The 284,030-nt window shown below is 49.1% G+C and overlaps 7 protein-coding genes across 15 annotated transcripts in view; all 7 read right to left on the bottom strand.

Moving 5' to 3' along the window:
* Positions 1-32,983, bottom strand: part of RASGRP2 (RAS guanyl releasing protein 2) — a 50,074-nt gene extending 17,091 nt beyond the window's left edge. For 2 of the 5 annotated variants that reach the window (XM_015423911.1, XM_015423907.1), the window contains exons 1-13: positions 32,756-32,983; positions 25,786-25,938; positions 24,490-24,592; positions 22,976-23,038; positions 22,161-22,292; positions 21,346-21,496; positions 19,754-19,927; positions 17,546-17,662; positions 16,807-17,088; positions 13,297-13,374; positions 10,415-10,537; positions 6,685-6,800; positions 2,651-2,792 (exon numbers count right to left, since the gene is read on the bottom strand). In XM_015423911.1, coding sequence (XP_015279397.1) covers positions 2,651-2,792; positions 6,685-6,800; positions 10,415-10,537; positions 13,297-13,374; positions 16,807-17,088; positions 17,546-17,662; positions 19,754-19,927; positions 21,346-21,496; positions 22,161-22,292; positions 22,976-23,038; positions 24,490-24,592; positions 25,786-25,858 — 1,554 coding nt within the window. In that variant the 5' untranslated portion in view covers positions 25,859-25,938; positions 32,756-32,983. Of the gene's footprint in view, positions 1-2,650; positions 2,793-6,684; positions 6,801-10,414; positions 10,538-13,296; positions 13,375-16,806; positions 17,089-17,545; positions 17,663-19,753; positions 19,928-21,345; positions 21,497-22,160; positions 22,293-22,975; positions 23,039-24,489; positions 24,593-25,785; positions 25,939-32,172; positions 32,264-32,305; positions 32,359-32,713 lie in introns of those variants that run through there. The other 3 variants (XM_015423910.1, XM_015423909.1, XM_015423908.1) reach the window with 3 other exon arrangements.
* A 13,650-nt stretch (positions 32,984-46,633) lies between these two features.
* Positions 46,634-72,782, bottom strand: PYGM (phosphorylase, glycogen, muscle). The gene is made up of 19 exons (XM_015423934.1): positions 72,433-72,782; positions 68,207-68,308; positions 67,692-67,770; positions 65,753-65,988; positions 64,607-64,718; positions 64,165-64,247; positions 62,094-62,237; positions 60,545-60,637; positions 59,988-60,134; positions 59,606-59,769; positions 58,927-59,041; positions 56,716-56,817; positions 55,522-55,669; positions 54,949-55,007; positions 54,626-54,767; positions 54,325-54,532; positions 51,595-51,729; positions 48,100-48,166; positions 46,634-47,274 (listed from the first exon to the last, which is right to left on the bottom strand). Exons 1-19 carry the CDS (start codon positions 72,673-72,675, stop codon positions 47,122-47,124), a joined length of 2,532 nt encoding a protein of 843 aa, XP_015279420.1. The 5' UTR covers positions 72,676-72,782; the 3' UTR covers positions 46,634-47,121.
* Positions 72,783-95,196: 22,414 nt separating this feature from the next.
* SF1 (splicing factor 1) lies at positions 95,197-113,421 on the bottom strand. 5 transcript variants are annotated; one of them, XM_015423938.1, is made up of 13 exons: positions 113,265-113,421; positions 110,657-110,785; positions 107,002-107,077; positions 104,256-104,408; positions 103,977-104,066; positions 100,654-100,837; positions 98,778-98,893; positions 98,585-98,692; positions 98,068-98,248; positions 97,520-97,820; positions 97,224-97,280; positions 96,944-97,106; positions 96,178-96,459 (listed from the first exon to the last, which is right to left on the bottom strand). In XM_015423938.1, exons 1-13 carry the CDS (start codon positions 113,338-113,340, stop codon positions 96,258-96,260), a joined length of 1,836 nt encoding a protein of 611 aa, XP_015279424.1. In that variant the 5' UTR covers positions 113,341-113,421; the 3' UTR covers positions 96,178-96,257. The 5 variants fall into 5 exon arrangements, with proteins under 5 accessions (XP_015279428.1, XP_015279423.1, XP_015279424.1 ...); XM_015423939.1 differs by having other exon boundaries at positions 96,948-97,106; positions 97,224-97,275; XM_015423941.1 differs by having other exon boundaries at positions 96,381-96,459; positions 97,224-97,275.
* A 5,048-nt stretch (positions 113,422-118,469) lies between these two features.
* Positions 118,470-177,275, bottom strand: MAP4K2 (mitogen-activated protein kinase kinase kinase kinase 2). The gene is made up of 32 exons (XM_015423906.1): positions 177,113-177,275; positions 168,620-168,677; positions 163,589-163,679; positions 162,779-162,843; positions 159,584-159,639; positions 152,629-152,676; positions 152,380-152,422; positions 151,263-151,335; positions 143,976-144,107; positions 142,927-142,989; positions 141,066-141,147; positions 139,514-139,621; positions 139,149-139,227; positions 138,320-138,378; positions 138,146-138,189; positions 137,738-137,776; positions 136,783-136,819; positions 136,529-136,700; positions 134,896-135,008; positions 134,373-134,414; positions 134,061-134,145; positions 133,899-133,978; positions 132,181-132,241; positions 129,143-129,266; positions 127,130-127,188; positions 124,261-124,364; positions 123,941-124,112; positions 122,851-122,919; positions 122,663-122,749; positions 120,981-121,051; positions 120,329-120,384; positions 118,470-120,095 (listed from the first exon to the last, which is right to left on the bottom strand). Exons 1-32 carry the CDS (start codon positions 177,206-177,208, stop codon positions 120,008-120,010), a joined length of 2,556 nt encoding a protein of 851 aa, XP_015279392.1. The 5' UTR covers positions 177,209-177,275; the 3' UTR covers positions 118,470-120,007.
* An 11,379-nt stretch (positions 177,276-188,654) lies between these two features.
* Positions 188,655-202,030, bottom strand: MEN1 (menin 1). Its single transcript, XM_015423916.1, has 10 exons — positions 201,951-202,030; positions 199,961-200,410; positions 199,344-199,552; positions 198,664-198,792; positions 196,986-197,026; positions 195,268-195,355; positions 194,529-194,665; positions 192,451-192,589; positions 190,752-190,922; positions 188,655-189,417 (listed from the first exon to the last, which is right to left on the bottom strand). The coding sequence occupies exons 2-10, from the start codon at positions 200,394-200,396 to the stop codon at positions 188,986-188,988; spliced, it is 1,782 nt and encodes a 593-aa protein (XP_015279402.1). The 5' UTR covers positions 200,397-200,410; positions 201,951-202,030; the 3' UTR covers positions 188,655-188,985.
* Positions 202,031-210,293: 8,263 nt separating this feature from the next.
* LTBP3 (latent transforming growth factor beta binding protein 3) lies at positions 210,294-261,872 on the bottom strand. The gene is made up of 28 exons (XM_015423943.1): positions 261,502-261,872; positions 240,999-241,304; positions 239,297-239,514; positions 237,635-237,740; positions 232,637-232,729; positions 231,553-231,675; positions 230,329-230,487; positions 228,610-228,807; positions 226,462-226,478; positions 225,864-225,948; positions 225,613-225,708; positions 224,592-224,717; positions 222,690-222,821; positions 222,451-222,579; positions 221,529-221,648; positions 221,305-221,427; positions 220,373-220,495; positions 219,727-219,846; positions 218,679-218,807; positions 218,404-218,565; positions 218,201-218,284; positions 217,282-217,410; positions 216,974-217,111; positions 215,836-215,976; positions 214,822-214,983; positions 214,520-214,597; positions 212,047-212,178; positions 210,294-211,196 (listed from the first exon to the last, which is right to left on the bottom strand). The coding sequence occupies exons 1-28, from the start codon at positions 261,773-261,775 to the stop codon at positions 211,045-211,047; spliced, it is 3,855 nt and encodes a 1,284-aa protein (XP_015279429.1). The 5' UTR covers positions 261,776-261,872; the 3' UTR covers positions 210,294-211,044.
* An 11,662-nt stretch (positions 261,873-273,534) lies between these two features.
* The window catches only part of SIPA1 (signal-induced proliferation-associated 1), a 39,203-nt gene continuing 28,707 nt past the window's right edge, over positions 273,535-284,030 (bottom strand). Inside the window, exons 10-15 of the mRNA XM_015423901.1 lie at positions 282,885-282,975; positions 281,359-281,527; positions 281,114-281,212; positions 280,287-280,365; positions 278,269-278,350; positions 273,535-273,920 (exon numbers count right to left, since the gene is read on the bottom strand). Coding sequence (XP_015279387.1) covers positions 273,768-273,920; positions 278,269-278,350; positions 280,287-280,365; positions 281,114-281,212; positions 281,359-281,527; positions 282,885-282,975 — 673 coding nt within the window. The 3' untranslated portion in view covers positions 273,535-273,767. The remainder of the gene's footprint in view (positions 273,921-278,268; positions 278,351-280,286; positions 280,366-281,113; positions 281,213-281,358; positions 281,528-282,884; positions 282,976-284,030) is intronic.

Below are 284,030 nucleotides of genomic sequence, written 5' to 3'. Positions count from 1 at the left end.
GAGTGGGTAATACCGTTGACAAAAACTTTCAACAATACAATATTAACACTTCTAGTGCATAAATACAATAAAATACCTAATCATATATAATAAAATACATAATATTATAAACTAGCAACATAATTAAAAGATGGCATAAAAACTTAAGGGGGGGTGATGTATAATCTGTCTGATCTGAAAGGAGAGGGGAGAAGACGGGGAGAGAGGAGGAGGCTAATCAGAGATGGGACCCATCGTTGTCCTCAGCCATAGGCCTGGTGGAACAACTCTGTTTTACACGTCCTGCGGAACTGCATCAGATCTTGCAGGGCCCGGATCTCAGCTGGAAGAGTGTTCCACCGGGCCGGAGCCAGGGCCTTTTGGTCAAGGACAGCTGGACGCTCTTTGGGGCCAGGGGTCACCAGCACGTTTTGTTCACTAGAGTGTAACGTTCTTTGGGGGGGATACCAAGAGAGGTGGACCCAAAGGTATGCTGGTCCCATACCATTTAGGGCTTTGAAGGTTAACTTCAAAACCTTGACTCTGGAGCCAGTGCAGCTGGTAGAGCACTGGTCGAATATGTGGGAGGACTTCTGGAGTTTTGGCCCCGCTGGTGGACCTCCTGATGGCAACTGGGTTTTGACCACAGAATTTGGACTAGTCACTGGCCTGATCCAACATGGCTTCTCTTATGTTCTTAGAGCCTTCTCCATGGCGGCCCCCATGCTCTGAAATATTCTCTCCCCAAAGACTGAGATGGCTGTCTCAGTGATGCCCTTCTGGAGATCAGTTTAAACTATTCTCTTTGAAAGGAGCTAATTCGGGGACTGTCTTATTGAAAGGCACCCTGAGTGTTTTTTTAAACTAAAAAGATAAGATATAGATATTATAAATTATTAATCAGTACATAAATTCAGTAACAACTCAGGGATTTTTTTGCAGGTTCTCCTGCTTGTGGTGTCTTTGTAAAGACATGCTTCCATGCAGCACCATTCTAAACATTGGCCCAAAGGGGCTTAGGATACCAATTACCACAGCATCACGTGGGTAGCTGTGTGGGTCTGAAGCGACAGAACAAAGTTTTGCTGTGATCACACACAATAAATAATCCACTTTCACTGCACTTTCAAATTGGATTTTGCCAGTTCACACATTTGGAAAGTGCACTGAAAGTGGATTGAAAGTGTATTATTTAGTGTATATGATCGCAGCCATAGAGTCCAGTGGCAACTTTTAAGACCAACAAAGTTTTATTCTGGGTATAGGCTTCCGTGTGCATGCACACTTCATCAGATTGGTATCTGAAGAAGTGTGCATGCACAGGAAAGCTTATACCCAGAATTAAACTTTGTTGGTCTTTTTTTAAACATTTTAAAATTTTTATTTAAACAATGTGAAATAACAAAGAATTAATAAATTAATGAAGTTATCAAAGGTGCCACTTGACTTCAACTTTGGTCAATTACCACAGCTGTTGCTTTTTGGATGGAGTTGTTAGAAACCTACAAGTTTCTGAGGTGGTAAAGCATCCAACAGCTGACACAAGGGGTGTTCAACAAGTATGGAGCAGCCTCCACTGCTTACCTCTCCAACTTCTAACATTGCAAAAAGGAAGCTAATGTTTTTTCTTACGCCTAACCAACCACCCCTTTAACGCTGGAGGTGACTTTTCACTGCATTCCAGAATGACTGGACAGAAGCGTTTTTTTAAAAAAAGAATTTGGCAAAATTTTGGAATTCAACTCCAAATTCAATGGTTACTTCTGTAAAAAAATATACTTCAGATGTTTAGAGGGTTACATCTGAAGGCTTGCTGAATGATTTTTAACATGACCATGCCAAATTCGACAATTCCCTCCCCCAAGACACCTTACTCCAACAACAATCTAACTAGGAATGTTGCCAGAAACTCAGATTAAGAGAGCGGAAGCAAAGGGCAGGATGTACCAGGACATTTTCCAGTGCAGGCTTTACTGGCACAAAGTATCGCACTTTCGAGGAACTGCCTGGAGAATTTTAGTTTTAGATCTAGTTACAAGACCTTCTCAGTTGATCAGCTTGACCCATAACCAATCCAAATTTCTCCAACACGTAGAGAGAGATGTCCACCCACCATCTTGAACTGACTCAGCCATCAAAGGTGTCCCCAGCTTCAATTTTTTTTTTGTATTTTTCATACGTGCATGCGTGTGTATGTATACATGTGTGTGCACCTGGAAGTCGTGGTGACCTCTGGTGAATGACCCCTACTGGGGGCCCAGAGGATATTCAAAGAGGTGGCTGAGTAAAGCCCACCCCTGCCTCCTGGTATTCCAAGGAGGTCTCCCTTCCAAGTACTTGCCAGAGTTGACCCTGCTTAGCTTCCAAGGTCTGACAAAATCGGGCTTGCCCGGGCTATCCACGTCAGGGCCCAGCTTCAGTTTTGGAGGTGGGTTCATGGGAACTTTTTAATCCACCATGACAACAAGACGTTTCACAGTAATAACACGACCTGCTCAGTTTTCCTGGGACAAGTTCACCCCCCGTACCATATTTGGGAGGCCCTAGAGCCATCTACCTGTCCGAAACAGAACACTGGACTAGGCGGGCACTGTGGACCCGACCCAGCGGGGCTCTTCTTATGTTCTTAAGAATGAACCACTCCACCTCCCAGCACAACAGCCCTCCTCACCAGGCCCTTGCATTGGCGGCAAGCAATGGGCCGCAGGAACGTGGTCTCATGGAAGCTGTGGATGAAGCCCATCTTGCCGTTCAATTCCATGCTGGATTTCATGAAGTAGGATATCATCTCTTCCCGACTGATGCAGCCGTCCCTGTGCCGCGGAGAGAAGAGAGGGTAAGCGGGTGTGCTTCATTTGGGCTACCGCCACCCGCTGGGGCGCAGCTTTCCTGGGAAGTAGGGGCGGCTGGTGCTTCCAAGAGGGTGAGGCAGTGTGCCACATGCCACTCACTCTGCCCAGCCTTTCCAGCCACACCTTCCCATGGCTCCGCCCACCCAACGATCCTCCTACCTGTTCCATTCCAGCTCTGCCCACAGAAGTCCATTCTATCCACCAAAACGGGTGAATGGACCTTCCGGTGTGTATCCACCTATCTCCGGACTGCGTGGAGTGAGACTTCTTACTTCCCCTTCCTGCTGCACCCCACTGAGCTCCTTCCCCAGATGTTTTGTTTTGTTTATAGAAGGGGGTCTGCAGACCTTCAGGACCTTGCACAGGGGGTGAAGTGGGTGGGAGGGATTGGTGGACGTCGCCACCCCCTCTTCTGCAAACAGAAGTGCCATTTGAGCAAAGTGGCACCTTTAAGACCAACAAGGTTTTATTCAAGGTGTGACTTCTTCATGCACATGAAAGTTTATACCCAGAATTAAACTTTGTTGGTCTTAAAGGTGCCACTGGACTCAAACTTTGTTCTATTGCTTCAGGCTAACACAACTGCCCAATGCTCCCTCTAAGCTGTGGACTCTTGTGAGCAAAAATTCTGCTTCGTGAGCTACTGGCATTAAAGTTGTGAGCCAGCGATTTGGCCACTGCATAAATTAGTTTGCTCTGGAGCCATCCTTCCTGAGCTAAGACATAAATGTGTGAGCTGGAGGCTAAAAAACTGTGAGCTAGCTCACACTAACTCAGCTTAGAGGGAACACTGCGTGCCCATCTGAATCTTTTTTCTTTGGGTGTCATTAGAAGATCCCAGCAAAACAGGGATCACATGGTCAGGGAGCCAATCAGATCTGACTACCTGATGACATCAGCAAAGGCAAATGAAGCTACGTGACTCTACTTTTGAGGCTCTGGGTTCAGCTTTTCAGTGTGCCAGACTACACCGTGGACTGAGCATTTGGGAAGTGCACATCTGAGTCAGAGCATTATTGTGTGGACAGAGGACATCCACCTTCACGCAGGGTTTCCCATATGCATCCAAATGTAAACCCCAGCGGCGGTTCCCAGTTTTATCACACTGTGCTGTGGTGTAGTGGAGCACAGAAAAATCAGGGAACATCAGCCCCAATGGCTGAAGCAATGGGAACGCATTTACTTTCCTCCCCACCCATTCTGAAAAATGCATGTGCTTTTCTAGGGGGTATGAAAACATTAACGGATCTTGGGCCCGATTCAGGTCTGCTCTGACCAAAAACCAGAAGTGAAAATCAGCAGGACAAGAAGAAACATGGGACAGCAAGGGAAGCAACGCCTCTTCTGCTCTCTCAAAACTATTGTCTGTTGCAGGACTTACGGCGCCTCTGAGCACATTCAGAGTTCATTGCCCTCACCAGTGAACAAACACAGCTTGAGATCTAGACGAATCGAAAACATCTGAGTGTTCCAGCTTCAAAACAAGCTTAAACCCCCACACACACACACACACCCGCAGCCTGCCTCCATCTCCAGCTATGAGAAAGGAGTGTTATCAAGAGCGGAAAGACCAGGTGTCAAGCCTCTTGGGGTCCTGGAGGATGAGCGGGGTGCGGTCTCGTGCACTGCGGACTGAACTGTTACGGGAGCCGAGCCCAGCCCCTCCCTGTTCCCACACGCTCAGAAGGGTGGAGGCAGCTACCGGAAACCACTGAGGCTGAAATGCCCCCACACTCAGTCACAGGCGGAAGAACCTGGAGCCAAGCAGCTGCTGCATCAGTCGAGAAGCAGGCCACCAAATATGGAGTGGTGTGACTGTTTGATGTCTGGGAGGGGAAACTAGGACTCCAGGGCTCTCTCCCTCTGGTTCTGAGAGGAGGCTAGCGAGGAGGCACAGCGGTGGGTGGGCTGGGAGCCAGAACTCCTGGGTCCTCTCCCAGTGGACGCAGCCGTAAAACATTCTGACTTTGCATTCGAGAGCGCACCAGGCAGAATGCAGCTCCGCTCCTCGGCAAACCCCGCACACAAACATTCCAGACCCAAGAGGGTGTCTGAATTTGGCTTTCAAAGCAGAATTTGGTTGCGGGGGCGGGGAGGAAGAGACTATAAAATTGTAAACACTCAGACTTCAAACAGTCCTCTCCTGCCGATTCCAAACGACTCTGCTACCCTTTCCCATCCGATTCCTCCACCTGCTCCTCCCTCATGCTTCTGCTTCAAAACTTCAGTCCTTGTTATAAAAATCTCTCTGCCTCCGCATCTCTCTGACTTTATCGGGTTTCTCTTCCTCCAGGGCCGGCCCGAGGTTGTCCTGCGCTCTAGGCGAGCGCAAATGCCAACCTCCCGGCGAGGCCTGGAGACCTCTCCGCCAGAACCAGGCTGGGAGGAGGGTCACCCAGCCGCCGCTCGCCTCCCCCCCGCCGCTGCTGCTCGCCTCCCCCCCCGCCTCCCCTCCCCCGCAGCCTCTCTGTTGGGGGAAAAAGCTACAGAAGGCGGCGGCCAGCGGTGTGGGAGATGGTGTGGCGGCGAGGAGCGAGCAGGATCGTGGGGATGTGGCTACTCCGCCGCTATCATGGCTACTTTTTAAAGGGAGCTCTGGGGGGGGATACGGGCACGTGAGAGAGAGGCTTTCCTTTCCTGATTCCCTGACTGTTGAGAGAGGAGGAGATGGAGGCAGGGCGAGCTGATGGCGGGCGGGGCGTGGGGGAGGGGGGCGACGAGGAGCGAGCAGGATCGCGGGGGTGCGCAGCTCTGAAGTGCAGAGCTATGGCCACCCGCGCGCCACGCCCCCCCACACGTCGCTGGCGGGTTCCCCGGCAAAAGCTTCCCCAGCCACCTCCGCCGGGCGCTTCTGAGTTGCTAAGGGTGCCAGAGGGGCGGGCGCCCGGTTAGGGCAGCAGTGGGTTGCAGGGGGTTGGGGGGGCACAGTTTGGCGCCCCTGAGGGCCGGCGTGCCCTAGGCCAGACACTAGCTGGCCTAGTGATAGAGCCGGCCCTGCCTGTGCCTTCATTCCATTCTGCACAAGCTTATTCCCACTTCCAGGATGTCTGTTGTGCTGCTTGCTATGCCTGGAAAAGCCCCCTCCCCATTCACCAGCCCACTTCCTCCTCCTCTTCTTCCTACACCTTTTCCCCCTGTTCCACCACTGTCATCCCATTCCGTCACAACCACTAACCTGAGCTCTCCTCTCCATCTGTCCCTTTGACTGTCCAACGTAAGAGTTCTAGGTAAGGAATACATCCCTTTTGTACAGTATCTCGCACACGCTACTTGCCCTTATTTAACAGGAACTACAGCATTCATTTAAAGGGGAGGGGCAATTTACCGCTTTGACTTCAGAACAGACTTGGGGTTGGACTAGATGACCCTTGGAGATCCCTTCCAGCTCTGTGATTCTATGACTTCTGTCTGTAGCGAAGACTTCACCTGTTGCTCTACTAACACAATGGTGCACTTTCCGCAGTTTGGAGAAGGAAGCAGTGTTAAGATTTGCTGAGGTTCAAATTATCCCGGAAGGGCTGCCTTTGGGAAGGCAGCCCAGCTGCCTAATCTAGGCCTGTGATTTCTTGGTGGTAGCAACACACTCTGCACATGCTCAGAGGCACTCCCCTCACCAGTTATGTGGTAGATATAGGAAGAGGAAAAAAGTCCCAGCAGCAGATAATGATGTGTGAGATGCATATTGTGGTACAGATAAAAGTCACACAAAACCACGAGCACACACGGCCCCCCACCCCCGGCTCAAATGTAGTCTAATGAGAGAACTACAAATCACTTCTAGAAATGGAAGATGGAAGAGTCTGTTGAGCTGATACCCTCCTCAGCCCACCCCCTACACTTGACCAGCACTCACTGATTCTCATCCAGATCTCCAAACTTGCAGAGGTATGGGAAATTATTCCTGATGATCTTAAATTCTTCCTGTGAAATGTGACCGTCTCCATCCACGTCAAAGTTCTGGAAGACAGACTGAAAGACAAAGTGTGGGGGGGGGGGACAGGGGGACCAAGAGATCCCGGTCATGATACCTTCAGCTCTAGGAGTCTTCGTCAACCCTGCAATTCCCCTTCCTCCAGGCACTGGGATCGGGATCCTTCCCACTCCCCCCAAACTGTTTCAGCTTGCTGGCTGTTCTTTCTGTCGTTGCTGTTCCCAGATTTATTGGCTGTGGGGTTGTGACCCCCACCCCTTTCGCCTGAATCTGGTTTCCCCCCCACCCCATTTATACTATTCTGTTTACATTCCTCTCTGTTGTTATTACATTCCACTCCTTGATTTGGTTTTCGTTTGTGATGGAGCCTCCTTTTTTTTTTTAAAAAAAGGGGGGGTTGTTTTCAAGCCACCAGCTTTGATGGTTTTGGTGTGGAGGTGAGGTGAGCTCATTTTATCTTTGAAGGGAAACCGCCTCAAGAGTTTTGTGCTGGGAGGGCAGCCGAGAAAGCAGGGAGGTTAAGATAAACAAGAGGCTTGTGGCTCCATAAAGATTAACAAATTTTGATCCTAGCACAGGCCTTTGTGGGCTAGAGCCCAAGAACGTGTGCTAGAAGAATATCTTGTTAGTCTTTGAGGTGCCACAAGACTCCTGTTTGTCTAGCTCAAGACAGTCTGGTTACTGTGAAAAAGAGATATTTTTACATCTAGTATCCAGCACCTGAAACGTGCTTATCTGATGACAGAAGCAAAGGACTCCAGGTTACAAGTCCCACCCGCCCCAAGGGGCTGAATGCTGAGCTCTGGGAAAGCCCCAGTCAAGCTTGGATTGGGGAGGGGACTCCAAGGAGCAGCCCAGAGCAGGTGTCTATGCTCGGAGAACGCAGTTTTCGTTTGCTGATCATTTAGTACATCTAGAAAAGCCATCCTGTGTCTTTACAAACAGGAGGAGGAGTCTAGCGGCACCTTAAAGGTGAACGTGCTTTGATTCTAGCATCAGCTTTCATCCCAGACAAAAGAAAAAACTTGTTTGTCTTTAAAGTGCCACAAGATGCCTGCTTAGTTTTGTGGCCAACAGACTAACATCCCCTCCCCCTATTTCTGTAAGGTAAGAGGAGCACACTGTAACAGGAATGTTGGTGATTTGTTTCATTTATACCCTTCTCTCTCCTTAATGGGGACCCAAAACAGCTTACATTGTTCTCCTCTCCCCCATCGTCATAACAACCCTGTGAGGTAGGCTAGGCTGAGAGAGAGAGACTGGCCCAAGGTCACCCAGCAAGCTTCCACGGTCGAGTGGGGATTAAAACCTGGGACTGCCAGATCCTAGGCTGACACTCTAACCCAGGGTGTCAAACATGCGGCCCGGGGGCCGGATCAGGCCCCCGGAGGGCTTCTATCAGGCCCACAGTGGAACTGGCTGTCTTCTGCTTCTTCTTCCAGTTCTGCTGCTGCGTCATTGTAGGTTTGCAACTTACAGATACACACCTGAACAGCTTACTCAAGATTGCAACAGCACAGACATTTTGATGCAATAATTCAGAGCAAGGGGTGTCAGTTATCAGACACTGTTAAATAAAGAAAATATTGCAAGAGTGCTAATGCTTTAAGCATGTTTTTATTTTAAGTTAAAAAAAACTTTGTGTTTGTGTCCTTTATAAAGTTTATATCTTCGCTACCTGGCATTACATTTTATGACACACATGGCCCAGCCCAACAAAGTTTCATTTATATCAGACCTGACCCTCATAACAAATGAGTTCGACACCGTTGCTCTAACCACTGCCTGCATTCCAGGAGTCACTTCGAAGGAACCAGTGGTGCACAGTCATCATTTTCTGTCCTTCCCTTGAGCACCGCCTACAAAAACACCTCTTTATCACGTCTAGACTAGAGGGGCACTGGTACCCAGGATGCCAGACCTCTAAACCTGGGGTCTCTCTTCATTCTGTCCTTACTCAAGATACGAAGGGCAGACCTCTATCTACGCCAAATCAGGCAATTGGCCCCTTTCCTATGTCCCCCTGACCTAGCCACAGTGATCCACACAATGGTCACCTCCAGGTTAGACTACTGTAACTTACTCAACGCAGGGCTGTCCTTGAGACTGACCCAGAAACTTCAACTGCTCCAGAACGCAGCAGCACTGGTCCTTACAGGCACCCCTATTAGAGCACACATTGAACTGGTGCTCTGCCAGCTGCACTGGCTCCAGATTGAGACCAGATCAAGTTCAAGGTGTTGGGTTTTACCTTTAAAGCCCTACACAGTCTGGGACCAATATATCTGCGGGACCGCCTCTCCTGGCATACCCTCCCAAACAGCATTATGCTCTTCTAATAACAATACACTGACGATCCCAGGACCAAGGAGTATTTGCCTGGCGTCAACCAGAGACAGAGCCTTTTCATTGGTGGCTCCAGCTTGGCGTAATGCACTTCCAGCTGAGATCTGGACCCTGCAGGATTTGGTACAATTCCATGGGGCCTGTAAGATGGAGATGTACCACCAAGCCTATGGATGAGGTCAGGAGAACGCCCATCCATACAGATCCACTGCCTCTTCCTCCCCCCTCTCTCCCTGGGGCAGCCATATAGTAATTGTACAGGCCATCTTAGGAATTGTATTGCTGGAATTGTTTTAATGGATATGTTTTAATCTTATATACATTCTATTTCTTATATGTTAGAACCCGCTCTGAGCCCCACAGTAGTGGAGGAGAGGGGGGATAAAAATAGAATAAAATAAACAATCAAATAATCTTCTCTTGTCCTCTTTGGGCCTTGCAGTCTCCTTTACAATTTATCCTTCCCTGCCTCCAATGAGTTCAAGATGGAATATATAATTTTCCTCCTCCTCCTCCATTTTATCCTCACAACGACCCTGCGAGGTGGCTTAAGCTGAGAGAGAAAATGTCACCAGGGCCAGGTCTCCCAGCAAGCTTCACAGCAGAGTGGAAATCTGAACCTGGGTCTCCCAGATCCTAGTATGGAATGATAACCACTATACTACACTGCCCCCGGTCACTTTGTTTACCCACACCCAGTAAACTTCCACTGGCAAGCTGGTAGTACCACCACAAATCCACCTTACCAAGCTTCTGCTGCAATTTTTTCCCCTTTACTGGGAAACGTGGACGATCAGGGATACCGCATAGACCTCCTGTGCTACCAAGGCTAATGTTTGTTTTTTACATTTCACCCAATACTTCCAGCGTTCAGCCGACTGAAACTTGTCTACATAACTGGCTGGCCTTCTGCAGATTGGGGCGAAGAGAAACACTGAAGCCAGCCACCAGGAATGAGGACGACCTGCCATTTCTGGTTTGATTACCTGGCACTTCTGGTTTGGAGAAACTATTTATGACACTCTAATCCTGCCCTTCTTCCAAGGAGCTCAGGGTGATGTGCATGGCTGGTCTCCACTGCAACAACCTTGTGAAGTGAGGCAGAGAGTGGCTGGTCTACAGGCACTCACGGCAGAAGACGGATTTGAACCCAGCCCTCGCAGGCCCTCATCCAACACACTCGAGCTCCTTAAAGAGGCTGGGTGGAAGCTCAAAACATCCTTGGCACGATGATCATATTTTCACATGGCCAGGGCCTCCCCCGACATATTGCACTCCCCCTGCCCTTCCCTTCCCGCCTCCTTACCTCCACCATCTTCTCGATGTGCTTGCGCACGACTGCCTGATCCGGCTTGGGTTTGGGCACCGATGCCCACTCCTCGATGACAACTGGCTGGGGTGGTGGGGTGGAGGACGTAGGGCTGGAAGGCTGGAACAGAGATGCCAAACAAGTTGCTGGAGCCCGTGGAAGGGGCAGGGGCTTTTGTAGAGAGGCAGCTGGTTCTGGGGTGGGACAAAGGGGTACAGACACGAGGACCTTCCCCCTTCTTCTTCACAGGTTCACTACACTCACATTCGACCTTTGGCGTGCTTATTTATATCCTGTTTTCTTCTCCAGTGGGAACACAGAGCTCTTTACATCTATTTTATTTTTATTCATTTAATTTGTATCCCACCCGCCCCACTGAGGCAGGCTCAGGGTGTGTGTGTGTGTGTATATATATGAATACACACAGAGAGAGAGAGGGCTATTTTTGGGCAGGAACGCACAGGAATGGAGTTCCGGCTAGCTTCCAAAACCAGGGGGCGGGCACATGTAGCAAGCCCCGCCCCCTGCTCCCAGCAGCCCTCAGTTGGGCCACGAGGAGCAAGAAGCAGGGAGGTAAGTTGCAGAGCCCCCCCCCCCACCTTTCCCAGCCCGCGCCAAGGCACAGGGCCCGGGAAGGCCTGCGCTGCCTTTCCCGGCCCATGCCGAGGTGCAGGGCCTGGGAAGGCCCGTGGAGCCCCCTGCCTTTCCCAGGGTGTGGCCTAATATGCCAATGAGCCGCACTGTCAGGGGTGTGGCCTATGCTAATGAGTTCCTGCTGGGCTTTTTCTGCAAAAAAGCACTGTATATATATGTGTGTGTGTGTGTGTGTATATGAATGTATATAAAACAGGAGAGTAGTTAAGACACAATATTTCATTAGGTAAAATCGCACTGTTCTCTATCCTCCTCTGTTTTGTCCTCACAACAGCCCTGTGAAGTAGGCTGAGAGAGAAAGATTGTGCGTGTGTGTTTGTCTCAGGCCTAAGGTCAGCCTGCAAGCTTCCACAACAGAGCAGAGATTTGAACCTGGGTCTCCCAGGTCCCAGGCCAACATTCTAACCACTCATCTTTCGCCCAAGTAAGGGGAACGAAGATGGTGAGGGGTCTGGAGGAAAGGCTGAAGGAGCTGGGTACATTTAGCTTGGAGAGGAGATGACTGAGAGGTGGTATGATAACCTTCTTCAAGTACTTGAAGGGCTGTCATGGAGAGGATGGTGCGGAGTTGTTTTCTGTGGCCCCAGAAGGTCGGACCAGAACCAGCGGGTTGAAATTAAATCAGAAGAGTTTTCGGCTAAACATTAGGAAGAACTTCCTGACAGAGCCGTTCCTCAGTGGAACAGGCTTCCTTGGGAGGTGGTGGGCTCTCCTTCTTTGGAGGTTTTCAAACAGAGGCTAGATGGTCATTTGGCTGCAATGCTGATTGTTTGAACTTAGGCAGATCACAAGAAGGGAGGACAGGAAGGGTTGCATCTGGGCTTAGTTCTCGTAGCCCTTTCTTACACGCCCAGGGAAATGCTGATTGTCCCTTTGGGGTCAGGAAGAAGTTGTTCTCCAGGCCAGTTTGGCCAGTGATCCTGGAGGTTGGTTTGTTTGTTTTTAACCCTCTTCTGGGCATGGAGCAGGGGTCACTGGGGGTGTGGGGGGAGGTATTTGTGAATTTCCTGCATTATGCAGAGGGTTGGACTAGATGACCCTGGAGGTCCCTTCCCACTCTATGATTCTAAGTCGTGTTTTACCTTATTGCACCCCTGTGAGAAAGGTTAGGAAGAGAGACAGTAGTGACTTATCCCAGGGTCACCCTTTGAGGCTGCGCAGGGGTTTCCCTTGCACCTGGCTTTTTACATCTGAGCCCAGCCCTTTTGCAGCTGTGCCAACCTGGCTCTCCCCCCCCTCCCCCCTCCCCCAGGCATCCAGCTTCCTGCAAAGCAAAACTTTAAGCCATTTCCTTTAAGTCTGCCTCCATCTCCAGCACGGTGGCGAAGGAAGCAAGGAGGACCAGGGGCACCAGATGAACAACAGCTTGATAGCGAACAAGCCCACAGCTGCATCCAGCAGTTCCGTTTTCGGGGAACAGGAAGTGCAGCCTCGAGGGAGGAAGCCTGGAACAGGCTGGCGAGGAAGGATAATTACGTCCCCTCCACGACTCCCGCCTTCCCTTCCCCACTTTGAACATCTTCAAGAGCCAAATCCCTGCTAACCAGGAGAGCCAGCAGCCTGAAGAACAGTACTAAAGAGCAGGTAGAGAGATGGGCGGTCATGCAGAGGGAACCCGCGTGACAGAGAGGGAGACCGAGAGCAGATTTTTCAACCAAACCTCAGCCCCAGAGTGACAAGGCATTGTCCTCTATGCATATTTGAGGAGAATGCCTCTGAGCATGTGAAAGGTGCAATTTTTTAAAAAAAACACAGGCTACCTTCTAACACACCTAAGGATTCAAAGGAATGAGCTTCCGGACAGCCCTGGGCCTTCAAAAGTAAGCTTTGTTTTTAGCAATCATCCGCTGCACAGAGCAAAGCAGTCAGAAAATTTCAGCGTTTGCTCCTTTCAGTCTGGCCAAAGTATTTTGCCATTCTTACACCCTGCTGTCCTCTCAACAAGGCAGCAGGTTCACTGGAAGCCAGGGTCTGTTCCTGAAAGGAAAGGTGCCGGGACTCAAGGTTGCCTGGAAGACATTGCCGGAGGAATGAGATCTGGTTGAGGACACTGCAGCAGGGGAAATGGACTCTGCACATGCGTCTTCTTCCCCACGTTCTTGGGCATGGAGAGTATGTCACGGGGCTAATCCCTGGTTCAAAACAGAGAGAGCGGCTGGCTCCTTCGAGTCAGGCTCCTGCCCTGGATCTTGGGCACGCCAGCCTCGCGAGCAGTGTACACTCACTGTGGATTTGTTCCGGGGCTCCCGTTGCAGAGAGAGTTGGTAGATCTCCTCTTCTGTCTGGTACTGATCTAGAGAGACCTGCAGGGAATGGTGCAAATTAGAAGGAACAAGGGGTGGACCCGTGATACTCGCGGGGGGGGGGGACCTCCACACATGAGGCAAAGGAGGAAGCAGCAGGAGGAGGTAAGTATCCCCCCCATCCTGCCGGTTCCTCCCCCGTCTCCTCCCCCCCCCGCCTCCGAAGTGGTGAGGCAGGTCACAGGGCGTTCCCTGCGCATGCGCAGGGGATGCTCTGATATTTTGGGGGGGATTTAAGTATCCCCCCCAATATTTTTTTAAAGGTTTCAGATTTTTGTGCACACCTGGGGACTGCCCCAAGTGTGCACAAACATCTCCCTCCCCCCCAGTTGCCCCCGATGTGCAGAAATAAGTATCCGCACGCCAGGGGGCGACTTCGGAATTAGATATATAGATGCCAAGACACCCTTCCCCTCTGGAAGGCGTGGGCACATGAACACATGAAGCTGCCTTATGCTGAATCAGACCATTGGTCCACCAGGGCCAGTACTGTTTACTCAGACTGGCAGCAGCTCTCCGGAGTCTCAGGCAGAGGCCTTTCCAATCACCTATGACCTGATTCTTTTAACTGGAGATGCTGGGGATTGAACCTGCGACCTTCTGCATGCCAAGCAGTGCGGTTCAAACCACCAGCTGAAGGGAACAGCCTTCTGTATTATGGCTCCCCCATGACTCCACTAACCATCTTTTCCTGCAATTCCACCCCCCTCCCAAAGTGCTGGTTCCTTTACAAGCAAAAGATGCTTATTTATTTTATTTATATCCCGTTTTCCTCCCTAATTGGGATCCTCCAGAGTGGCTTATCACATGATCCTCTCCTCCTTCACCTTATCTAAAAAAACCACAACCTTGCAAGGTAGGTTAGGCTGAGTGATGTGATGGATTCAGGGTCACCTGGCAAGTATCCATGGCAGGGTGGGAATTCAAACGCAGTTGTCCCAGTCCCTAGTCCAACACACCAGCTCTCCATAATGGAGCTGTAATTCATAACAGAGGGGCCACGGTGGCTCAGAGGTTAAGATGCTGAGCTGCAGACCGGAAGGTTGGTATCTTGGCAGTTCGAAACCCGAGTGCCGCCCGTGATGGAGTGAGCTCCCGTCTCTGGCCCCAGCTCCTGCTAACCTAGCAGTTCGAAAGCAAGAAGTTGCAAGTAGGTAAATAGGTACCACTTCGCTGGGAAGGTAACAGCGTTCCGTGTGCCTCGGCATTTAGTCATGCCGGCCACATGACCACGGAAGAAGTCTTCGGACAACGCTGGCTCTTCGGCTTGGAAACGGAGATGAGCACAGCCTTCTAGAGTCGGATTCAACTGGCTTTCGAGCAAGGGAAACCTTAATTCATCACATGGGAGAATGTCCTTTCCACAGAAAGCCCTGCTACCCAGAGATGGGAGGCTGATGGTCATTCACTGAAGGGTAATCGAGGGAACTCGTATAGCCTGGCTGTCCATCCCAATGAGATGTGGGCAGGCTTCCCCAAAAAGGGACTAGGGGGGGGGTCTCTGCATATAGGAACTGCAACGGAAGCATGTGGAGCGGAGGAGTGGCCTGGAATACTGGGGAGAGGAGGTTCGGGGGGGGCAGCCTGGGGTGCTCTGAGGATTTGGATTTGGGGGCTGTGCTTCAGGGCATCCCGACTGTTCCTCCTCCCTCTGTGAAGTTCAGTGAGAAGCTGCAAGTCTTCACTGTTCTTTCTCTCTCTCTCTCTCTGACGTCCCACTACAGACGTGAGAGAACAAGACCAGGCAGGTGCTGCCCCACTCAGCTCCATTCTTCTAGTGTTTTGACACAGAGAGGTCTGGAAGCATGCATTTTTTAAAAATCCATCTTCACACCCCACCAGTTTGGTGTAGTGGTTAAATGTGCGGACTCTAATCTGGGAGAACCGGGTTTGATTCCCCACTCCTCCACTTGCACCTGCTGATGTGACCTTGGGTCAGTCACAAGATCTGGCACAGCTGTCCTTGGAAAAGAGCAGTTTGTGTCAGAATTCTCTCAGCCCCACCCACCTCACAGGGTGTCTGTTGCGGGGAGGGGAAGGGAAAGGAGTTTGTAAGCCGCTCTGAGACTCCAAGTGAAGGGTGGGGTATAAATCCAATCTCCTCCTCCTCCACCTTAGATCTATGGGTAACATCCTCTTGGTTCTTCTGCTTTTGTCCCAAGTTTGGACAGGAAAGGCACACAGAGGGTGTGTTCTCAAAGGCCGCCACTGCGGCCCCACGACCATAAAACTCCCTTCCACTGGAGAGTCATCGGAACCAAATCTGCCTCCACTTTTTAAAAAAGTTTCTGATTTGGCCCAGCTTTTGATGGCCAAGACTAAGGAGGAGGAGGAGATTGGATTTATACCCAGCCCTTCATTCAGAGTCTCAGAGCAGCTTACAATCGCCTTCCCTTCTCTCCCCACAACAGACACCCTCTGAGGTAGGTGAGGCTGCGAGAGGACTGAGAGAACTGCTCTTGAGAGAACAGCTCTGAGAGAACTGTGACTGGCCCAAGGTCACCCGGCAGCTGCATGTAGAGGACGGGGAATCAAACCCGGTTCTCCAAATTAGAGTCCGCTGCTCTTGACCACTACAACAAACTAGCATATTTTACATTTAGCACAATTGCTATTTGTCACTTGATGAGTCCTGAGTTCAAGAAATGAGGTGGGCCAGAACTGCAAGTGAAAGAAGAAATTAATCATGTCCTGTAACTGAAGATTTTGTCGAATACCCTAAGGCAGTGATGGCGAACCTTTTAGAGACCGAGTGACCAAACTGCGACCCAAAACCCACTTATTTATCGCAAAGTGCCAACACGGCAATTTAACCTGAATACTGACGTTTTACTTTAAAAAAAACAACTCATACATAAACTTAAAATGATCCAAACAAAGTAAGGAAAGCAATCCCAAATGCTTTCATTTAATTAAAATTATTTGGCAGAGAATTTGACACTTTAATGATGGTCTGGGCCTGGCTGGGGCGATGGCACGCGTGCCCACAGAGAGGGCTCTGAGTGCCGCCTCTGGCACCCGTGCCATAGGTTCGCCACCACTGCCCTAAGGGAAATAACATGAAATCCAAGCCCACCTATCACAATCTAGCCTGACAAACCTACAGACCCAGAACCCTAAAAGCCTGTCCATTGCCAAACCTTGCCTCTCACAGCCATTCCTCCCCCTAGCCTTTTACCCTACAGATTGAGTATTTCTTACTTCACAGAAACTGCACTGTCAGCAACTTCCTCTTGAACAGCTGGAGTGTTTATTGACATTCTATGACAGACACTGTATGACACCACACAAACGGTTTGATCAATGGCTTAGCGAGGCTCACAGGTGATGAGTGACGCCAATTTTTAGCCATATAGATACAAATTATCTTTGTGGGCGAGGATGCTAAAAAGAGGTGTGTATTGTGCAGTTGTTGGTGGTGGTGAATCTCACCATAAGCAAATTGAGGAGGTCAGTGTTGGCCTCAAAAGGGGGCCGGATACTCTGCACCATGGCCAGGTCACTCAGGATACTGAACAGCTGCTGCATCTTGTTTCCATTCAGGCAGGTGTGGGCACGATCCAGCCAGTCAGGGAGTGCTACGTGAACAGCCACCAGGTCCTTGAGGTGAACCCCCAGGATGGGGAACTTGAAGCCCACACACTCTGCAAAGCACCGCCGATAACGGCTGTAGTTCCCCACTGACGTCAGCAATTCAGTGAGCGATTCCCATACCTGAAGGTGACCAGGAAAGAGAGCAGAAGGGGTCAGCAAAGGGTCAACAGGCTAACCCACACTTGAAGAAGTGGGTTTAGACGGAAGACACAAAAGACAGCAGAGAGGCAGCCTTACCTATAGGGAGGGTAGTAATTGCCCAATGAGGGCTAGAAACTTGCTTTGATCCTTAAATGAATGCTAATATCTGGCAGCCAGCCTCTGCACTAAATGTGACGTACAGATAGCCATGGTGGAGGAAGAGGGTTTAAACCCATCAGGGAGCAGGGCTGTGGGGCTCCAGGCATGAACCGAAGTCAACTGAACTCCAGTGCTGTTCATGCACCAATTAAGTGAACTGAACTCCAGGAGTGGATTGAACCTCCAGTGCTGTTCTGCTTACTGCTACACCTCTGTGTTTCCTCCAGTCCCCGGGACACAGCCTTGTGACTGCAGCCCATACCCACCCATCACCTACCTTTGTGGTCTCTGGGCTCACAAAACTGTGCGTCTCCTTGAGCCGGGAGATGGAGCTGTGGCTCAGGCCGCCCACCACCGCCATCAGCGTGTTGAAATTCTGCAGCTGTAGCAGCCTCTGAGCGCGGACAGAGCGACAGGCGATACGGCAGTGGAGAAAGAGGAAGACAAAGTGGGGTTGGGACAGGGGAAAGAGGCACGGTCAGTTCCAACCTGTTGGAGAATTCACGGCAGAACACGACTGAGGACAACTCCCCTTTGGGTCAGCCCTGGCTGGGATATGTCCCGTAGCCCTTCAGACTGAGGGTTTCAGATGAGTCACAGTTTGATTGGCAGAGTAGGAGGACTTCTGCATTTCCAGCCTGTCACTACTGTTGGATAGAGCAGGGATGGGTCTCTGCACTTAGGAGGAGGAGGAAGGGCTCAGTTCATGGGAAGCCACACTGGCTTGCCCAGAAGCCTCCAATTGCCTGTTGAGACCATCAGGCCTGACCCACACAGGCACCTAGAGGTCTCTGCAGAAACCCTGAAGCCACAGAACTCGCACTCCCCGGAACAAGTTGCCCTGGCAGTTTGGTCGCAGCCAACCACTAGAAGGAAGTGCACCCACCGCAACACTTGGCAGAGTTGCGAGACACAAAAACAAAAAGAGCCTTGAGAGAAGCAGCCGTCGGATGTGCGTAGAGAAGGCTGGATTCTGGGGCAACACTGGTTTGGCCTGGGGACTGGTACACATTCTGCCCCGCCGCTGCATCCCTCTCATTCCTCCTCAGTCTGTGACTGTATAAATAGATTTTTATAGTCGCCGGCAACTGTTCCTCCCTCCCCTTCAGAAGGAACACCATCTAGCAAGAATAAAAAGGTCGCCCTGAACTTCACACCGGTCCACCAGGGAAGGACAAACCAAACAAAGTTTTATTTATATAGCTGGCTTCCCTGCTGATGGGATGCTCACGGCCCTCTCAGGGAAAGCAGTGTCATGACAGACCGCTTTGCAGTCGAGCTAAGCCTGGATTTGGGTGGTTGCAGCAGCTGGGGGGATGCAGAGCCTGGCAAGAGACATCTGGGGGCTGGGACCGCTCACCTCCTCAGTTGAAAAAGCAGGATGGAGGGGAGAGACTCTCAGATCTCCTTAGCCGAGTTTGTTTGTCGAAACTAAAATGTTTATTCGCCTAATCCAAATTGTTTTCAGGCGGAGCGGCGGTGGCGGTGGAAAGTCCCAGCAAGCCACAGCTGACGGATGGCGACCCCGTGGGATCTTCAAGTCAAGAGACGTGTTCTGCCATTGCCTGCCTCTGCGTAGCGACCCTGGACTTCCTCACTGGTCTCCCATCCGAATACTAACCGGGGCTGACCCTGCTTAACTTCCAATGCTCCCTCTAAGCTGTGGGAGTCTTGTGAACAAAAAAATCTACTTTGTGGGCTCCTGGCATTCAAGCTGTGAGCGAGCGATTTGGCTGCTGCATCAATTCGTTTGCTCTGGAACCGTCCTTCCTGAGTGAAGGCAAAAATGTGTGAGCCGGAGGCTAAAAAACGGTGAGCTAGCTCACACTGACTCAGCTTAGAGGGGACACTGCTTCCGAAATCTGATGAGATCAAGCTAGCCTCACCAAATGGTCAAAGCTGTACCCTCCCACCTTCTGCTCTGAGCTGGCCAAGAGAGACCAGAATCAGTCAAGATCAGTGTTCCCTCTAAGCAGAGTTAGTGTGAGCCAGCTCACAGTTTTTTAGCCTCCAGCTCACACATTCTTGCCTTCGCTCAGGAAGGACGGCTTCAGAGCAAACTAATTTAAGCAGTAGCCAATTTGCTCGCTCACAACTTTAATGCCAGTAGCTCACAAAGTAGAATTTTTGCTCACAAGACTCCACGGCTTAGAGGGAGCATTGTTCAAGATAGATTCAGGTGGGGCGGCCGTGTTGGCCTGAAGCAGCAGAACAAAGTCTGAGTCTGGCGGCACCTTTAAGGCCAACAGAGTTTTATTCAAGGTGTGAGCTTTCGTGTGCATGACACACTTCCTCAGATTCAAGTTACTTTCACTCCTAATTTGTCTGCAGAGTCCCCAGGTTAAGGATGCTGTTGGGTTTTAAAGGGTTCTTGTAAGTCTGGACAGGTTTAACAGCATCACCATAAAAACTGTTTTGTTATCGAGAAGATTCAGGCTGTCTTCTCTTTTTTTAAAAAAGAAGAAAAAACCCTGTGCTTTCTCACCTGCGCCACCATGACAAAGCGGGTGATGACCTGAGCTCGCTGCTGAGCCGTCGGCTTGCTGAGAACCATCAGCTGCACCCACTGGGAGACACTGTTGAAGAGGGTGATGAATCGCTCCAGGATGGGGTTGTCCACCGTGCAGCCGTGCATGACAAAACTGTGGTAGTCTTGAAACTGGAGGAAAGGAGGGGAAAGTTGCGAGTTCGGGGGGGGGGCTCAACAATATGAAGACACACCCTACCAGCTAATCACGCGGAGGAGGAGGAGGAGGAGGAGGAGGAGGAGGAGATTGGATTTATAGCCCACCCTTCACTCTGAGTCTCAGAGCGGCTTACAAACTCCTTTCCCTTCCCCTCCCCACAACAGACACCCTGTGAGGTAGGTAGGGCTGAGAGAGCTCTTTCGAGGACTGCTCTTGAGAGAACAGCTCTGAAAGAACTTGTGACTGACCTAAGGTCACAGCAACAGCTGCAAGTGGAGGAGTGGGGAATCAACCCCAGTTCTTCCAGATTAGAGTCTGCGCACTTAACCACTACACCAAACTGGCTCTGGATTTGACTTCCACCTGCAAAAGAAGTTCTCTCTCAGTTCTTGCTAGCACCTGGAATCCTACTTCAAAGCTGATTCCACCAGAAGAGTGGCAGGAGGGCCAGATCCATGAGTTGCTTTTGCCAGCTCTGTCCATAGAGCCATGCCCACCTTTGGCCACTGACAGCAGCCAGTATGCAATGGGTGCATGGCCATGGTTCAGTGGTACAGTATTTGCTTTGCATGCCTAAGGTCTCAGGTTCAATCCCCGGCACCTCCAGTTGAAAAGGATCAGGCTAGTAGATGGTAGAAAAGACCTCTACCTGAGACCCTGAAGAGCCGCTGCCAGTCAGAGTAGACAATACTGACCTTACGGACCAATGGTCTGACTCAGTAAAAGGCGGTTTCATGTGTTCATATGGCATAAATTAATTAACAGTGAAATCACCACGCCTTGACCTTGCTCCCAGCATTGGGAGAGGGGTCAACTGTGAGGAGCTGGTTCTTATGGGCCTTGAGATAACAATGCCACCTTAAATACCTTGGGGGCACTAAACCAGGTGTGTGGCAAGCGCCAGACACAGCAGCACCAGGGACAACATGCAGTAATGCCTGGGAGGGGGGAAGTGGGTGTGGAATCCCTCCCCCCCCACTCACTCCAAGGAAAGAAGAAGAAGAAGAGAAGAGATTGGATTTATACCCCGCCCTTCACTTGGGAGTCTCAGAGCGGCTTACAAACGCCTTTCCCTTCCCCTCCCCACAACAGACACCCTGTGAGGTGGGTGGGGCTGAGAGAGCTCTGACACAAACTGCTCTTTTTCAAGGACAGCTGTGCCAGAGCTTGTGACTGACCCAAGGTCACATCAGCAGGTGCAAGTGGAGGAGTGGGGAATCAAACCCGGTTCTCCCAGATTAGAGTCCGCGCACTTAACCACTACACCAAACTGGCTCTCACACCAAACTGGCCAAACTGGGAAAGCCCAGCCTGATCTCAGAGAAATGATTAATCTTCCAGGAAAGGAGCACTAGTAGGAAGGAGGGCTCAGGAAAAGCTTGCTTCTCACCAGGATCTTGCTGAAGGAGCGGTATTCCAGGTGAGTGAGATGCTCGGCCAGCTCCCCCGATTCCAAGTGGTCGAAAAGGAGCGATGTTTTGCGCTTCTTCTGGGCCACTGGCTGGCGTTGCGTGACTTGCCGCTTCCACTTGTAAGTAGGGCTGGGAAAGGACAGGAGAGGTCAGCCGTGAAGTGGGATGCAAATGGAGACATGCAAATGGGCTAATTGCTCGGCAGAAGACCACGCTGGGGCTCATGCCTGCCTCATCTCCCTAATCTGAGATGCATGGGGGGGGGAGGGTTTGCAGTTATTCCATGTTTTAAATTATTTGTTTCTTTTAAAAATGGATATCCAGTCTTAGAACCCCCCCCCAAAAAAAAACAGACCCTCAAAGTGGTTTACACTAAAATCCATCATCTCATTAAGGCCACAAATGAGAACAAAACCACGTAAAAATATTTAAAATCAATGCGTAACCGTCACAATCCCAGCCTCAGCAAAAGGCATCCTAAAAAAAAGTGTCCAATCAGCCTCCTGAACCTGGGGACTCTCCTTGAGTAGCATGTTCCACACAGAGGAGAAAGCCCTGCTTAGGGAAAAGCTCTGCCATCTTTACTACTTTTACACCCAGAATACACTGGAAAATGTATGCTTTTGGGGACAGCACTATATGTGCAATTGTAGCAAAACCTGGTACGAACGCCATATTTCCAGACAACATTTTGCAGTGGAATCACACCCAACTCTAACCCGCTGCAAAAAAAAAAAATGCAACCCACAAATCCAGGGTGGGAGGGACAGCAGGCCCCCCCTCGTTTACCTACACGCTTTCTATGTCGATGAGATTGCTGTGACATTGATTCCCTTCCCGGCCCAGAAGTTCCTTCAGCTCCTTGATCTGGTCTGCCAGTTCTGGGTTCAAATCAAATTCCGCTGGAAATGCCGAGATCCAGTATCTGCCAGGGACCAAGAAAGACAGTCAGCACCAAAGGGGAGAAGAAGTGTCCTCTGGAGCTGGCATTGTTAACCTAGAAGTCTTCTCCCAGTTGAAGACCACTGAAGCATCAGTGGAGACCAGTGTTCCCTCTAAGCTGAATTAGTGTGAGCTAGCTCACAGGTTTTTAGCCTCCGGCTCACACATTTTTGTCTTAGCTCAGGAAGGATGGCTCCAGAGCAAACTAATTGATGCAGTAGCCAAATCACTCGCTCACAACTTTAAAGCCAGGAGCCCACAAAATAGAATTTTTGCTCACAAGACTCCCACAGCTTACAGGGAACATTGGTGAAGACCCCAAAGTTTGTTTGGGAGCCATTGAAATGGTAGCATCCTGCCCAGCACTGGATCCTGCTTCCTGGCTACATTCCCAGCTCCTTCCTCTCCCAGGATGCATTTCCAAATGATGATATATAGTTGCTGGACCTTAGGCCGGTAGCACAAAGCCCGGTCCTCAGTCTATGAAGTTTTGGGCATCAGTTTTGGTGAGAGAGCCCCAACCACCAAAGGCTCACATAGTGCATTCCGTTGTTATTTCGACGCAAAACTCTTGCACTGAAAGCAGATTTGTGTGTGTGGGTTCCTGCTAGGGCACTGAGTTCAAGTTAAGCCCTTCCCACCTTCCACCCCTGTACCAGGACCTACCTGACTAGATGACACGTCTTCATCTGCAGGGAATTGTTTTCTGGCCCACGCGATTCCTGATAGGTTCAGGGCAGAGTTAAGGACATAATTGCATCAGTCTTGGAAAGAATGTTAAACTGGAGATTATCAGGCAAGTAGGTGAGGGTGCAGATTTTTATGGTACAGTCACATCCCAGGTTACACTGCATCGAACATGAGACTATGTTCTTTTTTATTTTATGTATCATCCCACCTTTCTCCCCCATGGGGACTCCAAACATCCTACGACATCGTCCCCTCCTCCAACCTATCCTCACAACAAGAAGCATGTGAGGTACAAGAGAAGAGATTGGATTTATACTCCACCCTTCACTACCTGAAGGAGTCTCAGAGTGGCTTACAATCCCTCTCCCTTCCCCTCCCCACAAAGGACACCCTGTGGGGTAGGCGGGGCTGAGAGAGCTCTTTCGAGAACTGCCCTTGAGAGAACAGCTCTGAAAGAATTTATAACCAGCCCAAGGTCACACCAGCAGCTGCATGTGGCGGAGTGGGGAATCAAACCCGGTTCTCCCAGATTAGAGTCCGCACACTTAACCACTACACCAAACCACACCAAACTGGCAATAAACCAAGAGAGTGTAACAGGACAAGATCTGTTGGTGAGCTTCACTGGCAGAGTAGGGAATTTGAACCTGGGTCTCCCAGGTCCTAGTCTACCACACAAACCACTAAGCCACTCTGGCTCTTTGGCAGCAGTCTCTAAAACTTGATTTAAATTTCATGCTGGCTGAGAATAACTCATCCACAACCCTTTGGTGTTTGTCTGGATTCTCATTTAAACTGGGCCGCTACCTGTGCAAAGTCCAGTTTAAAAAAGGAAAGGTGACATGGCTGCAAAGTTCCACACAGACGAGTTCTTTCAGCAACCACTATGTTGAAATACGGAGTACATGGATTTAAAAAACAAAACAAAACTTTCTTCAGTCAGCACCCAGCTCCCATTCATTCTCAAGAACACTCAGCCCATTCTTCTTTATAAATGCAAAGAAAGCATGAAAATTAATATAGAAACTTTCCAATGCAGCTGAAGGCTCCAAGAGGGGACAGATTTGGAGGCGCCATCCCCCTTGTTTGCTCTGCAAAAGATGGAAGGCTTGAAGAAAAAATGGGACAGGGCACTTCTGGAAGGATGTCAGAGAATAATCCACTCTGTCGCCTCACTGCTGTGGACGGCACAATCATGCGCTCCTTTCCCTGGGACTGCAGAGGCGGAAAGGAAGCTGCCCCCCACTCACCACCCTCTGGAGACACAGACTTCCAGGGAGTATCATGACTTTGGCTAGCAAGCCCTTTGGTGTTGGCGGTGAGGGGCTGCTTCCTGTTTTAAAGAAGGGGGCACTGTCAAAGGAAACGAAGCAGACAGCACATGAGAAATTTGCAGGGGGAGGAAACGGAGATACATAGTCCAGGCGAGGAAAAGTGGATGAGCATAAATTGTGTGGGCCAGGGGGTGGGGTGGGGGTAAACAAGGATATATCTTCAGCAACTTGGCAGCCAGCTCTGAGGAAGGGATGTACCAGGGGTGCATCATGAGAAACATGCGGACCAGTTGTGGGTCTCGAACTTTGCCCTCGTCATCTGCAAGAGAACACAGAACAGGTCAGAGGAAACCCTTCATGCATCTCCTGCCACTCGCCCTCTGGAACCTCCCCCTCCCCCCACCATCTTGCTCCCTCCAGCACAGACAGCTGTTTGATTGTTTAAAATACTTGCATCCCACCCCTGCTGATAAAAAAGATTCTGAGACCATTCCTGTCAAACTGAGGGGGACCAAGGCAGCAGCAGCAGCAGCAGCCTTCTTGCAGAGCGCCACTCCTTCAATCGCGGTAGATGTGTTGCAGCAAACCCAAATGGGAGTCTTGCAGCACCTTAAAGACTAACACCGTTTTAATTCTGGCTTAAGCTTTCATGGATAAGCATGCAGCTTAAGACCTTTTTGAAGGAGGAAGAAAGACCCTTCCTGACCCCCCAAAAGGCCACAACCTGAGGGCCAATCTGCAGCCCGCTTAGGGAGGACTTCCTTGATGCCTTTCTGCATGTTGTTCTTTTTCTCAGCCTGCCGCTCCCCACAGCACAGGCAGGCACACGTGAGAAACGCTGCATCTGTTTTTAGCCATAGGTTCCATTTGCAGCTCCAGCCCTCTCTGACCCCCGGGTGCTATTCCCACAAGGGGCCTGTGGAAGCTTTTCCAAAAAAAAACTTGACACCAGCCACCTCCTACTCTGAGCAAGGAGCAACAAGTAAGCTGAAGACGGGTCATTAGCAACAAGCAAGCTAAAGGGTATTTCTTCCTCTGTCAAAAAGTCTTAAGCTGCAAGAGGTAGCCTTTTCCTTCCTTCCTTCCCTCATCCCAGAAACAGCAGCAGCGGAAATGCAGGAATCAGCCCTGAGCTACCAGCAGGCTAAAATCCTGGGTCTACCACCAGCCCCAAAGACTTGCAAGTCTTTTGGACAAGTGTACCACAAGTCAAGCTGAAAGTCTGCTGATCTCATGCAACATACAGCCCAAAGTCAGCGCTGCTGCTTAGCACAGACTTGTCTGCAGTCTACCGAACTGGGTGGATGCAGCTGTGCAATACAGTGCAAAAGAGGCAGGCAGGCAGGCATCTATGCCAGAGATAGGCCCCCTGAGGGGCAGCCCTTTTTTGGCTCCCATCCAGGAACACCCTCACCCCCCCATGCTTGTGTGGCTCGGGACATCCATTGCAAGCTGACCCACTCCCCAGATTTGACTCCACAAAACAATCCTGCTCCTCCCTCCCCTACTCACCAAAAGCTTCAATGCAGCCATGTAGAAGTTCATCCACCGTGCACCCCTTCTCCAGGTCCAGAGTCCCAGACATTTCAGCTCCGCGGCCCTGCCACCCAAGCCGGGTACAGCACTGTCACCAGTGTCGGTGGGTAAGTACCCCTGAGAGTGCACCTGAACAAGAACAAGAGAAGAGCATTATTGATAATGCAACTATTTCTGGGATTGGAACCAGGGGAGGGCGGCTGCTGCAGCTTCACACAGAGGAAGATGCATCCTAACCGGAGGATAAACCCCACATTAGCAAACAGAGTACCAAAGGTAACCAAAACACGCCACAGGACCTTCCTGGAGCATGGCGGGAATGCTGAAACCAAAACACAAGCCAAGCGGAGATTGCTGACGGTGTTCTCACAGGGAATGCAGAAATTGCCCTGTACACTTCACCCTGGCTGGGGACAGCATCACAAGCGTTTGCATGAGGAACACTGGAATGGTGGTTCCCAGTTCTCCCTGTCAGGGAAAGAACAGGTGGAAGAGAGCATGGTGTAGTGGTCACGGTGTCAGATTAGGATCTGAGAGACCCAGGACTGAATTGCCACCCTGCCATGAAAGCGCACTGGGCGACGTGAGCGAGGCACTGGTATGCTCTCAGTTGAACGTTACCGTCGCAATGATAAAACGGAGGAGAGGTGGACAATATTGTAAGCTGCCTGTGTCCCCAGTGGAGAGGAAGGTAAAGGTAAAGGTTCCCTTGCTCGAAAGCCAGTCGAGTCCGACTCTAGGGTTGCGGTGCTCATCTCCGTTTCAAAGCCGAAGAGCCAGCGCTGTCCGAAGACGTTTCCGTGGTCATGTGGCCGGCATGACTAAACACCAAGGCGCATGGAACGCTGTTACCTTCCCACCAAAGTGGTCCCTATTTATCTACTTGCAATTTCTTGCTTTCGAACTGCTAGGTTGGCAGGAGCTGGAACTAGAGATGGGAGCTCACTCCGTCATGCGGCACCCGGGTCTCGAACTGCTGAACTGCTGAACTACTGACCTTCCACAGCCTGCAGTTCAGCGTCTTAACCACTTGGGCCACCGCAGCAGTGGAGAAGAAAGCAGGGTATAAATATCTAAGTAAACAAATTGAAAGGCTACATGCCCAGGATGGGAATTCTTGGATAAGTTTTACTGATGTCTGTCGATTCTCAGCAGGTGACCAAGGGAGAAGCTGGAATCCAATGCCACCATCTCCCCACCTTCTACCCTGGCCCCAAACAGCTACTTTGCACATTATGCGGCAGCAATGTCACTCTGCCCATCACAAATACATAACAGGGAGCCACGGACAAGCAGATTTTTTTTAAAAAGCTGACACCCATCACTGGAGGAAAAGATTCTTGTGAATATTCTCAACTTTGTCCCTTGTTACAGCAGCCGGACATCCTTCTGAACGAGTGCCACCCCACAGACAGCTTGCCCTCCTCGACTGCCACCAGCAAGGACCGTGGGACAAGAGGCAGCAATCAAGCATCTTCCCAGTGTACCTGGATCAAGACCTCACTGAGAACCCCCTCCCTAAGATTTTTTTTTTAATTCTCATTGGAATTTGCATTGGTTTTTAATTACTGTAATCTTCCTTCTGAGGCAGTCAAAGAAAGAAATTTACAGACCAGTCCTAGGCAGGTCTACTCAATCCTACTCCAGTCTATTCAGTGGGGTTTACTTCCAGGAAAGGGTTCTTAGGAGGGACTGGCAAGACCCTCTGCTTAGCACATCATTGGTTTATACAGTAATTACATACCTTGCAATGTGAGCAGCGATCCCAAGGTCAGAGTGTCCTGTGGGACTGAAACACTCTCCTTCTGGTTTGTACAGGTCCCCCAATTTAAGGTTTGGTTGGCCTCAGTTCATTTCTGTCCTTTCAAACAGCAGAACCCCCCTCCCCCTTTGCTGTGCAAGCATCTAGCTTTCATCTGTATGCCCCTTTTCATTTGCAAAGCGCTCTGCAGTCTGAGGTTCATCCTCATGACAGCCCTATGAGACAGAACTTATCTTGCTCACATTATGGTGCAACAATGAAGGGGTGAAGTCAGTGCGGGTGGGAACTAGATCTGGTGCCCTTTTGACCCTGGTCCAATTCTTATGCAAGTGAGATCAGAGAGATCTACCCTGCTGCTTGTACTTGGTTATCATGACTGATGTCACAGTCACCCGGGGGTGGGGGTGGGGAGCACACTGGAAGAGTTTCCTTCAAGGTTGCAAAATGATTTTAAGTTGTGAGATGATTTTAACATCAGCTTGACTAGCAGACTGAGAGACTGGCCTCTTGATCTGACATGCACACAGACGACACAGCCCTGCAAGATCAGACCAAAGGGCCACCTAAGCCAGCATCCTGCTTCCTAAAGTAGTTGTCCAGATGCTCACGACCAAAGACAACACTGTTATGACTCCTGCATCTAAAACAACATCAGGACTAGCCGCTCTCGGAGTCAGCATCATTTCCAAAAAGCAACATCCTGGAGAGAAACGGTATTTGAGAGTGTAAACGAAGATTGCAGAAGGGAATTTTGGAGAACCGTCATATAGAGAGAAGCCTTCCATCCACAGCAGCTGCACCACGACATCAAAAAAAACCCCTCTCTTTTAGGAAGGGCTACACCAGCTGAGGCAGGACATGAAGAAGTCAGAAGGGAGCTGCATGGCGTTTCCTCCAGCCTCCGCCTTCAGAACTCGTCAAACTATATTGCACACATGTTGCAAGGATTTCCTGGCTGTGTGACCCTCATGCCCATGGTTCTCCACTTCATCAGTGCTAATTTGGGATTCAGTTATCACTGGATGATCCAGAATTGTCTTGAGGATTTTGAAAGAAACACCATGGATGTGCCCAGGAGGACTGAAGCTGTACTCCAGATAGTTGGCTAGATTGCCTTTTCAGTGGAACGCCTTTTCATCTCAACCCTGAGGACAAAAGCACTTTTCAGTCCTTGCTGAAGTGGCAATGTACAGGGCACAGAAGGGCAGGACTCTGTTGTTGAGGCTAACAGGACACAAGCTACTGTTTGAGGAGGGTGTTTGAGAGAGAGAGATTAAGTATGCAGAAGAGGCCCAATTCATAGATGCTGGAGACAGAGTTTTTAGCACATCTATCCACTCTAAGCGTCCCAAGTGAGAGAAAGAGCCATGGAATGTTTGGAAGGCAGGCCAGGACCTGGGGCTTTTGCCAGGGGATGACTCAGGGCTGGCGTCCGATTTTAGACAAGTTCCTCAGCCTGGGAACTCCAGCCGGCCTCTTGCTGCTGACCTGACCACAGAGCAACTTGCAGGATCTCCTCCACGCCCAAAGCCTCCTCAACAGAAGGGTCTGCAAGGCTTGAGCAGTAGGCCTTGAAGCCTGTTAGCAGTAGCTCCTTCCACAGCAGGGCACTAGTCTCAGGGGGCCACTAAAACCCACTTCTTCTAAGTGCTGTTCACATGACACAGGAAACACAAAGGCAGAGCCTTTTAAACCCAGCCATTCAAGTCACACAGTTTCCAAATATAGGATTTTTAAAAATTTAGAAGTGTATCTTTCTCCTCTGAAAACAGCCTCCGGACCAGACCCTTGTATGTGAGAATTCCACATGTTCTCTCACACACCACATCCTCAAATAAGCATGTATGTTAAAGTTTTACATAAAAATAAGCTACAGGTTTTTTTGGGGGGGATAGTTTGGGCAAAGAATCTATAGTTAAAATCTCCCCCCCCCCCCACATCCCCCAACACCCTTTCTGATGTTCCAGTAGCACCTTACAAAGCAACAAGATTTCCCGGGTATAAGCTTTCGTTACAGTTTCCTTCGCCAGCTTATACTCTAAAAGTCCTGTTGGTCTCTAAAGTGCCACTGGACAAGTCCAGCTGTTCTACTGCAGCCCAATACAGCTACCCTCTGTAGCTATCTTTCTCAGGGGACAGTTCCGGACATTTGTCTGGTCACAGCCACTGCCGCACCCCACAGTGGTGTTCCACTGCAACCACTTGAGCTTATACAGTCAGCCAATTTGCCTACACCTCAGTTCCTTCAAATGTGGTTGTAAAACAGTTGGTTAGCTACTGCTCACCTCATCATGAGTGAGGCTTATTGTAACACACACACACACACACACACAACACCACCCCTGTGAATACAAGGGCTAAGAATTCAGCACACAATGAGAGCCAGGGCAATCCAGTGGCAGCTTCAAACTATGTGCACAGATGGGGTCCAGGGGTCCAGCTCTGAAACCGTGTAACAGTCAGATGCCAAGACCACAGCCATACAGCCTGGAAAATCTACAACAACTAAAGTCAGATACCAGTTGCGGTTCTCCTCAATTCCTGCTCAGATGGTGGGCAATTCAGAGCACAACTGTGGTGCTTGTAGCTTCAGCTTTCCCCTACTCTGTGCCATTTTCCTGATCTGAAACAGTACACCTGTGGGTCTTCCCAAGGGGTAAAATAGTGTCCCCCCACCCACCCCCAAGACCATTTCAGGTCAAGTAAACGGTGCAGGAGGGAAGTCTGAAGGCCCTTTTCCACAATCACCACAGCAGTAGTCTGAATAGGGCACCACATGTGTGGGAGCTGAGAACTCACAACTCATGTCTTACTATTACACAGAGCACAAGTTGGCGACCCTGGACCCAGCCCATGAACTCCATAATAATTTTTTTTAAATTTATTTTATTGGCTTTATACCCCGCTCTATCCCGAGATGGAATAGAGACCACCAAGACTTATATTGACTGCCCCTCTTTCCATCTGTGCTATGGAGGCCCTTAGTAGCCTTGGGCAAGTCACTGTCCCCAAGCCCCCTCCCCACTGCAAAACGGGAACAGTGACCTGCCTCACAATGACGACACAATGGAAAAAATATAGTTAAAGACTGTGAAACATTTTACACAGTTTTATTTATACTCAGCTTTTCTCACCAAAGGTTCAAATCCCAAGTCAGCCATAAGACTCATGGGGTGGCCATGAGGGTAAAAAAAGGGGGGGGGGGGGGGGGGGGGGAGAGAAGCCATGCATGCCACCCTGAGCTCCCAAGAGAGATAATGTCACACCCCCAAACTGCTGAAGTGGCTGTCATTCCCACACCAGCATTTCTTTCTAGCACAGCACATGGAATCCCTGTATGTAGTGAGGAATGTCTTTTGTGTCGTAGAACGCAATTATTATTAATCTTTTCAGACAGCCTTTTGTGCTCGGAAATGGTGGGTTGGCGTTTTTCTGGCGGAGTTATTTTTAGGTAAGTTTTTTGTTCCTCACTGTTTTGGATCAAAACCTCAGCAGCAGTGTGAAAGGAGATGACATTCAGGGATGGGCAGCTTCGGTGGAAGAGAGCACGAAGACCTCCCCCTCCTCCTAGGTGCCACTTCTTGGTTTACATTCAGCCTCTCTGCAGACTGGGGTGTTTTTGTTTTTCTTTTGGTTCCTGCATACCCAAGGCCTGGTTGCAAAATATCAGTCAAACTACAAGTTGCAAAATGTAATTTCCCAACATCTACCCCCCCCTTCTTCACTTCAGCAGGATAAATATATTGACAACAGATTGTCTGTGGCACAAACATTTATCAACACGCGCAGCTGCTGCACAACACAAAAAGGCAAAAGGAGTAAGCATTCTAGGGATCTGCGGCAGGAAGGCACACACACATACGCACGCAAGTCTCAAAAGCAAGCCCACACATTCCAAAAGCAAAGCATTCACACCAAAAGGAACCCAAAGCCTCTTCCCTCTGCACGCCACCCAACCTGTGCCTGACCTCCCATGAAGGCGCACACACACAAAAACCCTATGCCCCATCCCTCCACGCACATACAAGATGCGGTTGTTTCACATGTGGCGTTCAACGCTGCAATAGCCAGCCCCTTTTACACACACCGAATACCCTCCACAGCAGAATCCCTGGGGGAGAAGGCACACAAGCGCATACTGCACACTGACCCCAGAAAACTGCACAACACATCCCCCTTTTTGTGCACCAGGGCGGCCAAAAACTGACACCTTCTTTATCAGCATAAACAGAGCACAAAAGAAGCCCAAATCACCTCTGATTAGCCAACTGACTCCCCCCCCCCCACAGACACATAGTCCTGAGTCAAGAGATGCACACCTGTTTCCACAGATGCTTATTCTGCCGTCCCCCCATCCCTGCAGCTGGGTGCAGCGGCCACAAAACAGAGACACAAGCCACATGACAGGGTGTGAGCACAAAGCTACACTTTACCATCACGGACTAAATCTCAACCACAAACACTCCACACAGTGATTGAGCATGGGAGGAGCTGGCTTTAACTGAGCTACCTGACCCCTCCCCAGGTTCCTCTCCCACTTCAAGGCATCTGGGCAAGGAAAGGCACACACACACCCCCCGTGGTGGGTCAGTCAGCAATACCTTTTTAAAGCTGGCACCGAAGGCCACCTGGAAGTCACACCTTCTGTCCCCTGTCCTTTGCCCCACCCCAACTGTGCGCGGAGGGGGGGGGCATCCTGGGCGCTCAGAGGCGCACTCAGCCTTATTGCTTTACCTGAAACAAGACAGCCCCCCTCTCATCACCGAGCGGCTGCTTCGAAGGCAAAGGCGGTTGTCAGAGGGGGCTTTCTTCGTCCCCCTCCCTCAGCCCGCCCCCATCACTTCCAAGTAGAGCAGTAAGTAAAGGGCGGTGCCCTCGCTCGGGGGTGGGGATGGGGGCGTTGGGCAATGCGTTCCCAAAGACAGAAGTCTCAGGCTTCCAGCTTGCCGGGGAAATTCCGCCTCAGAACCCAAGCGGCGGAAGGGGTCACCGCCCGCGACGAAGTGGCGCTCTGCACATGCCTAGAGCGCTCTCTCTCCTTTATTACCGCTTGGTATTGAAAATAGGTCCTGGATATGGGCTCTCTGGCTAGACACCCGCCTCCCTGCGACCGAAGCGTGGAACCGGGTGGGACGTTTGTACCTTGCGGGGGATCAAGATCCGCGCCCCGAAGTCCCCGCTCACCGTGGCCGCTCCAGCCCGGTCTCTGTGCGCGCTTCGACGGCTGCTCCGCCCGGCTTTGGCTGTGCCTCGGCGTGCGCAACGCAGCCTGGTCTCCCCACCGGAGGGAGGGACGGAGGGAAGGACCGGGCGGGGAGGAGAGGCAGACTCCCTCCGCACTGCTCGGCCGCCGCGTCCCCCGCCAGTGGCTCCCGCGTCGGACGCCCCTCGCTGTGGCCTCGAGTCCGTCACCCAGACCAAGCCGCACTCCGGGCGAGCGCACTGCGGAAGGCGTAACCCCTTCGCTGGCAGAGAGGGAGGAGGGGGCGCGGGGGAAGGAAGAAGCGCCGCGGCAAGACCGGCTAACCCTCCCAGCGCCGCCTTAGCCCCGGAATCTGTTTTCAGTGATACGCAGGTCTGGTGGATCGCTGGGGGCAATCGCGCAGCAGTGCCTCTGAGGGTAAGCAGAGGGCTTTGCGGAACCAGCGTTCTTCTGACACGAAGGGAGGGTTTGAGTGAGTAAACGTTGCACACCTCTGGATCATTCTCCCCCCCCAAAAAAAAAAAAATCGGGGCAAATCGCATTTAGAAAGACAGTACTAACGTCAGCCTAATCTCACCGTACCTTGACAAAAGTAAAAAATAAATCATGGGGAGTATAACAGAACATGTGCAGAGTGCCACTGAGTGCCCTTGCTCCTGCACATCTGGGAATGGGGCTAGGGGTGAACATGTGGCTTATTAGGTTTGTTAGAATGGAATGAAAGCACTTTCTGCATAGGGCAGCATACAGATGAATCCCGTGTTTCAAAACATGAAACAATTACCTTAATGAACCAATTGCTAATTAGGAAAGGTCACTGGTGCATGAGCGGGAAACAATGGAGAATAAGAAAGAGACCTTGCTTGCCTGGCCATTTCTGAGACATTTTTTAAAAATTTACTGACTTCATTTACACTCCGTCTTCCTCTCCAGTTGGGACCTAAAATGGCTTATACCATTGTCCTCTCCTCCACTTTATCCTCACAACAATCCTGCGATGTAGGTTATGCTCAGGGGGTGTGTGGCCCAGGGTCACCCACTGAGTTTCCCTGGCAGAGAGGGGATTCGAACCTGGGTCGCCCAGGTCCTAGTCCCACACTAATCACTACACCACACTGGCTCTCAGTTTCAGCAGGCAGAGGGAAAGATGGATGGATCTGACCTAGGGGCCTAAACCAACAGGGAGATTTTGCTGTGCCAATCCGTTAAAATGTGCAAGAGCATTTCATGTGACCTATACTAATTAGTACCATCTTGGGCATCAAAATACTTCAGGCTGCTGCCCGGGCATACCTTTCTTAACACTGCTGGGAAAGTGTGGAGGGGGAAATTAATTCAGGCTTCTGCATATGGAGCGGGAGGGGGAAAGATGTAGATTTATTGCCGGGAAGGGATGATGGGAGGTGACGGTCCCCAGAGCGCTGACGCAGCCTGGTGCCCAGGGTGGGTGTAGCAGCCTGGCACCCAGAGAGCAAAGAGCAGATGTGGAGCACAAATGCAGCCTTCCCAGGGGTCCAAAGACTGCCTCACATTTTGGCAATGCAGCATCCCCTGGTTGCTATGGCAACCAGCACTGCAGGGCTCTGATTGGAAAGGACTGGAGGGCCCGGCAGTAACTCCAGCTCCCCCCCCCCACTGCATCTTCCATGAACCAGGTGAAGTGTTTTCGTTTTTTCCCAAGGCAGGTGCAATGGGGCTGGAGCCTGCCCAGACGTCCTCTTTTTCTAATCCCAGCTGCATCTGGAAGCGAATTTTGGTTACCTAGTAAAGAGTGAAAGGCCCTCTGCATGTTCTCAGGGACGGCCCTTTGGTGTGACAAAATGTGCGGGTGGAATCTCTCAGAGATACACTCTGCTTTCCATAAAGATGGTTCTCCCCGATCCTGATGGTCTGAAGCACCCTACTCAAGGCTTGGTTTGGATCAGAGCATCCCAGGGCGCGGCCTCTGGAATGTGTAAAGCAACAACAGATTGCCTTTGAGAACATGTAGAGTGTTTTCCCCCTGTCCCAGATCTTGGATTAGACAGAAGGGCTTCCTTGGCAGGTTTCTGATTGGAGAGATAAAACACCTCACTTGCAGCTCCAACCTGTGCCTGGAGCCAGTCTCACGTATGCGCAGACCTGTGTAGAAATCTGGGTACTTTCCCGGGAGAGATTCCAGGGGTGCAGCTTCTCCATTTACCGCAGCCAAACTAAAAGCAATGCAAGTTCACTTGTGCTAGGTTGGAGAGGAACGGAGCTTACCTAGACTTGGATACCAAAGCGTTACACAGCGCCAAGAGCAAAGCTAAATTGCATGGAAGACACAGCCTCCAGCCTGGAAGCCACTCAGATGCTTGAGGTACTCTGCACATATTCAGAGGCCCTTTCTTAGCTCATTTAGAAAATATGAGCCGTATTGTTAGAAGTAGGGGAGTGCCGAGCCCTTACTCAAGAAGCCATCCTAGGTGAAAGTCTTCCTTTCCCATTATCTTCAGACTCCAATCCTAGAAGTAAGCCACTCTGGAAGAAATAGAACACTTCAAAGTGATAGGGATAGATATAGATGGGTAGCTGTGTTAGTCTGTCTGTAGCAGTAGAAAAGAGCAACAGTCTAGTAGTACCTTGAAGACTAGCAGAAGACTAACCCTGCCACAAATTGTGCTAGTCTTTAAGGTGCTACTGGACTCCTGCTCTTTTCTACTACTTCAAAGTGAGTGTGGTCAGGACTGTGCTGCAAAGCTCAGAGGAGCCTTCTTTGGGTCTGGAGTCGTCCTTGTAAAAGGACTCTGGAAATGAATTTGGGCCTTTGTAAGTCACAGCCCTGACTAGAAGAACAGGCAGATCCCAGACTTGGGGAGGCTAGAAATAAGCAATCTGCATGGCTCCTTTTAGGAGGCAATACCAGCAGCTAGAATCCTTGGCAATATTCCTTTCTGAAGTTTTTTGACTGGTTGCCCATTCACAAAAACTGTATATTCCTCTAAAGGATGTTATTCCGAGATGTATATATCCTGGCTTTGTTGGAAATTGTGCCCATGATAACTTGTAATACTCTTTACTGAAGAAATTTTTGAAACAAAGTTGTTAATATCCGGAACCTTCGCATCAACTCACTTGACTACTTACCTACTTGACCTACCTACGTCTTATAGCATCTATGTACTGTTTTTGTATTATGGTGTTTTGTAGCCGATGATTTTGATAGCTCTAGCTCCTCTTAGCGTCCTTCAGTGTGCACAGCTTTGCCCATTTTTTAATTTTTTTGCTGTGTGATCGCTTACTAGCTTGCATATTCTTTTGATCAAAACTCCAGGGATAACAGTTAGCCCCCAGACCTCTTCTTCCTTTCTCTCTTCCTAAAAAGAGACTGACTCCCGTTAATGGAGAGATGCCATTTTCTGGATTACGTTCAGATTTCACACACAATTCCAAAGTGTGCCTTTCACCATTGTTGCCTATGACCTTCCACTGCCCTCTTTATAACACCTGCATTTGAGACATTCCTTTTCTGATTTTGGCCATAATGTCATCATACACATGAACACATCCACATGACATTGCCTTATACCGAATCAGACTCAGTCCATCAAAGTCAGTATTGTCTACTCAGACTGGCAGTGGCTCTCCAAGACCTCAGGCCGATGTATTTCACATCACCTACTGCCTGATCCTTTCAACTGGAGATGCCAGGGATTGAACCTGGGACCTTCTGCATGCCAAGCGGATGCTCTACCAGTGATCCACTGGCACCTCCCCTGTCCAGAGAGGGGACAGCAACAAATTTTTGCTGAAAGCCCAGAATGGACCAGCCCAGAAGAGACCCTGTTTCCTTCCCAGTTCTCGGAAAAGGACGGAAAGAAGGCACCTGGTCACTGCCTCAGCTGTTACCCTTTGTTTTGGGCTCCAGCCCTCTGCGTACCTTGCTCTGTGAAATACCAGCAAGGCCTGTGTAACGATTCCTTGTTTATGTGTGTGTGTCTTTTTTAAAGTTTGGATGCATGGCTGTATGATAGTCTAGAGTAGTGGAAACAAGCAAGTGGTGTGATTGGTGAGTGACAGAGAGGGGGAGAGGTTTTGGAAATGATTCTGTGTGGATGAGCAGATATGTCAGTCAAGAGTTACAGTTAAGACAGTTAGTGAGATGACAGTTGAAAGTTAGTTTTAGTTAAATTCTGAAGTCTGAGAGAGAGACACATCCCTGTGTGGGATAATTTGGTTCTGTGTAGTAAAAGAGTTAAGCAGTTTGTTTGTTTTAAGGTCTGAGAGAGAGAAGTCTTGTGTGTGTTATGAAAAGTTGAAGTATAAAGAAACAGTAACCATATATGGCCTAAAGGGAAAAAAGTGTTACAAAGTTACATGCCCGGATCCCTGACAGTGGGAGAGAAAAGTGTGTGAAATATCAATAAATCTACTTTTATTTAAGATACCAGTTCGAGAAAGAAATTCTTCCCAGGAAACACATAGACCCTCGTGAACGCCTAAACCCTCGACTTACCTACCCAGTGACAGAAATATTATATTATAGAGGTTTGGAAAGCCTTAAATTTCCTGGTGGCAGCCGGAATACCCAAAGTAAAATAAAAGGAACACATTTAAAGTAAAAACAGACCTCCCCAGAGAAGGGGTCGTCACAGCCTGCCTTATCCAGAAGCAACAAACCAAGGAGAGAGAAGAAGCAGGGCTGAAGAGTCCTCCCTAGTGCTCTCTTCGCTGTCATTCTTTTTGTAAAAAGAAAACTGATTGGGTGAGGCTTGAGCATTTGCTTGTCCCTTCAAGCCAATCATGATAATACATTTGGCTAAAACCACGCACAGTCAGCTCTTGCTGCCCTTGGTCTGGGGGGGGGGTTTTCCTGACAAGCAGCTGCTTCAGAGTTGGCAAAACCGCATGCCCCTTGGCTAGTTTTCTCCGCATAGAGCCAAGATGGAGATTCTGATGCATTGTTTCTAGAAGGAAGCCTTGTCTATTTCTGCTAGGTTTGTTCCTGAATGCTCAAGAAGCTGCCTTCTACCAAATCAGTCCCTGGTCTATCAAAAGCAGTATTGTCTCCTCTGGCTGGCAGCCGTTCTCCAGGGTCTCAGCCAATGCCCCCTCTAAGTTGTGGAGTCATGTGAGCAAAAATTGTACTTTGTGACCTACTGGTATGTTGTGAGCGAGTGATTTGGCTACTGCATAAATTAGTTTGCTCTGGAGCCATCCTTCCGGAGCTAAGACAAAAAAGGCTACAACACTGTGAGCTAACTCACACTAACTCGGCTTAGAGGGAACACTGGTCTCAGCTCAGGCTGGGGTCTTTCATACCATCCACCAATGTTCCCTCTAAGCTGTGGAGTCCTGTGAGCAAAAATTCTACTTTGTGAGCTACTGGCATTAAAGTTGTGAGCGAGCGATTTGGCTGCTGCATCAATTAGTTTGGAGCCATCCTTCCTGAGCGAAGACAAAAATGTGTGAGCCAGAGGCTAAAAAACTGTGAGCTAGCTCACACTAACTCAGCTTAGAGGGAACACTGCCATCCACTACTTGGAGATGCCAGGGATTAACTGGAGAAGCCAGGGATTGAACCTGGGACCTTCTGCATGCAAAACTGGTGCTGTACCACTGAGCCATGATAGAACAACTTCTGGATAATTTTTGACAATATTTCCAGGGGTAGTAAACTAACACTCAAACAGGTTTTGCTTCCTTGAAGAGGGACCCTCCTGGTTGGGAGATAGTTCTGATAGTCTAGAATAATACTGTCCAGCAATTTTCCTTCCTGTCCCGAAAAACCCTTGGACAAATTAAGGCCGCAGACTGACAGTGATTTCCCCAGAGAGTTAATTGTGTGGTCTGAAAGTATATGCTTATCCTTCCTTTACCCTGGCAGAACAGTTCTGATAGGCTGTGGTATTATCTCAAAAACCTGGCCCACCTATTTGACAAAGGGATAACAATAGGATGGATTGAATCCGTGTGCCCTTCAAAGGAAAGGATGCCCCTTGGCTCTCTTTAAACACTGTTGTCTGTTTTCCAGTCTAATTTGCCTGAGATGTGTGTGCCCTGCCCCTCTCCTGCATAACGCAGCCTTGCGCCTCTTCCCCGACTTTGGTGTGTTGCCCTTGGTGGGAATGCCTGTGACGGAATCGCTCAGTGTGTGGTGCTCCAGCTGCCCCACTGCGCGGCCAATTAATCACCACGATTCCTGCCAGCTGCAGATCCAATTACGGCAACCTGCCCCAAAGCACAAGGGCCGGAGGGGGTGCCAGGCCGCCCCCTCCTTGCTCACTCCCCTCCTGCGTGGGGAACCGGAGGGGAGAGCAATGATCAGAGAAACCCCCCACCAGTTGTGGCTTCAAAGCTGTGAGAAACAACCTCTCCCACGCCCTCCCTGATGCTGTCGCTTAGGTCGCTGGACCAGGGTTTAATACCAGAGAACTGAAGTACTGGAGAGCCGGTTTGGTTATGAGTCTTGACTAGGAGTGTGGAGACCCTGGTTCGAATCCTTGCTTTCCATAAGGTGACCCCCTGCCGGTCACTTTCTTGCAGCCTAACCTACCTCACAAGGGGGTCATGATGAGGATAAAATGGAGGAGATGGGAATCGTTTATTTATTCATTTACTTACCGACTTCTTTTATACCCCGTCGTTTTCCTCTGTTCCGTTTTATCCTCACAACAACCTTGTGAAATAGGTGAGGCTGAGAGGTGTGCCTGGGCCAAGGTCACCCAGCAAGCTTCCAGGGCAGAGTGGGGATCTGAATCCGGGTCTCTCAAATTCTAGTCTGACATTCTAACCACCACACCACACTGGCTCTTAGCAAGGCTCTCAGTGTGAATACACCATTACACCACCTGGAGCTATTTAGGAGGAGGATGGGATAAAATGTGGAAGACAGACAGCTGTAGCAATAAATAAGAGTGCCCCTGTGGAAGTAGAGCGTACCTTTCCCCTCAAGGCTGTTACCTGTTTTGAAGTGTGAAGAATGGGGTGGCTCTGAGAAGGCACAGAATCCATCTCGATCAATACTGAATAACCTTCTGCCCTCCCATCCACCCACATCAAGGGTCAAAGGGCAAGGCTACACTGCCTGGTTCAAATCCCAGCACCTCTCTATCAGGTAAGTCACTGATCAAGAGGCTCTGCTTGAATCAAAGAAGATCCTTGTGAAGATGCATTTGCAGGTTTCAGTCCAGGGGGAGGGAAGGAAGAATCCTATCAAGATTCAAAGACCTGTTTTGGATTGATTCAAAATTAAAGTGGGGGAAAGCCAGGATATTACAAGAGCGTTTCCAGTGCAAAACTTAACAGAATCCTGTGGGTGTGTCAAGTGCCATCAAGTCACAGCTGACTTACAGTGACCCTATAGGGTTTTTCAAGGCAAGAGATGAACAGAGGCGGGTTGCCTTGCCTGCCTTTGCATAGCAACCCTGGACTTCCTTGGTCGTCTCCCACCCAAATACTGACCAGGGCCCACCCTGCTTAGCTTCCGAGATCTGATGAGCCTGAGCCATCTATCTAAATCCACTGGGCTAAGAAGGCTGTAACTCTGTTTAAGATGTCATGGTTACTGTCCTAACTTTTTAGACCTACTAGCGGCCAGAGAGAGCAGGTGTTCCAGAGGATTAGTTATATCGCATTTAGAAACACTGATGGGTGAACAGGGGTTACCTTCCTAACTGATGCCTTGATTTCTAGATTTGTTCACTCTTACCAATTAACTTCATTTGGTGTAGTGGTTTGGTGCGCGGACTCTAATCTGGGAGAACCGGGTTTGATTTCTCACTCCTCCACTTGCAGCTGCTGGATGACCTTGGGCGTGCCATAGTTCTGACAAAAGCTGTCCTTGAAAGGGCAGTTCTCGAAAGAGCTCGCTCAGCCCCGCCTACCTCACAGGGTGTCTGTTGTGGGGAGGGGGAGGGAAAGGAGTTTGTAAGCCGCTCTGAGACTCTGAGTGAAGGGGGGGGATAAATCCAATCTCTTATCTTCTTCTTCACTTACGCAGCACTTTTGCAAATGGCAGCATTACTTCCTACCTCACAACAGCCCTGCAGGGTAGGCCTCTGATTTTTCTCAGAAAGTAGAAGCAAAAAAAAAAAAGTGTCAGACCAGGATCTGAGAGACTCGGTTTCAAATCTTCACTCTGCCATGGGGGCTTGCTGGGTGACCTTGGGTCAGTCACTCCCGCTCAGCCTAACCTTCCTCACAGGGTTGTTGTGAGGGTAAAATGGAGAAGAGAATGATGCAGAACACCCTGATCTCCTTTGGAGGGGGGGGGGAAAGGATGATCTTAGAAGAAGGACAGGATAAAAGTGTGTTAAATTAATACATTTGGACCACTGGGTCTCTCCATCCCCTCGGCTGAGCTTCTTCTTGTTGGTTGTCCATATTCGGCCCACCAGCCCCAGAAGAGTGCTATGGTGTTTCTGCTGTTGCCATGGTTACAGGCCACTTAGTCTGTGCTCAGTCCTGCCCCCCCCCCCAAAAAAACCTGGCAAGCCCTTTGATGATCAAGACCGCAGCAGGTGTGGTTACGGGAGGGGCTATTCTTAGTTCTGACTTCCTGAGTGCCAAGGGGCAGCTGTTGGGTTGGGGGGGGGGAGATGGCACATTCTCATCCCTGGAGGACCACGGCTGGCCTCTTGGCACAGAGCAGCCAAAGGGATTTGCTCAAGGTCATTGGTGGGGGGGGGAGACACAAGAGTAGCCATGTTCTTTGTTGCAGTGTATACAAGAAAAAGAGAGTGTCAAAGACCAAGGGAGTTGTTGTGAAAGAAGCTTTGGGGGACTGCCCCCCACTAGGAAAGGGCAGACTTGAGAACTGAGGCTCAGGCTGGCTCCTGCCTCTGTGTCCACGGCTTGCTGATTGCTGACAGATCCCCAGAGAGCATTTCAGGTTGCCTGGTGTCAACTCAAAGGCAATTCTTTTCAAGCTGAATTTAGCTACCCGGCAGAATGTGGTGGGACAGTAAACTGCACCAGTTCAAATTGCAGAGGAAGTATGCTATTAAAAAAAAAAAAAACATCCCCTTGCAATTAATTTTTTTTAAATCCCTGCAGGTAGAAAATTAGCACAGCAGGGAGAAATATTCTCGCTAAACCCTTTCCATACTGAGCTAATTTGCTATTTTATGGTGTTTTCTACACAGGGGAGCCTTGGGGAAAATGGGATCCCCTGCCCCAGTCTGAAGTGGTACAGTCCATTCTACAACCCACCCACCCCCAATTCTGCTGCATTTGTAGATCCAGCCTGGATGGAGTCAGCTTCCATCACACATTTCAGCTGCAACATCTCTGTGTGACGATGCGCACAGGGCTGCTCTTGGTTTCTGCATGCCCCCTCCAGTATTACGCATTAATTTAAATAAAAGGGTTGGGGATGCTGTTGCCAGATTTAAAAAGCAAATTGGAAGACAGCTAAGAGGTGGGAAATGCCAGATGCACAGGAGCCAAGTGCAGTCCTCCACTTCTCATCTATGCACTCCAGTCTCTCTCTCTCAGGATACAATGGGGGGGGGGCGCTCCTGGGATGGCTGGTTTCCTTATCTCAACAAGTCGCTGTACCACACATCTGTACATGAGTGCAGCGGTGTGTGTGTGTGGGAGATGATGACTTCTGTGACAGTTGAAGCTTTGACAGTCTTAAAGGGCTGTCCCACCACAAACACATGTGAGTACCTTATATCCTCTCCTCCAGACCCGCTGCTGGAAGCCTTGCTTACAAGGACTCCAACAACGTGGCAGTTGTCTTGGTTTTTTAGTCTTCTGCTGGGTAGAGTGGAGTTTCCTTGAGGATTCAAAGCTCATCTCCCATGAGTCTCCCCTCAGGCTCCAAAGGACACACATCAAAGATCCTTGTGACACCTGAAAGATTTAGGCTACAACCGCACAGGTATTGTAAAGGGCAGGAGACCTGGAATGCAATTGCAAATCAACCTTCCTTCACAGACATCTGTCCATTAAAGAACCTGTCACAAGCACATTTAAAAGTGTCTTGTTTTCCACACCTCAGAAAACCTGATATTCTTGCCTGTTTTTCACATGTGTTCTCCATTGGCAGAAGAGGGGCTGAAAAGTATTTCAAGTGTTATATGTGAATTCTGACACATTCGTTATGGCCCACACTTCCATATGCCGGAGCCCACTTTGTCAGATATGTGAAGTGTTATCCTCCATTGACAGATAAATGTATGCTGGTATCCATGGGGAAAGAGCGAGAGAACTGTGAACAACCAAAACTGAGAATTGTTTAAAAAAAAAAAAAGCCCAAAGGCCATGAGGTACAGAAGGCTTGTGACACTTCAGTGACCATTCACAACTGTGATGCAGTTTGTGATAACACAGTAGTTTTAGAGGGCCTGTGCTAATGTAACACCCAAAGGAGAAGAAAAAGCTCTGGTCTCAATTGAAGTCAATAGAACCACATTGGCAGGAAAATTCCAGTTTAGCGACTTCACATTGGAGGTTTCCATTGAAGTATTTGAGTCAAAGTCTGGCTGAGATTGAGGTCAACAGCAGAGTGGCCTGGGAGATTGAAATGGTTTCTGAACATTGCCGTTGGTTGCTGGCAGATATGGGCCTATTTATCCTCTGGTTTAGACTAGTTGGTCCCACGTAGACAGCAGAAGGGGCCTTGCGGGCAGACTGTGCTGTGGTATCACATTGGAAGTGAGACTGGTGAAGGGAGTCTTCAACTGCAGGGAAGCTGCTGTTAGGCCCTGCAATATTGCTGCCTGAGTGGATTTGGACTTCCATGTTGTTCAGGCCACCAGCTAAGATTTCCCTCATAAATGCTGCCCTCTAGGCCCCTGCTGACAAAGGTGAGGCAGGTGGCAACCAGAGACAGGGCTTTTGGGGGTATTGGCACTTCATCTACAGAATGCCCTTCTCCTTGAGGCTCACCTGCTGCCTACACTACTCTCTTTTAGGCGCCAGATCCAAAGGTTTCTGTTTATCCAGGCCTTTAGTTAAAATACTGATCTCTTGATGCCATTTTTAATTGTGTGCTTTTAGCCTGGAAACTGTGACATTCATTTTAAGCTGCACAGTGGTCTGCGGCTGGGTTTTAATTAGCAGCTATCTATGTTTTATGTTCGTATTGTTTTATCTTGTAATCCACCTCAGGCAGGTTCCCTGGAGAGGGGGCATGACATTCTTCAGAATAAGTAAGTATGCAGACAGAATTGCACCTGGGTTTGGTGCGTAGTATTGTACTGAGGTTGGTCTGTTGTCTGATTGCCACTGTAGATCTTAGCTAGGAAGATTGTGTTACCACTTGCTTATGTCATGAGCGGTCCCTTGGGTCAGTCGCAGGACTCTCAGAACTCTCTCAGCCCCACCTACCTCACAGGGTGTCTGTTGCGGGGAGAGGAAGGGAAGGCGATTGTAAGCTGCTATGAGACTCTGAGTTAAGGGTGGGGTATCAATCCAGTCTCTTCTTCTGACGTATTTGGTTTTACATAGAAAGGAAGTACTTCTTCACCCAAAGAATAATTAACACGTGGCGTTCACTGCTGCAGGAAGTGGTGGTGGCTACAAGCACTGACAGCTTCAAGAGGGGACTGAATAAATATATGGAACAGAGGTCCATTGGTGGCTATCAGCCACAAGGTATAGAGGGAATACTATGTCTAGGGCAGTGATGCTCTACATTCTTGGTGCTTGGGGGCCAACAATTTGGTGTCGTGGTTAAGTGTGGACTCTAATCTGGGAGAATCAGGTTTGATTCCTCACTCGCAGCTGCTGGATGACCTTGGCTGAGCCATAGTTCTGTCAGAGCTGTCCCTGAAATAACAGTTTTTGAAAGAGTTCTCTCAGCCCCACGTACCTCACAGGGTGTCTATTGTGGGAAGGGGAAGCAGTTTGTAAGCCGCTCTGAGACTTTAAGTGAAGGGCAGGGTATAAATCCAATCTCTTATCTTCTTCCGTAGGAGGGCTTCTGGAGTTCTGGTCCTGCTGGTGGACCTCCTGAGGGCACCTGGGTTTTGGCCACTGTGTGACATAGTGTTGGGCTGATCCAACATGGCTTCTCCTATGTTCTTATAAGTATTCACAGCACCCTTTGACTTTCTCCTTTCAGGCCTACAGTTTCCTTTCCCCCTCTTCCCAAAAGTGTATAAACTGCTAATATTTCATACGCCACCACAGCTGCTGTCACAATAAATCTTTAGGGTCTATAAGGTGCCCAGAAGCTCTTTGTCATTTATTCCTTTTGAGAGTTGTTATTTTCAAATGCTTAAAAGAGCCCTCCCTGTGTCCCAGGCCTTCCCACTTCCAAGGCCCAAGATATATGGCTAGAAAATAGGAACCCCAGGCGTGAAGTCTGCAATGGTAGAAGACATCACTGAGAGGGGGAAAAGGGAGGACAATTATGTGCAGAAAGCCACCCAAGTTCTTCATTTCCCAGCCACACATTTATATGTGATGAGGGGAAAGCAGCATCACCAGAAAGCAGAGCCGACCTGTGCCTGGAAAGCATGTCATCAAAAACCTGCTGTTCTATCCGCCAAGCATGCCCAAAAATAAACTCTTTGCTGTCTCCTTGGAACTTCAGAGAAACAGGCACCAGAGCTTTGCCAATTCAAATCTCACAGAATCCACAGTCAGTTCCACAAATTTGCAGAGTTCAAGTCGACACCTTTGCAAAAGCACGAAAGGAAGGACCCTCCCCCAATTCCTCCCCTCCCAATTCGAGGGCCCAGTCTCATTTGGCACCTGCAAAGATTAGGATATGTTCCAACAGCACAGCAAAGAGAAGACCATCATGGCTGCACTCTTGTCCATGTCCTGGCACCTGCTCAGCTGTGTTCCTCAGCAGATGGACTGTACCTGGAGCACCTGGCAACTCCCTTGCAGTGAGCTCCCAGTTGGGACTGTTTAAATTCCTCGCCCAACAACAGACACTATCTCCCCGGCGGTAGAAAGTACTGTCAAACTGCAGCCAACATGCAACAACCTGCTAGGGTTTTCAAGGCAAGAGATGAACAGAGGTGGTTTTGCCATTGCCTGTCTCTGTGTAGCTACCCTGGACTTCCTTGGTGGTCTCCCATCCAAGTACTAACCAGGGCTGATCCTACTAAGCTTCCAAGATTTGATGAGACTGGGCTAACCTGGGCCGTCAAGGTCAGGGCGTTATTTCCCTAGTTCTTTTTTTGTTTAAAAAAGGGCAGGGTAGAAGCTTGAACAGGTGACAATATTTTTATGGCTAGGCATATTATGGCATTGTCCAAAACAGAAAGGGCTGTTGTAGACAGTGGGTATAGAGGTTACAGTTTGTCTCTCTCTCACTCTCAGGCAAGGATGATAAGTTTCTCCCAAGGTAGGAGACAAAGAGCAGATTTAAATGGGATGCCAGCGAGGGGAATGTACTCACCCGTGCGTAGCTGCTTCACACAGGCACCAAATCAGTTTAAAATGAGAGGCTTTACAAATGGAAAATCCCAGGGGGCGGGGACTGCACGAGTGTCACTTTTAAATCATGACTCGTAAGAACTTTTTTCAGCGATATCTTTCACATGCACGGCCGTCATGTGTCAAGGCAGACAACTATGCCTGGATTAGCCAGCGTGGTATAGTGGTTAAGAGTGGGGGACTCTAATCCGGAGAACCAGGTTTGATTCCCCACTCCTCCACCTGAAGCCTGCACTCCTCTCAGAACTCTCTCAGGCCCACGTACCTCATAAGGTGCCTGTTGTGGGGAGAGGAAGGGAAAGGCGATTGTAAGCTGCTTTGAGACTCCTTAAAGTAGAGAACCACTCCAGTCTAACTCCCCACACAAGGGTAACAGACTGGAGCATGAGACATTCTAATAAATTTTCCCTCCCCATAAAAAAATACATTTCTGCAGGTGACAGGTCCAAACCTTTATTTTTTCCCCCCAGCATGGAGGCACCGTTCCCTTCTCCCCCAACATTCTGCATTGCCCCTTTTAATAAGGAGCTGCTCTGCAAGTGGAAATACAAAATCCTCCTTCCCTTCCTGGCCATAGATTTTTGCAGATTAAAAATGGGTCAGAGATGCCCCATTGAAGGGGAAGTTCCTGCACAATGAAAACCTTCAGAAGAACTGAGGTGATGTTAATCCCTATAAAAAGCAGAGATGGGTTATAAAAAGGGGAAGGGACAATATATTAACAATATCCCCTTAAAATAAATAGCATCGTCTGGGACTGGGGGGAGGGGAGGGGAAGAAGAGGGGGGGTGCACTGAATTCATGGCTGGAGCAGAGAAAAGGAATCTCCTCCCCCTCTTTGCTTCCCTCACCCCCCCCCCCAGAAAAAAATGGATTGTACATTAAGAGCCAGGATGGAGGGGAAACAACCGAAATGCAGCTGCTCCACTGAAATTGCCGATGGTTCAAGGGGTGACGGGTACAAGAAGAAGTCGGGCCCTCACTCCCGTGGCTCATCAGGGGCAGGGATCTTCTGGCGGCTGGGTTCAACGCCCCAGATTTCACGGGCGTACTGGGAGATTGTGCGGTCGCTGGAGAACTTTCCGGAGCTGGCAATGTTCCAGATGGCCTTCTTGGTCCATTCCTTGGTGTTCTGAGATGGAAGGAGAGCAGAGCAGATGGGATCGCGAGACAGAAGGAACCCAGCCTCCTCCTCCCGTCAACTGCCCCCACCAGATCATCATGGAAGGCCCTCTCAGGCGTTCCTGTTCTCTGAGGTTTGGTGGGCAAGCTAGCAGAAACAGGACACCCTCACACTGGAATTCGCTGATGAGACACACACCAGCCAACTCAGTGTGTTAGGCTGGCTTTTGTATGGAACTGTCACCCTGCTCTCGCTATTAAGGATGGGCTTCCCTTTGCCGGTTTCTGGTTGCCAGGCAAGAGATAATTTTTAGTCAATACAATAAAATAAACAGTGAATTAGAAGATGTCTGAGGGAAATTGTGTGGTAATAGGTGGAGAGGAGGTAGTAAGTGGTCTGGGGACTGAAGGTATGCAGGGAGTGTGAGGCCCCACATGTGGTGAGCAGAAGTCCATCAGTGGCTATTAGCCACAAGGTATAGATAGGAACTCTCAGGCTGGGGCAAGTGACGCTCTGTATTCTTGGTGCTTGGGGGGGGGGGGACAGTGGGAGGGCTTCTAGTGTCCTGGCCCCACTGCTGGACCTCCTGATGGCACCTAGTATTTCTGGCCACTCTGTGACAGAGTGTTGGACTAGATGGGCCATTGGCCTGATCCAACATTGGCGTCTCTTATGTTCTTATGTGAGGTAAATACGAGATTGGGTGGTGGGCAGTATGGTGTCTTCCACTAACACCTGACCAAATGTGACACACCCTCCGCCCCCCACAATGGCCTAATCTCCTGTCACAATTGCGCAACTCCCACTGCATGCGCACATTAGTGGCCGCCTCACCTTGTACAGAGCGCTGACCTTCTCTTGACATTTAATGTAGGCCTCATAATCAGCAAACACTTTGAACCTACAGAGGGGAGAGTACCAGAGAAAGCAGCCATTTTAATCCATCAAAGAACACCTGACACATTTCTCAATGTGAGAGAACCCAAGTGGAACAAACAGAGATTGGGGGGGGGGGGTCCCTCCTAAGACACTGCCCTCCCCAAACTCTGCACTTTTGTTCTGTGACATGATTTCGGGACATCACGGCTCTGGAGAGACAAGTCTCCAAAGGACCCTTCAGAAGTTGTAAACTCTTCCAAGCAGGATCTGTTCTTTGCTGCTTAGGAAGCTCTTAATGTACCACATACAGTAATGGTGCTGTATAAATCATTGCTATACTTATTGGAAGCCAATTAGCACAGATACCTAAATGACATGGCTGATGACTCAACCCAGCCTTCTGGAAAGTGGAAGCCCAGGAACTTGTTTTCCAAAATCTAGGCAGGGCGGGGACAGAGAACATACTGGGGCAATAGGAGGGCAACTCTGGGCCACCCTCACCCACTTGGCCGAAGCCCCCACCTGAGACTGCCACCTGCTGGACGATTGCGGGAATAATACAGGCAAGGCACAAGCAGTAAGCTCTCTGTACCACCTCCACTGCTCTGGCCGCAGCTTGCCCAGACGTGAGCCACAAATGGACTTTTTCACTGCACCCCTTCATTTCAGCCCACCAAAACACCCCTCCTGAGCAAAGTTTCTGAGAATGGCTTTTGTAGGTGGGGTAAGGACTCTCCTGCTTTCTTGGATCTCCAGTTGCTTGGCCTACAGAAACCACTTCGTTTGGGCCTCTGTGCCAAGTTTCCTTGGAACAGTGTGGTGGGAATGTTGAAACACAGGATATAAAAGGGATGAAAGACTGGGGCCGGGCAGGCTTTTGCCCTTTTGTAATAATAGTAGGCAGGAGCGGCCCAAAACAGGGTGTTCAACAGAGAACTGATTCATACGTTGCTCTTCGTACAAACTAAGTGCTTAATGCAAAAATGCATGCCCAACCATGAATGGTGCCCACGAGTATAGTTGGGTTTCCAAGCAGTAAATGGGGGGTGGAACCCTGCAATACCTTCCCAATCACCATTTCCACATTCATTTTCTTTAAAAAAATGGCCCATTGAAAATGCATACATGATTGCACTGGATATTTGCCTGGACCATAAATCAGCAAGCTAACTGGCTCTCAGTGGGAAGTGCAGTGGCGCAGTGGCTCAGTGGTAGAACATCTGCTAGGTATGCATAAGGTCCCAGGTTCAGTCCCTGGCATCTCCAGTTCAAAGGACCAGGCAGTAGGTGATGTGAAAGACCTTCACTTGAGACCCTGGAGAGCCACTGCTGGTCTGACTAGACAATACTGACCTTGATGGACCAATGGTCTGATTCAGTATAAGGTAGATTCACGTGTGTTCATGTGCATATTCAGTGCTTGCAGAGTAAGTTCTGTGGCTCAGGCAGCTTTTGTTTAAAGGGTCCTAAGAATTCCAGCAGATGTTGTCTAATGCTTTTATTGTTGTGATGGCTTAGAAAAAGCCAGGACTCCTGTGTGTACAGTTGAATTGTTTTATTTTATATTATAAATATCCTCGAAAGCCTTTGACCACAAATGCAATTTGTGCATTTCTTTTTTAAAGTTTTTAAGATTAATGTTTCTACTTGACACATTTTTTTAAAAAAGGAACCCAATCTAATGGAAGACCTCTCTTGCATAAGCCCCATTCAAAGGAATAGGAGCAGTTTCCAATTTGATTCAATGGTATGTGTAGGATAAATTCTTGCTAGATTGTGCCCACGGGTGAAAATTCAGAGATGTTGTGGCGGAACAGGCCTGCAGGCCCTATCTCCCTGGCCCTCCAACACCTGGAGAGGCTTTTCTTCCATGGGTAGCCCACCGCCACCACCTGAGGTTTGTAGGAATTGGCCAATGGGAGGGTCAGGACTTCCCTTCCCAGTTCAGAGGCCTTGCCTCTGTGTCTCCTGCTGCCCAGCACCTGGTCAACACAGGGACTGTTTACTGCCTTGTGTTCCCCTGGAAGAATAGCCACTTGCCCACTGCCTGCCTTCCCCCCGGCGCTCCTTTTAAAAAAGCGTGTCCAAGACGGTAGAGGTCTGTGTGGTACAGAGAACCACTAACGGCATCCAAAAGTTATAAAGTATCTATTAAAAAGAAAACGTTCACAAGTATACTTTTAGCACAGCATCAGATTGAGGAAGGGATTCAAAAGAAATGGGTAAAACGCAATTTCTCTGTCCCTCTCTATACAAGCCCTATCAGAAGTTAAAATATAGGACAGGCTCCTTAGCTTAGGAAGTTACAAATATCTACAGAGTATCCGTTACCTTGAGAAACTTTCTGTAGCTCTCTGGGGCAGCACATGGTCAATGGCTGCCTCCTCCAGACCTCAGTGAAGAGTTCTGTCTGCCCTGATGGACCCAGCACAAAAGAGACCTTCTTCCTTGTTCCCCTGAGTTTTATCATCTCCCTTTTCCTCACCCACTGACTGGGTCAGGCCAAGTCAGAGAAGCATTTCCTGAAGCCTCCAGAAGTTTCCTTCCTGAAGCCTCTCTAGCATTTAGTTCCTCCAAATCTCTGTTCCCTGCTTGGACAAGAAGGGAGAACTTGACCCACCTATTACCTCTCCTGCTAGATCTATTAGCATTTGTATGAAGGTGGGCTGAGGTAAATCTGGAAAAGCGGCTGAACCGACTCCCTCCTCTCTGCCTGTTCTCTGCCCAGTGAGGAAAAAAATTAGAATTCAGAGTGAAAGTTTTACTCATTTCAAACATCCAAAGAAAAAATGCATTTCTTCACAGATGTCATGGAAGAAAACAGGAAATTCTGGGAGAAGTCTGTATCGTTGGCCTGGAGGGGACCCAAACCCATCCTGTCCAGCCACTATCCCAAAGCAAGACTCTGTCTAGGACAGAACTCATTTGTTACGAGGGCCAGAGCTTACATAAATGTCACTTTGTTGGGCCGGGCCATATGTGCCATGAAAGGATATGCCAGGTAACAGAGATATAAACTGTAAGAACAGCAGCTGGTAAGCTCTGAGTTGGTGTATTCTCACTGCAAGGCCTCATGGGCTGGGTGGGGGGGGTACAAAGGAGAACCTGCATGGGTGGACTGGACAGCCAGTGGTGCAGCCCTGGGCAGACGCTCCTACGCTGCTTGACTGCCGCAGACAAGGTTGTTCTGCCATGCTGAAGCCACAACTGTAGTGGCTTTGCCCACTCTTCCCTGAGCAGTCTCCTTTTCCCTCCCTTACACTAGTTGCTTGTGGGCCGCATAAGAGCCCTGGACGGGCCGGATCCGGCCCCCGGGCCTTATGTTTGACACCCCTGGTCTAGGACCTATAACCAACCTCTGAGTTGCACCGCAAAGCAAAGAGTCCCAGCAGGTTGAAGCCAGAGAGCCAGAACGGTCCCAGGGCCTTTCATCAAATCTGCCGATCTTACCTGTCGTGATACATGAGCATGTTGACGATATCTTTAAAGAGGTCTGGCTGCTTAGGGGAGAAGAAGCCGCTGTTCATCTGGTCAATAGCCTGCTTGAGTTCTGGGATGCGGTCATAGTAATCCTTGGCACAGTATCTGTAGGGAGAAATGGAGGCCGTTTAGCACTAGCGGACAGGTGCGTGGCACCTACACCTGTTCCATGATGGTCCCCCCTTCCTCCATTGCTGCTCTTCCCCACCTACGCCACCCCCATCCAATGCACATAACCCTCTGCACCAATGAATCACTCTCCTTTTTTCAGGGCCTCCTACTGTGTGCACAGCAAAGGCAAGGTGTCAGCCAGGGACTTGTGCTCCGGCACATGATGTTACAACAAATCTCAAAAGGAATCCGTCCACCCTGATACCACTTTTATGTCCTGCCTTTCCTCCTCTGGATGACACTCTTGAGGGTCACCCACACTTCATCCTCACAGCAATCTTGCAAGGTAGGTTAGACCAAGTCGAGGCTGTTACGCGGGAGATCTGTGCGTGGAATTGCCTGACGTTCTCCAAAGAGCAGCTAACATCCCCCCCATGCTGTTTCCCTAACAGCAGTATCCCACCTTACCAGAGCTATGAGTAGCCACAGTAAGGGTGGGGAAGGCAGAGGCAAAGGAAGTAAATTGAAGGGCTGGAGTGGAGGGCATTGCTATCAGGGAAATAGCATTTCGCTATCAGGAAAACAGAAGTTGTCCTATCACAAACTTTTAAAAGCCTATCTTAAAATATAAATCTCAGGGAAGGGAGGGAGCAAGTCTTCCAGGGTGCATCCACCGCCCCCCTCTTTGGCTTATAGCCTCAGCAACACCATGGCCTCAATCCAAACTGGCTACTTGAAATGCTAAAATATCACCAGATGTGTTAATGAGTCTCCCATGTAATTTGTAGCTTCGCTGGAAGAGAGACAATGACCAATCTAGTATGCATCATAGCTAGGGAGGTTTGAATCCAGGTATCTCTGGTCCAAGTTTGACATTATCCATACCGCATGAACTTTCACACCTTTTTTTTTTTTACCTTCCATTAGATTTTTTACCCCACCCTTCCTCTAAGAAACTGAGGGCAGCATACATAGTTCTCCCCTCCTTCAGCAATCCGGTGAGGTAGGCCAGACTGATAGTAAGTGACTTATCCAAGGTCACTCAATGAGTTTTACTGAACCTGGGTCACCAGTCCTAGTTCAGTATTCCAATCACTACAACATGCTGGCGCAATTCTTCCTTCTTGGGGGTCTACCCCGGCCCCCAAACTACTTTTTTGTCTTTATTTTATCCTGGGAGGGGGATTAGATTTGGGTAGACATGGGCAGACTCCACTCAGGGCTACCTAGCAATTGCTGACAGACAGTGTGGTGGTTGTGTTGGACTAGGATCTGGAGGACCCAGGTTCGAATCCCCACTCTGACATGGAAACTTGCTGAATGACCTTGGGCCGGTCACACATTCTCAACCTAAACTTCCTCACAGGGTTTTTATGAGGATACAATAGCCATTAAGAGAACAATGTAAGTTGCTCTGAGTTTCCCTTGGGCAGAAAGGGAAGGAAGGAAGGAAGGAAGGAAGGAAGGAAGGAAGGAAGGAAGGAAGGAACAGTTTTGGAAGGGTTTGCCTGCAGGGAAAGTAGAACAATGGTGAGGAAAGATTCTAGCTATTTTTAAAAGAAATTATTTCAATTTGCAGTGAGAAGCTATGATAGGCTTCGTTGGAGAACTAAATTTAAATTTTAGAATTAATGAATTCTTTGCAGCCCTTTCCTCCTCCCTCAAACATTATTGTTTTATGTTTTAATGGCACTGACAAAAATTACTGCTTCTTAGCTGCAAATGTATGCAAAGGATTTGCACTTTGATTCTGGAGCACGTTCAGCTTCTTCAATGATGCATTAGCAAAAATGTCAAGCTGCAAAGGAGAATGTGTTAATGTGTTTTAACCTCTCAGTTGTCCTTTGGCGCTGGGAGTCAATGTGAAATATTCGTACATGGGGTGTTTCCTTTGCTCTTGGAATCAGAGCTTTTATAAATGGTGGGACAAGTGTTACTTAGTTCTTGATATTTTAAAAAAAGTAATTTCAGAAAGAAAGAAAGAAAGGAAGAAAGAAAGAAAGAAAGGAATGAAGGAAGGAAGGAAGGAGGGAAGGAAGGAAGGAAGGAAGGAAGGAAGGAAGGAAGGAAGGAAGGAAGGAAGGAGGGAGGGAAGGAAGGAAGGAAGGAAGGAGGGAAGGAGGGAAGGAAAGAAGGAAAGAAGGAAGGGTAGATAGATGATGGGTAGGTAGGTAGGCAGGCAGGTCACCTCAGCCTCTCCCAGTATTCACCCATATCTTCCAACTAAGTAACCATATTGTACAAACATTCCCTATGTAATGATTCACAGGAAAATTATAGAATATGCTTGTCTAAGATGTTCATTTTACAGGTATCTTTCTATATTGTTTTTCTAGATTCTGCCTGGGGGGAGCACCCAGATCATCCTCTAGGCAAAGGGCATTTAATTTCCAAAGGGTATTTAACTCTCTAAGCAATCATTGACAGGACATATGGGTTTAGCTTTTTCCCCTGTAGTTTGTACAGCACCTAGCACACCATATAGCATGCCCACCCCCAACACGGGACAGCCAAAGAGATTAGAAGATGGGCCAGAAGTCCTGGTGACCTAGAATATGTGGGGTAGTTCTGACCCTCTCTGGCACCCACCCCTTCCTGTCCAGCTCGTCCACATCCTCCACCAGCATGCCGAAAATGAAGAAGTTCTCTTCGCGGGCTTCCTCGGCCATCTCCACATTGGCTCCGTCCATGGTGCCAATCGTGAGTGCCCCGTTCAGCATAAATTTCATGTTCCCGGTACCGGAAGCTTCTGTGCCAGCTGTGGAAATCTGCTCAGAGAGGTCAGCTGCTGGAACGACTGCAGAAGAGGGAGAAACCAAGACTTAATGGGGGAGGGCCTCTGGATACTGCCACTGCCAAAGGGTCACGGATACAACACAGCCCAACTTACTTTTTTCTGCCAGTGAGACACGGTAATTTTCCAAGAAGATCACCCTGAGTCGGTCACCGACGACGGGGTCATTGTTGACAATGTCTCCGATGGAGGTGATAAGCTTGATAATCATCTTGGCCATGTGGTACCCAGGGGCAGCCTACAGGGAGGGAAGAGGGACACATAAGGGGAACCATAATTGTCATGGTAACAGCGATGGCAAAGTCCTCCCAGTTCTCCCACACACACACACTCCCAACTCCCTTTATTATCCATCCTCATCCCAACTGCAAGCCCCAGCACCCTCAATCCCCCATAGCCCATCACCCCCTGCTTCTCACTTTGCCTCCGATCATGATTGTCCGGGGCACAAAATGTTTGTTTGGTTCTCTCTTGATCCCTGCAAGGATGGGCGGGGTGAGGAGTAGAGAGAGAACACACAAGAGGGAAAGAACAGTCAGAATGGTTTGCCTAGGATCCTCCTCCCCACTTTCATGAAGCAGAGGTGGACTGAGTATCAACTCAGTGCGTTGGGGTAGTAGGCCAGATCACCCGTTCCTCCATTTTGGCAGCAGGAGAGGGAAAAGGAGGTGTGAGAGGAGGACACGCTCCACAGGGAGTCCATCGCTGCCCTGTTTTGGAGCGCGAGCAGGTAAGAGAGACAAAGAGATTCACCCTCTTCTGCCTCCGACTTTTATTCTAAAACTTCTGGACCCCTTTGGGAAGTTCAGAGGGGAAGAGAAGCTGGGCAGTCAACCAGAACCCCGCAGAGGGCCAAATGCAGTTGTGTGGCCACCACTTGGCAACCATAAGCCCAACGGGTCACAAAGGAGACAGTGGAAGACCAGGAACTGGGGGTGGGTGGGCAGAAGGACAGAGCACCCAAGTCTGCAGAAGAAACAGACGCCACTCACGATTGTAGAAGGTGATGATGTGGAGACAGTTCAGCAGCTGCCTCTTGTACTCATGGATTCTCTTCACCTGGATGTCAAAGAGCGAGTTGGGGTTGATCTTCACCTTGTACTCTTTCTCCAGGTAGGCAGCGAACTTCAGCTTGTTCTCCTGGGTGCGGGAGGGAGAGAAGGGAGTAGCAGAATTAAAAACAGAGGACATGTTTGGGCAGAGAGAAGGAGACCCTATGTTCTGAATTCTGTCATGTACGTATGTGAAGTTCTAAAATGTTTTTCTGGTTGCCAGTACCATTTTTTTCCTGTTGAGTTTCACATGTGTGTGTGTGGGGGGGGGGGGTGATAAGAACTAACTAAGAACCCTAACCCTAACCCTAACCCCCAATCCTCGTTCTCTGACTGCCCGAAAACCGTGATACTCCTTTTCCCCTGGAGAATTACTGAGTTCCAAATCTGAACATTTCCAGGAAATGCTGTTGACAAATTTCTTGTCTAGGCTGTTATTTTAGTCCATGATGTTTTTTAAAAATGTGTGTTATCTATTTGGCTTTATTGCTTTGTGGTTTTAGTGATACCTGACCCAGGATAAAGTGCATTAGAAAGCCTAATATGTCACATAAATCTAGGCCCAAGTTCAGGCCCTGCCGTGTGAAAGGCCCTCAGCCCCATTTAGAAGAAGAAGAAGAAGAGATTGGATTTATAGCCCACCCTTCACATGGAGTCTCAGAGTGGCTTACAAACTCCTTTCCCTTCCCCTCCCCACAACAGACACCCTGTGAGGTGGGTGGGGCTGAGAGAACTCTGACACAAACTGCTCTTTTTCAAGGACAGCTGTGCCAGAGCTTGTGACTGACCCAAGGTCACATCAGCAGGTGCAAGTGGAGGAGTGGGGAATCAAACCCGGTTCTCCCAGATTAGAGTCCGCGCACTTAACCACTACACCGAACTGGCTCTCTTTAAGTGACGCATTTAACCCCTACACCAAACATTTATTATGTCGCTCTCACTAAAGGCAGATTTAGCACCAGTGTGCTAGATGCTTTACAGAGCAAAGGGTCTCTACCCTAGACGGGCATTAGATAGGGTGGAGGGAAAAGGTCAGGAATGGGTAAATGGATAGGTACAAAAAGATAGGGAACACAACGTTACAGCAGAGGAACAGCACGAATGCTCCCTGGCTCTCCTCCTCCTCTTCCTCACCTGCTTGACTTTTGCTACGTCCCGGATGAAGCCCTCGTCGTCCACATAGTTCAGCAGTTTCTTCAGCTGATCCAAATCAGCAATGTATTCCTCTCCAATGCGCTGGGGGGGGGGGAGGAAGAAAGTGTCAGGACCAGTGAGGGTATGGATGTGCGTTCTCCAGTCAGATGTGGGACATTTGGGAAAATACAGGTGATCGAGGATCACAAGAATTCTGTATGTCATTTCCTACCTACGTTGCCTTCGCCCATCCTCTGTATTTGAACAATAAAGTTAGATTCTGTTCATGGCAGAAATGGATAAAATTACAAAGAAGTTGAATAATCAAGAAGACAACGTGTTTTTTCAAGAATGGAATGACTTTAAAATATATCTGGAAAAGAACTGGGATGTAAAACAAAACTTAATATGTTTAGATCAATATTAAGTCAAATGATGTTATCTTGAGGTTGGATGATAACAAATGATGTGTTAATGATATAATGAAATTTGTAAGAAGGGGGAGAAGCATTGCGGGAAGCCACTGGAGGGAGGGGAGGAAGGGAATGAGGTAAACAATGGACTGAATGATTTAATCTTATATGCTATGTTCCTAAGAAAATAAAAATTTGTTTTCCAAAAAAAAAAATAAAGTTAGATGCTTATTCTGACCCATAGAAAATCTACGTTTGATGTTAGTCAGACTGGCAGCAGCTCTCCAGAGTCTCAGGTGGAGTCCATTCCCATCCCCTGCTGCCTGATCCTTTCAACTGGAGATGATGAGGATTGAACCTGGGAACCTTCTGCAGGCCAATCGAGGGTTCTGCCAGTGAGCTCTGGCCTCTCCCCATGTGCAGAGTGCCTTTCTAACATTATAACCTATGGGGTTCATTGACTATAATGGTCCTCATAGGCTATAATGTAGCTGGAAAAAAGTGTTTTTTTGCACACCTCTGTTATGCTTTTCAGCATCATTTGTAAGCTGCCTTGAGTCCCAGGAGCAGTGTGATATAAATATTTGAATTAATAAGTAGTTTGGGCAGGTTGATAACATTTAAACAACTTCCTGTTTGTTAGGTTAGGCAGGGTTCTGACAGTGATTGTTCCACCTCTGTTATACTTGACCTGTAAATAATGACAAGGGGTGGGTAGACCTGTTCTCCGTAGGCCAGGTCTACCAATATAGTGAAAAGGGGTGGGTAGACCTGTTCTCCGGAGGCCAGGTCTACCAATATAGTGGAAATGGGTGGGTAGACCTATTTTCCAGAGGCCAGGTCTACCAATATAGTGGAAAGGGGTGGGTAGACCTGTTATCCGGAGGCCAGGTCTACCAATATAATGGAAAGGGCTGGGTAGACCTGTTCTCTCGAGGCCAGGTCTACCAATATAGTGGAAATGGGTGGGTAGACCTGTTCTCCAGAGGCCAGGTCTACCAATATAGTGGAAAGGGGAGGGTAGACCTGTTCTCTGCAGGCCAGGTCTACCAATATAGTGGAAAGGGGTGGGTAGACCTGTTCTCCGGAGGCCAGGTCTACCAATATAGTGGAGAGGGGTGGGTAGACCTGTTTTCCGGCCAGGTCTACCAGTATAGAGGAAAGGGGAGGGTAGACCTGTTTTCTGGAGGCCTGATCTACCCCCATACAGGACATTTTCCGTAATGAAATATGACTTGATTCTGTTTTCTCTTAAAATGTTTAAGTTATTCTTAAAATATAGTTTACATATACTTTAAAAGAATTCATTCTGGGATTTTTACAAGGTTATGGAAATAATCTAAAAAAAACCCCAACCCTAATTTACATGATAGCCAAATGCAGACTCGCTCACAACTTTAATGCTACTAGCTTTTTTGGCTCACAAGGTAGCATTTCTGCCCACAACACTGTGGAGCTTAGAGGGAACCTCGCCAGTGAAGACATAAATTACTTCTAAGAGAATACAGATTCCTATTGGTTGCGAGCAGACTAAAATTAGGAGGAATTGCTTGAGAATATTTTCTCCCAACAGTTCTTACTGCTGTAGGCTTCGGTTAACGTCCACAAAACAAAGCTCTGATCTAAATGAGAAAGAAGCCCTGCAGGCAGCCACCAGCTGTGGGCCAAACTAAACATTACCGGGGAACTCTTTAAAAACAGTCCTGTTTAGTTTGGCGCCGCATTGCTGGACTTCCCATTATCAGCCTCCCATCCAAGGGCCCTCGTTCCCCACCACCGCGCACAGAGACGGCCTCACCTCAGCGATGATCTCAGCCAGTCCTGGGTTGCACAGAACGAGCCAGCGACGTGGGGTGATGCCATTGGTTTTATTCTGGAACTTCTGGGGCTCAAACTCATAGAAGTCTTTAAATCTGGGAAAGGAAGTGTGTTGGGGGGGAGAGCAGAATATCAAAAGAATGGAAAGAGCAGAATATCAAAGAATGGAAAGAGAAAATGAAGTGAGAGCAAACGTGCAGCAGAGGAAGTGAGAGCAAAAAGACATGGAGCCAAAAGTCCAGAAGGACGAGGAAGTTTAAAAGGAAGGATGAGAGGTCATTGCTGGGAATTCATGAAGGGGGAAGCAGCATTACAGAAGGAAAACCGGGAATAAATCCTGTTACTAGAGGCACGCCTTTCTGCTATGCAATGAGAAAATGCCATCTGTCTTCTAAACATCGCGACATTTAATGGCTAAAGAAAAGGGGGCTTGCTAAGAGTTTAAAAGGATCAGGTAGCAGGGGATGTAAAAGACCCCCACCGAGATGCTGGAGACCCACTGCCAGTCAGAGCAGGCAATACCGGCTTTCGTAGGCCCAGGGTCTGACTCGGTCAAAGGCAACTTCTCATGTACCACAGAGCAGTACCCCAAGAGAGCAGAGAGAAGGGCCAGGGAACAGATCCTGAATGGCGCACGTGTGCATGGGGGAGGTACTTACATGGTGGCCTTCAGAATATCAGAATGGATACGGGCCACCCCGTTGACAGCATGGGATCCCACAATGCAGAGGTGGGCCATGTTGATGCGTTTGACACTGCCCTCCTCCACCATGGACATGCGCCGTAACCGGTCAAGGTCACCAGGGAACTTGGCATAGACTCTCTGCAAGAAAGAGAGGAACCCCCCCAAAACCAAAGCAAGCTATTCACTGCTCCAAGTACAAAACAGCAAGCACTGGACTGGAGGTGTCTGGTTTCTTTCCCCCTACGCCCTGTAAATAGACCCCAAACACTCTTCCCAGCTTCGGGACCAGTACCCAGAGGGTTGTGGCTAATGTTACCTTGGCCTCCAACCCGTCTCCCCAGAGGGTTTACACTCACATCAAGGAATCGCTGGTTGATTTCAAAGATGATTTCCAGGTGACGCGGTAGGAGGGTCTCAATGAGGTGGACGGGCCAGCGCTCCAGTGCTTCCGGCAGTACAGTGTGGTTAGTGTAGGCACAGGTCCGCACTGTGACATCCCAGGCCTGGGGTGGGGGGAGAGAGATGGGGCACAAGATGGGCACATCCTTCCTGGTACTGAATGTGCTTCAGTCAAGCCAGCAGCCTCTAGCATTGTATATGCAAATGACACAAATATACACACACAGGCTGCAACCCTAAGAAAAATTTCCTGGGAGTGAGACCCACTGGGACTTCAGAGCAGATCTCACTGCCTCCTTCCAGAGTTGCCTTTGAGCCAGCAGGAAACAGGGCCTCACCCCAAAACCTGGCTTTTATTCCAGGGCTCCTTCTGGAGCAGGCAATGATGCGCAAGTCTCCGAGCATGCACCAAGTGCCAGTAGCCCTCACTTTTCTATCACTGAAGGGCTGGAGTTCCAAAGGGCCAGGCTGGGACCCCAGAACTACCTCATCTGGGAATTCGGCACAGCCTCACCTTGTCCCAATCCAGTTTCTCAATATCCACCAGGACTCTCATAAGTTCTGGGATGGCCAGCGAAGGGTGGGTGTCGTTGAGCTGAATAGCAACCTGGAAGAGAGAGGAAATATAACCAGAGGGGGCAAATATTCAAGAAAGAAAGCCCAGCCTTCAAACCTGATAGTCTCTTTGCCCCCTTTTCACACTACCAGGAATCCCATTTTACATGGGAACTGAGGTCAGCAAGAAGGCTATTCGCTTAATACCACATAAGGACCAAACCAAGCCAGGAATACAATGTATTGGTTTCTTTGTTTATTGGTTTGTTTATAGTGTGCAAGGGTTTCTTCCCCTACCATTGTAAGCCATTTTGGGTCCCTTTGGGGAGAAAAGCTGGAGGTAGATAAATATTTAAACAAACAAGCAAACGAATAAGCAAGTCGAAGATACAATTTGAAGCTGAAAGCTCAGGTTTCCACCCATTACACCACACCCTCTCTCTCTGAGGGCTGCAAACCTCCAGGTGGGGGCTGGAGATCTCCTGGAATTGCAGCTGATCTCCAGACCACACAGATCACTTATTTATTATTAAGACATTTATTCCACTTCTCCTGGACAAAACGGCTGCTTTGGAAATTGAACCATATGCCATTATACCCTATTGAAGTTGCTCCCCTTCCTAAACCCCACCATTCCAAGCTCCGCCCACAGGTATTTCTGTTGATTAATTTTTTTTTGCATGTTGCTTAGTGTAAATGTTCTGTATCCAACTGGAGAACCTAGAACCACACTTGAAATATTGCAGTGTTTTTTGTAGAAAAGTCCAAGACACATTATCAAAGGCTTTTTCAGCATCTAAGAACAGAAAGGCTGCTCTTCCGCTCTTGTGTTTAAGAAGTTCTAGTGCATCAACAACAAAACAAACATTGTCTTTCTTGTATCTTTTTGGTACAAAACCTGTCTGGTCAGGGTGAATTACTTTGGAGATACATTTCTTTAGTCTATCAGCTGTAACTGAGGCAAAACATTTATAGTCCACATTCAACAATGAAATGGGTCTATATGTTTGCGACAACACTGGGTCATCATTTTCTTTATAACTTAATGTTATATATGAGCATCTTGCTGGGATGGTGGCAATATATTATTTTTGCTTATATCATTCATAACTTTTTGTAAGGGCAAAGTTATATTCTCTTCAAAACTTCTGTATCTCCAAACCATCTGGCCCTGGTGCCTTATCCTTTTTTAGATTCTTGATGGCTTGTGAGACCTCTTGAGTTGAAATGCTTTGATTCAAAATTTCTCTGTCTTAGTTCAAAAATTTACAAGTTAAGGCTTCTTTAATATATTCATCCACCCTCAGGTATTTCTGGATCCAGAGTTGGCAACCCGGCTCTCTCTCAACACAGACTACGTTGGCAGCCAAGGGTCCCTCACCCCTGTCCGGGGGAAGTCTGTACAGGCCAGATCCCCCGTTCCCCACTGCCCTTGAATAGCAAACTCATCCCTGGAACACTGACTAGTAAATTCTCTGCTCCCCTGCCCCCTATGGCATCGCCAGTACCTTATCTGGGAAGGCATCGAAAGAGGTACGGACGGGATCACGGGAGCCAAACTTGGAGGACTTGAAGCGGCGGATGATGTCTTGAAGGGTGGCAGCCACAACAAAGTACTCCTGTTTCAGACGCAGCTCTTTGCCTTCGAAGAACTGCAGGGGAAGGAAGGGGGGGGCTTAGAAAGTCAAGGACAAGGGAATCCCAGCTGCTCTCCATACTCCCGGAGGGCAACAGCCTCTAAGAAAGATCCCTAGCAGCAAGCCCAGGTTAAGACTCAGGAGTTCCAGCTTCTAGTCACCTTTCCTCCAAACCACAGGGAAGGAGCTGGAAATGAACAGTCTTCAATTGAGTCCAGGAGCACCTTAGAAATCAACAAGACTGGAGGGGGAGCGTAAGAGTTACAACTCCCTTTGTCAAATCTGACGAAGGGAATTTTGACTCCCGAAAGCTGACTCCCAAAATTAATTTGGATATTGAATTATTTATTTTGCCGTCAAGACACAGCTGTGTTATGGCGACCCCATAGGATTTTCAAGGCAAGGGACGTTCAGAGGTGGTTTGCCATTGCCTGCCTCTGTGTAGCCACTTCCAAATACTTTGTCAGGGCTGATCCTGCTTAGCTTCCGAGATCTAACAAGATCAGGCTAGCCTGGACTATGCAGGTCACAGCATCATGTCCAAGGTGCTACTGAACTTTATAACCTAGCTCTTCTACAGCAGACCAACACGTTTACCCTCCCGAAACGAATACTCTTCAGCAGAACTCCAAAAACAAAAGCCACATAATTACCATTACGAAGACGAAAACATCACGACACACTCTGCAAGCTTTAGAATTCCCCAGAACGTTTTGCCACTCAGACGTGCAATCTGATACCGGACAGCCACACCCTGTGCCCACGGAAGTCAGGAAACAGACAAACGGGCTTTAAGGTCATCGCTGGTAAGGTCTGTTCCCCTCTGCTTTAAACAAGCATACCAAAACATTCCAGCCCGATGAAGAGTTCTGGAGATCTTGAAAGCTTACGTAATTCTCTTGTGCTATTTTGGCTGGTCTTATTTACATGCCTTCTTCCTCATTTTTGGAAGGATTTTACTATGGGCCAGTGTGTATTTCCTGAGGCATCAAAAAGTACGTTTTCATATTCTCCTCTCTAAAATTGGATTTTGAGGAGCGCTTTTAAAAAGTTACACCTTAACTACTGTTAAAAACCTAGCACTCCAACACTTCATGTCCTTGCGTTTTCTTCTCCGACCTTTAAATCCAATATCACGCTTAATCAAAAATTAGGTGGTGGTTGTTTTCTAAATTACACTAGAATATAAATGAGAAGTTCTGCCTACAAAATCTTTCTAGCTCTAGGCAGCAGCCAGCTTGTTTCAAGGGGAGATCAAGGTATTCCTCTGTTGGAGGGGGGGGACGGACCTAAATGGAGATCTCAAACTGGGAGAGCCACTGAGCTTGGCTCTTCACTCAGCACCGGAGGAAGGAGGAGGAGGGCTCAGGACACTCCTTGCTGGACACAGGACCTGGATTCAAATCCCCACCTTGCCCTGAAACTTGCTGGGTGACTTGGGCCAGCCACTTTTTCTCAGTCTAACCTACCTCACATGGTTGTTGTGAGGATTAAAAGAGAAGAAGGAGAACCATGCACGCCACCCTGAGATCTTTGGAGGATAAAAGCAAGAGAAAGGAGCAGGAAGGCAAGGAGGGAAAGAAGACATCTGTGCAGTCTGAAACGCTCACATTCAACATGGAAGTAGCCACAACCAAAACTAGGGTTGCACAGGATAGATCTGTACAAGCCCGAAACGTCCTGAGCAGTGTTCCCTCTAAGCTGAGTTAGTGTGAGCTAGCTCACAGTTTTTTAGCCTCTGACTCACACATTTTTGTCTCAACTCAGGAAGAATGGCTCCAGAGCAAACTGATTTACGCAGTAGCCAAATTGCTCACTCACGTCTTTAATGCCAGTAGCTCACAAAGTAGAATTTTTGCTCACAAGACTCCACAGCTTAGAGGGAGCATGGATCCTGAGGTGTTTTGGGGAGGGAGCCAAGATAGATGGCAACGGCACCTACGTTATCATTGGGATACAGCACACGGGAAATGTTCTCCGCCAGGTTTCTGTCCAGCACCGCCTGGATGTAGCCACCAACATTAACTGGAGAGACCAGACAGGGTGGAGGGAGGAAAAAAAGAAATCAAACAATTGATCAGCACAATTATCTCCAACCAAAGAATCACAGCAATCTCTGTCATACAGAAGGAGGGCATGCACGAAACATTGGAAGTAACCTGAGATTGGTTCCCATGTGTGATCCGCCACTTATCTGTGCACCCCCAAGTAATAGGTATTAGACCAGTACATGTGGACGGACACATACATCTGCAACTAGAGAGAAATGCATCTGCGTGTGGAAGTGTGGCTTCCCAAGACCCGGACACTCAGCACCCACATCCCAGAGGGAAGCAGCCCCCTTCCCAGCCCCTGCCCCACGCCTGGCAGAAAGGCCCACTTACAGTCCTTCAGGTTGAATTCGTTGGGGGCCCGGGCAGACCACAACCGCATTGTGTTCACGACGTTGTTGCGATACCCGGGGATGGGAGTGTCGTAGGGGAGGGCCAGGACCACCTGCAAAGCAAGGGAGTGGAGGACTCAGCGCCAGCAGTGTCAAGGTCTCCTGCAGGACCTGAGCCACTCAGTGGCGCCTGCACCTGGTCATGCTTCCAGGGACACTGAGAAACGCAGAGGGCAGAGTTCCCCTTTGCAAATTACAGGAAGAAAGTCCCAGCTCCCTGGTGAGTCCTTTGCCTAGAAAAGGGAACGTCAGCCTTCCCTCCCACCAGAGCGCTTTTAGGGTTACTTGTCGATGTGTGCTACCTCCTCCTACATCTCCCTTCCGCTCAAGGTCTGCACGGGCTCCCTGAATCACCTGCAAGATTCTAGTCCCCCGTCTCTGCCTCTCTCGCCTTGGACTGTGGCTCCTCCTTTCTATTCACCCAGCCGACATCTTGCACTTTCTGCTTTCCATGAGCAGCTTGCATGCTTCTTTCTCATGCTCCCCACCCTGTATCTTCTGCCACGCCACGCCCCTTTTCCAGGAACAGTACAATCCTACACAGAGTCCCACCAGCCTGAGGCTACTGAAATCAAGAGGACTGGACTGGACTCTCTCTCTCTGATAGGATTGCATTGGGCAACCTTCAGCCAAGATGGTATCAGTCTGGTCCCCTGCAATCTGCAGCCCAAAACTTCAGAGAAACATAGAGCTGGAAGGGATCTCAAGGATCGTCTAGTTCAATCCCGTTGCACGAGGCAGGAAATTCACAGCTACCTTCCCCTCTTCCCTGCACGAGTATTCCATTATTCATTTTATGAACCCTGTCCAGTACATCCAACAGAGTCTAGGAGCTTTTGGAACAGGGCAAATATTAAACAGAAGAAGGGAAAAGGCATACACCTTAGTCCTGCTCTAGAACCACAGATGTATCGCAGTTTCAGGCCTCCCCTCCAAACCCATACAAGGGTGCATTTGTGCAGAGGTAGGCAGACCAAATACCGGCATACCCAATTTGCAGGAGGTTATCATCCTGCCACTGAGTGAGCACACAAGCACACACACCCATCACCACTGCATCGATGACCGCACTGGGGCTCTCTCTCACCTGCGTATCAGCCCATTTCACCCCATCTGGGCCATGCTGTACACGTCCATAGAAATGCACGGGGATCATATACTCGGGACGCGCCTTTTCCCAGGGGTTGCCGTAACGCAGCCAGTCGTCTGCCTCCTCCAACTGCCAGCCCCCGCAGATCTTCTGGTTGAAGATCCCAAATTCATAGCGGATCCCGTAGCCGTAGGCGGCAAGGCCCAGAGATGCCATCGAGTCCAGGAAGCAGGCTGAACAGAAACAGTGGGGAGACGGTTAAAGGAAACGGGACCAGAGAGGGGACAGACTGACTCTGGGGCTTGCAACTAGAGCTCTGGGTATCAAAAGTGAGGGCAATGAATGTTTTATATTGATTGCTGTGTTTTAATTGATGTTTTATAATCTATTATGAACTGGTTGTCAGTTCTTGGAAGCCGCCCTGAGCCTGCCTAGCAGGGAGGGCGGGGTAAAAGTGAAACAAACAAACAAACAAATAAATAGTTCTGGGGGCAGTAACAAAGGAGCAGGTGAAATAACAGGGAACCCCCCCATCCCTTGCAACAGTACAAGGACGGAACTGTCCCGATAAATACACTGCAGAATGGGGGAGGCAAAATGTCTCGGGCTTCGGGTACATAAACAGGCCAAACCAGGTCCCTGAAACAGGGCCTGCGTCAGCATACCTTGAGTTGGGGCAACTGCCAAGGCCAAGGGCTTCCAGAGGGGCCTGCTGCCACCTTTCCCCACTGACTCGCCTCCCCTGCTGCCCATCTAATTGTTGTGAGCTCTCCCAACCCCACATTCCTGTCTTCACGCCCTGCCCAGTACCACTGGGGAAAGGGTGGCAGAAGCACTCACGACAGTGGCGCTCCCAGCTGTACACAGTTGGGGAAAGGGGGTAGGAGCCCTGGGAGGGCTGGCAAAGGAAGGGGAGAGTGAGGGAAGGGTGCATGAGTGGGGCAGGAAGGGAGGAACATGCAGAAAGGTGGGCAGGAAGGTGCAAGTGGGGGACCCAGGGGGCAGACGAGGGGGCCTCTAGGCACTTTCTGCCCAGGATCCACCAAAACCTGGAACTGGCTCTGGCCTGAACTTCTGCCACTGTCTCACACACATGAAGCTGCCTTGTCTCACATACATGGAGCAGAGGTCCATCAGTGGCTCTTAGCCACAAGGTATAGATAGGAACTCTCAGTCTGGGGCAAGTGATGCTCTGTCTTCTTGGTGCTTGGGGGGGGGGGCAACAGTGGGAAGGGCCTCTAGTGTCCTGGCCCCACTGGTGGACCTCCTGATGGCACCTGGTATTTTTGGCCATTCTGTTGGACTGGATGAGCCATTGGCCTGATCCAGCATTGGCTTCTCTTGTGTTCTTGTGTCCTGAATCAGACCCTTGGTCCATCATGGCTTACTCAGACTGGCAGCAGCTCTCCAGGGTCTCCAGCAGAGGTCTTTCACATCACCTACTGCCTGGTCCCTTTAACTGGAGACACCTAGGACTGAATGTGGGACCTTCTGCAAGCCAAGCATATGCTCTACCACTCCGCCACAGCCCCTCCCCTAACTCTAACATCCCTTAACAGTTCCAAACCCTTGGCTTCAGAGTCCTGCTCTCACTTGCCATGAATGACACCATGCATGTGCACAAGATCATGAAATGGGGGCAAGTTTGGGGCAGCAGGAGAGAGATAGAATGACTGGGTGGCCAAGCCAAGCAGCTCCAAAGCTTCAACTAGGAAACAATCTGTGTGGGCCTTGCGAAATCAACCTATGCCTACATCACAGGGCTGGTAAATTCTGAGGCTAGAGGGGAACATATGAAGCTGCCTTGTCCTGAATCAGACCCTTGGTCCATCAAGGGCAGTACTGTACCCTCAGACTGGCAGTAGCTCTTTAGGGTCTCGGGCAGAGGTCTTCATGCCTCTCTACAGCCCCTTCATGCCTCTCTACAGCCGCACACCTGCCAGACGCCCGAGTCCTCCGTTGCCCAGACCAGCATCTTCCTCAATCTCTTGAAGTTCCTCCATATCCAGGCCTAACTGTGGGGCAAAAGGAGAGGGAAGGAACAAGATTGGCAGGTGTTGGGCAATAGGGCCAGATCTACACCCAAGCAACTGCCTGGGATGACGTATGGAACAGGGCAGAAATGCAGCACAGGAGCTCAGAGGCCTCTTGCCCACCAGTGGCACAGGTGGTGACAGGTATCGCCTCCAGGATCTACACCACTTCCATCCGGGCCTCAAATGAGCCCCTGCAGCAAAGCCACAAGGGCTTAGATTGGACCCAACGAGCACCGCTGCAAGAGACAGCGATGTGTGCCCCTTGCTTAAGGTGAGAAGTACTCTGAGCCAACCCCAGTGCAGAATTACTTTAAAAAGGAAAGGAAAAGAAGCTGGGAGAAACAAGAATCACCCCAGCCTCCGGCTCTCACCACCCCCATCCTTTCCCCCCTCCAACCCAGCAGTAGCCCCAAACCTGGTAAATAGCTTCATCGCAGGCATTCTGCAAGCCCAAGTTGACCATGGTGTTCTGCAAAGTGCGGCCCATGTAGAACTCCAAGGAGAGGTAATAGATCCGCTGCGAGAAAGGATGAGTGAGTTAGCAGGGGTGTCTTAGGGGACACGCCCCCTCCCAACAGACTCAAAAGTAGTGTTGTCCATCAAAGCAGAATGGAAGGCCCACACCATGGGTCCCCACACAGCCCCCACCAGCACCTTTGCTGGCGCTTGCCAAGTGTTTTTAGAAAGTGGGTGGGGCCAGGTGAGGCTTTTGCCCAGCAGGGCTTCTGATTGGCTGTGCAGATTTTTTTTTAAGTGTTGCTTTGGCAACAGCTGCCACCATAGCCCAAGAATCTTCACTGCGGCAGCCATTTTGTGGCTGTGCCCACTACACTGTGTCAGAATTCCAAAGGTGCCCACAGGCTCAAAAAAGTTGGGGACCCCTGGCCCGCATGTTTTGTTGTAACCCAGGATTAGGACCCGGCATTTGTACTTTACGGAACTTGGTTTTTATAGCCACTTTCAGTCTTTAACAATTCCAAGCACTCCCCAACAAAAAAAAGAAAGGAAGGAAGGAGAAAAAAGACAAAGATCTGAGATGGGGTATTCCTCTGCTTGTGTTACATGCCTCAGTGTGCCTCTTGGATAATACATTTTCAAGTCGTATTTGAAAACCGAAATCAATTGTTCCTAATGCCAGCAAACTTCTCTGCTGTAGATCTTGTTCTAAAATACTACATGCTTTCTGACTGCTAATTCTGACAATGACTGGGTAAGGGAGTGAGGGATGGGCAGGGAGTGGGCTCTCTGGATCTGGCCCAACTGGCCAATGGCAGGTAGTCAAACAGATACCTTGTTTACCTGAGATGCCCCTTCCAAACAGCAAAAAATACCCCCAACCAAGTGCAAGGGGTTGTGGCTTGTGGCATTCACACCTTCTGAACAAGAAGCTCTGCCCTGGGGGCTTCACCATGCCTTCTACCCCTGCACCCCACAAGTGTCTGCGCCAGCCCCAGAACCTTGTGACCTCAAGAGCATTTGGCCTCCCCCCCTCCCCCTCCCCTCTGCAGCCAGGATTAGAAGCTTCAGATTCCAGGTCATCAGGGCTGAGTACCAGTACTTTTCACTCCAGAAATCAATCTCTGGGGGGGGGGGGGGCTGGTTGTGTTTATTCAGTTGCCAGAGAAAAGCACTCTGCACATTCTCAAGATCTCCTCACCGGGCACAAATGAAACTTCTGTCTGGGAGCTCCTAATGGCTTGTGACATGTACAAAAAGATAGGAACACATTCTTAGGGAGGAGGAAAGCTGTCTTCTGCAGCACATAAATATTGCAAATGGGAGCCCCCAGAAACCATGAGCAGCGTTTAGTGCTTCTCCTTTGGCCAAATGACCTTTTGCAGACCAGCTAAGCTGTCTCAGCCCGTCTTGGGTGTGCTGTTGCCACCCGTATCTGGTATCCTTCACTCTGCCCCCACCCCTCCGGGCCTGCTGACACAGACCTTTTCTTAAATTAAATGGCAAAAGTTCACAGCAAATGTCAAGCTGGGCTAAATTTAAAGAAACATTGAGGATCCTGCTGTTGCCTTCCAGGCAATGGTGCAGACTTTTCTCTGCCATTACAGGACTGGGAAGAAAAAGGCCAGAGGAAGGCCTGGAACTTTATGCCCTAGACGTTTGCATCCTTGCTGTTTCTATTGGGAGGGCACAATCACAGGTTTGGAAGAAGGAATGAAATGAAGCAATTGGGGGGGGGGGGGCTAGGAAGGTCTTTGTACCAAAGAGAATGCGGAGGGAACTGGGTTGACTTCACTGGTACAGGGCACCTGTTCTGCCATGCCTTTGATGCCTATTTCAGAGAAACGGAATGTTTTGAACCGAGGCACATTTTCCCAGCAATTACAAAAGGATAACTTAAGTTCTTGTCTTAAATGAGTCTTGATGGGAACTTGTAGAACTACAAAGCATCCACTCCAGCAAGGATTAGAAATCTGGCTGAAGAGAATCATCTGAGGACAGACCCCCCCCTCCCCTAGGCAAGGAGCAGATTGGGAAAGGCAAAAGGCCCCAGCGCTGGCAGTGCGAGGAGCTTGGAAGATTATTGAAATTAAGTAATTGCCAGGCTTCCCAGAGTTGGGCGATGCAGGAAATTGTCACTGGCCACACTTTCTCTAAGCCAAACTGAATCCAAGACAGCTTCTGCCCAGAGGTGGGATACAGCATCGCCTCCTGTTCTTCAGTCCTAGCGCTGGAACAGCCAAGCAGGTGAAGCCTGGGGGAATGAGGATCCATTCATGAGTGACCTCGGATCTCTCAGCCTCTGATTCCACCATGTAAACTGGGGGGGGGGGGTTAATGGTACTGGCCTACCTAACAGGGATGTTGGAACACTATTGTGCATATAACACCCTTTTAATACTTATGCCGCACTTTGCTTGTAAGTAGTATTTATTAATTATAACCCCATCAATGAAGTGTCCTTGAATGAGCATAGAATCATAGAATCACCAAGTGGGAAGGGGCCATACAGGCCATCTAGTACAACCCTCTGCTCAGTGCAGGGTCAGCCTAGAGCATCTCTGACAAGTGTTTGTTCAGCCGCTGCTTGAAGACAGCCAGTGAGGGGGGAGCTCACCCACCTCCCTAGGCGGCTGATTCCACTGCTGAACAGCTCTGATTGTTTCCCCTCCCTGCACCAGTAGTCATAACCCGTGTTCTCTCTAAGCTGAGTTAGTGTGAGCTAGTTCAGTTTTTGAGCCTCTGGCTCACACATTTCTGTCTTAGCTCAGGAAGGATGGTTCCAGAGCAAACTAATTTATGCAGCAGCCAAACCGCCTGCTCACAGTTTTAATGCCAGTAGCTCACAAAGTGGAATTTTTCCTCACAGGACTCCATAGCTTAGAGGGAACATTTAACCAACCGTCACACCACTGGGATTAAAGCAAGTCTTCAGAGACTTTTCCACAGGAGCCTCTGGCTTCAAGCAGTTTTTTTACAAGTTCACTCATAGTTCTCTGGTTTTGCAACCCTTGCGAAAAGAACCCCAAAGAGGGGAGAGCAATTTCCCCCTCTGCAGTTGTTTTCGCTGCTTCTGCACCAATAGAAAACTGCCCAGCCATGTGCCCTTCAAGATATAGGTGGGACTCCTCTTGCACTGTGGGCCTTCCACCCTGATCCGCAGCTGGGAGTAGCCCTCTGCCATCACCTAGCCTGCCCGGTGGCATCTCAAGCCGCTATTAATATCCACCAACACCGGTTCTGATCTCCTCTCCCCCACCCCCAGCCACCTTCCCACACAGGCGAGGGTTAGCGACCTGGACGCCTGCCAGCTCCTCGTGTTCCCCTCTCCGTCAAATATATAAGGCTGACTCCTCTCCAGCGCCGGTTTTCCTGCAAAGGACACAGACGAGTCTTCTGGATAGGGGCGCGCAAAAGTTGCAAAGGGCTTCCTTGAGGACGCAACGGCCGGCAAGCATCGCCGTAAAATGCAAAACCTGGCCGGACTGCACCCAGGATTCCCAACCTCCAGGTGGGGCCTGGAGACCCCCTGGAATTGCGACTGATCTCCAGACAACAGAGATCAGTTCCCCCGGAGAAAAATGGCTGCTTTTGAAGGTGGACTCTATGGCATTATGCCACGCTTAGGTCCCTCTCCAAACCCTGCCCAGCCCAGACACCACACCAAAACCTCCAGGAATTTCCCAACCTGGAGTTGGCAGTTCTAATTAACGCTGCACAGATTTGGCCCCAAACAAGCGGAAGCGATGACCGTTCTGAAGGCCGGGCAAGAAGTGTCAAGGCGGGGGCTAAGTCTACCTCCCGTTTAGGAAAGCAAAGAAGTTGCCCCCCCCCCCCCGCAGGAGGGTGTAGAAAGGGGCTCTGGGAGCTCCTCCCCGTGGACCCCGCCCCCCGCCCTTCCGTCCCCCCCGCCCCCGCCCCCCGCAGCGCCAACAGCCCCTTGGGAAAGTGAGCCAATCACGTATCTAATGCTCTGGGGCTTCTCGAGGAGAAGCCATCCCCGAGAAATCGAGTCCCGGGAGGAGGAGCAGGCGGCGGGGGCCAGGAGGAGAGCGAAGGCCGGCGAGGGGAGCCGCGGAGGAGCCGGACTCGCTTGCGCGCGCCCTCGGCCCAGCTGCGCCCCCCCCCCTCCTCCTCCCTCCGGGCCGCTGCCTGGTCCCGCGCTCGGCCCGGCGTCGGGCTCACCTTGGGGTCCTTCTCGTAGTAGTGTTGCTGGGTGCGGATCCAGCGGCCGACCAGGTGGTCGCGGACGGTGTGCGCCAGGGCGAAATAGTAGTCGCGCGGGGTGGCCACATTGCGGTCCTTGACGAGCGTGAAGTGGAGGTGCCGGTTGAAGTTCTTCTTGAGGTCGGTCACGTTCTCCACGCCGGCTAAGCCGCGCACGCTGATCTGCTTCCTCTTCTCGTGGTCCGACAGCGGCCGAGACATCCTGGCGGGTGGAGCGGAGGGACGGGGCGGACGAGCCGGGGCTGGAGGGATCCGGGGGCGCCGCGCGCTTCACTTCGGCACCAGCAAATGCGCCCCAAGCCCCTCCCCTCATGCATTATTAAACCAACCGGCCCTGTGCATTATTCATGAGGTGGGGGTCTCCCCCCACACCCCAGGGCTGCGCACGCCCCCTTGCTTCTTAAGCTCCGCCCACTGGTCCCGGGAATTCCTCTTCTCCCGGGGTCACCGAAAGAGCCAAGCCGATTAGCATTTCGTCTCCCTTGTTCGGCTTACCTACTAGAAATGTCGATTCAGGTGTTGGTCTGAAGCAGCAAAACAAAGTTTGAGTTCAGTGGGGCACCTTTAAGACAGACAAAGTTTTATTCTGGGTATAAACTTTTGTGTGCGTGCAGGTCTTAAAAGGTGCCACTGGACTGGTGGGCACTCAATGAAATTGCTGAGCGGTCAGGTTAGAACAAATAAAAGGAAGTACTTCTTCACCCAAAGAGTGATTCACACGTGGAATTCACTGCCGCAGGAGGTGGCGGCTGCTACAAGCATGGACAGTTTCAAGAGGGAATTGGATAGGCATATGGAGCAGAGGTCCATCGGTGGCTATTAGCCACAAGGTATAGATAGGGGCTCCGGGGCAAGTGATGCTCTGTATTCTTGGTGCTTGGGGGGGGGGAGCAACAGTGGGAGGGCTTCTAGTGTCCTGGCCCCACTGCTGGACCTCCTGATGGCACCTGGTATTTCTGGCCACTGTGTGACAAGAGTGTTGGACTGGATGGGCCTTTGGCCTGATCCAACATTGGCGTCTCTTATGTTCTTTTGACTCAAACTTGGTTCTACTAGAAATATGTAAAGTGGAGCTTTGATGCTCAGGGAAAAGCACATGCTCAAACAAACCTCTTCTCGATTCTTGGTGTATCTGGACAACCTGCCAGGGCTCTTCAACCTGTATGCCTGAGTCCTCAGGTGCATCTAGAGTCGCCAACCTCCACATGGTGGAGGAGGAGGAGGAGATTGGATTTATACCCCGCCCTTCACTCGGAGTCTCAGAGCGGCTTACAATCTCCTTTCCCTTCCCCTCCCCACAACAGACACCCTGTGAAGTAGGCGGGGCTGAGAGAGCTCTGAGAGAACTGCTCTTTCAAGAGCAGCTCTGACAGAACTATGGCTTGCCCAAGGTCATCCAGCAGCTGCAAGTGGAGAAGTGGGGAATCAAATCCAGTTCTCCCAGACTGGCTGGAGATCTTCTGGAATCACCTGGAGAACATAGCCACTTTGGAAGGTGGACTCTGTGGCGTTATACCCCGTTGAAGCCCCTCTCCAAACTGCTGTCCTCAGGTTCCACCGCCAGCCCCGTAGCTAAGGAATTTTTGGGGAGGGGGACCACCAGCCAATCAAAGTTAATTAAACTAACTTCGATTTAGTTGCGGTGGCTCAAGTGGTTAAGATGCTGAACTGCAGGCTGTGGAAGGTCGGTAGTTCAGCAGTTCAAGACCTGGGTGACGCATGACGGAGTGAGCTCCCGTCTCTAGTTCCAGCTCCTGCCAACCTAGCAGTTCGAAAGCAAGAAATTGCAAGTAGATAAATAGGTACCACTTCGGTGGGAAGGTAACAGCGTTCCGTGCGCCTTGGTGTTTAGTCATGCCGGCCACATGACCACGGAAACGTCTTCGGACAGCGCTGGCTCTTCGGCTTTGAAACGGAGATGAGCACCACAACCCTAGAGTCGGATTCGACTGGCTTTCGAGCAAGGGAACCTTTACCTTTACTCCTAAGGCAGCCCCAGCTGCAACTGAGGGGGAAGGAGAGTGCCACCACCAACAGCAGGGACAGCCCTGGCACCACGGACGACTGGCCACCAGGGCAGGTTCTGGGCAGGAGGGACCCGGCTGTATTGTCTGCAGGGCGCCTAGGGAGCCCCCCTCCCCTCTCCCCGCGGCCTGGAGCGCCGACACCCTCATGACCCGGTGACCCCCACGGAGCCGCCTCAAGTCTGCCACCTCCCCCAGCCCCCGCGCAGGCCGAGCCCCCCCCCACGTTATCCAGCCCCCTTTGTCTCCCCGGCTCCGCTCCGACCCAGCGAGGAGCCGCCAGCAGCGCCGCCACGGAAGGAGGAGGAGGAGGGAGCGCGAGAGCCAGCCAGAAACCTTGGCTTGGCACTTGGTGTTTTTTTGTGTGGGTTTTTTGAGGGAGGAGCAGCAGCAGGCAGGGGGGAGGAGGAGCCGAGGATGGGAGGGGGCCCTATAAAAACCGTGTGGGCCCCGTGGGCGCTACGGGCCTGTTCCACACACACAAACCCCGAAAAAAATCCCCAGGTATTTCCCAACCCAGAGCTGGCAACCCTAGGTCCATCCTGGAAGCCGATGTCTAGAGCCACCATTTTTGTAGCTATTTTGAAGGACCTGTTTCCTGCAGTGCATGCACACCATTCCTCAGGCCTTTCTTTGCAAGCAGGCTGAGAAGGTCCACAGGATGGTGCAGCAAGGTCAGTCAGCCACTGACCCTTCGGCTTGTATGGCACACATCCCGGTCCCTTGCCTTGTGTTTCCTGTCTGTGACTCTCCTGCTCCACTAGCCACAGACCTGGCTTTGCCTGCGATGAGTCTCCGTCTTCCTGTCACGTGCCTCTGATGTCAAGTGCTCGCAGCTGAGTGGGGTCTCTAGTCTGGACAGGTTGAAGACCACTGATCTAGCCCAAGCAGGGCTGCCAGCCTCCAGGTGAAACCTGGATATCCTCCAGAATTACAGAGATATGCTTTGGAGGCATTGTACCCCACTGAGGTCCCTGTCCTCCCCAGGCTCCACCCCCAAATCTCCAGGGGTTTCCCAGCATGGACGTGGCAACCCTACCCCGTCATCCCACATTGGTGGCCAGGGGGACCTGGCAACCCTAACCCCAAGCACTCTGTTCTCTGATTGGCAGCAGCAATCTGGGATCTCTGCAGGGGGATTGGCCTTCCCCAACGCCTGCGACCTGTGTTCTTTTAACTGGAGGTGCCAAGGGGTCTTCTGCCACTGAGCCAAGGCCCTCCCACCAAGCAGCTCGTAGCACGATTTCCTCAACTTATTCTCACAAATACCCTGTGAGAGGCTCAGAGACCATGGCAGCACCTAGGACTCCTCAGTTCCTCTCTGTCTGTTCCTAGTTCTTCACATTCTAGAGCAGTGATTCCCAAACTTTTCAGCACGGTGACCCACAAGTCCAACTTGGCTTGGTATGGTGACCCATCCAGAGATGACCCAAGTTTTTTTGGTGCCTTAGGCAAAGGATGACCTTGGCACCCATCCAGTTCAGCCTTCCATTTTCTACAGTGCCTAACCAGATGTTTCTGAGAAACCAACAAACATCACAGACAGGAAGCAGATGCCCCCACTATGAACCCAAAGCAAGTGACATTCCAACATACACAGCCTTTGCCTATGGAGGTTACATTCCAGCCTTTGACCACTTTCTCCAGTTTGGTGTAGTGGTTAAATGTGTGGACTCTAATCTAGGAGAACCGGGTTTGATTCCCCACTCCTCCACTTGCAGCTGCTGGATGACCTTGGGCAAGCCATAATTCTGACAAGAGCTGTCCTTGAAAGAGCAGTTCTTTCAAGACTGTCTCAGACCCACCCACCTCACAGGGTGTCTGTTGTGGGGAGGGGAAAAGAAAGGAGTTTGTAAGCCGCTCTGAGCCTCCCAAGTGAAGGGCGGGGGATAAATCCAATCTCTTCTTCTCTCTTACAGCCTCTGATTCTCCTGCTAAGATTCTAAGACACTCACTCTAAAAACCATCAGGACGCATCTTTTTTCTTGATCAACATGTATATGCAGTAAAGAAGAAGAAGAAAATTCCAGCTAATGTAGGACATGGAAGATTCTGTATTTTGGTTTCCAAAGTTCAAAAGAGAGGAGTGGAAAGGGAGGGCTGGCCCGCAAACCACGTTCAGAGGCTTCGCGACCCGCAGGATGGGAAACAGTGTTCTAGAGCTGCAGGAGAGCCCTGAAGACAAGATATCCCTCAGCCTGACCTAAGGTGGCCAGAGCCAAACCCAGCACTGCGCCCCGCCCTGACAGGTCGTAATCTCTCACTCTGCCTGCACACACCGCGGGAGAAGCAACCTGCAATGCCAGGGGCAAAGAATGCCCTCTTTGGCTGTCTCCACCTCCTCCAGTAGTGTTCAGGGGCCTCCTATCAAACAAGCCAGAGCTCACAGTCACCAAACTGAGTTATGAAGAGCAGCTGCTGCTTGGCCCTGTGTTGCCCCCCCCCCCAAAGGATCAGGGTGGGAAAGCTGCCCGGTCGCATTCTGTTCTATTTTTGGCCTCTTCTGCCAGGCCTTGTGTAGCATGTTTGTTTCAACAACAAAATGACAAGGGTGGATACTCTGGTTGGGGTTTTGGGGGGTGGCGTAGAGGTGATACTGGGGCTTACATCTACGCCAGAGGCACACCCATCCACCCAAATATTCTGAGCCCTGGTCTCCTGCATGTGTGTAGAGCCAGGGTTGTGCGGTGGTTAGAGGGCTGGATTAAGATCTGGGAGACCCAGCTTCGAATCCCCCCCCTTTGCCACGGAAGCTCGCTGGGTGACCTTGGGCCAGTCACACACACTCAGCCTAACCCACCTGACAGGGTTGCTGTGAGGATGAAACGGAGGAGAGGAGTCCCCATCGGGTCCCCATCAGGGAAAAAGGGTGAGAGAGAGATGATTTTTTAAAAAAATTAAGCGTGTTTCCACCAGTAAATAACCACTGTGCCCTGATGTGGCTGGCTCAGGCTAGCCCAGTCCGTCAGATCTCGAAGCAAAGCAAGCGATGGCGAACCTCAACAGCATGATAAAACGTAGAGACATCACCCTGCCAACAAAAGTCCGCATGGTCAAAGCAATGGTATTCCCAGTAGTCATGTATGGCTGCGAGAGTTGGACTATAAGGAAGGCCGAGCACCGAAGAATAGATTCTTTTGAACTATGGTGCTGGAGAAGACTCTTGAGAGTCCCTTGGACTGCAAGAAGATCAAATCAGTCAATCCTAAAAGAAATCAACCCTGACTGTTCCCTGGAAGGCCAGATAATGAAACTGAAGCTCAGATACTTTGGCCACCAAATGAGAAGGGAGCAATCACTGGAGAAGACCCTGATGCTGGGAAAGACTGAAGGTCAAAGAAGACGGGGACGGCAAAGGATGAGATGGTTAGACAGTGTCATGTAGATGCAACGAACATGAAATTGAGCCAACTTCAGAGGACGGCGGAAGACAGGAGGGCCTGGTGGGAGCTGGTCCATGGGGTCGCGAAGAGTCGGACTCGACTGTGCGACTGAACAACAACAACAAAGCCCCAAGGAAGTCCAGGGGCACTTTGTAGGGGCAGGCAATGGCAAACCCCCTCCGTTCGTCTCTTGAAAATCCTGCAGGGGTCACCATAAGTCGGCTGCCACTTGACAGCCCATTCCACCGCCAAATACCCACTGCGAGCACTCTGCACCTGCTCAGAAGTCTGAGACAGAGTAATCAGTTTTATTGCATTCTCACAGGCACAGAAAACAGCGACTGAGACTGAGACCCTGCCCAGCTCAAACAAAATCCTACACTGCGCTCTACTCCCTTTCCAAGGAAGGAACAAAGCCTCTTAGGCGTTTTGAGTTAAGAGTGCCACTTGATTTGTGCAATACCTCCCTTTAAGACATTTTCAGAAGTGATTTACACACTGTTATTTGGGTTTCCCAGATCTGCAAATCAAATGCTATTACTCCACTTAGAAATAACTCTCTTTCCATTTCTGTAGCGCATTAAATAATACAGGAGACGGAAAGGGTCACTCTCATTCCCTTCCACTCTTAGGTGTAAAGATCTTTTTTTTTTCTTTTTTAGAATCCCCATCCTTTACCAGTAAATAAACTCTAGAAACTTGAGCAGCAGGGAGCGTGGCTTCAGTGGCCGAGTCTCTGCTTTGTATGCAGAAGGTCCCAGGATCAATTGCTGGTATCTTCAGTTAAAAGGACCAAATAATAGGTGATGTGAAGGACATCCATCTGAGACCCTGGAAAGCCATTGCCAGTAAGAGCAGACAAGACTAATGTCGACAGACCAATGCTCTGAGTCAGTATAAGGCAGCTTCATGTATTCAGGCTGTTCCCAGTCATGTATTCTTACAGGTTTCTAGTCCTCATAGGTGCAGGAAAAGGTCAGAAACTGGAAGTTGTGGGGTGGGAAAACTCTAGTATTTACTAACATACTCTTGTTCTCTGTGTACGTTCCAATTCTTCCATCCCCCTTCCTTTTCCACGCTGCATTGCTTCCCCTCCCCACACATCCTTGCATTCCCAGAATCTTCAGTCTAGCTCATGTTCTGCAAAGCTCCCAATTTTGCAACAGCCTCCAAGAAGCAAAGTTTATTGGGATAGCTCTGGTTGCAGAGCTTGATTAGAAGTATGTTTCTGAGGTTTCGACCTTATTTGGATCTTCCAAGGAGTTTGTTTTGAGCAGGTTGGTGGCTCCATGCCATTGCAGCGTTCATGCTGATTAAAAGAACCGATCGGACACGCCAGCAAGGCTCTTTTCCGTCTATCATGAGGAAGGAGCCAGCAACAGCACCGACGACTGACAAAGATCCACGCAGGTAAGCAACTAACGTTCGCAGCAGAGCATTTTCACTCCGCAAACTCTCCTTGGACCAGGCTCATGAGCCACAATGCTCTCCAGAAGCCCTGCAGTTGAAAGTGAGCCACAGCTCACCCACATACCCAAAGCTTAGAAAGATGAAGGAAGGCTGACCCTCTGTACAGGTGCGTTTGCTGTTAACCCTAAAGGTAAAGGTTCCCTTGCTCGAAAGCCAGTCGAGTCCGACTCTAGGGTTGCGGTGCTCATCTCCGTTTCAAAGCCGAAGAGCCAGCGCTGTCCGAAGACGTTTCCGTGGTCATGTGGCCGGCATGACTCAACACCAAGGCGCATGGAATGCTGTTACCTTCCCACCGAAGTGGTACCTATTTATCTACTTGCAATTTCTTGTTTCGAACTGCTAGGTTGGCAGGAGCTGGAACTAGAGACGGGAGCTCACTCCGTAATGCGGCACCCGGGTCTCGAACTGCTGAACTACCGACCTTCCACAGCCTGCAGTTCAGCATCTTAACCACTTGAGCCTACGATACCACTAAAAGCCTGATAGCCCAGCCTAGTCTGATCTCATCAGAGCTTGGAAGCTACACAGGGTCAGCCACAGTTAGTACTTGGATGGGAGACCACCAAGGAAGACTGAGGTTGCTGCATAGAGGAAAGCAATGGCAAATCACCTCTGCTCATCTCTTGCCTTGGTCTACCACTGTGGACCCTTTCTACCATCAGCACCCAAAATCTTAGTTTGGAAATCTCCAATGAAGTTCTTGACAGAAAGAAACAAAGTACATCTTTACTCAGTTCATCACTAAATGGTGGCATTCACTGCCAGTGGATGTAGGGTCTGATTCAGTATAAGGCAGTTTCATGCATCTCATGAGATTCTTCTTTTGTAATTCGTCACTCTCCTTGAGCAGTTAGAATGTTTGTGGACGTTCCGTGACATCACAGCTGCTCTACAAATGGAGAAGGAGTTCTTGCCAACCAGCAACAGCCAGGTTTGTGTTTGTCTTGTCTGCTCACCCATACAAATCAGTAGGCCATGAGCATAGATGACTTTAAAAGGAAATTAGACAAATTCGTGCAGGATAGGTCCTGCAGTGGCCACCAGCTGTGACCTTCAGCAACAGTAAACCAGCACTAGGTGGCAACATTTAGTACATTTTAATCCCATCTTTCCTCCAAAGAGTGGTACACATTGTTCTCTGCTCCCACATTTTACCCTCACAACAACCCTGTGAGGTAGGTTAGGTTGAGAGCGACTCACCTAGCAAGCTTCCATGGCTTGAACGGGGATCTGAGCCTGGGATGCTGATATCCCAGTCTGAAACTGTAACCACTACACTACACCACCCTGGCTCAATTCTACTGGTAAATCTAGTCTTTGTGATTCTCAGACCCTGGGCAAAAGACCAGGATGGGGCCTCCAGAATCACTGCCATCCTCCTGCCCCCGCACAGTCAGGCTCAGTTGTGTGTGTGTGAAGTGCTGTCAAGTTGCTTCTGATTTATGGTGAACCCAGAGGTTGATTGGGGGGGGGATCGCAGGGGATCGCAGTGAGGTGCGGGGGCGGGGCACATGACGAAGCCCCGCCCCCTGCTTCCGGCCACCCCACTTCCGGCCCTCATTCAGCCAGGAGGAGGCAGGAGAAGAGGGAGGGTAAGTTGCTTCCTCCTCGCCTCTCCCCACCCCTGCCTGCCTGGGGCCAGGGAGGGCCTTGGCGGGGCTTCCTTGCACTCCTGCTGGCCTTGCAGGCTAATGAGTTATGCTAATGAGTTTCCCTAGCTCTTTTTCTACGAAACGACCCCTGGGTGAACCTATGAATTAATACCCTCTGAAGTGTCCTGTTGTTAGCAGCCTTGCCCAAGGTCTTGCAAACTGAGGGCCCTTGTGGCTTCTGTGATTGAGTCGATCCATCTCATGTTTGGTCTTCCTCTGTTCCTGCTGCCTTCAGCGTTTCCTTCAGCGTTTCCTAGCATTAGTGACTTTTCCAGTGAGTCTTGTCTTCTCATGATGTGACCAAAGTACAATAGCCTCAGTTTAGTTAAGACCACCCCTGGGTACATCAGTGGGAGGCCCAGGCAACCAGTTGGCCACTGTGGGAAATGGGAAGCTGGACTAGATGGACCACTGCTCTGATATAGCAGGCCACATCATATGTTCTTATGAAGGGGAGGCATGCTAAGGGCTTACTTGCCAGTCCAAGTTCATTGTTGCAATTTAGTGGACCAGTTGAACCCATTTTATACAAAACTCATTCTTCTGTTCCTCCCCCTTGCCCCCCCCGTCACTGCTGCCAATTGCCAGGCTGCTGTTTCACCCACACCCTTGTGGGCAGCAACAGAAAGCCCCAGACCTTGTTCTTCTCCTGTTCTAACTGAACTTTCCATTTCCCGCTCAAAAATCCATCAAATTCCAGTGGTGTGAAGGCTTGTGTTACAATAAAAGTTACGGAGGGGCTGTGGCTCACTTGGCATGCAGAAGGTCCCAGGTCTAATCCCCGGCATCTCCAGTTAAAAGGATCAGGTAGGAGGTAATGTGAAAGGCCTCAGCCTGAGACCCTGGAGAGCCGCTGCCGGTCTGAGAAGTCAATACTGATTTTGATGGACCAAGGGTCTGATTCAGTATAAGGCAGCTTCATGTTTCTCATGCGTTTCTCTTTAAGGTACCATGAGATTCTTCTTTTGCAATTTGTCACTCTCCTGGAGCAGTTAGACTGTTTGTGGAAGTTCCGTGACATCACAGCTGTTCTACAAATGGAGGAGGAGTTCTTGCCAACCAGCGACAGCCAGGCTTGTGTTTGTCTTCTCTGCTCACCCATACAAATCAGTGGGCTGAAAGCAACATTATGCCTTGCTTGGAAAGCTCCTTAAACACCCAACAAATCCCTTGCTGCGGTACTCCGTTTCTGCATCTCTCTCTGCCCAGCTGAACAGTGCTTTCCCTCTAATCCTCCTTTATCAGGGCTCCTAATGCTCTTCTCCCTAATTCTCTCCCCCAGATCCTTATCATCCGTCTACCTAATTTCATTCAATTTTTCTCTCTAATCTCGTTACCAGTCTAATCTCTCCAGTCAATGTTCCAATCCCACACACTGCCACAAAACGTCCGGGAACATGCGACCGTCAATCCAGTTTATTATCTGGGGTTGCCGCCGTGTAGTACCAGCCGTCCCCTTTTGCTTGTGCTGTGCAGGTTGGATGCACTTGGCTTGCTGCTGGTCTGGCCCAGTGCTGTGAGCTGCACGGAAATAGCAACTCCTTGGAGCAGGTGAAAAGGTCTCAGGGCCACTACAAAGCACAGTGTGGCCCTTTGTAACCTTTGGTCCATTGTTTCCGATTGCTGGATGGGACAGGCTGCGTGGGCTCTAGCTCAGTGGTAGAGCATCTGCTTGGCTTGCAGAAGGTTCCAGGTTCAGTTCCCAGCATCCCCAGTTTAAAAGGACCAGGCAGTAGGTGATCAGAAAGACCACTGCCTGAAATCCCTGGAGAGCCACTGCCAGTCGGAGTAGATCACAGTGACTTCAATAGACCAAGGGTCTGATTCAGTATAAGCAGGGGTCATTTTGTTGAAAAAGAGGTGCAGGAGCTAATTAGCATAACATATTTGCATATGCCACATCCCCTGGCATCACCGGAGGTGTGTCAGAAGGCAACACCCACCGCTCAGGCTCCACCCCAAAAATCTCCAGGTATTTCCCAACTCAGATTCAAACCCGGATCTCCCAAATCCTTGTCTGGAACACTAACCACTACACAACACTTCATGGGGCAGTAGCTGTTGAGCAGTAGCAAGCAGCTGGGCCTGCGTGAGTTATGCAAGTTGCATGGTGTCAGGTTGTCCAGTGGCTGAGAGAATTCCTTTCATATAGCTACAGGTGCTGCTTCTGTTATGGGTGAGGGTTGACCCAATGTATTTTCAGCTGCCATCGATGATGGACAGCAGTTGGCTCGATACTCCCCTACTGGTCCGAATTTTCCACAGCTACCAATGTTTTCTCATGAGGGTGTTTTTGGCTGACAACATCAAAGTATAAATCAATCATAATCAATCTATTTAATTCTTGACATGGCCAAATCTGTGGATTGTTGGATCCGGAAACACAAGACAGATGTTTCTACAAAAACTCGGAAATTGAAAACGTTGTTGTCGTTAGCCATTCAGTCATGTTCGAATTGCCAAAATATTTTGATCTTGTCAGCCAAAAACATCTTCATGAGAAAACATTCTTAGCTGAGGAAGATCCAGACCAGATCAGGGACTGTCTTCATAGGGTCCCCATAGGGTATAATGGTCCTCCCCAGTTGCAGGGGGGTGGCGGTGGCTCCCATCATTGACGGGGAAGGCAAATTGCCACTGCAGTGCAACTCCAGAGAGGGGGGATTTAAACTTTAAACCCCCTCAGTCTTTGGAGTAGCTCCTTTCAGATGTTTCTGCCTGGCAGCGGGGCCAGCACTGGCCCCGCTCTCATGCAGAAGCTTCTGCTGGGTTCCCTTTCTCCCCCTCCCTTTCCCTTCATCCCACTTGGAGGTGAGGCAACGGGAAAGAGGGGGGGGAGGGAATGGATCCCAGGCGCTTCTGCCTGTCAGAGGGGCTGGCACACTGGCCCCTCTGTCAGGCAGAAGAAGCCCTGGATTCCTTTTCTCCCCACCCCCTTTCCCCCTCTTGGAGATGAAGCGAAGGGAAAGGGGGGGGGAGTTTACTTGTTACTCCTGGAACGCTGTTCCTGCACGTTCCTGCTTGAAATGACCCCTGAGTATAAGGGGTTTGTGTGTTGCTGGTTTGGGCAATGAACGCCTTTCCACTCTGATCTGGGTTGTTGTTGGCCTGATGTGTAACATTCAACTCAGCTCACTTGGTGGATTAAACTGGAGGAGACTTGCTTTCTCTCCTGTCTCTGCTTGGCCCAGCATTGTGTGGGTTAACCAGGGAGTGTGGCTGCCCACCTTCAGGTGTGGCCTGGAGATCTCTCAGAATTACAACTCCAGACCACAGAGATCAGCTTCCCTGGAGAAAACGGCAGCTTCAGAGGGCAGACTTTGTGGCCTTATACCCTGCTGGCGTCTCTCCCCCCCATACCTCACCCTCCCCAGGCTCCACCCCCAAATCTCTAGGAAATTGCCAACCCATAGTTGGCAACCCTGAGGAAGCAAGACGTGGACATGTAGACCTGCCTCTGAAGCAGGAGAATGGAGCTGGGGCAGCTAGAGCCGTTTGCAGTTAGAGCAGGGATCCCCAATCTCATTGACCCGTGGGCACAAAAAGGCTGCCACAGGGGGAAAATCATAGAATGTTAGAGTTGGAAGGGACCTTGCAGGTCATCTAGTCAACCCCCTGCACTCTGCAGGAGTATAGCCGAAAGGTAGCCCTACAACATACCCGAAAGATGGTTGTCCAGCCTCCACTTGAAAACGTCCAGCAAAGAAGCATCCACCACACCCGAGGCAGTCTGTTCCACTGCTCAACCACTCTTACAGTTAGGAAGTTTCTCCTGATATTTAGCCAGTAACGACTCCCTTGTAATTTTCACCTGTTAGATCTAGTCTTGCAATCCGGAGCAAGAGAGAATAGATCTGCTCCATCTTCTACATGACAGCCCTTCAAATACTTGAAGACTGCAATCATGTCCCCTCTTAGCCTTCTCTTTCCCAGGCTCAACATACCCAACTCTTTCAGCCTTTCCTCATAAGACTTGGATTCCAACCCTCTCACCATCCTGGTTGCCCTCTTCTGGACACGCTCAACCTTGTCAACATCCTTCTTAAAATGTGGTGCCCAAAACTGGACACAGTACTCCAGGTGAGGCCTGACCATAGCAGAATAGAGTGGAACTACCACCTGTTAATGCATCCTAAGCTTGCATTAGCTTTCTTCGCAGTCACATCGCACTGCAGGCTCATGTGTAGCATGTGATCAACCAGAACACCTAGATCCCTTTCACATGCTGCTGCTGTCTGATTTTTTTGTACCTAAGTGTAAGACTTTGCACTTATCTCTATTGAAATTCATTTTATTTGTCTCAGCCCACTGCTCCAGCCTATCATAAAATGGTTTCCACAGAGGAAGGGAGTCACAAAATGTCTGCCACAGGGGGGAAATCACAAAATGGGTTTCACAGAGGAAGGAAGTTACAAAATGGTTGCCTTGGGGTACTGGAGCCAATCGCAACTTGTGAAGTTGCAAGCCCAACACCCTCCTAAAATGGAGGCAGCTGTTTCTGAATGAGTGCTCCCTGCAGACTCAAAGGTCTTCTGGGAACTACTGAGGTGCCTTCCTGCTCCACTAGGGTGGAAGAAAGCCAGGATTGCCTTTTTGCTGTGGGGAGAAGCAAATGGGCACTAGGGATAACCATCAGCGGGTGCCGTTGTGCCCATGGGCACTGGGTCAGAGCATGAGTCTAACGCTGATGAGACATGGGTTTCCTGCTCAGCTGTGAATTTCGCTGTTGATGTTGGGCCAGTCGCTCTACCTAGCCTACCTCACAGGGTCATGAGGTTAAAATAGGAAAGGGGAAATGTATACCACCAGAAGCTTCTTGGAAGAACAGAGGGATAAAAATTAGAGTAGGTTGCTTTGGGATGCCTTACACAGCCATTTAAGGGGAATTGTTTTACAGCAAATCTGGAAGAACCAGTTTGATTCCTCACTCCTCCACATGCAGCTGCTGGATGACCTTGGGCAAGCTACAGTTCTCTCAGAGCTGTTCTCAGTCAGAGTCAGGGTGTCTGCTGTGGGGAGGAGAAGGAGTCTGTAAGCCGCTTTGAGACTCTGAGTGAAGGGCGGGGTATAAATCCAATCTCTTCTTCTCTCTTCTTCTGCTTAATACTGTTATTGTTGATATTGACTCTCCTGCATGCTTCACAGTTATCCTCTTCAGTTTGGTCAACATCAAAGCAGAGGCAAGGTCGCACTTGCACTGCACCCATTTTACAGACAGGGGAATGGAGGCTAATAGTATCTTGCCAGCCTCCTCGTCCCCACCTCTGCAAGTTTAGGTTGCCCTTGTCTGTGGGATGTGGGTGTTTCAGCACTGGAGCACTTGTAGATGAGTGCTGCAGATACAGGAATGCCACCCCTGTGCCTGCCACTCAAGGCCACTGGCATCCCTATAAATACTGTGCCCTTCAGAGAAAGGTCAGCTCACCACCTAGCAAAGATGTGGCCTGTGCCATATTTAGCACCACATACCCTGCCCTGTGTCCTGTTGTCTCTCAGCTTGCTGGGAGATGTAGTTCTGTCATGTTTGTATGCAACCATTCCAGCATCCGGGGCTCTGTGTCCTCTCACCACCCCCTTGGCTCTGCTGCTAGCCCTGTGCCTTCGCTCTAGGTAATTCCATTTCAGGCCCTTGGTTCCTTTGCCTCTCACGATTTCCCTGCCTCAGTAAAGAATGGCCGCCCTTTCGCTCTCCCTTCCTCCAATTCTACATCTTGATTCTGTGTCACCTTGGCTGAGCTTTGGGCGGTAAGATGCTGCTGCTCAGCTGGAGTTGGACCCAGAATTTGCTCAGAAGGCATAACAAGAAGGCAAAAGATCAAAATGGGGACCACACATAAGAGGATCAGTTCTGCTCAGCAGCACAGCCTGCAGTAACCCTGGGCTGCCCCCCCCCCAATAACAAATATTTCATTTCCCCCTTCAATTTCCTGGATCTATACCATGTTGGTTTATTATTTATTTGATATTTAGTAGTTGCCCATCCAGAGGGTCTTGCAGCAATTTATGACATTTGAAATCCTATAACGATACATATAAAATCCTTCTTTGGTACATCAAATAATTAACTATTAACTTTAGAAAGTCTGCCCAGGCAAAAGGCAGGACCTCCGGGTCTTTTAAAAGCAACAGCTGGCAGGGGTTGGGACTGAGTAGGGGGGAAAGTGTGTATAGTAAAATTTTGCACACTTTTAGAAATCCTTTTTTCCCCTTAGGATCCATAATTCTATATCCTCTTCCTCCAAGTGCATACCCAACAAGGAGACAAAGTTCTGCTCGGGGGTCTAGCTTTCCCCTCCTTTCCTTGGGTATGAATGCGTAAGCTTTGGAACCAAATGGTCTTAAATGTTTTAGAGCTGGCTTTCTGCCATACCAAATCTCAAACGGAGTTAGGCCTGTCACTTTGGAAGGTATTCTGTTATGCAAATATACTGCAGTATTGACAGCTTCAGCCCAACAGAGATCAGAAAGTCCAGATTGCATAAGCATGGAGAGAGCCATTTCTTGAATGGTCCTATTTAGTAAGATCAAATCAGTCAGTCCTAAATGAAATCAACCCTGACTGTTCCCTGGAAGGCCAGATAATGAAACTGAAGCTCAAATACTTTGGCCACCCAATGAGAAGGGAGCACTCACTGGAGAAGACCCTGATGCTGGGAAAGATTGAAGGTCAAAGAAGACGAGGACGGCAAAGGATGAGATGGTTAGATAGTGTCATAGATACAACGAACATGAAGTTGAGCCAACTTCAGAGGATGGCGGAAGACAGGAGGGCCTGGCGTGATCTGGTCCATGGGGTCGCGAAGAGTCGGACTCGACTGTGCGACTGAACAACAAAACGGGGGGGGGGCAACCCCACAGCCCTAAAATGAGTGTGTAGAAACGGTGGGAATTGTGATAAATGGTTTACACATGGGTGAAGAGTGGCAGTGGACCACAGCTGGTCTCCTGTACACAAGGGGGGGGGGGAGAGAGGAGATTTGGGAAAGCGCTGCTTCTCTGCTCTTCAGAACAAGCCGCACCCGCCAAAGCATCCTCTATGCAGCTCTTGAAGGCACAGGAATCCAGCGGTCCTCTGTCACAGCCCATCCCCCCTAGCTGCAGGTGCACTGTGCCTCCCTGCTGTGCAAAGAATCCCAAATTTAGACACAGCTGAGCCTGAAGCACCAGGATTATGACACCTGGCGGCCTGCAGAAGGGAGGGGATTTGGCCTGCTCCTGATTTCCATTGATTGGATCTAGAGGATGAGGCTGGATCTCCGTTGGCTCCAAGTCCAGCCAGCCACCTGTGATCTTGTTCTGTACTACACCGGAGCACACACAGCGTACAGACAGCAGGGAGCTGGTGTAGTTAACATTTAAACCTATATTCGGCCCTAAAGCTTTCAGGCTGACCTCAGCCTCGCTCTGAAACCTCAAACTGCACGAGGAGAAATGAGGTCAGAGTTGGATGTTCGAATAATTCCTTAGCAGTTTTTAAAAAGGAATGTGCTCCATGGAAGTAGGTGGTTACAGACTGGATACGGGAATCCCTTTTAGACCTTACAAAATGGAGTAAAGGGTCCGAGTGGTCACTCCAGTCCTGAGACTTGGATTTTTAACAGCATGTTTAACATTCCCAGTCCCTGTTGTTTCAGTGGGAAAAGTTGAAAACACACAAGGGAAATTTGCAGTAAGGGTTTGTGGAACAAAGGCGCAGCAGCAGCAGCAGCAGGAAAACCCTCCCCCCTGGCACCCCCATCCCTGCCCCTAGCACCCATTCTGTCACCTCCTGAATCTCAGTCTGTTTTTCCTTGTCCTCAGAAGGATAAGAGGTTCGACTCCTTGTTATCAGAGCATGTGCTAGTTATGTAAAAACACCTGGGGACAAAAAAGTCAAGCCCCTCATTTCAGCTCCTTGTCCCTTAAATGTGCCGTGGTTCAAACCTGTCTGTGTGTTCTGTGCTGTCCAGTCGCTTCTGACTTATGGCGACCCTATGAATGAATGTCCTCTGAAACAACCTATCGGGAACAGCCATTCTCAGGTCTTCCAAGCGGAGGGCTTGGGGCTTCCTTGATTGAGTCCTTGTCTTCTCATAATGTGACCCAAGTACAAGAGCCTCACTTCATTTTAGTTTCTAGGGAGTTCAGGCTTGATTTGTTCTAAAACCCACTTACTTGTCTTTTTAGTGGTCTGCAGTATCCATAAAACTCTCCTCCAACACCACATTACACTTGAAGTTCAGACCTAATTATAGTGATATCAAAGGTGTCTCAGCAGCGTCATGGTTAGGAAACATGGAACTAATACACAGCAAGAGAGCAGACTTTTCCAGGGCCTTGCTCAGTTTCTCAGCATCCTACTTTGCCACAAACAAGAACCTTTAGACAAAAAAACAGAGACTCCAGGTCCAGATCCTGATTATAATCATTCTTCTCCTATCACCTTTTCTTCGTTCCTCCACCTTTGTGCCTTGTTCCATAGGATCTTTGTTATTGGATCAAGTACATTTCCAGACTTCTTCCTCAACCCAGATCGCATATTTCAGTTATTGTGGACTTCAGTCTGTGTGTGGGATTCTTAGATGAAGAAAAATAAACAGGACTCTTGTAGCACCCTAAAAACTAATACAGTTAACATAAGAGATGCTAATGTTGGATCAGGCCAAAGGCCCATCCAGTCCAACACTCTGTATCACACAGTGGCCAGAAATACCAGTGCCATCAGGAGGTCCACCAGTGGGGCCAGGACATTAGAAGCCCGCCCACTGTTGACCCCCCCAAGCACCAAGAAGACAGAGCATCACTTGCCCCAGAGTCCCTATCTATACCTTGGGGCTAATAGCCACTGATGGACCTCTGCTCCATATGCTTATCTAATTCCCTTTTGAAGCCATCCATGCTTGTAGCCGCCACCACTTCCTGTGGCAGTGAATTGCATGTGTTAATCACTCTTTGGGTGAAGAAGTACTTCCTTTTATCCGTTCTAACCCAACCGCCCAGCAATTTCATGGAGTGCCCACGAGTTCTTGTATTGTGAGTTTTATTCCAGGATGAACTTTTGTGGGCTAGAGCCCACTCTTTCAAACAGAATTCCATAAAAGGTTTTTGCGGGAGCAGTATTCTGTTAGATTTTCAAAGTGCCAGAAGACTTGTGCTTGTTCTTGCTGCAGCTGACCTGGCATAACTGCATCTCTTGTATTACTGGGTGAGGAAGGAGGGCACTAAAGGCATGCCCCCTGAGTCATGGGATTACCTCTGCAGCAACTGTGCTGTATGGGAACCTGATCAACACTGAATGCAGCAGTGTCTCTTCATTGTCTCAGGTGGAGGTCTTTCACATCACTGGCTACCCAAACGTTTTCACTGGAGGTGTTGGGAACTGAACCTGGGACCTTCTGCACACAAAGCCGATGCTCTGATATTGAGCAATAGCTCCTTCCTCTATGGCAGGGGTTCTTAACCTGTGGACCATGGACTCCCAAGGGGTCTCTGGATACATTTCAAGGGGTCCATGAACTTGGATGGGGAGGGGGGGAATTACATGTTTATTTTCACTGACCCTCTAATTGAAATTTAGCATTTCCTTCCATTATGAATGTAGGTAAACAAACCACAGTAGTATTAGCAGTACCTGTGACTTTGCCACCAGGAGAAATCACAGATATTTTCATATCACATCACAGCTGTGGCAGATATCTCGAAATATCATTTCCGTTCATCACTGCTTCAACATTATTCTGAGAAGGGGTCTATAGGCTTCACCAAACCAAAGGGGTCCGTGGCACGAAAAGGATAAGAACACCCCTGCTCTATGGTATGGTGTGGCTTTCTGTTCACCCCAGGGATGTGGGTGGGTCAGGCTGAGATGTACCAAAACAGGGAAGCCTGGGAGTATTTCTCATGTTCGTACTGAGAACACCAGTTGATACAGGGGAAACAGTTGAGGGGTTTACTTGTGGGTTTGGGGAAGGCCACTGGTTCACCACTGTAGGCCACAATACTGGACTAAGTGGCTCTTTGGGTCTAATACAGTGGGACTCTTATGTGCTGGAGCTTGTACTGTTGATGGAAAGAACAGGCCTCCTGCAGGGACTAATCTTAACATTTCGTCTCCCACCCCCACATACAAGGAGCCCTGCCGGATTAGGCCAAACAAATCGTCCATCTAATCCAGCATCCCACTTCACATAGTGGCCAGCGAGTTGCCATGGAGGTCAGAGGTGAAGGCCTTTTTGACGTTGTCCCCTAGCACTGGTATTCAGAAGTTTGTTGCCTCTGTTTATTGAGGGTCCCATTAGTCACCATGGCTAGTAGCCACTGATGGACCCTCTCCTCCACAAATCGGTCTAATCCCCCTTTAAGGTCATCTAAGCCCAGGGCCGTTCCTATATCTACTGGCAATAAACTCTTATTTGAGTAAAGGAACTATTTCCTGTTGTCTGTTCCGAATCTGGTGCCCATCAACATAATTGAGTGCCTGAATTCTGTCTTCTGGTTATGAAGGAAAGGTTCTATCCACCTTCTCCACCCTATTCATAATTTTATTAAATTTGCCTAGTAGAACTTCATCTCTCATCACCTCAATTAGACCGCCATTAGGTGGCAAGCTAGATTTGTTTTTAAGGCAAGAGACATTTCAGAGGTGGTTTGCCGTTCCCTGCTCCTGGTATTCCTTCAAGGTCACCCATCCAAATACTAGCCAGGGCCGACCTTGCTTAGCTTTGGAGATCTGACGAGATCAGGCTAGCCTGCGCTATCCAGGTCAGGGCTCTAAGGACAGATTTAGCATACCTGTTTATGAATCCTTCGTAATGTGTATTCAGTATCACTGGACACAACAGCTCCACCTTGCAGAAGGCAGCCTAATTGAGGTGATGAGAGATGAAGTTCTACTAGGCACAAAATTGTTGAATTGTTAAAGGATTACAATATGCAAAATGCTTACCCAGTAGCAACACCAATGTCTACAGGTTATACGAAAGAACCAGAAGGGGAATGTTTTGATAACAAAACCTTATACCAATCATTGATTTATTTAACTACTTGGTCTCGCCCTGATATTTCTTATGCTGTGCATTTGTTGTGCCAAAGAAATGCAAACCCAACTATGAAGGATTGGAATGCAGCCAAAAGAATACTGTGGTATTTAAAGGGCACTTTACAATGTAAACTTGTGTTAAAATGTGATGACAAACAACAAGTTATAGCCTTTACTGATTCAAGTTGGTGTAAGTGACAGTGGAAAAGCATAACTGGATATGCAATAAATGTGGATCACTGGTTATCTGGAAATCTGTAAAACAACAGTACGTGGCTACTAGCAGTTGTGAAGCTGAATTTGCAGCTATAAATGATTGTACAATACAACTTGAATGGCTTCAACAGTTATTAACAGATTTTGATGTATCATATGACAAACCAATGTTGATTGAATGTGATAATACAGCAGCAGAACAGTTAGCTGATTCACAAGGAATCAGGCCTCGGAGTAGGCACATCAACATTAGGTATCAACATGTAAGGGATACAGTGCAAAGAGGTTTAGTTACATTGCAGCACTGTTCTTCCCAAGATCATAGATACTGAACCTTAGGGGGAGTGTCAGTCTATAAGCTTCAGCACTATGATCAGAAGCATCTATCTGACATCTATCTATACTACAAACACTGCCATACAGTAATTATAATTCTGTCCTTATAAACTACAGAAACAGCCGTAGAATGGAGCATCACAGCCCAGTAACAATTCCACTCAACCAGAAGCCCAGGAATAGGGGAACATATAGGGCCAGAAAAAATTCTGCTCAGTATAATGGTTAAGTTTGCCACAGAGCAGGGTCCACTTCAGCCCCTCCCCCGTCAAGCCCTTCTGCTGCAGTATCTCTGGTTTGTATCGGATAACCGTCTCAAAAGCGCTGCATCCCCTTCTGCTTTCTCCAAGGTGTCAGGAGGAGGCCCGTTTCAGTTTCAGCCAGGAGCCTGACTCTTATTTCAGATACATCCAGCAGTTAAGAGGCAAGGAGAGAATGAAATCCCAAGGCCCATGAAAAGGTCAGGCATAAAGCTAAACAGAGCTCTGGGTGACTCACAGAGAGATGAAACCTGAGTGGTGTAGAACCCTCCACAAGCCCCCAAGGGCTGCATACCCTTACCGGGTCCCTGCCCTTGGCTTGGAAGACAAAATTCTTCCCCTTTTCTGTCCCTTTGCAAGGGGGGAAACCTGACCCCACACACACACACCCTGCTGTTTTCAGCAATCCTAACAGAGCTTGGGGTGTGAACCCAGGAAAGGTAACATACATACATATATATATATTTATAAAACAATTTGTTTCACAGAGCTTTTTAAAAAATGCAACTATCTGCATCATGTTCCTGGAACAGGTTTTTTCCGGAGAGGAAATGTCAAAAAGACTGGGTTCCTGGATTCCAGTCCTTTCTTGCATCATGCCAGCAAAGGAGTCCATACAATTTTGCAAAGTCTGCACCTGATGGGTCATTAAATCCTTCTTACTGCATGGCAGGATCCAGAGCAGCAGGCAAGCCCAGGGCCTTTAGGGGCAAAAGTGCTGATGATAGTTAAAATGCCAGGAGGCATTATTTCCTCTGCATTTGAGCCTGTCGCTGCAACTCCACGGTGCAAATGAGAGGAGGGAGGAAAACTGACAGGTCCTCCCCACCCCCCTTCCCCTCATGTCAGCAAGTGCTGCTATTTCAGCTGGCGGGAAGGGCTCCTTCCCCACTCAGGGAGCTGGCACTGAGGCTCTCTCCCAGGCCTGAAGAGAAACAAAGCTGCCTCACATAGATGCAGACCACTGGGGCCATGCCACTCAGGATCATGCACTCTCCCAACAATGGCTCTTCAGGAAGGCCTTTCTAGACAGTGGCTACCGATGCCAGGGACTGGACCTAGGGCCTTCTGTACTGCAAGTAAATGAAGGACGAACTCAAGCCCCTTTGTAAGATTGGACTTGAGCAGTGAACAGAGGGCAGCTGGCCAGCATTTTGGCCACTTTAGACAATTCTGGCAGCAGACTCATCTTGAATCTCTAGATACGAGTCATTCGACTCATGTGTCTTGTGACTGGTTTTGCCCATCACCTGAGGCATTTCCCCCCTCTTGAACAGCTGGCAGGCTTTCCTCCCTTACCCCAGATTCTCCCTAATTGAAATTCTGAGCCTCACAGAGCCAGGAAAAGGGGATGCGCTTTCCTCTCTGCTTTCTAGGGAAGAACAGTCCTTGGGAAAGCTAAAAGGCTGTGCCTGTTCTTAAGCACAGTACCTTTCCCCACCCTAACATAATGCATGGTGGTGTTAGGTAAGGGATGAGGATCACAGCATCGTTACAGCTCGCCCTCCCCCCAAGTTGGATTACAAGCTTCCCCCCCCCCCCACGAGCCATTTCTTCTGTGTAGCTTAAGCACTCTGGGCAGCTGGGGTGATTGATGAAGGGACAGAAACAAAACTTTTTCCATGCTGAAGAACAGCATGTTCTTGCTGGGAAAGCTTTTCTATTCGTGTGGGCACCAAGAAACAGCTTGGGTAGAGATCCAAATATACTGGGCACCGAAGAGACTGATTCAACACCGTAGAAAACAGACAGGAGCAATGCATCGAAGCAGAGGATGCAAAAGAAGACAGGAGTATCGCAGCACAGAGCAACCCCCGCCCAATGTTTCTCACTGCTCTGTGGCCTTGGGGAGAAACCACATAAGACTGGAAACAGTCAGCCCACAGGGCTCAAGCTGCTCCTGCTTTCAGACCACTATAGATTAGCCTCAGCACCCTTGGGGGGGTGTCACCCCATTCCAGGAGCATTCAGGGCCGCTCCAGAACAGTTTTTAGTTTAAAATGGCATGTCCTGAGAGGAGAGAGGTGGTACACAAGAACAGCAATGTTCCGGAAAGAAGAGGAGCTACCATTGCTCAGGTTGGACAAGAGCAGCCAGCCAGAGCCTTCCCAAGGAACAAAAGAAACCTGGTGTTCATCTCCAAGAGGATCTTCAAGTCCAGTGTGTGTGCGTGTGTGTGTGTGTGTGTGGGGGGGTGTCTCACATTTCCAACAGTCTTAGTGCGACTGGCACACGTTCAGAACAGTTGAGTTCAGCCTGCATTGTAACTTGGTCCCCCCCTACTGGCAGAAACCAGCAACAGAATTCTTCCACTTCCCCGTGATCAAAAGGAACGCACAAGGAGGACTATTTTAAAAATGGTGTTTAATTGGAACCTCCCCTCGTTGCAGTTTTTACTCTTACACAAAAAGCAATTAAGAAAATGGTTACAGGTGACTGAATGAAGCATTATACACATACATCATTGTCAACAGAAATCACTCAATCCGGGGGTGGGACCACCCAAAACCACAAAACACTCAGACGTGCTTAAAAAAAAAGAAAAAGGAGGAAGGAATGAGACTCTAGGCAGGTGAATAAGAGACGAATGGATCTCAGAGTAGACGAAGATGCCCTCCCAACGCCTACTTCATTTTAACTACCCTATGGGAAGGGTGGGGGGTGGACTCAAAGCCCTCAGCTTCTACAGTAGACACATCTTGCAAAATCTACCTATTCCTGCTAAGGAGACCCAGGAAAAGAAAAACTGGGACACTCCCCCCCCCCCCAAATCAGCTGCGGGGCAAAAAGTCTCAGCTTTCAAACACAGAGAATTCTACCAAAATCCATTCATTTCTTCAACTCTACTGGCAGAAGTTCAATGGTGGAGATGTACAGGGCCCTGGAAAACATGGTGTCTTTAAGGTGGGACTGAAATCTAAGCCCAGCAAGAAAAAATTAAATAAACAGAAGTCGCTGTTCTGCGCCTGCAGGGCACGTGAGAGATGCTTAAATTCACAGAAGAGGGCTTGCTGCTTCCGAGGCTGGACCTGGTGGTTTCAAATGGACTTTTGCCCCAGCAAGTATATCCCGTAAGTTCCTTGTTCTCACTGCCAAAGGTTAGACAGTCCTCACTTCAGAGGGACGCTTAAGGCTAGTGTCTTGATGGGTCAAATTATCGAAGTACACCAGTCAAGTCATTCAAAACAAGAATGTGACAAAGAGTCACACACCCCTCTAATACAGAGTAAGGAGGGGGGGGAACATCCCTCACATGCTCCTGGCCGGGCTTCATTAACATCCCCCTCCAATTCCTGGCTCCACATTGGAGAGAAAAACTGTATAGAAAAACCTTTCTTCAGTTCTGTGGTGGCGGTGGTGGTGGAGCAGGGGGCATGCCGAACGGTGGCAAAGCCGGAACCCCCACCCCCATCATGGTGACAAAGTTAGAAGGGTCCATGGGAGGCGGAGGAGGGGGAGGAGGCGGGGCCCCTGGCGGCAGGGGAGGCTGGACCCCTGGAGGCAAAGGCACCATGGAGGGGCTGCCTTGCATCTGCGGGCCCCCCGTAGAAGTTGCCGCCGCCCCCTGCTGCTGCCATGGAGGGATGGCCCCGCTGCCAGCGCTCGTGGTGGTGGTGGTCGTCGTATCTGGGAAATAACACAGCACAGAGTCATTCCGGGAGGGCTTCGACCCTGGGTCCTGGATCTCCTCATTCAGAGAACCAGCTGACCCCTTTTCTCGAGACCATGTCGTCCAGGGAGAGTATTCTCTCCCACCCACCCCCCTTGGGATGACCCAGAGGAAGATGACTGGGAAAGATGCCTTTTCTTCTGACCATCCTCAAGGCATTTGGCCTGCAGGCCAAGGATGGGTTTTGCAGCAAACATCAGAAGGGAAGCCAAGGAGTCAGTTCAAGTACTGGGAGAAAACTGCTCCAGGGACAGAGGAGTGGGGCTGCAAGTCAAGCCCAGTGGAGGAATTCTGGCCAGGTGCTGAAGGCCAGGAAAAGGAAGGGGCCTCCTACCCCCAAGGGCTGCCCCACACTGGGAAGGCTGGGCCAACAGCCATCGACTTGCTATTGTACTGGCCAGAGGGGTCGCGGAGGAGCAGAATTAAAAGAAGTTCTCTTACTCACTTTGCTGCCATGGCAAGGGAGTACTGCTGCTGGGAGGCGGGGGTGGTGGCTGCTGCTGCTGCTGCCATGGGGGGAGAGGACCAGAGGGAGGCGGGGGAGGCTGACCACCGGGCGGAGGGGGCGGTGGGGGCATCATACCCATCGGAGGCGGCATCATACCTGCAAGGCCAGACAGTCCATCAAGCGGACCCTGGGAACTATCCTCCAACCCCGCACCCTGTCCCTCCAAGTGACAGCCCCCCCCCCCTTAATGGAAAAACAAGCCCCTTTCCTCACCTTTTCCTTGGAGGCGATAGACCCCAGAGCCCACTGGCGCGTTGCCCAGGTACTGATCTTAAGGGAATGAGAGACCGCAGCCTTAGTGACACAGTTGGAACTGACCATCCTCACCAGCCCTGTCCACCCAGCCAGCCACTTGTCCTGTCCACAAGTGGACTTGGCCACTTGGCTGGAAAAAACCCTTCTGGGCTCAAGGGATACTATCTAAATTAGCCCACAGCTGCATTCTGACCGGCCTTTCTCCATCCATGACGAGAACGCCCAAGGACCACGGAGTTCCAGATTGTACTCACCCATGTGATGGGGGCCTGGTGGGCCGTGAGGATGCGGTCCCTGGTTCATTGGAGGATTGTGTGGCTGTAACCAAGGCGGGGGACCATTTGGATTGTGCTGCATGGGGTGACCACCATGTCCTCCCATGTTCGACATTGGGTGAGGGAAGTTGTGAGGACCGCCAGGCCCTGCAGGCCCTCCTCCTCCTCCTCCTCCTCCACCACCACCACCGCCGCCGCCGCCACCGCCTCCACCTCCACCATGCATGCCATGGAAGGGCCGATTTTCAGAAGGGCCAGAGTTCATCCACGGAGGGCGGTTCTAGGAACAGACAAACAACAACAGGGGAAAGCCGTTTCAGTTAGATAAGAAAGAGAAGCCAAGCGTACCTTGCACTAGAAATAACCACATTCCACCCGATACCGAGTGCTTATCTGCTGAGAACACAAGCGCTGGATGTAGCCACATGTTCTGCGAATATCCTACCAGGTTAACTGTATTCTATTAAGGCAAATCTTCCCTTTAACCCAATCTGGTCTGACAGCACCCTTCCAAGTAAGTTACTCACAGGAGGTGGCTGGCTGTTGCCAGGCCCCGACGGTCTTGGGCCACTCTGCAGAGGTGGATTAGAAGGTCCTGAAGAAGACCCTACAGATGACGGAACAGGGGCCTCTCCCAACTCGGCCATTAGAGATAAGTACTCTTTGTCCATGCGTGCTTTATCCTGGGCTGACTGGGGATCTCCAGGCCTGAAAAGAGGAGGCTAGTTACCATACGGCTTATGACACAAGGTAGGAACCCAGCCATCATACAGTCAAACAATTCTCTCTCTCTCTCTCTCTCTCTCTCTCTGGCAAAAAAAAAAAAAGCAGCTAGGATGTACTCTAACTATAGCTCCCCCCATTAATTGCCCAAAAGCAATGTAAGGCTCTATCCATGCTAGTCTGCATTTCTCAGGACACACAAGAAACAAGCAAGACTGCGCAGTTGCTCACAACTTGTAAGAAAGGAGCCAAGTGCAGTGCTGTTTTTGTGGAGAACAAGCAACCCCAACACAATCACAGGGTATTACAGATGATGCTTACCGGGCAAACTTGCAGTCTGATGCAATGTGGCCAGCTCCTCCGCACTTGGTACACACTGTGGTGTTGGTGATGCTGCGAGTTTCCGTATTTTGCCACGGACGCAGAATCCTGGAGCAAGAGAGCAGTTAGGCCTGACTGAGAACACAGACAAGTTCATTTCTACCTGGCATAACTGAGGCCCCCAAACGAGTACCTGTTGTCATCTTCACGCAGCGTCCCATTGAGGCGGGCAAGCTCCCGCAGCTGCATCTTGCGCAGGTCATTCTGGTCCTCTGGTGTTTCAATTCCTTGTTTCAAAATGTTCCGGATCTAGAAGACAGAAAAGATGCACACGGGTGCATGGAAACAATACTGACCCTGGATGGACCAAGCACCTGATTCATTAGAAGACAGCTTTATTTGTCAAGTTCTGATTAAGAACTATGACTATGGGCTGTGCCCATATCCCCTTCCCTACATTCCTACACTATTTCCTCTTTCCTTCTTCCTGGTAGCCCTCAAGCCCTCACATTTCCCTGGTTTGTTCCTGGTTCACTGGTTCCCACGCAGGAACCAACCTAACTTTTATCTGGCCCCCATCTTCAACTATATTATTTATTTACTTCATTTATACTCAGTCTTTCTCCACAATAGGGACCCCAAAGGAGCTCACATCATTCTCCTCTCCTCTGTTATAGTCTCACAATAACCATTAGGTAAGTTAGGGTGAGCATGTGTAACTTGCCCACGGTTACCTAGTAAACTACCACAGCACAGTGGTGATTCAGTTCATGGTCTGAAATGCTAACCACTATACCACACCAGTTTTAGTGGGTTGGTTGCTACCAAAAAGTATTAAGCAGCTAGTCCTGGGGGAATCATGAAAATCTGGTAGTAGCATTTTTTTTAATGGCTGCTGCCAGGCCTAGACTCAGTGAGTCTACCCCGAAAGGCCAACAGTGTCTTCAAAAGGTCACCCTCCCTTTACTGACAGAAACCAAACCCAAAAGACTGACACTACTGTTTTGGTTGCCTAGCAACAGCCACTGAGTTCATTTATTTCTTAAAACTAAAAGTGCTGCTTCGGGGGGCGGGTAACCCACTTTTTAACATTTCAGATTTTTCTGCAAACTTGAGTCAGTTTTCGGGCTTGTCAATCTGTCTTTTCTGTGCATAGCTCCAATCTCTGGATTTAAGTATCCACAAATGGGGCCGCATTAAGAATTAGATATATTGATACAATTTTGATGAGCACATGAGAGAAAGATTATGTGCACACAAAAAATCTAAGATTCAGTTTCTAAATGTATCAAATCATACAAGGGAGAGCAAATCCCCAGAATAGCCAGTGTCTGGAAAGATACCCCTGCAAAGTCTCCGTTTTCAAACAGATACTCCTGGGAGTTTGCTTCAAGGGGTCATTTTCACCAGGCATGAGGGAACATCCGCTGAACTTGAACTAAGGTAAATCTTCGATCCAGCACAACATTTCCTTGTGTAGAAAGATTTATGCCAGTAGAGTGTGAGTTTCTTGCACCCGCACCCACTACAGCCTGAAATGCTCCATGAAACATTGCTTCCAATGGAAATCATTCTGCTGACAGAAAAACCATGCTGGATCCAAGCCACTGGATGTGAGCTTTGATGCACCTTTCACAACATGGGAAAGCAGTTATCAGGATAGTGGACACTTGGATCAGAGAAGCTTTGGCAGACAAAAAAGTGAGACGCCAAAGACCCTGTATTTCCTGCTGCTGTGCAAACCGTGGGGTCCATCCTTAATCAAGAGACAGCTAGGCCAACAAAATTACCCAAGCTGAAAAGGGTTTCCATGCCACACTTGGGGTGTCTGACTGACTGCTACAGTTAGGGCCAGGAAAGTTTCTTTCTGTATCCCAAATTGTCTAACAACCACCACAATATTTTGTTCCCCTCTTCAGTGTGCACCTTGGCTCATTTGCACAAGCTCCTTGGAATGAGTTGCTCTGAAAGCTTCACATTGTGGTCTGCCTTTCTGCTGTGGACTGCACCTGAGTTTTTCAGCCCCTGCTTTTCTAGTAGCTACAAAACCCCAGAGGTCTGCCATTTACCTGTTCCACAGCTTTCTTCACATTTTCCATAGTGTTGGCAGTGACGAGCGCATGAAGGGGTTCATCCTCACCAGGCAGCATCTGGCCATCTTTCCGCCCCACTTTCCCTTCTTTCACAGAGCCTTTGCCTCTGATCATGATCTTTGCATTGCACTCCTTCTCAATGTTCTTCAGTGTGTTTCCTCTGGAAAGACAAAATCCAAACCCAGATGTTCAAGTAATGGCAGCCAACCAGTGCTCTGAAATACATCCCCCAAAAGAGGAACTACCCAGAAGGATGCGAAAGTGGTACTCTGCACACTCGAATAGTCACAAAACTGGTTCTCAGAGTGAGCCCTGCATCATTTTAAGCTTAAACCAAGTCTTTTATTCCTGAGACACTATGGCAAAGAAGGATGGGGGGACACACACAGTAGTTTAAGTATACTTCACTTAACTGTGAATTTCGTAAATAATACTAGCTATTTTGCCTTGTTAGTTTTTTCCTCTCAGACACTCCCCAAAACAGATACACGTTCTACAACCTTACTGCAATACAAAGTATTCTGGAACTGCCTAGTTTGCCATCTCTCAGCCTTCATGGGAGGAACACTGTGAAGAGTTTGGGGGTTTGGCTTGATCCTATGCTTTCCATGGATAAACAGATCTCCATGATGGCCAGGACAGTGTTTTCCATCTTCACCAGGCCCAACAACTTTCCCCATATCTATCAAGAGTTTGATCAACTGATCCATGTAACAATCACCTCTCGTTTAGACTACTGCAACTCACTCTACACAGTGCTACCTTTCAAGTCACTTCGAAAACTTCAGGTGGTACCGAATGCGGCTGGTAGGTTGCTGATCAAGTCATCATGGTCAGCTCATATAACACCAATCCTGAAGCAGCTGCACTGGCTACCAATTAGTTTCTGGATCCAATTCAAGGTGTTGGTACTTACCTTTAAAGCCCTTAATGGTCTGGGACCTTTATTCCTAGGGATGGGCACAAACCAGCTCACAAGCCAAAATTCGGGCCAAACTTGGCCAATCAATCAATTTGGAGCCTGGGAACCAATGTTTGGGGAAGGTGCTCATTCGGCTGCTCGGGGCCAGCCATTTAACCCTTCGGTTTTGTCCAAGTGGCAGGGAGTAAAACCGAATGATTAAATGACTACCATTAAACCCTTCCAGGCGATCATCACCCCCTTTCTCCCCGTTGCTGCAAGCCATGGCCAAAAGAAAGGTGGAAGGACCCGCTCAACTGTGGTGTGCGTGCCACAGGCAGCAATCCGAAGGTATGGGCTGGCCTGTTACCAGCATGTGGATGACATCCAGCTCGATCTAGTGGCACGGCCCAAGGAGATCTGGACGAGGTGTTACAAGTGGTGGCTGGATGGCTGTGACAGAGCTGACTGAATCTAAATCCAACTAAGATGGAGGTCCTGTACCTGAGTCACGGGGGACTGAGCCAGGGAATCAGGCTCCCAACCTTCGATGGGGCTCCATTGGTGCCAGTGTTGGGGCTGAAAAGTCTGGGGGTGTTCCTGGATGCCTCCCTTTCTATGGAGGCCCAGATCATTGCCAGGTCTGCCTTTTTTCATCTGAAGCAGATCAGGTTGTTGGCCCTGCATCTCACCCCCGGGATCTAACTACAGTGACCCATGCAATGGTCACTTCCAGACTGGACTATTGTAGCTCTCTCTACGAGGGCCTGCCCTTGACCCTGCTCCAGAAGTTGCAGTTGGTGCACAACGTGGCTGCACGGGTGCTGGGGGTGACCCATGTGGGCTCGCATCCACCCACTGCTGTGTGAACTGCATTGGCTGCCTATCGAATTCCGGATCCGTTTCAAGGTGCTGGTGCTTACCTTTAAAGCCCTATATAGCCAGGGGCCAGCAAGCCACCGAGAGCACCTCTCCCCATATGAGCCCCAGAGGATACTGAGGTCTGCAAATCAACATCTTCTAGCAGTCCCTGGCCCCCACCTGGTGGAATGACCTCCCATATGAGATCAGGGCCCTGCGGGATCTACTACAGATCCACAGGGCCTGTAAGATGGAGCACTTCTGTCGGGACTTTGGTTGAGGCAGCAGACGCCACCCCTCCTGGCTATCACCCCTCCAGTGGCCTGGATTCCAATATCAGGGTACTGCTGAATTTTAAATAATCTGATTGATATCAGATACTGTTGCACGGCATTTTAGGATTTTATTGTTTTAAATTAAATTAAAAATGTTTTTTTAAATGGTACTATATTAAGTTTGTTGTAAACCACCCTGAGCCCATCTGCGAGGAGGGCAGTATATCAATCAATCAAACAAACAAAGGGCAGTCCCCCCCCTTTGCCCCAGCAAGCCACAGCCAGGAGAAAAGGGGGGGACACACAAAACTTACTGGACCAGTTCAGGGGGGTCCTGTCTGGGTTGGTTCTGGGGCCACCCCAAACCAAACGGCATGGAATTCACTGCCACAGGAGGAGGTGGCGGCGGCTACAAGCATGGACGGCTTCAAAAGGGAATTAGATAAGCATATGGAGCAGAGGTCCATCAGTGGCTATTAGCCACAAGGTATAGATAGGGACTCAGGGGCAAGTGATGCTCTGTCTTCTTGGTGCTTGGGGGGGGGGGTCAACAGTGGGAGGGCTTCTAATGTCCTGGCCCCACTGGTGGACCTCCTGATGGCACCTCGTATTTCTGGCCACTGTGTGACAGAGTGTTGGACTGGATGGGCCACTGGCTTCTCTTATGCCCCTATGCCCCTTTTAGGCTCGTTCCCATCCCTACTTATTCCTATGCAACCATTTCTCCCATTATGATCCCCTGCCCTCACCCTTTGTTCATCTTCGGGAGGCCTGCCAGTGGTCCCAGGTCCCTGGGTAGCACAATTTTCTTCCAGCAGGGGGAGGGCCTTCACAATGATGGCCCCCTCCCTCTGGAATGTACTGTCAGAAGACATTTGTGCACAACAGGACCTGATGATGTTTCAGAGACTTTGTAACACAGGATGGTCTTGGCATGCTTTTGGTTCATAGGATCTCCTTATTGCTAAGTACAGTAGACTTGTTGGCAATTTTTGACATTTGTAGGGGGTTCTTATGGTTTTAGGGCAGGGATTAGGTTTGTTTTATGTATTTGTATTATTTCATATGACTCTATATTATTGGATTTTTATTATATCACTTCTGTATTCATTTTTATTAATATAACTGATGTATTTATTTAATGTAGTTGTTTACTGTTGTAAACCGCTTCGAGCTCTCTTATCCAAAGAGAAGTGGTATAGAAATAACAACACAATAAATAAAAATCATCATAATAAATAATAATAAACACAAGTTCTTACCTGGGTCCAATGAGAAGCCCAACGAAGTTTATCTCAGGATATTCATCTTGTGGGATCATCACTTTATCACTCACCCGGGTTGCTGGTGGCCTGGGAAAGATTAGACAGTCTCCATCAAGATCTGGATGACACTCATGACAGACCCCACCGACCTCAACCTGGTCACCCTCTAGGGAAAGCCCACAATGGAGGAGGAACCTCTGCCACAGGCAGGCACGGAGAAAGTCAAAACCACCTGTATCAGAGGTGGCAGAGCAGCAAACAGAACCCTCGCCTTACTTGTAATCAGCTGGCGGCTTGAAGTCAGGGTTGAGCGCCACCATCTCTGTTATCAGGTTATGCCTCTCTTCCTCCAGCTTCTTGCGTGTACGGAACTCGCGGGTGTTGAGGCGCTTCCCCTCGCTATTGTAGATTGGTTCAGGGGAAGGAGACCTGCAGAGGAACAATTCCCAGTAACTACTCATAGACCTGAGCAGTAAAGGCCAATTATTAAGTACAGGTTCCCCTCAACTCTAGCGCAATTTACAAAAAAAAAAAAAAATTAAAGAGACCACAGGAAAGGAAGGTGTAAACTCACTCATGCCCATTAATGTCACATGGACAAGGGGGTTGTAGCAAATCACTGCCTGCTACCAGGAGGGAAAAAAACCTGGGGTGTTTTATTTTGGGAGAGGAAGGGTATAGAGAGGGAAGCAGGGTCACACACAGCCATGACAACAGCTCTGCCATGAGTGTGCCTGTTATTAAAAAAGGGGGAGGGGGCAGGGAAGATGGAGAAAGTTGATTCACACAGAGAACAAACTTTCCAACTTCATTATTCCATGGAGCCAAACATTTAGGAAGGAACCCTGGTGCAGGAGGTAAATCAAAGAATTATTCAGGTTAACTCTTGGACTTTTTAACATCAGAAAAGTAACAAGACAGGTTAAGCTTCTCTCAGATTCTTCCTGGCAGTACAAGTTAATTCTATTTCACTGGTGCCACGTGGACGGGTCAAGGCTTCTGTCCTGGCTTTACCTCCACTTTGCTGGCTGCATCAAGGACGACTGAACCTGTTTACTGCATTTAAGGGTTAGAGGTGGGCTTGGTGCAGGTTGGACAAGGCCACCCTTCTCAAGCCACAGTCTGGGTTGTAAACCACTAGAGACAGACCTGCTTTCTCCATGCAGTTTAGGTGCCCAGACAGCAGAGATACTAATGAACAAAAAGTTACAGCTAAAATTAAAAAAAAAGAGTCAGTTTGATTTTACCACAGCTGCACTTGCGGTAAAAAAAAGTCACACTGCTAGAATTCTGTTTATATTTTATGGACCTTCTCCAAACATATTGAAATAAAAATTTAAAGTTAGCTGCAAGAAGGGAAGAGATATTGATCATGTTATAAAAAAATACATCCTTGAAGTAATCAGAAACCTAAACCTTGGGTTTTAGGTAAACAAGCTTTTCTTTCTAGCTGGTTAAAGGATTGATTAGAGCCAGTTGATCCCAATGTCTTCTCAGCTTGAAGTGAATAATCAACACAGGAATATGAAATAAAAGGTCAGGAGTAATAATATGTAAATTACACCTCCATTTCTAGGACCCAAGAAGGCTTAACAGTCCCAATGCAATGTGATCCACCCACACGCACACACACCTTCTGTCTATGTTGACTAGACATTTTAAAATACCCATCCACTAGCTAGGAGGTTCTTTTAAACAGATATGTATGATAAAACAGTAAGGAAAAAGTTTCAAGCTGAATATATCTAATCATATCATGCCTTCTGTGGTAAAAGCTGCCCTTTAGCAAATAAATGAGAACATCCATTTTTACTGAATGGTAAAGGTATCAGATCTTTTAACCAGTTTGGTCTCATTATGAGAAAGGAGTACTCAATCAGACATGCTTATTATAAACACAGGTAATACACCAGAAATTGCAGCCCTCCTCCCCTGTTCTGCATTTAATTTTCACATGAGAGAAACCTCATTGGCATGTTAAAATTAAGACCAACAGCCCCCAATTCATTCTTATCCAGCACAGAACAAAACACATAACTTTATTCCCACCAAGAATTACCTAAAGATTAACCTAAAGATTAACCTAAACCCCATTACCGTGGTCATAAGAGAGCCAAAAGGCTCTTTGAAGCTCAAAATAGACAATATGGTGCCTCAAGAACTAGAGTTGAGAACTTGCTTTTTTGACCAGGGTGGTGGTGGTGGCGGCGGCAAGGCTTCCGAAGCCATCGGCAGCCTCACCACATTTATTGACCCAAGTAATTTCAGATGGGTTTAATTGAATGAAAAAAGGGATTTTACGGTATTCCACTTTCGAGAGCAAGAACTGGCTTACAAGTTGTGCAACATGCTATAACACAACACATCCTTATTTGTACCCTCTAAGAAATTAATGCTGACAAGCCAATTAAAAAAAAAATAACCACACACAAAAGTTATTTTGTTGGATGACACTGAAGCCCAACAAAACCACAGGCGTCCAATTCCGCACACTGCAGGTGCAGTACTGCCTGGGCCCCAGCTCCCCAGATATTGGCCAATACTGTGTAGTAGCTGCTACCAAAGAAACTGGTTAGTACCCATCTGGTTTAAAAACCATGCTCAGCCACCCAATGGAAAGCACTGCAAATCAGCGGTCAGAAAAAGTTCCCAGGCTGTTCAGACTCAGTGACTGTGCTGAGGATTCCTCAGTGTGAACCTGTGAGAAAGACCTCTGAACACCTGCCCAAGACCAGCAGTGAATGGGTTAAATTAGTTGGCCACCATATTCCTTTTCTTAAAAGTCAGGTTAATGATTACAAGCTATTCGCTTAGAAATTCCACACCGAGAATGGAACCTGAGGCCCTTTCTGGTTTCACTTTCCCTCACAGTAAGAATCTCAGCTACTGTCTCTGTCAAATCAGACCACTGAAGACATTTCATTAGGAAGAAATTTCATTGAACTGATATTACGATGCCACCAAAAATTTATTGAAAAAGGTAAAAAATGTTACTGTCAGCTGGTTAAAACTGTTTCCCAACCTGTCCTCAGGGTTAGGGGGGATGCCCAGGTCTCCTGTGCGCAGTTTACGAGTCAGGTCTTCTATCTGCAGTTGCACTGGAAGAAACCAGGTTAGGAAAGAAAAAAGGATGGAAAAAAAGACAATGTTACCAAAAAACATCTCAAAACTCATCAACAAAGCATGAAGAACTGGAGAATTTTCAAGGGACGACTGATACGTCAACATAAAAACCAGGAGACCCCACAATGTTAAGCCAGTCAAATACGTTCATCAGGAATCCAGCAAAGGCCCTTCTTGGTCTTACTTATTTCTATCGATCTTCAAAAAGAATTATTCATCAGGAAGCAAAGCATTCATTTAAAAGTTAGCAAAAATTGTCTAATCTTTTTAAGGCTGATCTCCAGGCTGCTGAAGAAAGCCACCTTTGACATGCTGTAACTGGTAGTGGACAGACTCCCAGCAGGAATATTGACATTCAAATGCTTACTTTTTAACACATCAGAACAATCCTGTTTGGTTACAACAGTAGGGGGCCAAGTGAGAGAAGACTTCAGAACTGCACAATTCATAACCAGTTTAGCAATAGTCCTCTCATTCTGGAGACTGTGGATTATAAACCACACTTCTGTATTTATTTGTTACTCACAGTTAACTAGTAAATGCTGAACCTTGATATGCATCATTAAATGAAACCTTAGCATCCTTTAACTTGCTCATTATCTCACAGCACGCACAGACAACCAAATATCTACGGCAAACGTTCAGCAACTGATTCTTCTATTCAGAATAAAGGGCTTTGACTCTGGCTCATCCTAAAGAGCACAAGTTAAATAATTAGTTGCCCAGCTTGTAAACAGCAGCAAGGCAAAGCACATGATTTGGGGCACAACCTCCAAGCACTGTGTTTTGAAGTAGCACTGTACAAGCCCTATCATCTGTTAGTCTACTCTGAACTGTGCGGTTTGTGGACTACAAGGCCAAACTACCACTAAGCAAAGTTACATCCATGCTAATGGGGGGGGGGGGGGAACTGCAACATAATAGTTCATACAAATATTTAACCATTTGGTACCATTAAGACAACACCACACAAGCTACACAGTCCTTCACAATTCTGCTCATAAGCAAGAGTGCCCTAGACCTCCTTTAAGGGAGGATAACCAGCAGCATCCAGATCCCACCCTATATTCTCCACAAACTGCAGAGAAATTGGGGAGGTATCTTATTTTATGCCAAGCTTTTGAAACACCATAGTAACTGGCTCCTGAGCTCAGCAATTCAGAGAACTACCCTCTCTTGCATGGAGGAATGGAACGAGGTGGGACAGTTCTGGCTCACTTTGAACAAGGAGAAACTGTATGAGAGATGGGCTGCTTCTGCCTACTCCAGCCGCTGGCACAAGTTTTCTGGCACATGTTAGTGTTATCTGCTCTGCTCCCCACCTGGGGCAGGGTTTTTCTGGGGAGGGGTCGTTCTTTGTGCCACCACTGCCATTAATAATGGAGAAGGCCCCTTCTTATAAGTATTCTGAATACCATCCAGACAGCTAGGAGCAGCCCCCTCGGCCCTCCATCCCAGACACAGTAAATCACGGCCTAAATGGGTGGGATGTAAGCATGAAACTGTGACATACTTAGGTCTATAATTATTTACATTATTGCCTGGCATTTTGGGAGTTCAGTTTTAATGTTCTCTTTCTACAACATTGTGATTTTTAAATTCAATGCCGACTTCATCTCAAGTTAATGCTACCAAATGTTACGTGTCTGATTATATAATAGATTCTATGACATACTGAGGAATTCTCTCTCATTACTGCAGTTATAACTTTGCCTATTAGTGGTCCAGCTCAGTGTGGATCACTTCACCTACATTTACTCAGTTCAGCTGAGGACTGCAAACTCCATCTTCAGCACTACAGTTAACTGAGCAAGTGGAGTACTTACATCTTTGCACAGACTGAGAATTCTGATCTGATTCTATCCATCCATAGAGGGAGCTGTTTCAGTTAAGAGTCTGATACAGGGCTCAACTGATTGCATGTCTGCTTTAAAAAACACCCCCCGCGCGCATTTTAAAACCAACAGCTCAGCATTGGAAACTGCCTTCTTAAAGAGTTTTTCTAATTAATCATTCCCCCACCATCAGTTCTGCTACCCATTCAATACAAACTAATGCTCTAACTAGAGCCATGGTATTTTCTTTACAAGTATATAAGCTCAAGGTCAGATGGTATATCTTGATTAACATGAAATACTGCTACATCTGCAGGAAATACTGCTACTTCTACAAGAAGTTAAGAAATAAGTTCCAAAATCCAAAGAAAACGGAGCCTTCTTTGATGCAAGATTGTGATCAGCTTCACCAACCTGCATTAAATAGCACACCTCTGCAATGCAGAAATTTTGCTTGACTGAGATAAAAATTGTTCTACACTACATGTAAACTGACTTTGGAATCTTAAAAGTAATCCTATAGCAGGCTTTTAAGAAGCCAAACAGTTTTCAGTAGTGCTATGGATAACAGTGTTAAATAAAAAATCTCAGTGGTTTATGCACAAGCAAAGAGTTAAAAAATTTCCACCCCCCTAAGTACTTGGAAGGGAGACCTCCAAGGAATATCAAGGCTGGGACGCAGAGGCAGGCAATAGTAAGCCACCTCTCTGAAATGTCCAAGCCCCACTAGGGGTCACCAGAAGTCAACCATGACTTTCAGACATACACACACACACTCACCCCCCCAAAATTGCCACCCTAATAAGATAAACAGGTATTAAATGGTCGTGTATTCAAGAAAATACTAGTTTTAAGCTAAAAGGCAAGAACTGTATCTGATAACACATTAGAATACACTAGGTTATTTCTGTCCAGGTACTGATCAATATTCACAAATCAATTTAACATTCACATCACATTTCTTACACAAATTAAACAAGATTTTCATTTCCATACACAATACAGTAACATTTGTCACTCCCCAGCTTTTACAGTTTCAACACCATTAATTCCCACAGAACTAAGCAGTATCCCTTTCCCAGCAATGGTGTACAATGACCCAAAATAACAGAGCCCACCCTCAAATACCTGAGGATTAAAAAAAAATAAAATAAACCAGGAAATAGAGAATCTACCCTTGCTTTGGGTGGCATCAACAAACTTTACCACCTTGCAGTCAATTTAGGTTTCAAAGAATTAGTGTAACAATGTAAGAAAAAGTCAGAGGGAAACCATGGTTAGGTCACTTTATAATATTCCGCTGTGAAAGAGGTACTTGCTTCCAAACAATGCAGCTTGAAAAGGAACTCTTACAGTGTTCTCCGCTAGCAAAGAGTCTGTGAAGCTAACAAGAGACCCCACTGATTACTGAGTTACTGGCCAATTAAGTGAATGTCAGCAAGTTTCCATTCCCCAACACCTCAAAGGACATTACCACTTCCACTGTGCCTGTGGAGGACACTGTTTCAGTCAAACAGGACAGGGAGCTGGGATGGAGCACAATCCAGTCTGAGCAGAGACATGAATATTATCTATCTTAAGTAACAAAAACAAGGTCACAATATCCCAAGCCCTTGAAAGCACACATTGTAAATGCCTCAGACATACAGAAGCCAAAAATAGTCTCTGGATCAGGCACCTGACATGAACAAATGGAAGAGGAAAAGAACAAGAGTTTACCTATATAAGCTCTCTCTTGTTCACGAGTAAGCCCAGGGGGGATAACTGTGGGCATTCCAGGGATAACAGTCTTCTGGTCCATGGCGTCTTGGTTCCATCTGCTCCTCTTCCTCTTCTTATTAGGAAAATCTACAAACAGAAACATTTCTTCACAGCTAATGCACGACAATGCCTGCTAGTATGCTTCCATGACACAATCAGTACAGCCAAAGGACCAATCACTCTTACATCCACAAACCAATCCCAGTTCTTTTCAAAGTTAAGCTTTACCACAGCACACACACAGTTGTGCTTCTCCCAGCGAGCGGACCAGATTTGTAGCTCCTTAGGATTTTACCCTCATCTCACAGTATGACCTAAAGGCAAACCATTTCTTCTCTTTATGCCTGCATACCATCTGTTGTTTTCAAGATGTACACAGTGAAAGGCACCATGGAGACAACTAAGATTACATGCATTTCCTAAACTACTACTTGTTTCACAATTAACCATGAAAAAAATTCTCATGCAAAGACTCAGTTTGTCCCTACAACACAAGGCTCAGGTTAACTTTGGAATTACAAAGCAAACAAGCAGCATGTTACAAGACAGACTTAGTAGCTAGTCTTCACAACGTAATGAATACACATCAACATATTGCTCTAATATAACATACTGGATAAGACAGCAATTTATCAACAAGAAAGCAACAGAGAACCCCTTTCCCAAAGGTACATTACGCCAAAGTGCAAATTCAAAGCAATCATTACTGTATTCAACTCCAGATCAATGACTCCCTCCAAATTCACTTCCACTACTATGTCTGTAGGTGGCAGCAAGCCCTATTTGATGACCATTTTCTAAACATGGCTGCCTGTTACATTTCTCCAAATGTGTTGCCATATTCCCTTACACTGCTGGTGTGTTTACACCATAAGGAGAGCTGCAGAACTGCACAGCATAATAGTTCCTCCAAGGATAATGTAACTTCATAGAACTACAATATGTTCAATAAACATTTTATTCAAAAGTTCCCAGCATGAACTGCCCTTAAAAGAAAAAATAAAGGGCAAGAGAAAGGCAATACAGGAGAGCAGCCTATCATTCATTTCCTGCTTCCACAACAGTTGTATAACAAGGGTCAGTATGGTAGTGGTGAACACACTAAATTATGGAGACCCAAGTTCAAATCCCTGATCTTGGGCCAATCATTCTCTTAGTCTAACCCACCTCACAGGACCATTGTGAGAATATAACAGAGAAAGAACCATGTATGCTTTCTTGAGCTCCTTCACAGGCAAGCTAATATATTTATTTATTTAGAAAATGCATATGACATCTCTTCAGAGACCTACTAATACATAAATAAGGCCTCCCATTTTGTCCAGAACCCACACTCATGAGACATGACTCAATTCCTTCCACAGGCTTCAACAGGCCAACTGTGAGCACATCATTTAAATGAAAGTCTACCTCTCAAGATTATGCTACAGCTCCATGCCTTTCCTACTTCTTCCCAGTGATTTCTCCACCATGGGGCTCCTTTCCAAACACAACCCTTTCCCTCCCATCATCTACCCCTTTCTTTTGTAGATATCATAGCTCTATATGGGTCGATCATTTTTTAAAAGGGGTGTCATGTGCTTCTGTCATCCTCCTCATTCCAAAGGATTAGGATAGTTAGCCCTATCCTAAAGATAGAAGGAAAGATGGAAGACAACTCTCAAACACTGCACTTTACTAACCAGGACTATACACTAAGAAAATATGTTTATAAGGAAGCATGTTGATAAACATACACAAAAAACTGTGTTAAAATGCAGTACATACACAAGTACACGCTTATTCTATGACTATAAATAAACAGAACATGTGTTCCGTAAAAATAGATCCACTTAGCTAGCTCATATCAGAAGAGTCTCGGTAGTGATTCAAGTGTCCCTGCAGGACCCCTCCACCCCAAAAGCTATATAAACTTAGAACAACAGGCTAAGCTTACTCTATGGCCCTCTATTAACAAGTAAATTTCATTTATAATGCTTAGTTTCATCTAGATAGCAAGAAGTTCATCTTTCCGATTTTTCTGATTAATCACATCTTTTGCCACGTGTGTACTACCTTTGTTTTTCAGTTACGGTACAAGTAGCATATAACCCCTAGTGGGGGGCACGCTGTTGAATCACTCATTCTTGAACGAGCAGGTAGTCTTTAGACTACACACCTGCTCCATGTAGCTTTCCTGATACCCTAAAGAACACCAATACAGAGTTCTATCTTTTTAAAAAACTTTGTTGTACAACATCCCTTTTCATTTCCTGTCGTGCCCCAGGTTCCGTTTTTCGTGGTCAAAGGGGGCACCCATCAATAAAAAGTTGGTAAAGTCCAACCCAGGGAGAGAGAGAAAGGGAAAAAACCCAACAACGTGCCAACAGTGCTGTGCTATTTCTGTACTAAAACAGGAATGGAAGTCAGCTACGTTCACCAAGGCTTACTACCAAACACATCTACAACGAAACAGGGCCGCTTGCAAACCTCACTGAAGTTTTAAAAGACGTCGTGACACTCGCAGCACCAGCACACGTTGGCGGACGTGCGGAAACGCACCCGTCCACGAGGCCCCGTTACTTGCCTTGATTGCCGGCCCCGGCCTGGCTACCCTCGTCTTGCGAGTGGAGATGGTGAAGCTGCTGCTGCTCGAGGCCCATCTGGGAGGGTGGCGGCGAGGGGAACCGGTACTGGCTGTACTGGGGAGGCGGCGGCTGTGGCTGCTGCGGCTGCTGGGCCTGCGGTGGAGGCGGGGGCGGCGGCTGGGGCTGCTGTCGGCCATGAGGCTGGGAATGGCTGGCTGCGGCTGGGCCTGCGCGGGGCCCGGAGGCGGCGGGCCCTGCATCACCAATCCCGGAGGAGGAAGAGGGTAGCCGGCCTTGCCCGGCGGCGGGGGTGGATGGAGCTTCCCCAGCGGCGTCGCGTTTGCCCCGGTCGCCATAGACGGGAAAAGGCGCTACTGCGGTCGATGGCGACCACGACTTCGCGAACCTTCCACGCCAGTCTTGCCTCACAAAGACAGTGGGTCGTTACTGGATAAACGGGCCGCCAGTCAAATGCCCTCGCGCAGCATTATTGGATAGGAGCCCCATCACTCATCCGAAGACCGACGGCGATTGGATAGAAGATAGTTCGAATGATAGGATTGGTGCGAGCTCAGTAGAAGGGCGGGACGAACACCCATTGGGTCTCTTTCTTGTCGCTCGGTAGAGAAACGGCATGAGTTGGCTACCAAGGACAGCGGGCGGGAGAATAAAATGGAATCGACGTAGAGGGCGGGTGACTACACGGAGGGCAGGCTCTTTAAGTCCAGAGTTCAGTCCTGATTGGCTAACCTTTACTTGCGTCGTTGGTGCGGACGGATGGTGGCTTATCGTTTCGCCATTAGAGGCCCACAGGTCGCTGTTAAGAGGGCTGTGAGCGACGTCAGTGAAACCCTTATCTTCTATTGGACCGGCCTTGAACGAGGACGAAACGTAGTCTTTGAGTGGCAGACGGCCAAGCGCATGCTGCTAAGGAGAGAGTTAATGGCGGCTGTAGTGAATTTTAACACCTTTCCTTGTATCGGCCTATGCAACGCAGAGGCTTCTGGGCGTTTGGGCAGGTCTGCGGCGTAGAGGCCTCTGGGAAGCCTGTTATGTTAGTTACCCTTGTCGCATCTCCTCTCATCAGGCCTCCACAATTTTGGAGACGAACAAGCTTAATTTCCCCCACCCCTACACTCGCAGCTCTTGAGGGGGTAGGCATTTATGTTTTAAAATTACATAAGTATGCCAAGATAGATTCAGGTGGGGTAGCTGTGTTGGTCTGAAGCAGCGGAACAGAGCTTGAGTCTAGTGGCACCTTGAAGACCCAACAAAGTTTAATTCTGGGTATAAGCTTTCATGTGCACGCACACTTCGTCAGGGCATCTTGACCCTAAATGGCCGTTCCTGACAACAACCCCAACCCCCTATAACTAATAGTTGAGGAGATTTTGTTCCACTGCATCTGAGGAAGTGTGCTTGCGTACAAAAGCTTATAACTTTGTTGGTCTTAAAGGCAGGGCCGGCCTGCTCACTAGGTGAGATAGTCTCTTCGCCTAGAGCCATCATGGGGGCGCCGGACTCAGCCACCCGAGGCCCCTACTGCTGCTGACCACCTGCATTCACCTGCCAGAGCCGCCCCCACCACCCCGGTGTGAACGGCCAAGCGGCCGGGGAGGAGGGAGGCACTCCGCAGTCTGCCCCCCACCCCGCCAAAAACTCGGCTCCGAGGGCCCTGCCGCTGCTGCCCGCCGCAGAGGAGCAGCCACCCTTTGGAGCCCCCGCTCCGCAGCCCCCTCTGTGGGCCGGCCGCTTCGCCCCGCTGCCCGCAGGTCCAGGAGACCACCGCAGATGCCACCGCTGCCTCCTGGCCGGGGCTGAGCCACCCGGCCTTCCCTTTCCCCTGAGCTGCACGGCCTTCCCTTCCCCCTTCTGGCCTTTGCTTTCCCCCTGAGCAGCACGGCCGGGGCTGAGCCATGGCCAGTGGAGCCCGCCCTCGGCCCGCTGCCTCCAGCTGCCCCCCGCAACAGCCCTGCTCGGCGCTCCTGCTCCCACCTTGCCACCACCAAGGAGGAGGATCCCTTTGTTAGGGGTAGCAGCCGCCCGAGCCGAGCTGAGCCAAGCCCCTGAGGAGTGAGCCGGGACTGGGGAGCGCTGGCATGGGGACCTCTCCTCCTCCACCGAGCTGGCTCACGCAGGGTGCCCTGGCAAAGTTCGAACAGCAGGAGCGCTGAGGGAGATCAAGGTTAGGCGCTGACATGTCACAACAACTTGTGTTTCAATAACTCCAGTTGTGTCTTAAATGGCATACGTGCATCACCCCCTTACCCCGTATTTTTTAAACAAGTAATTTATTTGCCCTGACCTGGATATAGCCCAGAGTAGCCAGATCTTGGAAGCTAAGCAGGGTCAGCCCTGGTCAGGATTTGGAGGGGAGACCACCAAGGAAGTCTAGGGTAGTGACGCAGAGGATCTGAAGATCTCTTGCCTGGAAAACCCCATGGGGTTGCCATAAATCAGCTGTGACTTGATGCCAAATCCCCCCCCCTTTCCTTATTGTACATATATACCTGCTTGGCCAACAACAAGTGTTAGACAGGTCTTGCTGTTTCAAATGTACATTTGAGCCAGTTTGGTGTAGTGGCTAAGTGCGCGGACTCTAATCTGGGAGAAACAGGTTTGATTCCCCACTCCTCCACTTGCACCTGGCTGGATGACCTTGGGCAAGTTGTAGTTCTGATAAGAGCTGTTCTTGAAAAAGAGGAGTTTCTGTCAAGAGCTCTCTCAGCCCCACCTACCTCACAGGGTGTCTGTTGTGGGGAGGGGAAGGGAAAGGAATTTGTAAGCTGCTCTGAGACTCCTTTGGATAGTGAAGGGCGGGGTATAAATCCAATCTCCTCTTCTTCTTTAATCAGAGGTGCATAGCAACAACCTCAGATTTAGGGCAGGAAAGATGACCATTGCCTGCATTAGAACAAGGAGAGCAGACAGAGGTCAACTAATAGTGGGAAAGTATTGCAGAAGATTCAGGCGGGCACTACAGGGATAGAAGCCAAGGGGAAGAGGTCAGTGTTGGTTCAAAAATGGTAGGAAGGTGGGGGCAAATGGAATGAACACACATGAAGCTGCTTTATATTGAATGAGACCACTGGTTCATCAAGGTCAGAGTGTTAGGTCTTTCACATCACCAACTACCTGATCCTTTTTAAACTAGAGTACGGGCAGGGAAACCATCTCCTTGCTAGAGGAGAAAACAACATAATGACACTCCAGACTGGTTATGGAATGTTAATTTTGAGGAAAAGTGGATTTAGGAAGAGAAATGGAGGATATATCTATCAGTAGCTATTAGCCCCAATAAGCTGAAAGAGCACTCTGGGTTTACAGGAAGACTACTTTTGATTTTCAGATGCTGCAGCAGCAGCCCTATTTGTCATTTTCCCAGTGGTCTCTGACTGGCCACTATTAGAAATGGGAAGGAGGAGGAGGAGGAGGTGGTGGTGGTGGTTGGATTTATACCCCGCCCTTCACTCAGAGTCTCAGAGCATCTTACAAACTCCTTCCCCCTCTCCATAACAGACACCCTGTGAGGTAGGTGGAGCTGAAAGAGCTCTTTCCAGAACTCTCCTTGAGAGAACAGCTCTGACAAAACTATGGTTTGCCCAAGGTCACCCAGCAGCTGCATGTGGAGGCGTGGGGAATCAAACCCAGTTCTCCCAGATTAGAGTCCGTGGACTTAACCACTGCATCAAACTGGCTCTCACAAAACTAGGTAGAGGCTTGGTCTTATCCGGCGTGGCTTCTGTTACGAGGAAAGCAACAGATTGGGATGAAATGTCAGCAGGATGAGTTTGTACCAGTTTCTTCATCCTCGGAGCAATATACAGAAACAGAGGAAAAGAACATGTTTAGGAATCTCAGGGAACCATCTGACCCACACATTTGTCAAAACATCAAAGAATTCCTTCCCTATGAGGATTGGTTAAAACGTTTAGGGCTGTTTAGACTAGAACGAAAGACAAGGGAGGTATTGATAGAGTTTTATAAAATTATGCATGGCATGGAGAGGGGGCACAGGGAGAAACTCTTTTCCCTCTCCCAGCATACTAGATTCTGGGTCATCCACTGAAGCTGAAGGATGGGAGATTCGGGACAGACAAAAGGAAGTACTATTCACTGAGCATATAGTTAATTTGTGGAACTTACTGCCACAGGATGTCATCATGACCCCCATTTAAAAGATTTAATAGTGGAGTGGACAAACTAATGGAGGACTGGGCTATCAGTGACTACTAATCATGATGGATATCTACTCCCTCCAGTACCAGGGGTAGTATGCATCTTTATGTAAGTTGCTGGGGAGCACAGGCAGCATAATGCTGTTGCAGTCTTCCTTTTTGTGGGCTTCCAAGAGGTAGCTAGTTGGCCACTGTGAATAGAATGCTGGAGATGATGGGCCTTTGGTCTGATCCAGCATGGCTCTACTTATGTTCTTATTTGTTAAAAGAATGTATCATACCATAAGGAAGGGCGAGCACCGAGGAATAGATGCTTTCGAATTATGGTGCTGGAGAAGACTCTTGAGAGTCCCTTGGACTGCAAGGAGATCAAATCAGTCAATCCTAAAGGAAATCAACCCTGACTGTTCCATGGAAGGCCAGATACTGAAGCTGAAGCTCAAATACTTTGGCCACCAAATGAGAAGGGAGCACTCACTGGAGAAGATCCTGATGCTGGGAAAGATTGAAGGTAAAAGAAGGGGACAGCAAAGGATGAGATGGTTAGACAGTGTTATCGATGCAACGAGCATGGAGTTGAGCAAACTCTGGAGGACAACGGAGGACAGGACGGCCTGGAGTGATGTGGTCCACGGGGTCGCAAAGAGTCAGACTCGACTGTGCGACTGAACAACAACAACAAAAATCATACCCAATCATTGGGGAGTAAAATACCACAGTTTAATATCAATCTCCATGTTAAATAGCATTTTCTTTTCAAGTTTGGTTTTCTCAGACAATAAATTCCAGCTTACAGCAATTAAAAACCACAAAGAAATTAGCAGCCTGGGAAGGAAACTTCTTGGCACTGAAATTAGCAGGGTTGTGGTCAATGCTCCCTCTAAGCTGTGGAGTCTTGTGAGCAAAAAAATCTACTTTGTGAGCTACTGGCATGAAAGTTGTGAGCCAGCAATTTGGCTGCTGCATCAGTTAGTTTGCTCTGGAGCCCTCCTTCCTGAGCTAAGACAAAAATGCGTGAGCTGGAGGCTAAAAAACTGTGAGCTAGCTCACACTAACTCAGCTTAGAGGGAACACTGGTTGTGGTTGACCTGATAAGCCGAGATATCTGGCTGTATGCTTCTACTGGCTCAAGCAACGACAACAACAAAACAAAAAGCCTCCTCACCACCAAAAACGTCACACAAATCTCAACACAATAGGGCTTCACTTCGCCCCACTCATGCACCCCAAGGGCATCCACACAGCCATACACACTAGCACGTTTCTCTTTCCAAGCAGCCAATCCCCACCCTGGTCGCAGCACCACAGCAGTCATTCAACCCACATATAGCCACTAGGACAACTTGTGGATCATCAAGCTAAATGCAGCCCCATTCTAACCTGTGCCCCAGACCCCATTTTAACTTACCTAGCTGGAGCTTCAAAGACAGGGAGAGCCTTGCCCTTAGGAGCCGCAATACAATGTGAGTGGCTGGTTGGGCTTAGTGGGTTACATGTGTGCCAGCCTTCATTAGGGAAATATCTATGCTACAAAAATATAAACTCAATGGAAACTGGCTGAACCATCTCACCCCTTTCTCAAGAATGCTGGTAATTGTACTTTTGTGAAAGAGCTAATTTTTTTTAGACATCCCCAGTCCCTTCAGAGTGCTTGGTTGGAAGCCACAAGAGATTAGTGGGCTCAGAAGGTGATGGATAGCCTACAATTTGCCCATGTGCTATGCAGACCACTTGCTGAATGTTCTCAGCCAGTTCTCTCCCTCCCTCCCCCACCCATCCATCCGCACTCTGGAGGCACCTACTCCTCCTGCTTGGATATTTGGCAAGCAGACTGCTCAAACTCACACATGCATGCAAATCCAACTACCCACACGTGCTCCTCCTGCCACAGTCACCCAGTTTGCCCATCCTGGGCCTGCCCTCTTCATGCATTCATACATCCAGCCTCAAAACCACGTATTCCCTGTGTCCAATTTAAGGAGGACAGGTCAGAATTCAAAGTGCCCTGAAAGACTTTACATTAAAGCTCAAGTGCTAAGCGTGCGATGCCCGGTTGCACCCCTGGCGAATGATTGTCTTCACACTGGAGGCTAGACTAGGTCATCCTGCCTACACAGCGTCACGATGGACAACTTCTAAGGGTTAAAAAAAAGAGGAAACGGGGACTAGGAAGCGTTCAAGCAGGCACATGGCATCAGTCGAGAGAGACCGCTACGCTCTTTGGACTGACTAGTGGTCAAATTATTGCAAAACGTCTCAGGAGATGCTGGCCCGAATCAGGGAAGAGGGCTCTCCCATCCTAGTGCACAGCAAGATCTCAGGAAGACTCAAGCAAAGAACATATGGGAGCCCAGCCAATGTTATGTCCAGTGTATATGGCAGCAGTAGAGAGTGGTGGGGAGGGCTTGAAAGCCTTCCACACACACGCACACACACAACTCCATTCCAGTGGGTTCCCACAGCGATTGGCCGATGTGGGCCACAGCCAGCCAGCCAGCCGTCTTCATGACAGTCCACCACAAGGCCAGGCACCTCCAGGAGGTGCAAAGCTTTGGAGAAGGCACTCAGTAGCTGCTTTCGTGACCTGTCAGGATGTAGAGGTTGCTGTGCGCTGTGGGATTGTCCGTGGGCGTGCTCTCCAGGATGATGTCTCTGCCAGAGATGAGAAAGAGGTAGGAGAAACAGTGAGAAGTGCAGTCACTTGAAAGGGCAAGAAAAGCTGGGCACTTGTCTGACAGATGTCCCGAGGGAATGTCCAGGTGGCAGCTGCCGGCATTCACAGTCTGGCGCCTCAGCACACGCCCAGGGCATAGGGAGCATCCTGGGAAGTGCTTCCCACATAAAAACTGGACACCTGGCAGACTGTGTGCAGCAAAAAGCCTTACCGGTGGGCTCCTAAGACCTGGAACGCTCGGGACTCGTCCGTTACCTCCTGCGTCACCTTTTATGGAATGAAAGAACAGGTTAGCCGGAAATCCTTGTTACTGAGGCTCTGTCCACCTAAAAAGCTACTCTAGTTCAAACCTACCCATAACACCCTTTAACTCTTGGGCCCATTCTCCTTGAAAGAGGAATCGGGGAAAGGAAGAGGCAGAATGTGGACTGCGCTTTAAAAATAACTCCTCCTGCCTCTGTTTCTTTAGATTAATGATACAGACCAGGGCCTATTCTGCTCTCTATAGTGGACCAAGAAGGTTTCTATGTTAGAAAACCAAGCAGAGGGAGAGTTCCATGATATTTCCCCCAGAATTCCACTCAGCATGATCCTCCTTGTGGGAAAATACAGAGGAAGTCAACTTGTGGTTGGCTAGCTTGTGAAACAGGATGCTGTACTAGTCTGGACCAGAAGGGCACTTCTTACGCTTCTCAAGAAAAGAGTGTGAAGGTAAAGCACACCCATTCAGAATAACTTTTTCTCAATACTGTTTGACTCACATTTCCCCTTATAATGCCAGCTGGAAAGGTTTTAGACTCTCCTGTCATTAAAACAGAGCCCAGTGTCAACAGAGAACTATACCCCATCTTGGCTGTACTCACCTCACCAGATTCCAGGCTTCGGCCTTGCATGCCATGTTTCCAGAAGGCCAAAACACTGTCTTGAAGGCACACTGCATCAAAGCAAAGAGAAAGAGGGAAGGAAATACCAGGTTGGTTCTGGGTGTAGAATTAAGACTTCTTGTTTTTTTAAAGTATCACATACTCAACCTTTAGCTCAAAAAGAGTCCTCTAACCTAAGACTCTAACATAGTGTACTTTGGTCATATCATAAGAAGACAAGACTCACTGGAAAAGACAATAATACTAGGAAAAGCTTTTCAAAGTATGAATCAGAGCCCTAGAATCATGCTAACCTCATTGTTCCATTTTTATTTCTTAGTATAGTTCTTAGTACTTGTTTTAAGACACCTCAAAAATATTTTATTGGGTCTGTTAGGTGTGCAGTTTTTATGTGGGAAGCAAATCCATCAGAGTTTTTTTCCATGCATGCAACTGGCTGGAGGGTTTTCACTGATTTCTCCCCACTCTCCCATGGTAGACCTCCTCCACTCAGAGGTCATTTCGGGAGGGATCGCGGGGGATCGCAGTTCCCCCGGGTGAGGTACAGGGGGCGGGGCACATGACGAAGCCCCGCCCCCTGCTTCCGGCCACCCCACTTCCGGCCCTCATTCAGCCAGGAGGAGGCAGGAGAAGAGGGAGGGTAAGTTGCTTCCTCCCTGCCTCTCCCCACCCCTGCCTGCCTGGGGCCAGGGAGGGCCTTCACGGGGCTTCCTTGCACTCCCACCGGCCTTGCAGGTCCACCACCGGGCCCCTCATGGGGCTCAGCAGTGGAGCTGCAAGGCCGGCAGCTGCGGCCGGGACCGTTGGGGGCGGGGTGTGTAGCCTTATGACACACTTCTGGTGATGTCAGGGGGTGTGGCCTTATGACACACTTCCGGTGATGTCAGGGTGTGTGGCATATGCTAATGAGTTATGCTAATGAGTTCCCCTAGCTCTTTTTCTACTAAACGACCCCTGCCTCCACTCCTCACACTGTTCCTGTGGGAGCAACGTAGGAAAGGGTATTTTGGACTGCAGCAGGAGGGAGGGAGGGAAAAGTCATGCTCCACAAATGAAAATCCAAGCTATTGAGAACACTGGGTAAAGGAAGTGAAAATAAATTGTGAGTATGGGTAAAAATGCAGTGATCCACAAAGAACAAGGAAGTGAGAGTAGTAGACCTCAGTGCAGTTAAGTTGAATAGCCACTGGTTTAAGACTGTTTTTCCTTTATGTCCTTCCCAGGAATTTGAAGTGTTCTGTAAACGGGGTAGAGTGAATTATGTCTGAGAATGGGAATTAGACTGCCCTCTGAGTTACTGGAGGCTGTCCTTCTTGTTTTGTATTTTCCTATAAAGGATGAACTCCATATCCGCTCAGGATTCCAGCCTGTTGGTGAATGAGCTGGTATCAGAATGAATTCATTCTTAGATAAAACTGCCTACTTTGCTAGTGGAAAAGCCATTTTTCTCTCCCTGATAGACCTCAGTGAAAGGTGGGGGAGGAATTTTCTTTAGGTTTAAAGGGAAAATGCCCTAACGGGTTGATACTGAAGCATGTCACTCTGCTTTGATGGGGAAAGAAAAACTTAAGAAACTGGACCTAGGAAGATGCCTCCATCACTATCACCAGTTCCACAAGGAACCTTTCCCCTTACCCACCCACCCCGCCAGCCCAACATACCAATGGTCTCAATAGGGAAATTGAAGGTGAGTTCAGGAGCAAGGCCTCCCCGAGGAGCACCGCGTAGGTTCACTACCCGCACACAGCCTAAAGCAAGAACAACAATGTTGACTAATCGATAAGATCCTGGGAGTGTCAGCGGGGCGGTGAAAAGGAGGAAAACTGGGTCAAAGCAAGAGAGGACTTACGCTCAAAACACACCAGGACAGTGTCTCGGTCCATCTGAGTGACGTGATTGGCCATGACAAGGGGCCGGCCTGTAACAAGACAAGTGAAGGGTAAGGGGCTTAGGGGAGTGCTGAATCTGACTTTCATTAACCACTTCAGAAATTCAGTCTACAACCACATCACCCAGAGAGGCAAACAACTCTTTGGCAACTTTGAGAAGAACCCCTTGTTCATGGGCAGTCAACCACAAACATCTGACTCTTCCGTGACTCCTCCCCCCCATATCCCTGACCCTCTCACCTCCATCCCATGTAGCACATTTGTGGTCCCAAACAAGCCACCCCTCCACAGAGTTCAGAGCAGTGGGGTGTTTGTATAGATTAAGCTGAGACCCTTGTAGGGTTGCCTTGCCAACTCTGGGTTTGGAAATTCCTGGAGATTTGGGGGTGAAGCACGGGGAGGGGAGGATTTGAAAAATGGAGAGACCTCACTGGGGTATAATGTCATACAGTCCACCCTCCAAAGCAGGCAATTTCTCCAGGGGAACTGATCCCTGTCGCCTGGAGATCAGTTGTAATTCCAGATCTCCAGGCCACACTTGGAAGTTAGCAACTCTAGACCCCCTGGGTCAACCAGTGAACCAAGCAGAGATTTGAATCTGGGTCTCCCCATAGCCAAGCCAAACATGCTGGCTCCCCTGACTTCGCTCACATAACCCTAATTTCTTTTTAAAAAACTTTTATATTACTAGAAATGTTTAAGTACTGTTAAATCCCAGCTGACTTACAGCAACCCTATAGGGTTTTCAAGGCAAGAGATGTATAGAGCTGGTTTTCCACTGCCAGCCTCTGCGTAGCAGCCCTGTTCTTCCTTGGTGGTCTGCCATCCAGGTACCAACCAGCGCCAACCGTGCTTAATGTCTGAGATCTGACAGGTATAGGGTCGCTTGGGTCATTCAGGTCAAGGCAAGAGATGTTCAGGACCGGTTTGCCATGGCCGGCCTCTGCGTAGCATACTTAGCCTCCAAGATCACGCTAGCCACCTAACAGGCTTTCTATGGTAGGTAGAATTCAGTAGTGGTTTTCAAAGATTGTACTGTTTCTTCCTTACCAGAAGGGCTCGAAGTGCTGAGGCCGGTGCTGAGGGAAAGCGTGCTGAAATGTAACTCCGCACCTGGTTGGTCACTGCCAGTGACCCCCAAGCATACCTGCGGGTACTCCTCCGTCTCCACCACCAGCAGCTCAAACAAGGTCAAGGGAGCTGGCAGCACCACGGGGACGTGCTGGGGGAAGAAAGAATGCAGGCCGATGACACAATTGCAAAGGGTACGGCTACAGAGACATCCCATTCCGGGGCAACACCAGAACAGCAGCGGTGCTTGGAAGGAAAGGAGTGCTCCATCTGGCACCCATTCGTGGCCACATACATACCTTCAGTAGCATGAACTTCTGCAAGGGCTCGTACCACTGCAGGAGGGCAAGGCTGGAGGGAAGTGCAGCACACAGGAATGTGCTCCCAGAGTAGGGATTACGGACTGAAATAGAGACAGCAGTGTCAGCCCCACAGCATCATACCTGCACCATGCAGTGTTCCCTCTAAGCTGTCGATTGTTGTGAGCAAAAAATTCTACCTTGGGAGCCAAAAAATCTATGGGCATAAAAGTTGTCAGTGAGCCTACATTTTTATTTTTTATTTTTTTAAAAAAATCAGTTTACAAACATACAAAATATACAAATACGAAGAAAGGGAAAGAAAAAAGGAAAAGAAATGGAAAGGGGAAAAGGGAAAGGAAGGAAGAAAGGAAGGAAGAAAGGAAGGAAGAAAGGAAGGAAGGGAAATGAAAGAAAAAAGGGAAAGAAGGAAAAGGGAAAGAAAGGAGGAAGGTAAAGAAAGAAGGGGGAAAGGAAAGAAAGGGAAAGAAGGAAAAGAAAGAAGGAAGGAAAGAAATCGCAGAAAGGAAAAAATGGGAAAGGAAAAGAAATGGAAAGAAAGTACATAGATGGGGAGAGAGGAAGGAGAATTGCTGACTTGAGAGGAAGGAAGGAAGAAGAGGAAAGGTGGAAAGAAGGAAGAAAAAAGAGAGGCCCCCTCTAATGGTGGGCAGCCACTGAAGTGCTCGGTTTGGCTCCCCCCCCCTCCAAGCAGGGGGAAACCAAAGGGACCGCTGAAATGGCTTCCTGCCCTTTAAAGCAAACAGCTGACTGTTAGAATCACAAGTTAGCTGTTCGCTTTAAAGGGCTGGCAGCTCCCCTTCCCTTCCTCCCCTGGGAGAGGGGAAGGAGACCTTAGCTGGTGTGATAGAGGGAGCTGGGTGGGACCGGCTGCAGCACAGCGGCAGCCCGGGGGAGGGGAGGATGGGGCCAACCCAGGAGGGCCCCTGCACTGAGCTAATGAGCTCTGCACTGGGGGGAGGATCAGTGCACCAGCGCAGGCTGAGCACATTAGTGGGAACCCTTCCTGCATGGTGTTTAGGCTGAAGGCAAAGAAAATTGTGAGGGGGGGCATAGCAAGACCTGAAGAAGAGTCCCAAAAATGTAGTAGAAAAATTGGTGGTAGAAAGTGCCATCAAATTACAGCCAACTTATGCTGACCCTTTAAGGTTTTAAAGACAAGAAATGAAGAGAGGTAGTTACCGTTGCCTACCTCTGCACTGCAACCCTGGACTTCCTTGGCGGTCTCCCACCTAAGTACAAACCAGGGCTGACTCTGTTTAGTTTCCTAGATCTGACAAGATCAAGCTAGACTGGGTCATCCATGTCAGGGCAATAAAAAATTACTTAAACAGAAAAATGGTTTTAATTAAAAATTCTTTTCTAATCCCTAACACATTTTGATAACCCCTATGTCATCCACCCTGAGGATGCTTATCAAAAAGGCTTAGGGATTTCTCCCCCATTAAAAAGTAATTTTGTTTAAAAAGTTAAAATGTTTTTCCTGTGGCACCTTTTTGGCTTCACTTTTGCCTCGCTCCCTGTGGCCTGATACCCAAGATCCTACTTTCCTTGTCTATGTGCCTTCTGAACACATGAAGTTTGCTTATACTGAGTATACCAAAACTGTACACAAAAAGGACACCAAAACGATGGATGTAAAAATCCAAAGTATATTCTTGCAATCTTCCATTATACAAAATCTTCATGTGCAATACAGAGCTAAATATACTAAACACCTAATGATCAAATACGAGTTCCCCAGGTTCAAGATTCATTTCAAATCCTTAGAATCCTGCTTCATACTTAAGGGTTTCCGCAAACAACCGTCTCATTAATTCAGATGAAGAGATCAACTGTTTACGTGACAATCATGACACCATGTAAGTAAGTAGCTGCGGCTTCTCATTAAAATATGAAGTTTAATATTATTAATGGCGCTATTAAATGTGCAAAATGTATCCCCAGGAGAAGGAAGGAAGGAAGGGATAGTAACAGATTATTAAGTCTGAAAGAGGACTCTAACTATCTGAAATGAGTCTTGAGCCCAGGGAACTGTCAAATTGTTACTTAAAGAAAATAATTAGGCTGAGTTGGAAGCTTTACAATCTAATGCTTTTTGAAGGCTAGAGAGAAAACAAGGAATGCCATGCCCCACTGGTTAGCATGTGAGTCGCCCACCCTTCTGGAAAATTAACTGACAGACTACCAATTTACAAAAGATCGGCACTGTGTTTATCTGCAACTCTGTGTTTAAATTCTTTCCTTAATTGGTCATTGCTCAGCCTGAGCTGAACCAAGGAGGACAAATGATACCCAAAGTGCCCCTAAGACATCAGAGGAAAGCTGGGGGAAAGACTGGGTCGCTAACTGGCCGTCCTGTGCCTTGAACTGCAGCTGGATGTGCAGGCCTCCCAACATGGAAATAAACATGTGCACCTGTTGCTAATATCCGCAGAGCAAGCTGCTGTTGAAAGGAATGTGCAGGGCTGAGTCAAATTGGTTGACAATCCTAGGAGAAGACTACCTCTCTAATTTGTGCTGGTGTGGGCTAAGGAGATCTGAGTTCCTCGAGTTTGTTTCTGTGGCTGCTCTGAGATTATTTTTTATTACTCCATTTCATGTCGTTTTTTTCAAAGAGCTCAAGATGGCATACTTGTCTCTCCCCTGTTCCATCTTATCCTCACAACAACTCTGTAAGGTTAAGTTAGACTGACACAGAACAACTGGCCCAGTGAGCTTCATGGCCAGTGGGGATTTGAACCCGGACCTCCCATATCCTAGTGCAGCACTCTAACCACTACAGCACACTGATAAGGCGGGTGTCGGACGGGATGTCTTCTGGTCAGAACGGGAGGCAGACACTCACCCACAAGACACTTCAAGCAGCCTTTGGTATCTGCTATCTTGGCCGACAGTGCAAACTTCCTGCCAGGAAGAAGGGAGTTTTAGATTGGAGGAGGGAGATGAGATGGTGACAACCCAATGGGACAAAATAGGACCTGGAGAGCCTCCCGGCTCCCCATTGCAATACCTTCTGCCCCTCTTCTTCCCCTAGAGCCTACCCAATCCTCCCAACATAGTGGAGTTGTTCCAAACACTTCATTTTAAGTCTCAGAACCCAATCTCCCATGCCAGGCTTGGTTCTCGAGCAACATGAAGAGAAACACGGCAAAGCACAAGGCGCAGCGCTGCAGGAGGCAAAACATGAACACGTACATGTGCAGGGAGCCTGCCACTGTCGAGTGACCACAAGGTGGAGCTAGCCACTGGAACTACCACTGGAAGCGCTGAGCTGGGATACGATAACAGCTCTCCAAGACCCCCAGCCACTGATCCAGCTCTATCTTCCTCACCAGGGCCAGCTCTTCCACTAGGCCAACTAGGGCGACAGCCTAGGGCGCAGATCTCTGAGGGGCGCAGCGAGGCCCCTGCCGCCACCGCCTGCCCATCCCCAGCATGGCTTTCTGGGCGCCCCTGCTCCACAGCGCACCCCTTCCCGCCGGCTTGCTTCGCCTCGCGCCCCCGCCTCCGTGACAATAAGTTGGACATCACACGGCATCACACAATAGCCTGGGCTGCCACAAAAGAGCCGCGTGGGAGCCGTCGGCGCTTTTCAAGGGCTTCTCTTTTCTCCTTGCTCTTTTGCCTCCGGGCTCAACCAGCAAATCCCGCTCGCCTGGGCGCCTTTGTCGCCTCCGGAGTGGCTCAGCAGGGCAGCGGTGAGAGAGAAGAGTCGCTTTGCTTTCAACCAGAGGGCACTGGCACCGCGCAGCCCTGACGGGACGGGAGGAGGCGCTTGCCAAAGGAAAGGTAGCTCAGGTGCTGCTCTCTGGGTACAGCGAATGAGGGGGAGGGCAACACCCACCCGAGCCAAGCAGGCCCTGGCGCTTCCCTCCTGGCTGGGATTTCTTGCGGGCCTGTGGGACGCGGGGGGGGGCAGGGCCTGCTCCTCTGGGAAAGGGCTGGAGAGAGTGGGACTATTTCCTCCTCCTCCTCTCTTGCGATGCACTAGACTAGCCCTGGGTCCCAGAGAGACGGAAGCCAGGGCTCCTGCAGGCAACTGCTCCGTGGGGAGATGGCCACCGGGGCCTGTAGCTTAGGGGAGTTTACAAACAAACGAACAAGGAAACCCCGGAGCAGAGTTTGGCAGGTAATAACGATGAGAATGAAATAGAGCCTCCATGTTGGGTGAAGGGGGGGCGCCACGAGGCAGCCTCGCCTGGGGGGGGGGGGGCCACAAGCTAGCCTCGCCTAGTGCGCAAAAAACCCTCAGGCCAGCCCTGTTCCTCACCCCCCCCTCCCATTGAGCAAGGCATTGGCAATGAAATAACAATCTCAATTCATTGAACAAGTTTCTAGTCCTTCACAAATACAGATAAAACCTTAATGTCCACACAGCCTCAACAGCTTTAAGCCCACCCCACTATGGCTATTGCAGGAGATTCAGGAGCCTTCCCTGTGGCTGCCTCTGTCCTTCCCACAGCTCCTTCTGTACACTCCATATGGCTCCTCCTCCTCCTCCTCCTCCCTTGTCATGGCTGCCAGAAGGTATCTGAAGAGACAAGGGGTGCCTTAATGTTAAGACAGGTTCAGAGGGGAAGCCATGTTGGTCTGCAGCAGAAGTGCTAGATTCAAGTCCAATGGCACCGAGGAGACCAGCAAGATTTCGGGGGTATGAGCTTTTGCTCCCTTCGTCCACGTATCTGATGTAGGAAGCTCTGACTTGTGAAAACGTACACCTTCAAAATCTTGTTGGTCTCCCAGGTGCTACTGGACTCAAGTAAGCTTAACATTAAGATTGCCCCTCCACCTTTCCCAAAAAGGGATACTAACCCCCTCCCCTTAAGGGAAGCGTGGTCCCCCCCTCACCTCTCCCCACCTGGGGATGATTCGCTCAGTCAGCCGGTTGGTGGCGATGGAAAGAGGAACCTGCCGCTTCTGCAGCTGACGCCGTTGCTCAAAAAGACCCAGAAGGTTGTGGGAGGAGATCTGGGAAGACTTCCCTGCAACGCAAAAAAGAAGGAAGATGTGGCCAAGTTCCACAGCAGCCTGCAGGTTCGGGAGGGAGGGGCCATATTTTATGGGCAGAACCTGCCCCCCCCCGGTCCAGCTCCCATACAAAGCTCCTCCTGTCACTGTTCCCCCCCCCCCCAAGCTCTGCAGAATCCCGTCACGACACACCATCTCCAGTTATCCCACATCCACCTAACCAGGTTTAAACATATGAATCTATTGTCTACAGTCAGCTCTTTGAGCCCAGGATGGCCACAGTGCTCCAAATATCAGGCTCAACAGTTCTTCTCCCAGCCGTGCCATTAAGAGATTTCCCCCCCTGCTTTTGGCATGCAAACCACTTGCTCTTTCAGTGAGCAATGGGCTCTCAGTTAAGCCTTGAGGAAGTCCACTGCATTATTCCTCTTCTAGGTTTCGGGTAACTTGGATGAAGCCCCCCCCCCAATATATGATTAAAGTTTGCTCTTTTATGACTCTGGTTGCAAAAACAAGTAAGAAGTAATAATTAAGCTTCTGTTTTTGTTTTTCCCTTTCTATTCCACTGGGCACCTAGGTCTGACTGGCATTCTTTAGGATCAGGAAGAAATCCCCTCCCACATGACTTGGCTCACTTGCGTGAGCTATCTAAAGCTAACTGATCTTTGCAAGAAATATTGTGTTGAGAAGCAGTGCAGAGATACTTCAAATAAATTTGCTCAGGTAGTACCTCGTGCGTGTCACAGGGCAGTCTGAGTGGCATGGAACCAGTAGGTGTATGGTATTGGCTTGAACCCAAAGCCATCTCTAAACTGCGGCTTCACACAGCCTCAGTTTGCTTTGGGGACGTGCAAGGGATGGGGGGTGCCTGAACCTGGGTTCCTACAACTCCTACCCTCTCCTAGGCCCATAGCTGATGGGTGGAAAGGCCTGCAGGCCTCAGTGCAGCCTCTCTCTCTCACTTTGAGGCCTGGGGCCTTGCTCGGATCTTACCTATGGGCTTACATCTCCCAGATGCCTTCCAAGCCGGGAATGGGGCCTGGTGAAATTGGAGGGGAAAGGAAGACCAATCATCACCAAGAAGACTGGGCCATGAGAAAAATAATATAAGGTCCCTTGAAGAGGGAAGGTGTTCTTTTCCCAGGATCTGAGTGGCAGAGAAGACGCTACCAGCAGGAGAGGATCCCTCACCCAAAAGAAGGTGGGATGGACCCTGGAAGGGCAAGGTACAGTAGGGACCGCTGACATAGCCATGTTAAGAAGCTTTCTTTCCAGCTCCTGTATGTGTTAATCTTGCCCTGATTTTTGAAAATGTATTCTCCGTTAAAGCTGTTGCTCACAAGTACTTTTGCTTCCCGCTTGCTTGGTTGCTACCCACCACCATTCAATAAAGCAGTTTGTTTTAGCCTGCCTGCCTCCTCATAGGGCTTCACTGTCCACCTGCCAATGTCCTCACTAAAAGAGAGGCCCTGCTTGGAAGGATGAAGGGAAGGGGGATACTCTGGGCCCTCCCTGGTTTGAACCCCCCCCCCAAACACACCAGGTTGCTGGCAGCCAGACAAGGCCATTGCCTGCACCAGGGCTGAAGGGGACAGGAGGGAGAGGGGGTGGCCTGTGGGGTTAGAGGACTCCTAGGAGGGGACACTGACTTCAGACAAACTCCCACATGGTCTCCTCATACCAGAAGCGGAGGATTAACCTCCACCACACCTCCTGCTTCATTAGCATTCAAAGGAAAAAACAGACCAGGGGAGCCAGTTTCAATTAGCAGAACCTGGAGGATGTTGAAGCATTTGTGTGGCAGGACTGGGTGTCTCCCGGGTGACCTGTAGTACTGCAGCCCATAGCCAGATGGGTGAAGGTCTAGAATCCCTTGGTCCCATTCCCCTAAGCACATGCAGGCCTCTCCAGTCAGTTCAGCTAGTCGTTTATTCTGTCCTTCAGGCTCACAGCACTCTTCCCGCCTCATGGCTCCCAAGCTCCCCTCGCTACTCCTTCCCGCCTCATGGCTCCCAAGCTCCCCTCGCTACTCCTTCCTGCCTCATGGCTCCCAAGCTCCCCTCGCTACTCCTTCCCACCTCATGGCTCCCAAGCTCCCCTCGCTACTCCTTCCCGCCTCATGGCTCCCAAGTTCCCCTCGCTACTCCTTCCCGCCTCATGGCTCCCAAGTTCCCCTCGCTACTCCTTCCCTCCTCATGGCTCCCAAGTTCCCCTCGCTACTCCTTCCCGCCTCATGGCTCCCAAGCTCCCCTCGCTACTCCTTCCTGCCTCATGGCTCCCAAGTTCCCCTCACTACTCCTTCCCACCTCATGGCTCCAAGCTCCCCTTGCTAGTCCTTCCCGCCTCTTGGCTCCCAAGTTCCACTTGCTATTCCATCTGCCATTCCCCCAGAGAAACCTCTCACTGCTGTTTTTAAGCCTTGCCTCAACAACCACTCTGGCTTGGCTGACCTCCTGCCCCACCTGCTCCCAGCTACTGCTGCTGGCTTCTGGCCTGACCCATGTCCATGGCTGTTAGCCCTCATCAGCTCTCCTGGGGTTGGTCTGGCCTTTTCTGAGCAGGCTTCTAAGGGCTGTGAGTGTACCCTTTTGCTTCCAGCCATGCCTCAGGGCTTTCCTCATGAGGGGCCCCTCCCAGCCTCCGGTAAGTGGGTTCCCTCTCTAGCCCGTCCCTCTCACAATCTACCTCCCTCACACGGCACTGAGGCAAATTGAGGCTACACAAGCCTGCAATTTTGTCTTTTATATATGGATGCCCAAATCCTAAACTTGCCTTGTGGTCTCTCCCAACCCCATCATCTGTAGTCCAAAATCTGAGGACCACTATCCGTGAAGATCCACCTCCCTAAACTGATCTTAATACCTACTAACAAGTTAAAGCGGGGGGCGGGATGGGGGGTGTTAGTAGTTCTGCCCCCCAAGAACTCACCAGCTAACGTCAGTAGCACGTTATTCATACAGTATAACCAAGAACACCTGTGTGGAAGGAGCTGGAGAGGGGAAAAGAAAGAGCAGCATTTAAACAGCTGTAGAACAACTTTTTTATTTTCATTATCTAAAAATAACAGGATAAGACAAGAGAGTACCCAAAGATAAATGTGATAGCCCTGAGTTTAATAATGCCCATAACCAGAAATGATAACATGCTGTTGTTCAGTCGCACAGTCGAGTATTTATTTATTTATTTATTTATATTTACATTTATATCCCGCCCTCCCCGCCACTCGGCAGGCTCAGGGCAGCTAACAACATATATAAAAACACATTAAAATTCTATTAAAACTGTCAGTCAGTTTAAAATCATACAACTTATATTAAAAGATGGTGAATCTTCTGATATCAACTGTCAACTGAACACTGTCCACCGGCTCACGCCCAGCTATAAAGCCTCGGTTGGTGGCACCATTGGTACTGTCAGTACCAATAGTGGAACAGTTGTTGGCACAGTTGGTAATCAGGCCAGGGCCAGTTGTTGACACAGTTGTAATCAGGCCAGGGCTAGGGCCACAGCCATACGATCGAGGCGGCACCCTACTTAAAAGCCTGGCGGAAGAGCTCCATTTTACAGGCCCTGCAGAACTATAAAAGGTCCCGCAGGGCCCTGATGTCTTCTGGGAGCTTGTTCCACCAGTGAGGGGCCGCCACAGAAAAGGCCCTGGCCCTCATTGTAACCAACCTGGCCTCTTTAGGCCCCGGAAGAATCAGGCGATTTTGGGAGCCCAATCTTAGTGCTCGCTGGGGTACATGCGGGGAAAGTCGGTCCCTTAGGTAAGCAGGTCCCTATTTGAAACATTTCAATTCAGTGTTGTCTTCTCTGACTCAAGGTGGCTAACACAACACCAGGTTGCAAGGGCACAAAAAACAACAACGATTCAATTAAGATTTTTTTTAAATGCACAGATTACATGGTGAAAACACCACTGAGAATTAAAATGAATTCAGCCACATCTGCCCAAATGATGCACTGCTGTCACAATGATCATTTGCGGCTCCCTTCAGCTGCAGAACAAAAGAGGCTGATATTTTCTATAAATGTGCACCACTGTAACAAGCCAATCAAATGTTTCTGAATGGAGGTCTCAGAAGAAGACTAGGTGAGATTTTTTGGGCTTTCTGATAATCCGTAAAAGTAACGAGACAAAAAACTGAAACTTGATTTACTTTTAAAACTGTTACTTGCCATAAACACTAGGCACTTTGATAATTTTAGCATTTATCTTCACAGTAATTGTAGGGTTAACATTTTTCATGCCCATATATATATATATATTTGTCTTGCTCAATAAAAAGAATAATCTCTTATCTCGGTAAAAAAGTTTCTGTAGGTGTTCTGTCTGGTTCGCTGGTTACATTTTCAAAGAATCGAACTCACTTCCTTACTGTTTTGCATTATCAGAATGAAAGCTTGTTAATCACCCTTTAATAGATAGATCCTGGAGAACTCTCCTTCTAAACAGTTTTGCACAGGCAAAGTCTGTTGGATGCGGGAGGGAATCTCTCCTTATACACCTACTACCTGATCCTTTTAACTGGAGGTGCCAAGGATTGAACCTGGGACCTTCTGCACTCCAAGCAGATGCTGTGGCACTGAACCACAGCCCCTCCCATCAACCACCCTCCTCGGTCCCCACACCCCTCCAGGCTCACCTTTTCCATGGTGTCTTCATGGAGTTCATGCAGGTTGAGGGTGTAGATGCCTTCCTCAGCCCCCACCACCAAGTAGAGATCTGCAAGAAGAAGGAAGTCAGATCACAGATTGCAAGCCACGGATTATAGGGGTGGCAAGGTAGAAGAGGGTGCAGGCCCTACCTCGTGTTTCTGGGTGCATCCACGTCGTGGCTGAATTGATCTTCAGCGGGCAGCCATTGAACACTTTGGAGAAGCAGGCTCCCATCTAGGGAAGGGGGAGCACAGGTATAGGTAGGCAGCAGTGGTTTCATCAGAAGCAGTCCAACTGGAGCAGTGTTTCAGGATTCTGCCTTTCTGGCACTGCTTCTACTGCTCTCCAGGAAAACCTTCTGCCATAACTCTCCCCCAGTTTACCAAAGTAGCTTCCCAGTTTACCAAAGTAGCTTCCCAGGAAACGTGGCCAAGAGAGACTCTGCTGCAAAAGGAACTTACGTGAACTTTCGGGGTGGGCGGCAGCCCGTGACAAATTAACCTCTGCAGAGAACAAAGAGGAGAGAGAAGACAGTCAACTAGGAACGTGGAAAGATGGTGTTACTTTTAAAGGGCAGGACACTGGCTTCCCTTGACTAAGGGTCCTAATCTTTGGCCCTCCCTTTAACCAGGGTGACTCTTTTTCCACTGGGGAAAGGAGACCTCTTCAATGACAGGTAAGGGGTGCGTCTTCACTAGAGTGCATCTCCACTCCCACAGCTATGGCTCTCATCCAGCTGGTCCTGCCTCCCAGCCCATCCCTCTTCTGTACCCCCACTATACCTCACTCACCTCCTGGATTTCAGTGCAGAATCAAGAAGCCACCACCACCCATGTCACCCCACTAATATTCTTCCATAAAACCAAGATGCCCTAACTCCTGCGAGGGGCCTTAATGATCTTTCTCCTCCTGCTTCCAATCTGTACTGTGGCCTCTTCCCTTGGAGTTTTAAAAGAGGGAGTCCCCACCCATACCCGCACTCACAGTGGCCTCTTCTTTCCTCTTCATGGTGGCCCACTCTGTGGAGAGGAGTGAATCTGCAGGTTTTGGAGAGCCAGAGGCCACAGTATCCGGAGCATTATTCAACTCTGTCCGATCTGTGGACACAGAGGTGAAATGTCCAAAAAAAAGCAAGCACTCAGACTGGAGCAGTATTCCAGGATTCTGCCTACTGATTTTCCCCCCCATGTCCTGCCCACACTAAAAAGGAATTCTAAGAGGCTCATGGGCAGACGGTGTGCTTTGCTTGCGTAAGGTTGTATAAAAACATACATTACTTGATCAGGAAAGCTACTATGGAAATGCATACACTACACTGCACACAAACACTGTCCAGGATTGAGCTCTGGGCAAATCCATTCTACTACGCTGCAGAAGCTAGATGTGCTCAGAGCCGCTTGGCTAGTGCTCGTAAAGTCACCAACCCACCTCCATACCCCATTTCCCAAAGCAGGTTTACAGCTCTTTCCAAATAGTTTTTCCTTTTCTAAGAAAAAAAATGCAGAACAAACCTTTAACTGAATATTTTTGAAAAGGCTGATAGCCTAGTCTACAGAGCAGGAAAAGGAATATAACAGCCAACTGATACCAGTGGTTGAATTGCTAATTGCTAATGAATACTTCCTGTTGTAGTACAGGGGGAAAGGATTTTCTCATCTTTTTATTTATTAAATCCAACTTTTAGGCCACCCTCCCCCTGAAGAACAGGGATTAGGGAAAACAGAACTGGGAAAACAGACCTGGATTGGAAGCAATGTGGGTTTCTGCTGAACACACAGAGCAGAAACTAACTATGCATAGCACTAACTGGCTAATGCGTGTCACATCAACCACCCCATCCTAATTCCCCAGAGTACTGCTAACAGTCTTTTAAAATAGATTTTCCTCCTAAAAGCACAAGCCAACCAAATAAAGCAACTAGTATACTCATGTAAAGTTTGTAATAGCACTCTCCAAAAGAGAAAAGTCCTATCCTGTTTCCAATCTGTACTGTGGCCTCTTTCCTTGGAGTTTTAAAAGAAGGAGTCCCCACTCTCATGTGCTTGCCTCATGCGGGCTGAGGTGCCAGACCTGGCACATTCTTCCCACTGACCCCTTCTTCCTGTTACCTGGGTTCTCTGCTTGCCTCATGGGGGCTGAGGTGCCAAACCTTGCTTCGCTATGCTTTCTTCATTTGCCATGATTGCTGGGGGAAGGGAATTCCTGAGGGGAGTGTGTGTGTGTGTGTGTGTGTGTGTGTGTGTGTGTGTGAACCTTTTCTTGTAAAAAGCCCTAACTTTTCTGTAAGATGCACCTCCTTTCCCATTCCCAGGGGAAGGTGTCCTTGGACCTTTTTGTGCCAGCTTGAACTCAGATAAGAAACCATACATTTTTCCAGAGGTTGTCATGGCAATAGTAGGTGCTGGACGTGAAGTGTGAGAGGGGCATGGGCTTTGTTTGAATTACCTATATTAAGGCAAAAGAGTGGCAAAAATTCAGTTCTGACACAGGTTCTCTTCTGGATCGTGCATATATCTCAATAAACCTATCACTGCCAAAGTGTGTGGTGTTGAGAGTAACTTGACCGGGAGTCTGACAGCCTGGCACATTCTTCCCACTGACCCCTTCTTCCTGTTACCTGGCAGGGTCTGATTTCTGTGACATTCCAGGTCTGGGCACTCAAGGCCCTCTTCGTGTTCCCAAGGAGCCTTATATGCCAACTCCATGTTGAGAAAGTCCCAGAAAGGCCCTCTCCTTATGGTGCCTGTGTCACCCTCATCAGTACCACTGGGCCGCTGCTCCTCCTGGGCCTGCACCAGGAACCAAAAAAAAAAAAATTAAGGGGAAAGTCTGGTTAAAGGAAGGGATGGAATTAGGACAGCTGGAACGTACCTGTTGCGGGGAACATGCTGGGCGAATTGTTAAGCTCCTGCATGTGGAAAATAAAGTAACAGAAAAAAGACATCTGAAGGTGCATATTTAACACGTGGTTTCAAATCCACACGTGGCTTTCCTTGGGCCTGTCACTATCTCTCAGCCTGAGTTACCTCACAGGGCTGTTGTGGGGACTGGGGATTAAACTGGGGAAGGAGGGAGAATCACGTGCACCCCTCTTGAGCTCCCTGGAGGAAGGGTGGGACAAAAACAAATGGATAAACAGAACAAATCCATTTTTCATGCCTGAGCTCAATCCTGGAATACGCAAAGCGGTCTTGAACATGTGCAGAGTGCCCTTCCCTGATCCCCACAAGCAACCATATTTTGCCACAACACCTCTGAAAGGAAGGGTTCCGAGCCAGTTTGGTGTAGTGGCTAAGTGCGCGGACTCTAATCTGGGAGAACTGGGTTTGATTCCCCACTCCTCCACTTGCACCTGCTGGATGACCTTGGGCAAACCATAGTTCTGGCACAGCTGTTCTTGAAAAAGAGCAGGCTCTGTCAGAGCTCTCTCAGCCCCACCTACCTCACAGGGTGTCTGTTGTGGGGAGGGGAAGGGAAAGGAGTTTGTAAGCCGCTCTGAGACTCCTTTGGGTAGTGAAGAGCAGAGTATAAATCCTATCTCCTCCACCTCCTCCTCCTCCCTAAACCTTCCTTTTAGAACTTGTCCTCCTCTCGCAATGGAACTTACATCTTCCTCCTCCCTCCCTCCTCTATCAGCCTAAACTCATTAAAAGCCCCCAAATGAAGCCAGTTAAAAAACTTGCAAAGTTTTGTAGTAGAGGTAAGCTTGGGGGGCCCTTTCTGAGAAGAGTAGGTCTGTGATGATCTATTTGGTTGCCCCTACCAAGCAACACCAAGGGAAACAACAAAGCCCCCCCCATTCCCCCCCTCCCTCACCACAGCTTACCTCTCCTCAAGCGCTTCTTCCACAGACTGAAGGAGACTCCTAGGGAAGAAAACAAGACAGGGCAGAAGTAATGACTACCCCGTCCCCTGCTCAGGATCTTTGCTTCCCCCTCCTCCCAAACCACCAGGCACCCTACCTTGGACCCACTACATTCTGTCCCCTTCCCCCTAAGACTGCCATCTTTATTTGGAAGAGTCCCTATGTCCTTAATCACTAAAAGAGGGTGTGTGTGTGGGGGAAAGCATCAGCTAGCTGCCTGAGGGGAAAAGCTGCAACGGCAGAACTCGTGTAAGCTCTGCACCTTGTCCAAAAGACAAGGCAGCGTTCCTATTCACTGCAATGGGCAGAGGAAAGGGAAGCCTCCCCCCAACCTTCCAAGGCGCCTCCCCAACACCACCAGTTCCTTACTCTCCATCTCCTAAAAGCATCCAGTTCTCCTCCTCCTCCTCCTTCTGCAAACAAACAAGACACATCATGAACAGTCTTCCAAGTCTAGAATGAAAGGACCCCACCGCCGGACCACATCCCCGTGCCCCCACGATTGCCGGTATGAGGAATGACCAAACTGACCCACATGCTTACCAGACTGCACCAAGGTTCTGTTTCTTTTCTCAGCAGAGGACCAAATTTCACCTGATTAACTGTACAAGAAGAAAAAGTCAGCCATGCACTCGGGAAGAGGCTCCCCCCCCCCCTGCTTCAAGATCCAAAATGTTCAGATCCATTTACGTAACACTGCCCGAGCAGAAGGAGCGGGGCATGTCTATAGGCACATGTGAAGGACAACTGCATCTGCAGTGCAACGTATCCTCAAACAGAACCACAGTGGTCCAGTTTTTCAAGGGGCAGGACACCCAGGTCCTGGCTTGCGCCCCACCCTCTCCAGAGAGCCCTTTCACCTACAAGTCTACATGCTTCCTCTGGAGACTCCTGTTTTTAAGAACATAAAAAGAGCCCTGCTGGATCAGACCAGTGGTCCATCTAGTCCAGCATCCTGTCCCACACAGGGGCCAACCAGTTCCTCTGGAGGGCCAACAACAGGGTATAGAGGCCAAGGTCTTCACTTGATGTTGCCTTCTGGCACTGGGATTCTCAGCTTTACTGCCTCTGAACGTGGAGATTCCCTTTAGTCACCATGGCTAGTAGCCACTACTAGATCTATCCATGAATCTAGCCAATCCCATTTTGAAGCTATCTAAGCCTGCGGCCTTTGTCTGGAAGGGCTCAAGTACTTTTACCGGATGGAGGAGCCACAGGACCCCTGTACGCCCATAAGCAATTATGGAGGAGAGGAGGGATGCAGAGTCAGGTGATACCAGGGAGGGGGGTAATGGTGTTTGTAGGGCAGGACAAGATGGCCAGTGCTGGAAACTACCATGCAGGTGAGAGGGGACATGGCGGGACAACTCACGTTGGATCTCTGCGAGGGTGCCTTCGACTTGCCCATGCTGCTGACGCGAACGGATTTTGTCAGGAAAGATTTCATAAGCCTGAATGGACAATATTTTTTTAAACACACATGCACGCATGAGCAGCCCTGCTAAAATCAGACCAAAGCCCCTTCGAGTCTGCCCACCTGTTTCTAGCACTTGTCCCAGCCTAATATATTTTTTAAAACTACCTGATTTTAGGGGCCATGACTTGTGGTAGTGAATTTCAGAAGTCAAATATGCACTGTGTTAAAAACAGATCTTTCCTGTCTGTCCTGAGCCTATGACGATTAACAGGGTGACTATTAACACTTGCCCCTCTCCACCTCCTCTTTTGAGACCGTACCTCAAAATCTCCATCATCCAGGGGAGCAGATGCCAAGTCAGGATTCGTGGCTTTGTCCAGCAACTCAATGGCTAACAGGCGAGCAAGAGGCTGGCAGACGAAAGGGTGCTGGTGGACAAGAAGGCAAAGTAAGCTGAGGAGATGGCTGAAGGATGCCCCCCCCCCGAGTTCTCTCTCTGGAACCCCCAAGTCTCCCTCCCACAACCACGGCAGCCATTCTGTATCACTCTCTTAGCCTCGTCTCTGCCGCAAGCAGGAGTATATCTTACGTCGTTCTGTCCAATGCTCCCTCTAAGCTGTGGAGTGTTGTAAGCAAAAATTCTACTGTGTGAGCTACTGGCATTAAGGTTGTGAGCGAGCGATTTGGCTACTGCACAGATTAGTTTGCTCTGGAGCCCTCCTTCCTGAGCTGAGACAAAAGTGTGTGAGCCGGAGGAGGATAAAAAACTGTGAGCTAGCTCACACTAACTCAGCTTAGAGGGAACACTGGTTCTGTCAACCTTTTCACTGACAAATTACTTTAAAAAAAACAAACCAACAACCACACAGCTGCTGGGGAAGAAGTGCATGTGGCACGTGAGGCTGTTTAACCCTTTCTCCCTCGTCTCGTTTTTCTGGCCGAAGAACTACTTGAAGGTGGCAGTTTTTCAAAAGGTGAATGGGACAAGAGGCAAGGCTTAAAAACGGCCTGGGTGCCGATGACACCCTTCCCCTTCAGATCACAGTGCCAGATGCTGAATGCTGATTGTGTGAATTTAGGAAGATCATGAGGGCAGGAAGGGATGACTCTGGGTTCACCTCTCATGGCCCTTTCTTTATATGCCCAGGATGATGCCGAACACCACCTTGGGGGTCAGGAAGGAATCTGGCCCAGGGATCCTGGAGGTTTTTCGTCCTCTGGTTATAGAGCAGGGGTCACTGGGGGAGTGGGGGGGGGAGGTAGTTGAGAATTTTCTGCATTGTGCAGGGGGGGTTGGACTAGATGACCCTTGAGGTCTCTTCCAGCTCTATGTTTCTATGCTCTAAAAAGGAGACCAGTTAAAAGGATCACACTACTACACAAAACATGTAATGCTGCCCCAAGAACCAGAGAAGTGCTTTAAAATGTTAATAATATTATTTACTATAAATGATCTGTCCTACTAATCTTATTTCTCTCTAGAAGGATATTTAAGAAGAGAAGAAGAAGAGATTGGAATAATACCCCGCCCTTCACTCAGAGACTCAGAGCGACTTACAAACTCCTTTCCCTTCCCTTCCCCACAACAGACACCCTGTGAGGTAGGTGGGGCTGAGAGAGCTCTGACAGAACTGTCCTTGAGAGAACAGCTCTGACCGAACTATGGCTTGCCCAAGGTCATCCAGCAGCTGCAAGTGGAGGAGTGAGGAATCAAACCCAGTTTTCCCAGGTTAGAATCCGCGCACTTAACCACTACACCAAACTGGCTCTCTTTAAAGCTTTACCTTGTGGATACTTTTAAGATATACCCCCCACCCCTTTTGGTTTTAGCCACCGTCATGAAATGGGGTTTTTCCTGTCCCATTCAGTCACCTGAAGGAGTTTTTCTGCCACGGGACGCTTCTTGGGGTTCTTGGTCAGGGCCAGTTTGAGGAAATGATGAAAATCTGCAGACCTGTAAGAGACACACAGGAGAGGACAAATCAGACGATATATACCTATTCATTATTTTAGTTATTTAAACATTTATAGGCAGGCCCCTAGCCACGGTAGGGCTATTCGGGGGCTACACCCCCACGAGATTTCCCTCTGAAAGTGTTTTTTTAATTCATTTTTTAATCATTCCCCTGCCTCTCGTATTCATCCCAAGTCTCTTATTCAGCACGAGTTCTGCCACAATGTTGGGCCCACATTCATCAAACCCTCTGGGGAAGGGGGAATAAAGCAAATGATGGCTGTCACAGCGGCAGCCCCACCAGAAAAAGGCTTGCCCCACAACCCACAAATTCCTGGCTACGGGCTGACTTATTATACCCTTTGATGAAGGATTTTCTTTGAAACGGTCTGAATTTTACGTATGATACCGTCGGGGTATACGGGACAGTATTTTTTCTGTGGGCTGTCACTGCCCCTTGTAGGGCTTGTGCTTGTGGACTATTTAGGATAGTGTTTCTTTCAAGAATTATCATTCTGTGGTTTGTGAGACTTTACGATGTACATTACATTTTCTTGAAGTACTGTATGTGTGTATATATTCAGTATATTTAATATATTTCTATGCGCATTATTGGAGCTGCGGTGGCTCAAGTGGTTAAGACGCTGAACTGCAGGCTGTGGAAGGTCAGTAGTTCAGCAGTTCGAGACCCAAGTTGCCGCATGACGGAGTGAGCTCCCATCTCTAGTTCCAGCTCCTGCCAACCTAGCAGTTCGAAAGCAAGAAATTGCAAGTAGATAAATAGGTACCACTTCGGTGGGAAGGTAACAGCGTTCCGTGCACCTTGGTGTTTAGTCATGCCAGCCACATGACCACGGAAATGTCTTCGGACAGCGCTGGCTCTTCAGCTTTGAAACGGAGATGAGCACCGCAACCCTAGAGTCAGATTCGACTGGCTTTCGAGCAAGGGAACCTTTACCTTTTTTAAATGAGCATTATTACTTGTCTTTGGGGGAAAATTGGGGGGAGGGTTTTTATCTTTCCACTATGGACACAGCAGCAAGCAAGATAGATGTGGGTGGAAACAGAGTTCACGCACTCTGCCCCTCCACTGCATCAGGACAGAAGTGCCAACAAGATGGGAATCTTGCTGCCACCCCCCCGCAACTCAGCAAGCTGCCTCCCTGCTTCACAGCTGAGCAAAACCACACTTTTAAAGGTAGGGTTGCCAACTCCCAGGTGGTAGCTGGAGATCTCCTTGGATTTCAACTGATCTCCAGGCAAGAGAGATCAGTTCTTTTGGAGAAAATGGCTGCTCTAGAAAGTGAACTCTGTGGCATTCTACCCCACTGTAGTTCCTCCCCTCCCCAAGCCCCGCTCTCCTCAGACTCCACTCCCAAAATCTCCAGGAGTTTCCCATCCTGGAGCTGGTAACCCTTATTAAAAGGGCTGAAAGGGACAGAAAACCTGCAGCTAAATTCCGCCATTTTGAAGAGGGGTCTTAGCTCCGCCCCTCCCCGGATTAGCTGCAGGCAGAGTTTCCACACAAAGACTTTGCATGCAGCCAGCCACCCGGCCATTTGCCCCTTCAAGCGGCAGCAAGAGGAGGTTTTCCCTTTGCTCTGGCTGAAAGGGAAAAGCCCAGGAGGTTCACATGTCAAGATCTAACAGAATAGGTTGTCATGTTGAAATCCCCTCCCCTTCGAAGCAGGGGCAATGTGCCATGTTCCATCCAGGGGAAAGTCACCATCTGGGAGCAGACTGAAGAAGGTCCAGAGTGGTGGTGGTTGCTGTACTTACCAGCACGTCTTGTCTTTTAGCTTGGGGGGTTGGAAGCTGCTTTTGGACAACATCATCAGGGCCCTAAAAGGAAAGGGGGGGGGAACGATCACTGCTGGGTTTGCCAGCCTCCAGGTGGAGCCTGAAGCTTGCCCGGAATGACAACTGATCTCCAGAGAACAGAGATCAGTTCTCCTGGAGAAAACAGCTGCTTTGGAGGGTGGACTTTATGGCCTTATATCCCACGAAGGTCTCTCCCCTCCCCAGGCTTCACCCTCTCTAAATCTCCAAGGGTTTTCGAACCCAGAGACAGTAACCCTAATCCCGACTCCTTTCTTTCACTTACACTGGCTAACTACTGGCCAAAAGGATCCTGCCACCATTTTAAAGATATTCTAAAATGCCACGAGGGCCTGACCCGGACTGGGCCCACAGCATGGCGCTCTTGCTTCCCTCCACACTTTTTCAAGTGCCAAAACAGGATCTAGAACCTACTTACTTGTGGGTTACTCACCTGAAATTACAGTGTCTAAAATTTTTTTTAACCCAAGACAAAAGGCTTTGTTTGAGGCCTCTGCAAATCTCCTGACGGAATTGCAAGCAAACTGAGCGCAGCTGGGGAGGATACAGCCCTCACTGAAGGGGCCTGGGCTTTTCCTCTGCCAAGTGGGCAGGGAGCGTTTCTAAGCCAATCGGTGAGAACGCTTCCAAGGTCAAGCAGCAGCAGCTTGCCCAAGGCTTCTCAGCAGGGCTCACAACCAAATGAATCTGGGTCTCCTACATTCTACATTAACTGCTGTTGTCATCTGTTGGCAGCGATGAGCTCACGACACTGAGGAAGGAGAGAGACTCTGGAAGGGTAGAGACAGACGGACAGGATAAGGGAGCCTCCTGGCACCACCCCCTCTAGTTTCACGAAGTGCTCTCTCTGTATATACATCTACAATAGCTGGAAACTGCTTTGGAACCCTGGAATATGTTCCTTTCGAAAATGTGTACCTCACCCTTTCCACAGAGCACAGGGCAGCCAAACAACGTGAAGCTAGTTTTTGACTGGGTTGTGATTTTACCTCATAGGATGCAGGTCAAAAAGGGGGGGCTGGAGCTCAGCCAGTTCGATCGCCGTGATGCCAAGGGCCCAGATGTCACACAAGTGGTTGTAGCCGCCTTTCTTTTCCACCGCGGCCACCTCCGGTGCCATCCTGGGACAGGGAAAAAGACAGTGAACATGGTGGTGGGGGGGAGGAAAGGAAGTAGCAGAGGCAGCCCTGCAGCCCAGCTAAACTCCACAGAAGGCACCCTCCCCCACTGCCTCGGTCATCTGATTTTGCCAAACCGTCACAACTGTTTCACTCCCAATTCCTTCTGGAGTGTGATTTTCAAAGCATCCCTTGCTGGGTGAGTTTATCTTACAAACTCAAACATGTCTAAACCGTCATGGCTCCCAAGCACCGGATTCAGAAAATGACAGTTCTGTAAAGATGCCATAGAACTGTGACAGGATCCAAGAAGCTCAGGGGAAGTTTTTGTTCTGCAATGTTTAGGGCCAAGACAGGCAAATTATGAACACAGAACTCGCAGTGGTTCTCCCTGTCACAGCTGAACGGGTCTTCCCTTCACCGTCACAACCTGAACTATCATTTGATACACACACCCATCCCCTTTCAGGAAGCCTGCATTCTTTTCTTCTTCTTTTTTTTTAAAAGCACAGGATGTACATCCATCTGTTCATTTGTTGCCCTATTATGAATGGAAATAGAAGAAAGATTTCTTGGTGACGTTACACCAAGTCAACAGTATGCACAGCTGGCTTTGGCTGCACAACTGCAGATTTTTAAAAAGAAGAATATATTTTAGGAAGGCTGCATCTGATTTGACCTCATCGCTCTATGCATGTTGTATCTGCCTTCCCCTTCTTTAGACACTCATTCATTTTTAAAAGAAAGGACATTATGGAGGCACATATGGAAGACTCCCAGCAGGTCCCTCAGTGAACAACTGGACTTTTGACAAATGGACTTCTAGAGATATTTAAAAACTTTTATTTGATTCATTTGTACCCCGCCTTTCTCCCCAATGGGGACCCAAAGTGACTGACGCTGTTCTCCTCTTCTCTGCTTTATCCTCACAACAACCCTGCGAGGTAGATTAGGCTGAGAGTGTGACTAGCCCAAGGTCACCCAGCGAGTGGGGATTCAAACCCAGGCTTCCCAGATACCATGTTTGTAATGTAATTATCTGTTTTATGTAAGCCGCCCTGAGCCGGCTATGGCTGGAAGGGTGGGGTAAAAATTCAAATAAATAAATAGCCCGACACTCTTAACCACTACACCACACTGGCTCTCTTTTAGGGTAAAATCTACCAGACTTTTTAAAAATACATTTTTGGTGGGCAGAACTCAAACCCGCTGTATACCACACTGTACTTCAGTCCCTTGAAAACAAAATGGCACCATATATTCACTGAGAAAGAAAGGCCAAAGCTAACCACAAGGAATACAGGCAAACCACAAGGAATAAATAAATTTTAAGATGCCTGGCTCTTATTTCTGGCCACTGTGTGATACAGAGTGTTGGACTGGATGGGCCTTTGGCCTGATCCAACATTGGCGTCTCTTATGTTCTTATGTTATCACCCCAATGCAATAAAGTTCAAATCTAGGAATATTGCAATGGTATGTGGCCAATGTGGACAACAAAGTTAACAGGCAACCCCCTCCCCCAAGTATTCAGCTATATATACATATAATTCAATGGTATGTTTAATGTTAAGAGTACCGCAGTAGTGTCACAGTCAACATACGGGACGTAAAACAGAAATCAATTTAATTTACCAACAGCCATAATAATGTGTTTCAACAGCCATCTGAATATAGTACAGAGACTCCTGAAGCATATGCTACAGACGCAGCATTTGTTTTCAGCTGTCAGTGTGAAATGTTTGAAGACACAAACTAGAAAGTATTTTTAAAAAGAAGCAGTGATGACACAAGAGATTCTGAAGTCATACAAATAGGTTTTTCCCTAGAACCTTTCCCATGTTTCCATCCCTGCTGGATAGAAGAGGGAGAGGGCAATTTTGGCTCCAGCCCCCTCCCCACTGCAGCTTCCTGACCCACATGGCTATTAGTCCACACAGCTTCCGCAACCTTGGGAATACACTTTTGCAGAGTCAGAAAGGACTGCTGGAGGAACACAAGAAAAGATTTGTGATCCTCACACCCACAGATTGCAGGACCCAACCCCTTAACTCTATTACAAGAACTTATTATTGGCAACTGTTCAAGAATCACTTTGGAATGCTAGGAAGTCCAGACAAAAACAATTAGCGATGCCTGTCAAAACAAGCCTGAAGGTAACAAAACAATGATACCATCAAGTTTCATGACACAAAGAAGAGCACCACCTTGACCTCGGAGTCACCGTATATAGTCAGAAAGGAAGACTCTGCAAATAAGTAACAGGAACTGTAAGCAGACAGGAAAAATCATATGTGTGACGATGTATGCAGCTAGAAGACAAGTGGAATTAAAGGGTCTATGGAAATGCAAGTTAGAACTGGTACCCACTAGTGGCAAAAAACTGCAGAAATTAATAAAGCCAGCTTATGAGAACTGCTAGCTGCCAAAACGGATTGTCCCTCCACTCTACTTGATATACATCTTGGCACAGATGCCAACTCAGTTATTGATGGACAGAGGCTTTGATATGCCATTGGCCAGCCACATGTGGTTGCTAAGTTTAGTTAACACTGATGCAGTCTTTGGCCCACTTCGCATCTAGCATTCGCTCCATTGTTTTACCAAACCCACACTGGAACAGAAAAAGATGCAGTTCAAAACCACACTGAAATACCCCTGGCCAACACCATACTGACTGCAGAGTCACCTCTGAATGGTCATAAAACAGCCATAAATCTATGCAGATAGTACCATAAAACGAAGAGATCAAAGGAAGTGAAACCAGCATGCAGTGTGGAGGCTTCCATAAAATCCGACAATTAAATAAAGTGATAGTGGCGTGCAATGTAGATGGGAATTTCTGTTCCAACGTGGGTTTGGCAAAACAGTGGAGCAAATGCTAGATGCAGAATGGGCCTTTGACAGACACTACAGGGTGTCGATTAAGGGCAGATACCCAAATGAAGCATGTGCCTGGAAAACAGGAGGTGTCAAAAGAGTGGCAGAAAGCAGAACCATTCCATTAGTTGTGAACTAGCAACTTTTTTTTAGTTCTTATGCGTAACTAAGATTCCCAAGCAGTTGACTCACTGCCAAAGCTCCAGATGATGTTAGTCACTGCAGTTGGCGGGTTCTGCTGAGTCATCCTGTCCAGACAGATCTCATGGAAAAGCACAAAGAAGGAGACACTAAAATTGTCCTCCTGTCGTGTCAATTACAAAAAATCACCATTCCTTGTTCTACCTTCTTGCAATACGGATGTGATGATACGGATGTGATGATACAAGTACTTCCATAAGATGGACTGTAAAAAGACTGTAAAAGCTGGAACAACTAAAATGAGAAAATGTATCCCATTGCAGATGTGTTACAGGCACCATCTTACACAACTATATTACCTGCTCTTCTACCCTTCCATGTCGCAATGGGATGCAAAGCTACATTCCTAAAGTGTCAATCATTCAACATCAACAAATAAGAAACTTTGATGAGAAAATCTACTGAATAGCATCAGGGAAAGTGAACTTAGATAGAAACATGCACCTGGAGACCTTTGTGTGTAAGATCTGTGAGTCTGAGATACAGACAACAGAGACGTAAGGAGATTTTGTCTAAGAAACATGGATTCCAGGACATACTAATTCCTACAAGCAATGCTGTGTCATTCTCTCTTAAGAGATGCCACTACCCAAAAGTCAGATGTTGGGCCTCCATCACTGTCACACCACCCAACACAATGGATAGGAGGCGTGCGACGAAATGACCAATGCTAATCCTCATGTACGCCCTTCCTCTGCCATGTGCCACCATCAGTGGTATGAATGTCAAACTAGGTTCCGGAAGAACCAGTTTCAACTCCCCACTCTACCATGGAAGTTTGCCGGATGACTTTGAGCCAGTCACCCTCTGTCGGCCTAAACTGTGTCACAGGCTCATCGAGAGGTTAAAATGGAGGAAGGGAGAAGAGCGTCTGTCGCTCTGAGCTCCTTAGAGGAAGGGCGGCATAAAAACGTACTAAATAAACAGCAATTGTAGAATGTTTGGACACATCATCGTGCAGGTGAAGAGGCTTTCAAAATGGGTGCTCTAATGGAACACATGAAGCTGCCTTCTGCTGACGTAGACCCTTGGTCCATGAAGGTCAGTATTATCTATTATGACTGGCAAGCAGCTCTCAGGGTCTCAGAGAGCTTATTACATCAAGTATTACCTGATTCTTTTTACTGGAGATGCCAGAGATTGAGCCTGAGACCTTCTGTATGCAAAGCAGATGCTCTGCCACTGAACCATGGCCCCTCCCCATGATGGTGAATTAGAAGCAGAGCAGATTTCAATCATGTACTGAGCACTGGGTTTTTTCCTAAACAAATCATCAAAGCAGCGAACGTGCAGGAATCAGCAAATCTGTCAAGCTATTTTTACAGTCTGTGCTCTTTTGTTTGCGCATACAACATGCACTTGTTTGTGAGCATATTATTAAAAGCAACCATAAGCAAAAAATCATCAAGACAGCAGGCAGTAACCCCAAACTCTTTTCTCCTACAAATGGCCCGATTTCTGAAAGCAGGAAGATGACAAAAGTGAAATTTGCAGCAATACAGTATCCATCATGGCAGATGCATACCTCTGTGCTGTACACAGCTATGAAATGTATTATATTGGGGTTGATATATAGGAGATCTGTGCATATTTTAAAAAAATTCATTTCCAGCATTGTCGTTCTTTGGTCTTTCATTCTCAGGGAAAACATACCTCCATATTGGGGGAGGTAAAGTTTTCAGGACTCTTGGGCTGAAGCACTGAATGTATACAGTGGCTTTGGCTTCAGTACACTCCCGAACCCTATAAAGAAAACGTGCCTGCCCCCTTCTATCATGCACCAAAAAAAAAAACCTCTCTAGAAATTCTAACCAGCCCACAAACCCAACAAAGCTCAAAGTACAAATGAGGTTTCTCAACCCCAGGACACAAACATGCTTCCTAGTACTCACGTGGGCTGGCCAGACATACTGAAAAGTTCCTTGCTCAATACAGATCAGCCTACTATCATCCAAAATAGTCTCCATTGCTCAAGAGCACGTCTACTCAGATACTACCAAAAAAAATTGACCAACACCCGGGATTGCCCAGAAACCTAACTCCCTGCATAAAGTATTTTGTTGGCAGATGCCAGAGCCTCTATCGCCATTAGATGGAAAAATAACCTACTTACGACACTCACACTATGGTATGACAAAATCTGGCAATTCTATGTGATGGAAAAGATCACTTACAAGAATGCCCTATCGGACAACGCGAGGCAAAAAGCTCTGTTTCTGGCAATTTGGTACCCATCATTAGATTATATGATAACTAATGATAAAGTGCCAAGAAATGTTTATCCTATAGATCTGTTACAATTGTATACTTATTGTCTTATTGTTGATAATGGTAGCTCTATAAATGTCAAACCAGCAGCATCTGAGAAAGTAATGTATCACAAATGTACTGCTCTCGTTTATCTTTTCTTTGTTTAATAAAAATGTTTAATTATATAAAAAAAGTACTTTAAGTAGGTATTGGCCCAGGCTAGCTCAATATCATCAGATCTCGGAAGCTAAGAGGGGCTGGCCCTGGTTAGTATTCAGATGGGAGACCTCCATGGAATACCAGGGTCATGACCAATGTTCCCTCTAAGCTGTGGAGTCTTATGAGCAAAAACTCTACTTTGTGAGCTCCTGGCATGAAAGTTGTGAGCGAGCAATCTGGCTACTGCATAAGTTAGTTTGCTCTGGAGCCATCCTTCCTGAGCTAAGACAAAAATGTGTGAGCTGGAGGCTAAAAAACCGTGAGCTAGCTCACACTAACTAAGCTTAGAGGGAACATTGGTCAGGAAATGGAGGCAGGCAGTGGCCAACCACCTCTGAACGTCTCTTGCCTTGAAAGCCCTAATGGGGTCACCGTAAATTGGCTACGCCTTGACAGCACTCTTCACCTCCACTAGGTATTGGTGGTGGTGGGGATTATTGGACAAGTTGGGGAAGAGAAGACAGAAGACTAGGGAGGCCAGAGGGTCAGCGGGATCTTCCATGGTGGCTTGGGAATACAAGCCCACACCACTCCACTCCACTCCAAACCCTCCCTCCACAATCTGCTGGCCAGTGGTGGCTGGGAGGGGGCTGTCCTCCACTGCAGAGCACACTTCTTCAGGCTCCAGGCAGTTCCATGTGCACAAAACCAATGTTTTATAAGGAGCCCCAAGGTGCCTAGGACAAGAGGATGTGCTCTGCAGTGAAGGACAGCCTCCACAATGGCCCGGAAGAGAAGCGGCACACAGAGTGAAGGGCACAGTATCCAAGCCTTTCTGATTATGTTGAGATTTCCTAGCAGGGATTTCCTAGCTGCAGAACTCAAGCTTTTTGCCCGACTTTGTCTAGTTTCAAAGTTGCAAAAGGTAGATCGTCTCCAGTTTGGTGTAGTGATTAAGAGCCAGTTTGGTGTCATTTTTAAGAGCGGTGGACCGTAATCTGGAGAACTAAGCTTGATTCCTCAGTCCTCCACATGAAGCCAGCTGGGTGACCTTGGGTCAGTCACAGTTCTCTCAGAGCTGTTCTCTCAGAGCTGTTCTCTCAAGAGCAGTTCTCTCAAGAGCTCTCTCAGCCCCACCTACCTCACAGGGTGTCTGTTGTGGGGAGGGGAAAGGAAGGTGATTGGAAGCCACTCTGAGACTCCGAGTAAAGAGCGGGCTTTAAATCCAACTCTTCTTCTTCTTCTTCCATAGAACCATAATGAAACACATGAAACTGTTACTGAATCAGACCCTTGGTCCATCAATGTCAGTATTGTCTACTCAGATTGGCAGCGGCTCTCCAGGGTCTCCAGCAGAAGTCTTGCGCATCACCTACCGCCTCGTACTTTTAACTGGAGATGCCAGGGATTGAACCTGGGACCTTCTGCATGCCAAGCGGAGGCTCTACCACTGAGCCACAGCCTCTCCCCATGGTAGCCCCTGCCTCCCTTCCACCCAGCAGCCACAGGAGATTCTCTTCAAGACTGCTAGAGAAGGAACACTGAGGAAGAGAGGACAGGCCACACAGCACCGGGAGCACTCGCCTCCATATGGAGGGAAACAGAGGGCAGCAAGAGCAGAGGGCACCACAAAAGCAGCGTGGGCGGGAGGAGAATCGGTGTAGTTACCAATAGGGCGTTCCGATGAAGGATTTCCGCTTTGCCACAGAGGCCGTCAGTTCTGCAGAGACTCCGAAATCCGCTGTTGGAAGGAAAAGAGCGATTGGAGAGAGGACTAAGGCCCAGAAGACCCTCTCCTTGTGTTGGGATGGGAGGGAAACAGTTCAAACGGCATCAGAGGAAGAGGACTTTACATGGGGGACTGGAAAGGAAAAGGGTCTGGGCCAGGGCTGCCACTCTGGCTTGGGAAATTCCAGGAGACTGAAGCCTGGGGAAGGTGGGGTCTGAGTACTAGATGAACCTGGAGGTCCCTTCCAGCTCTATGATTCTATGAGGGGAGGGACCTCAGTGGGGTATATAATGTCACACAGTCCACCCTCCAAAGCAATCGTTCTCTCCAGGGTAAGCTGTCTTTGTGGTCTGGAGGTGTTGTAATTCTGGAAGATCTTCAGGCCAGACCTGAAGATTGGCAACCAGAAGCTGGGCCTAACCTCTCTCTGGATTCGCAGATTCTGAACTCCACAGCCTTTATTTGTTTGGTCCCCCAGTCATCCACAAGGCATTACCACCAATGAACATATATTGCCCCCTCATGCCTGCTGCCCCACCGCTCCAGCCAAAAGCCTCTCAGTTGCTAATGCCATTTTGCCAGGATGCACTACCCGTCCAACGTAAATCAAGATCTTGCAAAAGATGACAAATCCAAGCACATTTGGGGCCAACTATAGAAACAGCTTTTAAATTCAGGGCAAATGATAAATGGTCTCCCAAGACCGTTCATCAGAAGCTGTTTGAGCTTGCATTTAAAAAAATGAAATGAAATAAAATGGAGGGTGGGAGGGTATGAAGTAGTCATCACTTTGGACATAATATGGGGTCTGTGCTAAGCTGTTAGTCTTCCCAATCTGCCGTTTCCACCATTTTTAGGTCAAAGGCAGCAAAATAATTCAAGATACTTCCACTCAAGGGTCAAATATGAACAGGGTAGGGTAGGGAGGAAGTTAAAGGGAATGTGCGAAGTAACATCTTTGACAAGGTGGAGGAAGGAGAATTCTGGATTAACAGCAAGAATAAAAGCAGGTCAGATGTGAACCAAAAGGAGGGGAGACCAAGAGAAGGAACTGACCGAGTTTCACGTCACCGTCGGCTGTAAGCAGGATGTTGGCCCCCTGAAAGAGAAGCAGGAAGACTCTGCTGAAGGGAGTCCGGAGACACAAAAGGGGGAAGACCGAACAGCCATTTCCACAAAAGAGAGGGTCTTTTTCCTCTCCCATCCCCCCATCTTCCTTTACAGAAGCAGCCTCAAAGGAATCTCTTAAAGGGGACAGACCCCGGACTGGCTGAGCCCAAGATGCTGCCTGAAGGAAGGTCTCACCTTGATGTCCCGGTGCATCTTCCCTTTGGTGTGCAGGTGGTGGAGTCCCTGGTGGGGGGGTAACAGACGGAAATATTACACACTATCATTGTTATTAGCCAGTGTTCAAAGCGCTCTCTCCCCTCCTTATCTCATTCTTCCCCCCCCCCATGTCCCCTACATCCAAAGCCCGGACTCTGTCTGACACCCTCCAGCCTTTCAGTGCTTTTCCTTAGCTTAGCAAACCTAGAGAAACTGCGTTTTCACCAATTACTGCTCTGGTGAATGTCTTCCGGTTATATCTGAGGTTTACATAGCTATTATCTCGCCTCATATTTCCCTGAAGATTGTTTCAGGTGGGTAGCTGTGTTGGGTCTGCAGAAGAAGAGCTAGATTTCCAGGGTATAAACTTTTGAGAGTCAAAGCGCCCTTCGTCAAAGTGACTTGTATCTGATGAAGGGAGACTTGACTTTGGAAAGCTTGCACCCTGTAATTAATTGTGTGTAGAACAGCCAAGAGATCTGAAGATTGTCTGGCAGCCCTAGGTTCTAGCTCTTAGTGCTGTGCTAGTGGTCAGCTAGACTTGTATTTAGGGGCTGAGAGAGCTCTGGAAGATCTGTGACTGGCCCAAGGTCACCCAGCTGGCTTCATGCGGAGGAGTGGGGAATTGAACTCGGTTCTCCATATCAGAGTCCGCGGCTCTTAACCACTACACCAAACAGGCTCTCTGCACCCTGGAAATCTTGTTGGACTTTAAGGTGCCCCTGGACTCAAATCTGGTTCTTGTATTTCCTTTAAACCCTACCAGAGAGTTACAATTTTCTTCTGCACAACTTTGTACGAAGTGGGCCCTGAACATTTGCGTTTGGCATTGCAAGGGGGTGGCGGCTCCTAGTCTCCTACACTGCAGTGGCCCAGAGAAGAACCTCTCTTCCCTGACACACATTTTCAAAGCACTTCAGCAACTAGCAATATAGCTGCTTCTCCACAGCATGTTCAGGGCCACATCCAACCATCCTTGCCAGGCAGTACAGATGCAGTCGCAAGGCAGTGCTTCCCATCTTGCCTCCAATAACCCAGTCGTGACGCCCAAGGGCCTGTATGGCTTGTGGTGTCTGTGAATCGTTAGTGCTGAAAATGTGTAAAGAGGTTTTTAAAACGCAGTTGTTTTTTAAATACAAGGAGCTCCTACACTTTTATGATGAGGACCTCCTTAAGGTCTTGCCCCTCCTGGCACTCTGCTCCTCTCTGAATAACGAACGAGAGAACTCCCCCCCCCCCAAGAAACTGAAGCACTGGAAAGGTAATCGCAATCCTGAAAAGTCCACTGTGAGCCAGGAGGAATCCTGTATGGGCACAACTGGGCAAGTCACTTGTGGGAGTGGAGTCTAGTGAATTTTTGAAGGGCACCAGCCACTATCAAGGTTTCAAACCAGAACTGTCTCTATTTTACAAGCAAGTTTGCATTAATTAAACCAGTGATCGCCAACGTGGTGTCCATGAACCTCATGGCACCCACCAATGGGTTTCCTGGTACCCACTTGCTTCTTCCCCAAAGCTTCTCTTCCCCAAAACAATGAGGCAGTCCCAGCTTTCCTCCACCTTACTGGAACAGGAGATGCTTCAGAGGAACCCCAGGAGACATCGCCTTTGTCTCTGCAGGGAGCACCCATTCAGAAACCGCTGCCTCCACCACAGGAAGAAGCTTGGCTTGCAACTTCTCAACATCTTACGATTGCTCTTAGCGCCCCATGACAGCCATTATGTGATTGCTCTATGGCATCCGTTTTGTGGTGGTGCCCACCTCCCTAGTATTTTCAGAATTCCAGAAATGCCCACAGACTCAACAAGATGGGGGACTCTTGCTGTAAATAGAAGCAGTCACATCACTAATTAAAAGACTGCTTCTTCTCTGGAAAAAAAAATCTTGGGGGAGGCAATTTCGTGGCTCCAAAGAGGCCAGTGCACCCACTTGCCTTATCACAGCTACAGCCATTAGGCTGTTCCTTCATTCTATAGCATTCACACATGTTTTAAGAACAAGAGTGCACGGCATTGTTCTGCCTGCAGGAAGACAGGGGAGGAACTGGGAAAGACCCTGCTAGCTAGCAGCAGCTGAATAACATCTTGCAAAATTCATTCGCTTCTTTGCACTTAAGGCCCGGGCATGCTCAGGGGCATGAGGCAAAGGGCTCTCCTTCAGATGTTAGTTTGAGGACTGCAGCCTTAAGCTGCCCAGAAGATTGGCCATCAGAGAGAGAAGACTCGGTTGTTCAGAAACTGTGCCTTCCTATTTGTTTCTGTTGTGACTTTCCTTGTACTATTAGCTGCTTTGGGTCCCCATTTGGGAGAAATACAGGACACAAAACAAACATCTGTATTTTCATCCATTTGTCATATATTCATATTATACTTGATTTCAAAGGCTTGTGACCTCAACATTTTTATGTGGCTGAAGTTGCATCAAGTAGGCCAGATTTCACAGTCTGCCAAGAAGAGATTACAGTCGTTGGAATTGCAAATTCTGACATCCTATTTATAGATGGTGATGAAACTAGTAGTTAAGAACCTGGGTCATTTCCTGGAAAACCAGTGAATTTAAAAGTAGCACCAGTAGGAAAGAAAGATGCATCTCTCAACCAATGCTCCCGCTAAGCTGTGGAGTCTTGTGAGCAAAAAAATCTACTTTGTGAGCTACTGGCATTAAAGTTGTGAGTGAGCGATTTGGCTCCTGCATAAATTAGTTTGCTGTGGAGCCATCCTTCCTGAGCTAAGACAAAAATGTGTGAGCTGGAGGCTAAAAAACTGTGAGCTAGCTCATGCTAACTCGGTTTAGAGGGAACACTGCTCTCAACTGTGTTTGAATTCTGACCAAACTGGTTTGGTCAACATGAGACATTTCATGCTTACTATTGGCAATCTGGAGTATTTCAGATTATTTTTCTCCAAACCAAGCGACTGGTTTCATACAAGTTCACATATCTCATTTTAATGTGTAACCTGAAAACCGACTCATGTACTGCAAAACCAGGAGATAATCCAACGCACCCTTCTCAGTGTTTCTGGCTTCTGATTAACCCAGATTTGTGAAATTCTGAGTCTCTGTCTGCATGCTTCTCTAGTTTGAGTCCAGTGGCACCTTTAAGACCAACCGAGTTTTATTCAAGGTATATGCTTTTGTGTGCATGCACATTTCTTAAGATACAGTGAAAACATACTGAGGAAGTGTGCATGCACATGAAAGCTTATACCTTGAATAAAGGTGCCACTGGACTCAAACTCTGTCTGCTACTTCAGACCAACACGACTACCCCACCTGAATCTATCTGCGTGCTTCTCTGTGATTGATTGTCCATCAGTAGACCTTTAGACCGTAACAAAATGGCTTTTCCTCCACATACCCTATTCTCTCAAGGTTCACACTCAGTAAAGCCATGGGGAGAAATCCCAGAGCTCTGCTTTTCTTGCCTTGCTATAGGTAATCTGCCATATTCCCAAGAGAAGATGAATGAACTGTAGGAAGAAAACAGCAGCCCTGTTCCTGTACTATACACATGTACAAGGAGTGCAGGCATTAGGTCACGCTAGCTTTTGGAATCTACCTTTCTGCTTCTTCCTCACTTAGGCCACCCCTCTTGGGACCAGTTAATATGACCAGAGGCCTGGGAGATGCTTCCCTGTGGCTGGGTGCCACAACACTTTGGAAATGTCTGTAAAGAGAAGCTAAATGGGGTTGGTAATGTACAGAAACAGGCCTTAAGAGATGTGGCTCAGAGTACCTGAGCATCGGTTTCGCATGCAGATCCCTGGTTCAATCCCTGGCATCCCCAGTTAAAAGGATTGTCGGCAGCAGGTGCTGTTAAAGCCCTGCCTCTGCCTGATCCCGTGGACAGCAGCTGCCAATCACAGTAAGCCATACTGACTGAGTCAGAACAATGGCTGTAGCTCAGTGGTAGAGTATCTGCTGGGCATGCAGAAGGCCCCAGGTTCAATCCCCAGCATCTTCATTTAAAAGGATCTGGCAGTGGGTGATGTGAAAGACCTCTCTCTGCCTGAGACCCTGGAGGGCTGCTGCCAGGTTGAACAGACAATACTGACCATAATGGATCAATAGTCTTGTCCAGTAAAAGGCAGTTCTGTGCAATCTGACTCTACATAAGACATAGTTCTACAGTTCTCAGTGTGAATGGCATATACCTAAAGCATGATATCAAATGCCTGTGACAGGCCCCGGTCACACGGAGCATTAGGCACGCTAGAGAGACGGAAGATAGGCGGATTTTCCGGGCGCGATCTCACCACCACATCTGGGAAGCGTAGAGCTCCCATGGCTCACCTGAGGCTTCACTCCGAAGATGCGCTGTAAAAAACTAGTACCTCTGAGGTACTAGTTTCCGGAAACCGCGGGGCAAGGGCGGGCGTCAGATCACGTTACCGGTGTTAGCTCGTGGCATCCGGCGCCCGCCCATGTCCCGTCGCAAACACTTGGGTTAAAAAAAACAACACAACCCCCGCGGCGCCGCTTCTTTGCCGCGCCGCAGGAGTGAGGTATGATCGGCACCTCCCCCCAACCACGGGACGTCGGCGGGACGTCGGGCGGGATGTTTGATCTGGCTGCCCCGCGGTAGTTCGCTCCGGGGCAAACAGCCACACCTCCCCCCCCCCCCCCCCCCCGCAATATCCGGCCCGTATGACCGGGCCACAAAAAAGTATAAATGGACCTGGGAAAACACCATCTTCAGAATGAAGAAGCCAGGGATTGAACTAGGGACCTTCTCTGGGCAAACCATCTGCTCTGCTACTCAAAGGGAGTTTGTCCCTATGTAGCGCCTTCCTAAGCACATGTACGAAGAGCTACGTGGCTGATGACACACCTCGTTCCCACTATTGTAGTACTTTCTGCTGCAGGAAGACAGGAAAATAACAGAGTGAACAACGGAAAAGTGAACTTCCTGGAAAGCCCGGACCCAAGTGCAGAAAAAGTAAGAATAAGGGCTTTGTTTCCAAACAGAGGTGCTGGCTCTGACTTCGAAATGTTTCGTCCTAATGCTAGGTTTCCAGTAGCTGGTTGTGGTTAAGAGGGGAGGGAAGATACTTGCTCCAAGGGACCTTCTTCATGATGAGTACTTTTCATATCCCAGAGCTGAGCCTTAGTGCCGGAACAGGTTTGGGGGCAGAGCCCTAGTACAGATTAAATTCAGGAGGACTCTCAAATCCAATCCTGTTTTTTTCCAGTGATTTCTGAACGCAAAGAGGAGTGTGGCTTGAATGCATCTGAAGCTGCTTTATACCAAGTCAGACCCTTGTTCTCTCAAGGTCAGTCTTGTCTAATCTGACTGGAAACACCTTTTTCCAGGGTCTCAGGCAAAGGCCTTCCACATCACCTACCCAGATCCACATCACATCCACATCACCACCTGATCCTTTGAACTGGAGGTGCTGTGGACTGAGCTTGCACGCAAAACAGATGCTCTACCACTGAGCCACAGCCTTAGGTAAAGGTAAAGGTTTCCCTTGCTCGAAAGCCAGTCGAATCCGACTCTAGGGTTGCGGTGCTCATCTCCATTTCAAAGCCGAAGAGCCAGCGCTGTCCGAAGACGTTTCCGTGGTCATGTGGCCGGCATGACTCAACACCAAGGCGCACGGAACGATGTTACCTTCCCACCAAAGCGGTAGCTATTTATCTACTTGCAATTTTTTGCTTTCGAACTGCTAGGTTGGCAGGAGCTGGAACTAGAGACGGGAGCTCACCCCGTCTTGCGGCACCCGGGTCTCGAACTGCTGAACTACTGACCTTCCACAGCCTGCAGTTCAGCGTCTTAACTACTTGAGCCACCGCAGCCTTAAGGACTAATTATTCTCAGGTTAAAAACCTCAGGCTGTAACTGGAAATGCTGAGGACCAAACCTAGGACCTTCTGCATGCAAAGCAGATGAGAGCCACTGTGGTGCAGTGGTTGAGAATGGTGGACTCTAATCTGGAGAACTGGGTTTGGTTCCCCATGCCTCCTCCGCATGAAGCCTGCTGCGTGACCTTGGGCCAGTCATGGTTCTCTCAGAACTCTCACAGCCTCACCTACCTCACAAAGTGCCTGTCCAGGGGAGAGGAAGGGAAGGTGATTGTAAGCCACTTTGAGAAAAGCGGGATATAAAAACCTAGTCCTCCAGTCCTCCTCTTCCCCTCCAGATGCTCTACTACCAAGCCACAGCCTCTCTCCTTAATGACCAATCGATCCCAGGTTAAAAACTGAGGTTCCAACCGGTGTTCCCTCTAAGTGTGAGCTAGCTCACAGTTTGTTAGCCTCTGGCTCACACATTTTTGTCTTAGCTCAGGAAGGATGGCTCCAGGGCAAACTAATTTATGCAGTAGCCAAGCTTCAAGAGGGAATTAGAGAAAGCATAAGGAGCAGAGGTCCACCAGTGGCTGTTAGCCACAAGATATAGATAGGAACTCACAGGCTGGGGCAGGTGATGCTCTGTATTCTTTGTGCTTCGGGGGGGCAACAGTGGGAGGGCTTCTAGTGTCCTGGCCCCACTGTTGGACCTCCTGATGGCACCCAGTCTTTTTGGCCCCTGTGTGACACAGAGTGTTGGACTGGATGGGCCATTGGCCTGATCCAACATTGGCTTCTCTTATGTTCTTATGTTCTCACTCACAACTTTCATGCCAGTAGCTCACAAAGTACAATTTTTGCTCGCAAGACTCCACAGCTTAGAGGGAGCATTGGTTCCAACTGGAGATCAAACCTTGGGCCTTTCTGTGTGCTAAGCAGACGTGCTGTCACTGAGCCACAGCCCCATCCATGTCACAGAGGGTCGGTGGCCTTAAACACAGATTGTAAGCATTACGGTACCTTACATCCCTCCTTCAGCTTCTGTCAGTGCCTGGAAAAGCTAGCAGCCACTGGCGCCAATCTGACCCCAGACCGCACAAAGACAGAGCCCCCCCTCCTGCCCAACCATACCCACACGCTCACCTGGAGAGTCTCCCTGCAGACGTACGCAATCTGTTTTTCTGAGAGGGGGCCAGTCGCTGAAGGGAAGAACCAGAAGTCCAGTTATTAAGGGTTTTTGAAAATGTCCTGCTTCTCCATAAAGAAAGCCTGAGGCAGCTGACATCACCACTCATTAAAATATATAAATATGTATACAGGGCAGCAACCCCCCCCCCCCCCCAGCCCGAAAGACACTAACAGAAATCGCTTTTCTGTTCTGCTAATGAAGCTTGGTGGATGAGTTTTGCTCATGGCAATGATCGGGGATAGAAAAGATCCCCCACACACACCCCGGAACTTGATTCCTAGTAGCATGTGACTTTCTTACATGAGTTGGTGGTGAGAAGTGCGGTCAAAAGCACAGCCCCTTACGGTGACCCCATCAGGTGGTTTTCGGGGCAATGTTCAGGGGTGGCTTGCCATTGTCTCCCTCTGCATTGCAGCCCTGGGCTTCTCTGGGGGTCTCCCATCCAAGTTCTAACCAGGGCTGACCCTGCTTAGCTTCCGAGATCTGACAAAATTGGGCTACCCTGGGTCATCCAGGTCAGGGCAGGCACGAGCTTGGGAATGGGGGCACGAACTGGGAAAATGTGGTTCAGTTTGTGGTCAAACCACAAACCAAACCAGGAGGTCTGTCCGCAGAAAGCTTGACAAACAGCTGAGCGACAGGGAGCAGCTTGCTCCCTGCTGCTCAACTGTTTCGGGCTCTCTAGTGCAGTCCCTTTAAACTTTATGGGACTACAGAAGACAGCCCAAAAAACAGGTGAGCGGGCAGGGAGCAGTCTCCCCAGCTGTTTTGGGCTTCCTTGTGCAGTCCCTTTAGGCAGACACATTTAAAGGGGCTGCACAAGGGAGCGTAATACAGCTGAGCCCACAGAGAGACGTCTCCCCGCTAGCCCAGCTTCCAGCACTCTTGTGCAGCCCCGTTTAAAGGGGTTGCACAGGGGGGCCCAATATGGCTGAGCCTGTGGGAAGAAGTCTCACTGCTGACCAGCTTTGGGCTCTCCTGTTTAAAGTTTTAAAGGGACTGCACAAGACAGCCTGAAACAGCTGAGCGTCAGGGAACACCTCCCCGCCGGTCTGCTGTTTTTGTGGCTTTTGTGGGGAACAGAAAGCAGAGGTTTAAAGGGACTTGAAGTCCCTTTAAACCCCTGCTTTCTAGTCCATCCACAAACAACCACAAACGGCTTTAAAAGTTTGTTGACGTTCATGTCGGTAGACCCGTCACAAACTTCATGAACCACAAATTGTGACAAATTTTGTTTCGTCGTTCCATTCATGTCATCCCTATGTGCGTTATTTATTTAAAACTACTGCTGTATAAGGGTGAAGGTAGATGCATGTATCTTGACTAGTCAGCCTACTGTGGAACTCACATCCTTTTTAGACAGAGGCACAAGCTCCCTAGGAGCAACTGGTTCTTCCTGTTTTAAGGCACAACCAGCAGGGCAGGATGCCGATCCCCGGGGCCCTTGTGACAATCATCCGGTTGTGCAGAGAGGTGAATGATTGGCCCTGGTGGCAATCCCAAAGCCACCACCTCCTCATCAGGCTGTGTGGAGTGCTGACTGGCTAGCTTCTGTGGCAATCATAAAGCCATTTCCCTCCCCCCATTGAGTGGCTTAAAAATAAAAAGGCACATCAAACGTTTAAGAGGGTAGACATGCCAGGCTTGCGCAAATGAGGAGGAATGAGAGGGGATGAGATGAAAGTCCACAAAGAAGTAAAATCCCAGGATGTGTCTAGGACTAAGCTCTGGAAAATCTGAGCATGACTTGCAATGGAAAAACTCAGTCCCAAACAGAGGAAAGTCTTTCACCTTAAGTGCCTTCTTGCAGTCCTGTGAACTGCAAATTCTGATTTCTGGGAAAGGTGACAGGTTGAACCAAGGGACTTCCCTGGGGGCAGGGAGTGGACTTAACTGGCTTCTGTTCTGGTTGATCCTACTCCTATCTTCTAGGCTAGGAAAGAACCACCTGCTGGAATCCCCCCCCCCCCAGTTATGGAGTCATTAACTGAAAGTCAGGCAAACCACATTTCCTCTTCCAACCACCCCACCCACAATCACACAATCTGAGGGGTGGCAAAAGGGGAAGTAAAACCCTCCAGAAAGTGAAGCAGACGTATTATTGCAACAGGCCAGACAGTAGAAAGGTTTCCTATGTATTAAGGAAAGGAGCCTCTATGCATAGAACAACTGGCTTTTCTATCACTGGGATCATAAGCCTATCGGCGTAACCACAGAATAACTATCATCCCGATAGAATAACTATCATCCCGAGACTTTCCCTGCACACATGGTTTGTTATATTCTATCCTGGCATCCAAAGTAATCTTGCTTTTTTTGCAAACTCTCACTCGATTTTGGAATTTTGCATTACAAGAGAAGGAGGAAAGTGGAACATAGGAGGTGCTTTAAGAGGTTGGACACAAATTGTTGTACAAGGATGGGAAGCTGTGTGAAAATTTTTGTAGCCTGCCCATATCATACCACAGTGAAGCCTCATCACCTCTACATGCTTATTCCTTCTGCTGTACTCTTCAAACTGCTCTCTACAACAATGGAGGGAAAGTCTCTGGTCTCTTTCAAAGAACAGAAGGGGAAGGAATAGCTTCAAGTACTATCTGAATATGGGGGTGGGGGGGAGTGTTCCCTCTAAGCTGAGTTAGTGTGAGCTAGCTCACAGTTTTTTAGCCTCCGGCTCACAGATTTTTCTCTTAGCTCAGGAAGGAATGGCTCCAGAGCAAACTAATTTACGCAGTAGCTGAATCGCTCGCTCACAACTTTAATGCCAGTAGCTCACAAAGTAGAATTTTTGCTCACAAGACTCCATAGCTTAGAGGGAACATTGGTGGGGGGAATGAGATAAGGAAAAGTAGGATTTGTACATTGGAGACTCCACTAGGAAGTGAATCATTACATAGCAGTCTCCAGCAACCAGTGGAACAAGTTGTGGTTATTCACAACCCTCATTAGCAAAGCCATCTCCAGCTCCAAAAGACAATGCAGTCAGTTCTCCACTGCAACACCTTCTCGAGCAGGAAACAGAACCCAGTAATCTAACCACACACACACACTGACACACACACCCTGCACCCCAATTGTAATCCATCAGGCCCTGTGCCAGTAAAGGCGCTTGACAGAATCCTGCAGAAACACTCAAAGCCAAAACTCACAGTGATAGATCTCCTGCAAAGACCCCCCTCCGCAGTACTCCATGCAGATCCAGAGACGGTCATTTCTAGAACAGAGAAGCGGAAATAAATCCACATCTTACAATGGCTTTTCCCCTTGATTTAAAAAAAAATCAGCCTTCCCTTTTCCTCTCAGAGATGGTTTTGGGATATCAATGGGGGGGGGCTTATCCTCTGTGCTCTCTTTGGGGGAGGATTGCCAGTTGAACGTTGCTTTTAGGAAGTCCATCAACCCCACTGTTAAGAACAAGAGAGCAGCAAAGACCACTCAAGACCACTGAACGCAGGTCCCTTAGACCCTTCATGCACTCAGTATCATATTTAACTACTACTGAACTCATGAGAAGGATAGCAAATGGGTGAGTTGCTTCCCTCCTCCTTCCAAGGAAGGGAATCTTGCTTGGGGTTAGGGTGACTGAGAACCCATAGCTGAATCATCACCCACATGTGGGAGGTTGGGTGAAGTGGGGTGGAGTCCACTTTCAAGGCCTAGGAAACGTTTCCACTTGGGGGATTTAGTTTTTATGGGTACTGTCTCAAGACACAACAACAACCCCCAAACCTAGACGATGTGAAAGAAAAGACCATGCATTGATCACAGTGCCTTCCTACTGGACAAACTCACACAGCTGACAAACTCACACAGCTGTAATCTTGTGACAATCTGAAATTGTCACAAGATTAAAGGCGTTCAGGTCAAACGATGCAGCAGTGAAACAGTTTTGAGGTCCTGCACCTTTTGACCACAATTTGAAATGTCTTAGCTCCTCCTTCTCCAGGTAAGCCTCTCACCTGAGATAGCTGCCAAAATAGGCCACAACGTTGGGGTGGCGACAGTCCCTGAGTGTGGTGATTTCTTGCTGAATGGATCCAATGTCATCCCCTGCGGAGACAAAAGAAAAAAAACGGTTTCTGGTACAAGTACGGCTCTCCTTCACAATTATGCCTCACCTAACACCTCCAGTTTCCAAAGCGTTTTGGCAACCTGTATTGTGCTCACCCTCTCACAACTGCCATGTAAGGCTGGCACACCCATCTTTCTTCAGGGTGACAAAACCAGAAGATTTATTTTAAAGTCACATTTGATTTAAACTAAAGCATATTTTGAAAATTTCATTCTGAGTGTCTCTTTTCTGAGTCAAGTAGTAAGTAAATCAGAATCCATGTCCCCCTCTAGTAAACACCCTGATTTAAACCCTTTTCAAGATTAAACTACTGTTTTGTTTTGTTTTTAACAAATTTTATTAGGATATTACACATTTCACATATATCACATTCATTTTATATCCTTTTCTCTCTTTCTCCCCACCCTTTTATTGGCTTCCCACAGCTTTCCAACCACCAGTTCATTTCTTATATTTTCACATACTTATAACCCGTTATTACACAACTATAGGTAACTTATATTCCAATTCTGTCCTTGTTCGTCTTTATTCTATTCTATTTCTATTTATCTCAATAAGTATCAAAGCAAATCAAATTGTCCTTCACATCCCAATATTTCTCTAAGTAGTCTTTAAAATCTGCAAAGAATTCTTCTGCTTCCAGATTTTTAAGTTTTCTTGTTAATTTGTCCATTTCTGCCATAAAAAGTAACTTCTTTATCCATTCTCCAACCTCTGGGATTCTATCTTGTTTCCAATTTTGGGCATATAACATTCTTGCTGTTGTTATCATATACCACATTAATGTCCGTTTTGCCAAATTGACTTCTGTTTTTAATGACTCACCCATGTGAACCATCTGGGGACTCAATTTTTGGGGTGGGGGAGATGATGGGATAAATACTGTAACAAAATAGTTAAACTACAAGGTTGTATCTGACAGATATAAACATGGTACCACAGGTCATGTACTACTGCTATTACTGTGGCAAACTGTGATCAAGTTTACAGGCTGAATCCAGCAGATGTAGATAGAAGAGGGGAACAATGCTCACCAATGCCCCCTCCTTACTGTTCCTGGGTTCTCTGTCCCCAGAAGCAGCATTTCGGGGGCATTTTTTGGCTACAGGTGGTGAGGAAATTGTGCTCCATGGACCAGGGTTGCCAGGGCCTCCCTCGCATCTGGTGGGTCCTTCCCGGGATCTTCTGCCGCATGCACGAAGCGTGCGTGGTGCAATGACATCACCCAGAAGTGGTGTAATCAGGTTGCCGACATCGGGAGGGTGACACTCTCGTTTTTGGGCACTTCTGGGTGACATCACTGTGGTGGGCAACGTCCCTGTTTGAGGGTGGGGCTTCCCCCAACAGCCAGCTGGCTGCTGGCGGATCAAAGCCCTGAAAAGCCGGGGAATCCCCACTGGGACCTGGGGGTTGGGAACCCTACCACGGACTGGAACCCCTTCCATGTAGAGAGATTTCTGGTGGATCCAAACCTATTATCAACTAAGCTGAAGGGACAGCCACATCTCCCCCCAGTAGCCAGAGGGAACCTGGCGACCCCAAGGGACATTCATTTTCCAGCTCTTAAGGAAGCAATGTCAAGAGACTAGCTCGCCTAGCAGTCTCTTGTCAAGTCAAAAACATTGGTTCAGGCTGCGGCCTAACAGAAATCAATGAAGCCTCTCTCTCTGAGAACTCAAGGACAACCTGACTATAGCCTCAAAGAGTGAAATAAGAGAGATGGAAGGTGACACAACTGCTGGGCAGACCATTAGGCCTAGCAGTTTCAAGGCCAAGAAATCTGGGAGGAAGTTTGGCCTACGCGTTTCACCTTGTTAGTGCAAGGACCCATGGGTGGGAGGAGGTGTTGCTTGATTGGGCCCTATACAGCTGCAGAGTATATGGTCTCATTAAGCCAGTTCACCTGATTGGTTGGGTCACTTGGGTAACAACATACCTGGTTGGTTAAGTTACATCACTGGCCATACATCTGGTTGGTCAACTAGAATCATGTCAGTACGGGTCGCTGGGCTCAAAGGAAAGATCTTTCATTCTAGTTTTGCCCTTTGTCTGGATAACATCTAACTTTTGGGCACTTCTTGATTCTGAGTGGGCCAGATTGGTTGGAGCACCTGCTTTAGAACTACAAAACTCTTTCGGACTCAGTCTTGTCAGGTACCATCTGAATCTAGAACCAATGCTTGGTAAATGGGCTCAGCTTAGATATTTAGAGTCATTATTTTATCCTCACTGCTTTTATATTGTATATTCCTGCACATTCTTTTAATAAATCACTTTATCTTGTGGTATTCTTGGATTTGGGGGCTTCAGTCTGAATCCAGTACTTTAACCCAGATTGACTATAGCTACCAGAACAAAGCTTGAGTCCAGTGGTACCTTTAAGATCAATAAAGTTTTATTCTGGGTCTAAGCTTTCATGTACAGGTACACTTCTTCAAATACATTAAAACAGAAGTCACCAACCACTGCATATAGTTAGTGGGGTGAGAAGGATGTTACCTGTGAACAGCAGCAGATTAGCATACATCATAATAAAAGTGTTTATAAACAGATGAGAGAACTCAATGACATTAGCCTGTGTAGTTATATAAGAAACCAATATCTCTGTTAAGCCCTGGGGGTTCCATTGTCCTGAGTGTTGTAATAACTTGTAACTCAGCCAGTTCTAGTCTGTTTCTGAAATTCTTTTGCAATAGAACAGTTACTTTGAGGTCCCCCATTGAGGTATGCACACAAAAGCTTATACCCAGAATAACACTTTGCTGGTCTTAAAGGTGCCACCGGACTCAAACTTTGTTCTGCTGCTTCAGATCAACACAGCTACCCATCTGAATCTACAGCTACCAGAGTAACTGTTTTCCAGAATGCACCTTGTAAGTGTCCTACCTTGCAAGGCTCTGGCTTCTTGATCTTAGACATGGGAGAGGCTAGAGGCTTAGTCTCTGGCTGATGGGGTAGTTAAAGGGTCTGGTGGTAGCATTTCCCTGGAGCTGTGAGGAGTCACACCTCAATGCTTTGTGTTTTTGCCTTGTATCAACCAGTTACCCTTAAGAAAGTTTTTATATGTCTTTTAACAATCCATTCAACCATGTAATCATCTGCACTTGCTTCAAGAAAATTCTGGGTACTTAGCCTGATATCCAAAGAAATGCATAGGCTTACCTATAGTTTAGCAGACCAATACATTTTTTTCACTTTTCTTTGGACAGCCACCTTCCCTTCCCATCCCTCGTGGAATTACTGGCTTTCAGTCCAAACTATATCTGTGCAGGAACTCTTCCAGACGCTTCTCCTAACATTCCGAGTTTTCACTTAAGAGCAGCAGCAGCACAACCAGCTCTCAGGAGGGAGCAAAGGAATGCTTAACCCCACCCCACCTCCATTTTACTAATCTAAATTGCCCTTCCAAAATTCCTGTTTTTCCCCACAAGAGAAAACATTCAGGGTTGAACATACGCACACACACACACAAAGCACAGCGCCTGTTCCAATCCTATGCCTCGCCGTCTACCTATTACATGTTTATCCTGCCTCCCGTCCAAGGAACTCAGGGCGACATGCATGAACTTTACACACACACCTTTGTTTTATCCTCACTGCAATCCCATGAGGTAGGTTAGGCCGAGAGATGCTAGTGGCTGATGGACACCCAGACAGCCTCATGGCTGAGCTTGGGTTTGAACTGGAATCTGCCCAGGGCTAGGCACTGTAAACAGCACACCACACCGGCTCTCTCCTTCAGAAGTGGCTTTTGACAATCAACTCCATGGGTGACTCAAAGTAAGGGACTTGCTGAATGCCCTTGCATGTGGACATAAAGAAGAAGACGAGGAGAAGAAGAGATTGGATTTATACCCCGCCCTTCACTACCCAAAGGAGTCTCAGAGTGGCTTACAAACTCCTTTCTCTTCCCTTCCCCACAGCAGACACCCTGAGAGGTAGGTGGGGCTGAGAGAGCTCTGACAGAAACTGCTCTTTTCAAGGACAGCTCTTATCAGAACTATGGCTTGCCCAAGGTCATCCAGCCAGGTGCAAGTGGAGGAGTGGGGAATCAAACCCGGTTCTCCCAGACTAGAGGCCACACACTTAACCACTGCACCAAACTGGCTCTTAACCACTACACCAAAAGACAAAGAGAAACTGATTTCACAACTGAACCCTTTTCCCCTCCAAGCTGATAGAATTCTGAAGCAGAGAAAAGGAGGAGGAGAGAGCCAAGTACACTCCTCTAAGCTTACCCCTCAGAAGGAAGGCAGGATAAATATGGAAAGCTATATTCTTCTTTAACACCTTTGACCCAATCCAGAATTTCATCTTCATATGCAATCCAAATGGGGGGGGGGGATCTGAATTGTCATCAGTATAGGAACTGTGGCCCTGACCTGGATAGCCCAGGCAAGCCCCGTCTCATCAGATCCTCGGAAGCTAAGCAGGGCCGACCCTGGCAAGTATTTGGATGGGAGACCTCCAAAGAATACCTGGGTCAACTTGGGAGGCAGAGGCAGGCTATCAAGCCACCTCTCGCCCTGACCTGGATAGCCCAGGCAAGCCTGATCTCGTCAGATCTCAGAAGCTAAGCAGGGTCGACTCTGGTTAGTACTCAGATGGGAGACCTCCGTGGAATACCACATTGGGAAGACAGGGGCAGGCTTTATTCAGCCACCTCTCTGAATATTCTCTAGGCCCCCAGTAGGGGTCGGTCGCCATGACTTTCATGCACATACACACACACACGAAAAAAAATACCAAAAGGGAAAAAAGCCACTTCTCTGAATGTCCTCCACCATGCCCCAGTGGTAGTTGCCAGAGGTCACCATGATTCCAGGTACAGGGGCATGCACACACACACACAAATTGCAAAAAATACCAAAAAAGGGGGGGGGGGAACTGTGGATGAGAGGCCAGTTCTCTCCTTTACCTGGATCGAGTTTCACTATCTTGATAGCTGCTAGTTCCCCAGTCTCAGTGTCACGGGCCTGTGGAGACAAACAATAAAGGTAATGTAAAGGGAAGGGGTAATTAGACAAGCCCCCCCATTTATTTAAGAAGATATGGAGTGTTTAACTCCCCCCCCATCTAGCTCTAACCCTCTATCAGTCTCACTCTGTCATTGTTCAATTACCCTTCCCTCTACACCAATTCCATATAAGGTCTCTCATACTAGAGAGATGGCCCCGATTCCCCCCCCCCCCCCCGTAAGCCATCGTGTCTGTTTTCACCTGACTGGTTCCCTTTGCCTTCCTCAGGGTCCAGCTTCTTCCCTCAGCATCCGTAGCGGCTACATTTCTAAGTGATGGATTCATCTTGTATCTAGCGCACACGCATATCAACGCATGCACACATAGGCTATGATGGACATTTTACACACTGCACGTGCAGAGGTATATTAGCCTGAACTCTCCCTAGAAGCTAGAATGACTAAACTATCCTACTTTGGTCACATTATGAGAAGACAGGAGTCACGGGAAAAGACAATCATGCTAGGAAAAGTGGAAGGCAGCAGGAAAAGAGGAAGACCCAAGATGGGATGGATGGACTCAATCAAGTTAGCCACAGCCCTCAGTCTGCAAGCCCTGGGCAAGGCTATTAAGTGGGTTGCCAACCTCCAGGTTTGGGCTGGAGATCTCCCGCTATTGCAACGGAGCTCCAGGCAACACAGATCAGTTCACCTGGAGAAAATGGCCACTATGCAAGGTGGTCTCTATGGCCACAGAAGTCCCTCCCCTCTTCAAACCCTGCCCCCTCAGGCTCCACCCCCCCAAATCTCTAACCCAGAGCTGGCAACCCCAACTGTTTGTTAATGAGAGGATGTTTTGGAGGTCATTAATTCATAGGGCTGCCATAAGTTGGAAGCAACTTGACAGCACTTCATACACACACACTATCAGTCCATTATGTTTTCCAACCTAATATACAAGCAAGCCCACAAATGCAGTCATAGCTATTAAATCAACGGAGAACAGGATGTTATGGAATAAATTAATGGAGCACAGAGATTTCAGAGTCCCTTATTTCCATCTGTTGGAAGGTATGGAATGGAGGCCACTCCTTGGCGTCTGCTCCAGTTTCTGACCCACCTGCCCACGGAGGGAGGGCCGGTGCAAACCACGTGTGCCTCTCGCCCACACGCACATCCAGATGACACCACGGAGCCCTCCTGAGCCCGCCTCGTTCCCCACACAAAATCCAGAGGAAATTCCCCACCCCATTTCCCAAGGAACCATCCTCCTTGCTGCGATCACAAGGCCAAACTGTAAGCAGGAGAGGAACGTGTGAGATTTTCATAGACAAGTGTTAATTTTTGCCTTGGAAGAAAAGGTGGGAGAAACAAAACCATCAATAAACACAAACCTTTGCCCAGACCTCTCATCCATGCATTTTCATGCCAGAGAGGTTAACTTATTTGTTCCAAAATAACTTTCCTACCCAGTTCCCCCACCAAGTAGGAATAAAAGAGGATGTGAAGCCTTAAGGTAGGCCCAACCCCTGAACTTGTTTTGAGTTTCATCAGTGAGCTCTGGAATGTGTACGACAACAAAGGATGCCCCAGAGCACCTACAGAGTGTACACGCCTCACCACTGACTAACCCCAGCCATCCTTTACACAGCTGAGATTTAAAATTTAAGCCTTTCGGGTAACAGAATATAACTTCTGAAGCTTTCCTCCTGGCTATTGGAGGTCTACTACTGTCATTTTTATATAATTTGGATACTTAAGGGAGGTTTCAGAGAGAACTTAGTTAGGCATAACGTCCAAATCGCAAGATGTGATAATCCCACTGTACACTGCATTGGTCAGGCCGCACCTGGAGTCTTGTGTGCAGTTCTGGAGGCCTCACTTCAAAAGGGATGTGGACAGACTGGAGCGGGTGCAGAAGAGAGCGATGAGGATGATCAGGGGCCTGGAGACCAAGCCCTGTGAGAAAAGGCTGAGGAACTTGGGAATGTTCAGTTTGGAGAAGAGGAGACTGAGGGGGGACATGATTGCTCATATATTTGAAGGGCTGTCACTTAGAGGAGGGCAGGGAGCTGTTCCTGTTGGCAGCGGAGGAGAGGACTCGGAATAATGGGTTTAAATTAAGGGCGGGAAGGTAGCTGGATATTAGGAAAAACTTTTTTACAGTAAGAGTTGTTCAACAGTGGAATCAGCTGCCTAGGGAGGTGGTGAGCTCCCCCTCATTGGCCATCTTTAAGTAGCGGCTGAACAAACACTCGTCAGGGATGCTCTAGGCGGGTTGGACTAGATGGCCTATATGGCCCCTTCCAATTCTGTGATGCTATGATTCTATGAGAGGGAGTGTGTGACTGCAGTGGTTTTGAAAGGGCGTTGGGGAAAGAGACCATGATGGTAAAGCCATTCCCAATTTGACAAGATTAAAGATGGGAGTTTTGGGGAACAAAAATGAAACCATTAATCTGAAAGAACGGAGATGACTGGATAAATTATCATAGTATTTTAAATCAACTGAGGCAGGATGTACATTTAGAAGGGGTGCTAGGTGCTCCTTTATAAGCCAGTTGTTATTCCAGTTCATTGTTCTTCCTCTAAAGCGATAAATGTCCAACACAATTCTGCAAGGGTCAGGAACAGAGGAGGGGGTCTTTTGTTACGAGCTTTCTCCCGATTCTTCTTCACTGAGTTACTATTTAAGATGGTGACTATTTGATAGAACTTCCTTCAGCCCCAATGACCCCTTCTAGAACGGACCCACTGCGGTGCCTGTCAGCAAGGGATCTCAGTCTAGGCTCTAGGATCACAGCCAGACCCCTGCCTAGTTTTGTCAAGCAGGCAAGCAAGCCCCACACCGCTCAGCTCCCTCTCTCGGCAGGCAGTGAGGCAACTTCCTGTCCTCCCTGCTGAGCGGCCTGTGCTGCTGCTCGCAGAAAGGGCTCAGGGGTGTTGTGTACACAGGCCTCCCCCAAACCGTCCTCCAGAAGCCAGCGGAGAGGAAGCGGGACAACCTCTCCCTCACCTGAACACCCGTGTGGACACAAACAACGCTTCTGCGTAATTGATGCCCTTCAAAGGCCCAAGATATGCAATGAGAGCAAAACTAAAAGCATGCTTTGAGAATATTTTGGGGAGGGAAAGGTGCCAGAGAGTCACCTTCTTCTGGGCTTTTGTTTTGAAGCAAAACGGGGGGGGGGAGTGGTCAAAAGGACTCTGGCAGGGCTGGCTCCAGACATTCTGTGGTTGCATGCAGCTGTTCCAGATGACCCACTGGGGGAGCTTCAGCCCTCAGGATCCCCTGTGACGCTGCCACAGTGGTGACACACAGCTCTCAGGCCTTGAGTGGCTGCAGCACTGTGATGGATGATCCATCATGGATCTCAGGGGAGAAGGAGTCACGTTGCACCTCTCAGACCACCCGCTTCACTGGTGCCCCTACTGTCCCTAGGATCATTTCAGTGAGGGAAATGGCACGGGTGGGCGTTTAGACGCCCTCTCCTCACATGCTGTGGTCCCGACTCAAACGGTATCCCTTACAAATATCGCTGGCACCTTAAGAGACTGAGCTTGGGCTGAGCCCAGTCGTGGAACAGGGCTGCTCCTCTCACCCTACCCTAGAACCCAAACTGGCGCCGCGGTTCTCTAGCACACAGCCCTGCGATGCAACGCATGAATCAGCAGTGGCAACAACCGAAACAGTTTCCTCTGTGCATGGGCAGAATGCTCCACTGTTATACAACCACACAGCTGGCCCCACATGGTGAGAGGCTCAAGTGCTTCCAAGTAAGTAGGCGCCCCAGCACCGCTCACAACCCCCCGTCCCCAGGTAAAATTGCTCCTTCCACCCCATTCTTCCAATCCAGAACACAGCTCAGGAGTCCTGACTCTCAGAGCCTAACTGCACCTTCAGTTTCCCCCCCCAGGTCCATGGGATCAAATATGTCCTGCAAGTGCTGTGCTGGGAACCTAATCCCAGGCCGATTCAGATCAGCAGCAAGGCACTTTTGGAGAGGAGGGTGCAGCCTTCGCTCCCCAACTCCAGTTTCCGAACCAGTAGCCAAACTACCATCAAGGACAGGATAAAGGGTATCGCCTCAGTGCTGAAAGATCTGCACTTGTTGCCCATTTCTTCCCACTGTTCTGACTTCTAAAGGCCTAAATGACTTGGGGCCAGGGTAACTGAGGGAACCCCCCCTCCCATACTGTCCAGCTCACCACTTATGAACTGCCTTGCAAGTCCGCTTTTGGTGACCTCGCCTTCAGAAGCTAGGCAGGTAGCAACCAAAGACAGAGCACTTTCAGTAGTGGCACCTCACTTACGGAATGCTCTTCCCCTTGAGGCTCGCCCAGCACCTACATTGCTTTCTTTCAGCTTCCAGGCTAAAATGATTCCGTTTGCCCAGGCTTTTAATTAAGGGGTCTATCTTTTAACGCTATTTGAGTCTGGCAACAGTTATTTGACACTGTCAGTGGTCTGTTTTTATGGTCTCTGTTTTTACACTGGGCTGGGGTTTTAATGCTGGATTTTAATTAACGTCTTTTAAAGTTTTGTTTTGATTACTTCGATCTCGTAAGCCGCCTCAGGCAGGTTCTTGGAGAGGCGGCATAAAAATTTGCTTCATAAATAATGGCACCGGGAAAGGGCCTGGGGAGCTGCCCTGTTCTGAGCACCACGTGTACTAATGGGGTACACCAAGTTTTCCCCAACTGGGCAAATACTGCCCCTAGGATCATTTCGGTGAGGAAAATGGCATGGGTGGGTGTTTAGACTCCCTCTCCTCATATGCTGTGGTCCGGACTCAAACTCGGCCAGTGTTCACCTGGGAGCATAGAACTAACCACGCATGTTTTTATTGCAAGGACCCCCAGAGGACGCAGGGAAATCACACAGGCCCTCAGATTGTCCTCACAACACAACTCCAGGATGGCCTCCCACCCCATCCCCTGAATATACCTCAGAGTGGTAAATATAACCCAGGAGTCTCGACTCCCTCCTAATCTTCTGGTCTCAGAAATGTCAGGAAACGCCACACAGGGTCAGAACAATGCTCATTCCCGTGGGGTGCATCCTGTCTCCAAAAGGAGGCAGGCTGGTAGCTCAAACCAGCCCTTAAACATGAAGTAGCTGGAAGAAATACAACAGAGGGGGCCACTTCTCTCCAATACCCAGAAAGAGAGAGACCGCCTCGGTGATATTCAAACAGCTCCAGAGAAAAGTTGCCATGATAGGGTGCTTTCACACACACTAAATAATGCACTTTCAATCCACTTTCATTGCACTTTGTAACTGGATTTTGCCGTGTGAAATGGCAAAATCCACTTGCAAACAATCGCTGAAGTGGACTAAAACTGCTTTATTTAGCATGTGTGAATTAAAGACGTGACATTATATATACATTTGCTGCTCCACCAAACCCCTTTTTGGGGACGGAATGAGTGTCTCACACTCTGGGTCTGATCACCGTATCCAGAACCAGGAAATTTTACCCCCGGCTGAGTTGACTATTAAGCATGATTGCCTGCATCCATGTACCTTTTCCCTATCTGCCATTGCTTGGTCTGCTTGTCTAAGTCATCATCAGCCATACGGCCGGCAAATACCTCCATAGGAAGCATCCGCATGCCACTTGTGCCACAGCAGTCTGGGCAGCACTGGTTTTTCTAGGTTGGTGGATAAATGGATTGCTCTGCCTACAAGCCAAGGGGATGACTAGGTGGTCTTCATGCGCCTCAGAGTCTTCCCATAGTTTTAAAAACCGAAACTGCACTGTCTGAAGAGGACATCCTACACCCTTTTACCGTTGTGGAAAAGAGAGGATGCTCTAAGCCAAGACCTTCTTGCCGAGACCTGTTGTTTGTTCTCATGTGAGCCTGAGACAATAAAAACAAGGACAGTGTGGTGGCTAAAATCAAAACAGAAGGAACCTCAGGGGACGTACTAGCTCAGTTCCAGAGAAACGTCCAGAGAAAGGACACATTATTATCCTCCCTAACAGACTGCCCTGTCTTCTTCTTCAGACCTTTTGATTCCACTCCACAGCCTCCATGTTTGATCTAGGGACCAATTCCACACGTGATACTCACCATACAGAGCAGTAAGAATCATCCCCGAGAGAGCAGGCAAGGAAGATTCCGCCTCCACCTTCTTTTAGGCCATAACAGAAGGCTGGATGAGGAGGCAGGCCGGCCGGCCAGCCAGAATGCTTGAGGGATGGTCACGGTTATCGGCAAAGCTGATCTACAGGCCATTTTAATTTGCTCCCCCAGGCAGTGTTTGTCTTACGGTGATTTTCATGCCTTCACAGACCTCTTTTCAGCACTTGTGATGCCTTGGTGAAAACAGCTCAGTCCCTCTGCTGAACTGTCGTGCACAAACATAGACCACAGCTTCTATATGTAGCAATTTAAAGTGGCATGTACATGGCAGGCGTGACAGGGACACAAGGCTGAAGGAGAAAACGTCTTCCTTTGCTATATTTGGGTGTTCTTCTGCCTCCCCTGCCCCAGTAATATTCACAGCCAGAATTAGGTCACGTACATGAATGGATGGGGGCAGGATTACAGTCTGGGGTCCTGGCACCTTCAGAAATGTTCCAGGCCCGCTTCTTGAATATTCAGTTTTAATTATTTTTAAAGCCAACCCCCCAGTCCTTTTACCTGCAGAGACCTAGGGACAGGCAGGCAGAGTTCTATCCAATGGATGAATACAAATTTATAAACCTGCTCCCACCTTCCAATTTTCTGTCCCATGAACACAAGGGCACTGAGATGACTGACAAGGTCTGGTCACATTTTTTAAAAAATATATTAACATTTAATTTAATGTCAATAACTCTAAGCTAAATATATAGCAATAGTTCCAGATGGCAAGCCGTGTTGGTCTGAAGCAGTAAAACAAATTTAGAGTCCAGTGGCACCTTTAACCAACTACGGTTTATTTAAGGTATGAGCTTTCGTGTGCAAGGCACACTTTTTCAAATACATATTCAAATATTTGAAAAAGTGCATGCACATGAGAGCTCATACCTTGAACAAACCTTTGTTGGTCTTAAAGGTGCCACTGGACTCTAAATTTGTTCTAAATATATGACACAACTTGAATGTAAAGTTTCAACTACATCACAACAACATTTCTGGCTAAGGGGCTTGGACGGATGAGAAAAAGCCAGTTTGTAAACATACAGGACAGAAAGTGACCCAATTGCCTGCTAGGGAACCTTCATATTACTGTAATTATAGCTGTGAGAGTCAGGGCAGACCCAGAATTTAGAGAATCCTTAATCTTATCATACTCTCCCAAACATAACAGCTGGGAAGCCGTTCCAAACAGAGAAACTTAGCCTCCAGGCCTGAAGCACCCTTGGAGAAAGCAAAATTTCCAGCAGATTAATCTCCAAATTGTCCTGTTTCTGCAAAACATCAACATGTGTGATGCTCCACTCTGGTAGACTGTGCACTCCATGATGCCAGATCTAGTGCAGTAACTGGACAACACACCAGAGAAGCTGCACCATGCCAGGAGTCCAAGGGTCCAAACGCTAACCATTAAGCCCAGCGTCTCTCCTTTCCTAAAGGACTTCGCTCCCCTCCTTCCCAAGCCATAATACACTGCTCTTCTCCAAGGAGACTCTGAGGGGTCTGAGACCTGGGATAGCCCTGGCCTCCCATCCCAACATCAACTGAGACGGCTTGGACAAACCAGTAGCAGTCCTATCTAATAATTTTAATGCACCGGCAAAAAGCAGGCTGTTCCCACCCCTGCCAAGATCATAAAACTGTCAAAGGTTTCGTGGTGGAGCGGGCAGTCAACTACCACCCGTCCCTGGCCACTCTGTGCCAAATGGCAGCACATATTTAGAGGGAGGGAAGCACTGTAGTAACTGGCAGTCTGATCAAGGTCTAAGAGTACCATTGGACAAAGCAGAGCAAGGGTCCAGGCCACCCCTCAAGAGACCCTCTTCCTGAGAGTCAGGGAGCCTGTTCCTTTCCAGAGTCAAAGATGATCTTCCACATCCCTCCCAGGTCTCCTCTAAAGGGCAGCGTTCCCTGGCATAGTTTGTAGACACCTCGGAGTCCAAGGTAAGGAGAAGGAGAGAGATCCCCCAGGAGACCAAGGGAGCCCGGGTGTCCTCTCCGTCCTTGTTCTCGCCTGCAGTCCAAGGAGCCCACGAATGAGTCGCCGATGCTCAGAGAGGCCCCACGTCAAGCCCCACCAAAACACGCAAACCCTCCTCGTTCTGTCTCCCAGAGAACTCCGGAGGGCTCTTTCGTATCCACCAGAACCTTCCCCCTAAAGGGACCCGACAACTGACAATCCACAGAGGAACTCTCACGGATCCTGGCACTTGGAGTCCCCATTCTCCTCCACTCTTCCCCTCCCTGCCTCTCCCCCCCCCTAGCCACCTTGCGCCCCTCCTGTCCTGATCGTGCGCCCTGGGCGCACCGCTGGCTTGCGCGCACCTTGTAGACGTCGCCGTAGGTGCCGGAACCGATGCGCTGGACGAGCTCGTAGCGGAGCCGCGGGTCCTGCAGGGAGACGTCCCGCAAGGCGCTCATGGTCCCTCCACAGCCGTGGAGCGAGGGTCGGACGGCGGGGCCCGGGCCAGCGGCCGGAGCGGGGGAAGGCACCGCCTCCGGGGCGGAGTGCAGAGGCGGCCGCTGGGAAGGGAAGGGAAAGGAAGGAAGGAGGAGAGGCTTAGGCGCCGCCCGGCTTCCTCTTTCAGTGCTGCAGCGCCGGGGACGAACAGGGGCGGCGATCGCGGTTAAAGCCGGACCTGACCTGACCCTCTGGGCACGTGCAAAGTACCCAGCGCTTGGGGGCCTACAGCCAGTCAGGAGTAGAAAGCTCTAAACGTACCTGGACAGAATTAGTTGCTTTTCAGTTGGACACGATGCAGATGTCTCTGAGCATGCAAAGAGTTTCCTGGCCCCTGAAGCACGTGTAGTCTAGAGCGTCTCTGCGGAGATCATGTAGCGCGCACTGGCTGCCTCTGGTCCCTGGACAACGTTGCGAGGGCTCAGCCTCAAATCTCACGAAAACCTGGGAAGTAAGAACTAGAGTGCCTCTGAGGACATGCTTGAATTTGCCTCTTAAAATCGTAGAGATACAGCTTAGCATCCATGCTTCTGAGAGGAAAGGCTCGCAAGGGAATGTATTAAAACAAGCGTGAGCCCTGGCACCTTTTCAGCTCTTTAACCCCAGGACAGTATTGTTTTTAAGTATGGACTAGTTCATTCCTTTAAATGTAGGTTTAACGGTCCCAGTGCTGGGTTAGGATTTGGGAGAGCCGATCCGCCCTTGACCGTGAAGCTCCCTGGGTGACCACAGGCCAGCCGGCTCTCTGCCTGCCCTACCTCACAGGGTTGTTGTGAGGACAGAAGAAAGGAAGAAAGATCCATAGACGCGGCACCAAGTCCCTCGGAGGAAGGGCGGGATAAATACCTGACGAACTCACTCCCTGTTTATGATCACATATCGGGGCTTTTGAAAACAAGACCGCCCGGCTGAGGCAACTGGTGCTTCCGGAGTTTAATCCACCCCGGAAGGCTTTCCTTCTAGCCTCCCGCCCCTCGGCTGTGCTTTTGGTCTTAACGCCGCACACACCGGGGGGGGGGCAGAGTTGGGGCCTTTAAGTCACACGGGTTTTAATCGATTGCACAATTCCTCAATTAAATCCGAATTCATGTACATATGGATAAAAAAAACTTGGAAGGGAAAAACGGATTCTTGGGTTTAGATGATCTTCCCACCGTTGTGTGTGAGAGAAAGAAGGTAGGAGATCCTTTCTAAAACTGCCTCTTAGTTTTGCTATGTACTTAATTTTTAAAAATATGTGTCTTTTTAATGTTTCACTCAGTTTTATCGGGGGCACTTTGTGGTCAGTTGAGAGTTGTAGTAGTTAATTATCAGAAATTTATTCCGCACCATCACCCTTTCCTCTCAACATGAATTTGTTTGTAACACCCTTTTCTTCAATGCTGAACAGCAACAGAAGGCTGCCTTTAGCTGCCCCCTCCAGTCTTACACACCTCAGCAGTTGTTGTTTTGTGTGTGCATATGTGCTTATGTCTGTGTGTCTGTATGTGGTTGCATGGCTGGAAGTCATGACGACTTCTGGCGACCCCTAGTGTGGTTTGGACGTTTCAGAGGGGTGGCTTGTGAGCCTGTCTCTGCATCCCAAGCCTTGGTATTTCTTGGAGGTCTCCCAGTTACTTGTCAGGGTTGGCCCTACTTAGCTCCTGAGATCTGATATCAGGTTTGCCTGGGCTATCCAGGTCAGGGTACACCTCAGCAGTTCTCACCCCTGCCTACATCAAGACACAGACTAAGGGGAGAAGAGTTCTTCACACGACATAGGATTAACTTGTGGAACTCACTGCTACATGATATAGCAGTAGCTTATAGTTTAGATGGTTTTCTAAGGGAACGGGGTGTATTTCTGGAGGTTAAGCCTACAAGCCAGTTTGGTGTAGTGGTTAAGAACGCGGACTTTAATCTGGGAGAACCGGGTTTCATTCCCCACTCCTCCACATGTAGCTGCTGGAGTGACCTTGGGTCAGTCACAGTTCTCTCAGAGCAGTTCTCTCTCTTAGCCCCACCTACCTCACAGGGTGTCTGTTGTGGGCAGAAAAATGGAAAGGAGATTGTAAAATGCTCTGAGACTCCAAGTGAAGGGTGGAGTATAAATCCAATCTATTTCTCTCTCAAATGGCTGTAATTTATGCTGACGCGATGGAACCTCTTTATTCGAAGACTGCTGTACCTCTGAAGAGCAGTTGCTGAGGGTCAATAAATAGGGAGATGTTTCGGCTTTCGTGCTGTGCCTCTGGTCGGCCACTGTGGGCAACAGGATGCTGGATTAGATGGAGTTTATGATCCGGTCTGCCCTGACCTGGATATCCCAAACTAGCCCAATCTCTGCAGATGTCAGAAGCTAAGCAGGCTTGGCCTGGTTAGTACTTGGATGGGAGACTGCCAAGGAAGCCCGGGGGGGGGGGTCATTACAAGCAATGGCAAACCACCCCCAAACTTCTCTTGCCTCAAAAACCCTAGTTGCCATAAAATGGTTGTGACTTGAAAGCACTTACCCCTTGCATGATCCAATCGAGCAGACCCTCCACTGTTACTTATGGGTTTGCAAGGGGCAGAGGGTGCCAAAGAGCTGATTGTCTCCTGTTCGGATCCTGTGGGAGTGAGTCAGATGAGTAAACTCTGCGCTGCCGCCCCCTTCAGGACTCTGCTCAATTCAAACCACAGGCCCTATTCAAAAAGGAGCCGCTGACCCAGCAGCTTGCAAGGCCAATTCAAGCATTAAATGGGCCAGCTAGCCTTAGTAACCATGGCAGGAGAGAGGGATTTCAACTATGGCAGAGCAAATTTGCTTGCCTTTATTAAGCCCTGTAGGGGGGGAGGGTTTCCTCAAACCACCTGGCTTCCCCCCCCCCCATTCCAGCTATGCCAGTAAGGCAGGTGCCGTGGGAAGGTGTGTCAGCAAGACTTAGGGCCACCTCTGACTGTCCCCACCTGCTCCTGGGGTTAAGTCCCAGTGAGGCAGCAGCCACAACAAAGAAGTGGTTTTTTTCCCCCCTGGCTTTGCTTCCCTTCCTGAAGATGCTGGTACCCAGTGTTCCCTCTAAGCTGAGTTAGTGTGAGCTAGCTCACAGTTTTTTAGCTTCCGGCTCACAGATTTCTGTCTGAGCTCAGGAAGGATGGCTCCAGAGCAAACTAATTTATGCAGTAGCCAAATCACTCGCTCACAACTTTAATGCCAGTAGCTCACAAAGTAGAATTTTTTTGCTCGCAAGACTCCACAGCTTAGGGGGAGCATTGCTGGTACCCGCGCACATTTGCTTGCACGCAGGCAAACAGCCAGGGTATCCTCATTTGTGAAGGAGGGCCCATCGTGCCAAGCGAGTGGACGCCGGCAGTCGTGATGGAAAGCAGGGAGCGGACTGGGGAAATGACAGAGAGAGAGTGTGTGCATGTCGAAGCCAGCAGGGCCAGAAAAGTCATTCCACTAATTAAACTGCACAACGGGAACCCTGCCATGATGGTATAATTATCTAAGTGCTTGTGACAGAAAAAGTGCTGCTTTTAAGAATCCCCTGCTTCCGTGTGCAGAGCAGCGGCTCCTGTGCGAGAAGATGGGAGAGTGGGTGGAAGTCCAGGCCATACCCCACTCTGACAACTGTGCGGGTGAGCTAGAAATCTGTACCTCTCTTCCATTGTGGAATACAAGACAGCACAGTGGGGGTGTCCCCGGGACATCTCCTGTCCAGGCACGGCCCAGACCACACGCTGTGCAGCTTCTGCATGGCTGCATCATTAGTTCGTTATTAAACATTCATGCCCTGTAAAGTTCAAAGCCGCTTCCCCCCAGTAACAGATTAAAATGCGATGTCATCAATACAAAATTAAAGTCAATTAAGCGTTAAAGAATCTGCCTTCTGGAAAACTGTATCAGCAGGCGTGCCGTTAATCACCAAAATGTACGTATTAAAAAAATCCAAAGGTTTTTGAGGAATGCACAGCCCGCATAGGCCAGACCGGCCTGAGCTTGTCAGAGCTTGGGAGCTAAGCAGGGTCAGTCATGGCTGCAAGACCACTGTGGAAGACCAGGGTTTTTATACATTCAACTTGATATTCAACTGCTCTGCAGGGGAAGGCACCGGCAAACTACCTCTGCTCACCTCTTGCCTTGAAAACCCCAAGTGGGGTTGGCCATGAGTTGGATGCGACTTGGTGACAATTATCAGTATTTCTGAGGGAATGAGCCGTCAGTGGCCATGATGACTAAATAGAGCTTCCATGTTGAGAGGCAGTAATCCTTTGAATGTCAATGCTGAGGGGCAACAACAGGAGACAGTCTTGGCTTCATGTTCTGCCTGTAGGCCTTCTGGGGGGCATCAGGTGGGTCACTGTAAAACTGGCTGGCAGACTGCATCCACCATAGCTCTGATCCAGTATAGTTGCTCTTAACGTTCTTAACAGCCACAAGAAAGTATGCCTTGCTCTGCAGACCTCCGCGAAGAGGCCGTGCCATAAAATGGGGATCAGTCGTGATAGTCTGACCCACAATCAAACAGTCATAAGACCTATAAAGAATGCTGTTTATGTATTTCAATCTAAAGCACTACAACATAATACACAACTAAAAAAAAAATCTTTGAACCAAGGTACATAATCAACGTCGTCTCCGGATTACTTAACAACGTTTCAAAAAATGGATCTTCTTCAGGAGATATTATAATGGTGCCAAAGCTCTCTGTTTCATAAATGTTAGACAACAAGTCTTCAGAATATAAAATTCAGATAGGACGCTGATCTCAAACATTCAGGCTCAAAATATGCTGCTATGTTTCTTCTGGACCCCGGGCTGAGAGCTTTGGCACCATTATAATATCTCCTGAAGAAGATCCATTTTTTGAAACGTTGTTAAGTAATCCGGAGACAACGTTGATTATGTACCTTGGTTCAAAGATTTTCTTTTGAGTTGTGTATTATGTTGTAGTGCTTTAGATTGAAATACATAAACAGCATTCTTTATAGGTCTTATGACTGTTTGATTGTGGGTCAGACTATCACGACTGTTGGCTTTATACTTGTTTAACTGATTGGGTCGTGTGTGTCCAGGTTTTTTTTTATAAAATGGGGATCGCCATCATGAAAGAACTCAGTTCGGTTGAAGAGGACCTCACCTGGCGAATACACTGAACACTCCATAGCAATTACTGTGTGGACCAGAGATGACGAGTGGGTGGATAGACCATAAACCTTCTATCCAAAAGCTTCTCTCATATGCCAGATATTTTGTAAATTATAGGTTGGCGTGAAGTGAGGACAAGTTCACACATGCATAACACCATGTTGTGCTGAATAGGGGTGGAGGTCCACTGCTTTTTAACTTGTTCATTAATGATTTGGAGTTGGGAGTAAGCAGTGAAGTGGCTAAATTTGCGGATGATACGAAGTTGTTCAGGGTGGTGAAAACCAGTGAGGATTGTGAGGCACTCCAAAGGGATCTGTCAAGGATGGGCAAGTGGGCGTCAACATGGCAAATGGGGTTCAGTGTGGCCAAGTGCAAGGTGATGCACATTGGAGCCAAAAATCCTAAATATAAATATACCTTGATGGGGTCTGAACTGGCAGAGGCTGATCAAGAGAGAGATCTTGGAGTTGTAGTAGATAACTCACTGAAAATGTCGAGACAATGTGTGACTGCAATAAAGAAGGCCAATGCTATGCTGGGGATTATTAGGAAGGGTATTGAAAACAGATCAGCCAATATCATAATGCCCCTATATAAATAAATGGTGCGACCTCATTTGGAATACTGTGTACAGTTCTGGTCACCACACCTTAAAAAGGATATTATAGCTTTGGAAAAAGTGCAGAAAAGGGCAACTAGAATGATAAAAGGGTTGGAACACTTTCCCTATGAAGAAAGGTTAAAGCGCTTAGGGCTCTTTAGCTTGGAGAAAAGACGACTGAGGGGTGACATGATCAAGGTTTATAAGATTATGCATGGGATAGAGCAGGTAGAGAAAGAGGTACTTTTCTCCCTTGCTCACAATACAAGAACTCGTGGGCACTCCATGAAATTGCTGAGCGGTCGGGTTAGAACGGATAAAAGGAAGTACTTCTTCACCCAAAGAGTGATTAACACTTGGAATTCACTGCCACAGGAAGTGGTGGCGGCTACAAGCATGGACGGCTTCAAAAGGGAATTAGATAAGCATATGGAGCAGAGGTCCATCAGTGGCTATTAGCCACAAGGTATAGATAGGGGCTCTGGGGCAAGTGATGCTCTGTCTTCTTGGTCCTTGGGGGGGGGTCAACAGTGGGAGGGCTTCTCCCCCCTATACCTTCAAGAGGAGAGCATTTAGGCAGGGGCAGCTTCTCACCCCTTGCACAACAAACTGCACCAATCTAGAGATCCCAAACATGTGTTAGTAGTATAGGTACCTTAGCCTTCTTTCCTCCCCACTCCCCCCCCACCGTGCAAGTTGTGGTTTGAATCAATCATTGCAGATGTACCACCAGATTGCAGTGGAGGAAATCGCTTCCGACATCCTGCTTTTCGACAGAGTTCAAAGGGAGTGAGCGCTAAAAGAACAGCGAGCCCCCCTAATCTGTGCTTCAGCCCCACCATCTGCAACATGCGGCTGATCTGGTTGATCTGGCCAGATTATGGAGATCATGTCTAATAGGGAGGCTTTTTTGGACATTTGAAACTTTGCTCTGTAAACACTAAATATTACCAAGGGTAATCAAGAGATGTTCATGATGGTCTCATTTAGAGACCAGTGCCGAAGACTGAGGTGCTCTACCTATGCTCTGAACTCATAACTGGTGAACAGATCCCCAACACTGAGCTTTGGCTAATGAAGGGTGAGACGGTCCCAATCCATGCTCAGATGCGCTTATATGACCCTGGCTCCTTACAGCGGCCATGGCTCACCCCTGAATTCAAGTCAAAGCATGAAGTTGGTGGCGGGGAAGAGAACAGATGGCCATCTAGATCACAACCAGAGAAAACACACAAAAAGTGGTAGGCCTGGCCAGTATGATTAGTAGAAATACCGGCTGTACTGCTGCAGACTTCTGGAAGGAAAGACTGGGAAACGTTGCCAAGAGGGAGGGAGGGAGGCCAGTTTTGCAGGCCTAACTGCTGTCGCCGGCATATGAACATGAAAACTGGCAAAGGACAAAATGTGGTTTCTGTGGAAAGGCACACAGAGCCTCCGTGGCCTTTAATCCCGGGCCAAACCCTTGAAACCAGCTATAAATAGTCTCTCCTTAACTTGGGGATGGAACTAGCCCAAGACATTTTTAAACTGGGGCAGAAGGAACCAGGTGGCACCCCAACATCCGTCACCAATCAACACGGAACACAATTCGCCAAGTCTCTTGAAAAAGCTCTTCTGAATGAAAAGAGCATGTGGTTGTGGTCAGAAGGCTAGACTAAGACCTGAGAGACCCGAGTTTGAATCCTGACCCTAGCAGCACACCTGCCAACATTGGGTCAGGCTCTTCTCCAGCCGCAACTGCCCCACATGGTTGTTGTGGGGATAAAATAGGAGAGGGGAAAGCCACGTACGTTGTTCCTTTTCTTGGAGCCAGGTATATAAATTAATAGACAACACAGAAGCAATGCTCCCTCTAAGCTGTGGAGTTTTGTGAGCAAAAATTCTACTTTGTGAGCTACTGGCATGAAAGTTGTGAGCGAGCAGTTTGGCTGCTGCATAACTTAGTTTGCTCTGGAGCCATCCTTCCAGAGCTAAAACAAAAATGTGTGAGCCAGAGGCTAAAGAACTGTGAGCTAGCTCACACTAACTCAGCTCAGAGGGAACACTGCATAGAAGACAAAAGTTCTCACATTATTTAGAGTGCAGGTCCCCAGTATTACAGAACATTGTTAACCCTTCTAAAACACAAGGGCAATTTTCCAAAAAACATATGCAGGCATGCGCCATACAGATTCTGAGTTTTATTCGACACATTTTGAACCCGTTGGCATCAAAAGTTGCATGGGGCTGTAGAAGATTCAGAGGGATATAAGAATCTTTTCAATTTATGAAAAGTTAGAGGGACCCATCCCCATAAAACATTAGGACTTTAATTTCATCGAAAGCAAAAAAGGCAGGATATAAATTCACTACAATAAAATGCCTTCCCCTCATCCACTTTTCACCGAATGCTGCTTCTACCAGAATGGCAGGCATTTTAAAAAAATTATTTCCATCATTTATACCCCACTTTTCACCCCAATGGAGACCCAAAGCAGTTGACAACATTATCCTTGTGAGGTAGGTTAGACTGAGAGGGTGTGACTTGCTGTGCGGCAAAGCTCCCCCTGGCCTCCTCAAAGGGTTAGTGTGAATAATAAGGGGTCTAGTTCATCCTGTAGATACTAATGGGTCTCTTGGCCTGTTATCATCTTCAAGGCCGGAGATGGAGGTGGTGATATTAGCTTCTTGTGAGAACCTGCTGCCTGTATGACAGGGACAGGAGAGCTGGGGTTGATGAGACAATCTTCTAGAGGCTTCTTTGGAAAGTATATCCTGATTGGATGTCACCCTGATGTTGCTGGGCCAAAAACTAAAATTTAGCTAAGGCCCAAAGGAAGAGTGGACTGATGGGCTGAAGGCCTGAACTATAAGAACCTAAGAGAAGCCAATGTTGGATCAGGCCAATGGCCCATCCAGTCCAACACTCTGTGTCACACAGTGGCCAAAACCCAGGTGCCATCAGGGGGTCCAGCAGCAGGGCCTATGTTCTGCTTGAATTGCGATTGGCAGCAGCATAGAGAAATTCCTGAGCTTTGGCCTGTGTGACTTCGGAACTTAAGGTCTGCGCTGTAGCGCACGCTCTGAAAGTGTTATAACGGTTGAGCTAGTATTTCTTATTTTCTTGCTGTATGGTTTCTAGAGTAATAGAGTTGCTGTTTAAGAAGTTCTCCTAGTGGACTGAACCTACAATAAACTTTATAAATCTTTTTAAAATAAACAACACTCTGGTTACTTGTGTGCAACTACCCTGGGAACCCACAGGGTTTTGACCTTGTGGTCTCTGGCACTTGCCCAAGGTCACCCAGCAAGCTTCCACAGCAGAGTTGGGGTTTGGCCTTGAGTCTCCCAGTTCATAGCCTGAAACACTAACCACTTGACCGGGCTAGCACAAGCGGCACCCTCAAACTACTTTACCGTTTGATGGAGTGCAGTTGGAGGGCTGGTGCTCCTGGAAAAACATGCCAGGTGGGTTAAGAGCTGTTAAGAGGGAGACACATCTGGGCTTTTGCCTACTGAGAGCCAGTTTGGTGCAGTGGTTAAGTGTGCGGACTCTAATATGGGAGAACCGGGTTTGAGTCCCCACTCCTCCGCTTGCACCTGCTGATGTGACCTTGGGTCAGTCACAAGCTCTGGCACAGCTGTCCTTGAAAAAGAGCAGTTTGTGTCAGAGCTCTCTCAGCCCCACCCACCTCACAGGGTGTCTGTGGTGGGGAGGGGAAGGGAAAGGAGTTTGTAAGCCGCTCTGAGACTCCAAGTGAAGGGCGGGGTATAAATCCAATCTCTTCTTCTTCTTCTACGTACTTTTGCAGAGCTTCTGCTTGGAGGGCAGTCCCGTTTCCAGCACCATGTATTTGCCCACTGCTGTCCTAACGTGGCAGAATCTCTTAACACAAAAACACTTTGCCTTTTGACTACATGGGTCATCTTGTGTGAATGACTGTACACAGTCCAGTGGTGTGCAGACCATGCAGGTGCACACACCCACACAAAGGGATCTCTGCCTCTATAGGCCATCAGTGCTAGGTGGGGGAAACAGCTGGGAACCACCCAGGTATGCTGCTTTCACCACCATGACAGAAAGGAAGCAGGATAGAAAGGTAACAAACAAGACTTGAGGGTTGACATTGTGTGCCCTCCCCATGGGCACCCTTCGTACAGGTTACGTACTATTTCTGGGCCACCGAAGCATCTTTTTCAGATGATGGCGGTACTGCTCCAAACACACCCCTCTTGGAAGGAAAAGGACTTATACAGCATATATTTAAGAGGTGAGGGCTGAAGGCTTTTTTTTTTTTCAGAGGAGCTTAACATGGCATTTGGGAGAAATCCAAAAGAAGGCCTCACTGGAGGGAATGTTTCGGAGTCTAAAAGCGGCGGTGGGAGGGGGGGGAGGTTGACCTGTTTTTCTGTCCAGCCTTTGATGCTGATCTGGGGCAACAAGGCATGACAGAGTAGTGGGCTGTTGAAAAAAAATCTCCAGGCTGTCTGCCCCCATCAGCTCAGAAGGATCTAAGTGCCGGTGATGCCTAAAGGTAAATTCCTGGAGTAAGGAGGATTTGTCAGCAGCATTTGATCTCGGTTGTGTAGCATCTTACAAAATGGAAATCCAAGATGCACCCCCCCCCCAAGATATGGAAAGTTGGGCAATTTTAGTTTATTGCAGACATCCAAAGAAAACAAGGTGGAATTTGAGACATCTGAAATACTGTGCAGTCTGGAAGAAGAAATATTGCAAACTCATATTGTTTACACGAAACATGGTTGGAGCTGATACATCAGCTCACAGAGGCAGTGTACTGGCAGACCAGAGAACTGGATTCTGCCTGAGACCAAAGATTGTGAGACACAATACATTTTTCCAACTCTGCAGAATCTGCCCACCTCTAAACTGGTCTTCTCAGGACCAAGGAAGGAGCCATGGCTCAATGGCAGAACATCAGCTTGGCGTACAGAAGATCTCAGGTTTAATCCCCGGCACCTCCAGTTGAAAGGACCAGGCAGTAGGTGATCTGAAAGACCTCCCCCTGAGACCCTGGAGAGCCACTGCCAGTCTGAGTATTATTATTAATTGGATTTATCAATTGCCCTATCCTAGGTCACACTGAGCTCTGGGCAATGTACAAGGGGCAAAGTGCCATAAAACAAGATACAAATTTTAAAATACCCATATACAGTTGCTACGAACTAAAACTAAAGTAAAAGGATCCAAGGTGGCAACTTACAAATTTCTGTTCCAATTCCCATTTAGTGGGAAGGGGAGAGGGAACTTAAAACTAAATATGCAGGGGGGAGAGGGGAAGGGTGCCCACCGTGGCCTCCAGTCCCTCAGCAGACAATACTGACGGTGATGGACCTTATACTGATTCAGTATAAGGCAGCTTCATGTGTGTACCTCAGCATGGCTGCAATACCTTTCCCCCCAAAAGGATCAGATATCAGAATCTGTAGTGATTTTTTTAAAAATCACATGAAGAAGAGACCACTTCTTTTTTTAAAAAAATCACCCTCATTTATTATCCTTTTACAAAACCCACACACTGGCAGTAAAAATAACCAGACCCCTCCCCCCTTATTGCAGATATGACCCTAGAGGCAGCAAGTGCTAGGACCCCACCCTTCCCCTCGGCTCAGCGTTATTCATCTTCGCGCACACACCCTCCCCACCCACCCCCGCCCAAGCTTTTCTGTAAACAAGTGTCTCAAGGCTCTGACAGGATTTGCTCGCACATCAGCATTTCTCGCCAAGTGGGGGGGTGGGACCCCAGTAGCAAAGCTTCCAACAACAGATAATATGGGGCACGTCAAGCCCCTGCCCATCTAGAGATCCACCCCCGGAGCATTAACCTAATTCCGCTGCCTTTCAGGGACCCTGTTGTGGGAAGAGGAGAGTCCTTGGGGTACTCGGGAGGAATTTCAACCCCTTCGTTAGGGATGAGAGACCCGTATTGCTTTCCACACTCCCCGTCAGGCACAGCAGGCAACACAGCAGCGCTTGGGGGACGGACACAGTCACGGGCTCCCAGGACAGCCTCCTGTTTGGCTCAAAGGGACTTCCGGGGCCGCTTCAGGAAGGAGAGGGTGTAGTCGCGGGGGGCCGAGGCCTTCTGTTTCTTCAGCTGCACCTGGGACTGAGCCGTGAGCTGCAGCTTGATAGCGCTTGAGTTGATCTTGGCGGCCACCAGCAGCTCTTTCATGCCCTTCATCTTCTCGCTCTGGAAGGTGAGGATGGGCCCTTCGGGAGGTGGGCTAGGGCCGCTACTGGGCACCTCCTCCTTCTCCAGAGTGGGCCTGTCTGTACGTTGGCCCGAGCTGGGGCGTCGGCGCTCAGTCACCTTCTTGGGCAGAGGCGGCTCCTCGGGCTTGGACTCGCGGCGGGGACCACGGCGTCGCCCCTCTCGCAGGTCCTCGCTGCCTTGATCGTCGTCATCATTGGCATCTACCTCTCGGCTCACCAGGGTCACCTTCTGTCGCACCTGAGAAAAGAAGAAGAGGAGATTGGATTTATACCCACCCTTCACTATCCGAAGGAGTCTCAGAGCAGCTTACAATCTCCTTTCCTTTTCCCTTCCCACAACAGACACCCTGTGAGGTAGGTGGGGCTGAGAGAGCTCTTTTGAGAACTGCTCCTGAGAGAACTGCTCTCAGAGAACTTGTAAATGACCCAAGGTCACACCAGCAGCTGCACATGGAGGACTGGGGAATCAAACCCGGTTCTCCTAGATTAGAGTCCACGCTCCTAATCACTACACCAAACTGGCTCAAAAGGGAGAGAGGATATGATTCATACACAGGACGTTAACCCTCAAAACGAATCCTTGCCTGCCCAAAACCAGCACTTAGGTTAAGCACTTGCATTGACTGTCTGCAGAGTTACAGGACTATTTAAACCTGTTCTAAATACTGAGGGAAGAGAGTGTCAGTCATAGAATGCTGACGATCAGTGCAACTTCTGCAAGAGCAGTGAGAAGCCACTTCAAGTGGAAGGAAAAGCTCAGTGATACTTGGTATAGGCACAAGGAAGATTGTGTGCTACTAGAAGGAAGTGGGAATGGGGTGCTAAGAGGACAGAGAGCCAAAAAGAGTTGGTTTTATACCCCACCCTTCACTATCCGAAGGAGTCTCAGAGCAGCTTATAATTGCCTTTCCTTTCCTCTCCCTACAACAGACACCCTGTGAGGTAGGTGGGCCTGAGAGAGCTCTGAGAGAACTGCTCTGTGACTGACCCAAGGTCACCCAGCTGGCTTCATGCGGAGGACTGGGGAATCCAACCCTGGTTCTGCAGATTAGAGTCTGCCGCTCTTAACCACTACACCAAGCCAAGAGTTAGGGAAGCAGCTGCATTTTACTCAATGAGCAGAAGCCACTATAAAATCTGGTCTGCCGGTCTCCAGTCTTTTTAGTGCCTCTTAAGTGCTTTGCATTTCCTCTGGCAGTGGGTTTCACAAACCCTCCTGGGTTTGACCCAGGGCTTCCCGCAACCCACCCAAGCTTACAAACCTCTGAAGATTTAACTCCGAAACTAACACCTCTCTTCAACTATCCGGATTACCCCAGCCACCCTACCCTGGTATCCCAGATCTGCTTGAATCCAACTATAGTGGATCTTTACTTCCAATCAATAACTGCACTCCCCACTAAATATCATCAGACTTTGATGATCCCCTGCCATACAGCAATGTACCCAAGCTCACAAGGCACTGCTGGCTTGTAGACCCCTGAAAGTGATTCAATACCAGCCCTCCCCACCTCTGATGCACACATGCCTGATCTGTCTGACCTTCGAAGCCCCGTTCCACCCATCACTCACCGTCCCTTCAAAACGACTCAGGGACTGCACCAAGAAAGTGGCCCAGCCCACGTGGAGGACAGGCGTGGGGCTGCCCTCTTCCCATTTGCAGATTCCATCGTAGAAACGCAGGAGGTGAGCAAAACACTCGGGGTCCTGTACAGCTGAGCCGCCGGCCTGGGATGGAGAAGCCTAGGAGAGAAGGCAGGGGTGGGGTCAGCTTGCTCTGTACACATTGCTCATGCTGGCTGGGTCTCCCAAACTTGGGTATTAAGTCATTCATACCCTGCACAAAGGGTCCCCCGCGTGCTACAATATTCACTCAGAATAAAACCAGAAAACAGCAATACAGAGGAGACAATGAAAACCACCAACCGATGTTAAAAACGGCAATTAAAAAAATCAGAGAATGAAAGAACTGTCAGACTCAAAGAATCAGTCTAAGGGAAGAAAAAATAAAATGTCGAAAAGATATCGTCTGCACACCTCTTTTATATTCCCCTGCAACATAGCCATAGACAGTTTTCACTCTAACTCACAGGCTCCTCTCCTATCTATGCAGCCACCGAGTTTGGTTGATTCTTCCTTTTCATCTTCTGCCTCTCCGAATCCAGTTGCAAGACTCTTCCATGGGTTCTGATTACCCCCGTCTGACCTCTTGGAACTTTCTCTTTACTCATGGATTCAAAATATGTTTCTGCTCAAGACATCTTTCTCCAGCAACCAACAACATTGTACATCCTCCCGTTCAAGCTCCGATTCACAGTTTACAGCTCTCCACTGGCCTGTATCCCACACTCTTCTCTTGCATTCTACTTTGCACAAGGCCGGCCTTTTTTTCTTACAGGAAAGGGAAAGCGTTTCAGTGGTAGAGCATCTGCTTTTGCATGCAGAAGATCCCAGGCTTGTCTAGCCTGAAGGATCAGGTGATGTGACAGAGTTCTACCTGCGTCCCTGGAGAGCCGCTGCCGGTCAGAGTAGACAATACTGACCTTGACAGACTAACGGGGTCTGACTCACTGGAAGGCAGCTTCGTGTGTCCACACTTCCATGCTTGGGTCACGCACACGTCCGGAGGAATGAGGTGGTAAAATGGACTGCACCACTTCAGTCTTGCAGGTGGAGGATCGGATTTTAGAACCACTTCCCTGTGTTTAAAAAAACCCACCCCGGCCAATAGAAAACCAGCTCTGTGAGCCAAGAGAAGGGCAGAACCTTTCTCCCCACTGTTCTCCTTTTCTGTTTATAAACGGGTCTCTCTCTTTTTTAAAAAAATACAAAGCGACATTCAGAACTGGAATTCGCCACCTGCAATCTGAAGCGGGACAGCCCATTTTACCACCTCTGCATTCTGCCGCTTCATTGCCACCTCATTCTCCTGCATGTGTCAACCAACGCTTTTCCTGCCACACGGTTTCCTGTGCCAGGCCAGGCCTGCATTCCCCCTCCCCCCACAAGTGCCGTGTGCGCGAAGTCTCGCTTGTAACTCCCAGAATTCCTCTGCCCCAGTCTACTACTCAGAGTCAGCTAGTTTTTGCTATCTGCTGTAGACTGCAGGACTTCTGGGTAGGGACCGTGTTTCTTCCATGTTCTTTCCAAAACCTCGCACAAAGCACGGATCAAAAAGCCCGTCAAACCCAAATGCAGCTTCTCCCCCATTTCTGGGCACCAGCAGGCACAGCCACGTCCATTCCAGGCCGCCATCCCCCTGCCCCCTTACCTCTCCTCTCTCGCCACTCCCCTTCTCCTCCGCCGAGTCAGCAAGGCTGGCCACCTCTTTCAGCAAGTTAGGAATGACATCGTTGGCCACGTCAAAGAATTCCTTGTAGATTTCTTCGTCCTCCCGGCAGTAGTTATAACTAGAGAAGGGAGGAAGAGGGTGTTTGAATGTGGGAGAGCTCCCACGTGCATGACTGAGCACTGTTTTATGGACGAGAGCTCTTAAGTCTAACGCAATGGGCAGAGATCAACAAGAACCATACAAAGGGTAAGTCTATTTTGACCAAGCTCTTCCACAGTGCCATGCCCAAAAGGGCAAATCTTTCATCAAATGGAAAGTTATACTGGCTATTTCCCCCCAGTATCTCCAGTACCCTTTAATCTTGTGTTCCTCGGCACAGTTCTCACAACTGACTGCCACTAGAGCAGGGGTGGCCAAACTTGCTTAACATAAGAGCCACATAGAATTTATTTATTTTATTTTATTTCATTTATATCCCGCCCTCCCCGCACGCGGGCTCAGGGTGGCTCACAACATGAGGTGTAATACAGCACCACAGATAAAACAAGTAAGGCACTCAGTGCAATAAATATAGTTAAAACAGTTAAAACACAGTGGGTACTCCCAAGGATCCGTCGTGACTAACATACTCGCTCTCCATTGCACATCAGATGGGGCCAAGGAGGGGGATGCTGTGGGTCACAGTGTTCAAGGTGGCCAATCGGCCCGACCCAGCGGTGCTGCTCGCAGTCGCCCGTTGGTGGTGGTGGCGGCGGCGGCTCGTATTCGAAAGCCTGGCGGAAGAGCTCCGTCTTACAGGCCCTGCGGAACTGTAACAGGTCCCGCAGGGCCCTGATCTCCTCCGGGAGCTCATTCCACCAGATAGGAGCTGCCACCGAAAAGGACCTGGCCCTTGTGGCAGCAACCAAACCCAAAAGACAGACCTCCCAGTATCCAAACTCCAAAGACAACAAAACTGGGGTCAATATCAGTCCAATAATACACTCTTAAACATTAGTTATGTATGCTAATACAATTACTTTTATACTTGATTATAGTATCTAAGTATACAAAATATTCACAAGGTATACAACCTAATCCTACAATATCTTAATGTTATACAATAACACGGTAATACAACAAAATATCAATTGCTGCCAACAGCCAGAAGATACTAGTGGAATTCCAAAACATGTGCTGTTAACAGTCAAAAGAATGTAGAGCTTCTTGACAAAGCAGCCGGCTTTAGGGCCCGGGGTCACTAAACGGTGCCGTGACCCCGACCGAAGTGCTCTTTGGGGCCTGTGTGGGGAAAGGCGGTCCCCTCAGGTCATGAATAAATGTCAGTTGCTTTCTTTCTCTGTTCCCCCCCTGCCTCAAGCCTACCCAGGAAGGGGAACACTGGCTGGGGAAGGGAAGACCAATCGGGGAGGCACGCCCTCCCCTTCGCTTCCCTAGCTGCCCTGCTGGGAGCTGCACAATATGTGTGAAAAGAGCCACATGTGGCTCCCGAGCCACAGTTTGGCCACCCCTGCCCTGGAGGACTCTTCCAGGCTTTTTTAAAAACAGGTAATTGACATATTACACAAAGCTTAGTCTACTATGACATGTCAATTACCAATTTTAAGCTATAGTGATATGTCAATTACCAATTTCTTCCAGAGCTTCTACATCTTCTGGGGTGTAGGGAGAAAACGGCAGCTGCAGAGAGCTGAGGAAAAGAAAATGGCACCAATATGGGTGGAATCTTCAAAAACGTACAATTTTCCATCACTTGGCTGTGAAATAGATTTAAGACCGTGGTCTTTCCAAGTAGATGATATCAAAACAGGTTTGGGAAAGATCACTGCAGAAAAGTGGGGAGAGAAACTGGATGCCATTGTTCTACGCATTCTCCAAAAAACCAAACAAACCCTACTCCTGTTTAGACATGAATCCTCTGTGTGGAAGCAGCCCCTGATTCCTAACTCTTCCGCCACCTTATCTGCTTGGACAGTGTTCCTGGCACAGAACCAGTTGGTCACAGCCAAGTGGAATAAAGAGAGGGTGAAATTTCTGTCTGTGGAGATGACACTCACTCTTGGATCACAGTGGCGGAGTCAGCCCAGGCCTCCAGCGCCTCCTTGACATTTTTGTTACGACAGTGGTAGCCTGCAAGGTACATGTATGGGTAGATATGTTCGTTGTTGTAGTACTGCTTGGCAGAGTTGATCCCCTGCAGGAAGAGGACAGGAGACAGAAGGGACTTGAGGCAGAGTGGGATTAGATCCAGACATTTTTAGGATCAGTTGATGACAGGTATTGGGGGGGGGGGGAATTAAGAAAAAAGATGATCAAGTAGCCTTTTCACAGAAGGACACAAGAGCATGTAATTTAACCCACACAACTAAGAAGCCAATTCACAGAATCATAGAGTTGGACGGGACCTCCAGGGTCATCTAGTCCAGCCCCCTGCGCGATGCAGGAAATTCACAAATACCCACCCCCCAGCATAGTCAGAACATGGTGAAGCAATCACATGTAGTCCATGAGGATCTCTTGCCATGTGGGGCAGCCGATTATACCATTGCTACTAGTTTGGGTAGAACGTCCCAGTTCAGCCCCAAATGCCAGGTAAGAGGCTCCTGTGCTAAGTACCCCTCATCAGTTTAAAGAAAATGCTCTCATTGTTCAGGAAGCCCAACTGGAAAGGGATGAAGCCGAGGGATGCAGACAGAGCCCAAGTCCCATCCACAAAGATCTTCTGTGGCCACTGCAATATTCTGCCTGTTCTCACAGACAGAACGCAATGAGCAGTTCTTCGGAACAGAGCGATACCTTGTGGTAGAGGAAGAGGGGGTCGGGTCGGCCAGGAGTGGGTTCTAGCTCCTCCAGGTCAGCCAGATTCCCCAGAGCCATCGGGTACCTGTGATGGGAGATGAAGGGTTGAGACAGCGAGTGGAAAGCAGCTGCTGATCTTAACAGAGAATTCTTTCTCAGCCATGGCTATTGCCAACTTCAAGACCAAGAGGATTAGGATAGTCCTGGAACAGTTATGAATAACTTGATATGGTTCATGCACATTTTAGACAAATCATATTATTTGATGGAGTCGTTGGGGATATACCAGTTTCCTGCTGGGGAAAAAATATCACCTTTTAAGCATTCAGAGCCAGTTTGGTCTATTGGTGACAGTACTGCACTAGGATCTGGGAGACTCAGGTTTGAACCCCCACTCTGCCATGGAAGTTTGCTGGATGACCTTGGGCCAGTCACATGCTCTCTGTGTAAACTGGGGTGGTGGTAGAAACTGCCGTCAAATCACAGACGACTTATGGTAACCACATAGGGTTTTCCATTATGGGTTTTTATTATGGTTTTTAACTTAATCTAAATTATCTATTGTTTTTATTTTGTTGTAAACCGCCCTGAGCCCTGCTTGCAGGGAAGGGTGGTCTAAAAGTCTAAATTAATAAATAATAAATAAATAAGGCAAGGGAAAACAGTGATGGTTTGCCATTGCCTGCCTCTACATAGCAACCCTGGTATTCCTTGGTGGTCTCCCATCCAAATACTAACCAGGGCCAACCCTGCTTAGCTTTTGACATCTAACAAGATCAAGCTAGCCTGGGCCCTCCGGGTTAGGGCCAGTGTAACCTACCTCACAGGGTTGTGAAGATAAAATTGAGGAGAGGAGATTGATGTGAGGTGTGCTGGGTTTGGTGTAGTGGTGAAGTGTATGGACTCTAATCTGGGAAAACCGGGTTTGATTCCCCCACTCCTCCACTCGCAGCTTCTGGATGACCTTGGGCAAGCCACAGTTCTGTCAGAGCTGTTCTCTCATGGACAGTTCTGGAAAGAGCTCTCTCAGCCCCACCTACCTCACAGGGTGTCTGTTGTGGGGAGGGGGAAGGGAAAGGAGTTTGTAAGCCACTCTGAGACTCCGAGTGAAAGGGGGGGGGGTTATAAATCCAACCTCTTCTTCTTCCCCATTTGGGGAGAAAGGTGGGGTATGAATGAAGTAAACAAATCCATTTAGTCATGCCAGTTCACAGATGGAACGTCACGCAAGTGAATGCACAGGAGGATGGCTTATCGTGAGCCAGGCCACTGGTCAGTTGAGGACAGTACTGTCTGCTGTGACTGGCAGCAGCTCTCCAGGGTCATAGGGGAAGAAGGTCTCTTACTGACCCACAGCCCCACTCCGAGGTGGCAACGTCCGTGTACAAGGTCTCATGGGTGGTAAGGATGTTGTTGCCTGAAGGCAGAAGAGTCTAAAAACTAGCATAGTTTCTAGCATGTTGCATAACTTTAGAGAGGCTGTCCCCCCCCTCCCCCTTCTGGGGTGGTAACATTTGGAAGGAGCGGCTGGTTTAAGCCAAGTCCACCCCCTCCATCATCTGACAGTGAGACAGCCAAGGACTAGAACACAAACACACAGATCAGCCTTCCCTGTGAATACGAGAAGAGCTGGCATGAACCAGGAGCTGTTGCCGAAATAACTGCTAGCAAGAAGGTGACCGCGGGTGGAGACAGGCCTCCTCCAGAATACTGACCTCTCCAGATGGCCCAGATCAAAGAGAACCCACAGCAACTTCTGCAAAGGATGGAGATAGAGGACGTGAGAATAGCCATGTTCGATCAGACAAAGGGGCCCATCTCATCCCACATCCTGTTTCACACAGTGGCCAACTGGATCCCCCCCCCCCCCGGGCCCCCAGCAAATAGTAATCAGAGAGTTAAAATTCTTGAAGATGGAGGTTCTATTTAGTCATTGTACTTAATCTTTTTTTGTTTGTGGTAATAAATTTCTTTTTTGGTGGTTGTAGATTTTCTGGGCTCATTAAGCCCCGGAGAGCTTTGCACTCTTCTGATCAACATCTCCTAGTGTCCCCTGGCCCGAGGGACGTCCGCTTAGCCTCAACCAGGGCGAGAGCACTGAGATCAGGGCCCTGTGGGACTTGCTACCATTCCACAAGACCTGTAAAGTAGAGCTGTTCCGCCAGGCTGAGAAGGTGGGTGTCCAATAAAATCTTGCTTCCCCCTCCTACCAGTTTGGTGCAGTGGTTAAGTGTGCGGATTCTAATCTGGGAGAACCGGGTTTGATTCCCCACTCCTCCACTTGCAGCTGCTGGATGACCTTGGGCAAGCCATAGTTCTGTCAGAGCTGTTCTCTCAAGGACAGTTCTGTCAAGAGCTCTCTCAGCCCCACCTACCTCACAGGGTGTCTGTTGTGAGGAGGGGAAGGGAAAGGAGTTTGTAAGCCGCTCTCAGACTCCGAGTGAAGGGCGGGATATAAATCCAATCTCCTCCTACTACCATTTCTATGTGGCCCAGATTAAGAAGAAGAAAATGGCACCGGCTTGAAATCTAGGCATATAAATAGTGTGACCTGTTTTAGTTTATGCAGTTTTAAACTGTTCTAATAGTTTTGTAAATTATATTTGATATGTACTGACATTTTTATGATGTCTTAGATTTTGTTCTGTGATTTGCCCTGAGCCTGCTTGTGGGGAGGGCAGAATATAAATTGAAATACATAAATAAATAAACTAACTAACTAACTAAATAAATAACTAAATGGAGCTGCGGTGGTTCAAGCGGTTAAGACGCTGAACTGCAGGCTGTGGAAGGTCAGTAGTTCAGCAGTTCAAGACCCGAGTTGCCGCATGACGAAGTGGGCTCCTGTCTCTAGTTCCAGCTCCTGCCAACCTAGCAGTTCAAAAGCAAGAAATTGCAAGTAGATAAATAGGTACCACTTCGGTGGGAAGGTAACAGCGTTCCGTGCGCCTTGGTGTTTAGTCATGCCGGCCACATGACCACGGAAACATCTTCGGACAGCGCTGGCTCTTTGGCTTTGAAATGGAGATGAGCCTCGCAACCCTAGAGTCGGACTCGACTGGCTTTCGAGCAAGGGAACCTTTACCTTTACCTTTAACTAACTAGCTAATACAAGGACATACAGATTTAACAGGCATAAAGGAACCTATATTTGGAGGGGATCTCCCCAAACTTTATGACATTTCATTCCCTCCAAATAATAAGAGGCATCCACTTGTTCAAAAAATATACTCAATAGACAATTGATGGACCTCTTGACTTTTTCCACCCCATCTATAATTTTTTTCTAAACCTGTATTTTGCCCTATTTCCCTTCCCCAAAGGCAAGTGGGAGGAAGGATGACAAGAAGACAGAGGAGGGATATGGGAGCTTTGCCAGACTCATCAGCCCACCTGTTGCAGCTGCAGCAATTCCAGGCTGTCAGTGTGCAGATCTATGGAGGGGTTGATGGCGCACACCATGAACGCCACCTCCATCTGGCGAGTGCAGCGCAGGTAGGAGCCCTTCAGATAAAGCCAGCTCTGCAAAAAAGGGGGGGGGGACAGAGAAGGACATTTTCAGGTGAAAAATCCAGGACTTCAGTGCATGCTTGCCTACCTCTCTCCAATGATGAATTGTGGGAATTTCAGACACCATGGAAGACGGGGATGGTAACAAAAATAACATTACAGAGAACATATTTCATATGTCTAAAAGCACTTCACATACGTTCTTTCAGGAACCTTTGCAAGCAGCCCTGTGAGGTAGGCGAGAGGATTACGTAGGGGGTTTTATGAGCCTTTGAGTACAGAGTGTTTACAGGACCCTCCATTACACTTCTCTCTCCAAATTGTTTCAGCATTCCCTACCCCCAGTTATGGCTCTATTCTGCCCTGCCCCGTTTGCACCTACCTTCATACTGCAGGCAAGGGAGAAGGACCAAGAGAAAAGAGGCGTGCCTGATGGCAACGTCACAGCACAGGTGAGATTCAAGCCAGATGCTTCCTAGGGCTCACCTGCCTTCTGTGCTGCACTAGGTGTTTGCAAAACCCTCAAAGAAGCACACATCCCTCCCCAAGCTAAACTTGGTTACCCGCTCTGCGACGCCAGAGTTGACCGTCTGTCCACGCCGGTCCTCGTTGCCCTTGCCATGCCACGTCACTTCTGCTGTCTGCTCACCGTCCTTGCCAAACACTACCCAGGCGTGGTCCTCGGAAAGCGCCAGGTGCACGTCCAGCAGCCCCAGTGCCTGGCAGGCCCCCACGACAGCAAATGCCACGCCTGAGCTGTCTAGTTTGGTGCCTGAAAAGGAGAAACTGGTGTCAGATAAAAGCGGGCATGACTGGCTAGAGATAAGGAGAGCCACCGACATGACACAACTGCCAGCAAATAGGTGGTTGACTTTTCAAAATATCCCTACATTTCAATATCTCATGGAGTTGCCTTATACTGAATCAGACCCTTGGTCCATCAAAGTCAATATTATCTACTTAGGCTGGCAGTGGCTCTCCAGGGTCTCAGGCAGAGAAAGGTCTTTCACATCACCTACTGTAAGACCCTTTTAATAGTTTTTTTCCCCAGGGACTGAACCTGGGACCTTCGGCATGCCAAGCAGATGCTCTACCACTGAGCCACTGCCCCTCCCATCTCCACAATGGGAGGCCACAAAACGGCAGCACAGGAACCCCTCGAGAGAGCGGGAAGCCTCACCTGTAATGAAGCTGAACAGGGACTGGATGTGTGCCCGGTCCTTGAAATAGGAGCGGCTCAGGCTGTTCCAGATGACGTCCGAGACTTTCTTAACCAGCTCCCGGGAGGAGTAACCGTCAGGACGGGGATAGAGTGAGAGATCGACAGCCCCGCGGATTTGGGCTGTGAAACGGGCGTGCAGAGCACCAACAATGCTCAGGTCGGCCACTGGGAAGTAAGTCAAGCTGTCAGGGCCCTGGGCCGGCTCAAAACTGATGCCTGGTACATTGGTGGGTAAGACGCGGTTGACAGCCAGGAAGTGCTCCACAAAGCCCAAGACTAAGGAGAGAAGCACCAGGTCTGGTTGTTCCCGGCGAAGCTCCAGCTCAAAAAGGCGCACCACATCTGGGACTGAGCGTAGGGGAAACAGTGCCTTTTGAGCACCTTTCAGCCCCATGGCAAAAGACAGCTCTGCATGGGAGAACGTGAAAAGGGTCACATACAGTGGAAGAATTTCATCATTCTCACTCTATCAGGCAAACAGTGAAAACAGACAGACAATCAAAATGTGGGAAAAGAAGTGGTTAGTGTCACAATTTAGAAAGCTCCACCACAACTTGTTTCTGCCTAGGAACATCCCGAAGAGCCAGGAAAGAAACTTTGCTGAAGGTGTGCGGCTAGAGAACTCACATCAGAGGTCTGACACACCTGAGGTAATACAGACACTTGTTGTAACTGGATATTATAAACTTACTGCTCAAATCTCAGCATGGCCATAAACCCTATAGGGTGTCTAAAGCAAGCATTTATTTATTTCTGCTTCTATTCTTCTCCTCATAGCATAGGCATAACGTCAGCCTACCTTACAGGGCTGTTTGAGGGTTGGCAACTCTGGCTTGGGAAATTCCTAGAGGTTTCCAAGCAGTGCCTAAGGAAGGCAGAGTCTGGAGACAGAACTCAATGAGAATGTGACACCACACCTTATGATAGCACATCCAGGTCAAAGGTCAGTTCTCCTTCCTATGGTGTTACTTCCTCCCACCAAAATTTAGATTTTAAATTTATCACTTCTACACCTTTTTCTACCACCTTACATTACTTGTAGGCTCCTCTATGCATGTGGTTTTATGCTGTACTACAAGCCAGAAGAGGGCCTTCTCAGTCATGGCACCAAAGCTCTGGAATTCTCTCCCCAAGGAGATTCATCTGTCCACTTCTGTTGCCTTCTTTTTTTGTTTCATTTGGCATTCTCTCAGTTATAATAAATAAAAAATAGAGTTAGTAACTCTGACTATTTTTCTATTATGCATGCGAACTGCTTCAAGCTCCAAGAACAAACATCTATATGAACTATTTACAAATGTACAATGTTTTGGGGAACTGATTTTTAATTAATACAAGTGTGCCACCTTAAAGAGTGATTCATCATGGTATCAGCTTTTCAGATTCTTGAGTCGTGTCCTCTGTTAGCAGAGAGGAAGACATAGAGGAATGGGTAGGCAGAGCGCAGTAGCAAACGGTAAGGGCAGGAATTGCAAGAGGCCATTCCTATGTAAAGACCATATTAAATACATATGTTCAATGACTTTTCACAACAGCAGTAATTGGTTTCTGCTATTACTGCTGTGAATGCACACTGGATTTACCAGTCTCACAAAAGCTGATACCACAAGGTATCTCTCAGGTACCACAAAGCTTTTTTCTGTTGCAACAGAGTAAACACAGCTATCCCACAGGTTTTTCTGTTAGATGTACAGCAAATACAGAGAGGGAGGTCATCAATAAACCGCAATAAGAACTTCCGAAAAGATGCTTGGTTTCAAATGCCCTCTCCGCCCCCCAATTGCCGCCAAAACAAGGAGGGAGAAAGAATCTGCTCTCCTCCAGCACCACCACTCCCCCCGCCCCCAGCCTGCAACTGAATCTCCCCCTCTGTGCTTCTTTTGAGGAAGGGCTGGGGGGCTGCAAACAAATCCACATTCCTCCCGCCACACCCCCTTCTCAGTCTCACCTCTCCAGCTCTCTAATTTGAATGCGCTGCTACAAAATTTGCAGCCATGCTCAGCGCGCACAGAAACACGGGAGTTGGAGTCTTGCACCTCGGAGGCATGCTGGGAAAATCTTGTCGAGCTTTTGCCATAAATCACTCCCCTTTTCCGGCAAACAGCCAGCCTGGCAGCCGCAAGGCACACTGGGAGTCTTCTAAGTCTTACCAATCGTCACCGCTTACAAGAAAGAATGGAGTTCCCCTGTGCATCCTGGGAATTGTAGTCTTGTCCTTTTTAAAGGTTCTTGAAGAGGTTGGAAGAAAACAGTCGCCGAGGGAGGGGTGAAGTGATTATATTTGCCAATATTTTTTTTCTGTTCCAAAATTTCGAAATTAGTTATTCTGTTGCGGTTGCAGGCCTTTAATGCTTCTGTCTCAGAGCAGAGGGAAACGGCGGAAGCTCGCTGTTTAGTATTGATCAAAGAATGGTCAGACCGTGACACTACGCCCCTAAAGAATCTGCTTTCCACACTTTTTTAAAATTTTGTAATTTGTGGTGAGCTGGAAAGCTTGCATCATGTGGTTGGGCTTAATATGAAAGGTCTTACATGGTTTTTCTTCATGGTTTTGGATTTTGCATGGACCAATATAGCTGTACGACTTTTATCTATTTCAAGGGTACCTAATTTCAGCCAAGACAGAAAAGCGTTTGTCAACAGAATAAAAGCAGACCTCTGTAAAGATTGTATACTCAGAACAAGGTTATTGTTGTTCAGTCGCACAGTTGAGTCCGACTCTTCGCAACCCCCTGGACCAGGTCACGCCAGGCCCTCCTATCTTCTGCTGTCCTCTGAAGTTCACTCAATTTCATGTTTGTTGCATCTATGACAGAACAAGGTAATGCCACCAAATTTGGCTTACACCCTCAATTTATTTCAAACATAGTTAATATACAAAGATTATGAGGTGCTTCCTATTGCTCTTAACCTGCAAGGTAACTATGTTTCTCCTCTGGTATCTGGGGATATTTTAGGTGGACGTGGAGTGGTTTCTAAATTTCTGTAAGAGAAAAAAGAATGGAAGCTATGGACTCTACAGGGAATGCGCTGTAAGGTAACAGGGTGGCAGACAGTACAGTTAAACTAATTGCCTGCTGACATTCCTCAGAGAATGTATGCAAGAGCAGACCTTAACACAATGGTCTGGAGAACCCGCTTTCCCCGCTTTAAAATTTTTTTGTAACATCAAGCCTGATGAAGAGTTCTGGTAAACTGGAAGTTTGGACTGCAGGAAAAGAGCAACATTCAAGTCCAGTAGCATCTTCAAGACCAACAAGGTTTCCTAGGTATAAGCTTTCAAGAGTCAAAGCGCCCTTCCTCAGGTATCTGACAAAGGGAGACTCGACTCTTGGAAACTTATACCTGAAAATCTTGTTGGTCGAAGGTGCTACTGGAATTTGATATATTGTGTGCATTTTCACAAAATAGGCCTGTGTAGTAGGTCATTCCTTCCTTTTACTGAAGGGGAGCTAAGGCTGGGAGATTTCTCAGTGGTCTTCATCCAGACAGTCCATTTCATGGCTTTGTCTCCTCTGAAGGTCAATTACCTCTGTATGGTTGCCGACATGCCTAGAGAGAAATATTCTCTCCGTTGAATAGAGGCTTAATGTGTACAAATGGGCAGCAGAAGCTTTTCGTGGCACAGTGGTAAATAACATCACTTGCTAAATGGCATCCCATTAAGCCTCTACTAGAGGGAGAGGACATTTGTCTCCATGCTAGCTGGCAACCTTAAGAGGAGGGAAGATGACTGATAAGTAGTGTATGATAGTGGTTATCCATCCTGTTCTGCCTGGAGCTGGGAGTCAGAGATATCACATTAGAGCGTGTGACAACACAAGTGCTAGAATCTCCACTATGCATTTATTGCAGGTAGCCGTGCTGGTCCTTTAAAAAAAAAATCCAAAAGAACCAAAGAGTAATGCCAACGGAAACATCACAAATTAATAAGCGGCCTTTAAAGCTCTCCAGAACCTTTATTTCAGTAGGATTTATGTATTTAATTATGTGATCCATTTAAAAAGGTGTTTCCTTCTGTTTTGGGATCCTTCCTGTCTATCTTGGGAATAGTAGGATCCCACCGTACTGCCCTCTTGGATGAGTTCAGAGCACTGACAGATGCATAGATGGAGGCGGCACTTCTGGTGTCAAGCTGGTAAAAGTTTAGAGGTAAAAGAATAGTACTTTGTATTATGCCTAGGGGGAAAGGTTGCACCAGTGCAGCCATAGCAGAATTGATGTTGTACAGGTCCTCTTTAGTCATTGTGATTTTGGCAGTCAAATTATGCATAATGGGAGATTGTGCTATGGACAGTCCTCTCCCAACTTGGTCACCTCACTCAGTAGAGCAACACATATGTTTTCTCTGCATGTGATTAGAAGGTCAGATTTGAGGATATATAATTATCCTGCCAACCTAGCAGTTCGAAAGCAAGAAATTGCAAGTAGATAAATAGGTACCACTTCGGTGGGAAGGTAACAGCGTTCCGTTCGCCTTGGTGTTTAGTCATGCCGGCCACATGACCACGGAAACGTCTTCGTACAGCGCTGGCTCTTCGGCTTGGAAACGGAGATGAGCACCGCAACCCTAGAGTCGGATTCGACTGGCTTTCGAGCAAGGGAACCTTTACCTTTACCTTTAATTACTGCAAGTGACTTGTTTCGGCCATGTCGTGCAGAAGAACTCACTAGAAAAAGCAATTATGCTGGATTGGTTAGTGGCAAAAGGAAACCTGGCTGGCAAAGAACACGGTGGCCAGAAAAGTCGACACCAGCCTGAGCATGGAACAACTCAAAGAAATGCTACAAGACTGGAAAACGTGGAGCGAGCTGGCTCATAGAATCGCCAAGACTTGAACACGACTGAATGGCTAACAACAGTTTATGTATACCAGAGCTACAAAGTACACGCATTGCCCTATTGACATAAAATGTGGGCTACAGGAATCATGGTTATGACCTGGATAGCCCAGGCTAACCTGATCTTATCAGCTCTTGGAAGTTAAGCAGGGTTGGCCATGGTTAGTATTTGGATGGAAGACCACCAAGAAATACCAGAGTTGCTATGCAGAGGAAAGGCAATGGCAAACCACCTCCAAATGTCTCTTGCCTTAAAAATCCTATGGGGTTGCTGTAAGTCAATTGCATTCCTCTCCCCAGAAAAATGGGAATCATGAGAATTGCAGTAGCTGCGCTCATTACATGAGGTTGGTGTGCCAAAATTATTAACAGAGCTGTCCTCATTGTGGCAACACTAGTTAACATTCTTGCCACATTCTGAACTAGCTGTACTTTCGGAACCACCTTCAACAGCAACCCCATAGTCCACTCTGGATGTTAGCAAGTGAGGAATGTGTAGCCGGCAACCCCCACCTCTTTCCATTTGAACAGGTAGGGCAAGTAGTCCTAGCCATCTGATTGCCAACAGGCCTGCAAAAAAATGTTTTGTCCCTTTAATAGAGGCTTTATTTGTAGAAATGAATGATTGAAGTTTTTCATGGCACTTAGTTAATTACTGCCCTCTGGTGAATAATATCCAATTAAGCCTCTGTGGAGTAAAGGAACAGACTTGTAAGCCCCATTGACATGGGTTCTACTTGAAAAGGCCTATCACACTTTTCTCTGGGGTCAGTCCTGATCTTTGTAATACAAGAGGAAGAAATAGGAGCTAGCCTTGTGGCTTTTGCAGTCTCCCTCTTCTAGGTGTGACCATCTTGCAGAGATATTAAATGATGTTTGGTGTAGTGGTTAGGAGCACGGACTCTAATCTGGGAGAACCGGGTTTGATTCCCCATTCCTCCACATGCAGCTGCTGGTGTCACCTTGGGTCAGTTACAAGTTCTTTCAGAGCTGTTCTCACAAGCAGTTCTCGAAGGAGGTCTTGTAGCCCCACCTACCTCGAAGGATGTCTGTTGTGGGGAGGGTAAGGGAAAAGAGATTGTAAGCCGCTCTGAGACTCATTTGGGCAGTGAAGGGCAAGGTATAAATTGAATCTTTTTAAAAAACTTTTGTCTTACTCTGGCCAGAGCCATTTGTGTCTGTAAACACTAAAGTGTTCTGTGCTGGGGGGGTTGCTGTTAATGACTCATTCCACCACCACCCACCCCAGCACCTTTCCTTTTTTGCCATCTGTGAGCTTGCATCCAGGCTCCAGTTCACTAACAGAGTGTAGTCCCAACTTCTGGCAGACTGATGTGATTTCTAGGGTGGAAGGCATTCTTCCACAGGGACACAAATTTTTCTCCAGGCCTGTTGGTAACCACAGCTACCCATGCTCCTCCCAATAAGCACAGTTTTCACGTGGCTAGCCATGTTGGTCTGCAATAGAAGAGCAAGATTTGAGTCCAATAGCACATTAAAGAACAAGAAGATTTCCGGGGTACCAGCGTTGGAGAGTCACAGCTCCCTTTGTAAGATAGAAGTAGGAAGGGAGCTTTGAATCTCGAAAGCTTATACCTTGGAAATCTGGTTGATCTTTAAGGTGCTACTGGACCCCCAATATATGTAGCCCATCCCCATTCTGTGTGAATCCTGATTGACATTTCTCCTAGAACTCCAACACTGTATGCGTGTGTAGCCATGGCATTGAGTTAAACGTTGCTAGTTGAGACAGTAGGTTCTTCACAGGAACAACTTACCCACACTGGCCAATATTTTAGGAGTGGTAGGATGCAAACCCTAGGAGCCATTCTCCCTAATCCCAGACGTGTGGTGCTCTCTGCTCTTGGCTCAGAGCGCCCTCATTTGCCAGGACTGAGCCTTGCCCTTGAAAGCACATGCAGGGCCTCAAAGTCTAACTCCACTTACATTCCATTTTTTTTAAAAACAGAGGATACATGGGCTGTGGCTCCCACCTTGTGCCTGAGAAAGTCAGGAAGGCCCATATACGTTCTACAAAATGTGCAAAACAGAAACGTTCAGGAGGACATTTTTGTAAGGGAATCAGACCTGCGGTACATTGGAATGGTCCTGGAGGGCACTTTTATAAAGGTCTAGGATTGTAATCTATTGCATTGTTTATTTGTATGTATCATCTTGCTTTTACCGCATTGTTTTGTGCCTTTATGGGGCCGCGGTAGCTCAGAGGTTAAGACGCTGAGCTGCAGAGCAGAAGGTCTGTAGTTTGGCAGTTCAAGACCCTAGCGCCACGTGACAGAGTGAGCTCCCATCTCTGGCCCCAGCTCCTGCCAGCCTAGCCGTTTGAAAGCAAGAAATTGCAATTAGATAAATAGGTACCACTTCAATGGGAAGGTAACAGCATTCCATGCACTTCGGCATTTAGTCATGCCAGACACGTGACCATGGAAACATCTTTGGACAGCGCTGGGTCTTCAGCTTGGAAATGGAGATAAGCACCACCCCCTAGAGTTGGATTCGACTAGCTTTTGAGCAAGGGAAACCTTTCGTACCTTTGTAATTCATTCTCTGTGTAGTCCATGGCATGTCGCATCTCAGACAGTGTTCTGTTTGCATTGTTTCCTAATCTCTGTAATCCTAGTCTTATTGCGTGGTTAGTAGATATTTTGTGCTGGCTGACTGAACTGTTTTGTAAACCACTTGATTCTCAGTGAGAAAGGTAGGCTTTAAATTAATTAAATAAATAAACAGGAAGCCAATTTAGGCTTTTTTTGTGGGTGCCGGGCTCAATTATTTTGGTTGTTAATTAGGATTTCACCTATTATGCAGGAGATACGTCTTCCTTCCAAACCTCAAAGCATGCAACAGCTGGTGTAATATAGCAGGCAGTGTGGGACTGACAGCCAGCCTAAGATGCTTTGGGGGCTCTGTCTCTTTGGTGACTGGCAGCCATTTTGGGGTAGTGGTTAGAGTTCTGGAATAGGATGTGGGAGACCCAGGTTCAAATCCCCACCCTCCTACGAAAGCACATTGGGTGACCTTGGACTCTCAGCCTAATCTGCCTCACAGGGTTATTGCTGTGAGGATAAAATGGAGGTAGAGAGAAAGCTAATATAAGCCGGTCTGGGTCCCCACTGGGGAGTAAAGCAGGGCATAACCGTCTAAATAAATGAATAAAAATCAACATGGGCCTCAATATAACCAGAAGTTCTCTTCAGCAAAGCCTCATTGAAGTGGACAGGAGATCCCCTTGCCCTGGCGAACTTCCCCCACTTCCGATCTGTCTCTCTCCCACAGAGCTGCCCTTAATACTCCCTGACGTCTGTCGCCTGAGGTGACGTCTCCCCTTCCTGGAGAGACCCAGGTTCAGTCATCTCTGCTGTTTTGACCATTTAGATTTCGTTTCTCCCTCGTACGAAATCTCACCATTCCCCTCCCATAAAACGTACAGATTTTTCAATGTTATTCTTTGTGTCAGCAAATCAAAACTGTATGTATATTAAATGTATAAACAATCTATTGTAGTCCGTATAAACGGCTTATAAAAACTGTACAGTATACGTACATAACGCAACAGACTCTACAAAACTGACGGCGAGAGAGGGAACCGCAGAATATAGACAAATACAAAAAGAAACAGGAGAACAGGCGCACATCCCTTATTTAAATCGCTGCTCAGCCATGATGCTCAGCGCGTGATCTTTGGTGTCCATGTCTCTCAAGCTCACCTTCCTCTCAGGGGCTGTTATGAGGATCAGAGACATAACATCCCCTCTTGACCACCACAACAACAAACCTCGGAGAAAGGGCAAGTGATAAAAGTTATAAATAGAACAGTAACAAATAGCTGCTATAATGTACAAAGGTAGTCATTAAAATTAACAATGGGACCAAGTAATGTTATATACAAAGACCACTAAGATGCTTGATTAAAAATGCCTGCACAGAAAGTCACTTGTAAATCAATCTAACCAGTCCCCTCTTCAGTCTGTGTACCATTTTTGTAGAAAATCGTCCAAAGTGTGATTACTATCCTAAGGGAAGCTACTATCTGCAGCCAGAAGCTCATATATATGATGTAGGCATTCTGTTGCTTCCATAGGGAGTTGATGATTCCAGGCATACTCACTGCCACTGAGAATATAGAGGCATTTGCAGTGGCAACAGAACAAAACAAAACAAAACAGAATAAAACAAAATAAAGGGGTTTTCCCTGTACTCTGTTTTCGGCCCCCACGGCCACCATTTCCCCTTCTTATGCTACTCCGGGACTTTTGCATGCTTTAAAGAAAACAACAACAACTGATAATAGATACATCATTATAGTATTACTCTACAGCAAGATGTTAATTATATTTGGTAACTAATTGGTAATTGGCATATTGCTGAACCCTAAGGCTAGAGTGTTAGGTTCTACAATGCCAAGACCACGGCCACACATCCCGGAAAATCTACAGCAACTAATGAACTCCATCCGTGAAAGCCCTCGACAACATATTGATAGGTTAATTGCTAAAAAAAATTTTAAGCCCCCCAAAGCACTCTAAAGGTATTATGTGCGTGTGTGGGGAGAACCATGGCCACAAAGGTTTGAAGCAAGGACAATGGAGCTCATGCGGGCAGGACTTATAAAAACATGCATCTTCCTGTCCAAAGGCCACACAAATACATTCTGATTGAGATCCTTCCCAAAAGATCCTATCAAGCCAGGTTAGGGAAGGATCAGAGCAAAGGAGGAAAAAAAATCTCAATAGTGAACTATTGGGGGACAACATCATGTGGATGCTCGAAACTGGACCAAAAACCTCAATGTGGAAACACCGTAGTATAGCCTAAGTAAGATGTTTATTTCCCTGTTTATTGCTTAGAATTATTTACTGTGTATAATCTGCTACTACATGGAGCTTACCAATATTTTCCCATCCGGACCACTGATCCAATGCACCCTTGCTTAGTTTCACTAATGCTACAGCATCTGATGTGCCCAGAACATTCACAAGCACATTCATCGTAAACCTACAGATAGGGAAGGTTAGAAGTCTGAGCACCTGACTCTCTCCACTCACCCAACATCTGAACATTCTTCAGTAGATTTTTCACCCCACTTCAGAGTGAGGGATGAGCGGACGGCTATGAAAACAACTTTAGGTGGCAATTTTAGATTTTCTTCAAAATTTGGGATACTTATCTCCAGAGGTCATTTCGTAGAAAAAGAGGTGCAGGAGCTCATTAGCATAACTCATTAGCATAACTTATTTGCATATGCCACACCCCCTGACATCAAGTGGAAGTGTGTCAGAAGGCAACACCCACTGCTCAGGGTCCACTGGACTGTTTTGGGTTGCTGCCTATGGGGGGGGCTCTGCAACTTACCTGGCTGCTTCTTGCTCCTCGTGGCCCGGGGCTGCTGGGAGCAGGGGGCGGGGCTTGTTGCATGTGCCCACCCCCTGGGCTCTTTACTGCCGGAGCTCCGCTCCTGCAGGAAATGACCCCTGCTTATCTCCCAAGTTCCCAGTAGCTTTTCAGCAAGGGAAACTTTTACCTTTTTTTAGAGGGAGGAGATCAATGTTATCAAAATTTATCTCCTTTGCATGTCATTCTTCTTTCAAGATGCTCACAAGAACACACCTGGTTTTACCCCGATCAGTGGCACATAAACATCATTTTAAATTTAAATGCCCTTCACAGGAATGCCTGATTTCCCCACCCAAGGGAATCCTTCCAGGACATCCCATTGGTTCTTCTACAGGTTGGAGCCAGGACCAACCATCCTCTCTCCTCAGAAGACAGAACATTTTATTGGGATGTTCCTCCCTCCCCCTCTTTTAATTAACTGATTCAATCTGGGCATGTTCCCCCCCCCCCTCACCAACATCTATTATGTACAAAAAGAAGCTTTATTTCTGGATCCTACAGAAACAAGTGCAAACCAAATGCAGTTTTTAACCCTAATGATAAATATCCAGCAGGTTAGGGGGATGAAACGGGGATAGGTGGGGGAGTCTATAACAACATCATCGTCAAATGCCCCTTCATCATAGCCAGTACAAAAAAATTAGTCTTTAAGAACTTCAGAATTGCCTGGCTGGATTAGACCAAAAGGGTCATCTAGCCCAGTGTTCTGTTTCCAGCTGTGGTCAGTCAGAGGAAGTCCACCATGGCCAGCCCAGTGTGAGAAGGTTGCCCAGGGCAGGTACCCCAGGCTACCGCTGACGCTGCGGGATGCAGATTCCGTGGGATCGGGACCGCACGTAGCCGGACTTGCAGGTGCAGCGGTAGGAGCCGCTGGTGTTCACGCACCGTTCGGTCTTGCACAGAAGCCCCCGCTGATTCAGCTCCCGGCACTCATCGATATCTGAAAGAAGAGAGGAAGGTCCCAGCATTTTGTAATCTGGAGTATGCAAATGAAAGACGCCCCACACATATTTTCTTAACTGATTTATTTGCTGGTTTTGAAATCTGTCTGTCCCCTTCTGTTACCACTCGTTGGTGGAAGACTTTTCTGTGTTCTTCAGCATTTCCACAGAAAATAATACCTTCCCCAAATACATCATGAAAACAATTAAAAACAGAGTCGAAAACATGTACAAGGCATAAAAACAACAATTAAAACATCAGTTAGGAAAGAGGGATTTCCTCAACGATCCCTTTTTCCTAACTGATGTTTTAATTGCTGTTTTTATGCCTTGTACATGTTTTCGACTCTGTTTTTAATTGTTTTCATGATGTACTTGGTGAAGGTATTATTTTCATGGTTTTAAAATGTGCTTTTATCATGGATGTTTTAAATTGTTAGCCACCTTGGTGGGCAGAAAAGTGGGATATACATTTTGTAAATAAATAAATAAAATTTGGGTCTCAGAAACTTTCCAGGCAATTTTTCAATTAGCAAGGAGGTAGTGTGAGACAGAAAGAAGGCAACAAGATGGAGATGCTTTTAAGCATTCTTCTGCAACAAGGAGGGCAATAGAATCCAGGAAAGGAGAAAGCAGAAACAAGGAGGGGGGAAGGTTCCAAAGTTTCTCAGGAGCATTGCACGCTCACTATGGCAAGCCCTGCCATCGTCACAGACCTGTCCTCTCTATATAATGCAGCGTGTTTTTGCATAAAGCACTGAAAGGGCTGCAATATCCAATCAATGTTTGGTCTGACCAAGAGTGCTGTCTCAAGGCATGCTGGGAAAGCAAAGGCCCCCCCTCCCTTACCCAAGCAGCGGGTGTGGGTGCCGTCCAGCTGGAAGCCCAAGGGGCACTCACAGACCAGGCCCTGCTGGGTGCGGACGCAGCGGCCGTTAACACAGCGGCATTCATCGGAGTCTTCCTCTGAGCTGTCAGCATCTGCAACAAAGACAGGACAGAAACAGTCTGGTCTCCAGCAGTGTTCCCTCTAAGCTGAGTTAGTGTGAGCCAGCTCACAGTTTTTCAGCCTCCGGCTCACACATTTTTTGTCTCAGCTCAGGAAGGATGGCTCCAGAGCAAACTGATACATGCAGCAGCCAAATTGCTCGCTCACAACTTTAATGCCAGTAGCTCACAAAGTAGAATTTCTGCTCACAAGACTCCACAGCTTAGAGGGAGCATTGGTCTCCAGGCTGCGAGCTGCCACCCTTGAAGTGTCCACATCCCAAGTGGCAGAAGTCCTCAAAATGGGGGCAGGCGAGAGAGAAAGCCAAAGCTGAGTAACCTCTTTGTAACAGCTTCCTTGGGACTGACTGGCTGCCCCTGCCCTGAATGATGGGAGAAGGCAGAGCAGGAGGAGCCAGGTAGCTGCCACACACACCGGTGACAGACACCCCCTGCAGTTTTCCTCTGCATCTGCGGTGGCAGTGGTGCCTCTGCACAGAGATTGACTCCATGTGCTTCCTGTCCTGCCCGCCACCCCCCCACACACACTCCAGTGAGCTTTTTGTTTTGTCATTAATAAATTACTAGTACTCAGGAAATAACTTTTTGACCCAATACCAATTTTTAAAAAAACAACAGCAAAAAGCTGGTTAGTGACAGGGAGGGTGGTAGGTAGGAGGGGAAACGGTGTTGGATATAGGCAGAGATGTGCAGAAATCCACACCTTTCTCTCCACGCTTTCCCCCAAATCCTTTCAACAATGATCTACCAAAGAAGGTTTAGGAAAATTCACAGTAGAGTGGAGATGTCATCATGCAGAAGCCAAAATTAAATCTGGAGTATTTGTGTGTGTGTGTGGGGGAGGAACAGAGCAATAACTGTGCAAAGGTAATGCAGAAAGCAATCTGTTCGCCTCCAGATTCACAGGCTAAGAAGGGCAAGAGATGACGGAGGAAACCTGTGGTTTTTTTTAACCAGCTGCCTTCATATCCCAGCCAGTGTCCCGTCTAAGCTGATTTAGTGTGAGCTAGCTCACAGTTTTTTAGCCTCCGGCTCACACATTTTTGTCTTGGCTCAGGAAGGATGGCTCTAGAGAAAACAAATTTATGCTGGAGTCAAATCGCTCGCTCACAACTTTAATGCCAGTAACTCATAGAGGGAGTATTGATCCTAGCTGTGCCTTTTCTCCAGGCCAACAGAAAACAGCACTGAAGGATGGCTGCTGAAGGGTAAATAGATATTTGGGAAATGCAGGAGGGGAGGGAGATGAAGGCCTATTTCTATAATACCAAATGGTGGATTTTCTCAGCCGGAAGGGGGCATTCACAGAACGGGAAGCTTAAACTATGAATTCTCTGACAAACAATGGGCAGATGTGGGGTGGGAGTTCCACATGCAGGGCAGAATACACACAGGGAGGAAGACAAGCAAATATGTAACTTATCCAGCACCTACAGATTCTCCCCAGGACATCCCCTCCCCATCCCCGGTCATTCAGAATAACTCCTCCTCTCCTCCTTGCCAGCTGAGCTCTGAAACTACAAATAAAAGTCTAATTGGGGAATAAACCAAGAAGGATTAAGCACTTTCTTCTTCTCCCCTGCACAGGTGGTGGAAAGTGTTGTCAAGTCACAGCTGACTTATGGTGATTCCGTAGAGTTTTCGAGACAAGAGACAAACAGAGGTGGCTTGCCATGGCCTTGCCTCTGCACAGTAACCCTGGACTTCCCTGGAGGTCTCCCATCCAAATACTAACCAGGGCTGACCCTGCTTAGCTTCTGATACCTGGATGAGATCAGGCTCGCTTGGTTCATCCCGGTCAAGGCCATGGCAGCATTAGTTTAGTAAATATGGATTTGGGAACCTGAGTTTGCAGAGGTAACGGGTAGTTCTGCAGAGAAGCCAGGCCACAGTAGCATTTTTGCCACAAGTCAAGTCTTTTGACCCAACTCTTGTCCTCTCACAGTCAACACAGCAGCTGCTGGGAACATGGCGTGGTAGGCAGGGGGAGGCTGATGGAAGAAGGGTGTGCAGAAAACTCCCCTCTGGAAGCTTGGCGTGCCAGTGCATGTGCCTCTACATCCACAATGGTGGTGAAAGAAACATGGGAACAGCCAGCCTCTCTTCCCCCCATACACCCACACACATGCAAAGAAGCAGAGAGAGCCCTCCTCACAGCTGTATATTTCAGGGCTCCAGTGAAAATGCTCCCTTTACACATGAATGGGCTGCTTCCACCCAATGGGATGACAGTCCCCCACCCCACCCCATGATTATCATATTTAGATGGGCCTCAGCTGCCTCCCTCCCTCTGCCCCTCTCCCCTGACTCTCACCTTTATGCACTTTGCTGAACAAGGCGCTGAAGTCCCAGAAAGAGTTGCTCTCGCTTGGAGTAGACTGGCAGTTCAGGCCTAGGACAAGACATAAAAAGCCACAGGTCTTGTCACTCTCACAGCGCACCGGTGGTTGCTCATTTTGTAGATTTCGTCCCAAGGCCCAGTTGTGCCTTGAAACCTTTCTCCCCAGCCCCACATTCTTCACAGGGTTCTCCTTAATGGGGAGAGAAAAGGCACTCTGCACATGCTAAGTGCCAGTGCTGTCACCGCTGGTCGCCTCACGCATTCCATATGGTTACCTGGGCCACGTGGGGGGCAGGGGTGGCACTGGTAGCCCCAGCCTTTCCCATACTGGCAGCAGCATTCCTCGTAGCTGAGGTGGTGACCGTTGAATGGAGATGAACACATCCCGTCCTCACCCCGGAGCTGCCAGCAGACATCGCGACGGTCAGTCACCCTGTCTGGAGGGCGGGGGCAGGTCAGGAGCAAAGAGAGCAACCAGCTTAATAGTACTTGAGAGTCTGCATAGCTCTTCTAAGCATTCAGAAGTGCTTTACTTATATTCCCCACAACAGTCCTGTTAGGCAGGCGAGAAATATAACCCCCGTATTGCAAAGGGGTGCATGGGTGGAGAAAGCCTGGCGTGCCTAAAGCCGTTTTGCAGGTTCAGGGCAGAAGTAAGCTTTGAACCAGTGGCTTTTTGATTCAGAGCTTAGTTTCAGGGCTAAAGTAGACATTTGCTGTTTTAAGAGTTGGGTCTGGGTTCCTTAGAATCATAGAGTTGGAAGGCCCCTCCAGGGTCATCTAGTCCAACCCCCTGCACAAGGCAGGAAATTCACAACAAACCCCCCCCCCCCAAGTGACCGCTGTTCCACACCCAGAAGATGACAAAAACACCTCCAGGATCTCCAGCCAAACTGGCCTGGAGAGAAATTGCTTCCTGACCCCAAAGTGGCGATCAGGATTTCCCTGGACATGTAAGAAAGGGCCACAAGAACTAAGCACTGATGCGACTCTTCCTGCCCTCCCTCTCATGATCTGCCTAAATTCACAGAATCAGCATTGCTGTCAGATGGCCATCTGTGGAAACAGAGGAGAGCCCACCACCTCCCAAGGAAGCCTGTTCCACTGACTTGGAATACCACCTAGAATGGGCTCTGCTTTATTTTTAATGGCCATTCCTTGCACATCTTTTTTAAAAAAGCAAATCTCTAGTTTGGCTCTTAGCCATTAGGCTATACCAGCTCTCAGTTGCAGGACCTCCCTCAGCACACATACCACCGGGCCAAACCCTGCAGAGTTCTAGGGCTTACCTGCCTGTGTTTCGGGGAGCTGGCATTCCTTGCCGCTGGGGTCCAAAGTCCAGGGAGGGTGGCAGTCACAGGAAAAAGACCCCACGGTGTTGGTGCAGCGCCCCAGTTTGCACACCCCAGGATCTTGGCATTCATCCACATCTATAAGTACGAACAGGAGGGCAAAGCTGTTCAACGTGTCTCCCCTCCAAAACACACACACCCTCCCCAATTAGAAAGGATGTCCCTGTCTGGACGTTTTAATTCTTCCCTGATCTCTGAGGCCTGATGCATAAAGCCAAAGTAAAGACAGTTGCAGGCACAGTTCATCCATGGCATTTCTCTCTACTTCAACAAGGACAGCAGATGGGTGGTGTGTTCCTTACAAAACTGATCCTGGCTTGCCTTTTTCCACTGAGACCCAGGGGTCATTTGGGGGGGGGACGCGGGGGGACGCCATCCCCCCGGGTGAGGTGCGGGAGGGCGGGGCCTGGAGCTCCCTGCTGGTGCCCGCTGGAGGTCGCCGCCGGCTGTGGGGAGGACACACTTCCGGTGATGTCAGGGGGTGTGGCATATGCTAATGAGTTATGCTAATGAGTCCCCCTAGCTCTTTTTCTACGAAATGACCCCTGCTGAGACCATGCTGTCTGAAAGCGCACAGCACCGCTTTGCTTCTCTTCTCTCATTCTCCCCACCCTTTGCTAATGAGGTCTGTTCCTCAATTTAGATTTGAGGCAGGGTTGCCAATCTCCAGGTGGTGGCTAGAGACCCCCCGCTATTACAGCTGATTTCCAGGCGACCGAGATCAGTTCACCTGGAGAAAATGGCCGCTGTGGAAGGTGATCTCTATACCCCACTGAAGTTCCCCCTCCCCAAACCCTGCCCTCCTCTGGCTACACTCCCCAATTCTTCAGGAATTTCCCAACGTGGAGCTGGCAACCCTAAGGCCTTGCCAAATATCCAACGTACCTGAGCAATAACATCTGGTTTACTTTGCAATGTAGCCATGACAACAGAAGCCCTCTGAAAACCTCCAGTTGCCTGGGCCTTGTTTGGGTAAATAAAACGGCTAAGAACCCGCAGCTTGTTCTTTGGCCCAGGGCTGATGAGGGAGGAGGGGGCAGGCCGTGAATTGCTTTTCGGGGGACACACCGCTCACCGATTTCACTGGCGCTAATGCACTTCTTCTGGGTGGCATCATAGATGGTAGAGAGTGGGCAGGCACAGCGGAAGCCCCCTCGGGTATTCTCACAGCGCCCATTCAGGCAGTTGGACTCATCCAAACATTCGTCCACATCTGAGAAAGAGATGAGTGTGCAATCCAAACCCTGTGGCTTTCACATGCACACACGCCTAAGAATGCCCTCACCCACAAAGGGGCTCATGCAAGGCTCTCCCCGTGTGGGGCTACAGACCTCTGCCTGCCCCGCCCCAGACCAAGATGTGCACGCTGCCCCCGCTTCCTACCAACACACTCCAAGAGGTTGCCATCGTAGTAGAAGCCTTGCTTGCAGTAGCATTCGTAACCCGGCTGCGTGTTGACACACTTCCCTTCCTTGCAGATTTCCTGCCCAAACAGGGCACACTCGTCTATGTCTGTAACAAAGGGAGGAGGCGGTCAGTCCACACCACACCCCTCCCCTCTCAGCAATACAACTATCAACGCATCATTTCTGTTAGCAGTTCTGCACGATTTATACGAGGGCTACGCTACCACAGTTGCAGAGGTGCCACTAAGTTTTTCATAAAGGACAGCGCAATCAGCCGTCCTTAATTAGGCCCAATAGCTAAACGGAACCTTCATGTTCTGTGGCAGTCTACCTCCTAGTACTTCCATGCTAGAGACAGAGAACGGAGGGTGGCCACTATACAAGCGCCTGCTGCTCCACACATGAACCCTCATGAAGCTGCCTTGAATTACACCATCGGTCCATCAAGGTCAGTATTGTCTACTCAGACGGGCAGAGGCTCTCCAGGGTCTCAGGCAGAGGTCTTTCCCATCCACCTTCTACCTGATCCTTTAACTGGAGATGCCGGGGATTGAACCTGGGACCTTCTACATGCCATGCAGATGCTCAACCACTGAGCTGCAGCCCCTCCCCTTCCAGGGTTTATGGTCCCAAGAACTCCAAGGCAAAGCTGTACTGTTTGCCATGGAAGCCTTTCCCAAAATCCAAGAAATGGGGGGGAGGCACTTTGCACATGCTCAGAAGGACTCCCTTGTTCCAGCCTGGTGGGGGCAGAGAATGGGGGTGCAAGTCTATCCGGGGTACCTGCTTCAGAACAGGGTATGCTGACAGAAAAGGGTTGGGGCTCCTATGAACCCTTTCTTGTGGGCAAGTGAGGGCACCAAGAGCAGGTGGATGCTGGATCTCAGGAGACTCACCGCGGTGGGCTGGGATGCCATAGTTGAGGGGGGTGTCATCCAGAATGAAGCCTTTGCCATCCGGGCAGAGAGTATGGAATTCCACTGGAAGAGAGTAGAGATATTAAGGGACTGAAGACCCTCCTGCGTCTCCTGGTCTCCAGCTGTTCCTCCCCTCCCACTCCCACTCCCACCCCTCCTCCACACATCTGGCCCCCCCGTACCAGAACTGAGAACAGGACAAGGGTAGATTTCGCAGTGGTCTCCCCATCCGGCCCCCAGCGAGCAACAGCACTCTTGGCGGGTGATGTTAGTGGCCAGGACACTGTCGCAGAAGACGGTGTCGTCGAAGTTCAGGTAGCACTCCTTTTTGTTGTGGGGCAGCTCTGAAGAGAGAGAGAGAGAGGGGTCACCCTCCCTTGCCAAAGACCCCAGGAATGGCACTCTCTCGGAAACGTGACAGGCTGCCCCAGCTCTCCCCACCTACAGACGCACTCACCCTCACAGCTCTGTCGGTCTTCTGAGGGGGCGAATCCATCGTCACACACGCATACAAAGGAACCGTCGGTGTTCTCACAGGCTCCGTGTGGCTGGCAGAGGTCAGGGTCTTTGGCACACTCGTCCACATCTGCAGGAGGCAAGGCCACACTGGCACATTGGTCTGCAGTGCACCACAGACAAAGGCACACACACATACACCCCTTTGGCAACTGATGCAGTATCCCCTCTTGGAGCCAGTCTGTCCATGTCTGCAGGCCAGATCACAGGGTGCATGCAAAGGCGGCTCAAGATATCTTCTGGCCCCAGCAAGACACACTGAATGCTAATATGGCCTGGCAAGAGCGCAGGGCTGAATGCTGCCATTAGGCAGAGGCTATGCCGGGAATAAGCCCTGACCTGGAGAACCCAGGCTAGCCGGATCCCATCAGATCTCGGAAGCTAAGCAGGGTCGGCCTTGGCTAGTATTTGGATGGGCGACCTCTAAAGAATACCAGGGGCATGACGCAGAGGCAGGCAATGGCAAACCACCTCTGGAACGTCTCTTGCCTTACAAACAACTCTAGCTCGCCACCTAATGGCGCATAACACTGAAAGAGCTAGAACTTCTGGCTGCCGGACAATCTCAGGATCTTCTGGCTATACTACACACACTGCCATATGATAATTAATTAATCATGCCGACAGTATGCCAAGCTCCATTGTCATTGGCAACAACGTGGGCTCAGCTTGGATCTGGCCAGTGACAACGTGGTTCCTGGAGGCGATGCTCACATCACCAGGGAGTGAGTGAAGCCCGGTGCCACACCAAGCAGCTGTTTAGGTGATCTGGGTAGAGAACAGGCCTGTGGGGGAGGTCTTTTGCAAGCAGGACCCCCTCCTGTTCAGGGTGGAGCTTCCACTTACAGGGGATGTGGTCTTTCATTCCGGGGGTGCAGTCTTCACAGGCGTCCCGGTTGTCCGGACAAGGAGGCAGCCTCTCCCCCCTCGCCCCTCCCCCGTCATTTCTGAGTTACCACCCTGAGGGGACTGGGGGAAGGACAACAAACCTTGGCACTTCCTGCCGCTTTCCAGCTGGTAGCCCGGTCGGCACAGGCACTGGTAGGAGCCCACAGTGTTCACACACTCTCCCCCCACACAGGCAGCTGGGAAGTCGCACTCATTCACATCTGCACTGACCAAAGAGGGAGAGAAGCAAGGGGTTCATTTCTAAAGGGAAAAGGAACTGGTTGTCGGAAAGGCTTGCCTTGATCTGATTACTTAGATGGAGGCTGGTTGCTGTTAGTCAGTGGGGAGGGAAAGGCACTTTTCAACTTTATGACCATTTCTTGTGACGGCAGCAAATAGACGTTCTGGGTCCAAACCCAGAATATGAAGGAAAGAAACACATACAGTCCCTGTACCATCCAGCCTCTTTCCCGGGGTGCCCCAGTCAAAGGTCGCTCACACACCCCACAGTTAATTTTTCAAGGAAGGTGCTGGGATCCAAGCACCTGTTGCAGTTACTCAAGGAGGTGAGGAAACAGAGCAGCACTTTACACATGCTCAGAGGCACTCACACAGACTTTCTTCTCTTCCTGAAATTCACACCCCATTTTTGAAACTGTCTCGAATGAAGGTTATAAGAGCCCCTCTTCCTCAACCTCAAGCCAATATAGAGGATGATCCCACACACGGCTCATACCCTGTTCTCACCTTCACAGCGCGGGCCTTCCTTCACAGACTGGAAGCCGACCGGACACTGGCATTTAAAGGACCCCAGCGTGTTCACACATACCCCGTTGGCACACAGAGACCCGTTTTCACACTCGTTGATATCTGCAGAGGAGAAAGCCAGCAGGTTTGCCCAAGAAAGGACTGAGAAGCCCCTTTCTGGGTAGAGACATGGTCTGTGTTCTCTCCTGGAAAGCACCCAGCTAGCACATGGCTGGCCTAAACAAATTTTGTTCAATTCAATTCAATTCAAATACCTTTTATTGGCATACAATATTAGAAGCATTTCCCAATAATACAATCCAAAAGAAATTATAAAATAGATAGCCGTGGCTATGTCAGGCCTAACTCAAGTTGTCACAAGCTAGATTTGACCATACAAAAGATGCCTGAATCATAAAATAAATTGGCATTCCAAACTTTTAAACTTAAGTTTTTAGACTTATAAATTAAGAATCATTAATATGATCAGGGTCACTCTTCCGTTTTATAAAACAATGGAGAAACTTAGCGGTCAGTTCAATGATCTCCGGATCTAGTGAAGCAAGGAGAAAACAAATTTTGTTCTCTTCATGGGCAGTTAAAAGGACCCGGCATCTATTTTCTAAAGAGAAGGCAGCTGAGAGTCAAAACAGCAGAGTTACCATGTGAGACAGGTATTCTGCACATGTTCAAGACACGCATCGTAATACATTCTGCCTTTGAGCCCTGTTACTCTAACCCAGAACCTAGGACACGTCCCCCGTCAACACACATAACTCCTGGGATGTTCTCTCCAGGAACAGTGGGGCTTCAATTGCAGAGGTAGGGGCTTGTTATTGCCTTTGCCATCGGCTGGGCTGCTGTGAAGTCGCACACACCAGACTGTACAGATTTCTTCTTCCCCCCTCTGCAAACCAAGGAGAGGCAGTTACCGAGACAGCTGCGAGAGTCTGGTGCAGGAACAAATCCATCCCCACAGGTGCAGCGGAAGGAACCGGCCACATTCTCACACCACCCGTGCTTGCAGACGGCCTCCTCGGAGCACTCGTCTACATCTGCGGGGAGAATAACCGAGTGGGTTCCCTTCCTTGTGCTCCCAGTACATCAGTGGAGGACGAGGGCTGGAGGCAGGGAGAACTGAAAGGTCTGCCCTTACCATAACACACTCCCTTTTGGGCACGGAAGCCTGGCTGGCAGGGGATGCATTTGTAACTGCCAGGCCTGTTTTCACATCTCCCATCAGGGCATGCCCCGGGGTCAAGGCACTCATCGATATCTGGAAAGGAAATTATGGTAATATAAAAGGAAGACAAACACAACAAAGGGCAAATTAAAAGGAAGACAAACACAACAAAGGGCAAGTTAAAAGGAAGACAAATACAACAAAGGGCAAATGAGCAATGTGCTGGGAAGTGTCTGGAAAGCTGCACTGGCTCCACCACAGAGCAATGGGCACAACTGTTCCTGCATTTGGGCCAGCTAGTGTGCGAGATGCAAGCTTTCAAGACAGACAGGACACTTTTCTTAGGCTCCATGGCCAAATCAAGCCACAGCTTCCATCTGGAGCGTGGGAAATGCATGGCACTCCCATTTTAAATGTGTTAACTGGTTTTATTGCAGTATTTGACGGTATTGTTTTAGTTTGTATTATTTATTGCTGTTAGCCGCCCTGAGCACGTCTGCGGGAAGGGCAGGATATACACCGCAATAATAAACAAATAAAATCTACAGGCATGCAGTAACCAAGTATATATCCTGCCCTGGACAAGAAACTTTTGCCCCCTTCTTTTCTGGAACTTCCCTATGAGAAGGAATTCTGTGTAAATCAAAAGCTTTGCGTTATGCACTTTAAACACCTAAACCAGTATTTCCTTAAAGCAATACTGGGCTTTGGAAGTAAGTGCAGACAAACCCCTTCTTCTTGCACTGGAAGCAGGCTTTAGCTCCTCCGCTTTGAGAGGGGTGCAGCGCTCTTGCTCAGAGATGCTCACCCATATTCCAGAATTCAACCCTGCTTCTGCCCCAGATCGGAACAGCTATGCCCCCCAAACCCCTCCTTTCCATTGCCAACCCGGTACCTTCGCACAGAGGCTGGCGGGAGGACTTCAGACGGTAGCCCGGATGGCAATCGCACTTGTAGTGTCCTGGGAAATTGATGCAGGAGCCGCGGTCCCCGCAGATACTGGGCTTGGCACATTCATCAATATCTAGGCAGGAGAGAGAAGGCAGCACAGAGTATGCAGGCCAGTCCTGCGCATCCCCTCGCCGCCTGGTGCGTTGCCCCTCCTCCCCCTGCCCAGGCCTATGGACCACTTACCCATACAGGACCGCACACCCTTGTGGATCTTCAGCTGGTATCCCCGGTTGCAGTGGCAGTTGTAGGAACCCCCGGTGTTCATGCACACTCCCTTCCCACTGCCGCACGGCTCTGTCTCGCACTCATTCACATCTGGGGAAGGAAGAGGGAATTGGAGCAGGAACACGGCTGCTTGCCCTGCCTGGGCAAAGCAAAAGCTCCAGAACCAGAGTGGTGCAGTGGTTAGAGGGCTGGACTAGAGTCTGGGAAAGCCAGGTTCGAATCGCCCCTCTGCCATGGAAGCTTTGCTGGGTGACCTTGGGCCAGTCACTCCCCTCAGCCTCATCTACCTCACAGGGTTGTCATGGAGATAAAATGGAGGAGAGCAGAACTATGTAAAGTGTTCAGGGTCCCCATTGGGGGAAAAGGCACTGAGGCTGCGGTCACACGGAGCATTAGCCACGCTACAAAGACGGAAGACAGGCGAATTTTCCGGGCACGATCACAGCGCCACATCTGGGGAGCGTAGAGCTCCAGTGGCAAACCCAAGGCTTCCCGCCGAAGATGCGGGGTAAAAAACTAGGAAACCGTGGGCCAAGGGCAGGTGCCTGATCGCGTTTCCGGTGGTAGGTCGTGGCATCCGGCGCCCGCCCATGTCCTGTCGCTAAAAGGGTTTTTTCCCCCAAGTCTCCACGGGATGCGCACAAGCACCCAACGGCGCATGCCCCCTCCTCTTTTCCGTACACCCCCCACTTCTGGCTCGGCCTGCTCGAGAGGAACTCTCTGCACTGGGCGGCAGAGGGGGAGGTGCAGGGGGGGCGTGGCGGGGGGGCAGCCCGGCTGAAGCTCCTACTGGAGGGGACCGGACGGAGGACACAGTTTGCATTCCTCTGCAGCCCTGGAAGGGGTTAATCCCGTGGAGCCTTTTGCTAGGGAGTAGGGTTGCCAAATGTCTTTTGGCCGGGAGCGGGGAGCTCCCGGCCGGCGTCTTAGGCATGCGCGTCACCTGGAAGTGACGTTGCACGCTGGGGGCAGGGCCACGCCATTTGAGGGGAAAACTCTTTGTTTTCCCCTCAAATGGCGTGGCCCCGCCCCCAGCGTGTGACGTCTCTTCCGGGTGACGCGCACGCGGGGGTGGGGTTTTCCCCTCGCGCTCTGATTCCGCGGGAGCGGAAATCGGGGCTCGAAAGCGGGGGGAATTCCACCCCCCGGGGGCATTTGGCAGCCCTACTAGGGAGGCAGCTTCTTTGCCACGCCGCAGGATTGTCCTGTGATCGGCACCTCCCCCCTAACCACGGGACCTCGACGGGAAGTCAGATCGCGCAGCCGCGCGTTATTTTACTCCGGGGCAAACAGCCACGCTTCCCCCCCGCATTTTCCTGCCCGTGTGACTGGGGTTTGAGATCAGCAGATAAGAATTTCCTGGTGGTTCCCAGCCCCAGAGATATCCAGCTGGCCTCGACCAGGGCCTTCTCAGCCTTTGCCCCAGCCTGGCGGAACTCTCTGCCGAATGACACCCATGCCCTGTCTGATCTATTAAACTTTCACAGGGTGTGTAAGGTGGAGATGTTCCGCCAGTCCTTTGGTTGAGGCCAGTGATGGTTTCCTACATCTGCCCAGCACCCTCCCTCCCTCTCTGTAGTTAGGAAGTTGCTGGCATTTCTGGCTGGAAACCACTGTTGTGGTCTGCTAATGAAGGATCCCTATTAATCAGGGAAATGGGCAGAGGTGAATAGATACCAAAGCATTGTTGTGGTTTTTTACTACATTTATTTATTTATTTCGTTAGATTTCTTGACTGCCCTTCCCCACTCGCACGGGGGGAAATCATGAGCCAAGGGTACACACAAGGATGACACGGTGAGCAATCTAGTTTGAGTGTGCAAAGAAAGGCATGTGCATTCAAGGGAAGATGCCCCTTACCTACGCAGTGCTTAAGCTGAGGATGCCAGCGGTACCCTGTGTAACAATCGCACATGTGGCTCGGAGTTCCAGAGATGCATTCTCCATGGCCACAGATGTTGCGGTTCAGTTTGCAGATGTCCGTCTCTGAGGAGAAAGATCAAGATGGGTAGCCATATTAGTCTGTCTGTACCGGTAGAACCTTAAGTCCGGTAGCACCTTAAAGATTAACAAAATGTGTGGCAGGGGATGAGCTTTCCTGAGTCACGGCTCACTCCTTCAGGTACCTGTATGTGAAGCTCACGAAAGCTCCTCCCCGGCCACGCATTTTGTTAGTCTTTAAGGTGCGACTGGACTCTTGCTCTTTTTCTAGTGCCTGAGGAGAAAGACAGAGAGAGACGGCAAAACAAACATGCCTGTGGATACAAGGGCAAGACTCAGATGGAAGGCAGAGCCAGCCCCATCAGAATCGGCTTCCTGCCTTCACCCCCCATGTCCATTTGACTGTTTAGGCCTGCCCATGATGTGTGTGTGTGTGTGTGTGTGTGTGTGTGTGCGTGCGTGTCTGCCACTTGAAAGCCCCACTTCAAAGGCCTGAGAGACGCCTATATGGGACGACCACTGTTACCATGTGTGCTTTTAAATGTATTATTTGTGCTATGCTGCTGCTGTATTGTCTGTAAAATGTCTTTGTATCTGTGTATATGGGATCTGGGAATTGCTGTGTCTTGGATTTGCTTGCTATGCCTTCCTGTTTGTACCTGGAAGTTGCTATTGTGCAGGGCTTGTGCTGCCTATGCTAATGGACACGTGCATACCCACACCTTCCCGGCATGCCTTAGGACAAAGAAGACCTTCGCCATTAAGCTCAGCCTTTGGAGACTTGAAAAACAACGGGTCTTCCACCATTACAGGTCCTCTGGAATAACACGTAACCCCACATATCTGGTTTGGAATCACAAAAGGGACAACATCCTATTTCTGGTATCACCACTGCTGGCCCTGGAAAGAGGCTGTGGGATGACACTTCCCCGAACCTTACCTGTCACCTGAGTGGGAGCAACGTCCATCGTGCTCCTGTTCCTCTCTTCCTCCTCGTACTTCACCACCACGGCCATCGTGGGCTTAGCAATCACCTCTGGGAGTCAAGATGGAGACGCCGCCTCAGAATGTGGCCCTGTATGCCTCCCAAACGCCTCCGCCCCATCCCAGGCAGTATGGGGGCACATGCAGAGGGTATTTCCAACCCCCACGGCCCTCACCACCACCACCACCCAGTTCTTGATCACTCACCAGGGTATCGGGGGATGAAGGTGGGAATGTTGACAGGGATGTGATCCACCCGCTGCTCCTCCGAGGTTGTCCCATAAGCTGGTAACTGGAAATGGGGTGTATTTGTCTATTGCTAGCCTGAAGCATCATCTCTCCAGTTCCCTCCCAGTGACGGGGGGGGGGGGACACTTTCCAAGCGGTAGGGCCTGTCAAGACCCACCCAAGATGTTTTGGTGCCAAGACAGAAAGATTCACACGGCATCTCCACTTTCCCACTCATCGGCATGGGGCCCAGCTGAGGAAGGCAAGTCTTTTGAGTCGGCCTCCCAAATGGGGAAGAATAGCTTTCTTCTTCAACTCCCATTTCATGGGACTTTTGGGGTGAATTGGGCCCACATTCGGCAGACGTGCCTCTTTCCCCACTCTGCTACCCTTAACGGCACCCAAACCCCACCTCATCAGATTTCTGCCCTAGCTTCGATCTCCAAAATGGTGAAACCACATCTGGGTAGACCTCTATCTCTGACAAGCAATCATTGTCTCTGATTTTTCTTTAATAAGTCATTCACTTCATATTACTACAGATTTCCTCCTCCTCCTCCTCTTGCCCAGCACTTACCACAGCTAGAGTTACCACTGCAAGACACAAACCAAAAAGGAAGGGAAAACGTTAGAGCTTCTGAAAACAGGACACAGTAATAAACTCCCTGTGAAATTACAGGGTACGTAGTAGGGGAGGGCTTTACTGATGACTCTTTGGCGACCCCCCCCCATCCATATCCACCCAAACACTGATGGCAGTGTGGTAGAGCATCTGTCTTGCATACTTCAAGGTCCAGTGTTCAACCCCCAGCATCTCCCATTCAAAGGATCAGGTACTGTGTGATGTGAAAGATTTCCATCTGAGACCCTGGAAAGCGGCTGCCAGTCAGAGTAGACAAAATTAACCTTGACAGATAGGGCTGCCAAGTGGGGGCGGGTGGCGGGTAAGCCCCCACTTTGGAGGCCCGATTTCAGCAGCTGCAGAATCGGGCCCCGGGGGAACTCCGCCCCCCCCCGAAGCGCAGCGTGGCTGCGTCACCGGAGGTGATGCAACCACGTCGATCACGTTGAGGGTGTGGCCCCAATCGTCGGAGCCCCTACTCTACTTTCTCCTCCCATCTTTCTTTGCTCTTCTCACTCTGCAACAGACTACGGTTTCCTGAATGGGACACACTTGTAAACATCGGCAATGAAATAACTTGTGAAACAGGTATTAAAACAGGACACCTGTTAGTTGAGCTCCACAAAGGAGAGAGGAAGAAAACAGCACCACGAGAGGAAGATGGATCAACCTCTTCCTCAAGTCACCAAATAGCAAAATTATGGGGTACCAAAAATTCTAATTCTGTGCCAGAGCAACGGACAAAAAAGTGGAATTCTGGAACTTGCATAATGTGTGTGATTTAATTTTGGGTAAGAATCTATTTTGCAAGTTTAAAAAAAACCCCTATTTTGCCGGAGTCTGGTTTTGCTAATCCTGGGGAGGAACCAAACACTGCAATACAGGATGCTGAAACCACACTTTCTACCCTTTGGAGGCTTCTGCAGACCTTGCCCACAGCCTCTCTGGCTTATCTCCACAGGCACAAAAGCTAGAACCCTGCTCTCTTTTGGGGGAGTGACTGCCCAGGTTCTCAGGAAACTAGATTTCTTTGCCCCTCCTGAACTACTTCTGCATGCATGCAGAATCACAGCATATGGGCCAAAAACCCTGATCAGAGCCCATGCTGCAAGCAAGGTAATGAGTCCAAGCCAAGCATAATATTTAGCCCAGAAGTTGTCTTCCTGATTTATTTTTCAAAAAGCAATATGCTAGCCCTTATGAATGCAAAGACACATTTAATCGCATGCAGGCCATTTCCACTTTGCTGAAAAACTGGTGGGGGTGAGGACTGAATACGAGTGGTGGTAGTTGAGAGGGGAAGGTACCAGCGTGCTGCCTACCTTCTTGCTCATCCCCCTCATTAGCAGAAGCAGAATAAATTGCAGCAAACAAGAAGGATATGCAAATTACATGAATTTATACACTGCCTGCCCACTTTAGGGCTCAGCATGCACATTATTTCTGAAGAAGTGAAGGGGTCCGTGTGACGTGGTACTTCCTGGGCTTCCCTGACCTGGAGCCTTGGGAATTCTTGAACTCATGGAGCTGCCTTACGCAGAGTCAGACCACTGGTCTATCAAGGTCAGTATTGCCTGCTCTGACTGGCAGCAGCTCCCCAAGTTCTCCAGTAGGGATCTTTAACATCTCTTATTGCCTGATCCTTTTAAACTGGAGATGCTGGGGATTGGACCTGGGACCTTCTGCATGCAAAGCAGACACTCTACCGCTGAGCCAGGGCCCCTCCAGATCTTAGGCCAGCGGTGGCGAACCTATGGCACGGGTGCCAGAGGTGGCACTCAGAGCCCTCTCTGTGGGCACGCGTGCCATCGCCCCAGCCAGGCCCAGACCATCATTAAAGTGTCGAATTCTCTGCCAAATCATTTTAAGTAAATGAAAGCATTTGGGATTGCTTTCCTTACTTTGTTTGGGTCATCTTAAGTTAATGTATGAGGTGTTTTTTCTAAAGTGAAACCTCAGTATTCAGGTTAAATTGCCGTGTTGGCACGTTGCGATAAATAAGTGGGTTTTGGGTCGCAGTTTGGGCACTCGGTCTCTAAAAGGTTCGCCATCACTGTCTTAGGCTTTCCCTCTCCCTCGATTAATCCCTCCCTCCCCACTGACCTGGCTCCTGTGAATCGCTCCCGACTGGCGGATAGGTGGGAAGCTCTCCACGGGGCTGCTGCTGCTGCTGCTGCAGGTCAGTAGTGCCCTCCGGGTGAAGCTGGAGTGTGAATTCACTCTCCCCTTGGATGGTCAGGGTCTGGTGCGAAGTCAGGATGTGGTAGCCTTTTCCCGCAGGGCAGATCTCTCTGAAAGCAGCTGCCGGGGAAGAGAGAGGCATGAGCTTACCCGTAAAACAAAAGATGCAGTTGCAGACTCCTGTAAGAACACGCAGGCTTCACTACTGCCAGCCAATGCTCCCTCTAAGCTGTGGAGTCTTGTGAGTAAACATTCTACTTTGTGAGCTACTGACATTAAAGTTGTGAGCAAGAGATTTGGCCCCTGCATACATTAGTTTGCTCTGGAGCCCTCCTTCCTGAGCTAAGACAAAAATGTGTGAGCCGGAGGCTAAAAAACTCTGAGCTTAGCTCACACTAACTCAGCTTAGAGGGAACATTGCTGCCAGCAACATGCTAAGTGATGTACGAAAACATAGTGAAGGCACAGTGTTCCCTCTAAGCTGTGTGCATGAGCAGCCGCTCATTGACACAGGATGTGATCTGGGGCCATGCAGGGTCTCTCACTGCCCATTGCCCCTTTTAAGATCACGGCAGTTCTATTCTGCTTAGGATGTGAACTGCTCCACTCAGTAGGAGGGGGAAAATTAGAGGGAACATCGGAAGGGTGGGAGATTCAGGACAGACCAAAGGAAGGACTCCTTCACTCACTGAGTAAGTAAACTCACTGCCACAGTATGTGGTGACGGCTGCCAACTTGGAAGGCTTTGAAAGGGGAGTGGACAAATTCATGGAGTTTGGGCCTACCAATGGCCATTAGCCATGATGGACATCTGCTCCTTCCAGTACCAGATCAGTTGCTGGGGGAGCGTGGGTGGGAGGATGAGGCTGACAGGTGGGCGGGGGACTTACCAGGAGGCTCCTGGAGAGGGGAGGGAAGCTCCGGGAGAAGGAACTCCAAAACAAGTTCTGGGTGAGCTGCCGTCGCATTTGAAGGGACCGTGTTCCTTTTAAATACTTTCCCGCCACTAAAAATAATGAAGGATGGGGGCACCTTCTTTGGGTGCTCATAGAATTGGACCCCCTGGTCCAAACTTTTAGAAACTGGGGGTTGGGGGGTTGGAGGCACCAGCAGCTATGCTGAAAATTTGGTGCCTATAACTCAAACAACAGGCCCCTCCAGAGCCCCAGATACCCATGGATCGATTCTCCATTATACCCTATGGGGATCAGTCTCCATAGGGTATAATGGAGCGCCCAACATCTATTCCCCCCCCACACCTTCTGATAGGCCTGAAGTGGGGGGAGGGGCTCCAAACCAGGGAATCCCCTGCCCCCAACTGGGGATTGGCAACCCTAGTCATCCTGCTTGTGGAGGCAGCTGATTAGCCATTGTGTGGACAGAATGCTGGACTTGATGGGCCTTTGGTCTGATCCAGCAGGGCTCCTCTTATGTCCTGATGGCATTATGGGCATTAGATGATCAGGAAAAACAAGGGCTTTTGAGGGCCTTTGAGGGGGGTCAAAAAGAAATGGGCAGGAGCTTATCCAGGCCTGGCAGAACTCAGGAGGCAAAGAGAGAGGGAACAGGCATCTCTGCCCAGGTCCTGGCATTGCCCACTTCCCCGCTCTAGGCATGACCAGGGACGCTGCTCCCACTTACCAGTCCCATCAGCTGGGCAGCGCTCGCAGCGGGCCCCCCAGGCCTTGCCCACACTGCAGCAGCAGGTCATGCGGGTGAGCTTGGTGGGCAGCGGGTGCTGGCACTGGTTATCAGCGCTCACCAGACGGAAACACGAACTCTTCTCCCCGGCTTTCTCCGCTGTCCCTCCCCCAGAGAAAAAGAGGGAGGTCAGACCATTGCAGGACTCCATTCTAAGTGCCCCCCCCCAAAAAAAAATGAACTCTGGCCTCTAATTCCGTTCTTAAAACACCAGACAAGGGTTTGATTGAGAAAGAAAGCATCAGGCTTCTGTACTTCCTAGCTACTGTGCTCAGCATGTAGGGGGCTCAGTCTTGCAATGCATAAGATACAAGAGACAGAGGCAACTCTGACCATGCACAGCGTGTTTCCGATTCCCGATAAATCAGAGCATAGCAATCGGACAAAGGCTGGAGTCACAGCACGTAAAGCCCTGCAAGTATTTGGTGTGACTCAGGCTTAGTTCTCTGTCTCTCCCCATCTCTGATGCAACTACTGTCCCACTCCACCCCTCGTAACAGTAACGGGGCTGCTGCCAAGACTAACATTTGTTCAGTGCTAGCAGCCTGCAAGGCACAGCACAGGACAGAGAAGTTACTCTTTGCAGGTCTCAGAGGACTACAGCCCACCAGAGACAGAGTTTTCCAGTGGAAACCTTTGGAACATCCTCCCCTGTTGAGGTTCACCTGGTGACTATCTTATCATTCCAGGGCAAAAATATATATTTGCCAATGCTCCCTCTAAGCTGTGGAGTCTTGTGAGCAAAAATTCTACTTTGCGAGCTACTGGCATTAAAGTTGTGAGCAAACAATTTGGCTACTGCATAAATTAGTTTGCTCTGGAGCCCTCCTTCCTGAGCTAAGACAAAAATGTGTGAGCTGGAGGCTAAAAAACTGTGAGCTAGCTCACACTAACTCAACTTAGAGAGAACACTGGTATTTGCCCAGGCTTTTCAGAGGGTTTCATCATTTTTTAGCTGTTTTTACAGTCTGTATCCAGTCTGATTTAGGGAACTCAGTTTTTAGGCTGCTCAACGTTTGCTTTTGTATTATTTTATCGTTTTCACATTGCAAGCCATCTCGAGCAGGTCTCTGGAGAGGCAGCGTGTGAGTTCTCACAACAAATGCTAGGGAGAATGAGATTGGGGAGAGGCTAGGAAAGGTCTCCCTTAGTCAAGATACATACGCACGCAATGGGTGCGCGAAGGCCCCAACACCTGTCCTGGTTTGCATGCACAGCGGAAGCTTCCTTGGGTGTTCAAACATTCGCCCCCTTGGCACACTCCTTGCATGGCACACTCGTTGATGTCTGCAGGGGGAAAAGAGAGGCACACGACTCGTGGTGAGGCAGGAGGTGTTGAAGAAGAGGCAGGAGCCACAGTCCAGCTTCCTTTGCCCATAGCAACCTACATGCACCCACCCACCCATTCCCTATCCCCATTCTCTTCACTGGGGCTTGCATAGAGAATTTCCCAGGAGATTAATTACCATGTGGAAGGGTGCTATTTGGGTGTGCTGCCTCAGGCACCAAAATCTCTTGGGGCAGACTGGCTGTTATGTCTGGTTTACAGATAGCAAGTTGAGTCCAACGTACCCAAGGCCAACTAGAAAGTCACAGAATCATAGAGTTGGAAGGCCCCTCCAGGGTCATCTAGTCCAACCCCCTGCACAAGGCAGGAAATTCACAGCTACCTCCCTCCCCCAGGGACCCCCTGCTCTATGCCCAGAAGTGGGGGGGGGACACCCTCCAGGATCCACAGCCAAACTGACCTGGAGAAAAATTGCTTCCTGACCCTCAAGTGGCAATCAGCATTTCCCTGGGCATGTAAGAAAGGGCCACAAGAACTAAGCAGTGATGCAACCCTTCCTGCCCTCCCTCTCATGATCTGCCTAAATTCACAGAATCAGCATTGCTGTCAGATGGCCATCTAGCCTCTGTTTGGAAACCTCCAAAGAAGGAGAGCCCACCACCTCCCAAGGAAGCCTGTTCCAATGACTTGGAATACCACCTAGAATGGGCTCTGCTTTATTTTTTAATGGCCATTCCTTGCACAGCTGAGAGGAACCTGGACCCACCTCCTGAGAAAGCCTGTTCCACTGAGGAGTCCATGGCTGGAAGCTGGATTTGGACCCAGATATAAACCTTTCCCTTTTGTTGCATAATCCAGACTGAAACTGGCTCATCACACTCTGAAGCAAAGGGCTCTCACAAGAGCAGAGTCTATCGCCCAGTCCACCCTAAAACACTCGGACTTGCTCCTTTTTGGTACCTTGGCAGTGGGTGTTGTTCAGTCGCTTGTACCCCTGCGGGCAGTCACTCCCCATCTCCCCACGGACATGACCTGTCTTCTGCACCCCTAAGTCTGAAAGACAGAAAACATGCATTTGAAAAACACATACAGCATAACGGGACTTTCCAACAAGCCGCTTTAAGGGCTGGGCCTTTGGCAACACTAGATGCTGACCAGATGTGTTAAGGTGCCATACAGAGGCATCAAAGTCCCTGTCCAGAAATTTTACCATCTAGACAATAGGATTATTAACCTTCTTCCACCCACCCTTCCCCACACATGCCAGTTTCTCTTGCCCTCTGTTCTGGAAGGAAATGGGGGCATTGCAAAACCTAGAATGTTGTTTCTCTTTGGAGGGAGGCAGAACTTTTTTTTTTTTTTTTTTTTGCTGTCAAGCTGACTTAGAGTGACCCTGAAGGGTGTTCAAGGCAAAAGAGATTCAGAGGTGGTTTGCCATTGCCTGCCTCCGTGTCATGTCCCTGGACTTCCGTGGAGGTCTCCCACCCAAATACCAGCCAGGGCTGACCCTGCTTAGCTTCTGGGATCTGCAGAGATCGGGCTAGCCTGGGCCGTCCAGGCAAGTGGCAGCAGCAGAGCTATGAGCCCCACATTGGATGCTGTAAGGAGAGAGGAGACAAAAGATTCCCAGCCCCGTTATCAACCTCACCCAAGGTCTTCATCCAAGGTTTTTGGGGAGGAGGAGGAGGAGAAGAAGAAGGAGAAGGAGGAGAAGAAGAAGAGGAGGAGGAGGAGGAGATTGGATTTATACCCCGCCCTTCACTCGGAGCCTCAGAGCGGCTTACAAACTCCTTTCCCTTCCCCTCCCCACAACAGCCACCTTGTGAGGTAGGTGGGGCTGAGAGAGCTCTTGTGAGGACTGCTCGTGAGAGAACAGCTCTGAGAGAACTATGGCTTGCCCAAGGTCATCCAGCAGGTGCAAGTGGAGGAGTGGGGAATCAAACCCGGTTCTCCCAGATTAGAGTCCGCGCACTTAACCACTACACCAAACAAGCGGGAGGGCCCACACTGGGGGTAAGGGGATGGACCAGCTGTTTCCCAGAAGAGGACAAGTGTGGCAACTGCAGTTTTCCCAGGTGATCAACCAACTGTTTGGCAGGAAACACCAATGGATAGGAAAAGGGAGAGAGGAAAAGGGAGAGAGGCTGCCAGAGAACTACGGAGCTAGAAGGGGGGGGGGGTGTCAGCCAAGATGACTTGGCAGTGAGTAGGCCCCACAGAAAGCTCGGTGGTTAGCGGAATCCAGCTAGGCCTGCCCTGCTCGATCCCTTCTCCCCCATGGTCTAGTGATCCCACACAAAAGACACACACAAAGACACACACACACAAATCTGGTTCCTGGAAAAACTCAGCTTCACAAACCACGGTGGGAGCATTGCTGGTGCAAGCCCCACTGCAATGAATGTGGTTGGGGGGGGGGGAGGGTTTGACAAGTGCATGCTTGTGCATTTCCAAGGGCCTTGCACCAGGAATGTTCCTGCAGAGACAGCAGCAGACTGAAGGGTGCCCACGAGGGACATGTGACGTGTGACAAGAGGCCTGGCAACACTATGCATGCCTCTGTCATCCTTGCCATTTTTCACATAATCTCTAAATATTGCATTCCTCATGGGGAGGGGTGTTAACCCACAAGCTGCCTTGGGGCAACTGGAGTACCAAAGCAAGGGGGAGGCCTGCCCACTGCCTGGGGAGGGGAGCGGGGAGGGAAGGGGGAGGGAAGGGCTGGCAGAGCACATTCCAAGCCACAGCCAACACAAACAGCCCGGCCTCTTGCATGGCGACGGCATGAACTGGAAAATCCATTAAGCCAGGGCTCAGGTTGGGGGGGGGGGAGTGAGAACGCGGACTGACATTCTGGCCCCATTCTGCCAGCGTTGGCCCCACAGGGACGCTCCTGGCAGGGGTAACACTGAGAGCAAATGGATTTCTCCCTCAACATCCACGCACTTCTTGAATGCAATGAAAAATATATGGGAGCTGAAGAGTTTCACCCTCCTCAGGGATGCCCCTGGAGTTCCCCTGGCAGGAACGGATAGCTGGGTGTCTTCTGTGCATTGAGCAGTGGTATGTGACAGGCAGGGCTATTTTGGGGCAGGAACAGAGTTCCAGCTGGCTCCCAAGTTTGCCACGCCCAGCAGGAACTCATTAGCATAATAGGCTACACCCAACTGCAGAAACTCATTAGGATTGGCTACATTAGGGGTGTGTGGCCTAACATGCAAAGGAGTTCCTGCTACAAAAAAAGCCCTGGGTTTTGACAACAAACAAGGTAAACAGAATAAGAAGCAAAAAGTGGGTGTGGCTGGATGAGCACACTTCTGGTAACATGGAGGTATGGCCTAATATGCTAATGTGTTCCTGCTGTTGGGAGTGGCCTATTATGCTAATGAGTTCCTGCTGGGCTTTTTCTACAAAAAAGGCCCTGGACAGGCAACAATACAGCCAGTGCTGCTGTCTCCCAGCATGGGAAATGCAGGGCTCAGGGAATTGTCGAGGGTTGTTCTCTTTGGCTCAGGGAGGAGTCTCATCTCCAGTATCCAGGAATGGCTTATCATTGCTGGAGGCCCCAGGGAGCCTCTGCCAATCAAGTAGGGTTGCCAGCCTCCAGGCAGTGGCTGGAGATCTCCTGGTATTACAACTGACCTCCAGACGACAGTTCACCTGGAGAAAATAGCTGCTTTGGAGGGTGGGCTCTATGGCATTATACCCCATTGAGATCCCTCCCCTACCCAAACCCCACCTTCCTCAGGCTCCACCCCCAAATCTCCAGGTATTTCCCAGCCTGGAGCTGGCAACCCTGTCAAACAGTGGGAGGGACCAGTGGTCTGACTCCCAAGAAGGCCGCTTAGTATTTTCCAAAGCTCAGACGAGGTGGCCACTTTATTTAGGAGGGAGATGGCTAGCGTGTCGTAGTGGTCAGAGGGCTGGAACAGGCCTGCTTTATTCCCTGTTCTTCCCTCCATTTGCAGTGACAACAGAGTCCACAACCCACAGGCAGCTATTCTTCTCTGTGCTTTCCCTCCATTTTACATGAAGGGATGGGGGAGGGGGAGAATGGCACCAGATGCGGACCTGAAAATCTGCACCTTGTGAATAGGACTGCCAAGTGGGGACGGGGGGCGGGTAAACCCCCGCTTTGGGGGACCGATTTCCAACACCGCGGAATCGGGCCCCGGGGGAACCCCACCCCTGTGTGTGCATCACCAGGAAGTGACGTTGGCACGCCGGGGGCGGGGCCACGGCCGTACAAGGGAAAACTCTATGGTTTTCCCCTGTATGGCTGTGGCCCTTTGCCGCCCCAGCGTCCCTGGCGGCCTCCCGTCACTTCCGGGTGACGTACGCGCGGTGCGTGCGCGCTTTGCGCATGCACACACAAGACACCGGCCGGGAGCCCCCCACTCCCGGCGAAGAAACACTTGGCAACCCTACTTGTGAACCACACGTTGACCAAATCCACTCTTGAGTACGAGATTCCTAGAAAGAATAACCCCTGCTGAGAGGAAATGCTCACTTGTCCTGAAACTCACTGGGAGACCATGGGCCAATCATTTTCTCTCAAACTACTCTACTTTTCATGGTTGTCATGGGTTATCCTCATTTGGGGGTAACACAGAGCTAAACACAGGCGGGATGGGTGGGGTCCTGGTTGCCAAGTCCCCACTGTATGCACAGCGGGGGACTCAAGCTGCGGTCCGGGAGCACCCGCGCCGCAACCACATCACCCATCTGCCGGCGGCAGGCCTAGGTGGGGTATAAACCAAACTAACAAATAAATAAATAAATAAATAAATAATAATAAAAAAGTCTAGGACTGAGGACCCCAAGTTCAAATGCCCGCATGTCCCAAAACTCACTGGGAGACCATGGGCCAGTCATTCTCTTTCAACCTAATCTACTTCACATGTTTGTCATGGGTTACCCCCATTTGGGGGTAAAACACAGAGCTGGGGACCCCCAGTTCAACTGCCTGCATGTCCCAAAACTCACTAGGTGACCACGGGCCAGTCATGCTCTCTCAGCCTAACCTGCCTCACATGGTTTCCATGTGGACAGAATGATGGGGGACCCCACAAACAACTTTCCCAAACTCCTCAGAAAGGAAGGTGGGACAAGAATGCAGGTAGGCAGACTATCACTTGAACTCAGCTCTCCCTAGCGTAAGTCCAATACCCTTCCCCCCCACCCACAGATTGTCCTTTTCCCTTTGCCTGTATGGGCCCATGTCATGACCTGGGCTGTGCCTCCAGAGGCCTACTAGGGCCAGGGAGCCTGGCTAGCAGTAGGTGAGGCTGGGCCTACAACTCCCAGAAGCCCCTGAGAGGTTTTGGAGCCAAAATTGACCAACAGGGAGGAAGAGGGCTGGGGAACAAAAGGGCTGGTGCCAGAGCAGAAGCTGTTCTTTCTTTCGGAGGGCAGAGCCAGAGGGAAGGCTGTTGCAGGAAGAAACCCTCATCCTGAGGGAAGGGTGGGTAGTCTAGTGTCACTTGGAATAGTGAGCTAGGGACAGTATATATTTAGACGCGTTAGGGCATTTGATTTCTTTTCTTTTCACCCACTTACTGTTATTATTCTGCACCTTGTTGTTTGACTTCCTATAAAATAAACCTTTTCCTTGTTTCACTCTGCCTGGTCCTCACGCCTGTTATTCGGCCAAAAGGTCTGAAGGTCTTGGGAGGGTACACTGGGCCATCTCAAGGGAACCTAAATCCAGAGTGGTGGCAGTGTCAGGTGACACCCCACCTGAGCCGTGACAGCCCAATAATGCAAGATGGCATGCAGAGGAATTAGGGAAGAAAAACATTACAGGGCGATGGTAGGAAAGGATAGTGTGGGAAGCTGACGGGATGAAACAAACAGAAGGAGCCGGGGAGCTAGAGACTTCACCATCACACGAGATTTCTAAGCTGGAACAAACGGGTGCCACAGTCTAGAGGAGAAAGGAGATGCCAAGTGACTTACACTGCAGGTGGGGGCACTTGTGGCACTTGTTCTGCCCCCAGGAGGTGCCAATGCTTCCACAGCAGTCTTCTTGCTTGGTGAGGCCTGGAAGAGGGTTGCTCCCGCACTGTGTCCCCACAAGGAAGGGCAAAGGCAAAGATTAGAGAAAGAGATTATTTCACCCATTTGCAGCCACAAGTATCCTGAACCTATTTCCACACCATGTGCAAAAACTACTGTTAAAACTGGGAGATGACTTCGGGTTGCCAGCTCTGGAGTGGGAAACACCTGAAGATTGGGGGGGGGGGGTGTTTTCCAAGCCTGGGAAGAGTGTAATTTAGGGAGGGGCCTCAGCAGGGTACAGTGCCATAGAATCTATCTTCCAAAACAGCCATTTTCTCCAGGGGGGAGTGATCTCTATTGCCAGGAGATCAGGTGGAATTCCAGGAGATCTCCAGCCCGCAGCTGGAGGCTGGCAACCCTAGGGGAGTCTGATTTGGGTTTTTTGGTCTCTAAAAGTTTCTAGCTGTCAGTAACAGAAGGACATGGTCTCCAGCATTTAAAAACACAATTATCTATGTGTGGCCTTGGGGTAGTGGACTAAAGGACTCTCTTGGCCCAGTGCTCTCTCCCCCCCACCAGGCCTGTAGCTACAGTGGGGCTTTTGTGGGCTCCGCCCCCTTTCTTAAAGGCACAGCCCCACAAGAATGTCTCCTGTAAATGCTTTTTTCAATCATTTAAAAACATTTTTTTTAAAGGCATGCGCTCCTTTAAGCAGAGTGGGGCGCTGTAGTTGACTAATTCCTGCACTGAGCAAGGGAGTTGGGAGTAGGTGACCTCTAGGACCCCTTCTAACTCTGTGTCAAGAAACTCGTCTTCTTTAAGAGAGTCAACCAAAAATGGTCTCCTTTAAGGGAGCTGGCCAAATGTCGCAATCGTGGGCAGGATATAAATGCAAATAAATAAATAAATAAATACATACATACATACATACATACATAAATGTCGCAATCATGCTGTAAAAAGATGGACCTCTCCTTGTGCTGCCTTTTTTGAATGCCACCCCCCAAAGTTCAGCACTGCAAGGAACTGAATCTTCTCCCCCTTCACAGTCCGAGCCTCACTTTCATGTCTTCCCCAGATTAAACAGTGCCAACCTCTGCCAACTCTAGCGTTGCCAACTTCAGGTGGCGGCTGGAGATTTCCCTCTATTACAGCTGATCTCCAGGTGACAGAGGACTCATGGCTCAGTGGTAGAGCATCTGCTTGGCATGCGGAAGGTCCTAGATGCAACCCCTGGCATCTCCAGTGAAGGGATCTGGCAGTAGCTGATGCGAAAGGCCTCTGCCTGAGACCCTGGAGAGCCTCTGCCAGTCTGAGTAGACGATACTGACTTTGATTCAGGATACAGCAGCTTCCATGTGTTCATGCGTTCAGTTCACCTGGAGAAAATGCCCGCTGTAGGAAGGCGGACTCTACGGCATTATACCCCACTGAAGTCCCTCCCCTTCCCAAGCCCCACCCTCCTTGGGCTCCACCTCCCAAATCTCCAGGTATTTCTCAACATGGAGCTGGTTGATCACCACCCCCAGCGGATTCAACCCCCTGATCAGTTATATCAGCTACTTTCCGTTGCCTTCTGCCATCCTAAACTATTTCTAACAATGCCTCGATCCCACTCACCATCTGTTTGGGCAACGTCTCCTGAAAGCATCGTCCCAAAGGCTTCTGGGTGGGAGGCCTGGTATAGGCAGGCTTGGGGGCCACCGGGTGCTGTATCAGGTGTTGTTGGCTGCCCGGCCCACTGTTCTCTGAGCTGAGGCTGTCGATCCGGTGGACCTGCACTGAGGCATCCGGTGGGTGATGCACACGAACGTTGACCAGGGGCTGGTGCACCTGAACTGGAGGGCAAAAAGATGAGCGAACAGAGGGCCTCCCCTTTCCGATCTTCAAGCACTAGCCCCCAATCCCAAATGCTCTGGGAGGAAGAATGGGGCACCCGTCTTGGAAACCTTTAGCCCAGAAACAAGGCTTTGGACCGGGGTACAATCTAAGCAGAGTACAGTCCAAAGAGTCTAGGGATGTCTGATTCAGGATGGCCCAGTCACTTGTTGGGGGGCAGCTGTCTCCAGTTTCCTAAACTTCATTTCTCCTGGGGGCACCCCTACTTTGGACCCACCAGCACTAAAACCAGGCTCCGGAAAAGAGAACAGCAGAGAGGTCCCCTTGCACAGCCGAGTCCCCTAAGTCTGGAGCTGCATAATCTGCAGGGGTCCAAAGATTGCTTTGGGTGAAGAGCTTTTTAAGTATTGTCAGTACTGGTGGCTGGATTAGGAATCAACTTCAGCCTTGTGCAATAATAATGATAATAATAAGAAGAAGAGATTGGATTTATACCCCGCCCTTCACTCGGAGTCTCAGAGCATCTTACAATCTCCTTCCCCTCCTCTCCCCACAACAGACACACTGTGAGGTAGGAGGGGCTGAGAGAGCTCTGACAGAAACTGCCCTTGAGAGAACAGCTCTGAAAGAACTTGTGACTGACCCAAGGTCACCCAGCTGGCTGCACGTGAAAGGTGTGGGGAATCAAACCCAGTTCTCCAGATTAGAGTCTGCTGCTCCTAACCACTACAACAAACTGGCAGAAAACAAACTCTGCATGCATCCCAGTGCACATTTGCTTGTTTCTTACTGTCTATGGCTTGACCCCAGGATTCTGTTTTGGAGCAATGCAATCTTAGAGTTGCATCAGAGGAGAGGGAAAACAAATATTGGGGGAAAGCACATATTAGAATGGTGACTCCAGCTGACTCCTTGGATCAAGAGTTATTTTCCAAAATGACAAGTAGTGCTTTAGCCCAAAGGATGGGGCCTGAAGAAGGCAGTGAGAAGTACCATTGCGTACCTGCTCAATGTTTTGTATATTTTATTAGACTATTTATTAGACATTAGGCCTCGGCTGGGAGGGCGGGGTATAAATCTGATAATAAATAAAAAAATTAATTAATTAATTAAATCTATTCCTGCAGAGCAGGAAACACAAGGGATCAGCCCCTGTAATCTGTTTTTTTATGTCAGGGCTCAGCTCTGGAGCCTATTTACCAAGACAAGGCTGCTTCTGAGCACACGCAGAGTGTGTCCTTTCTTCTTGCCGTTCACAGCCAGCAGCCCTCTGAATCTGGAAACTGGACTCCTAGGCAGGCTTGAGCATCTCTCCACTGAGAAAGTGAGCACTGCTGCTGAGAACTGAAATGCCCTGTGTGCATGCCGAGAGATCCACATTTCTCTGCAACTTCCCGGAACTAAGCCTTGTTTCCAGTTAAGGCATATAGCCCGATTCTGCAAAAGGTCCCCCCCACGCCCTCAAACTTCTCTACTGAGGTACCTTCTGAGGAGTGCTGGCTGGGTCCCAAAGGCACCATGAAGGTGGAATGGCTCACAGTGGCCTTCGAGCCAGGCCCGGAGGGTGAGTCGCCATGGCTGTCGGAGATAAGCTGGACCGCATAGATGGCGTGCTTGCTGGAGCCCGTCTCCATGGGGAGACCACCTTCACTGGAGACCCGGGCCTGCTGTCCTTGGCTCTGCCGACCTGCTGGCACCTGGCAAAAGCGACCTGTGAATTCTGGCGGGCAGAGGCAGTGATTCCCAGATGTACACTGCCCGCCATTCATGCAGGGCAGAGGGCAAACCACTGTGGGGAGGAGGAGAGGGGGGGGGAAGTTAACGTAGGTTGCACAAGCGATCTTCCCAAACCAAGTCTGCCAGCCCTCTGACTGCCACACCCAGCCAAGCGGGGCACCTGCTGTCAGGAAGCTCTCCCCCAGTCTGAGCTCTGTCCAAGTTAGCTAGGGTCACCCAGCAGTGAGCCACTCATGTTAAGAGCACCTGCTTTCCATGAAGCAGGTCCCCCTCTAAGCTGTGGAGTCTTGTGAGCAAAAATTCTACTTTGTGAGCTACTGGCATTAAAGTTGTGAGCGAGCGATTTGGGTACTGCATAAATTAGTTTGCTCTAAAGCCATCCTTACCGAGCTAAGACAAAAATGTGTGAGCCAGAGGCTAAAAAACTGTGAGCTAGCTCACACTAACTCAGCTTAGAGGGAACACTGGTCCCAGGTACAATTTGCAGTCATCACTTGTAGGAGCAATGCTGTCCGCTCTTGCGAGGCAGGCCCGGGAGGCCTGCCTCGCAAGAGCGGACAACATTGCTCCTACAATCTCTAGTTAAATATCTCAAACAGCAGCTGTCTCAAATTATCTTTCTTTTTAAAGGCTGGTAGCCATGTTGGACTGTAGCAAGACCCAAAAATAAAATCTATGTAAAAACTTTTATTAAGGCCAACCAAAGTCACACGACACATTGATTGCCTCAGACTGCATCCTAGCCTGCTTTCTCCGTCTAAGACCCTGGAGAAACTCTGCCAGTCAGAGGAGACTTGGTACAAGACAGCTCCATATTTTCCTAGAGGCACTCTGCACGCACTCAGTTGCCAGCTACAATTAAATCCTTCCCACATCTGACTCAAAACACTCTGCCATTCAGAGAGCAGATCTCTGGCTAAGGTTATCTCGTACCTTGGTGGTCAAAACATTACTCTGACATTTAATGGTCCATGTGGATTAGGACCTCTCCTTCTACCTCCCTGCAGTCCAGACCAATCCAAGGCCCTGCTCACACATGCAGAATAGTGAGGAGGAGAAGAGAGAAGAGGAGAAATTGGGTTTATACCCCGCCCTTCACTCAGAGTCTCAGAGTGACTTAAAATCTCCTTCCCTTCCTCTCCCCACAACAGACACCCTGTGAGGTAGGTGAGGCTGAGAGAGCTCTTTGAGAACTGCTCTTGAGAGAACAGCTCTGAGAGAACTGTGGCTTGCCCAAGGTCACCCATCAGCTGCATGTGGAGGAGTGGGGAATCAAACCTGGTTCTCCCAGATTAGAGTCCACACTCCTAACCACTACACCAAACTGGCTCTTGAGTGAGGTAGGATGAGGTGGTAGAATGGACTATACCACCACAAACTGCAGGTGGAGAATCACAGAAAATCATATTTCAGAATGTTCCTAGAATATTAAGAACTCACATTAGGTATAAAAGCAGTACAGCAAGCAAGCTGGGCTAGTTTTCTTCTTGCAAGCCTTTTTTTAATGCAAAGGAACACATAAAACTGAATTTCACCATCTGACTGTTTAAAATGGTGCAGCCCAGTCTGTTCTACCTCCTCGGGTCTTTGTGTGCGTGTGAAGTGCAGTCAAGTTACAGCCATCTTATGGTGACCCCGTAGAACTTTCAAGGCAAGAGATGTTCAGAGGTGGTGATGAGCAGTAGTAACACCATTTTAGCAGGCAGCTAACATTCGGCTGGGTCTTCATTCAACTCTATTAATTCTGATACAGTAAGAGACAGAGACATTCCGGAGAGGGGGCATTGAGCACACAAGAACAAACAGAAGAAAAATGGTCTGTGTGTTTCAATAAATGAAAAGCTTATCTGCTGGCTTGCTGACACGTAACTAGACTGGGAAAGATTGAAGGTCAAAGAAGACGGGGACGGCAAAGGATGAGATGGTTAGACAGTGTCATAGATGCAACGAACATGAAATTGAGCAAACTTCAGAGGACGGCGGAAGACAGGAGGGCCTGGCGGGATCTGGTCCATGGGGTCGCAGAGAGTTGGACTCGACTGTGCGACTGAACAACAACAACAGCAAACTAGACTATGTAACATGCAAGAAAAGAATGAGCCCATGCATGGAAACATGCTGAAAAAACTAAAGCCATTGTTCAGTGGCAGTTGTATTGAAGGCCATAGCTTACTAAACACAGAGGAAGATAAAAGAACAAAGGGAACTTGTGAGGGGCCAAAAATGCGTGCTTGCTATGTGAAGTTATAATGTGCATACTTGAGGAGGCGTTTATTGGAAAGCTAACACCACAATGCTTTGAGCAGACCTCTTGGCTATTCTTTTGCTGGGGTCTCCTTTATTTGAATAAAAGTTTCACTCTGCTTGGAAGGAATCTCTCCTGTTGTGTTTTTTTTTATTGGAGTGAGGCAGACCAGGTATACGGCCTGTTTGGCTTACAGCAGTTTGCCATTGCCTGGCTCTGCGTAGCGATCCTGGACTTTCTTTCTTTTTTAAAAACCATTTTTATTAGGATATAATAAACATAATCAAATATAGATCACAACTTTTACCCCAATCCATTATACCCTCCACCCTTCCCCCTCCCCTGCGTGGCTTCCCACAGTGCTCCAACCTCCTGTTCAATTCTTAGATCTTCTTCCTCCGCATTTTTTCTATATAATTACACATTTCTATAGGTAACTTATCTTTCTCTGTTTAAGTAATACATCTTAATCTATTTTTAATATCTATTGCCTTCAATAATTGTCAAAGCTAAATAAACCGTCCCTTACACCCCAGTTTTTTTCCAAATAGTCCTTGAAATCTTTCCAGTCTGCAAAAAAGTCCTCTGCTTCCAAATTATTTAATTTCCTTGTCATTTTGTCTATTTCAACCATAAAAAGTAGTTTCTTAATCCAGTCCTCAACTTCAGGTATTCTGTCTTGTTTCCAACATTGGGCATACGTCATTCTGGCCGTTGTAATAATGTACCACATCAATGTCCTTTTTGCCACATTGACTTCTTCAATTTTAAGGCCCAAAAGTAATATTTCTGGTTCCTTCCTAAATTTGCATTTTACAATTTTTTCCATTTCAGCGTGTATCTCAACCCAATACCTTTTGGCTTTTTCACAAGTCGGGGTTGTTTCGTAGAAAAAGAGCTAGGGGAACTCATTAGCATAACTCATTAGCATATGCCACACCCCCTGACATCACCGGAAGTGTGTCATAAGGCCACACACACCGCCCCGGTGGACCTGCAAGGCCAGCAGGAGTGCAAGGAAGCCCTGGAAGGCCCTCCCTGGCCCCAGGCAGGCAGGGGTGGGGAGAGGCAGGGAGGAAGCAACTTACCCTCCCTCTTCTCCTGCCTCCTCCTGGCTGAATGAGGGCCGGAAGCGGGGCGGCCGGAAGCAGGGGGCGGGGCTTCGTCATGTGCCCTGCCCCCCGTACCTCACCCGGGGGGACTGCGATCCCCCCCGAAATGACCTCTGAGTCCACCACATATGATAAAATGAACTCTCTGCCTGTTGCGATCCTGGACTTTCTTGGCCCTCTTCCATCTAAGCACTAACCAGGGCCAACCCTGCTTAGCTTCCAAGATCTGATGAGGTCAGACTAGCCAGGCCCATCCAGTTTGGGTTGGTTTTTTTGTTGTTGTTTGTTTGCTGACTTAAGGCAACCCTGCGGGGTTTTCAAGACAAGATATGTTCAGAGGTGTTTTGCCATTGTCTGCCTCTATATTGCAACCCTTGACCTCCTTGGTGGTCTTCCATCCAAATACTAACCAGTGTCAACCCTGCTTAGCGTCTGAGATCTGACAAGATCAGCTAGCCTAAGCTATTCAGGTCAAGGATGATCCCTTATCCCCCCCCCCCATTTTTCCACACATGAGAACCAGGCCTGACCCTAGCACAGAACACGCAGTCCTTTGAAGTTGTGCGTGTCTGTACACACAGAGAGACAGGTGTATACGAGGGAATTTATTTGGATTTAAAAATACATCTGCTTCTCCTCCCTCTGCGCCAGACAGCTGCCAATGACAAAGGACTCTGTGGTGTCCCTTCCCGGGGGGGGCCGAATCATTGGACAAACCACCCCCAGACCAGACAGAAGGGTGGGGAATGGATGCTTCACTGGTCTGATTAAGCCGCCGGCACTTTGGGGACTTTGCCATGGAAGGGGTTTTGGTTATGACAACAGTTCAGCCTGTTTGAAGAGTCTGAGCCCTTACTGAGTCAGCAGCCAGGAAGCTGGCAAATAACCCTCTCCAACACACAGGCCCCTCCTTGGGCATCTGTCAGCCGGTGCCTGGTGGCCCGGCCCAAACGCAAAACAAACATGAACAGAACCTAGTGACACAGGAATGAGCCCAGCAAGGAAAGGTTTGGGGCCTTCTGCGTGGGTATCTGTGCGCATGTAAATAAATTCCTTCACCTCCCTAGGCAAAGCAAGGCAATTTGTCGCACACCTCAGGCCCAAGGTGGACCAGGGTTGCCAGGCATATAGACGTGTGTGTGAAAGACCACTCGGCCATCTGGTTTCCTCAATATTTACACTAGCAGGGCCAGGCCCACTGACAGACTTCCTCCCTTAAAGTGGCTGCCACATTTCCAGGTGGGGCTCCAAATAAATGCATGGAAGCCTCAGACATTTCCTCAGAACCACCAGAAACGTCTAGGACTGTCTCACCAAGCCCAAGGTTTCTGTGTATTTTGAGTTCTACAAATTGTTAGTGTCTGATATGTGCAAACAAAACTTGGCTTTATTCCCCCCCCCTAAAATTCAGAGGCCAAAGGAGTTCCTGCTACAAAAAGAGCCCTGCTTGCTTATAACGAACACTTTCCTTAATAACTTGTTTAAATTTGCCCACATCCCCTTTAATCTCCCTCCTGGACAAGTTGTGGTAGCTAAAGGAGGATTTCCCCCCCCAAGATCACTTATTCACCATGAGGATCCTGAAAAAATCCACCCTGAGTCAGGGGAAATCTTCGGTGGGCCTAATCCACAACTACGCGGAGAGCAGGGGAGGTGATCACAAACCACCAAGTAATTACCCCCCCCTTCTGAATGGGAACGTTTCCTATTTTCATTCTAACTACCCTTTTTTACAGTATTCCCTACTATGGAGTGCTTGGATTTAAGGGGCTTTATAAAATCAGGATGAGGGAGACAGGATTCCTGAAGATTTTGTGCTACATTAGTCTGTAGCACCAAACAAAGTCTTTTGGCACCTTGATGGATCCTACCAGCAACTCTTATTTCACCTTGTCTGAGTTCTCTACACACACCAGCCCATATCCTGCATGGGTTTTCTCCACCTGGTCAGGTCCTAAGACCCCTGGCATGGCCTTTTCTTCATGGTCAAAAGAAACTCCTCCTCCCTCTTTTGCCAGTAGAAAAGCTGGTAGGATGCCAACCTCCAGGTAGTAGACAATGAAGAAAACAGAAGTGATGTAGTATTATGAATATATATATATTTAAACTTCTGTTTTGCAGTGAGTAGTATTTCTTCAAGATGTACACACACACACAATGGAATCTCTCCTTATATATAATTCTGTTTTGGTCATGGACTCACCTGAACATTCCAACACGCTCCCAAATCAGTTGGCTCCCTGATCTGTCACTCAGAGGGTCTCCCTATCCACTGGCTGCGTTGCCTGAATCCTGCCTCCAACATTCTAAACAGTTTGCTGTCCGTCCCGGGGTGGGTTTTCCCCCGGGCCCCGATTCCGCGGGAGCGGGAATCGGACCTTGAAAGCGGGGGGAACCCTAGTCAGAACACAGAGGTCATTTGCATATGTGGCCTGATTGGCCTTTGACTCGGAACACTGAGGTCGTTTGCATATGTGGCCTCATTGGCTTTTGCCTCTAACATTCTATAAAGTGTGCTGTTGCTGTTCTGAGGTAAAATACATTTCCCCTTAGTGCCTGTTAGGGAAACCATTGTTGCCAATCTTCAGGTGAGGGCTGAAGATCACTCAGAATTACAACTGCTTTCAAGATGGCAGAGATCAGTTCCCCTGGAGAAAATGGTGGACTGTGTCCTTATATCCTGCTGAGATGGCCCCTGTATGACAGCCAATGTGACGTAGCAGTCAGGGCTTCAGAGCACAGTAGAGACTGCAGGTGGGTGTGTGTGGAAAGCTGAAGAGTGAGGGCAAAATAAAGGTAGGTTGATGACTGGCTGGGAGGGAGATAGGGTTGCCAACTCCAGCTGGGAAATTCCTGGAGATTTGAGGGATGGAGCCTGGAGAGGGTGCCCCGTTTCAGGAGGTTTCAGGAGTGGTGGGACTTCAGGCAGGTACAATGCCATAGACTCCACCCTCCAAACCAGCCAGTCCCTCCTGGGGAACCACTGTTGCCAATCTTCAGGTGGGAACTGGAGGTCACTCAAAATTACAACTGTTCTTCAGGTAGCAGAGATTAGTTCCTCTGGAGAAAATGGTGGACTCGGTGTCATTATACCCTGCTGAGGTCGCCACAGCAAATTGACACTGAGTGCCCAAGGCTGGGGCACCTGCTCAGAGCCTCTTTCTAGAGCTCGTATTTATTTCCCCAATGGACCTTATTCCTAGTTTGCATATATTCCCGTTTCACATGACCACTTTAACTCAGTGTGCTGTGTGAATAACATTAGTTTACACGTCAACAATACTAATCCGTGAATTTAACACTCAACATTCTTCCCCCTTCAATGAAACAAATTCTTAACATGCTTTCATTGAAGTGGGAAGAATGTTGAGTGTTAAGTTCACGGATTAGTATTGTTGATGATGTTTAAACAAATGTTATTCATGCAGCACACTGAGATAAAGTGGTCATGTGAAACGGGAATATATGCAAATTCCGTTGTGTGTGTGCATACATCCTGATTACCTATTGAAGAAATACTACTCACTGCAAAATAGCAGTTTAAATATATATTTTCATAATACTACATCACGGCTGTTTTCTTCATTGTCTGCATCCTTCCCATGATCTCTCTGTTGTTTCTACAACAACCTCCAGGTAGTGGCTGGAGGTCTCGGCTCCTGCTATTACAATTGATCTCCACAGGGCTCTTTTTGTAGAAAAAGCCCAGCAGGAACTCATTAGCATAACAGGCCACACCCAACAGCAGAAACTCATTAGCATATTAGGCCACACCCCTGACAGCAGAAACTCATTAGCAAATTAGGCCACACCCCCAGTTTACCAGAAGTGTGGTTATCTAGCCACACCCACCTTTATTCTGTTTACCTTGTTTGTTGTCAAAACCCAGGGCTTTTTTGTAGCAGGAACACCTTTGCATGTTAGGCCACACACCCCTAATGTAGCCAATCCTGATGAGTTTCTGCTGTTGGGTGTGGCCTATTATGCTAATGAGTTCCTGCTGGGCGTGACCAACTTGGGAGCCAGCCGAAACTCCGTTCCTGTGCGTTCCTGCCCAAAAATAGCCCTGGATCTCCACCTGACAGAGATTAGATCTCCTGGAGAAAATGGCCGCTTTGCAAGGTGGACTCTATGGCATTATTCCCCACTGAAGTCCCTCCCCTCCCCAACCCCCCCCTTCTCAAGCTCCACCCCCCAAACCTCCAAGTATTTCCCAACCCAGACCTGACAACCCTACGTAGCATTCAGCCTTAATAGATTCTGGCAAAATCCACAAAATAAACCTGTTAAATCCTGAAGTCGCCACAAGGTTCTTTACTGAATTCAGTAAACTGCCATTTAACATTACCGCTTAGAAATCAATCAACACAAGACTCTGTTGTTGCTTTTAAAATGTCCTTCACCAAGCTGTAACTTTTGGATTTAAAATTCCAAAGGTTTGCCAGGTCTTGATTTTTTAATTTTTATTTTTCCAAATGTCCTTTCAGATCTGCTTCAGAGAGCCTTCAATGGTCACTTGAATACCTGGCGATGCACGGCTTGTTTTATTTGCTCGGAGTAAATTCAGCCTCTCAGTAAAAAAAATTCTGTGGAGATTGGTTCCATTATACGACTTCACTCCACTCTGAAGTGGGAGACTCTTGAAGTTCAAATGCCAGCTGGGCTGCATTCATTGGATAGTAGCCTCAAATGCTCCCATTCACACTTGTGGGGGAGTTTTGACAGCTGATGTGAAACTTCCCAGCCCGTTAAGCCCAGGTATGCCTACTTCAGAGAGTGTTCAAGAGCTTTCCCCCCCCCCTCCCCTGATGACACAGCAGTTTTATAACACATTTGCAGCATTTAGCAGAAGACTTTAAAAGGGAAAGTCTGTCCTGCCTGACTTGGAATTCATCTGCAGATCTGATACTATGAGACTTGTAAAGAAAACCTTGGGTTGGTTAGCTCTCTACAAAAAGTAAGTTTTCCTCCTTATAGTTTGATGCACATTATTCAGATCCTTCCCACTTCGTCAATTCATCAACAGTTCAGCACGATCCAATTCGTGCTCACTCTGAGTGGATACTTTACTCTTTTGACCAAATCTTCTTTTCAACTGTGTTCTGTAATGTTATGTAAACATGTCCAGCTCCTTCACATTCCCCCGCCACCTGATCCTTTTCATTGGAGAAAACAGGGCTTGAACCTGGAACCCTGTGTCAGCCACACCCCACAATTCGCAAAAGCCTCATGCCATAATAAATAGATTGGTGTCTAAAATGTAGTAAGACTCTTTTATCACTTTAGTGTTGGTGGCTGTTTCAGGAAAGTCAGTGGAGATGCCGGGTTGCCAGATCTGGCTGCTGGACCCACAGGTTTGCACATACTTTCCAGAAATGAAAGTTTTACTTCTGTATCCTCTAGTTGGTGTCTGGAAGGTTATGAATGAGTCCTGTGCATATTTCTGCTTGTCAGTCACATACTAATTCAAATGCCTATGTCCAAGGAAGTTGAAATCCTTAAGGTGTCCATGTCTTCACCTGCACAGATACAGTCCATTTGATCAATACAGTGGACACTGTTGGCATAGGGCAGCAAATATCTCATTAGTGGCTGTGCAGATCTATAGGGAGGAGGAGGAGGAGGAGATTGGATTTATACCCTGCCCTTCACTACCCAATGAAGTCTCAAAGTGGTTTACAATCTCCTTTCCCTTCCCCTCACCACAACAGACACCCTGTGAGGTAGGTGGGGCTGAGAGAGCTCTCCCGAGAACTGCCCCTGAGAGAACAGCTCTGAAAGAACTTATGACTGACCAAAGGTCACACCAGCAGCTGCATGTGGAGGAGTGGGGAATCAAACCCAGTTCTCCCAGATTAGAGTCCATACTCCTAACCACTACACCAAACTGGCACGGGGTATGTGATAGCATAACTCAAGTAGATATGGGAACACAGCCGGCACTGGCATTTTTTGCAAAAAAGCCAGTCCCTGAGTTTGTATCTTTGTTGGGTTGTCCATTGTTACTGGAGAACAGATGCTTCACATTGGGTATGGGGGTTGTTTGTTAGGAAGGACAATCCTTCCCCCCTCTCCCAAGTCTGTAAGGGTTCATCTTCCAGGAGAGGCTGTAGATCCTCACTGAGGCACTTTAAAAGCCTTAGCTGTCCTACTGAAGATGACTCTTGGTGTGGACCTTCTTGTCCATCTGTCACCTCACTTTCCCAGGGGAGTATATGAGCATTCAGAATGCCTGATGTAAATTCTGCAGACATTTGCCCCGGCCTATAGAACTGGAGCTGTTGCTGTGAAATGCTAGCATTTGTCCTCTGACAACAGACTGTATGGAGTTTTACGGATAGGAGGTGATACATGATTGTACCTGAGAGCCAGCGTGGCACAGTGGTTCGAGTGTCAGATTAAGATCTGGGAGACCCTGGTTCAAACCCCCAGAAAGCTGGCTGGGTGCCCTTGGGCCGGTCACTCTCTCTCTTAGCCCAACTTACCTCACAGACTTGCCGTGAGGATAAAAACAGAGGAAGGGAAAATATGCTAGCCCCTTTGGATCTCCATTGCGGAGAAAAGCAGAGTAGAACTAAAATATATAAATAAAGGTAAATGTGGACGTTGGTTTGTTTCTGGTATAAAGTAGTGTTCGCATATACATCACGCAGTTACACAGCGATGTCCAAAAAGTCACCCGAGGTGCTGAATGCGTAGGGTAGAAGTTCAAGCCCAGTTAAATTTCTAAAAGGCTTCCTTCCCATGGTCCAGAATGATGATGAAAATGCAACTGAGGCACCTCAAGTAGAGGAGAGGCACAAGGACAGGAGCCGAGTGTTATGCGGATTCATAATTATGCTGGTATATTTTGGGGCCGTGTGGGTAGCAAAGACTTGAAGATACAAGGTGTCCTGAAATAGATAATGGTGGGGACAAAGTCACAGTGCTTAGCAGGCAGATGTGCCAGATGGCACCATCAGGGACAGCATTCTTGCAAATTTTTGCAGCCCATCTTTTTGTGGAATTTTGGTTTATGCAGATTCCACCATCCAAGATGGTGAGAATGGGGCTTGCAGGCCAATTGCCAGTGGAAGACAACTCCCTTAGGACGTTCTGCAGATCACTAGGAATGCCGGTAACAGAAAGTCAAAGAATAGAAAGATATACCCCTTGCCATTAGAGTGGCAATGGATTACCCATTTTGTGGATCTTCTGTAGCAAACAGGAGATCCCTGGTTGAGGCTTCCGGCATATACTTTGCCTTTTCCACCACTGATACACACTGAGCCAACATTGTCATTGATGTCTCTGCAATGAGTCCAAATTTTCTTTCCACCAGTTTAAACCCCAGCTCAAATCACAGGCGCACATGGGGCCCTACCAGACATGACATTTTCCACATGTACACTTATGGTGACCCCCTTGGGGTTTTCAAAGCAAGAAACTTTCAGAGGTATCATGGCCCTGATATTCCTTGGTGGTCTCCCTTCCAAATACTGACCAGGGCGGACCCTGCTTAGCTTCTGAGATCTGACAAAGATCATGCTAGCCTGGGCTATCCAGGTTAGGGCACATGTATGCTTACAGGTACTCAGGTCACCTGACTTACATATAACCATACGGACAGGACCTTGAGCTATAAACACCGTCTTACCAATGTAGCAGTGAAAATATGCATGTGAAACAACACTTTCCAAAAATTATGTGGTACAACTTGGGGGGTGTCTGCTACAACACTCAGATGCTCAGCTTTGGGGTTGGTGTATAGTACTGCGGAACATGATGCTTCAGTGTGGCTTAACAGCCCCCACATCCACAAACTCGATGTCCAACTCAATACAACAATGAGAACCATCAGCAGATATATTAAACCCACTCCAACCTATTGGCTACCCACGTTGTGCCACATCGCTGAAGCATCTCTGAAGACAACATGCTCTTCTTTGTGAATATAGAAAGACGATTGAAAACAGGCAGTTGCCTATTGACAAAGACATGGCTGATGCGGGCCTATCAAGACTAAGATCCCAACACCCAGCAATAAGATCTACACAAATCCTACAATCACAAAATTTCAATCTAAGGAATGAATGGTTGCAAACATGGATGCAATCAGATCCACCTGATATCCATAACCTGATAAACACCAATGAGAGGCCCGCCGGATTTGTCTTGCCCCGTAAAGTATGGAAGATGGCTAATAGAATACGAACAGGCTTTGGCAGCTGTGCAGACCTGTTGTTTAAATGGGGCAAAAATGCGGTTGTGGTGCAGCCCACCAAACTATTTTCCATCTGTCACAGGAAAGTGAGCATTGTGCTTTCCAGGGAGATGTGACGGAGCTCTCTGAACTTTCCCCAGCTGCGACTGAATGGATTGAAAATTTAGATATTAGTATTTAGAGGGATTGCCCAATCGGTCGGCATACCCGTTGTATCACTTGGTTATTTATTTTATATTATTATAGGCTTCCTGTGTGTAACTCTGCCATGCAATAAATAAATAAAAGTGTACACTTGTGTCTGGCTAGACCATTTCAAAGGTTAAGATCCACAATCTATCCAATCCAAATACCTTTATTGGCATAAAAATCTATCCAGCTCTTGAGAAGATTGTACTGCACTGCCTCACAATGCAGCATTACCAGATCAAATGGCTGATACTTTGGAAAAGATGCCCGTCTGCTACCCCATTCAGCCCACTTGCCTCTGTGGGCTACCGGGGTTCCTGCTGGATCCCACTCAGTGTCCACATTAGAAAGCACGCCCTGGGGCTCTTCCACAGCGGGTTCACAGCCTGTGGTCTCTTCAGAGCTGGGAAGTCTCTCTAGGCTTCAACCTCCATGAAACTGTATCACAAAGGGAAGGAAATAATGAAAAGCCAAAAATATACACTAACTTAATAACCTAAGAGAAACAACAAAAGCACCAATACAGCCAAAAGAATAAACCATAAGTTCACGGACCATTTTATTAAAATGCTAAGGGGAACAGAGACATCCAGAGACATCTGGATACCAGAAGCTCATCTAGTCTAGTGGCAGGTGAACAGCCAAGTGGAAGACATTCCACAAGCGTAGTGTCACAACTAAAAAGGCCCTGCATACAGAAGCAGGTGGTTCTCCAGACATTCTGGCCCCAAGCTGTTTAGGGCTTTATAGTTCAAAATCAGCACCCTGTTTTGAGCCTGGAAGGAAAGTGGCAGCCAGTGTACACGCCTCAAGACGAGCATAATACATACTCTAAAGGAGACACCTGTCGGCAATTTGGCTGCTGCATTCTGCATCAGCAGCAGCTTCTGAACAGTCATCAAGGGCAGCTCTATGTTAAGCACATAACAATAATCCAGCCTAGATGTCGTCTATGCATGCATCACTGTGGCCAAATCACACCACTCAAAGTAAGGCCACCACTGAAGCACCAGCTAAAGCTGCCGGAAGGTGCTACATGCTATCAGCCTCCTCAAGTGCAGATATGGATCAAGGACTGCCCCACCCCCCAAATGACAAAGTTGCTCCACTCCTTCAGGAGGAGTACGACTTCACCTGCACCAAGCCGATTCCTCAACCTCCAGCTGGTTCCATTATTGTTGATGGCACTGTATTCCAAAATATTTCCGGGTAGCCTCTTCCAGTGAGTGATTTCTTGTAGACATTAAACAGCATGAGATATAAAAGGAACCTTGCAGACCCAGGGGTACAGCAGTAGCATCTCACAACACCAGTAGGAACCTTTGCACCAGGAACCGCCAGAGTCACGGCAAAACCATATATATCCCTCAATTTCATACCAGACAGATGGCCCAGAAGGCCAACGGCATCCAAAGCCTCTTGAGACTCGCCTGTACGGATTATCACAGATCAAATGCCACAGACGCAGCACCCCCGTCATCCAGAATGAACTCAAACAATGGGTCCATCTGCAGAAGGCACCAGAGTTCTCCTGTGTTCATTCGTACAGGCCCCTCCAAACCCCAGAAAGATCATTCCTGGGGTTCACTGGTGGACCTACGTTTTTGGGACCCTGACGCTTGAACTGTTATGGGGGCCCCTTCTCAACCAGCAACAATAGGCCAACATCCAACAAGGTCCAAAGGGCCTGAATCGAGAATTCAGATGTCTTTTTATGGTTCTGGTTGGCTAAGGGCTGAGCTGTAGGACTATTAAGCCCTGCCCCAACGAAGGATTCAAGGATCCAGCTGCAAAAAGGTAGGGGGTTCGGGTGCTGCAAGCCCCTGAGAAAGTTTTGAAATCTGACCAATTACAGGGACATTTTGAGGCCATATAAAACAGGTATTAGAGCATATTCTAAGGTCAATATTAAGTACTTCAACCCAGGGGTCATTTCCTGCAAGAGCGCACAGGAGCGGAGCTCCGGCAGTAAAGAGCCCAGGGGGCGGGCACATGCAACAAGCCCCACCCCCTGCTCCCAACAGCACTCAGTCAGAGCAAGAAGCAGCCAGGTAAGTTGCAGAGCTCCCCCTGGCCCAAAACAGTCCAGTGGCACCTTTAAGACCAAGTTTTATTCAGGTACAAGCTCTCCCTCCTCTGCAAGGACAGATCTGCACATTCCTCCTCCCCCCCCCCAATAGCTAGCAATCAAAACAGTCCAGTGGAGCCTGGTGGGTGTTGCCTTCTGACACACTTCTGGTGATGTCAGGGGGTGTGGCATATGCAAATAAGTTATGCTAATGAGCTCCTGCACCTCTTTTTCTATGAAATGACCCCTGCTTCAACCCATTAGCTTATGATTCTATCACTAAAATAGACTTATTTTAATAACAAACACTTTAAAAGAACTCCATCAATTTTGTTGAAAAATTATCTCATTTAAAAAAAGAAAGTTGCTTCCAGGCCCCACCAGGATTAGGGACCTTGAAGCTTAAGCTTCATTAGCTTCTTAGTAGATCCACCCTTGCTGGGGTTGCTGCATGGTCTGTGTGGAAGAATAACGGTGGGGGGGGGGTCGGTGGATAGTAATGAAGGGGGACAAGGGGAAGAAACTGACAACTTTCCTCAGTGGATTAGGGCTGCAGAAGTGGAAGGAGGAAAGGAATTCCCCTCTTTTGTCCATGCTCACTCACGCCCGCCCACCCACCCACCCACCTGCATGGGCAGTCCTTTGTGCAGGTCCTGAGACCTGGGGAATGATCCTTCCAGGGGTTGGAAGGGGCTGCAGGAACACAGAGGAATGCAAGAAAGCTCCATGGCCCATTCAGGGAGTGGTAAGACACATGCCAGCATTTCCCACTGGAAGAAACCATTCCACTCTCACCGGAGCGCCATCCAGCACGCATGTGAGAATCGGCCCTCATGAGAAAGGACACATGTAAGTCAAGCAGAAACACCTGGAGATGAGGCTCACACAAGCATCGTTTTGTACGTGCCAAAAAAGTGATATTAAGGGAGACCGGAGAATATTTACCTAGTTCCATAAAGAAAAGCTTGTGCATAAAGCGATTCTGGCTAGGAATGTAGGTATCAGCGAAGCTGGGCTAGACCAGACAGGAGATGAGAGAGGAGTGTGTATTGGGGTGGGGGGGAAGCACTGCAGCACAGGGCAGAGAGTCACCAGCCAGGCCAGCAAAGAGGAGGGCAGGTTCCTTCCCACTCCGGCCCCATCCCTTCCACCACTGGCCTCTCTCTATAATTCCCTCCCAAGCAGCAAAGTCAACAAACGCTGCGGTTTCTGGTCACTCTGGGCACCTCGGACTTCTGCTTGAGGAAAACAAACACCAAGTCACAGAGCGGAAGGCGGCGCAGGAAGGGGACGGAAGCTCAGATCCAAAGTACGGAATGTGTAGGAGGGGAGAGGGAGCGTGTGTCCTTTCTGGCAGGGGAGCAGCATAAGCCCGGGCTGATTCAGAGACTTGGCTCTCTGCGCATTCCCAGAGGCCCCACCTCTCCAGGCTCTGGCTAGCAAGATGGGCTTCTAGGCCAAAGTTCCGCCTTTGGATTCTGTACGCTGAAGAGGCATAAGGCCCCCCTCCCCAGGCACAGATGGAGCCAGCCAGGAAAAGCCTTCCACAACAGTTCCTGCTTTCCACCCCAGCCTGTCTTCCCTCTCTCCCCCCCCCCCCCACCATTTATTCCAAATAGGAAACTGGCAGCTATTTTTCCAGCCCAGCTGCTAAAGAAATACGCACAGCGAGCAAGTGGGAAAACCAGGAGATGGCTGGGTGCACAATATGACCTGCCTCTGTGTGTGTGTGTGTGTGTGTGTGTGTGTGTGTGAGAGAGAGAGAGAGAGAGAGAGAGAGAGAGAGAGAGAGATTGAACACACCTCCAGTCACACAACAGCAGAATTCGGTAAATGTGAACAAAGCATTTTAAAAGTTTCCAATTCTATCTCGAGAGCCCTGTTTGGGAATCTGCAACCAACATCTTCTTGTCCAATAAGCTTCCACTTTCACTTTTCAGTTTTTCATCCCATGTGTAGTAATAATAATACTTTGCACTTAATGCTGCTTAAAGTACATGGCCTATATTCCCCCAGTAATCCTTACAACAGGAAGTAAAACGGTATGGCATAGCCTGATCTCGTCAGATCTCGGAAGCTAAGCAGGGCCGGTACTTGGAAGGGAGACCACCATGCAAGAGTCTACAGGAGAAGGCAGAAGCAAAAGACCTCTGCTTCAGGCCCATAGCTACAGTGGGGGCATCTCGGGGCCCGGCCCCCCAGATTACTGCCAAGCCCCCCCCGACTTCCCATCCAGCCCCTTGACTTCCAGTTTTTTATTTTATTTGTGGCGCTCCCTGGGGGGATGTGGGGGTGTCTGAGCAGGGTGCCCCCCCGATTTATTTAAAGGCCCCCTGAATTAAAAAGTCCTGACTACGGTCCTGCTCTGCTTCTCCCTTGCCTTGAAAGCCCCTTGCTTGGGTTGCCATAAACTGGTCACAACTTGACAGCACATACATACACATAATCCTTACAATGATCCTGTTCTCGGCACGAAGGACCTTCAAACCAGGGAGCTCCTAGTTCGTGGGTTCTTAGATTCTTTGCCACCTCACCTTCCAGCATTCATCTGCTCTCTCCCCCTCCCTCTTCTTCCATAACAAAGAGGAAACGAATTAAAGTAAACCAGTTATCCAGCCAGAGGACTCACAGAGCAACCCGGCTGTAGGCTGTAAACCACCTGTGTTCTGGATTATGGTATCACAACATTCTTAATTTGATAAATACAATATCTGATACAATTTAGGGAGAAAGAAGCCTTGCTTTTATGGCTCTGCATCCAAAGGCATCCATAACGGAGAAAGCCATCTGAGCATTAAAAGACAAACCAGCACTCTGCACAGGGCGAAACCAACATTCATTGTAATGTACCACACAGTAACGTGGATGCAAATAATTTATTTATGTAGCTTATTCATCTTATTTTTTTCCCCTTCCTAGCTATCTCCTGCATTTTAATTCTCTTTTCCTCCATAGTCCTCAGAGTGGCATACATGGATCTCCCTGCCTCATTTCATTCCCACAACAACCCTGTAAGGTAGGTCGGGCTGAAAGAAAGTTATTCACCCAAGGTCACACAACAAGCTTCATGGCTGAGCAGGAATCTAGACCCAAGTCTCCCACATGCTAGTCTGACACATTAACCAATACACCACAGTGGTCTTCTTCTTCTCCTTCTTTTTTGCCAGCAAGTCAAGCTGACTTCTGGAGACCCCCTAGTGGGGCTCAAAGGCAAGGGACGTTCACCTGCCTCTGCGTCATGTCCCTGGTATTCGTTGGAGGTCTCCCATCCAAATACTAGCCAGGGCTAGCCCGAGGTCTGATGAGATCAGGTTTGCCTGGGCTACCACAGTGGCCTTCTTGTGCACTTAGTGGAATGGATCTGACCATGTGGCAAAGCCTGGGGGAGAGCCAGTTTGGTGTAGTGGTTAGGAGCAGATTCTAATCTGGGAGAACCGGGTTTGATTCCCCACTTCTCCACATGTAGCTGCTGGTGTGACCTTGGGTCAGTCATAGTTCTCTAAGAGCTGTTCTCTCAAGGGCAGTTCTCTAAAGAGCTCTCCCAGCCCCACCTACCTCATAGGGTGTCTGCTGTGGGGAGGAGAAGGGAAAGGAGATTGTAAGCCACTCTGAGACTCCTTCGGGTTGTGAAGGGCGGGGTATAAATCCCATCTCTTCTTCTCTCTCTCTCTTTAGACAACTGCTTTACCATTTAGCCCAGGGATGCCAAACATATGGGCCACGGGCCGGATCTGGCCCCTGCAGGGCTGCTATCTGGCCCACAAACAACTGGCTTTCTGCTGCTTCCTGTTCCCTGCATCGCAGTTCCTTTTGCCCAGTCTCTCTTATTTCCTGCTTCGCAGAGGAAAGAAAGCCAAGCCTCCCTTCCCTTGATTGGCTGAGGGCTCCTCCCCCTCCTCTGGAGAGGGAAAAGGAGAGAGAGACGGAGTCCAGTGGCACTTTTAAGAAGACCAACAACGTTTTATTCCAGGTGTACACTTTTGTGTGCAATCACACTTCTTCAAAGAAAGAGGGGTGAGGGAAAGAACCAGAGAGAACACACAAGAGGGTTAGAGAGAGAGGGAGTCCCATGGCACTTGGAGAGATCCCCCTTTCCAGTTCTAACAGATGGGGAGGGGAAGAAACCTAACAGCACAGCTTGCGTTCTTTATTAGTGGAAGGGAGCAAGAGTCCAGTAGCACCTTAATGACTAACAAAATTTGTGTCAGGACATGAGCTTTCATGAGTCACTGCTCACTTTTTCAGATACAGCTAGAATGTAAGTTCATTCTTGGAGAGTGGAGTGATTTCAGATGCCTAATGACAATAGCAGGCAGTGGTAATGAGAGACGAAACCTAGGCCTCAATTCAGTCCAGGAGAATGTATTATCTTGAGCTTCATTATCAATTGTAATTCAGCAATCTCTCTTTCTAATCTCCCTTTGAAATTCCTTTGTAAGAGAACTGCTATTCTTAGTTCAGCAACTGAATGACCTGGAAGGTCCCCCACTGTTTTTTGAATGTTGTCATTTCTAATAGTAGTAGAAAGAGTAAGCGTCCAGTACCACCTTAAAGACAAACAAAATTTGTGGCAGGGTATATGCTTTTCTGAGTCACTGCTCATTTCTTCAGATTTATTTCCATTTATTATTTGCATCCTCCTGGACTGAATCCTCCTGGTCCAAACTGAGACCTAGGTTTCCTGTCTCATTACCAATGCTGATATCTCCATGCCTACTACCCCTCTGCATATCACACCTAATCCAATAATGCCCGCTATTGCCATTCAGCATCCAAAATCATCTTTATAAAGTTTATATCTCCAGTACCTCGTGTTACATTTTATGGCAAACATGGCCCAGCGACATTTATGTCAGATCCGGCCCTCATAACAAACAACACCTCTGATTTAGCCAGTTTGACACAAGTAGGATTCATTGCACACAATAGGCAGTAAATGAGGTGATGAAGGAAGAGGGAAAGGGGCTCCGGCCCGACGACTACACAATGGAAAAGGCTCAAGTTATTCAGAAACGTACTTGGAGGCTCAGTCCTTGTTTCTTAGCTGTCACTGAGGCATGGAGCTTAAATTCAGAACCTGCTGAAGGCCACTTTTCTGCACGCATTACTTGTTCCTCATGCCCAATGAACGCTTGAACGAATGTAGCCACCTTATACCAAGTCAGACCCTTGGCCTATCAGACAGAAGCAACTCTCATCACCTCCTACCTGACCTTTTGATAGCCAGAGATGCCAGGGGGAGGGTCCGACCTGGGACCTCCTGCATGCAAGGAAGATGCTCCACCACTGAGCTGTCATCCCCACCCTGCCTAGCCAACCTCTTTTCCTTTTTTTCTATTCAAGTCTGTCCTTGAACCTAAAGACCACTGCCCCCTTTGTAGCGCCTGCCAGAAGAGGCAGAATTCTGTGTAGCTCAGAAGCTGGCCGTCCCACCTACAGCCAGCAGCAAAAAGGACCCTGTGAAGCTGGGGCTTCAACGTTCAACCGTCCGGACTGAAAGCTGAGCCATTCTGGGGCTGAGCCACCAGCCAGCTTTGGCTGGAGCGTGAGCCCCCTTCCCAAATCATCTCGGCTGTTGCTTTTCCCCAGCCAAGGCTTTTGGAGCCCTCTTTGTGTTTGCGTGTGTGTGTGTGTGTGTGTTTGTCTCCGCCAGCAAACCAGTACGGATCTGCCTGTGTGCTCGCTTGGCTAACGGTTCTGAGCTCAGCAGCCGCATGCTGAGGCTGTCGGGCCCCAGGAGACGGGCCGGGACATGAGGTAAGGTTTTCCGCCAGCCAAAAGCAGCTGAGGGAAGAACAGGCGAGGGGGGAGAGCGGGAAAGAGAATGGGGAGTGGAGTGGAGGGGAGGCTGACTGGAGCAGTGGTGTGTGCCTTATCTCAAAAGCGGGCCAAGTGAAGCGCCCTGCAGCGGGAAAGGCCTGGGGGCACCCGTGTCCGAAAGGAAGCCTGTAAAAGTGTGCAGACTGTGGTGGAAAAGACGTTTGTTCTCAACTAGGCCTCCTCCAAGAGGGGTGCCAGGTCATGGTATTTGGACATGCCCCTCAAACATGGGACTTGGATCCCCAGGCACAAGGGAGCCTCACACCCAGGTCTGGTGTGCACAGCAGTGCCGGGGTGAGAGAGTGTGAATGCACCTCCCCACGGAAGGGAAAGTGGATGAGCAACTGTCTGTCAGAACTGACGGGCTAGACAGTTAACCCTTTGTTGGCGGGACTCGTCTGGCGGTTGTTTTCCAAAGGAGCCGCGGGGAAGGGAACTCTTGCACTCTGAGCCCATCTGTGCGGGGGGGGGGGCAGTTGGAGGTCATTACCCCAGAGAGCACCCCGCGGGGAGCACCGGAGGCATCTCCATGGCGCTGCCGTCCCCGAAAGCGGCAGTGCCACCGACGAGCGGGTCCTCGCCGTGCCCCCCCCCCCCCCCGTGCCTGCTCACCCACGCGGAAGCCGGAGCCGGTGAGGGTGTCCATGGAGTGCCCGTTCTCGCCGATGAGGGTCATGTTGGAGCCGGGCTTGCAGCTGTCGCGGCACTGGCCCTTCAGGCACGTCCGCTTGCAGATGAGGGGGGCGAAGACCACCTTGAAGCGCTCCCGCGCCAGCGCCGTCCGCTCCGAGGGGCCCGCCACGGCCGAGGCGCTGGCGACGGCGGAGGCGGCGCCCGGCCAGCCCAGCGCCAGCAGCCACAACACGGCCAGTCCCCGCGGAGGCATCTTGGCATCCCGCTCCCCGAAGGCCAGGCCGACTCGGGCGCGGAGGAGCGCAGCCGAGCGCGCCTGGCCCCGACGGGGCGCACCGGAGACGCTGCGCTCAAGGCGAACGAACGAACGAGCGACGGAGGGAGGGAGGAGAGAGGGACGGACGGGCGCCTCTGCCAGGCTGGAGAAAGTCCTCTCCGCCGGGCCCGCTTGCTCGCCTCGCAGCCAATCTCCGGCCGGGGGCAGGAATTTGGGAGCGCCGCCAAGAGACGCCGCGCCGGCGGCAGGAGAAGAGAGGAGAGGAGAAGCGAGGCGGCTCCTGGCCGGGGAGAGGAGCCGCCGCGGGACACGCCGCAAGGGGGCGCGCGAAAGAAAGAAAGAAAGAAAGAAAGAAAGAAAGAAAGAAAGAAAGAAAGAAAGAAAGAAAGAAAGAGAGGAGAGGAGCGAACAAGATTGAGGGCATCAGTCGGCTCTCTCTTACTACTGTGGCTGGAAGATATGCACCGGTTCTGCGGTAGACCCCCCCCCCCCCCCACCCGCACACACCCCCCCCCCCCCGCCCCCTCCCCCCCCCCCCCCGCTGAACCAGACCACAGCCTCCTGCTCCCAACAGTAGCCTGTAGGAAGCCAACAAGCAAGGCACAGTAATAGCCGTGCTCCCCTGTCCCTTCACAGCTAGTACTAATTTTAGAGGTATTGTGCCTCTGTACATGGAAGCTCCATTTAGCTATCTTTCTTGGCTGATTGAGTTGCAGACTGACAACTGCGCAGACAGGCTATTGACATTTATCAGTCTGTCTAATTAGGAGCTCTCAATCAAGCGGAAATAATGCCTTTATCAGGACCAACTTAAAAAAACCCATAAAGCAGTACCCCACTTTTGAGTCTCTCAGCACATTTCCTCCAAGTTCTTGGGCGGGGGTGGGATTTCCAAACCCTTCCAATTGTCCCACCTAGGGAAAGCTTGAGCCGCTGAGCAATCACAAAAGGGAATTGTGTTTTTTTTGTGTGTGTGTGAAGTGATCCTAGCTGCCCCCTGCATGCCACAGTGTGGGCTGGTGAACATTGTCATGTGTTAATTCATAAAGCACTGTGGGTGTGAGCCGTGTGTTTTACACTAACTGCTTGGCCCTTTGTTCACTCTTATTGTGCCCGTTGCACTGGCAGGGAACTGAGGCTGAGAGATGATGACCAGCGGAGGGGACCAAGGGTGCATGTGTGAATGAGTGTGGCACAGACCCGTCCCCATAAACTGTCATGTCTCTGAACTCAAGCACAGTTCTTGTCCAAGGAAGTTGGTTTGGCTGAGATCCATTTAGGGATGAGTGTTGTACATGTACATGTATGAACCGGCCCCAAAGACAAAGAAACCGAAACAAAACCACCCTTGAAATGATGAAGAAACTAGTGGGAACAAATTGGCAGAGTGGTGATTCATGCAGAGTCGGCCCAAGACATTTTGGCGCTGGAGCCAATCCCAGTGGCACCCCCCCCCCTTCTCCACAACCAGAGTGGTCTCATGGGCTTGCCTTACTGGAATGAACAGGAGTTGTGCAGGAAAAGTCCCTGCTAATTCACTCCACCCCACCCCACCCCTGGTCTCAGGTGCCTCCTACAGCACCATCCTGGAATTCCGGATACATTCTAGAGAAGGGGTGGCTAAACTGCAGCTCGGGAGCCACATGTGACTGTTTCACACAGTCTAACTTAATGTTAATAAAAAGCAAATTTGCATATTTTTCAATAAAAACGCCTGTGTGGTATTTGTTCATGTCTTGTGGCTCTCAAACATCGCAACATTGACACAGAGAGTACTCCATCTTTCTGTGTCATACCTCTGAGGCTGCCAGTCACAGCTGCTGGCGAGACGTCAGGTCCTACAATGCCAAGACCACGGCCACACAGCCCGGAAAATCTATAACAACTAATGTCAAACATCTGATGTTTATTCTGTGTGGCTGTTACAGTAAGCAAGTTTGGCCACCCCAGTCCTAGAGATTCAGTAAGATCATAACATCACCATCTGAGAAAATTCTTTCAGGTGCCAACCTGTAAATTGGCAAACTCAACAACTGCCCATGCCCATGCGTTCTTCTTCATGGCCCCCACATTATGGAATGGCCTTCCTGATGAGGCCAGGAAGGCCTCAACTCTCCTGACTTTCTGCAAACTATACAAAACTGAATTATTCAGGAGGGTTTTTTTACACAGAAAATAGGACTCTACTGTAACTAAAGTGTTCAGAAAGATACTTGGTAAAGGGTTAGGGTTAGGTTTAGCATAAGGAGCAGAGGTCCATCAGTGGATATTAGCCACAAGGTATAGATAGGGGCTCTGGGGCAAGTGATGCTCTGTCTTCTTGGTGCTTGGGGGGGGGGTCAACAGTGGGAGGGCTTCTAATGTCCTGGCCCCACTACTGGACCTCCTGATGGCACCTGGTATTTCTGGCCACTGTGTGACACAGAGTGTTGGGCTGGATGGGCCTTTGGCCTGATCCAACATTGGCGTCTCTTATGTTCTTATGGGACCGTGGTTTGGGCTATTTGTATATAATTTGCACTGTCTGCTGCTGTAATTAGGATCCTGTTATGTAATTTTTACAATAATTTAATATGCCATAGAACAAATTTAGAGCCCAGTGGCACCTTTAAGACCAACAAAGTTTTATTCAAGGTATGAGCTTTTGTGGGGCATGCACACTTTTTCAAATACACTGTGTATTTGGAAAAGTGCGTGCGCACACGAAGGCTCATACCTTGAATAAAACTTTGTTGGTCTTAAAGGTGCCACTGGACTCTAAATTTGTTCTACTGCTTCAGACCAACACGGGTGACCACCTGGATTAATATGCCACGTTAATACTGATGCTTTGCCTCGGCTCTGTTTCACATTTCTGGTTGGTTCCAGATTTCTACTATCTAAATCCTACTGCATTGTTTCTTGGATATCCCATCCTGTTGATCATCTTGACTACCTCTGTGTAATCCACCCTGAGTCCCAGTTAGAAAGGTGGACTATAAATAAAATGAATACATAAGAGCCATCTGCATCCTGAATACTTGCTTGGAATGCATCCATAAGAACATAAGGAGAGTCCTGCTGGATCAGACCAATGGTCCATCTAGTCCAGCATCCTGTCCCACACAGGGGCCATCCAGTTCCTCTGGAGGGTAAACAACAGGGTACAGAGGCTGAGACTTTGCCCTGATATTGCCTCCTGCCTCTGAATGTGGAGGTTCCCTTTAGTCACCATGGTTAGTAGCCACTGATAGACCTGTCCTACATTAATCTGTCTAATCCCCTTTTAAATCTTTTCATTTCTGAGGCCATCACTACATCCTCTGGCAGTGAATTCCACATTTTAATCACTCTCTGTGTAAAGAAGTATTTCCTTTTGATCCGAACCAACCATCACTCATGAATAGAATCATAGAATCACAGAGTTGGAAGGGGCCAGACAGGCCATCTAGTCCAACCCCCTGGCTCAGTGCAGGATCAGCCCAGAGCATTCCTGACAAGTGTTTGTCCAGCGACTGCTTACAATACTCTTTGATGGTTTTGCATTCAGCCACTGCAAATAGGTCTGTAATGGCTGGTGAAAACTATTACTTTGTACTTGTATTCCTGTTTACATTTGTTTGTTTAAAACGACGGATTGGAAACTGCCATGGACACTTGGGTAGAAAATTGGTTCAGAAATCGTTTTCATATGAATGCAAAATAATAGATAAAGGTGCTTGGCAATTAATGAGTTAACCTTGAGTCGCCGCCGCACCTCCCCCCCCCAACAACCACACTGTCTTTTTCCTTAATGGGAATTTGGTTTGCCACTTGGACCATTTGGAAAAATTCCGGTTCGGATGGGGCAAGAGCAAGATTTGGGACAGACAACGAGAAGAGCTCCTTCAACTAAGGGCAAATTGTCAGGGCAGGCAGAACCTCCAAGGACAGTCCTGCCAAAAGATAAACTCTCCAGATAAACTGAGGCATCTTCTTCCCTGGAGGAGGGGACTAGATGATGGCTTTGTGGTCCTTTTGGGGAACCCTTTTAAAACCTTGTGTTCCTGGGGGGGTCACCAGAGTCCGCTGCAACTCGACAGCACACAGTTCTTCTTATCATAACACAAACCCTACAACTGTGTGGCAGAAAACCCCTTCCAACTTTGGTTCTTTATCCTGCCCTTCACAGCTCAGATTTTTCCAGTTGGGGGGGGGGGGACCAAGGGCTTTTATCGCAGACAGCTCCAGAAGTTAGATTCAGGTGAAATGGAAGTTACCAGTCCATACGTATAGGCAGAGGGCTGGTAACTTCCATTTCACTGTACCTGAAGATATGTGCATGCACAAGAAAGCTTATATCTTGAATAAAACTTTCTCGGCCTTTAAGGGTGCCGCGGGACTCGGATCTCGTTCTGTGAGCTCCAGAAGTGTGTGTGGGGATGGGGAGGGGTCTGTTGTCTGGCATCTGCAAGGGGGCCTCGGCAGCTTTATGGAGATGGGGGTCAGGGGGGTCAGGCCAGGCGCGTGTCTGTGCTTTTCAGACACACTTTCCTGGGGGGAGGGAGAGGCAGAAATTTTTCAATGGGCCAGGAGGCCTCGCCTGGCCTGCCCCCACCCCTAGGGAACAGGGGGCAAGGGTGCAGAGGGTGGAGGGTCGGGAGGGGGAGTGTCCCCCCCCCTGTGTGCAGAGAGCCGAGACCAACTGCGCCTCTCACACAATGAGCGACTGTGCTCCTGAACACCCCCCCCCACCCCGCCAAAGACAACTGAAAAAGCCCCTCAGCCGGCCCGGCCAGCCTGTTTGTGTGTGTCATTTCAGGCTACCTTGGGCAAAGGATACCTGGAGATGCTGATCCTCTGAGGTGGCTTGAGAGAAAGAACCACCCCCGGGTGTCCCCAAAGCTGGCTTGAGAAAAAAATCATGAATTTGGGCATTCCAAACAGAGATGCAGTAGGAGGAAGCCATCCTTTTGGTGCTGTGTATGCTGGAATACGAGAGAACACGCACCTCGGACTGCTAAATACGCAAGCCGAAAGGGCTCCTGGCACGGCAGCTCCTTAAAAAGCCAACCGACTGTGTAACAATGGTCAGACCTAAATCATTTCAGAATTTGTGTTTAACAGCACGATTCCGCCCTGGGCGATGTTAAATGAGGGGAAGAGATCGACGGAACACGCACGAGGTGCGTGCGCGTGGTTGCACACCTTGGCGCATGGCTAATGTCGAACAATCCTGTCTGGAAGCCCTGCTGTGTCCTCATTACGTGGAGCAGAATCTTGGGTCTGAAGTTACTTTTTGAGGCAAAGACCAAGGTCAAATTAGGATAAAAATGAGAACTTCAGAGGGGCTCCTCCACTGTAAAGATGTAGAGGGTGGATTCACACAAATCTTAACACGTGGTTGGGAAAGCCTGTTAGAATCTAACAGGGTGGTGGATCTACCCCCCAGGAGCACCTCTGGTCTTCAGCCACCAGCCCTGCAGTGGGTCAAAACTACCCCTTCCTGTTTCTGTGGATTTCCGGCTTGCAACATCAGTGGGGAGGTGGTTCTTGCTTGGCAGGGTGGTGGTGGTGGGAACAGTTGGATGAGGTGGAGTCAACGCAGAGTAGTGTTTAGAGAGAGAGTAGCACTAGGAATACCCAGGTTCAAATCCCGAGTTCAAATCCTCAAGCTCCCTGGATGATCTTGGAGCGGTCACTTGCTCTCAGTCTAACCTTCTTCAGGAGGGTGTTGTGAGGACAAAATGACCCCAGAGGTCTTTGGAAGAAGGGCAGGAGAGAAATAAGAGTCTCTTCAGCTACTACCTCAATAAGCCTTTTTAAAAGGCCAGTTACAAACCACCAAGAAATCGTTCCAACAATGAAAGTCATGGAATACCTTCGATCAGAAGGTCACGTCAGAGGGTCTGCAGTGGAACAGGTAGTTCCTTAGAGACCGGCAAGAGCTTATAGCTTTTTTAGAGTCTCTCAAAAGCTTCTACCCTGAAACTCTTGTTGGTATCACGGTGCTAACGGACTCAAATCTAACTCTTCGCTTAGAACCAACCAAATGAATACCAAACGATGTGCAAGCTTTTGTGTTCTCCAGGACTCTTCTTCAGGCTGCATATTCCAGACGAGACAAGAACGAGACGCTTCAGGACACGGCAGAAAGGTCCCGAGCACGCTGCTTGCTTCCAGAGAGTCTTACCGGATGCATTGCAGACTTGGATCGGGTGGTGCTGGGTGCAGCACAGGTCTCAAGTTACACCACGGGCTGCTGGGACAAAGAAGCAAAACAAAAAATGTAATCCTCCCGCTGGGAACATAAAAGCTGGCAGTTCATCAGATGGCTCCCTGGCCCTCGGCAGAATGCTCCGGTCCCTTGTGAGGCTGAGAGCATAAAGAAAGCATGGCTGCTTTTGTAGTGACAAAACTAGGAAGGCATTTTAGGAGATGCCCTTAGTTGGAGTCAGTGGGAGCCACAGCAGGCAAGATTACCTGGTGGCTGGAGGACAAACCACCTGCCCTGTCAGCATCGTCGTGAACAGCTGAAGAATCCCTCCTCTTCTACTATTTTGGGCATTCCCAAATTTACCATTCAAAAACGAGTAGGGAGGCATGTTGGTCCCGAGAGAAATCCCACAAGCAAAGCACCACAAAGCTCAGATACACACAGTCCAGCCAGACGCAACCTAGAAGTCCATCCTGTAAGGTTCAGCCCATTTTCAACGGCCGGGTTCGGCTTTCAAGATGCTGAGCGATAAAAGGTGCTGTTGAACATGCACAGAGTGACTTTTTCTCCCTGAATAAGCAAAACCAAAGCTGTTTGTTTCCCTAATAGGCCAGGCAGGCCCGGCTCTGCTCAAGAGTGAGCTGATGTTGGAAGCCCCTTCATACGATCTCTGGAAGGGGGAAAAAAATATCTAGACATAATTCATTCCTCTGCTCTAATAAAAATTAGGTGACTGTATGAAACGCCTCTCAGTGATGGTGAAATAAGCTTCAGGTTTTTAACGGGGATTTCATCTCTTGGTCTTGGACTGCTTTTGGGGGTCTGATTTCCCAGCTGGGGTGATGAGGCGGGCTAGAACTTCAGCTCAACAAATTTAATACTTGCCAACAAGGAAGACCTTGCTTGGATCTATTTTTCTTTTGCGCCGTACTTGAATTAGGAAACGTAAGCTTCAGCAGGGCCCATCCTCATTGTGCTTTCCTTCGCTCGCTCCTTCCCCTGCAAAGGGTTAACCTCCCACCAGCTCTCCTCACCCACCCCCCTTCCCTCCCTGCCTGGGTCCATTGATGCTGTCAGCCTCCCTGGGGTATCAGCGCACAGCCCACCCCCCCTTTTGTGGCTGGCGGTCGTGTGCCACCCCTTGCCCCCAATCTGCATAATGGCAGGGCCCACGCGCCAGGGCCAGAGCTCCCATCTGCTGCCTCTCCCCCACGGGACCCTCAGCCACGCAGTCAGCCCAACGCCCATTGGCTGCCCCGCACCAGCCATCTGCAGCCTCCACTCCACACAATAGGAGCCCAGGCCTTTATATAGGGGGGCAGCCTGTGCACGGAGGCCAGCTGGCTCCCCACTGAAGGCAGGGCAGGGAGAGACCCACTGGCGGGCGGGCAGCAGCTGCAGAAAGTCGGATCGGACCTGTCGGCCTGCAAGTGAAAGGGAAAACCAAGAAAGAGCCCCTGCACCGACGTTCGGGAGCAGTTTCTAAGGTCAGGGACCTGGGAGGAAAGACTCTCCAAGCAAGCGGCAGCCTTGGGAAGCAGAGAGAAGTGTGCCAGCGCCCAGACCTGACTTGCCTGCAAGGGCTCCCCAAGCCCAAAGGCCCAACTGGGAGATCAAGACGTCGCTCGCTCCAGCTGGTCGAGGGAGTCCAGATCTCGGGACACAAAGGCCCCTGGGGAAATGCCTCGCGGGTTCCTGGTGAAGAGGACACGCCGAGAGGGCCCCGTGTCCTACCGGATCAGAACGCTGCCGGACGATGCGCTGCCGGTGCCGCTTCCCAGTGGAGTGGGGCTACCCTCTGCCCAAAGGAAGCTCCCCAGAGTCGGGGGCCTGCCCGAATCCTGGCCGCCATCCCAGAGCCCCCTGCGCTTGGTAAGCACCGCTCTGCTGGCCAGTGACCTCCAGCGGGGTCTGAACTCTGGATCGCCAGCGCCGGGCGAATCCGCTCCAGCGTGCGCCACCCAGTCTCCCGGCTTGGGCTCAGCCTGTGCCGTGGCAAAGCAAGCAACCCCCCTGCCCAAGAGAGCCGGTTTGGGTTCCAAGGAAGGGCCCCCGGATGCGGTGGTCTTGCTGGGTGCCTTTGTCTGCCAGCTGTGCCAGGAGTCCTACCCAGGCCCGCTCGCCCTGGCCCAGCACTGCTGTTCCCGCATTGCCCGGGTCGAGTACCGCTGCCATGAATGTAGCAAGACCTTCAGTTGTCCAGCCAACCTGGCTTCCCATCGTCGCTGGCACAAGCCCCGAGGTGGTGGGCATGTCGGGGGGACCAAGGAGAATGAGAGTCCTGAGGCAGCCAACAGTTCCAGTGCGCCACACCCCGGCACCATGGAGGGCAGCTACCGATGCTCTCATTGCCCCAAGCGGTTTCGGCGCCGGGCCTACCTCTGCAAGCACCTGGCTCTGCACACCGTCACCGGGCCGGTGCTGTCCGAGAGCCAACGACTCCATGGCAATCTCACTCCCCAATGTGCTTCCTGGCCAAAGAAGCCGTTTTAGAAATCCCACTCCTCACAGCACCTGGGCCTGGTTGTCCCCCACCCCCCAGATGCAGGTGAAAGGAGGGGGACTCCAGTGGAGGTGGAGAAGGCAATGGCCACACCGAGAAACGTCTCTCCACCGCAGCTACCTTCCCATCCCACTAGCCACACACCCCAATTCAGCCATCCACCTCCCACCCCCATCACCAAGGACTGAAAAAGCCCTGTAACTGTCCAACAGCTTCAGTGAGGCTGAGAGCAACTCCATCCTCGTGCCTGTTTGCAACAGAGCTTTGCACTGATCCTGTATCCTGTGAGGCTGGGGCGGGGGATCCGACTGTGGTCAGACATAAAGACAATCTTGACCCTGGAGGCTTCTGAATGAAACTGCGCAGGATGTTCACGGGATCAAGACGGAGGCTCCAGGCATGTACACTTCCTTCCACCGCATGCCCGGACCGGAGAGAGGCCCAAAGCCTCCGACACAAGAAGCTTGTGAGTGTCAGGACTGTGGACTTTGCAGTCGCTAGGGTTTCTTATTCGGGGGTGGGGCGGAAAGGGGGATATGAATGCGGAATGCTGACAGATGGGACTGGGGCTTGCATTTGTTTGATAGTAAATGGAGTATTTAAAAAAACACAAAACCCGGTTCTTGCGTCTTTTCTATGCTTGTGTGCAGAAGAGAGTTTGTGATGCAGGACAGGCGGCGTTGCGTTAAAGGAGAGCTAAACAGCTCCCACTAGCCGTAGCTCCCTGCACTAAACTGTTGTTTGAATGCAGCAGCAACCCACAGGCTTTCCACGGGCAGCGCTCTTCCCCCCCCCCACAGGCTGTGATGGCACAGAATGTTCACAAATATCCCAGTTAATATAAATACGCTGGCTTGGTGATTCCAATGCATCTGATGAAGTGAGCTCTGGCTGCAATCACGCAGTCTAAATAATCCACTTTCCAACTGGAGTCTGCCAGTTCACACAGTAAAATCCAGTGCACTGAAAGTGGATTATTTCGTGTGTGTGATCGCAGCCTCTGGCTCACAAAAGCTGATGGCTTTTGTGTTTTATTTCAGTTCCTCACTGGAAACTCAACAGTAGAACGCTGACAAAACAGTGCAGCCTCTGAGGGGAAACGGCCATTTTGCAAGGGGGGGGGGACCCTTCAAGGAGCTTTGTGAGAGTTGGAAAAACAGTGTGCTGTTGGCATGCAGAGAGTACTGCTGGGCAGACCAGGGGCCCAAAGTCAAGGAAGCCAAGCAGAGAGCAGCCCCGGGAAGTAGGGGGGCTAAAGAACACGGAGACCGAGTGGCTGAAGGAAAAGGGAGAGAACAAACAGACGTACTGAGAAGCAGGGATCTGCCGAGTATGTGGGAAGGGCCAGTGAGAAAGACAGGCGGGTAAGAGACTCACATGGGTTCCATTACACTGATTACAAAATGTCCTCCGTGAGCCCCACGATTTAGCCCACCTAATTATACAGCCCACATGGAAGAAACAAACCACTAAATACCAGCCTCACAAGGACAAGCCCGGACAAGCCCGGAAACGGCTTCCGTCCGCTGTCCGGAAACAAGCCCCCGGAATCATACGGAGGATTATCAGAAGAGCCAGCGCCACATCAGGAGGGAGAGGAACGGGAAGGCGGGGGGGAAGGGGGGAGATGTATTTTGCTGGGGAGGAGCAGCAGGAGCCCTCTTGGGTTACCCTTCCCTTCCTCCACTCAAGGCTGCCCCTTAACTAATCCAGGGACCAAGGTTGTCAGTCTTTCAGGTGCTGCCCGACTTGGGTTTTGTGTCGCCCCTCCCTTTCCCGGGCCTCAGTTTCCCCAAAGACGACCGAAGGGCCCACGGCGTAGATGCAGACCATGTCTTTATTGCACAAGTAGGGGTGCCGCGTTCTGTACATTCAGTTCCGAGACAGACGGGAGGCTGAAGAGGTCGGGGGTGGGGGAGACGAACGGACAACTTGATTCTCTTCTCCCACCCCACCCCACCCCTCCCTTCCCTTCACCTTGGTCCCTTGAGAAGAAAGACAAATAGAGAGACGGACCAGACAGACATCCTCTCTGGAAAGCAAGTATTTACACAACACAAAGACCATGATGGGAACGAGGGGGAAGAGGGACCACTCCCCAAATCCTTCCTGCATCCACAGGCAGGGGCAAGGCCCGGCTCAGAGGACGGAGGGTGGGAAGCAGATAGGGGGAAGTCATGAATGGATAGCACCGCTGGGGGAGGCAAACCGCTGGCTGGGTCAAACGCCTCCACCCCAGGAAGAGTCCATGGCTACGCCAGAGAGCTGAGAAAGAGGCAGAAATAAGGGCCGGGAAGGGGGCGGGTTCTGTCACAGCTTTCAAATAATTTCACAGTTAATGGACGTGCAGGCCGGTGCCCCTCCCTGTCACTATGGAGGCGGGGCCCACAGCCGCCCGAATCAGTGCCGGAATCCAGGAGGAGGATGGAAGGAGGACGAGGAAGCAGCAAGAGGATCTCAAGGCTTGTTCCGCTCCCTGGACGGAGGGTCCATCAACACAGGTCGGGCACGCTCTCCCCTACCGCCCCCCCCCCAGAGGTGGTCTGCAGTTATTGCCTGGTGAATTATCCCCCACTGGACCCACAGTTGGGGCATTTCCAGAGGGGTTAGTGGTTATAGTCAGAGAGAGGTCCTGGGTCTGAAGTCACAAGCCGGTAAAAACCCGTCACTGGTCAGCGGGTTGCACAACTAAAAACGAAGTTGGCCGGCTGGTGCTCAAATCAATGGGGAGGCGAGCAGCTGCTCCGGAAGAGGAAGTGGGGGGGGCAGTCTTCTACGTGGGTCGAGTGGCGTTGCCAGTCTCCAGGTGGTGGCTGGAGGTCTCCCACTGTTACAACTGATCCCGAGGTGACAGAGATCAATCCCCCCCCCCGAGAAAACGGCCGCTTTGAAAGTTGGACTCTGTGCCCTTAAGCCCTGAACCCCGCCCTCCTCAGGCTCCACCCCCAAATCTCCAGGTATTTCCCAACCCAGAGCTGGCAACCCGAGAGTTGGGTCCTGTTTTTCTGCCTCCCCCTCCCTTCCTAAAATGTGCAGGGCCTCCAAATCAGTGGCGAGAGCAGCTTAAAAGTGGATCTCCCGGACACAGATCACGAGCTAATGCAAGGGGGGTCCTGAAGATATGGGGTGGGGTGGGGAGGGAAGAGTCGGGAGCCGGTATCACACAGGCCAGCCAAGTCTCTTCTGTTGTGCCTCCAGTACACATGGGGAAGGGGAGGGAGAGAGGCAGGTACACGCCCCCCCACCCCCCTGCTTCTAGGAACAAAAGGCGCGAGGGATGTCTCGAGGCCTCAGGGACAGTGGGGGGGCGTGGGGGGCCCCCCCAGCATCTGCGTGACTTGGCTGAGCTGAGCCGCCGCGGTCTCTGATGCCTCTTTCAGGCGCTGCGTGTTCTCTTGGAGGCTCTGCACTTCCGCCTGCAACGCCGCCTTTTCCGCCTTCTCCTGGGGTGGGGAGAGAGGAGAGCAAGGACAGAGCTGTGATTGTGGGGCAGGAAAGGGGAGGGGGGGATTGAGGCTTCCTCCCCACTTCACCCTTAATACTTAAAACACTTGAAAACGATATCATTTTTCTTATCCTGCTTCGGGAACCAGCAATCCTTCCTTTTATGATCGCACAAAAGTAAAAACCGGGTCTAGCTAATGGAACCAGAAGACTTGCAGCCTGAGAACAGCTGGTCCAATAGAACGAGTGTGAAATTCACCCCTCCTGTGGCTTCTTGCTATTGCCCCCCCCTCTTCAGGGTTGCCAGGTCCCTGTAGAATGGTGAGGAAATAAGCCAAAAAGGAAGAGGCCCCCTTACAAGGCCTAGACCCGGCAACCTTCTGCCCCCCTTGCCTCCCTCCCTCCCACAGACAGGCCTTCCTGCCCTTTGACCCCACATATAGTTTTGCTTCAGACCTGCTTTCTCCCTCTCTTCAGTCTAAGGTTGTCAGCCCCCAAGTGGGGTCTGAAGATCTCCCAGAATTACAACGGGAGAAAATGGCAGCTTTGGGGGGGAGGGATCCTATGCTATTAACCCTGCTGAGGTCCCCGTCCTCCTGCAAATCCTGCCCTCCTCAAGTTCCACCCCTAAATCTCCAGAAAGTTCCCAGCCTGGAGCAGGCAACCCAATTTCAACCCCGTGTCTCCACCACCCCTCCTGCCATGAGACGCCTGCATTTTCAGGCCACTGCCTTGTTTTACTTTCTTTACCCACTGTCTTCACGAGCCTCCTGGGTGCTCTTCTCTCCTTCCTGCAGAGCAAGCAGCCTCTCTGGATCATAAGCACTTTTCATCAGCCTCTCTTTACCTGTCTCCTCTAAAGCTCCACCTATTCTAGCTTCAGATGTCTTTTCTCTCAGTCCACGGCCTACTCTGTGCCCTTCCCTTAGCCCCCACAGCAGTTCAGCCAATCAGTGACAGAGGCTTTGCCACCACAGGCCCAACACAATATTCCAAAACACACTGCTGAAGGGAAAACCACCCTGAATGCTCCACTGTTACGCTGTGGATTCCACTGTTTGCTCACACACCCGTGGCTGCTTTCTGCAGTTAAATCACACACATAGAGCATCAACCACAGATCACCATCCTTAATATACACCTCTCATGAAAAATATAGCTGGCTTTCTAGCTGCTAAGTGCTATATACAGCACTGTGAACGGCTTAGTTTGTTTGAATGCTTCTTGTTGGCCATTATTGGGTTTTTATCATTGTTAGAAACTTCTAAGAGATGGAGAATAGAAATATACTCCCAGTGTTCCTCTGAGGTGACCAAAAATATCCATTTTACAAACCGGATACACTGAGGTCTGATGAAACAACATTGAGGCCCCAGGTGAAGGCCTTTGGAAAACACTTTGCTGTGGCAACATTACACATGTGGAAGCCATAATATTTGTGTGCCGCTTACCACACAGGCATCGCCATCTTGTGGGGAGTCGGCACAGAATTTTCATAGAGTTTTAATGGCTACTGGCATTGCAGGGAGACTGCCCACACAGCTGGCACAATCCACGAGGGAAGTAAATTCCAGACGCTACACAACAGCACAAGGGTCATGTGCTTGAGGGGAAAGCGAGGCTGAAGAGCAGAGCCCATGCTTTGCATGCAGGTGTGATCCTTGGCCTCTCAAATTAAAGGATGCTAGATACTGGGAATTATCTGCCACTCTGGGCCCAATGGAACAGCAAAGTGGTGGCTCCCATGAGGACACTGTCACCCTTTTAAAGTGCATATATGGGGTTTGGCACTTGGAAAGAAGCAGGGTGTGTGGGAGGAAGTTCCATGCCATATGCTCTCACAGCCCTTCAAAATCATTTTAAAATGGCGACAGCATCCAAGTGGTGCCCATCAGTTTGTCATCCCATTTAGTTTGGCCCTCAGAATAGACAATACTGAGCTATAGAGTCAGCGTGGCATAGTGGTTAGAATGCAGGACTGGGATCCTGGGCGGCCAAGTTCAAAACCCCACTCTGCCATGGAAGCTTCCTGGGTGACCCTGGGCCAGTCAAACACCCTCAGCCTAACCTACCTCACAAGGTTGTTGTTGTGAGATTAAAATGGAGGAGAACAATGTTTTTAGCCACTTTGGGTCCCACTAGGGCTACAAGCCCCCAGGTCCCAGCTGGGGTTCCCATGCTTTGGGGGGCTTTGAGCTGCGACTGCCCAGCTGTGGGAAACCCCACCCCCAAGCAGGGATGTCATCATGTGACATCCCAGATGTGATGACGTCACTACCGGGTGACATCATCAGGCCGGGGACAATGTGTGGCGATGCTCTGGTTTTGGCACAAACCCTATGGTTTTGAAGCAAAAAAAACCATGGAGTTTTGCCCCAAAACAAGAGCGTCACCTACCCCTGGAATGCCCCCCAGATCCCCTCGCCACGATGGTGAGGGGGCCAGGCAATCCTAGGTCCCATTAGGAAGAGAAGCTGGTTACAAATATATCTAAATAAATAAACACATCAGTGATCTTTGACTTTACCAGAGCTGGGATTCACTTTGAACCCCCGGGCTCCAGAATGGGACTCATTTAGCTATAAGGAAATGACATCACAGTCACATGACAGAAAGAGGGGGCGCTAGAGTTATGTCCGCATGAGTGTCAAGTCCAGAACTGGGGGCAGCAAACCAAGAGAGCCAGAGTTGGAAAACAAAGTGAGAAGTACTTCCGAGTACTTGAGAGTACTTCCGAGTACTTTAGAGCTGCCTTATAGAGGATGGTGTGGAGTTGTTTTCTGTTGCCCAAAAAGGTTGGACCGCAACCAACAGGTTGAAATTAAATCAAAAGAACTTCCCGACAGTTAGAGCGGTTCCTCAGTGGAACAGGCTTCCTCGGGAGGCGGTGGGCTCTCCTTCTTTGGAGGTTTTCAAACAGAGGCTAGATGGCCCTCTGACAGCAATGCTGATTCTGAGAACTTGGGCAGATCGTGAGAGGGAGGCCAGGGAGGGTTGCCTCAGTGCTTCGTTCTTGTGGCCCTTTCTTACACGCCCAGGGAAATGCTAATCGCCATTTTGAGGTCAGGAAGCAATTTTCTCCAGGCCAATTTGACTAGGGATCATGGAGGGTTTGAGGGTTTTTTGCCATCTTCTGGGAATGGAGCAGGGGTCACTGGAGGTGTGTGTGTGTGTGGGGGGGAGGTAGTTGTGAATTTCCTGCATTGTGCAGGAAATGTTTCTAGGACTCATACCCAACTATGATTCTGTGACTCATATCCTACCGAGGAACAAACTAAGGACCACAGTCTGAAGCGGAACCCTCTTCTCCTCGAACGACCTTTTCCCTCACCATCCTGCACCTCCTCTCCACAGGTATGTGCTAAGAGACTCGGGAAACATAGTCCCTCTGCACATGGGCACTAGGCAATACATCCTTCCAAAGAGCCAAGAAGACGGTGGCAGCTCTGCAAGGGCTTGCGATCCAGCAGACGGGGGCACTGTCGCCCACCTAAGGGTCCCGACTTGTGGGCTGAAGACCACTGAGCTAGATGGACTTGATTCAGTATGAAGCAGCTGTTGGAAATGCATGTGTTTACAAGGTCTGACAATCCAGCCATTGTAGGGTTAATTTGTTTTTCCTAGTATTGCTATTGTTTAGACTGACCTGGAAGGGATACCTGGCAGTAAGCCAATGGGGAATTAGCCCGGGAAAAGTAGCTTCTATTGTGATACAGATTGGTTGTTTGTTTCAGGTGACTTCCTTTTCTAGGGGTCGAGAAGAAGGACAGATTCTCCATTATCTCTGTGTTAGTTTTGACTATAGACAGCTTAGAAAATGTAGCTGTTAGTGTTATGTTTATTTGTAGTTATCCCGTGTACCTTTTACCCTTAGAAATAAAGGTTTATAAAAGCAAAGAAATCTCTTCTTTCCAATAGAGCAAGATCCATTGATAGTCTGAGTATTAAACACTTTTGACTATTTTACAACAGCAGCATCACAAGCTTGCACAGAATCACTTTCAGCACCCTTTGTGTGGGTGCGGTGGCATCTGAATTGACTCTGAGGCTGGCAGAGAGGGGTTCTGCCAAGGGCATACAAGTGAATCCCTAGCTGAAGTGTATAGGGTTAGCTTCTGCTGCAGAGTGACATGGCTGACTCCAAAAACTGACTTTGTAAGATGTTCCTTTACTCCGGAATAAGCACCAACACCCGCCCCCCTCCCGCCAAGCACGCTCTGATCATCCTTGTTTCAAACACAGCAGCCACTGGGCATTCCTTCCTGCAAGGAAAAGCATCTTTCATCTGGCAGGGCCATGCATTCCCCTTTCCGCCCCCAGTTTCCTGCCTCTGTTTTCCCATCTCACCCTCTGAAGATCTTCCTGTAGTTTCTTGAGTGTGGCTTCCAAATGCAGGACCTTGTCCGAGAGGCTGAGAGCCTGCTGTGATCTGGGCAGGGTGAAAGGGGATTTTGGCAGAGGAGGGGGAAGGAAGATATTGGCAGCCAGTTAACGTGTTGTAAGTAAATGCACACGCACACACAACTGCTCTGGGGAAATTTCTGTTCTCCTTGCTCTCTGCATTCTTCTTTGCTCAGCAGGAGGCCTTATCTCAATCCCTTTTAACTTTCAACCTTTTACATCACCACTCCCGTTCCCGGCCGCTATCCTGTCTCTGCTTTTTCTAAAGTCCCAACCCCTCCAAACCTTCCTCAGTTGAATTAAATTAACGTGCAGGCCGATGTATTCACCAAGCCCCACGAACAAACATAGGACTGATTTTTTCCAGTTCATTTCAGACCTTGCAGAAACCCCTGGACTGCTTTAGCAATCCTACAGAGATGCCGCAAGGTGGGTTGCCATTGCCTGCCTCTGCATCATGACCCTGGTACTCCTTGGAAGTCTCCCATCCAAATACTAGCAAGTCGACCCTGCTTAGATTCTGAGACCTGACAAGATCAGGCTAGCCTGGACTATCCAGGTCAGGGCCTACCCCCAACAAAACCCCTTGGTTATTTGCCCAGTAAAATTAATGGTGGCCATGGGCTAGGGTTACCAGCCTTCAGGTGGTGGCTAGACATCTGCTATTACAACTCATATCCAGGTGTCAGAGATCAGTTCACCTGGGGGAAACGCAGGCCCGTCGCTAACGCAGGCCCGTCACTAACGCGGGGCTGATGGGGCCCGGCCCCCCAGTGTTTCTTCTTGGCTACCTCCCTCCCGGGCTGTCCCTGAAGTGCCTCAACTCGCCACCTGTACGCTGTGCTGCCTCCAACCTGGCTGCCCGACAACTGAGCTCCTTGGGCACTCCAGAGAAGTGGAATCCTTCATCCCCAGAGCTACCTTCCGACACTCCCCTCCCCTCCCCTTTAAACTCAGTCAAATTGCCACCAGCTCCTGCCGGCTTCTCTTCCTCACCATCCAACCTCTCTTAACCACAGGACCGGTCTCTGTACTCCAGCCCGCATGCACCTGCTTTAAAAACCGCCTGCCTCCCCCCCCGAGTCCCCCCAACAAGCCCCGTGGGAGTTTTTCTAAAGGAGCCATGGAGAGCACACACCAGAGGCACAGAGGGGCAGCCCTTTACCTGCACTCTGAGCTGCCACTGCGGTGCGCACTCCCTCCCGGCTTCCGTGACCTTTGTGACTGGAGGTGACGCGCTGGGCGGGGGGGAGTGGGAGAGGACGCCTGCTGCTGCTGCCACCTCCCTCGACCACCCCCCCACCTGCCTCGTTCTCCCACCTGGCGAAGTGGCCGAGAGAGCCCGTGGCCTGCTGCCGCCGGCGGAGGATTAACTGGAACTTTTGATTAAATTAGCTGCCGCCCCCCCCATGGCCCCCTCCCAAAAAAGTCCCTAGCTACGAAACGGCCACTTTGGAAGTTGGGCTCTATGGCATTATGGCCCAAGCCCCGCCCTCCTTTGGCTCGATCCCCCAAAATCTCCAGGTATTTCCCAGCCCGGAGCTGGCAACCCTTCCGTGGGCACAGCAGCTGCCTGTGGGCACAATTAAAGCAACCTGCTTCTCAAATAATAGCTCACAAATATTGAGAAAAGGATGCCCCTCTGTAGGTACAGAAAACCTGAAAAGGAGCAGCTAGCAGCCGCAGCAGGAAAAGAAGGAACAGAGGGTCAAACCGGGGCAGAACGGACAGCAGTGCACTATTTGACCACTAGATGTCTCCACACAGAGGTCCTTGCAGAGAGGCAGAAGAGGGAGTGGGCAGCATGAGTGGCATTGCCCCGGAGACGGGAGGGAAGGGAGGCAGCAGGGTAAAGGGGTGGGGGGGAGGGGTGGTGGCGCTGCAGGGTGGAGGAGATCTCCCCATGCTACTTGTTTCTCCCCAGCATGCTCGAATGGACAGACCCACGCCCAGCCCCTTCTTACTCCTCGATTGGTTGCTGCTGAGCGGTGCCCCTCTGGACGGCCGTGCACAAAGATTCCCTGCTCTCCAGCACGTGTTGTCCTGGGAGGCAGGAAAAGAGGCACAAGATCAGAGACCCAGCCCAAGTAAAAAAAGGAGAGCGCCTCCCAATGTGCCCCCCCTCTCTCTCCAGTTTCATGTTCTTGTCTTATGGAACTCACTGCCACAGGATGCAACGAGGGCCGACGCCATGATGGATAGTTTCAAGAAAGCATTAGTCACACATGCAGAAGAAGGCAGACCTATTGGCCAGGTACAGCTAGAGGGAAGCATCCCAGTTCGGTGGCACTACTCTTGGGGTACTGCAGATCCTCAAGAGGAGAGGGACCCTCGCTGCTCACAGGACTTGGGGGGCCATGCCTGGCTAACATTGGGCTTTGGGTCAGAAACAGCAAAGCAGTTCTCATGCTCCCCTGTGCCAGGTTACTGCTGAAGCCCACCCGCCCTCTTCTGCTCCTAAGGCAAGAGGTACGGCATCCGGGCCGGCTTGCACCACAGAACTCGGTGGGATCCATCATTCCTTCACTGTCAGAGGCTGGCTCTTTGCGACTAGAACCAGGATCCTTCGGGACTACCCCTGCCCAACCCACACAGCCCTTCCAGGTCCCAACTTGTTCCCAAAACAGACTCCCGAGATGCCCTCCCCTGGTTTAATTGGCCCCAGGACTGTTCCGCTTGCCATTTTCCACAGTCTTCCGCCCCGTCTGCACATGCTCTTGCCTGCTCCTTGGAACTGATGCCAGTGCCCACCCCCACCCCTGGAAAGCCTTGCCCCCCTTTCACAGAATACCTTCCCTGGAGAGGGCTTCCAAGATGCTGTTGCAAGCGGATGCCAGATTATCAATGGACTCCCACTCGTCCTCCAGGGAATCGCCGGCTTCAGAAAGGACTGTGGGTAGAGGAGAACACAAGTTCCTCAGTCCTCCAGGAAACAGTCAGCCCAGCCGAGGGTAGCAGAATTGACCCCTCTGCTCTAGAAGGCCAAAGTCAGCATTTGTGTGTGTTTAGGGGGTGGGGTGGGGGAAAGACTCTTACTTTTGGTGATGGAGTTCCTGAGAGAAAGTGTCCGTGGCAGGAACTTCTCTTTTTCACTGGACTCGGAAGGGGAAGGTGCCCTCTCCCCAGGGGGCAGAGTCCGGGAGCCTCTGACCTCTTGACTTGCGATGGAACCTTTCTTGTTTGCAACAGGATCTCTGGGATGGTCCTGGAAGAAGAAAAGGATTCTGTGCATTTCATAGTTCTGTGCAAAGGAAACTTTTAATATCGAATGTGAAATTAAGCATCCAGAGAATCTCAGCTTTCCTTGCTTTCTGACAAAGCAATTGTCTAGTCCTCACTGAACACAGGAAGGAAAAGCAAGGTGGAAGTCTGATTATGTATTAGTGAGGGACACAATGCAGATTTGTTTATTTACTTCATTTATATCCCACTTTCGTCCACAATGGGGACCCAAAGTGGCTTACAACATTTCTCCCTTCTGCATTTTATTCTCACAACAACCCTGTGAGGAAGATTCAGCTGAGAGTGTGCGACTGGCCCCAGGTTACCCAGCAAGCTTCCATGGCCGAGCGGGAGTTCGAATCTGGGTCCCTCAGATCCTAGTCTAACACTCTACCCACTACACCACACTGGCTGATGGTTGATCAAAATGCCAACAGAAGTGGTATTCCTCCATTAAAAAAATGTTCTTGGCTCCTCAAGTTCTCTTTTAGCTCACCTCATTGTCAATTTATTTTGTTTTGCCAGAACCTGTGATCCCTTCTGTTCACCTTATTTGGGGGGGGGGGGACCTTCCATTTTTTAAATGAAGCCTTTTTGCCTTTTATAGCTTCATTGGCATTTTTGGACTTTGGGGGCGATTTTCCCCTGGTGTGAATGCTGAACATAATATGTGGTCACTGTTCCCAGTTGGTGCAGAATCATCTACATCTCAGCCCAGCATAGAACCAATTCCATCTCAGGCACACACAAGACAATTTCTGAGAAAGATGTTTAAATCCAGAGTTTATCATATGGGAGGAGATGAAAACATAAGAAGAGACCTGCTGGATCAGACCACTAGTCCATCTAGTCCAGCATCCTGTCTCACACAGTGGCCAACCAGTTCTTCTGGAGGGCCAACAACAGGACATGGAGGCTGAGGCCTTCCCCTGATGTTGCCTCCTGGCTCTGGGATTCAGAGGCTTAGTGCCTCTGAATGTGGAGGTTCCCCTCAGTCACCATGACTAGTAGCCATTGATAGACTTATCCTCCATGAATCTATCTAATCCTCTTTTAAAGCTGTTCATTCCTGTGGTCATCATCACTACATCCTCTGGCAATAAATTCCACATTTTAATCACTCCCTGCATAAAGCAGGATTTCTTTTCGTCTGTCCTGAACCTACTGCTCACCAGCTTCATTGGATGTCCTCAAGTTCTAGTATTTTGGGAGAAGGAGAAAAATGTCCCTTTCTCAACTCTCTTCACCCCATGCATAATTTTATAAACCTGGACCTTGAGGCATCCAGAATTCAGAAAAAGGTATATATACAAATATAAGGGAAATACCAAGATACTTACGGTCCCCTGGTCTGGAGGGACTTTAGGTGTGGCAGCCAAGATGAGGTCAGGAGGCGGACTAGGGAGGACAGGGGTGTCTTGAGAGGGCGCCCTGAGGAAAAGAAGACATGGGGAGAAAGGAACAGATCATTTATGTTGAAGAATGGGAGCAGAGCTGATCCTTATAAGGAATGGGGTGGGGAAATCAGTCATCTTGTCTAGCCCCCTTATGGCAAAGCCTGAACTGTTTTGACAACCATAACTATATCAGTTATTTGTAAATATGTGCCACCTGGTGGGGGAGCTATTCCGCATCCTTCCCTCACAGTGAAATTTCCTCAGTACTGAAGCTGGAAGGGTACCGAGGACCATTTACTGGGAAAGGAAGACCTGCCCTCCCCCGATTCAAACCCTCCTTCCAGAATCATGAACATACAAATACCTGACGCTGCCTTGTAACGAGTCAGACTTTTGGTGTCGTCTCTGCCGACTGGTATCAGCCTCCCTGGGCCTCAGGCTGAGGTCTTTCACATTACCCTATCGCTTGATCCTCTCAAATGGAGATATCCGGGATTGACCCTGGGACCCCCGCCTCCAGAGAAGAAGCTTTACCTCTAAGCCTCAGCCGTGACCCCATAGAATACAGAACATAGTGGGCCACGTCGGGTGGAGAAGGCACTGCTAAAACTGAGTAATTTAGCTCCAGACATTTCATCAGAGATGATCTACCACTAAAGAAGGGGAAAAATGACTTTTCAGTTTCCATGTTCCACTTCGCCCCACCCTCAGGTCTCCAACACAGTTTTCCTTGAAGGAAATACTCCTGTTTACGGCAACTAGATCCAGTCTGGGATGTATTTGGATATATTTATTTATTTCTATCTAGCTTTCCCTCCCACAGCCAGGACTCAAAGCAGCTTAGAGCAGCGCGCTCCCCTCCTCCATTTTCTCACAAGAACTCTGTGAGGTAGGCCAGGCTGAGAGTTTGTGATGGGCCCAAGGCAGGCCCGTAGCTAACGCGGGGCCCATGGGGCCCGCCCCCCTCGCGTTTCTTCTGGACCACCTCCCTCCTGGGCTGGGCCGCTTTCCCCTTCCGGCTGCTTCCCTCCCGGCTTCTCGAGGACTGGATCAGCTCAGCTGCAGAGCAGATCAGCTTCACTCCTCCCA

Source organism: Gekko japonicus, unplaced genomic scaffold (assembly GCF_001447785.1).
Source record: "Gekko japonicus isolate JY-2015 unplaced genomic scaffold, Gekko_japonicus_V1.1 scaffold313, whole genome shotgun sequence".
In the NCBI taxonomy this organism is placed as follows: Eukaryota; Metazoa; Chordata; class Lepidosauria; order Squamata; family Gekkonidae; genus Gekko; species Gekko japonicus.
Note: the sequence above shows the minus strand (reverse complement) of the source record. Positions and strands in the feature narration are given on the sequence as shown.

What these genes read in the sequence shown, in the direction of transcription:
- PYGM (XM_015423934.1), bottom strand. Translation starts at nt 72,675, where the DNA reads ATGTCTCGGCCGCTGTCGGACCACGAGAAGAGGAAGCAGATCAGCGTG. An exon ending in TCGATGCCTTCCCAGATAAG is followed by an intron (nt 60,638 to 62,093) that starts GTACTGGCGATG and finishes TCTCTCTTCCAG; the next exon opens with GTTGCTATTCAGCTCAACGA. An exon ending in GACGAGCTGGACAGGAAGGG is followed by an intron (nt 51,730 to 54,324) that starts GTGGGTGCCAGA and finishes TTCTCCCTACAG; the next exon opens with ATACTGTGCCAAGGATTACT.
- SF1 (XM_015423937.1), bottom strand. Translation starts at nt 107,207, where the DNA reads ATGTTGACGTATCAGTCGTCCCTTGAAAATTCTCCAGTTCTTCATGCT. An exon ending in ACCAGGCCCCCATCACATGG is followed by an intron (nt 97,281 to 97,519) that starts GTGAGTACAATC and finishes CATTCCCTTAAG; the next exon opens with ATCAGTACCTGGGCAACGCG. An exon ending in TCCCTTGCCATGGCAGCAAA is followed by an intron (nt 96,460 to 96,947) that starts GTGAGTAAGAGA and finishes GTTATTTCCCAG; the next exon opens with ATACGACGACCACCACCACC.
- MAP4K2 (XM_015423906.1), bottom strand. Translation starts at nt 177,208, where the DNA reads ATGAGCGCCTTGCGGGACGTCTCCCTGCAGGACCCGCGGCTCCGCTAC. An exon ending in CTAAAAGACAAGACGTGCTG is followed by an intron (nt 141,148 to 142,926) that starts GTAAGTACAGCA and finishes TGTCTCTTACAG; the next exon opens with GTCTGCAGATTTTCATCATT. An exon ending in AGAGGAAAGAAGAGGCCACT is followed by an intron (nt 134,415 to 134,895) that starts GTGAGTGCGGGT and finishes TGTTCTCTGCAG; the next exon opens with AGGTTAATTTGTCACGGGCT.
- MEN1 (XM_015423916.1), bottom strand. Translation starts at nt 200,396, where the DNA reads ATGGGGCTGAAAGGTGCTCAAAAGGCACTGTTTCCCCTACGCTCAGTC. An exon ending in CCTGTTCAGCTTCATTACAG is followed by an intron (nt 199,553 to 199,960) that starts GTGAGGCTTCCC and finishes TCTCCTTTTCAG; the next exon opens with GCACCAAACTAGACAGCTCA. An exon ending in GGAGTGGCGAGAGAGGAGAG is followed by an intron (nt 190,923 to 192,450) that starts GTAAGGGGGCAG and finishes CTTCTCTCCTAG; the next exon opens with GCTTCTCCATCCCAGGCCGG.
- LTBP3 (XM_015423943.1), bottom strand. Translation starts at nt 261,775, where the DNA reads ATGCCTCCGCGGGGACTGGCCGTGTTGTGGCTGCTGGCGCTGGGCTGG. An exon ending in AGACCGACAGAGCTGTGAGG is followed by an intron (nt 218,566 to 218,678) that starts GTGAGTGCGTCT and finishes CTCTCTCTTCAG; the next exon opens with AGCTGCCCCACAACAAAAAG. An exon ending in GTTCAGCAAAGTGCATAAAG is followed by an intron (nt 212,179 to 214,519) that starts GTGAGAGTCAGG and finishes TCTTTGTTGCAG; the next exon opens with ATGCTGACAGCTCAGAGGAA.